Source organism: Rhineura floridana, chromosome 8 (assembly GCF_030035675.1).
Source record: "Rhineura floridana isolate rRhiFlo1 chromosome 8, rRhiFlo1.hap2, whole genome shotgun sequence".
NCBI lineage: Eukaryota > Metazoa > Chordata > Lepidosauria > Squamata > Rhineuridae > Rhineura > Rhineura floridana.
The window spans coordinates 133,910,743-134,199,100 of NC_084487.1; the positions used below are offsets into that span (position 1 = coordinate 133,910,743).

General features: G+C 42.9%; 4 protein-coding genes across 10 annotated transcripts; 3 read left to right on the forward strand and 1 right to left on the reverse strand.

The window, feature by feature from the left end:
- Positions 1–15,994: 15,994 nt before the first annotated feature.
- On the forward strand, positions 15,995–126,244 carry DYRK4 (dual specificity tyrosine phosphorylation regulated kinase 4). Its single transcript, XM_061637885.1, has 20 exons — positions 15,995–16,296; positions 22,773–22,875; positions 43,903–43,987; positions 56,938–57,000; positions 59,299–59,303; positions 62,765–62,902; positions 66,320–66,403; positions 68,407–68,556; positions 69,689–69,691; positions 71,848–71,968; positions 73,150–73,313; positions 85,076–85,212; positions 85,911–86,051; positions 98,242–98,380; positions 100,710–100,797; positions 103,599–103,771; positions 115,206–115,266; positions 117,993–118,122; positions 122,957–123,138; positions 125,280–126,244. Exons 1-20 carry the CDS (start codon positions 15,995–15,997, stop codon positions 125,546–125,548), a joined length of 2,538 nt encoding a protein of 845 aa, XP_061493869.1. The 3' UTR covers positions 125,549–126,244.
- Positions 126,245–146,790: 20,546 nt separating this feature from the next.
- On the reverse strand, positions 146,791–189,292 carry AKAP3 (A-kinase anchoring protein 3). 6 transcript variants are annotated; one of them, XM_061582599.1, is made up of 6 exons: positions 189,070–189,155; positions 178,981–179,120; positions 171,350–171,472; positions 170,076–170,168; positions 160,542–162,644; positions 146,792–151,577 (listed from the first exon to the last, which is right to left on the reverse strand). In XM_061582599.1, the coding sequence occupies exons 3-6, from the start codon at positions 171,350–171,352 to the stop codon at positions 151,422–151,424; spliced, it is 2,355 nt and encodes a 784-aa protein (XP_061438583.1). In that variant the 5' UTR covers positions 171,353–171,472; positions 178,981–179,120; positions 189,070–189,155; the 3' UTR covers positions 146,792–151,421. The 6 variants fall into 6 exon arrangements, with proteins under 6 accessions (XP_061438588.1, XP_061438587.1, XP_061438583.1 ...); XM_061582600.1 differs by lacking the exon at positions 189,070–189,155 and adding an exon at positions 186,839–186,947; XM_061582601.1 differs by lacking the exon at positions 178,981–179,120.
- On the forward strand, positions 189,204–236,035 carry NDUFA9 (NADH:ubiquinone oxidoreductase subunit A9). 2 transcript variants are annotated; one of them, XM_061582606.1, is made up of 11 exons: positions 189,204–189,334; positions 191,496–191,660; positions 192,542–192,639; positions 192,802–192,893; positions 196,902–197,043; positions 204,323–204,425; positions 205,440–205,507; positions 205,605–205,681; positions 223,831–223,926; positions 232,880–232,946; positions 235,760–236,035. In XM_061582606.1, the coding sequence occupies exons 1-11, from the start codon at positions 189,274–189,276 to the stop codon at positions 235,931–235,933; spliced, it is 1,143 nt and encodes a 380-aa protein (XP_061438590.1). In that variant the 5' UTR covers positions 189,204–189,273; the 3' UTR covers positions 235,934–236,035. The 2 variants fall into 2 exon arrangements, with proteins under 2 accessions (XP_061438590.1, XP_061438589.1); XM_061582605.1 differs by having other exon boundaries at positions 189,205–189,367.
- Positions 236,036–261,765: 25,730 nt separating this feature from the next.
- Positions 261,766–263,880, forward strand: LOC133390049 (potassium voltage-gated channel subfamily A member 6-like). Its single transcript, XM_061637886.1, is given in 3 exon segments — positions 261,766–262,259; positions 262,262–262,325; positions 262,328–263,880. Coding segments are annotated over 3 exon segments (1,566 nt in total). The 5' UTR covers positions 261,766–262,175; the 3' UTR covers positions 263,746–263,880.
- Positions 263,881–288,358: the final 24,478 nt, after the last annotated feature.

Here is a 288,358-nt window from a genome sequence, read left to right on the forward strand (position 1 = left end):
AGTCAAGACTTCGGCTGCTCCATCCGGTTTGACCCCATTCCATTCCTGCCTTTGTCGTAGGTTGGGTCCTTTAGTCTTAGCTCTGTGAGTTTGTTCCTTGTTGTTCCTGTTAGTTCTTTTCTTCATATTTGCCATGTCTTTCGCTTGTATTTGTAGTTTACGTGTGTTTTTTAAAAAATGTTTTGTTTTCAGGGGGTGTTGCACCCTGGGTTGGGTGGCTGGTGGGTCTCCCATTCTGGCTTCAGCCCTTCCCCTCCTCCGCTCGCCCAGCCTTGTCCTCAGGAGCTCACAGTGCTGCTCCATCCTCCCCCCTCTCTAGTGAAGCTCCTCTGATTGTTGCTGGCCCAGGCCCCACAGCTGCGGCCCCACTTGTCTCTTCCCTTCACCTTCCTTTCGTGCCCACTGTCCTTCCGCAGCGACAGCTCCCGCCTCGCCTGGGGCTCGTGGTTGCGGCTCCATCTCCCACCTCCACTGGAGCTGTGGCTCCTTCTCCTGCCTGCCACAGCAGCTTCCGCCTGCTTTTGAGCACGTCCCGCCACCCTTTTGCGGCTCCGTATGAGCTTGCGGTGGCTCTTTGTCCTCTCCCTCCTGCCTCTGGAGCCATTTGGACAGGAGTCTCCTCTCCCCAGGCCGCTTTAGGCTGCCTTAGAAGCTCGCAGCTACTGCGTCGCGCCATACTTTGCTGGCGCTATAGAGCCACCATTTGTTTTCCACCGTTTTTCGTCCTGTCTTCCAGCCATTTCGGACTGCTTTTTTCCTTCTGTCCCTGGTCTCGCTGTCTGTCTCTGTCTGTCTGTCTGACCGCCTCATGCTTACTCGCCTCCTTGGTAAGGGACAAACAGGGGAATTAAGGGGACAACCATGACAGAAAAGAAAAGAAAGGGGCAATAAAAAGGGGAAAGTAATAAGCAGTCTTAATTTATAGATATTAAATAGAATAAAGAAATAAAAATAAAGGGAAGAATGGAAAAGTAAAAGGAGGGGATTGGTTGCTTTGAGGTCACACCACTCCCCTCTACCATGGGCGTGTTCTACTGGCCTCCCTCAATCCACCGCACCCCTCTACCTGTGCGTGTGTTGATTGCTCTCCCACCACACCCTGTAGTCTGTGCGTGTGTGATGTGATTGATCGCCTTCATTGGACAACCTTGCCTGGTATCGCTGCCCTCTACCGTGTACGTGCGTACCATGGCTGCACCAAGGGAATTAATTACAGAACCGCAGCCGTTACTTCCTTCGCAGCCACCAACAACTCAGGCCATGCCTAAGTTATGTAATCTAAGAACAGCGAGTTCTTTATTTCTAAGAGGCCTGATTTCCTTTGTCCCTAGATCTGAACATTTCCAGGGGCAACAGTGTATAATGTAGTGGCTCCTTAGGGGGCCTCAGTGTAGTGAAGGCATAAGGATTGCCTCATCAGCTTAACTCAAAGCTCCACTTCTCCCAAGGCCTGAACAGCAACAGGCCATCGGCAGAGGCAACAGTAGAAGAACATTGGGGCAACAGCAGAACAACCTGATGGCTCTTCCAGGGGGCCTCCGTGTAGTGAGGGCATAGGAAGTGCCTCTTGACCCTCAACTCAAAGCTCCAGTTCCCCCAAGGCCTGAACAGCAGCAGGCCATTTACAGAGGCAGTAGTACAATAATGTGGTAGCTCCTCTAGGGGGCTTCACTGTGATGAAGGCATGTGAGTTACCTCATGAGCTTCAACTCAAAGCTCCACTGTTCCTCTGAACAGTGGCAGCCCTTCATAATTGTCTGCATTAACTTCTGCAGCCCTTTATAGTTGTCTGCCCTTCATAACTTAGTGCCTCCTCTAAGGGACCTAACTGTAGTGAAGGTATATGAATTGCCTCAGGAGCTTCATCTCAAGGCTTCAGTCTGTTCCTCTGAACAGGTGCATAACTGTCTGTGTAAATTTTGAGATTTATCCAGGGACTTCCTTACAAAGGAGGATCTTACTGTCATCCCAGTGGTAGATTGTAAATAAGCAACATAAGTAAATTATTAACCTGAATACAGCTTGTCAGTTACATAACGTCTGGGACCTATCAGCTCTGGTGTGTTTATACAAAGCTCCAGTTTGCTTCTCTAAACAGTTCTGATTAATTCTTTGGGGTTATCCGGGAACCCCTGGAAGTTCTAAGGGTCCACTGGTTACCCTACTGTGTAGGCATAACTTAGCAGGATATCGTAAATCAGGCAGGTTGCTTGATTAAGTCTTGTCCGTCACCAACAGGTTCCTGGATGACTTAAAACAGTTTAAAATTCCGTATTAACATTTCTCAAACAATTTAGCCTTTGGTAAGGCTTACTTCACTGTCAAATTTGTGTAACTTGGCTCAAGGGTACTCTTCCCTACATGCAATTAAGCATTACAGTGGGTTTAAAAATAAATAAAATTTGATTTTACTCCTCTTGTTTTGACAGGTAGTCCTCTGCACTGGTCACTGCATGGGTACTTAGTCTGAATATGTTCCTGGGTATTTACTTCCTGTGGTTAATTCTCTAGCATTTATTTCCTGTGGCTGACCCCCCCCCAAAAAGCCACCCAATATGTCCAGAGGAGACTCAGAAGTAGAACATGAGTGCAGGAGCATGCTCTCACCATTTCGGATGGGTAGGGTTTCCAAGCATTTTCTCCCCGTTTATGCAGCCAGAGCAGGTTCCTCATGTCTGATGACCACTGCTGGCCTTGTCTTCCATGTATTTGCCTTATTTTCTTGGGCCTAGCCAAGCTGCTGCCTCCCTTCCTGCATAACTGCACGGTAGACGTAAGACAATAGTAAGGATACCCATGCTGTTGCCTATCTCTCTCTATAATAACAGGGTAACCTTAAGATGATGGTACATGTTATTGAGCAACTGTGGACCTGTGATTTCCATGGACTCGCAGTTTTCTTTTTCTTCTGCCAGGAACTACGTAAGGAATTCCGATTGGTTTCAGAGGGCAATGGTCTCTAATATGTTCTTTCATTTTGAATTTCAAGTTGTTTAATCTCGCACCTGGTTTCCTCTTCAAATAGGAATTTGAATTTTACCAGGTGTCCCTATGATGTGGTGGTAGTCGGATGTCTTGGCCAGTAGGCCATGTTTATTTATTTATTTATTTATTGCACTTGTATACCGCCCCATAGGCAAAGCTCTCTGGGTGGTTTACAGCAATCAAAAACATTAAAACAAATATACAATTTAAAACACATATTTTAAAAACAATTTAAAACACAATTTTAAAATTTAAAACAATATAAAAACAATTTAAAACACATGCTAAAATGCCTGGGAGAAGAGGAAAGTCTTGACCTGGTGCCGAAAAGATAACAGTGTTGGCACCAGGCGTGCCTTGTCAGAAAGATCATTCCATAATTTGGGGGCCACCACTGAGAAGGCCCTCTCCCTTGTTGCCACCCTCCGAGCTTCCCTTGGAGTAGGCAGCCGGAGGAGGGCCTTTGATCTTGAACATAGTGTAAGGGTTCGTATCGGGAGAGGCGTTCCATCAGGTATTGTGGTCCCAAGCCGTGTAAGGCTTTATAGGTCAAAACCAGCACCTTGAATTGAGCTCGGAAACATACAGGCAGCCAATGCAAGCGGGCCAGAATCAGTTTTATATGTTCGGACTGTCTGGTCCCTGTTACCAATCTGGCCGCTGCATTTTGCACAAGCTGCAGTTTCCAAACCGTCTTCAAAGGCAGCCCCATGTAGAGTGCATTGCAGTAATCTAATGTGGAGGTTACCAGAGCATGGACAACTGAAGCCAGGTTATCCTTGTCCAGATACGGATGTAGTTGGGCCACCAACCGAAGTTGGTAGAAGGCACTCCATGCCACCGAGGCTACCTGAGTGACAGAGATGGTTCTAAGAGAACCCCCAAGCTATGAACCTGCTCTTTCAGGGGGAGTGCAACCCCATCCAGAACAGGTTGGACATCCACCATCTGGTCAGAAGAACCACCACTTATTGCTGGAAACAATAAGTTGGAGTTTCCTCCACCATGGCATCTCCAGTGTGTCTGGCCATGCTGCTTTCCAGGTCCTCCTTGCATCCAATGTGTCCAGCCAGGCTGCTTTCAAGGTCCTCCTTGCATTCTAGTCAGGCTTACTTGGATGTTCCAGCGGACAATGAACCTTCCAGACCTGGTTGGTCAGTTCTCTGGTTCTCTGGTCTGTTAATTCTCTGGTGCTTCTGAGAATGCTGTTTGTTTAGGGAACACAATTACCACAATCTGGGTGTGCGTGGTTCCGTCTTAACATGCCTGTCATGCCTCGGCAAACCTGCTTAACGCAATCTGGGCACACACGGTCTTCTCTAAAAGGTTGCATGGAGGAATCTTTTCATTGGGCTTCAAGCTGGACATATAGCACAGGCATCAGTCTGATCTGTACTTGGCTCATCCCCCTTGAGGAGTACTCTGTTAACGAGTCTGAAAGAGGAACTCATTTAGTCCCCTTCAGGGCGGAGCATCCCACCAGTGACATGGGATTGGAGGTAGTCTAGGTTAGCAGGTAACAAGTGGGGCCATAGGAGTGCTAACTCCATTACGAGGTTGTAGGTTCAGCTTTCTCTGCTTTTCACTGGCTGTTCCAAGACAGAAGCAGAGGCAGTCAATGCTGTTCTGGTGGTCTGCTCTGCACCTGGCCTCCTTTACTCCTGACTGAATTCCCATCTTGTAGCCACCTCACTGGCCATGGTTTTCAATTCTCCTGAGCCTGTCCATCATGGATTCAGGGGGGTTGCAAACAAGGCCAGATCTTCTGTCCCAGGCAACCTTCTGGAGTTGGGCAGTCAAGTCGTTGGGGGTTTTCTTTCAGGATAATCATTGCTATGATCCTGTCCTCCAGGATCCAGATCTAGGAGAGTTCATGGTGTCCTTCTCAGGGGGTACATCCTTCCTGGTTTGAATATGGGGCTGAAGTCTAACACTCTGCGTCGGGAGGTTTCAGCCATCTCTTATGTTTTGTCTCCAAGACAACCTTCACTAAGAGGGCATCCTTTGGTCCCAATTCAGTTCATTCCAATACAGCCGGTGTCCCTAAGGACCAAAGGAATTGTATCTGTGGCTCACCCTCGGCGGAAGACCTTCCCCACGTTTTACTCTACTGTCCAATTTACACCCAGCCTAGAAATAGATTTCTTAGTAAATGGATAGAAATCCCCCAGCTTGATTCACTCGAAGAAAAAATCATTTTTTAAATGTCCGATCATAAGTTGGAAGTAACTCATAAAGTGGCTCTTTTTGTAATAGCAGCAAGAAAACTTAGGGTCAATTACATTGCCCTTCGAGATATTACATAGGCAAGTTCTCTGACATGAGATCCTTGCTTAAATCTTTCCTTTTTAAATGCTTCTGTTTGATTTTAAAGCATTGTATATGTATTGTTTTAATTTGCATTGGCCTTTGGCCCTGCAAACAAATAAATAAACAAACACAGCTTCTCCTGTGGAGGAGACTGGGCATTCATTAGTTGTTCAACTGGCTCTCTAGGTTTAGTACCCGGGTCATTTGCTGGCCTGAATCGCCATCCGTCTCTCTGGTATAAGAGTTACCGGGGCCTCGTTACATCATGTTTCTTCCCACAACGTTAGTTTGGGCATGGATAGCTGCCTAAACTGTGGGTTGTTCTGTTACACTTGTTCTCTTTCAAGGTGCTGTTCCTGGTGCCAGTCTTCTCTGCCCTCAAACCTTTTGATCTGGGAGCCTGATCGTCACCTATCAGGGCTCTCTTGTACTAGGCACAGATCGGGCTTCTCATCCTAAGGTGTCCTTCACCTTCCATTGCAGCCAGGACATGGTCCTACCCTTCTTCTGTCCTCGTTCCAGCCAACTTCATGAGGAAGCCTGGCATTCTCAGGATGTTCATCAAGCCCTAAACATTGGGTCCATCAACCTGGCCCACAGGTTCTTTAATGTACCCGTGCGCTAAAGCATCACAGCTTATTCAGCTAGGTCCACAGCCTCTATGGCTGCCTTTGCAACCAATGCTTCAATGGTAGATTTCTGTAGAGCTGCATCTTGGTCTATTCCAAGTTCTTCATTGGGCACTACAAGGTGAATCTTTATGCTTCTGATTGCAGCAAGTACTGCACTTCTCTTAGAAGGGTATCAGATCTAGCAGCTTTGTCCAATTGCCCGTCATCTCTGCATCTTCTACAAGGACTCAGTGATGTGGTGTTTAGATCCTACCTTTCGACCTGAGGCTTCTTCCGTCTTCATTGCAGTCAAGATATGGTCTTGTCTTCCTTCTGCCCTCAACTGACCCATCCCCCTGAGATGGCCTGGCACTCTCTGGACATACATCACGCCCTGACCAGGACCCGGGAAATTCGTCTGTCTGAGACTTTTTTTGTCTTGTTGCATCCAAGGACATTGGGAAGAAGGTCACCAGTACAATGCTCTCTCATCGACTTGCAGGCTTGCATTAACATGGCTATGAGTCTCAGAAGTCACAGCCATTCTGTCAGATCCGCAGCCACTATGGCTGCCTTCACAACCAATGCACCCATTGCAGACGTTTGTAAGGCAGCTGTGTGGTCCTCTCCTAATATCTTTATTAGACACCATAAAGTACATTGTTTGACCTCAGCAGATGCCTTGTTTAGTAGGTGCATTTTGCAGCAGGTACTATCATCATTTTAGGCAGCCTGGGCCCACCCTACTGGGACTGCTTTGGTACATCCCACCTGATGTATGCTACCTGGAGGAAACAAACCATTGGTTTCACCTGAAGGGTGGTTTCCCCAGGTTTCATACCATCAGAGCCCTTCCTGCTGAGGGCAGCTGCCTAGCTAGTCAACAGAGAATTGTTTACTATTCTCTAATTTCTCTTGAACCTATTTTTAGGTTCATCACATGTGTTACTGCATAAGTTACATTACTGCTAAGGCTGTTCTTGATGTTCTTACTGTTTATGCATATTTTCTGTTTGGAGTCAAGATGTGCATTACTATGTTTGCTGCTTTGTGCATTTTTCTCTAAGCATGTTCTGTCTGAAGAGAGATGTCCAGATCTGGTGTACAGTTCGTCCGGAATGGAATGGGGTCAAACCAGATGGAGCAGCCAAAGTCTTGACTCCTGCATCCCTGCTTTTGAACACTAGGCAGCCCACTACCCACCTGATGGTAAGATACCTGGGGAAACCAGGTGAGACCAATGGTCCGTTCTGTTTGAAAAGATTCACACCTGATGTCATCTGGGATGAAGCCCCACTATCAGTGAGCCATAGCCATAATACCTGCCTGCACCATATGAGAGTGAGAGTGTGTATTGCAGCGGAGTTCAAACCATTAAGAAATAACTGTTAAGACTGGTAGTTGAAAGAATAAAGAAACTTAAGTTTTATTACTACAAAGAGGTTAAGTCATACATGCTGAAACAGCCACGTGGCTTATACTCAGGGAGCCATTACTAACTAACTGAGAGCAAAGACAGGAAGGGGAGGAGCAAAGCCTGCAAAAACAACAAGCACTTTAGAAGAGGAATTAGGAGAGGGAAGAATAGATTGCCTTTCTGTCTATTGCCCCCCCCCCCAGTTCAGGTCACTTGTAACATGGGTTGGTGCTTTATTCCCAGCATAAAGATCACTAAAACGATCTTTAAGGGGGGGGAAGACTTCTTCAAACAGTGCTTTCTTTAAAACAGTCTCTGTGATCCTGTGCTCAGATGGGAGTGCAGGGACTGTCTTAGTGTTTTGCAGTGATGTTTGAAGCAATATCCACCCCCTTTAAAGATCGCGGGAGCATAGGAGCATGGAAACTCTCTTAAAGCAAGTGCTTTTTGAAGCAGTCGTCTCCTTTTAAAGATTGCTGCAGATGTGTGTGATACTGGGTGGGAAGGTTATAAAAGGACACAAGACTCATTATTGTCATTGAGCAGCAGTGTTTTTCCCCAATTGCCTTAGGATGCAGAGGAGACATTTGTATAGATAGATTAAATGCAGAGCTTGGAAAAGTTACTTTTTTGAACTACAACTCCCATTAGCCCCAGCCAGTGTGGCCACTGGATTGGGCTGATGGGAGTTGTAGTTCAAAAAAGTAACTTTTCCAAGCTCTGAAATGTGTATTCTAAAGCGGCCTCTGGAGAAATAAAATAAGCTTAAAGGAGAGTATACTGAAGATGAGCTTGTCTGTTTACATAAACAGCATAACATACAACCCTAACTAAAAGTTCACAAGTGAAAAGGAAACAAGGTATGAATGAGAGATTCTAGTCTACTTTTTCTTATTGTACTTTTTCAACAATCTTTTTAGCTCCATTTGGAAGCAGTACCAACCAGCTGAGAAGAGCCCCTGTGAAATCACCCACTCAAAGTCTCAGGCTTGGCCTCTCTAGGTTAGCAAGAGTGAAACCCCTGCACCCAAATTTTGCAAGTACCCAAGTGCATGTGATGACTTTAGAAGGTTGTAAATCAAAATTAAATACCTGGGGTGAGGGGGAGGATTTTTATTTTTTTTAAAGCGGTGTAGGCAATATGTTTATCATTCTGAATGGGAAACTAATGCATCTTTTTTTAAAAATCCATGCTGAAGTGTAAGGTTACAAGCTACTGAGAACGCTTAAAGTAATCTCCAATAATGTTAATGTTGTGACCCCTCTTCTGTGCTTGGCAAATTTATCCCAATTTTATCAGTGTGTGGCAGCTTGACTTTTCATGTAGTTAAACATAAGAACATAAGAACATAAGAAGAGCCTGCTGGATCAGGCCAGTGGCCCATCTAGTCCAGCATCCTGTTCTCACAGTGGCCAACCAGGTGCCTGGGGGAAGCCCGCAAGCAGGACCCGAGTGCAAGAACACTCTCCCCTCCTGAGGCTTCCGGCAACTGGTTTTCAGAAGCATGCTGCCTCTGACTAGGGTGGCAGAGCACAGCCATCATGGCTAGTAGCCATTGATAGCCCTGTCCTCCCTGAATTTGTCTAATCTTCTTTTAAAGCCATCCAAGCTGGTGGCCATTACTGCATCTTGTGGGAGCAAATTCCATAGTTTAACTATGCGCTGAGTAAAGAAGTACTTCCTTTTGTCTGTCCTGAATCTTCCAACATTCAGCTTCTTTGAATGTCCACGAGTTGTAGTATTATGAGAGAGGGAGAAGAACTTTTCTCTATCCACTTTCTCAATGCCATGCATAATTTTATACACTTCTATCATGTCTCCTCTGACCCGCCTTTTCTCTAAACTAAAAAGCCCCAAATGCTGCAACCTTTCCTCATAAGGGAGTCGCTCCATCCCCTTGATCATTCTGGTTGCCCTCTTCTGAACCTTTTCCAACTCTATAATATCCTTTCTGAGATGAGGCGACCAGAACTGTACACAGTATTCCAAATGTGGCCGCACCATAGATGTATACAACGGCATTATGATATCGGCTGTTTTATTTTCAATACCTTTCCTAATTATTGCTAGCATGGAATTTGCCTTTCCAGCCCCATGAAATTATTTTGAGCTTACCCATCAGTGGCCCGGCAAGATCATCATCATCATTACTGTTTATTTGTATGCCGCCTTTCCATAACAATTTATGCACAAGGTGGCTCACAACACGAACAGGAAAGAAAGTTACACAACTCACTGTAAGAAATAAATTCAAATGGTCAGTAAGTTAACAAAAACATCATAAAAAACATACAATAAATTGATACATCCTTATAATTCCTAATAAAATCCAACAATAAAATACAGAAGCATAATCCCAATAACAGCAAAACAAGAATCCAACAATCAGAAATTAAACTTTTACCCAAACAGAAGCCCCTAAACAACACCCCAGAGTCAAGGTGGTCTCTGGCATCTTCAGGTAGTGATACCTTTTGCAGCTGCAGCCAGTCAAGGCCCCACCCTTCCAGGCCAGGTGGAAAGAGGCCAGCAAGCAGGGAGAGGGTCTTGCAGTCAAGATGGTCTCTTTAAGATTCCTTAAATTCTGTGGTGTCTAGAGGTTGCATTTTTAAACATTATAAATACTCAGTGTATCATGTCACAGTTGACTTGTGTACCTTGGATATTTAGCTAAAAACAATCTTGAAGTTATACCTTGGTATCGTCATCCTTTTGATAAAAAACATGGTTTTCAGGAATTGATACTTTTGCCCTGCCTCAAACTGCCACATACTATTACTCAGATATTTGTAAGAACTATTATCTGATGTTTGCATTTAAGTATGGATTTTGTTAATAAAAATATATTATGTATCATTGTGACTTTTAAGAACTGAAATAAAATATTTGTAGAAATAGCAAAAAAGTTGCTTGTCTTCACCATTTTCAGTTTTCCTTGGTTCACACCATTGGCTCCTGAAGTACACAAAATGACTGGTTCAGTTTCAGTTTGCTTTGAAGAAAAGTGCTCCAGTATTTCTGTATTCCAGTTTGGATATATACTTGCAGCACATCATTCACTTGGGAGCAATAAAACTTCTGAATAAAATACAATGTTGCTTTTTATCTTTTAGATTTTTCTTTTTTTCTCCTTTTTTCTTTCTTTCATTGGGGGGACAGGGGATTACAAAAGGTTGCATCGTAGGTGAATCGAGTTGGATTCAAGCTAGCAAAATGATGAGCAGTCTACATCAGAGTGCTAATGTGCTGGCATAAATGTTCTTGAACTAGGTACTGGTCTTGTATTGACATTCATCATTTGCTTTAATGTTTCCAGAATCAGAAGTCCCATCTACTTCTCTGATCCTAAAATATTGAATCAGAAGCTTTCTTGTGTGGATTGTTAAGCTTGCAGGCTGGGGAAATAGCACAGAAGGACTTGAGATTTCATTTTTCTATGTCAGGTATAAATGGTTAAGGAAATAACGGTAAATGGCAATTTCATTTTTCCTAGAGTGTCCGTTAAGCATTGATATCATTTAAAGATGTTCACATACAGGAATTCCCAAACTCTAACAGAGTCACTAGCTAAATCCTGTCCTTCCTATTATTTACTTAACCATAGAAAAATATGCTGGCAATGCACAAATCTGTCCCTTACTGAAGCAGTGTTACTAAACTGTTCTACCCCAATGATTTCATCATGTTAATTTCTTTTTAAAATTGCTCCCAAACAGAGATGTTATTCAATTACCATTCTTGCCATTGTCTTTTAAAATGTTTGCCTTACATTACCAAACACCATTCTATCCTCTTAGCATCTGCCTTTTTGCTGGCTTCTGGTCTTTTCCATGCACCTATTTGGATATTTCACATATGGCTTTTTTTATTGTATTTTCCCAAGCATGATTTTGATTTCCCAGGACTGAACTACAAAGTTTGTCTACTGCCACAGAAATATTATTGGAAGATATGCTTATGCCCTGATGTTTAGGGGACTCTTCCCAGTCTCCTGGTAATCTTCCTTTAAGTTACCGTATCATTTTCTTCTGCCATTTAGTACAAGGTAGTATGTACTTCTATAAATCATGGCTAGGACTACAGTAGTCACTATAATTTATAAATGTTTGTCTTCGGCCCATATTACACTCTTCAGGGGGAAAATCCAATTGCAAATGTTTAAAGAAGCTCTGAATATTACATCTGTGAAGTAAAGCACTGTGCTGCTGTTGCTGCTGCTTCCGCTTCATCATCATATCACCATCATTCAATCATTAATAATAAAAGCATATTGTAGAGGGAAAATCTGGCGCAGGGAAGTGGCAGGGGGGAAAGGTTGCTCTGTACTTTGACTGACAATCCCTAACCCCCCCCCAAGTAATACTTCCCAGTCCAGATTTATGAAAAAAACACATGTGGAACCCTATGGGGATGGAGCACTTGGAGGAGATTTGGAATCGAGAACTGGAAGGCATGAAAAGCACTAAATGCAAATATTACTTCATTCCAAATTCTTTCCCCCAGAAGCTGTTGTTTTTTTCTTCTTTGATAGCAAATATACATTGCGATTCTGGTACAGCCTTTTGACATGTAATGAATTTTAAAGTGTTTTACCCAACTCTCATCAAATTGAAGTTGAGCCAACTTACGTAAACAAACAATATAACACGGGGGGAAAAAGATTATTTTTAAAAAGCAGTTATAAATTCAAAGCCGCAGCCCTGGGTAGGTTAAACACAAACAGTTAATAACAATTAAAATACACTAAAACTTTGATAAATAAAACAATTTTCAACTAGCATATAGAAAAAATCAAAACAAGTGCTAGAATAACACGTTTGAGGGGAGCCACTTGTTTCATGACTGAAGGCAGGGCACTTGGAGTGGGTCCTTGATAGAATACTGTTACACAGAGATCATCTATGGGAGAAGGCATTTTTTCGTATACTTTGGTCTAGTGCAAATTAAGTTAAAACCAGCACTTTGAATTGCACCTGGAATGAAACCACCTGGTTTTTCTACATAGTATTCATTATGATGGGTATCAATTAATAATCTGGCTGTTGGATCTGCATCAGTTAAAGTTTCTGAATAGCCTTCAAAGGCAACCCAAGTACAGGACGTAAATTTTAAAATGTTAGGTCCAAACCCAACCACGAGCCGTCACGACCTACTCTAATGAACAGAATCATTAGAAAGTTCATTCTGGGGCCTCGTAAAAGGAGTGTAATGAGCCCCAAGGTGCCATCGGGCTCAGGCTTCAGTTGGTAGGCTGTGGAGGAAGATGAAGGAGGATTGAGGAGGGGAGGCTGAGATACTGGAACAGAGGGTCATGGTGGGAGGTCCTCCCCTTTCCCTGAATCTGGCAGCTCTTGGTGGAGAGGTAGGAGTCCTTGCTTTCCCCTTCTCTTCTGGGAAGGGGAGAGCATCATCAGGGTCTGGGGAGGGCACTGATCCTCAGCTTGGGCTGAATGAGCAGGATTCAGAAGGGGAGGTGGGCTCAGCCTTGTCTCCCAGGACCAGGCAATGCCTACGAAGAAGGGAACAGACCCACCCACCTAGATGCAGTGTGCTCCTGCAAGCTTCACATTCCCACAAGGCATGGGAATTCCTTGAAGAAGTACACCACACCTCAACTTTCAAAGTTTGGCGAGTAAGCATGGGCATTCATTGTGGCAACTGTGTATCTCCTGTGCAGTCTTGAACTTCTTTTCCCTAATCTTAGATTCTTGAGGGTTTTTTAATTTATTTTTATTTCCATTTTCCATTAACATGTATTTAGTTACAAAATAATACAAAAAACCTTTTAACTCCCTTTCCCTCCCTTTCCCCTAATGACTATTAACTTTCAAGATTTTATTTTGAGATTCTTGAGTTTTGCACCTGCTCCTAGCCCAGCGAGTCCCCCCATCGCTTGGGGACTGTAATAACTCTTTGGCTGCTGCTGAGTTTGTACTGTTACTTTATTTCAATAACAATTTCTTCCTTACTTCCAAGCAAGAGCCTTTGTTGTTGTGTTTTTGGGGGGCTGGGAGCCCTTACTATATGGAACAATTTCAGTGAATGGTACTGCATGGACACAATTGTAGTAGAGATTCAATCTCTCCTCACCATCTTTGCTACAGAGTAGGCTCTAATCTTTTCATCTGATTCATCCCAAATAGGGTTCCATTTGCATTCTAGCTGCCTTCCCTGCTGTTTCATTGCTTGAGACTTCCTGATGAACCAGATGTCCTAGCTCCCACCCCAAGACACATGGCAGAGGCTCTTACTTAAAAGTAAGAGAGAAAGCTTTATTCAAGCGAGCACCAGTACAGCATGTTCAGCTGTAGGCATAGGATACAAGGAACCCAATATAAGAGCTGGATCAGAAATTCAGGACTAGACAGAAGCCATGAAGATGTCCCATTAAGCTCTCATGCCCCTCACACCATTCTGCTTTTAAAGAAGGTGAGGTGGAGAATACTTACGTGTGAGATTCTCTCCCCTTATGGGAATGGTGTGGCATAACACAGCATGACTGCCATGGGGGGCACAGTGTCACACAACATTAGAGAGAATACTGTTATTGCTGCTTCTCCTCTCCCCCTCTGCATAGCCACATGTTTACCATGGGAAGTGAGTTCAGTCCCGCTGGTCCTGATTATGGCGATACAACTGTTAACAGCAAAATAACTCCATTTTCTTAACGAACGCCTGGACGTCAAGTAAGCAAGTCCCTAGCCCTCCTAGAAACAAACGGTGCTGGTGCCTTTCTCAATGATATCTGTGAAATGAGACCACTGCTCCTGCCTGTCGGTACTTTTAACCACTGAGTGAAGTCAGCTGTGTCTGATAAGTGAGTTGTTGGGATGGTACATGCAATAGGAATCCCTGGGGTCCTAAAATGTTGCTTCCTTCTTTTCCCCTTCAGTGCACTTTTTCCTGCTTCTGTCTTACTTTCTGGTAGCCCCTGGAATCTCTGTAGTTTGCCTATTTTTCTTTTGTTACCTAGCAACCAGAATGCATCTTATCAGTTCATCTGAGATCAGGTATTCCCTCAAAGTTATTTTCTGCATACACTGTTGTTGTTATGTGCCTCCAGGTCGACTACGACTTATGGAGACCCTATGAATCAGCGACCTCCAAGAGCATCTGTCCTGAACCACCCTGTTCAGATCTTGTAAGGTCAGGACTGTGGCTTCCTTTATGGAATCAATCCATCTCTTGTTTGGCCTTCCTCTTTTTCTACTCCCGTCTGTTTTTCCAAGCATTATTGTCTTTTCTAGTGAATCCTGTCTTCTCATGATGTGTCCAAAATATGATAACCTCAGTTTCATCATTTTAGCTTCTAGTGATAGTTCTGGTTTAATTTGTTCTAACACCCAATTATTTGTCTTTTTTCACAGTCCATGGTATGCGCAAAGCTCTTCTCCAACACCACATTTCAAATGAATTGATTTTTCTCTTATCTGCTTTTTTCACTGTCCAACTTTCACATCCATACATAGAAATTGGAAATACACTATTACATAATAAATGTGGGTGGATGTTAAAAAATCCCCTCTCCAAATGGGAAATGCAGAATGTGAAAACTTTGCAAAGAGGCTTAGGCATGTCTCCTGCTGTGCAGGCCCTAAAGCCAGGCACTCATTAAGAATTCACTGTAGAGTTCATTTACAATACAATAGTATGCATGTCTACTTCAGAAGTAAGTCTCTTTGTGTTTAACGGAGCTTAGTCCTGGTAAGTGGATACAGGATGGCAGCCTAGGCTTTGGCTTTGGGTTGGTAATGGGAAAAACAGGTTTTGTGCCTTAGTAACTGTTATCTACCAGAACAACATAGCTGACTTCCCTTCCCATGGTAAGCATGGGGGGGGGGAGAGAGAGGAGGAGGAATAACTATACTTTATAATTTGTGTTATGCCATGACCCCATGGCAAACACTTTGTGGCTGGCACCATCAGCACTTTCTCAACATTTGAAAATTGGCCCTTGGTCCAAGAAGTTTCTCCAGCCCTGACCTAAGTTACTTAAAAGGGGAACCTTTGACCCTCTAGCTGTTGCTGAACTACAACTCCTATCAGCCCCAGCAATGCCCAGGATTGATGGGAATTGTTATTCAACAAATCGGGAAGGGGGGCAAAGGTTTCCCACACCTGATCTAGGTGAACAAAAAGGTCTTCATCTTGCACCGAAGGATGCCAGACAAGCACTCCTGGAAAGGCTGTTGCATAGCTGGTGTGCCACTACCAAAAAGCCCTTTTCTTGGTGGTTACACTTTTCCTGCAACGGTTCTAGAGGAACCTGGTTGTACATTGCAGATAATTTAATCAGAGGAAGACAGCAAGTAGGAAGTGGTTAAACAGGGCTTCGACTACTTTCCACATGCCTACTTGTTGATGACAGCTTGGTAGTTTCATGAAGCTTGATCATCATATTCTCAAGAATTCCAGCCTTTCATACACAACACTGTTACATCACAGATACATCACCTGTGAAATTCTACTGGCCTGTCATGTACCCACTAGGTCCCATTGTCGTCTCTGGATGCTATAAATACTGAGAAAAAATAAAATTGGCAAAACTGAAATGATACAGAAGGATGCTACTACTTTGATTTTGATTTCACACTGAGTTCAACTGGTGGCTGGCATTCTTGCAACCCTGGAGTTTGCTGTTCTTGGGATGAGTTCTTGAGTATAGTGGGAATGCCACAGAAAAAGAAGATATCACTCATTGAGCAAAATAAGCAAAGACCTACTGCCGAGCGTAAGTTGGAGACAGGCGATTTTCAGGATAGAACTGGGTGTTCAGGTGCACCAAGAACAGTTGCTTGCCCTACTCCATGCAACCTGAGTCTTTCTGGGGCTCCCAGTGTAGAAACTGGTGATTCATTGGAAATCTCATGGAAGACCTTTCTATCTGTATTAAGGTCAATGGAGGAATGTTCAGAAAACAAGATGAATGCCTTGGTTCCACAGTTAATAACATCTCAACCAGTTCTCTCACGGTAGGGAAATTTAAACATTCGCTGCTTTTAGATTATTGCAAAAGGATGGCATATCTTTTCCTATATAATCTTTTCTAGGAAGTAAGATCAAGGGTATTGGTTCTATTACACTCAAAGGTAAAATTTTAATTAATTAATCAGAGTCATTTTGGTGACGGTCCTTGGCTTGTTGAATCCCCCATCCCCAAAAGGATGGCACAAGGTCTGAGCTATTGCCCATTTGAGAAGAGCAGTTAAGACCTTCCTATTTCACCAAGTCTTTGAGCTATTGGTTTTTGTGAGTTATGTCACATCTTGCTTGTATTATTGCATTCTTGCTTAAATAATACTGCAGTTAGTTGGTGAAGTAGTGGGATAATATTTGTATACAATAAGGTCTATAGCAAGGGTGAAGAACCTTGGTCCAGTAATCCTCCCCATTTGGTCCTCCTAGCCATTTTGGGAAAGCCACACTCTCCCACCCTACATCTGGCATCATACATGACATCAGGGGTGTGGGAGGTGATAGCAGGGCTTCAAAGGAACAATCAGGTGCTTAAAGGGGGCTCCTGATCCTTTGCCGGAGCAAAGTGTATTCCCAACCCCCCATCAGCTGATGTACAGTAGGAGCACACCTTGCTCAAGGAGTGCAGTGGAAGCTGCTTTTTCCAGCTATTAATTAAATAATTAAAGATTATTGATGGGACAGAGACACAGGGGTAGGCTAGCAAAGGGTGAGGGATTTTGACAGGTGGGTGGGACAACCCACCTGCCAGTCATATGATGGTGTAAAGATCTGGCCCCAGAGCCAAAAACAGGTTCCCCACTGGTCTACAGTATACTGAGAAAGAGTGTTACAGTTTATTAGTAACATAAATGAGAATTTGCCATGCTGTAACATTTTTTTCTTCATGTAAGAAAATAGTTTAAAATATACAAGCTATTTGGTGCAAACTGCAGATTTTGTTTGAGCCTCAACTTGATTCAGCTTTAGGATTGCAACTGTGGGAATTGTGAAGGCCTGTAGAAATATTTTTTCTTGATATTCTAGATATGCTGTGCCTGGCCAGAAGTACAATGTGAAAAAGTCCATCAAGAAAATAATCTCTTTTGGGATTATTCCTTTTGTCAGCAGAAATGTGTGGTCACACCCATACTGTTGGGGCCACTTTGCATTTGTTTTCCTTAGGTTAATTTATTTTAATGAAAGTGAAGTCATGTAGTTCTTTCATTTCCTCTGCTTGTACCTACAGAATTATTACTTAGTTTTTAAAGGAAGAACAAAGTACAATAATAATTTTTAAAACTGTAAAAAAAATACAAGAATATAGTCTAATTATCACAAATTCCAAAAGATAGCAGACTAAGTCCAGTTAACTAGGAAAAATTATTCTATGAATTGTCTTTCTTTGCACCATGTCAAATTATTATCATTATCATCATTCCAGTTTCAACCAGTCATCAATGGAAAGTCCATTTATTTTCCCACTAGCCGGCCACTTCTGTTGTAGCTTTACTATTTAAGATTGATTTTTTCCACAATGTGTTTTATAAATTTTAACAAGAATAAGAGGAGGGCTAATCCTGTTAGGCAAAGTGAGATGGTCTGCCTAAGGTTGCAGATTTTGGGGCACCATTAAAGGATAGCAAAATATCAATTAAAAGTTATTTGTATATATTTACGCATGGGGTAGGGTGCCTTGAAATCTATCTTTATAGGAGAGGATTTAAAAGATAAAATAAGGTAGAAATGACAGTATCTACATGATTTTAGACATGTTCTGGAACTCTGACTTCCAAGTCAGAATTTTGACGGTAGTCTGATGTCACAATCGTCACAGAACTTCCACTGGAGATTTGTTGATATATAGTCTGGAGGGGGGAGAAATTATTCCCCGAAGTATGAGAACTTTAGACTAAAGGTGATCTCCGTTATAGGCAGGAAGAGTATTTTAGGCTTCCTGAAGCTGCTACTAATGTTGTCAGGATGAAAAAAAAGTTATGAGCCTTTCAAAAAGCTGCTTAAGGACATGGCTTTAAAAGAATTTTATACATTGTTAGGATTCAAATTGTGTGTTTGCATCGTGGATCTGAACCTCTCACTATAAATATTAAAGTAGGTTAAAATACAAATTTCAAGCTATATTTTTATTTCTAACTCTATACCTGTGCAAAGAATGAAGCACTAAGTGTTTCACTGCTGTAGTACATATATACAGAATTCCATTGAGGGTTGATTCACATATTATGCATGGCAAACCCAGATCTGCCACTAAGAGCAGAACTACATGTTTGGTGCCAACTGTGGGTTTTCATGTTGCATTTGCATGTTGGTATGTTCGCATATGCAAATGCAACATGGCAGGACAGAAGTTGGGTGGGAGAAATTGCGATGGATTGCTCAAAACATCATTATTCTGCTGCTTTTCCTTTGCAACTGTTGGAGTAATTGCAGAAGCAAAGCAACAGATTAAAAACCATCATTTCAGCTTTGCAAATCCCCCATCCCTATTTACACATTAGCAGAAAACATAGGGCTGGGTAGCATATGTTGCTGCCAAAAGCACTGTTCTACTCCATGTTAACCAGTACAGGGTACCTGGTTGTACATAAACTGGGAACGGAGAAAGGAGGGGGGAAAACCCAGGATGCCGTAGGCTCTGGGGCCAGATATGCAAACATCCTTTGCATATCAGTCTAGCAGGAAGGAAAAGAAAATGCAGATAAAAAGGTTCCAATGATTTTATTTGAAAAAGTAAAAAAGCATGTGCCCAACACGTTTCGGCCACATAAACCTGGGCCTTCGTCAGGGGCTACAACAAATAAACATAAAGCAAATCATTACTTAATCCTTATCAAATTGCTATACATATTTTACAACCAAACCATGAGGAGAAAAGGGAACAAACTGCTTACTCACATACCAAACTTAGAGTCTGTCAACAAAGTCGTCTAGTAGTTGAAATGTAAAAATATAGCACACTGTGTAATATCACAGTACAGTATATTTGCTATACTGAATTAGAATATGAACGATGCTGTTTTAAAAGCATGCTTTAATGGAAAACTTACTCAGATTAAAATCACACAAAAACCAAGTGGACTGTGACAAATTTACTAATACTTGGTATTGCTTTATTCAGTATGTAAGTAATCAGGATGACCCAAAGAATCCACCAGCCCCACATGGATTATACAGCCACAACAGCAGCTGTATACTATAGCCAGCGGGGATTTTCCACATTCCGCAATGTTAAATTGAAAATAACCCCCATGCCATTCTGATGCTTCCCATAAACTCATTTCAAAACAAAACCGTACAAAATTTATAATCCTGAACTCAGAAATGCTTGCTTAACAACCCTGTAAATTTTCATGGCGATACACAAAACAGTCAGAGAGAACAGAGTTCAAAGTCTAAAAAGAGAGAAAAGAACCCCAGAGCCCTTTTGGACTTTTTTCTCTGAGAGTTCTCATAATCTGTTGAAATTCATTAAAAATCAGCCATGTTCATAGAGTACCTGTAATCCTAATACTGACGTTGCCCCATACTCTGACCTTCATCTTCTGTGGTTTAAGTTAAAAAAATGCCTGGCTGATTTTTAATTAATTTAAGAAATTTAGCATTCAACCCTATGATAAGGGCGGGCATGCTCAGTAAGAACCAACTGTCAGTGTTCTAAAAGCCTCACAGCTGCTGGGCTTGGCTAATCAGGAGGCCACGCCCACACCAGACTTTGTTTTCACTTGAGCCAGTCGTGGCTTCCCTCAGAGAATCCTGGTAGTTTGTGAAGGGTGCTGAGAGGAGACTCCTATTCCCCTGAGAGAGCTTCAGTGGCCAGATTGGTTTAATAGTCAGCCACTCTGATTGAAGGTCTGTGAGGAGAACAGAGCGTCTCCTAGCAACGCTCAGCACCCTTCACTAACTACATACCCCAGTATTCTTTGAGAGAAGCCATGACTGTCCAAAGTGAAATAAAGGCCTGGTGTGGATGTGGCCAGGAACAGCTTTGGTTTAAATTTGGGTGGGAGGCTACATGTGCCTGCTGTAGAATAAAAAGGTGGGGGAAATGCTGAAAAGCAATGATACTGTTCACAATGTTTTCCTTTTGGAAAGGAAAGGGGCTTCCCTTCTGCCCAGTGCCCACCCACCCAATCTCCCCCCTCCCCCAGGTCAGTGTTGGACTAGGACCTGGGAGACCAGGGTTTGAATCCCCACACAGCCATGAAGCTCCCTGGGTGACCTGGTGCCAGTCACTGCCTCTCAGCTTCAGAGGAAGGGAATGGTAAAACCCCCTCTGAATATTGTTTACCATGAAAACCCTATTCAAAGGGTTGCCATAAGTTCGGTCGACTTGAAGTGCAACCATTTCCATTTTCAAACATGGTTGCACAGAAATAAATCCCATTGAACTCAAAAAGTATGCATATGATCAAACTAGGGTTGCCAGGCCCAGCCTATAGGAGACTGGGCCCAATGTCCTGTAGGACCCTGCAGAGTTGCATAGCGGAACAGAGAGTATTGAGCGAGCTTACGTGTGTGTGTTTGAATCTTTGCTAAGATTCTACCTTTCCTGCAAATTAGTCAGACAGAGGTTTTAAGCTTTAAAATAAGAAATAACTACTTTATTCTGGAAGTACATGCTTAATAGGAAAGAGTCCTATATCTAGCTAACTAGCTAAGTTGAAGCAACGAGCACTGAGCCCAGTACTCGCCCTCATGCTGGATGAGAGGGAGAGACAAAGGAAAGATGTCTGCTCCCCTCTCGAGAAAGAAAGAAGAAGACTGGGAAGGAGGGAAGGAACTGGGATCAACATCCTTTGCATATCAGTCTAGCAGGAAGGAAAAGACAGCAGGAGATCAAAGGGATAGGGATAGCCTGCCAACCAAGAGGTCTCCTCCCTAGCTACCCTTCTTAACCCCATGCAGCCTCAACCCACAAGTTGGAGTTGAACCTCATACATTCCAACACAGCCTCCAAGAGGTCTTCTGTAACTTTAAAAGTTGTGCAGGGGGGAGGGAGAATTTCACCTTGTGGTTTTCCCATTACAGTGTTGCAAGAAAACCTGTACTTGGCTGAATTTGTTCCTTTATTGTGAACTCTTTAAGCTCCTACCTTTTTGTGTGTATCCCTGTAAAGCAGGGTGTGAGGATTCCTACGTTACTTACTTGTGGATCCTGGTGCCTTCAGAACGGTAGCATGTCTCTTACAGCCAGTGACCTCCCCCCTCCTCCTTTTGAGATTCGGGTTCTTCTCATCAGTGGGCACACGCTGAGGTCTGTTTATTTACACTCCTGCCACTTAGCCTGCCACTGAGGAATGCGGCCCCCAGTTTTACAAACCTCATTCCTCTCTTAATCTGTTTCCTCCCTCTTTGGTAATGCTTTGGTAATGCTTTCACTCACTATCAACCACAGGTGATGCTTGTTTCCTTATTCCTACTTGGTCAATGTCTTAATCCTGTCTCTTGTCATTTTCCCTGGTTTTTGCCTGTTTACTTTCTGGCTCTCCACTTCCTCCTCCTCCTCCTCCTCCTCCTCACTCACACATGTATGTTCCCTTCCTGTCCTCCATTCCAGTCCCTCCACTCTCATCCTTACTCTCTCTTTCATGCCAGACTCCTGTCTTACTCTCCTCTCTCACGGGCTTCCACTCATCCTCATTCTGCTATTGCCTCTTCTGCTTCCTCTCCTGTATGTCAGTTTGTAAGCTCCTGTTTCCCCTTCTCATTCCCAGTGGCTGGCAGCTACACCCACTGAGTCTTTTACCCTGCCTTCATCCAATGTTAGGCTGAATGGCACTGCATCCTCAGCGCAGTCTCCCTGCAACATGACTTCTGGTCCAACACAGTCACTTGGTTGGATTACCAGCACCTCAGTGCACTGGAGAGGATACCTCCCCAACTTCTCCTCACACAGGGGCAGTTAACATAGTGCCCTCCAAATGCTGTTTGACTACATCGTCTTTGACCATTGCCCATGTTGACTGGGACTGATGGCAATTGTAGTAAAACAGTATCTTGAGGACACCATGTTAACTACCACTGCATAAAGCACCATGTATTATAGAGGATTATAATGATAATACCTCTTGAGTAAAATGTATAGCAAAATTAAACCTTAAGAAAGCAAAAATATCCATTCTTTTCTTCATTTTTTAAAAATACTATAGCAAGCCACTCCCCTCATCCCTTGGTTAATATTGCCCTTCATGCATTTGTTTTATCTTATTTGGTGAGTGCATATGTCTCCCTATCCTTCCACACACATGCACACACACTTTTCTTCATCAGCATGTTATGACCAAATCCATCTCCTAAATGAAATTATGTTTCTTGATGCAACTCATGAACCATATTTTTCTGCATTATAAAAATTCTTCTAAGGATAGTCAGAATAATTTCCACAAATATGTTCAACTTATATTTATAAATATAGAATAATATGACAATGTTTGCACTGTCATTGATTAATTTTCTCCATTGTTATTCTTTAGGAAGAAGATTGCCATCAAGCCTGAAAAAATAAGAAAAGGCAGATCAAGTGCACTCCCTGTTATCCTAAAACCTGGAGAAAAGCCAAATGTAATACTCCAAAAGGTGAACAAAAGTGATTTTGCAGCAGTTTGATTTCCTGCATATAGCACAAGATATAATAGAGAGCATAATGGCTCCTCAGACTCCTGAATTTCATTTTTAAGCATTTGTTTTTAGTCCTCATGAGCTGCAAGGGCAGCTTGAAAATGTGCTAAGGAGAATTCCAGCTGATAGGGCATCCCTAGACCCCACCTTACAGAGTAGAGAATGCATCCCATTAGGCATACCATCACAAACATGAGGTGAGGACTCCCCTGCCTTTCCAAGATCAGTACTATGGAAACACAGCTAGCTGTTTACTTAGGGTCTAATCTCACAAGTGTGAAAAGAGTTAAGCACCTTATCACTTCAAAACTACCCACTTGCAAAGCAGGTTTCTTTAACAAAACCAACCATCTCTTCTTTGGTGATTTCTTCTGGGTTTTGTACTGTTTAGTACAGACTTAAGACAAAGAACGTAAGCCTGTGTTCTAGGAGCAATCACAGGAAAGAAAATTATGGGATCTAATGGATACATATTTTCTTTCTCCAATTTCTATTTTGCAGTAGGAATAGTAGTCATATTTATATGGTGCTTTTAAAAAATGTTCAAAGGGAGGGTGTGTCCAACTGTCAACTTGAGATGGCAGCATAGTCTTGAAATTCCTCAAGCAGAACAGCCTAGATTAATAAACTGCAGGAAATCCAACATAAAGAGCTGCTCTGAGACAAACAAAGCAGTGGGTGTGCAATGGAGAGCGTATTTGAGCAGTGAAGAGTCTGGAATCATATTTTAAGGGCAATTGCTCAATGGTAGAACACATGCTTTGCATACAAAAAGTTCTGGTTAAATCCGTGGTGTCTCCAGGTAGGACTGGGGAAAACGTCAGCCTGAAGCCCTCAAGAGCTGCTGCCAGTGTTGACAGTGCTGAGCTATATGGTCTGGCTTGGTATAAGACGGCTTCCTATCTTTCCACTGTGGAGAAGTCTGAACTCAACTGGAGAGTTACTGCAGCTAGGCAAGAAGAATCCCAAGGATTCCATGGAGGAGTCATGGAAATGGTTTGGTTGCATTAACGCACGTAGAAGGGAAGATATTCTAACTCTCAAGGTACCTTGATGACATTGTTGAAATGTCAGATAAAACACTTAACCTGGACACAGATCATCAGACAGCAGTAGCTAAACTGGAACTGGAGAGCTTAAGTTGCACTTGGAGAAGAATTATTGGGCACAGGAGGAACCTTATCAGTTGTCTGGCCCCAGATCTTGAGCTCAAGTTTGAAGATATAGAGGGCACTGAGGCAGAAGCCAAAAATGGCAGGAGCCTAGAGCAGAGCTTGGACGATTACTTTTAAAAGTAATAAATTACAGTTACAATTACTTGGCCCAAAAAAGTAGTAATTACCGTTACAATTACAACTGCTCTGAAAGTAACTGATTACTTTACTTTTTCTCAAAAGTAATCACTGCAATTACATTTCAGTTACTTTTTTAAAAAAACTCCTACAAGGTGCTGGCCTTGGCTGCTGCACATCTAAGAAGCCTAAAACAATATTAAAAAATAAACACACACACACAGGGGGTAGTAGAATAAAAAAAATTATCCATAAGATTAACATAATGGCATAACAGAATCTCATATCCCCCCAAGCAATGAAGATACCCCAACTCTTGAAATCAAATTTTACACTTGAAATGCTTTTATAATATGTTTCTGTTATGTCTCAAAAGAACAAGATGCTCAAAGAGCATGTCAGACAAGGAATGTCTTTTTACAGTCATTACGTTGCCACCAGTACTGAACAGGCGTTCTACTGCGGCGCTTGAAGGCATGCCTGTGTTGTGCTGCAAAAAACACCGCAGCACACGTGGAAAGCCATGGAGTGATGACACTTCCCTGCTGGGAGACCTCAGGTACCTCACCAGTTCCTCCTCAGCAGTGTCCACTGCTGACTTCTTGCCCTGGGGCAGAAAGTTAAAGAAGTCATCTTCTAAGTCATCTCCTTCCTGGTCTTTATCTGAAGACTGATCACTGTCCTCATTAAGTACACCCATCTTTATTTCAGCTTTCAACAAGGCTTCCATTGTGTATCTAAGAAAGAGAGAGGATATGTTAACACATATATGTTAGGAAACCATCATCTGCTCTTCATTTCCTGATGCTTGTCATGTCCCCTGGTTCAGGGTCCAGCCTGAGCCTGCGGATGATGACATGGAAGGTAGGAAGGTGACCAAGTCACCACACTCATGGGGCAGCACAGCAGACCCTTAAGGATTACCTGCAGCAACCCAAGGTTGTGATGAGGAGCCCCAGGAAGAAAAGGCCCAGCCCCTGCCTACCACCTTAAGCCCTCTGATGCCTCCCTTGAGACAACATTTCCCTTGGAGTAATCCACCCAAAGGGCTTCCCTAATGTTCTTACTTGTTGGTATGGGTGGTGGCCTGACACGATTCCAGCCAATCTAGTTTGAAGCAAGGGTGTAGGCAGGCTGCCAGAAGAAGCCTCTTGTCCTCCCAGATAGCTGCAAACCGCTTTCTTGGGGCTTCGCGCACACCTCTCAGCAGCTGAAAACAGTATGTGTACCTCTCAGGTTTGTTTTCCAGTCCTTCTAACTTGCGGTCCAGATTGCAGAGCGTTGGTAGCAAATACCCCATGAACATGCCGTTCTCCCATTGCAGGATATCTACGGACTGGGCTAGTGGCTCCATAATCTCTGTGTATTCCTGTACCACTTCAATCTCAGCAGCTGTGATCCTGGACAAGGAGCAGCAGTCCATTATGGCATGCATTTTTAGTGGCACAGTTGACAGGAGCTCATGTAGTTGCTTCAACGCATCAAAGGTGGAATTCCACCTGGTCTTATTCGGTACCTTCAGATACACACCACATTGCGCACGGATATACTCAGCAATCTGGGCTGACTGGTTCTGCTTGGACCACAACTTGCTGCACTTTCCCATCAAGGAACAAAACTGTTTCTTGAAAGGACCAAGAAGACTACTTTTGGAGGAGTCAGAAAGCATGGCCTCTATGTCTTGTGTTGCCACAAGGTTGAGGGTGTGGCCAGCACATCTCTGGTGTGGTGGTAAAACAAAATCCTCTCCTGAGTCTGCAGCTTCTTCCTCTGCCTCAGGTCCTGTGTCCAGGATCTCACAGATAGGCACAAACTCCACCTCAGCCTCCTCCTCCTCCTGGTTATCACCATCATCGTCACTGGTGCCTGCAGCTTCCACTGGTTCTTTGGCCATGAAAACTCTGAACGCTTTCACAAAGTTGGAGCCATTGTCTGTAGTAGTGCACATAACTTTGTTGTGGATCCTGTACTGCACATGTACATCATGCAGTGCTTTTGAAAGGACATCGTATGTATGACGCCCCTTCAGACGCTTACAAGCCAAGGCCCCGACCTCACGTTTCAGGGTAGTTGGGTTGATCCAGTGGGCTGTTACCCCAAAGTAACTCTTCTTGCCATTGGTCCAACAATCTGCAGTGGTTGCTTTATATGCCACAGCACCCATTCGGTTTGCAAGAGTTTCTCTCATGTGGCATGCTCTCTTCTCAATTCTGTCTCTCAGAGTCTTGGCACATATGATGGTGAGATCTTTGGGGAGTCCAATGCGAACCAGATTGATGAATGATGGTTTGTCCACAGTCTGAAGTGGTAATGTCTCCTCTACAATGAAATCAATGATTCTCCTGTCGAGATTGCTCTGGGTGACAGGCTCCCTGCCAGATCCCCACCTCTCAAGGGTTGTATGCTGCTGCTTCAGCATTTTGGGAGGAGGGGTGTCATGCATTGGTTCAGGAAGGCCACGTCTCCTTGCCTTTATTGCTTCTTCAATTGCTCTCAGCTTCTCAGGGTGTGCCCTCTGAGGAAGAACAAAGCATGAATCCAAGAAAAAATGGAAGAGGAACTTCACAATTTAAACATAAATAGACAATAGACAGTCTTTGAGGACCAGCATGACAAAGGCTTACCTCAAAATGTTTCTTCACATTGGATGAGGAGGAAACAGCTGATCTCAGATTTTTGATCCTTGGAAGTCAGTAATTGCATCGTACAACAACATTTTTCCCACTCTGGCTCACAAATGTACAAGCTTTCTCAAAGCCAAACCATGGTACTTGCTGTTCTGCAGATGTGGCTGTGGGCAACTGGCACTGCTTCATGCCCTCCTCCTCCTCGTGCACAGGGCCTCCTTTCTGAACCTCACTTTCTAGTTTTGCCTCCTCAGGATCAACAAGCTGTGACTCAAGTGGCCGCACTAACTGACTGCTGCTCTCAGCAGCAAAACCTGCAACAGGCGTCTCTGTAATAAACAAGAGATAATGCTCCTATGTGGGTGAACTTCAGCTGTGATGTGCCCCCATCTCTTCCCCATGCTGCAAGATGCCCCAGTCAGAGTGGAAGTAAGCAGGTCAATAGCACAATTAAAAGAGATCCTATTTGCATCATTTTTGCTCACTAAATAACCCTGCCTGGGCCAGTCTAACCTACTATCTCACAGGGTTGTTGTGAGAACAAAATGAGACTAGAGTTCAAATCCCCACATAGCCATGAAGCTCACTGAGTGACCTTGGGCCAGTCACTGCCTCTCAGCCTCATGAAAACCCTATTCATAGGGTCACCATAAGTTGGAATCAACTTGAAGGCGGTACATATATTTTTTATTTTGAATATGATGATTATGATAATAAATATGCAGCATTTCAAATTAATTCTGTATGAGAAGCATTCCATGCCAAGCTTGGAAAACCAAGGATGAGGTATAAAATGTAGACAAAAATACTTTTGACAAAATGCCGTTTATCTTTTATATCTATATCTATAATTAGCAATACAGCTGAATGATGTATGTAAAGTATTTTTTCTTTCCCTTTTCTTTTTTATTAATATTTTAGTACTACTGCTAAAGTTCTGATGAAAGAATAAAGCATTCATTAGCCAAATTCAAATGATTAGAACACATCACATAAATTCCACTGAAGTTGGAGTTTTTGCCATAGAAAATGAAAAAAACATATAACCTATGATAGCCCAATAGACAATCAGAACTAATATAAAACCCTATTGCTTCTCATTTGCAAATCTTGCAAGATCTAAGGTAACTCTAGATCATGTGAGTTCAGGTGATGCATGTTACGTACATTTGTATAGATATTAGCAGAGATTGTCAACAGTCTCTCTCTCTTTGGGACTGGGAATCTCTCTCTTTCTCACAGAACATGAGTTTGAGAGCTGGGGGATTGAGAGGAGGAGCTGCAAGGACCCTACTTCTCACCTCATCTCTGCCAAGAACAAAAAAATCAGCCTTAAGCCATTTATTATACGCCTAATGATTTTTTATTTTTATTATTATTATTATTATTATTATTATTATTACTGAGACAGTAATTGTCCCACATACAATTCAGTCTTGTGATTAAACAGGACAAAAATACAAATAAAAAGAAAGATGGAGTTCAAATAAATATACAATAAAAAGCTAGCCGGCATTTTAAAAGGCAGGAGTGCTCTGTCTGGATAAATACAGCACAGTATGCATGGGAACAAGGGGGAGAGTTCAAAAAGGGGGGAAAGGAAGAGAAGTACCAGAGCTTGGAAAAGTTACTTTTTTGAACTACAGCTCCCATCAGCCTAATCCAGTGGCCATGTTGCCTAGGGCTGATGGGAGTTGTAGTTCAAAAAAGTAACTTTTCCAAGCTCTGATAGGCTGAAGTTTCAGAAGTGCCTTGTGATTGATGGAGGGGGCGGCAACGAGGCAAGGAGAGGCAGTGGGGGGTCAGAAGGGGCCGTGGGGGGGTGGGGGGGAAAATGCCACGGGAGGGCGGAAGGGGCCACGGGGGGCACACACACACACACACACACACATATCATCATCACTCACCTCCACAGCTCTTCGCCATTCTGCTGCTGCCTTCTCCGTTGTCCTTGCCCTGGCTTTTTCCTCTGGCGTCCATTTTTTCCTCTCAGACGCTAGCAGGCCCTGCCTATTCACCTCTTCCCTCATGCCTCCTAACACAGATCATGAGGGAAGAGAGAGTCTGCGCAGAGGTCCAATCAGTGTGAGGCACATGTCTTGTGTTAACCAATCACAGCCAGGAGCTGACTTCCCCTTGTTCCCGCCCCCAAGTAATGTCCAACCTAACGTGGAAACATTAAAGTTGCAGCCCCACTCATTATTTAAAATTGTAACAAATTACAAGTAACTCGTTAAAAATAACGAGTTACTTCCAAGCTCTGGCCTAGAGACATAATTGTATGTTTTGATTGGTATTCCATTAAGTATTTCATATTTGAGGAGTGAAGAGTCTGGAATCATATTTTAAAGGCAGTAGCTCAGTGGCAGAACACATGCTTTGCATACAAAAAGTTCTGGTTAAATCCCTGGTGTCTCCAAGTAGGACTGGGGGAAAACTTCAGCCTGAAACCTTCAGTCTTTTCAGGCACTAAGAAATCTCAGGATCTTAAAATATCAGGATGTACTCACACTCATTTTTCAGGATCTATTGCTGGAGACTTTACAAAGAAGGTTGCTGTTCTTTGTGAAGCTGTGACAGGAGGCTGAAGTAGCTTTCTTATGGAGGGTTCCATTTAAGTTAATTGTCAGGATGAAGAGCAGGTATATGCAGCAGTAATGTGATCCCAAGTAGAGATCATGTTGAAAGAATTGAGGCTGGAGGTTTTGCAATATGTCCAGGGAGAAGATGCATAGGAGGAGAGGGAGCCAGACTGGAGCCTGCAACTAAAAAAGAATGTGAGGTCAATGCCAGTAGTCCTGGGGGTGGGGGAGAGAGAAGAGGCAGGATAAAGGGGTGGGGTGGGTTGCCCTAGACGAGGACTGAGCAGCAAAAGTCCCTGCAATTCCATGAAAGTTCAGATGGCAATGAGAAATGATGTGACATTGACAGTTCAACTCAGACAGTTATACAATTGATTCTGAACTGAGTTACCAAAGTATTTTTATGTTTGAAGGTTAATCAAGTTGGGACTGGTCAGGAAGAAAATCAGTTTTGCAATATCATTTTTATTAAGGATTATGGAGGAGAATGTGTAAATCATAAGGAAGGAGCTAAGACCAAACATGTCAGGAGACCAGTGTCTAAGGGGGCAAAGAGCATAAGGTATCGTTAAATCATGGATAATTTGAAAGTACTTTCTTTTAATGTAGAGGGGCTCTGGTCACCAGTGAAATGGACCAGGTTGATGGCTGCTCTTAAGAGGGATAAGCCTCTCATCAGAAGGCACATGAAGGAGGGGTGTTGAATGGTATTGAAGGACTCCTTGCTAGTGGAACAATTTTGCTCCTCCAAGGTAAGGAGGATGGCAATCTTAGTAGCCAAGTAATGCCCTCTGGTTTCATTTGATTTATGCACTCTTCCTAGGGGGAAGTATATTTTTGTGAAAGGAGAAATCAGAGAAATGGTGATTACATAAAGAATTGGAGCGCCAAAGGACTGTACAAATTGTGTGACTTCTATATAAACTCAGTTCTGCTCTCATCTGAACAATTAAAACTTACATTACAAGGCATAAAATTGAATCGGCTAACGGTTGCTCAAGTACGCAGTTTCATTTTGCTGACTGATTGTTACACAACAAGCAACAAGACCCATCACACTATTTGAGCAGTTACACCAGGATATGCATAGGGGAGATAAAGGCTTAGTCTCTAAAATATACTCAATATTACTCTACGAATCTTTAACATCTACTCTTTCATTGAAAGACCAATGGGAATTAGATTTAGAGTCTGAAATCAACCTGGAGACTGGAATAGATTATGGGAGGAATGTCCGTTTAAATTATACAGCCACGAGAGTGGCTGTATACTATAGCCAGTGGGGATTTTTCACATTCTGCAATGTTAAATTGAAAATACCCCCATGCCATTCTGATGCTTCCCATAAACTAATTTCAAAACAAAACCTTACAAAACTTATAGTCCTAAACTCAGAAATGCTTGCTTAACAACCCTGTAAATTTTCATGGCGATACACAAAACAGTCAGAGAGAACAGAGAGTTCAAAGTCTAAAAAGAGAGAAAAGAACCCCAGAGCCCTTTTGGACTTTTTTCTCTGAGAGTTCTCATAATCTGTTGAAATTCATTAAAAATCAGCCATGTTCATAGAGTACCTGTAATCCTAATACTGACGTTGCCCCATACTCTGACCTTCATCTTCTGCGGTTTAAGTTAAAAAAATGCCTGGCTGATTTTTAATTAATTTAAGAAATTTAGCATTCAACCCTATGATAAGGGCGGGCATGCTCAGTAAGAACCAACTGTCAGTGTTCTAAAAGCCTCACAGCTGCTGGGCTTGGCTAATCAAGGGGCCACACCCACACCAGACTTTGATTTCACGTGAGACAGTCATGGCTTCCCTCAAAGAATCCTGGGAAGTGTAGTTTGGAAGGGTGCTGAGAGGAGACTCCTATTCCCCTGAGAGAGCTCCAATGGCCAGACTGGCTTAATAGTCAGCCACTCTGACTGAAGGTCTGTGAAGGAACAGGGCGTCTCCTAGCAACTCTCAGCACCCTTCACTAACTACATACCCCAGTATTCTTTGAGAGAAGCCATGACTGTCCAAAGTGAAATAAAGGCCTGGTGTGGATGTGGCCAGGGACAGCTTTGGTTTGAATTTGGGTGGGAGGCTACATGTAAAAAGGTGGGGGAAATGCTGAAAAGCAATGATACTGTTCACAGTGTTTTCCTTTTGGAAAGGAAAGGGGCTTCCCCTCTGCCCAGTGCCCACCCACCCAATCTCCTCCCCTCCCCCTCCCCCAGGTCAGTGTTGGACTAGGACCTGGGAGACCAGGGTTCGAATCCCCACACAGCCATGAAGCTCACTGGGTGACCTTGTGCCAGTCACTGCCTCTCAGCCTCAGAGGAAGGCAATGGTAAAACCACCTCTGAATACCATTTACCATGAAAACCCTAATCAAAGGGTCACCATAGGTTTGGTCGACTTGAAGGCAATCCATTTCTATTCTCAAACATGGTTGCACAGAAATAAATCCCATTGAACTCAAAAAGTATGCAAATGATCAAACTAGGGTTGCCAGGCCCAGTGTCCAAGAGGTCTTCTATATCTTTAAAAGTTGTGCAGGGGGAAGGGAGAATTTCACCTTAGGGTTTTTCCCATTACAGTGTTGCAAGAAATCCTGCACTTGGCTGAATTTTCTCTTCTCTTAAAGATACAGAATCATTCTCAGGCCCTGAGCCTGGCAACCCTAGATCAAACCCACCCTCCCTTCTTCCTCCTATCCCCTACCTCTTGCCCCTTCCTTTGCCCCTCCCTCCCCATCCCCTTCCAATTCCCTCCTTCCTCCTCCTCCCCTTCCTCCTCCCCATGGTCAGTTTTACCTATCTTAAGCATGATTGCACACAAGTAAATACTGTTATGAGCATGGGGGTTGGGATGGATGATTCCTGTGGGTCCCCTTCCAACCTCTGATTTGGAATCCTATGCCTTGGGGACAAAAACTCACTCTGCTGGTCAGATGAGTCTCTCCTTTGTTAACCAAATGGATTGGCCAGGTAAGATAATGGGCCTATCAGTTGCCCAGCAACGGTGAATGGGCCAGAAAGACCCTTTTGTCATTGAAACTCTTCAGGAGAGCATCCCCCCCCTTCCTGGAGCCCGGCAGAGGCTTGTAGTTTTGAGTTGTGTCTAGAGAATTGCTGGGAACTGGAAGGCAGGTGGAGAGACTGGCTCTCTGCACCATGGCCATTGGGGTGCCTCCTGCAACCCAGATGGAAAAGCTGGATATTGGACTGCTGATGCCTTGAATCCCTCCATTTTGAAGCTCAGGTTGGAATGTGTGTAAATAAATAAACCATATTTCATAAAGACACCGCAGTCTCTGCTGACTTTCTTTCCCAAAGGAAACCAAACCCTGGAGCAGTGCAGGGACCCCGGAAATCTCACCACTCGCAGATTGGGGAAGGCGTGCAACATTACCATTGAACTCTATAAGCATGCAAATGATCAACCTGCCCTCCCCTCTCCCTTCCTTTGCCCCCCTCCAATATGCTCCTTCACCCTCATCCCCCATGGTCAGTTTTTCCTATTCTAACCATGATTGCATAGGAGTAAATCCCATTGAACTCAATAAGCATGCAAATGATCAGACCTGCTTTTCCCCTCCTTCCCCTGTCCTCTCCCTTCCTCCTCCCCCCTCTTCCTTCTTCCTTCTCCCTTGCCCACTCCAGCCCTCCCTCCCTCCCTCTCCCCCTCCCCCGGTCAGTTTTACCTATCCTACGCATGATTGCATGGGAGTAAATCGCACTGAACTCAATAAACATGCAAATGATCAAACCTGTCCTCCTCCCCTCCCCCTCCTGCCTGCTCCCATCCCAGTCCTCCCCTCTGCCTTTCCTCCCCTCCCTCCTCCTCTTCCTCCTCCCCCCCATCCCCTGTGGTCAGTTTCACCTATCCTAAGCATGATTGCAGGGGAGTAAATACCACTGAACTCAATAAGCATGCAAATGATCAATCCATTCTCAGCAAGCTTGCACAGGATCCCATTTCTTACCTCCTGGATTAAAAAGGAGAGAAATTCACTAATAGGCAAAAATCTTTGCTGTTTATCTGTTTATAGCCAACAGATATTTCTATAAAACTTTAAAAAGCAGGGAAATTGGGCAGCTATAGTAAATGCATCAGGGGAGCAGGAGACCTGACCTCCTCTCTGAGATATTGGACAGCCCTACAAATTGCTCAAAATGCAAACACCATTTGGGTTGGTCTTTCACAGTCCAAACCACTGCCTGTGTAGCTTGGACGAATTTGGTAACATGTGCCTCTGAGCATATGGTGAGTGGTGGCAACACCTGCAATCAGCCCAAATAACAGAAACAAGATATGTGCTGTGCTGATCTTGTTTTAGCAGGGAGGAAGCAACATTATTAAGATGATATAGTTCAGATGGTCACTTTGAATATGTCTGGTTTAAATATAATTCTTCATCTTTGGAGATGGCAGGTATTAAAGTTTGATGGAAATATCTGTGGGCTATAGGTACATTCTTAAACAGCAAGGATTTTTGCCTATTAGTGAATCTGTTTCTAGTTACATAAAAGAACACTTATTAAAACTGGTACATCTCTGGTATCGCACACCTGTCCAAATCTCACATATGTTCTCAACGGTCTCTCCGCTTTGTTGGAGGGGCTGTGGGAAGATCAGAACATATTTTCATTTGTGGTGGGAATGTGAGTGGGTACAAGACTTTTGGTTGCTGATTTATAATGAAATGTTAGACATCTCAAGAACACTTTGCATTTCCCCCCAAATTGTTATTAAACATTTTTGATTATTTACATGTGAAACTTCTCTCTAAAGAACTTATAATTTACATGACTGGCAGCAAAGATGACAATTGCATCACTATGGAAAACAACAAATCTCTCAATTGGACATTGGTACAATTGCTTATGGAATATCGCCATAATGGAAAAGCACACACATGAACTAAAGTCAAGACTAGGAAAAGAAACTCCAGACTCTCTTTATATAATTTGGCATCTATTTATTGAATATACTTCTGAAGATTCATTTGCTCATCGCCCATCCAGAGAAGCCTGGAAAATCTGGAAATATGTCTAATTGTAGTAATGACTAGTTAGTCAGGTGACGTGGATTGTTTTCTTGCCAGCTAGATAACACGTAGTCTTGTTTCTGGATATGTATCTTGAGAGGTTTTGTTCTCTTGTATATTTTTGTTAAATTTTGTTCGTATTTAGTTACAACAGTATCGGATGTTCACGTATAAGAAATCTTGGTGTTATTTGGAGAATTGATACCTGCAAGAAAATAAAGTTTATACAAAAATAGAGAAAGACATGGTGATTACACTGGGATCAATCTACAGCCCTAATGGGGTATACAGTTGAAGTTCCTAAGGCACGCACTTCAAAGCAGAAGTGATAATGTGTGTGTAATGTGTCTTTAATGATTTATGTAACAAGGCAGGAAAGTGGGGAAGAATCAGGAGAGAGAGAGAGAGAGAGACTGGGCTAGTGGATTTAATTTATTTATTTATTTATTTATTTATTTTATTACATTTCTAGACCGCCTTATAGCAATAAGCTCCCAGGGCGGTGAACAGCATAATAAAACAGATTAAAATACAAGCGGATGTAAATACAATACAATACACAATAAAACATAATTAAAATTCCAAATTTAAATCCACATTTTAAAATTTTTAAAATTTTTAAAATGCCTGGGCAAAGAGGTAGGTCTTTACCTGGCGCCGAAAAGATAACAGAGAAGGCGCCAGGCGTATCTCATCAGGGAGGGCGTTCCATAGTTCGGGGGCCACCACCAAGAAGGCCCTAGCTCTAGTTGTCGTTCTCCGTGCCTCCTTATGCGTTGGGACACGGAGAAGGGCCTTCGACGTCGAGCGCAGTGACCAGGTAGGTACATAGCGGGAGAGGCGTTCCGCCAGGTATTGCGGTCCGATGCCGTTAAGGGCTTTATAGGTAAGAACCAACACTTTGAATCTGGCCCAGAAACATATTGGTAGCCAGTGCAGCTGGGCCAGAACAGGTGTTATATGATCAAATTTTTTAGTCCCAGTAAGGACTCTGGCCGCAGCATTCTGCACCAGCTGAAGTTTCCGAACCGTCTTCAGAGGTAACCCTACGTAGAGTGCATTACAGTAGTCCAATCTAGAGGTTACCAGAGCATGGATAACTGTGGCGAGGTTCTCCCTCTCCAGATAGGGTCATAGTTGGGCTACCAGCCGAAGCTGGTAGAACGCATTCCGTGCCACCGAGGCTACTTGAGCCTCCAGTGACAGGAGCGGATCTAATAAGACCCCCAAACTATGGACCTGCTCCTTTAGGGGGAGTGTAACCCCATCTAGGGCAGGTCGGACATCATCCATCTGGGCAGAGAGCCCCCCCACCAACAGCATCTCAGTCTTGTCAGGATTGAGTCTCAGTTTGTTAGCTCTCATCCAGTCCATTATCACGGCCAGGCAGCGGTTTAATACATTAACAGCCTCACCTGAGGAAGATGAAAAGGAGAAGTAGAGCTGCGTATCATCAGCATATTGCTGGAAACGCACTCCAAATCTCCTAATGACCTCACCCAGCGGCTTCATATAGATATTAAAGAGCATGGGGGACAGAACTGAATCCTGTGGGACCCCATATTGGAGTATCTAGGGGTTCGAGTAATGCTCCCCAAGCATCAACTTCTGGAGACGATTCTCGAGGTAGGAGCACAGCCACTGCCAAGCAGTGCCTCCAACTCCTAAGTCCGCAAGACGTCCCAGAAGGATACCATGGTCAATGGTATCAAAAGCCGCTGAGAGATCAAGGAGAACCAACAGAGTTACACTCCCTCTGTCTTTCTCCCGACAGAGGTCATCATACAGGGCGACCAAGGCTGTTTCTGTACCAAACCCCGGCCGAAAGCCCGATTGACATGGATCCAGATAATCAGTTTCATCCAAGAGAGCCTGGAGCTGGCGAGCGACCACACGCTCTAAGACCTTGCCCAAGAACGGAACATTTTCTACCGGTCTATAGTTGTCAAAATTTTCAGGGTCCAAGGAGGGTTTCTTTAGGAGCGGTCTCACCACTGCCTGTTTCAGGCAGGGTGGTACCACTCCCTCTCGTAGGGAGGCATTGATCACCTCCTTGGCCCATCTGGCTGTTCCGTTCCTGCTAGCTTTTATTAGCCACGAGGGGCAAGGATCCAGAGCAGAAGTGGTCACCCGCACCTGTCCGAGCACCTTGTCCACATCCTCGAGCTGTACCAGCTGAAACTCATCCAATAAAACAGGACAAGACTGTGCTCCGGACACCTCATTAGGCTCAACTGCTACAATATTGGAGTCAAGGTCCCGGCGGATGTTCGTGATCTTATCTTGGAAGTGTCTCGCAAACTCATTACAGCAGGCTATTGATGGTATTATTGCGTTCTGAGGCCCAGAGTGTAAAAGTCCCCGAACAACTTTATAAAGTTCCGCTGGGCGGTTAGAAGATGACTGAATGGAGGCAGCAAAGTACTGCTTCTTCGCTGCCCTCACCGCCTTCACATAGAGCTTGGTAGAGACCTTCATAAGTGCAAGACCACAGCCATAGGGAGTTCATCTCCATTTGCACTCAAGCCTTCTCCTTTCTTGCTTCATCACTCTTAGCTCCGGGGTGAACCACGGAGCCACTTGAGCTCTGCAGAGGAGAGGGCGCACTGGGGCAATCGTGTCAACTGCCCGGGTCATTTCCGTATTCCACAAATTGACCAGGGTTTCGACAGGAGCGTCAGTTTTATCAGCCGGAAAACTCCCCAGAGCCTTCTGAAAGCCTTCAGGATTCATTAGTCTCCGGGGACGGACCATCTTAATTGGTCCTCCACCCTTGCAGAGGGGAGAAAACATTGTGAGCCTACACCTCAATAGGCGATGATCTGACCATGACAGAGGAATAGATGTAAAATCCCTTACTCCCAGATCACCATCCCCTGTTCCAGTAGCAAAAATTAAGTCTAGAGTGTGTCCCGAAATATGCGTAGGGCCAGTAACAAATTGAGACAGCCCCATGGCTGTCATGGAGGCCATGAAGTCCTGAGCTGCCCCAGACAAAGTGGTCTCGGCATGAATGTTGAGATCCCCCAATACCAAAAATTTGGGGGATCGCAACACCAGACCCGAGACCACTTCCGTCAGCTCAGTTAGGGAGGCTGTTGGGCAGCAGGGTGGATGGTACACCAACAGTATTCCCAGTCTGTCTCGCTGGCCCAACGTAATATGAAGACACTCCAGACCATTAGCTACCTGGATAGGGTGCCTAACAAGAGGGATGGAACTTCTATAGACCACAGCGATTCCCCCTCCCCGACCCTCAGATCTACCGAGATGCTGAACCGAGTACTCAGGTGGGCACAGCTGGGAGAGATTGATGCCTCCCAGATCGCTCACCCAGGTCTCGGTAATAAACGCCAGATCGGCTGCCTCATCCACAATTAAATCATGGATGAGGTAAGCTTTATTATTTATCGATCTGGCATTAAGAAGCAGCAACTGGAGATCCGAGAGTTGGCTGGTAGAACTACCAGCAATCCTGTGGATGTGGGGAGGACCGGAACACGGTACAGCCACCAATTGTCTGGGCCGAGTTCCCCTCAACTGGCATGTCCTCCTCACAACGCCATACCTCCCATTACCCGTCACTACACTAACGGGGGCCACCTCTGGTCCCCCCTCCCAATACCCTATCCTCCCACCCAGGCACATAGTAAAATAAAATAAAAATAAAATAAAAATACACACACACTCACAACATACAGTCATACCAGCATCCACTCGTCCAATTCAGGTCTACACGACAACCACAGTCCCATACTCCCTGCGCACCAACGCAGCTCTCAAACCGTTCTTCTTCCTGGGCAAAGCACCGCCTGCAAAAGGTCCAGATGACAGTACAACGAAAGGCGAAGGACCACTAAGGCAAGCGCAAGCCACAAAGGTAGAGATGGAACCACACCAGCAGCAAAGAACGCCAGCCAGTCACGGGAATGATGGAGCGCAAGCGACAATAGGAATGAGCGCAGCAACAGCAGCAGCGATGAAGGGCACAGCTACGCCCCAATGGAAAACCAAAGCCGCCGCCCAGCAACGCCCGGCCACAGTCCCCACAGCAGCAGGACGACCAAAGCCACACAAGCAGAAAACGAAGCCTGGCAACAAGGACAGCGTGGATGCAGCAGCTGCGGCAGCGAAGACAGCGACGACAGCGGGAAGCGACAAAGGCACAGCACGAGCGACGACAGCAGGAAGCGCCACAACAGTGGCAACAAAGAGCACAACAATGCAAGCGGCAGGAGACAGGGCAAAGGCATGCAACCACAAGCAGAGGCCACAAGCCGCGGCCGAAACCGCCGGCAGCAACAGGAAGCGCCGCGCCGCGGCTCGACACCAGCTGGAAAGGTAGGAGGCCTTGCTCAGCCCCGGCTTCAATTTTTACCCCTCCTACTTCGACGTCAGCAACAGGGAGCGCCGCGCCGCGGCCCGACACCAGCTGAGAAGGTAGGAGGCCTTGCTCAGCCCCGGCTTCGATTTTACCGCGGCGCCGCGGCCCGACACCAGCTGGGAAGGTAGGAGGCCTTGCTCAGCCCCGGCTTCGATTTTACCTCTCCTACTTCGAGCCCAGCCGTCCTCGGCATCCACAATTCTCGGGGGGGGGAAATGGGTGGCACCAAAATCTTTCACACATTCAGTTACTCTCCACACACTCCCAAATAAGCGTAGATGGTGTTCAAAAGATGTTAAAAGATATTAAAAAAAGGCAAGTGGCAGGAGCTCCAAACATAGGCTCCTCCACCTACGCCACCATCTTTCCATTAATGCAGTTACTTGTAGTTGACATCTGCTGAAAGCACAATCCAAGAGAAAAACAGACACTTTCTTCTCTTACAGACATGGCTTGTATTCCACTCTCAAGGTGATTGCAGGGAGCAGAGGATGCTCATATTGCATCTCACATTATCTGATCACACACCAGGTTTTGCAAAAGTTAAGCTTTCAGAGAGGCAGCCGTGCTAATTTGTGTGTTGCCTGAATACCACATTGTTATCCAGAAAGAAGATAGTGGGCAGGCTTAGGGAGGGAACCAAGGATTCCCCCCCCCATTAACTCAAGTCATAACATGAGTGAGGCTACAGTTTGGGAAACTTTCAAGGATGTGTTGAGCGAGCTGTGTATCAAGGAAGCCAGTGTGATTTCTTTTTTAAAAAAAACAGCACACAAGTGGAAACTAAGCAGTTCCTTTTGGAAGAAATCGAGGCATTTGAATGTGAACAAAAAAGGTTAGGAAAATTAAAAACATACAAATTACTAAAAGGAAAAAGGAAAGAATTAGAAGCAAAGGAAGTTGGGAGAAATAAAAGGGCAATGACATTTCTCAACTGAAAATATGATATCAGGGATAGAAATTCAAAAATGCTGGCAAGGAGTCTGGCTAAAAAATGATCTTAATGTGCTTTATTGCACAGAATAATTTCTTAGTCTTTTGAATTAGGACTTAGACTGTCAGATAGTGTTTTTCTCCAATGTAAACTCATGCAAGCTTCTTCTGTTTCAGTAAAGTGCCTTCTTGTGATGAGGTTCTAAGTCCTTCATTATTCTCTTCAAATGGATTCTGCCTTTTACTGATGAAACACACAATTTTCTTCACTTTCTGTTCATCTGCAAAGTGATCGACTTGAAGAAAACTCATGATGTAACATCATTCTCCTGAAGACCACACATTGTTAGATAGAACTGCTTTATGTGCGTCTTTTCATGCTAAATAAGATCTCTTTGGGCAACAGCTTCCTTTTGACAAGTGATTCCTATGATTCCACCAGGAGCATTGGCAGGCTTGTTGTACAGTTGCTCAAGTGCCAGGTCCATTGCTATACCACTGACAGATGACTCTGTCTGCCGAAATATAAACTGTCCTCATGAATATTCAGATGTGATTCCTTGAGCTTCAGTCTTCAAGATAAATAGCATTCCATCCAGAATAATTAATTTTACCATAACAAAAACTAAAGGCAGCATCCTTCTAAGTGAAGAAATATGAAGTTCCAATTGCCTTCCTTGTGAGCATGGATCATATCTTGTAAAACAGGGAACAGTAATGTAATTATTGTCTTACAAAATCTGAACATGTTTGATATCTTGCAGCCTTCCTGAACAAATAAACTGAAATCTTTATTCACTTCTTTGATGAGGTTGGATAATTGTTCAACTTCCAGTTTTACTTCTTCTGCAGGGACTGTTAACATAACAAATCAATCTGCATATTCTTGTGATTTTTTAAAGAAAGAATTGCTGCCATGGAAAATGCAGAATGGATTCTGGTAACAGGGAAAGAACATTTTCAATCAGTTTTGATCCAAATATCTCCATTTTTTCAAATACTTCTTTTATACCACTAGTGTAAAATGAATTCTAAATATAATCTTGCTAGTGTGGATGGCGCCAAGGATGAGGAAAATATTTGCACTGGGAACCGTAGCTGTCTTTCCTTTGCTAACTTGCATGCTCCCTGGTCACATCACAATGAGCCAGACTCCTGTAACCGTACCAACAAATGAAGCATCTTGACTTTTCAAAGCTGCCACCAAAAGAAAGGCTTCCTAATGATTTCCCCATTCCTTGCCCATGCAAGAAATGTGCAGGAAACACTGTTGGCAGATGCTGTGCTAACGGCACATTTCTTGCTCCAAATTTTGTGTACACGATTGTAGCTGTTTGCAAAAATCGATTTAACTAGTGTTTAGCCCTAATGGCCTCCTACAGGAAGGTAGGGCAGGATATAAATCTAAATAATGATAATCATCATCATTGTAATAAGTAGAAGATAAAGAGGTTTATACTTCAGCAACATTTTACTTATTTTGCTCTTCTAGGAATTAGTGGCATGTTTGATACTGAATTTTTTAAAAATTGAATTTTCCTTAAAAATGGTTGACTTTAGGGAAATAACAGACCCTCCGTGGTGCAGAGTGGTAAGTGGCGGTAATGCAGCCGAAGCTCTGCTCACGGCCGGAGTTCGATTCCAACGGAAGGAGGAAGTTGAATCTCCGGTAAAAGGGGTCGAGGTTCACTCAGCCTTCCATCCATCCATGGTCAGTAAAATGAGTACCCGGCATATGCTGGGGGGTAAAGAAAGGCCGGGGAAGGAACTGGCAATCCCACCCCATATATACGGTCTACCTAGTAAACGTCGCAAGACGTCACCCTAAGAGTCGGAAATGACTTCCTCTGTAAGTGCGGGGACACCTTTACCTTTTTTAGGGAAATAAGCATTAGGAATAAATTGCTCAAAATGTTCTTAGGAACATTTAGAAAGTATATAATTGTCTTAGTAAAATCAAAGGTTTCTGAAAAAAGATGATGATTTATGAAGCAAAGAAGTATATCAGCATATTTTGAAATTTTGCAGCCATTTTGGAAAAAACCCAGCCGGGCAGGGTGATGTGACCAGGCCAGAAAATATCCTATACTATCCAAGGACACATTCCAAAAGAGAAACTCTCTACGCACATTTGCCAATGGGTACATGGCTGGTCCCTGCACTTTACATACCACAAGCACACATGCATCTCTCTTTCACCACACACACACACACACACACCCTCCAGGAGTGAAGAAAGTGCTTGCCATTTTAAATTATTATTATTGTTATTTCCAAAAAGTAGCTACTTTTTAATACATTTTTATTGTATGAATATCATTCCCCTTCCAATTTTTGTAAACATTGGTTGGAGAACTACATCACAAAATTTGTACACATGTAAATTTTGAAGGATGGCTGTTTTAGTTCTTGTATTGTTTCAGAAAGTGCAGATTAGGTAGGTTCACCTTCAAAGGCATATTGAATTCAATTTCTCCCCCATCCCTAGTAGTGCTATTCTGCATTGGTCAGAATTTACCTGGAGTATTGTCCAGTTCTGGGCCCTGCAGTTTAAGAAAGATATCGACAAACTGGAACAAATCTAGAGGAGATCAACAAAGATGTTGAGGGACCTGAGAAGCAAACTGTCCTGTTCTCACCAGGTTCCTAAAGAGGCAAGAGACTTCCCACTCAAAACCCAGTTGAGGGCAACTTCAAGGCAATATCAGTCAGAGTCAGTCCAAAGTCAGAGTCCAGAGTTTACCACCACAACAAAATCAGGCACAAAGCAGGGTCAGAGCAGTCCAGGGTTAGGAGCCAAGCAGTCTGTGGGCAATATAGGTCAGGGGCAAGGCAATAGGCAGATCCAGAGTAGTCCGAGGTTAGGTCTTTAGTCAGCATTTGATCCACAGACAGATCAGATACAGAGCTGGTGGACAGACGTTCAAGCAGCCCTTCCAGCATAGCACTGGGTTTTTTATGCTGGAGCTACTGACCACACTGTAAACCTCAACTGAGTCCCATTAATTATCTGCAGCCAGACCTTTACTCCCACGAAGTCCAGGCCTCTAGTTGGGCACTCCTCCGGATGGGCCAAGTCTCCATCTGGTGCTTGAGGTAACACCTCTCCCTTGGGTTTGGGGGCTGTTAAGCTTCAATGTCAGAGGCCAAACTTGCCCTGGATGCCAATGGTCCATCCTGGGCCTTGTTATAGGACCCTGGCTCGTTGCCCTCAGATGGTGCCTAAGCCAGAGTTTGGTCCAAGACTGGAGCCTCCTGGTCTTCCTACAATGAGGACTCCACTGATATCCCCTTTCTGGGACCTGACACAAATCCTGTGAAGAAAATTTAATATATATGTATTTATTTCCTTGTATTTATATCCCACCCTTCCTCCCAATGGGGACACAGAGTGGCTAAAATACAGTATTATATACATGACACAACAATAAAAAATAATGTTACCAACATACACAAAGTAGCAGTGTGAGCAAGAAGAATGATTGTATTCTAAAGGCCTGGATAAACAAGATTTTCACCTTGCGTCTAAATGAGGCCAACATGGGGAACATCCAAATAACATTTGGGAGGCAGTTCTATAATCCGGTGTCTCATGTCATTGCCTAACTAACAGAATCTAAAGACAGAACATCCCCAACAGAATTTAAGAGATGGGTAGGGCGGTACTCATTAACTTGGGGAAGAGACTATTAAGAGACAGTATAATAGCCATTTTCACAGTGAATGAAGCAATTTTGATTTTTTTTTTTGCTCTAGGATAGGATCCTAACCAACAGGTTCAAACTACAAGAAGATATTTCAATTAAACATTAGAAAGCACATGTTGTAAGTATTAATGGTTAGATAGACAGACTGCCGCAAAAAGTGGTTGACTCTTCTTCATTAATTTTTAAGCAGAAGCTGGATGGCCACCTATCAGAGATGCTCTTGCAGTGGGTTTCTTGGCAGGGAGTTAGATAATATGACTTTTGAGATCTCTTCCAATCATATGATGCTGCTCAGAATCTAGTTGTGCTATTGCACCAATGCTTTTGCTTAATAGTAAATTCCTTTTTCAGTTGAAGCATATGCGGAATCTATTATGGCTTCATTAAACATTCCCTCACTCAATCTATTGTTTTCTTATAGGAAAGGGAGCTGAGTGCTGTTGTTCACAACTCAAAGCAAGATGGAGAAAAAATTAGAAACGTATCAGGTCAGCCTGATTCCTGTGGTAAGCAAAGTTTACATTATAAGCTTCTTCTGTTTTGAAATGAAAATTGTCCTCCATTGAAGCCTTGTCAAATAGCTTAAATAAATATGAAAAAGATATATAGTTTCCTTTGTTCAGTGCACGCTTAACAAAACTCTACCAATGTAACATATAGGCTTTAGCTGCAGTGTTGGATCTCTGGGAAGTGGACCAGTGCAAGTAAAGTTGATACCAAGACTTGCATCCTATTAAAGAGATGGTTAATAGAATCCTGATTGCTGGAACTCTGCCATGGCCCAAATGACAGTACCTGAAGTCAGGGGTTGCCCATCTATAGTTTCTATGGACAGCGACTGTTCGAGCTTAACAATGGGCACACTGTGCTCTTTGACAAAGCCCAAGTCCATGAAGTTGCTGGAAGGACCCGAGTCTTCCATGGTACACACTTGGATGTCTTGACCAGACTGGCAGGTGGAATGCAGACCTTGGAGGTCGCTGAATCAAAGTAGATACCAGCTCATGGACCTCTACGAGAGTTGACATTTGACGTTTTCTTCACTAGGGGCTTTTCTGACTTGTATGGGCACATCTTAGCCAGGTGCCCTGCCTTCCCGCATTATAGGCACAGCCTTTCCTTCCAATGCTTCTCTTTCTTCCCCCCCCCCACTGCATGGGCTCCAGTCCTGGAGGCATCAAGGTTCCCAATCTGGGGGTGATGTGGGTGTGGGGGTGAGGTATGGGATGCTGGGTTCAAGCTGCCTCAGCTTTGCACTCCTGGCGATGACCTTCAAGTTGCTGTCTATCTGCAGGCACAGCTGGATCAGCTGTAGGAAAGTATTCAGCTGTGGAGTGTGTACCTCCAGGACCTCTCCAGTGAGACCATTTTGGTATAAGTACATTAAACCAAACTCGTTAAAGTCCATCTCCTGGGCCAGAATACGAAAAGTGTTTATATAAGTCACCACATAGTTTTTCCCTTGCTTCAGGTTTCCCAGTTGACGGGACATGGTGTCTTCTCTGAGAGTCTCAAAAGATTTTGCCATGGCCTCAAGCTGGTATACTGGGTCAACATGGGGTCATTCCAGAGCAACCACGGGGTGGCCCATTGAACTGCCTCTCCCTCTAGGAGGCTGATGACAAAGACCATTAGGGAATTCTGATTGCCACACTCGCATTTAACGCTCACACTAGGGTACGAACATGGCAATCTGCTCTAACTTTCCATCATAGCAGTTACAATGCCTCGTGAAACTAGCAACTCTTTCTAGGAATGTAGTCTCTCTCTAGCACTGGTTAAGCATGTCTTTGTGACTACAGACATTGACTCAACGATGTCCCCCTCCCCCTGAGTCTGCTTAAGTAGGTTGGGAGCGTGTGCACAAATGGAGGCTCCTCTTTAGTTGAATCTGTTGAATTTCCTGCTTTGAGTGTCTCCGAGAGTGGGGCGAAGGTGGAGCTTCAGCCAGTCTTTCATCTCCTCCCCTCCAACGGAGAGGAGCTGCCGATTGTCATGTCAGGCAGGGGAGGTGGAGGTGTTCCTGGCTGGGAAGCATTTGATGGGCCTGGCTGAGCTCCTGCATGGGGGACTGGAGTTGTGAAGGCTATGAAGTCCAAGACAGGGGTCAGGGTGCCCTCTAAGTCCATTCCACTGCGAGCTACTCCCCAAGTGATTCATCCTAGTCTGGATCCTCATCCTCTGTCTCGCCCCGCCTGTCCACTCTCACCTGGTGAGGGTCACGACACCCAGAGAAAATTCTGGAGCAGATTACAAAGTGGTCAATCTGTAAGCACTTTGAAAACAATGCAGTGATTACTAGAAGCCAACATGGATTTATCAAAAACAAATCCTGCCAGACTAATCTTATCTCATTTTTTTTATCAGGTAATCTCCCTGGTAGACTGTGGGAATGCTGTGGACATAATATAGCTCAACTTCACAAAGCTTTTCGTCATGCCCTAGTGCCACCCAACAGGCACTAGCAGTCCCAGGACCCAATTTCCAACCCAGGGCAATTGATCCTGGAGTAGTATTTCCCCTTGCCAAGGCTGTGAAAACCAACAACAGCCCTGCAAGGTAGGTAGACTGCCACCACCCCTTAATCTGAGTAACCACTCTGAGTCAGGGGAAACCCAGAGCCCAGAAATAGTCCTACCAGGGATTCCAAAAGATAAAACAGGCACTCCTGATCCCAGAGCCCTAAGCAACCCCAAAACACAGTAGTCAGTGGTCAGTGGCCAAGGTACCCGATTCAGTGCCAAATTTCCCCTCCTGCAAAGAACACACATGGGTAAATAAGAAGTAGCTTTTATTTGAATAGAATATAAGTGCACAATTAATAGCAGCAAAACATTCCTTGAAACCCACACCCAAAAACGGGGCTTAGGTAAAATACAAACAGAGAGTTCAGACACGAACCAAAATAACAAAATTAACTAACCTATGACATAGCTAGGATAGTGAAAGGCAGTGGAACCCCACTCAGGTACCATGCATGCAAGATGGAACCCAGGGGAACAAAGGCTATAGGTTTCACCCCCTATACTTAAGGAAAAATCCCTAGTAACAAGACCATACTAATTTAGCCAATCAGGGGGCTTTCTTGTGTGGTAAAGCTTCTCGAGGCTTCTCCAGTCTTCGTGCCTAACAGGCCCCCTCCTCCCCTCTGTTCTCAGGCCAGTTTGACCATCATATAAATAGGTGTCTGTTCACAGGCCTCCTAATTAATTGCAACTGAGAAATGAAACTAAGATTTTCCCATTCACTCATCTCGGCATAAGATAAAATCCCCACAATTCTTTGCATCAGAGCCATGTTACAAGCAACCACTCTGAAGCATTCTTACAAGTTCTTGACACTTTTGACAGAGTGCCCCATGATATTCTGATTAGCAAGCTAGCTAAATGTGGGCTGGATGGAATAACTGTCAGGTGGATCCATAGTTAGCTACAGAATCGTACTCAAAGAGTGCTTATCAATGGTTCCTTCTCAAATTGGGGGAGGTAACGAGTGGGGTACCACAGCGCTCACTCCTAGGCCAAGTGTTCTTAAACATTTTTATTAATCATTTGGATGAGGGGGTGCAGGGAATGCTTATAAAATTTGTAGATGATACAAAATTGGAACTGGCAACCCCACCCCATATATACGGTCTGCCTAGTAAATGTCGCAAGGCATCACTCCAAGAGTCGGAAACGACTCGCACTATAAGTGCGGGGTCACCTTTACCTTTACCTTTTAGCTAATACAATGGATGACAGAAATAAAATTAAATGTAATCTTAATAGGCTGGAGTATTTGGCTGAAAACAACAGAATGAATTTTAAAAGGGATAAGTGCAAAGTTTTACACCTAGGAAAAAGAAACCAAATGCACAGTTATAAGATGGGGGATACTTGGCTCAGCAGTACGACATGTGAGAAGGATCTTCTTGTTGAGCACAAGCTGAATATGAGCCAACAGTGTGATGTGGCTGCAAAAGTAGTTTCCAAATCATGTGTATTAGTTCCCCTTTATTTGGCACTGGTTAGGCCTCATCTTGAGTACAGCATCCAGCTCTGAGCTTCACACCGTAAGAAGGATTCAGACAAACTGAAATAGGTTCAGAGGAAGGCAACCAGAATGTTCCTAGGACTGTAAATGCCCCATGAGCAGAGACTGAAAGAATTGAGCGTGTTTAGCCTGGAGAAGAGAAGACTGAGGGGAGATAGGATAGCACTCATCAACTACTTGAAAGGGTGTCACACAGAGGAGGCCAAGATCTTGTCTCAATCGTCCCAGAGTGCAAGGACACGGAATAATGGGCTCAAATTGCAGGAAGCCAAATTCAACTGAACATCAGGAAAAACTGATGTACAATAATGGAACCAATGACCTAGGCAGGTGGGCTCTCCAACACTTGAGGCATTCAAGAGGCAGCTGGACAGCCACCTCTCAGTTGTTATTGTGTGCCTTCAAGTCAATTACGACTTATGGCGACGCTATGAATCAGCGACCTCCAAGAGCATCTGTCATGGACCACCCTGTTCAGATCTTGTAAGTTCAGGTCTGTGGCTTCCTTTATGGAATCAATCCATCTCTTGTTTGGCCTTCCTCTTTTTCTACTCCCTGTTGTTTTTCCAAGCATTATTGTCTTTCCCAGTGAATCATGTCTTCTCATGATGTGTCCAAAGTATGATAACCTCAGTTTCATCATTTTAGCTTCTAGGCATAGTTCTGATTTAATTTATTCTAACACCCAATTATTTGTCTTTTTCATAGTCCATGGTATGCGCAAGACTCTCCTCCGACACCACATTTCAAATAATTTGATTTTTCTCTTATTTGCTTTTTTCACTGTCCAACTTCCACATCCATATATAGAGATTGGGAATACCATGGTCTGAGTGATCCTGACTTTCATCAGCATTCGTTTCAAATCCTTACTGGTTTCTGCTAGTAGTATGGTATCGTCTGCATATCTTAAATTATTGATATTTCTCCCTCCAATTTTCACACCTCCTTCATCTTTGTCCAATCCTGCTTTCCGTATGATATGTTCTGCGTACAGATTAAATAAATAGGGTCATAAAATACACCCCTGTCTCACACCCTTTCCGATGGGGAACCAATCGGTTTCTCCATATTCTGTCCTTACAAGTAGCCTCTTGTCCAGAATATAGGTTGCACATCAGAACAATCAGATGGTGTGGCACCCCATTTCTTTTAAAGCATTCCATAGTTTTTCATGATCTACACAGTCAAAGGCTTTGCTGTAATCTATAAAGCACAGAGTGATTTTCTTCTGAAATTCCTTGGTCTGTTCCATTATCCAACGTATGTTTGCGATATGATCTCTGGTACCCCTTCCCTTTCTAAATCCAGCTTGGACGTCTGGCATTTCTCGCTCCATATATGGCAAGAGCCTTTGTTGTAGAATCTTGAGCATTACTTTACTTGAATGGGATATTAAGGCAATAGTTCCATAATTACTGCATTCTCTGGGATCCCCTTTCTTTGGAAGTGGGATGTATATGGAACGCTTCCAGTCTGGGCCGTTGTTTAGTTTTCCATATTTCTTGACAGATTTTTGTCAAAATTTGGACTGATTCAGTCTCAGTAGCTTGTAGCAACTCTATTGGTATGCTGTCTATTCCTGGTGATTTGTTTCTTCCAAGTATTTTAAGAGCAGCTTTCACCTCGCATTCTAAAATTTCTGGTTCTTCATCATATGGTTCCTCCATGAATGAATCTGTCATCCTGGTATCTCTTTTATAGAGTTCTTCAGTGTATTGCTTCCATCTTCCTTTTATTTCATCTCGGTAAGTCAGTGTGTTTCCCTGTTGATTATTCAACATCCCTACTCTTGGTTGAAATTTCTGTTTAATTGCTCTAATCTTTTGGAATGGGGCTCTTGTTCTTCCCTTTTTGTTGTCCTCTTCTATTTCTATACAATAATTATTGTAATAGTTCTCTTTGTCGCTACGTACTAGTCGCTGTATTGTTGCATTTAGGGTTCTGACTGTGTTTCTGTCTCCTTTTGCTTTTGCTTTCCTTCTCTCTTTAACCATTTGAAGAGCTTATTCAGTCATCCATTGGGGTCTTTCTCTCTTTTTAACTATATTAATATGCATATAAAATAAAATCATACATAACATAATAAATCTGTATTTAAAAAATATTTTCACTTACAACAGCTGGTGTGAAATAGCCTTCTGTGAGCAGAATTGCTTGCACTAGTACAACCACCAAAAAGAAGAATTCATTAGGTGTGCTCATATATACCTTCCCAGGGGTCATGATACCAGTGTACCCACTAGAATATTGGATGATTCCAAACAACTGAGGAAAAAGCATGTGGAAGGGATCCTGGATATTTTTTAAAATTCACAAGAGAAGAAGACATTCTAACTCCTCATTGAGTCCACCAGGGGTCTTGTGCTCAAAATGTTGAATTGGTCTTGACACTATGCCATTTCATAGAGAGCAGTAGCCTAAATGTGCAAATATATCATTGTGGCATTCTTCAACATTTTCAGACCCATGACCCACCTTAACCCAAACATGCATTTGGGGACCCATTTACTATTTTTTTACCATATTCTTCTTTGGTAGTAGCTCTGCTGTTGCGATTCACCTTAAATCAGAATGTGACCCTGTAGTCCTGACCCAGCTGGAGATGAATGTTTTAGAGAACATTGCTGGATATGTGGATATATAATTCTGGTGGCCTGAACTTTATTTTGTAGTACAGAAGTGCAATTCCTTATTCTTTTCTAATAATAATAATAATAATAATAATTTATTTTTGAGTCGCCTATCTGGCCGAATTAACGGCCACTCTAGGCGACGTACAACAGCACAATAAAATACAATATAAAACCACCACAACAACATTCAATAATTAAACTGCCCACTCTTAAATATAATCAGCAGCATTAAAAACTAACCCACTCCAGAAACCCCATAGGCCTGCCTGAATAGCCAGGTCTTTAAAGATCGGCTGAAAGCCATCAAGGAAGGGGCATGGCGGAGATCTAAAGGAAGGGAATTCCAGAGGGTGGGGGCCACAATCAAAAATGACCTCTCTCTGGTCCGCACCAGCCTAGCTGTTTTAACTGGTGGGACTGAGAGAAGGTCTTGTGTGGCTGATCTTGTCAAGCAGCATAATTGGTGATGCTGGAGGCGCTCCTTCAGATAAACTGGGCCGAAATCTACATATTGTTGTTGTTGTTATGTGCCTTCAAGTTGATTATGACTTATGGCGACCCTATGAATCAGCGACCTCCAAGAGCATCTGTCATGAACCATCCTGTCCAGATCTTGTTAAGTTCAGGTCTGTGGCTTCCTTTATGGAATCAATTCATCTCTTGTTTGGTCTTCCTCTTTTTCTACTCCCTGTTGTTTTTCCCAGCATTATTGTCTTTTCTAGTGAATCATGTCTTCTCATTATGTGTCCAAAGTATGATAACCTCAGTTCCATCATTTTAGCTTCTAGTAGTAGTTCTAGTTTAATTTGTTCTAACACCCAATTATTTGTCTTTTTTGCAGTCTGTGGTATGCGCAAAGCTCTCCTCCAGCACCACATTTCAAATGAGTTGATTTTTCTCTTATCCGCTTTTTTCACTGTCCATCTTTCACATCTATACATAGAGATCTGGAATACCATGGTCTGAATGATCCTGACTTTGGTGTTCAGTGATACATCTTTGCATTTGAGGACCTTTTCTAGTTCTCTCACAGCTGCCCTCCCCAGTCCTAGCCTTCTTCTGATTTCTTGACTATTGTCTCCCTTTTGGTTAATGACTGTGCCAAGGTATTGATAATCCTTGACAAGTTCAATGTCCTCATTGTCAACTGTAAAGTTACACAAATCTTCTGTTGTCATTACTTTAGTCTTCTTGACGTTGAGCTGTAGTCCTGCTTTTGTGCTTTCCTCTTTAACTTTCATCAGCATTCGTTTCAAATCATTACTGGTTTCTGCTAAGAGTATGGTATCATCTGCATATCGTGATGTTTCTCCCTCCAATTTTCACACCTTCATCTTGGTCCAATCCCGCTTTCCGTATATGTTCTGCGTACAGATTAAACAAACAGGGTGATAAAATACAACCCTGTCTCACACCCTTTCCGATGGAGAACCAATCGGTTTCTGCATATTCTGTCCTTACAGTAGCCTCTTGTCCAAAGTATAAGTTGCGAATCAGGACAATCAGATGCTGTGGCACCCCATTTCTTTTAAAGCATTCCATAGTTTTTCATGATCTACACAGTCAAAGGCTTTGCTGTAGTCTACAAAGCACAGGGTGATTTTCTTCTGAAATTCCTTGGTCCGTTCCATTATCCAATGTATGTTTGCGATATGATCTCTGGTACCTCTTCCCTTTCTAAATCCAGCTTGGATGTCTGGCATTTCTCGCTCCATATATGGCAAGAGCCTTTGTTGTAGAATCTTGAGCATTACTTTACTTGAATGGAATATTAAGGCAATAGTTGGGTAATTACTGCATTCTCTGGGATCCCCTTTCTTTGGAAGTGGGATGTATATTGAATGCTTCCAGTATGTGGTCCATTGTTTAGTTTTCCATATTTCTTGACAGATTTTTGTCAAAATTTGGACTGATTCAGTCTCAGTAGCTTGTAGCAACTCTATTGGTATGCTGTCTATTCCTGGTGATTTGTTTCTTCCAAGAATTTTAAGAGCAGCTTTCACTTTGCATTCTAAAATTTCTGGTTCTTCATCATATGGTTCCTCCGTGAATGAATCTGTCATCCTGGCATCTCTTTTATAGAGTTCTTCAGTGTATTGCTTCCATCTTCCTTTTATTTCATCTCGGTCAGTCAGTGTGTTCCCCTGTTGATTATTCAACATCCGTACTCTTGATTTCAATTTCCCTTTCATTTCTCTAATCTTTTGGAATAGGGCTCTTGTTCTTCCCATTTTGTTTTTCTATTTCTATACAATAACAATTGTAATATTTCTCTTTGTCCCTACGTACTAGTCGCTGTATTGTTGCATTTAGGGTTCTGACTGTGTTTCAATCTCCTTTTCTTTTGCTTTCCTTCTCTCTTTAACCATTTTAAGAGTTTCGTCAGTCATCGACTTCCGGGAAGGGTGACTTCGCTTGTGCCTGCTTTTGGGACGGGCTCCCGCCTCAAAAGAAGCTTATTCAGATATAAATCAGTCAGAACATTTTTTTTTTTGGACTGATGAAATTTCTCCCGGGCAGGGAGAAACGTAGAGATCAACCTCAAAAGCCTGTTTTTGTTGGGAGGACTGGATTTCATTAATTTATGAGATAAGGTCCAGCCAACAATGCCGGACGGACTTCCGAACAAGCTCTATCTGTTTAAGCGATACGTTTATCTTTTCTTTAAAGAGAGAACGGACTAACAGGCAAGCACCCTTCTTTCTATTATTTTTTTTACTTGGTTTAAATTGTTGCAGCAAAAGGAGATTTGTCAGATTGATCGGCTTTGGACAACTTCTGGGTGAGCTATAACTCTTCTCTGTTATTCACGAAATTAACAGCTTATCTCTGTTTCTGTCGCAAAAAGCTGTCCTGGAAGTGCATTCTAAAGATATAAACAGAAGAGGGATTTCTATTCCTGATTTCTATTCCAAGGAATATTATATTGTCTGGGACTATTCTCTTTTTGGTCTATTTTATTTTGATGAATCTGCTTCTTCACGACGCCACTAACTGTTTTGATGCTGGGAACTAAATTTGTTTTGCATTCTTGAACATAGAGAGATAAGGCAGGCTGCTCTGTTTATACTGTGATGTCATCAAGCCTGGAATATTAACCCAATTGTTGCTGAAATAAGAAGTGGTTCTTCTTTATTTTTGTTTTGCTTTGTTTTCGTGGTTTTAAAAATGGCAATCAAGAAAGTGGCTGAGAATCTGGAAGTAACTATGTTTCAGAAAATAATGGATGAGATTGAGATAACGAAACAAACCCTGCGACAGGGCAGTAAGGAGCTGAAAATTGAACTGAGCAAAATGACGCAGGAGCTTAAAGAAATAGGGGATCCTGTGAGAGAGGAGAATGAGATCAGAGATGAGAAAAGAAAAAATAAAGGGAAGATACAAGCCCTGGAGATTGGAACAAATTTGGAATTGGAAAAAGATCTGGAGTTTATGGATTTTAGAAATAAAATCTACTGTTTGGAATTTAACGTTATCTCTGAAGAAATTAATGAAGATATTAGAGATAAAGTTATCAATGGCTTGGATAATCTTCTGGACTGGAATGATGTGATGGAGCTTGATATAGAGAAAATCTATGGAATTAACTGCAGCCATGTGACAATGGAAAAACTCTTAAGAGATGAGCCAGTGCATTTTGTAAAAAAGAAGAACACAGATATGACTTTACAACAGTATTTCAGCAACTTATTCAGAATGGATGGCAAGAAAATATTTGGGATAGAGGAAATTCCCATCAGACTCTTATTATATGACTATGGCTACAACAGCAAGATTATTATGGAATACTGATAATGGAAGATTGGACACTGAAATTACTGGACTTAACAGGACTATTGAAGATGGAAGATGGAACTAATAGGGATAATGGAATAATGGCTATTGAAATTATTGGACCTAACAGATTCTGATGAGATGGATTAATCGAAATGTTTATTTGGACTATGGTTATGACAATAAGATTATTATAATTATTAACGAGATGGATTAATTGACATGTTTATTTGGAGAAAAATTGATAGATATATTTCTTAAAGAATTGAAACCTCTCTTTGACTTTTTGTGGAAAGAATAAAGTAATGTTTATGAGATTTGATGATTAATTAAGATAACTACTGGAGGAAAATGATTTTATAATATGATTTAAGAGACAGGATTGTTATATATTGTAGACCTATAACTGATTTGATATGTGACAAATGGGAAGTCAACATTTTATTTTTTTTGTTTAATCATTTTTGTTTTGTTTTGTTTTTTGTCTTTGAATGTTTTATGATTTTGTTTTCTATGTTTTATGAAAATTTGAATAAAAATTATTGTAAAAAAAAAAAAAGAGTTTTGTCAGTCATCCATTGAAGTTTTTCTCTCTTTTTAACAAGAGGCATTGTCTTTTTGCATTCTTCCCTGATGACGTCCCTGACTTCAGTCCATAGATCTTCTGGTTCTCTGTCAACTAAGTTTAAAGCCTCAAACCTGTTCCTTATTTGATCTTTATATTCTTCTGGGATGTTATTTAAATTGTATTTTGGCATTATGAGTGCTTTGTTGTTCTTCTTTAGCTTTACTCTGATTTTACTCTGATTTTTGATACGATCAGTTCATGATCTGTACTGCAGTCTGCTCTTGGTCTTGTTTTTGCAGAAAGTATGGAACTTCTCCATCTTCTGTTTCCAATTATACAATCAATTTTATTCCTATATTGACCATCTGGTGATGTCCATTGGTTGCTCAAAAAATGTGTAGGCAAGAAACAAATCATTGGCTTCACAGAATTCAATAAGTCTTTCTCCTGCTTCATTTCTGTCACCTAAGCCCCATTTCCCCACAATTCCTAGTTCTCCTCTGTTCCCTGCTTTTGCGTTCCAGTCCCCCATGATTATCATCATATCTTGTTTTGGTGTGTGATCAATTTCCTCCTGTACTTCTGCGTAAAATCTCTCCAATTCTTCTTCTGCATTTGATGTTGGACCGTAGACTTGGATGATGGTTATGTTTCCCGTTTAATCTAATTGATATCACTCGCTCAGACCTTGCGTTGTAGCTCCTAATTGCTCTTGCTACATCACTTCTCACTATTAAAGCAACCCCGTTTCTTCTTGATTTCTCATTTCCTGCATAAAATATTTTGTAGTTGCCTGATTTAAAATGTCCCATTCCAGTCCATTTTAATTCACTCACGCCAAGTATTGTAATGTTGATACGCTCCATTTCTTGCTTGACAATTTCTACCTTTCCCTGGTTCATGCTTCTCACATTCCATGTTCCTATTGTGTGTGTCGTACAACTCCGGACTCTCCTTTCGCATCTGTGCGCATCAGCCTCTGGGCTTCCTTTCGGCTTTGACCCAGCTGTGTCATTAGTCACAGCGCTACTCGTATTTGTCCTTTGTTCTTCCCCAGTAGCTCGGTCAGTGCCTTCTGACCTGGGGGTCTCATCTTCAAGCACTATCTCGTGTTGCATTTGGGATACTCTGTTCTTAGGGTTTTCGTGGTAAGAGCTATTCAGAGGTGGTTTACCATTGCCTTCCTCTGAGTTCTACATATTGTAACAAGCATTTATATTATATTTGTGGGGAAGGGTGGGATAAATTTAAGAAATAGTTCCACTTGGGAGAAGAGGGAAACAAAACAGTAGCTGGGCAATTCCATCTTATTTTTGTTAGTCATTTACATTTTGCTATTCTTACTGAGCAGCAGTCCTACCATTTCCGACCTCTTGCTTTGAATGTTCCTGAAACCTCTCCTTTGTTGCTCCAGTGCCATCCCTACCTCATTCTGAGCTTTAGCTGTCGTCAGGACAGCCCTATAAATCTGGGCCACTCATCTGTATTTAACCTTGATTACGTGTCCTTCCATCCATTCTTTAGACGTGCTCTTTTTTTCACTCCTTGGTAAGCTTTTTGTGCAGCCCCATTGACTTTTGTAGATCTTTCTCATTTTTTCCTCATTGGAATTTTGCCTTTAATAACTCAGTCTTCTGAATCTCTCACCCATCCTGGGTTCCTGTTAGTAAATATAGCCATGAAATCCTACCTAGCATTTTTCCTGAAGCCCAAGGTTTGACTATGCTCACCTCTGCCTTTACATAAAAAGTCCAGCATTTTCTAGCCACCTTCTCCCAAAAGTTCCTGCTACTTGAATCTCACTGACCACGTCTTCCCTATTGGTCAAGATCAAATGAAGGCTAGCCAATCCTGTTGTTCCTCCCTCAGCCTTCTGAAAGATGAAGCTGTCAGCAGGGCATGTCAGGAATTTGTTGGAGGAAACAATAGTCTCCCAGCAGATATCAGGGTAGCTGAAGCCCCCCATTTCTGCTAATCCTTGCTTCCTTGAAATATCTGTAACTTGTTTCCACAAAGCATCATCCATATCTTCTCCTTTGTTTGGGGTTTTCTCTTTTTTTATTTTGGAAACAACAGAAGTGAATAAGCACTTAAAATGTAACATGTTTCTGTACATATGTTTATAATGCTGTGCCTGATCCAGTATTCTATTCCTGGCAAACTCTTATTACTGGTTGGTGCCAACTTTACGAGGAGCTCAATTTGTGAAGTAAAATAAACTTCTGGCTCACTGGAGAATAGCATGTCTCTCAAGAATACAGAAGTTTGCTATCCCTGGTTTATGGAAGGCCATAGCAGTTAAATTAGACCAATTTAACCAAGATGGTAACCTGTGTATTCTTATTTAGCAGTAAGTTGCATTTAACATACTGAGTCTTATTGTTAAGAACAGGCATAGGATTGTGTAGTAACACGGTGTAGATAACTATATTTTTCTATATAGGAAAGACTCCTAAAGGAGACATATGCCATACAGGAAGCAAAACCAAGATAGATCAAGCATCAAGTGAGACAGGTTACATCCAATTACCTTTGGTGAGCAACCAATTATGTATTTATAATGATCCATTACATACATAAACAATTATTCAGTTGCTAAACCCTGCATGTTTTCATAGCTACAAGAATGCAAATTTGAACCTGTATTTGAGATATTCAGGTTGAAATATATTTATGGGTGTGTGTGTTAATGTAAATTTGGTTAATATGCATAACAACCAGCCACTGTGCACATTCACCATAATCTGTCCATGGAGAGAAAGCTCTGCACATTTTCCTGTCAATATCCATACTTTGCCACAGGCATTGGGGAATGTGCATACTTCTATTGCATTTTGTATATTCTCTTGGCAATAAGCACATTCTCTGGTCTCCAAGAAATATGCCTTTTGTTTTTATCTGTTTCAGAGGTGGGTAGCCTATTGCCTACAGATCACATTCCATCTACTGTCTAATTTTATGTGACTTGTGATACCTTTTCGCACTACTCAGCTGAGTACTGGTGAACAAGGGTGTGGCTGCATCCTCCTTTCCCTCACTGCTCAGCTGATCCTTACAGATCATCTGGAGGGAGGTTTAACCTTCCCCATTCTATTCATACTAGGAATGGAGCTCATTGCCTAGTTCTGATCCACTTGTATTCCAGTAGTCCATCGTTTGATCCTGATCCACCCTTTTTTTGTTCCCACTTGCTTTGGCACTTGCCTATTCGATGCGCTGTGGGGGTGATTTGAGCCACTGGGGGGTTGGTAGTGAACAAAATTTGCACAATTTTAATGTAAATACGTAAATGATCACGGTGTTCCACATATTTTTCATATTTACACATCAGTGAGCCAGATAATTACCTGTACATATATATTTACCTGGATGATCCTGTAGTATTACATATGTGAAGCATCATCAGTACGAATAGTGACTCTGGGGTGAGTGGGAGGGAAGGGGTTTTTGTTTATTAGTTGTATTTCTTGTTATATTTTAAAGTATAAGTAATTAAATTAATTAAAAATCACCTTTGAGTCTGTCTAAATGATATGCTGTTGAATGAGTCCCTTTCCTTTCACTATTCGCTATTCTTGTTTTCTTTGCAGTGCTATTTTAACTTTTTTCCTGTTAAATTTTAAGTTTTCTTAATTAAAAAAAAATAGAGGAAATTATGAAGATAATTATGTAAAAGGGTGTTCTTTTGTAATCCATGCCAATTGCAGCCATGGCTGCAAAAATCTGTGTCAATTACAGCCGGGGCCCACTGCAAGAAATGTGCCAGTCTGAAAAGTTAGGGGACTGTTGAATTCAGTCAAAATCCAGCACGAAATCCAATTTAGCAGATCCATCTATCTATTCATACAGCCGAGCAGTGTGAAATAGCTAATAATTGGGAAAGAAGGGGTATGACTGCAGAAAGACATTGATTTTATCTGCAGTCAATGAAGAACACTCATCCTGTGCTGCTATTAATTTTTCCCTGTAATACTTGGCCACCATAGGAAAGGAGACTGAAGCCACATTCTCCTTTCCCCACTGCTCAGCTAATTGGCAGGAGGGCATACCACATCTCACATAATTAGATGTGTGTGCATGTATGAGGGAGAGAAAGTGAGGCAGGGGAGATAACAAAAGCGCTTCCCACCATATCCCCATCCCCATCCATCCTCCCTCTTTCTCTCTCTCTCTCACACACACACATGAGCGCATGCCCATGCACACATGCACAACATATCCTCTCTTTCTGGTGTGTTTGTATATGAATGAAGAGTTAACTATCTGCAGCCTTGTTCACTATGTTGGGTTTAAGCAAGCTTGCATGCTGCCCCCTTTGATAGGGAGATGTCCCCTCTAGCTAAAATTGGAGAACATCTCTATAATTGTTTACCATGATGTAACTTCCTAAAGGGTGGGGCTATTTACCTTCTCTTCCTCTTTCCTTTGTTAAGGGATATTGATCCTTTTTGCATATTCTCCATTAAGTGAGAGGCTGGTGCGTATATTCTTTGCTAAGAAATAGGTCTGCAAACTGTTCCTATTTCATTTAAACCAAACTGAGAATTAAACCAGATTTTTTGTGGTTTTATTTTGCACATTTTTAGTGTGTTTGTTTCCCCCTTTCCTCTGTATCAGACACTGGTTTTAAAAGAGACTTTTTTGGCTGTTTTTTTTTTTCTGAGTCAATTTGCAAACCAAAGCTCTTCTCAGACCCGCAAGAAAGAATGTATCAGCATGACAATAAAGTTCTTGCCAGGAGATTGCCAAACTGCTGTTAACTTTGAACAATGAAAGAGCAGGATAAGGATTGCTCTAGAAGTAGACGAAGTTTTTTCCTGTGTTGAAAAACCAAAGCCACAGGAAGATGCCCAAAAGATAAGGGATTGGGAAAAGGAAAATGCAATTGCAAAAGCCATTATTTTTTATATCCTTGAAGATGATCAGCTGGTACATGTTAGTGAATGCAGCACAGCTGAAGAAATGCTGGATAATGTTCAAAACTCATTTGGCTTTACAAACTTTAAGTCTCAGACAATACTGATTCGAGATGATGAAGCTGGGACTTGAGACAGAGACACTGTGAAAAAATATAAATTCTTTGATTACTATACGATTCAGATGTTACACAGAAATAGAGGTGGGTATCATCAGCATACGGCTGACACCTCACCCCAAATCTCCTGATTTTGTTCAAGGGCTTCATATAGATATTAAACAGCATTGGGGACAACATGGTACCCTTTCACACCCCATAACACAACTGCCAGGGGGCCAAAAGACAATCACCCAATGCTAATCTCTGAAAATAACTCTGGAGGTAGGATCAGAACCACTGTAAAACAGTACCACCAATGCCCATCTCACTAAGTTGGCTCTGAAGGATACCATGGTTAACAGTATCAAAAACTGCTGAGAGATCAAGTATGAACAACAGGGTCATACTCCCCCTGTCCTCCCAATAAAAGTCATCCATGAGGGCAACCAAGGCCTATTACCAGACCTGAACCCAGATTAGAATGGGTCAAGATAATTTGTTTCATCCAAGAGTACTTGCAATTGCTGCATCACGACCCGCTCAATCACCTTTCACAAACCAATGGGTCCATGGTCAGCTTTTTCTGGAGTGGTTGGATCACCGTCTCTTTCCGTGTAGCTGGACTCACTCCCTTCCGCAACAACACATTGACCTGGAGGGACTCGATCAAACCCCCTCAGCCATCTTTAATAAGCCAAGAAGGGCAGGTTTCAAGAGGACATGTTACTGGCCACATCATCACAAGCACCTTGTGCATGTCACCAGGCCTCATCAACTGAAACCAATCCTAAGAAATGGCAGCAGATGTTGTACTGGACATCTCACTGGGGACTACATTAGATGTGGATGGGGCATCAATGGATGGAAGCAAGAAACCCTCAAAGTGCCTGCAAACAATTCACAGTGGGCCTCCAAAGGGTCTAAAGCTCAATTTCCTGACAATATGGAAAAGCTCCACTGTACAGTACTTGAGGATGCAATGGTGGCAGAGAAGAGGACCTTCTTCACCACCCTCACTGCCACACAGTAGGCATGGTTATGTTTTACTCGTGCCTGATCAGCCTCATAGCATGTCTTTTGCCACTTGAGCTGTAGCCATCATCCAGCCTGTTTCATTGCCCTTAGCTCACTGGTGTACCAAGGTTCAAATCGAGAGCCTGATGCTCGTTGCTCTACAACATGACAAGGGCTTTAACAGGGTCACATTTTCCATTGACTGGGAACTCTCCCAGGGCATTCAGGAATCCAGTGGATTCCATTAGTCTCTGGAGGTGGACCATCTTAATCTGTCCACCATCCCTGCAGGGGAGGATCAGAGCCGTCAGTCTAAACTTTACCAGGAAGTGATCTGACCATGACAATGGTGTGACATCCACCCCCCCATCTCCAGAGCACCCCTTCCTCCATCTCGAGCAAAAAGCAACTTGAAGGTGTGCCCTGCCCTATGCATCAGGCCAGTGACAACTTGAGACATCTCTATGGGCATCATGAAGTCCTGAGCTGCAACACTAGAGGCAGCCTCAGCATGGCCACTGAAATCAACCAGGAATGTTTTCTGGGCTCCTGCAATACCACAGCTGAGACGGCCTCCACTAGCTCAATCAGAGAAGTTGCCAGGCAGTAGGGTGGGTGCCCAAGTTTACTGTCTCCTTGGCCCAACACCAGGTGCAGGCCCTCACAGCCAGAGTGCTTTCCTGGTGACAGAGATTGAACTTCTGTAGACCACAGAAGTTCCCCCTCATCCCTGCAGCCTGGGTTGCTGTTGTACCCAGGTGGGCAAAGCTGGGTCAGATTAACTCCTCTCAGCTCACCCAACCAGGTCTCAGTAATGCACACCAAATTGGAAACCCTCATCCATGATGAAATGAGTGTGGTCTTATTCTGTACCGATCTGGCATTAAACTACAGCACACAGGCCATTGAGCACAGCAGTCTTCTCTTCTCAAAGCTAAACAGGCCCAGTTCTTTCAGATTCTCCTCAAAGAGCTTTGGTTTCCAGTCCCCTAATCATCCTGGTTGTTCTTACTGACTTGTCTAGGAATTTGGCAGCTTCTCTGAACTTTCCATCTTACTCAATGCATCATCCTAACTCTGAACTAATGGTGGCAGTAGCATCACAGCAGATGAACTCCACTACTGTACAAGTAGATGCACCAACATCTATCCAGTCTACTACTACTGCCCAATCTCAGATGGAGCCTCAGCATGTCTCACCCAACCTTTCCTTGAACTGCCTCTTTCAAGACTCTATTTACCCTGTTGTTCAAAGCAATGGCAGTTTAAGGCTTGAATGCTGCTGAGGATTCATCAGCTTCATTGGCTCCCCCCTCATTCAGAGTGATGAAGCTTCTTTCAGAGTTTCCAAAGGTGAAGTTTGAATTTGATATGACATTTTAGTACAAAACGTTGGTTCCTATGGCTAATAAGTATGATTGTTAGAGCAACATATCATTGATCAGTTGAAGATTCCTCTCATTTTGTGAGGCCATTGTGGGACTGGTGAATCATTTGAATCTAAGGGACTCAGATGCACAGCTTAAAAACATATGGGAAAGTGAGATGGACCCGGGCTTGAGGTGGGTTCATGATGCTAACTCCTTATCAGGACAGTAGCTGCAGCTTCAATCTTCATGACAGCATTGTTACTTGACTGGAGGACTTGTTTATTTATTGTTTCCTGCCTTTCATAGGTCAGCTTCGGTATGTGCCACCTGAGATGCATGGGAGAGGAGATATTTTGTTTTACCATGAAACAGTCTTCTACAAGCCCTCTATCATTGGTTGGGCTGTTGAAATGTCTCTTCCTTATTTTGTAGCAGAGAGTGTATGCGTGTTTTCCTGTACATATTAGGATAGCTTTCTTCTGTATATCTGTTTTTCTCCTGTGGCTTGTCAAAAGAACATTCCTTCTGAGCAATGGGGAGCTAGAAAACTCCACAAAATCAAACACCACTTTTTGTGCCTTCAACAACAAGGTGGAGCTCAGCTTCCACCTGAGATCATCTTTACATGCACATAGAAAATTGTTTCATGGTAAGACCAAATGCTTGTTCTTCAAGGTTTGTTGTTGGGATTATAGCCCAGAGAATGTACAAAAGCCTGTTGAGATACACACATTCACCAAGGACTGTTTATTGTCTGGGAAATGTTCACAGTTATTTCTTCATGGCCAGATTATATACACATTCTCTAAGAGAAATAGTGAAGATGCAGAATGGATAGTTGCTCAAAATATTTTGGTTTGCTGTTACAGTCACTACCTGAGCCCAAAGGTATGGTCCAAAGACAGCGGGAAGTACCTCTTTTAATTCCCCAAGAAAACACGTCCCTGACACACAAGTTCAAGAAAGGAAACTTAGTATTGACAAATCTTAAGGAACGGCATCAGCAGGTGAGAGACCAGTGCTGTTTAATTTTTTATTTTTAGTAGTTCACTCCCTACCCATTGATCACATGGAAAAAAGTTGATTGGTCCTGCCAACACAGTTGCTGATATGTTCCCCAGAAGCATGGGATTCTATCTTGAGGAAGATGATACCATTCTAGTGTGTGCAATTAGAGTGTTTGTAATAAAGAGTTCACTATGGTTGAAGTAAGATTCTTCCTTTACAGACAACGGACCTAAAAACACCTCAGGAGTTAGCATGGCAACAGCTACTAAGGCTGTTCATTAGATCTAGAGTTCAGAATAACAATGCAGTCTGTACACTCTTCCCTGCTAGTAAGTAAGGTTTAATCTTCCTCTACCAAAATGAAGTTTTTCCCTTCAAATTGTGATCCCCACCCCCTCAGTCATTATCCAAAGTGAAACCGCATTATGCTCACCTGCATTTGCTCACTTTCATCCATTGTTAACTGTTCTCTCTCCTTTTCTTTACTCTGTGAACTTCCATATACTGCTGGTATTTTAACAGATGTATCAAACAAGGTCTTTTAAGGTTATTATGTATACATATGGTGCTTTAAAGTGTAAGGAAAAATGTTAAGACTCTGGCCCAAGAAACTTACAGTTTCTAAAATTTACTGGTTCTAAAATTTCTATGGTTTTTCTAAACTAAAGTCCTATCTATGATTGTGATTACTATGTATATTCAAATAGAACTGGTAGATGCCTATCACCCTGTTTATTTAAGTTTGCTAGATATGGTATACCATGATGGGGTAGTGTTGAATTCCTGAATAAGTTTAGCTAAAATGAGACCAATAGTCTGCATGAATTTGATCCTTTTCAAAAACCTACTTATATTGTTCACCTGCAAGGTAAAGCTCAGCAAAGAATTCCATAGAACAGTTTCGTCTGAAGTGTGTGTGTATTCCCAGCAGTGCTTGGATTCTTCTTGGGATTTTTCTGCTCTGCTACCCCAAATCCAAGAAGAAGCTTGGCACAATAGGTGTTGAAACTGGAAGTGTCCCACAGCCTTAGGCTATTTTGTGAAATGGCACTGTAATTTCAAATGATAATTGAATGTGTGAATGAGCTATTGCATATCTAACACCACAGACAGAATTTCCATCCCATCTAATGTAGCTTCACAACGCAATTCCTTTCAGTGGAGTCAGGTCAAACATTCACGTGTGAACAAGCTTTAATCTTCTGTTTTCTAAGTTAAGCAACCATAACTAAATTTAACCTTTGCTTGAATGTGGTACTCCATACCCTGTCATCTTTTTTTCTTCTTTGTACCGTTTTGGTTTCCACAACATCCCTCCTAGTATGAATAATTTGACTAGAATTGTAATCAGTCTTTGATGGTGGAGATGGAAGCAGAGTTAACTTGCAGTTTATATAGGGTGATTAGGATTTGTTTTATTTTCTATCTTTTGAAAACACAACTATTTCTCAAGTGGGCACATTCTCGAATGTCCACCTGTCAATCAGCTGATATCACTTCTGACATCATCAGCTTCTGACATCAGCTGATGGGCAGGAGGGCAGGGCTCTGTTCTGCATAGTATGTGGGTGCTTGTTCCCTGCTGGAAACAGGTGCTCGCAGCCGATGCAGCAGTTTTTAATGCCTGCTTGGCAGCTGAAGAATAGGAGTTAAATTCTGCTCAGTTTGGCTGTCCCCATCAAAGCCCCAAGCGTATTTATTTATTTATTTTTGATTTATATCCTGCCTTTTCTCCCAGCAGGTGTGTGGCTGTACCCCCTCCCATTTAATTTAGCTTGTGAGGCTGATCTTGATGAGAATCTGGCCCATGAAGCCAAAAAGGTTCCCCACTCCTAAGCCTATATGTATATAAGCAAAGCCGTTATGCCACATATTATGAGTGAGGTGGAGGAGGAACACACACCTGCTCTTCACCATGCAAAGCAGATTGGCATGCTGGGTGACAGTCTATGAACTAGCATTAATTGCATATTGGTTACCAATTAGTTACTGGGCTAGGTTCAAGGTGCTGTCATTGGTGTACAAAATCCTATATATTTTGGGACCAGAATATCTAAAACAAAAGAAAAGAGACCAGTATGAATTAAAATTGCGTTAATTCACTATGGATAATCAAAATTCAATCTGTACAACCAATATGATTATGATCTACATAGTTAACATTTTGGGTTTATTTTGTTGGTTATTTTGTTTATGTTGAAAAGGATTTTATTTTAAAAAAGGAATACCTAAAACATTGCCTCATTCCCTACATCCCTAACCAATCACTCCAATCTGCGGAAAAGGGTATCCTGCAAATACCATGCTTTCAGGAGAACAGGGCTTTTAGTGTGGTGGCACCCACTCTTTGATACTCTGTCAGACAGGAATGTTCTGTTGTCTTTTCAATACCTGTTAAAGACATTTCTCTTTCAACAGGTCTTCTAAAATCTTTATACCAATCTATCTTGGATTTGAATGTTATGTATGTGCTGCTGCTTTAAAACTTATAGTTTTCAATTGTTTTTATATATATGGCATTGTTTTAACTTTTTTATGTATGCATGTGTTTTATGTTTATATGTTATTATAATGTAAACCTCTTCTGAATGCCTAATGGGAAGTGATTCATAAATGAAATAAACAGATATATAAAATAAGATTATAGTTCATGATGCAAAGTTCTGTTTATTTTGTGTGTAATTTTTTTAAGCGCTTCGGAGGAGGGTAAGTGCTAACCAAATGAAATTTTCCTGTGATTCTTACATTCTTTGATTCTGGTTTTATGAAGATAAAAACAGTAAGGAAGAGGCATCCTGCTTACACTTAACATCAGTGCCTGCTAGAGAGACTCCTTTGTTATATGCAACCAATATATTTCAGTGTTGTTGGGATTCAATATCTGGCCAATAGACTTTAACATTAAATGTCATCTGGGCAAAATTATACTAAGCTATACTAAGAAAGAACCCCCCCCGCATATATATATTTGCTTACATTCATCCATAGAATTTGCTACTTTTGAGTAAATAATGAATGATCCGGATATAACACTACTATGAGGCAATCTAAAACAATTTTCAAAGCTGAGTAGAAGAATAAGGCATCTAACCTAGAGCACATAGTCTGTTGCTCTTGCCCTGTTCCTGCTCATTTCAGTGGATTTGTGCAAGAAATCATTGGATCGAGTCCCATATTTATTCATTTGTGCTTGGGGGGGCTATTTGGATTTTTCACTAAAATGTATTTGTCCAGCTTCATTGAAAAATTGACTTTATTGTTGATGTTTTGGAACCATAAGTATCAAGATAGTGTACAACCACGTGTTGCATTTAATTTACTGTAAACTGATGTATATAGAGTGCCTAAGAATTACAATTGTACTAGTAGCACTTAAACAATAAGTTTTGTACGCTTAATATGAACCTGTTTTCTAGTCTTCACAAGCAGAGGCAGTTTCTCAGTCGCAGCTGCCATCACAAGAGAGCAGTCGCATGGGATCAAACAGAGTTTTCCGTCAGGTATCTGAACTTTGAATTCCTGTAAAAGAAGATTCCAGTACTTATTTCAAGGGCCACCTTGAAGTACTGAAAAACAGGCTGTGTCAGAGTGATTGGACCATTAGGGATGGTGAGATGGCCCACTGCAGACATTTGATTTTAGTTCTATCATTAAAGGGCAGCAAATGTATTTTAGTTTATTCTATTTTTACCACATAATGATATCATTTGGGTTTCTGTCTCAGGTACTAAAGTACCGCAGGCCATAGTGCTATCACTATGAAAGTTTCTCAGTGGTTATGAATTTTTCAAAAAATGAAATTTAAACCTGACAAAAATTTTGTTTCCATAGAAAAATTTTCAATGCATTGTTTATTTCCTGACTGATCCTTTTAAAAAAATAAATGCATATTTTATTATCATTAATAATAACACATAAGATGATAAAACCAGAATATAAACATAAACCTCATAAAATAAAACAATAAAAGCAGTTAATAAACACATTCATTTTGATGAATCTTTTTTTTAAATGATTCTGAATATATTAAAAATAGGATTCCACATATGTGGTGTTCAGGTCACCACTTGGTAATTACAAAAGGCAGTAGTCGGTGACAACCATAAACAACGACCCAAACTTGTTAAGTCCCTTGTACATCTGTACACTAATAAGCTTTGTTTAAGTAGTAACATATTGTCATCACTCTAGTTTTATATCAAAGCTGCAGTTTCAGATGCAACAGTTTCAGATTCAATTCAATGTTCCCAAAATAGAAATAGAATATAACGTCCAGTCTGAAACACAAAAGGCTGTCTTCACCATCATATGACATTGACCAACAAAAAGGCTTTGAAATTAATTTGACATAGATTTCTAGGATGAATAACAAGTGAAATATCATTTTCTAGGTTAGATTCTGTAGGTTAGAAATAGTAGTAACACAGGAAAGAAGCAAAGTAAGACCACTAACAAAGATACAAAAAATGTAATTCTCCAACTTTGGAGATGCAGTCCTGATGGCAAGTGTTGCCACCACTCACCATCTGCTCAGAGGCACATGTTACAAAATTCTTCCAAGCTACAAACGACTGTGAAAGGCAAACCCAAATTGTGTTTGCATTTTTACAACTTTGTAGAGCAGTACAATATCTCAGAGAAGAGGTCGGGTCTCCTGCTCCCTATTCTTTCACTATTATGCCTTACTCTCCTCACAGAGGTACAGTCTACAGAATTCTCTAGGAAAAGGAGCTGATTATTAAGCCACTCTGGCCACTGGAGCTCTATCACTGGAGCTCAATCAACAGTTACCAGCTCTTCACAAACTACACTTCCCAGGATTCTTTGGGAGAAGCTATCACTGTTTAAAGTGGGATAAATGTCTGGCGTGAGTGTGGCCCCCTAAGTATCCAAGCCAAACAGCTGTTAGTTTGCCTTTAGAACACTGACAGTTCGTTCTTACTGAGCGTTCCCGCCCTTATCAATGTTAAATGTCTAAAATAAATTAAAAATCAGCCATGCATTTTTTAAACTTTTAAACTACAGAAGATGAAGGTATGGGGCAAGTTCAGTAATAGGATTATATGTACTCTTTGAACATAGCTGATTTTTAAATAATTTCAACAAATTATGATACCACTGGCAGAAAAAAGTCCAGCAGGGGACACAATTTTTTTACTCTTGTTTTAGACTTTAAAGTCTGAATTCTCTCTGTGTGTTTTCTGTATCACCATGAAAACTCACAGGGTTGTTAAGCAAGCCTTTCGGAGTTCAGAACTACAAATTTTGTAAGGTTTTGTTTTGAAATGAGCTTATGGGGGAAAGCCGAATAACATGGGAGAATGTGAAAAATCTATGCTAGCCTCTTGTGGTTGCATAATTTAAAATATCTAGTTTTATCTGCCTTTCTGTAAAAATTATTTTAACACTTTTTAAACACTATTTTAACGCTTTATGAAAGTGTTAATTTATGAAGCCAAATCCAAGCTATTTCTTTTTGTGCTAACTTTTATTTTTTCATTAGAAATTAAATAGCACTATTAGTGTACTCCCTCACCTGGACTGCCAAGTTAAGACCAATTTGGTTTCAAGTGCTGTGAAGTCTCAGCCACAAGATGCTATCCTTCCACAAATAGCCACAAAGAACTTGCAGAATGTAAATACATTGCACCAGGTAAGCTGAATAAAGTTTAGTGCTTTGTTTTCGTATTTCATTGTTGTAATGTGTATGTACATTGTGGTGTCAGAAATTTTGCCAAGCAGAAAAGGGTGATATCAGGGCAGGCCATAAGGGGACCCACAACAATTCTCTCACTTGAGCAATATCAAGTAGCTTACGGCATTGGTGGCAAGGACTGGAAACCTATTCGGCACTGGTTAGGCCTCATCTTGAGTTCTGGACACCGCACTTTAAGAAGGATGCAGACAAAATGGAACGGGTTCAGAGGAGGGCAACGAGGATGATCAGGAGACTGGAAACAAAAGCCCTATGAGGAGAGACTGAAAGAACTGGGCATGTTTAGTATTGAGAAGAGAAGACTGAGGGGAGATATGATAGCATTGTTCAAGTACTTGAAATGTTGCCACACAGTGGAGGGCCAGGATCTCGTCTCAATCGTGCCAGAGTGCAGGACACAGAACAAAGGGCTCAAGTTACAGGAAGCCAGATTTCAGCTGCACATCAGTAAAAACTTAACTGTTACAGCAGTACGACAATGGAACCAATTACCTAGGGAAGTCATGGGGTGTCCAACTCTGGAGGCATTGAAGAGGCAGCTGGACAGGCACCTGTCAGATATGCTTTAATTTGGATTCCTGCATTGAGCAGGGGTTGGTTCAGTGGCCTTATATGCCCCAACTCTATGATTCTATGATCTCTAGCCTTCAACACAGCACAGGGAACCTGTGGCCCTCCAGGTATTTTTGGACTCCAAACTCCCATCACCCCAGCCATCATGGCTAAAGATCAGCAAGAGGACATCGCTGGTTGGCTGAATCCAGAAACCAACAGGAGCACTTCACACTGCAGTATGTAGTATGGAATTTCCCTGTCTCCCTTGACTAACTTCCAGCGTGAGGCGTTCTGTCCTTAGGGGTAGAAGTGTGTGCTTCTAGGCTTTTCCAGGGGGATGCTACATTCTGGATTTCCCTCTTACTGTACATCTTTCCAACTTATAGATCAATATATGCTTTCCATCTTACTTTACACATAGATTACATTGGCTAGTTCCTCCCAGCTGCTGTAGCAGCCAGTGAAGTTAGGTGAGTGAACAATGGGTGTTGATGAAGTGGGAAGTAGACAATAGCTGGTAAATCCACTGGGAATTAACTCCTTGGGGAAGAGGCCTCTTTTCCTTCCTGAGAAAGTCCCATTTAAATCCTACTTGGTTAATTTTTTTATTGAACACAACTTTTAAAAGTGACAGTTACCCTTGCATGCTAGCTTTGATAAGGTAGTTTTTAGCTGCTTTTAATCAAAACTGAAAGCCGGAACTTTTAGCTCTCTTTTTTCACCTACAACAGTGTAACCTTTTTGACATAGGAAAACAGAACCTGTTGTATTAGTGTGTGTTTTAGACAAAGCCCATCCTTTCTAAAGCTAAGCTGACCCTCCCACAAGCTGGATCTGTATTGTGTGGAACTACATAGATATTAGTGGAGGTTTTTTTAACCGATTCTTTAATTGAGTTAAGTCTAGTTTACTGTGGCCTGTCAAAGCTTTCCTGCTAGGTTTCTGTTTCCTACACCTTGAATTTAATTCAAGACTTGGCTTCTAGAGCACAACTACTTTACTATGCTCCTTACTAGCCTGAGCTGCTTTAATTAAATAAATGGGTGTTACTTTCCCTCTCTTTACTCTGCTGCTTAATCCCCCTTGACACTTTGTCAGATGAGGCAGAGATGCTCTGTCAACAGGGGCTCACTGAAGCTTAATATACTAATTGGATAAATTTCTGCTTGAAAAATATTTTTAAAAACTCAAAACATGCCACAAAGTGTGAAGGAGGAATAAAGAGGAGATCAGTGCTGGATTAAAAGACAAGTGTGTGTGTGTTGCTTGAAAAATTAAGGTGGGGAAAAGCTGATTACCCAGCAGAAAAACACACAACACACTACTTCCTATGTATACAGGAACTGCATATATGTGTATATGCAGTGCTTTTTTTGTAAAAAACAAAAGAAAAACAGATTAGGTGCTAATACTTTACATGTATGGACCAGACAGGACAATTGATCATTATACAGAACTACAATTACATTAGCTCAGAACAGTTTATTGAGAGTAAAGCTAAAGAAAATGTTGGAAAACCATAATCTGACAAAAGGCACAATCCAGAAAAAACAACCAGACTAGCCAGAAAAAAGCTAAAACAAAGCAGATTGTGAATAGCTCAAAAAAGGATATTTTCAGTTTAGGTGAATGGGCAAAATGGAAAATAAGATCCAGTGCAAGCAAATGTCATTCACATACTAAGGCAAAATCTCCAAAACTGCAGAACAAGGGACTGAAACTAAGAGCCTTTATGTCTTCATAGACCTTTCCTGAACCTGCATTTGGAACACAGCATACAGATTAGCTCACACAGTATCAAAGATATTATAGAGCTGCGATACATTCAGAAAAGTGCTACTAAATAGTTCAAAAGATTAGTGAACCTTTCCTTGAACCCCCCCCCCCCCATAAATTTGGACATTCTTAATGGGTGGTGAATAAAAAGTTAATTAAAATATGTATAATGTGGAGATGGTGGATAGAGATATTTTAATGGTTGTTTTACAATACAGTACACAGGTTCATCCAATGAAAGTGCTCAGCAGGAAAGACAAAAGCAAGTACATCTTTATACCAAGCATAAATTTTACAAGGTGTGGAGATGGTCACTGGCTTAGATGAGTTCAAGGGGGAATATGGATAGCACTATCAATGGCTGTTAACCATAACAATTGAATGTTACCTCTATGTACTGAGCCTGTATATTACTGAATACCAATTGCCGGGGACCACATGGATTGGGGGGGGGAGAGAAGTAACCTTCATGCTCTGCCTGTTGCCTTACAAAAAGGAATTTTTTTATCCAGCAGTGGCTATTTTATGTCCTCATGCACTACCATTTACATACAGAGAGCCTGGCACATGAACCTTCCCCCATACAAAATCTTGAAAGTTAGATGCCATGCAGGCCATTATTTCTTCACTTACCTCAGAGACTCTCTCTCCAGCCTCTCTACATCCAACTCACCTGCCATCTGCACCTTTTGCATTTCCAAGAACCTACCCCTTATTTCCCAGTTGCTGCTGTACTGAAATAATGGAACTCTCCTAACTCCATGGGGCATGTGTACTCTCTTCTGCCCTTATTAGCCCTCTGCACCATCTCCTCCCACCAACCTGACAACCCTCTCTTCTAACTCACTATTGCAAGACAGACAGTATTTTTTAAAGCACATTATTACCCTTTAACAGGAAAACAGAGCCCAAGGACAGTCATTTCCTTCAAATCTGCCTGAAAACAGTACCAGAGTGCTGTCCAGCAAGACAGAAGCAGAAAAAGCCCATAATCTAAAGCTACCTCTGACTTCAACAGGTACAAACTGTGTGCTAAAAATAATAAAAACAACATGATGGGGGCAACGTTGTGCAAAATGCTTAGCTCCTTTTAAAATGTTTTAAAGCTTTCTATTGGAGTAGAATTTATGTAAACTGTAGACAAGAAACACCTGGTTCAAATCTCATCCAGGGTGGATTACTGTAATGTGGGGCTGCCCTTCAGGTTGGTCAAGAAGCTGCAGCTACTGCAAAATGCAGTGGTGTGATTGGCTCAACAGGGAGCTGCTGAAAGAATTGAACTGGCTGCCCATTAGCTACTAGGTGCTGATTTGGTGTACAAAGCCCTGTACAGCTTGGGACCAGGATACCTGGAAGATTGTCATAAGATATCCTTAACTGATCACTGTGCACTGCAGGCGAGGACCTCCTACAGATACCATCTCATCAGGAGGTCTATTCTGCACAAACATAGGAAGCATACCTTTAGTGTTGTGGCACCTACTCTTTGAAATTCCCTCCCCTTGATATGCACCATCTCTGTTGTCTTTTCAGCACCTTCCTCTTTCAACAAGCCTTTTAGGTAGAGACCCAGTCTGCATCTGTTTTGGAATTGCTTTCTAATATGTTTTTAAGATGTTCTATTGCTTTGTTTTTAGTGTTTTGTCCCTTGGTTCCACCCTGGGTTCCTTCTAGGAGGAAGGGAGGGATAGAAATTTATTTAGCTTATCTAATTAATTAATTAATTAATTAACGTTGACCTTAGGGCAGCCTTTCAGCTTGCCCATCCACCACCCATTTCTAACATGGAGATAATAATAATTGCCCATCTGAAACACGGAGGCAAGTACACTAATTTTTAATCTACCCTTCCTCAACATGGTGCCCTCCAGATGTTTTGGACTACAACTCCCATCAACCGCAGTTACATTATTGCAGAAGGCTGCTTTAAACAGTAACTTTTGAAGGATGTTACTATATGCATTAAAATTGACATGTGAACATAGAGAATAGGAGTCCAGAAAGCTGGTGCCATCAACTCCTGAAGTTGGCCTATAAATATTTTGAACCATTTGCTTTTTTTAAAATATTTAAAATTGTAACTGCTTCGGTAGCCATTGCTGAAAGGCAGTATTTAAATGCATTAAGTAAATAAGTAAGTAAGAAAATAAAGCACTGTATATCTTCAATATTCAGTATTTGATTTTCTCTCCAAATCAGAAGCCTTGAAACATTTTAAAAACCAGCTAACACTGTATGAACAACGGGAAATTAAGGAATATAGAGAGCTGTGGTTTCTTGGACTGGGAGCTAAAAAGATTGAAGGATATGCTGATGCGGAGAACAATAGCTCCTATGACGATGATCATGGCTCCTACAAAAAGGTAAGGGGCTGTGGTACTGTTCTGACATCCATGTCTATGCAAAACTTTTGGTATTGATATCATATGAGGGATATCCAACGAGATGAGAACTGCTGGTCTCACTGAATTTCATAAAACCTAGTTCAGAAATATGACTCTTGGGGATTAGAGCCCAATATTCTCCTTTCTGCATTTAATCCAAGCTGAAAAGAAATATTTTAATCTGATCTGAATTGTCTGGTCTTAGTCTTGGATTTTAATCCCTTCTACCCACCTGTCATCAACCTTGCCATCAAGGGGATGGAGGAACGAAGGGTGGGAGGAGGTCTCTCTCCCTCATTCCTCTTCAAGCCCTTCTCTTTCTGCTACAACTGCAAAAGGAGTGCTGGAAAAATGGTTCATTGTTAATGATGTTATTGTTGTGCCCCACCTATAGATGTGTCCCACCATAAAATCAATAATTACAATAACCAATAAAACAATTTCATAAAAACATTAAAATAAACATCTACAATTAAAATCTATAATAAATAAACTGTAAAACAGTGTCTCCAACTCTCAACCCACAGTCCAGGAGAATATCATGGCCACTGAGCCACTGAGAGATCCAACAGCAGCCACAGAACCACAGTCTCCTTGTCTCTCCTGCAAAGAAGATAATCCATCAGAGCAACCAAAGATGATTAGAAGAAGGCCTACCAAAAACTGTAAACCCTATGAAATAAGAAAAGAAAGATCACACTTCCACACTGTCAGTGATTTCAAGCCCACACTGGCAAATTTGAAGCCCACACTGGAAAATTTAGATTTGCACAATTAAAGTGCTCAATTGCCCCCAGCACAACAAATCCGCTTTCAGCGTCTCTCGCCAGACAGCACCTCTGAAGAGCCTCAACAAACTCGCCTGCATCAAGAGCCACTGGCTGCAAAGGAAGACTCCACACCCCAGAAGAAGGAAGCTGATGCAACCACCACTCGCGGAAAAAACAGGAGGGTGCCGGTGGTTGGAGACTCGTTGCTCAGGGGGGTAGAGGCACCGGTATGCCAGCCGGACAAAATGAATCGGCAAGTCTGTTGTCTCCCTGGGGCACGCATCCGGGACATCGCTGACAACCTGCCGAAGCTCATTGGGAACCAAGATAGGTACCCCTTTCTCCTCATCCATGTGGGCACAAACGGCACGGCCAGAAACACAGTGGAACAGATCACCTCAGACTATGAGGCTCTGGGTAGGAAGGTCAAGGATTTGGGGGCGCAGGTGGTCTTCTTGTCAATTCTTCCCGTGAAGGATAGAGGACTACAAAGGGAAAGGAAGATACTGCAGGTCAACGACTGGTTACACAGATGGTGTCAACGGGAAAGGTTTGGATTCTGGGACCACGCTCTAAGCTTCTTGGAGGGGGGACTGTTGGCAAGAGATGGGCTGCACCTCACGAGGACTGGGAAGAATCTCTTTAGCAGAAGTATGGCAAAACTCATCAAGAGGGCTTTAAACTAAAGCCTCTGGGGGATGGAGATGATAGCTTAAATACCGATCCAAAGACAGCGGGTTGTAAATGCAACGATTTGAAGGGTACAGGAAACACTGGGAGAGAGAAAGGGATGCACGGCAAAGCTCATGGTATATTAACGGAGGAATCCAATCAGGACAAAAGAGACTTCTGGTGTCTATATACCAATGCGCGGAGCTTGGGAAACAAGCAAGAGGAGGTTGAAGTCTTAGTGCATCAAGGCAAATATGACTTCATAGGGATAACAGAGACTTGGTGGGATGACTCCCATGATTGGAATATAGCCATTCAAGGATATAAACTCTACAGAAAGAATAGAAGCAACAGAAAAGGAGGGGGAGTAGCGTTATACATCAAAGACAAATACACCTCTATGGAAATCCAAGAGAGCGAACAAAGGGGTCCGGTAGAGACCATTTGGGTAAAAATAAATGGAGAAACAAATAAAACTGACATGGTAGTAGGTGTCTACTACAGACCCCCTGGCCAAGAAGAGGTGGTAGACCAGGCCTTTCTCAAACAAATCTCCAAAATCTCAAGGAGGCAAGAAGTAGTAGTGATGGGGGACTTCAACTACCCGGATATCTGCTGGGAGACAAACTCTGCGAAGCACAAAGCCTCCAACAAATTCCTGATGGGCCTTGCTGATAATTTCCTCTTTCAAAAAGTAGAAGAAGGAACAAGGGGATCGGCAATCCTGGACCTGATCTTAACTAACAGGGACAAATTGGTCACGGGAATTAAAGCGGTCGGTACCTTGGGGGAAAGTGACCACGTAATGCTGGAATTTGTGTTTCTGGGGAAAGCCAAAGAAGAATATAGTCAAATATGGACCTTGGATTTCAGGAAAGCCGATTTTAGCATGCTCAGGGAAATGATGGGTAGGATTCCGTGGCTAGACAGACTAAAGAAAAAAGGAGCCCAAGAAGCATGGGAGTTCATGAAGAACATATTACAAAAAGCGCAATCGCAAACAATTCCAAAGAGGAAGAAAAATGGAAGACATCGGAAAAAGCCAATGTGGCTACACGCAAGACTGGTGGAGGAGGTCAAAATAAAAAAGAGCATGTATAAAGAATGGAAGGAAGGATGCATCACCAAGGAAGAGTACCGACGAGCGGCTCAGGCTTGCAGGAATAGCGTAAGGAAAGCTAAAACCCAGAATGAGCTGAGGCTGGCGAGGGAAGCGAGGAACAACAAAAAGGGGTTTTTCAGATATGTTCGAAGCAAGAGAAAGACCAAGGAAACGGTGGGACTGCTGCTCAATGAGGATGGCAAAATGTTGACAGATAAAAAGGAAAAGGCAGAACTGCTCAATGCCTATTTTGCCTCCGTTTTCTCCCAAAAAGGGAACAGTGTGCAACCTTCCATCGGTAGCAATCTCAGTAAGGGCTCGGGATTGCAGTTCAAGATTGATAAGGAGATAGTCAGGAAATACCTAGTTAACCTAAATGAGTTCAAATCTCCAGGGCCTGATGAACTGCATCCCAGAGTATTGAAGGAACTTGCGGATGTACTCTCGGAACCTCTTGCCATCATCTTTGAGAAATCCTGGAGAACGAGAGAGGTGCAGGAGGATTGGAGATGGGCAAACGTCATCCCGCTCTTTAAAAAGGGTAAAAAAGAAGATCCGGGGAATTACAGGCCGGTCAGTCTGACTTCAATACCGGGAAAGATATTAGAACGGATAAAAAAGAGTCCATTGGCAACTATCTAGATGACAATGCTGTGATTAGTAGGAGCCAGCATGGGTTTGTCAAGAAAAAATCCTGTCAAACTAATCTCATCTCTTTTTTTGATCGGGTCACTAGCCTAGTAGATGGTGGAAATGCTGTAGATGTCATCTATCTAGATTTCACCAAAGCGTTTGACAAAGTCCCCCATGACCTTTTGATTAGCAAACTGGTCAAATGCGGACTACATGGAAATACTGTCAGGTGGATTCACAACTGGTTGGAAAATGGTACTCAAAGAGTGGTCATCGGTGGCTCTGCTTCAGACTGGAAGGAGGTTTCGAGTGGAGTGCCACAGGGTTCTGTCTTGGGGCCGATACTCTTCAACATTTTTATCAATGACTTAGATGATGGGGTGGAGGGAAGCCTTATGAAGTTTGTGGATGATACGAAACTGGGAGGGATAGCTAACACAATGGAAGACAGGAATAAAATCCAAAGGGACCTGGATAGACTAGAAAATTGGGCTGAAATTAATAAAATGACATTCAATAAAGACAAATGCAAGATTCTGCATTTAGGCCACAAAAACAAAATGCATGGGTACAGGATGGGAAATACCCGGCTTAGCAGTAGTGCGTGTGAGAAGGACCTTGGAATTGTAGTGGATTGCAAGTTGAACATTACCCAGCAGTGTGATGCTGTGGCAAAAAAGGCAAACGCGGTTTTGGGCTGCATAAACAGAGCTATAGTTTCCAGGTCGAGGGAAGTAATAGTCCCACTATATTCTGCATTAGTCAGGCCTCATCTGGAATACTGCATTCAGTTCTGGGCACCTCATTTTAAGAAAGATATAGACAAGTTAGAGCGGGTTCAGAAGAGGGCGACGAGGATGATAGCCGGTATGGAGGACAAGTCTTATGAGGAAAGGTTGAAGGAACTTGGCATGTTCAGTCTGGTGAAGAGAAGGCTGAGGGGTGACATGATTGCACTCTTTAAGTACCTGAAGGGCTGTCACATAGAGGAGGGTACAGATTTGTTCTCTGCTGCCCCAGAGGGTAGGACTAGGTCTAATGGTTTTAAGTTGCAGGAGCGTAGATTCAGATTGGACATTAGAAGGAACTTCTTGACAGTAAGGGCGGTTCGGCAATGGAACCGACTGCCTAGGGAGGTGGTGGGATCCCTTCGCTGGATGTCTTCAAGCAGAGGCTGGACAGCTATCTGCGGGAGATGCTCTAGCTGTGGATTTCCTGCTGTGAGCAGGGGGTTGGACTCGATGGCCCACAAGGCCCCTTCCAACTCTATGATTCTATGATTCTATCCACTTCGAAAAAGAAACAGACTTTTCATGATGGGATAATGCATTGAAAAGTGTGGAATTAACAAAAGATTAATGGGAAGTATAAATACCCCACAAACAAATTGGGATGAACAGAATGCTCCATGTTTTAGTACCGCCCCCACAAACATAACAATGACCAGATATAAGCTAATCTCCAGGTATGATTGTGCAAGCAAATAGATCACCTGGAGGAGCTTAGTAAACTAACAAATAGAAACAACTGTTATAGACCTGATATTTCTTCATTGGGAGCTGTCAGTCACAGAATTACACCACCATCCTCTGCCTGACATTTCCATTTATGGGTAGTTAAGGAAAGATTACAAACTGAAGCATGTTCTAAAACATTTTAAAAGTATCTTAAGAAGCCTTGCAGCTGCCACACTTTGCACTTTGCTAGAGAGCTAGACCTCTTGCTAGTTGAGGCTATACCTATCCCTTTGATCCTGACATCTCTTCTCTTCCTGCTAGGCTGATAAGCAAAGGAATGTTGATCTCAGTTCCTTCCTGCCTTTCTCAGTGTTTTCTCTTTCTCTCGAGAGGGGAGCAGACATCTTCTCTTTGTCTCTCCTCTCAACCAGGATGAGGGCAAGTACTGGGACCAGTGCTCGCTGCTCCAACATAGTTAGTTAACTAGAATGTAAGGACTCTTTCCTATCAAGCATGTACTTCCAGAATAAAGTAGTTGTTTCTTATTTTAAAGCTTAAAGTCTCTGTCTGACTAATTTGCAGGGAAGGTAGAATCTTAGCAAAGATTCAAGTACACTGTTCGCTCAATACTCTCCATTCCGCAGCGCTATGCAACTTTGCTACGCATCTCAATAGAGAGAAATTCTGACAGGTTAAGGGCCCAGCCATGCAGATGGAGATTTGAGCAATTAAAGGAGCTATTGTGTTTGAATCAAGGAAGCTAAAATAGAAACCTTCCGAGTTTTAGTCAGTGAAGAGTTGAGGCTTTTACTTCAGGATGGCTACCGTGAGGGAGCGGCTAGGTCTCGAGAAACTCAAGCCCGGAGAGTGGAAACTCTGGGAATTTCACATGAAGAAACATCTAAAGCAACAGAAGCTGATGGAAGTAATTACAGGATCGGAACCAGGAGAAGGTGCTTCTTGGGAGGAACAAAGAATTTGGACTGAGAAGGATGTAACGGTACAAGACTTCATCACTAAATTTGTGAATAATGCTCAGATTCCATTGATTATGAATTCTAAAAATGTCAGAGAGATGTGGAAAACTCTTGAATCCCATCATAATCCGAAAAGCCAGGGACATCTGATTGCAATGTTAAGAAGCCTTATTAATTTGCAAATGAAGGATGATTCTTTTGAGGAACATCTTACTAAATTTATGGTGTTAATCCAAGGGATAGAAGAGGCGGGAATGCAGCTGGACAGGTTGCATTATTTCTGGATTCTCTTCCAAAATATATGGAGACTTTCGTACTTATAATGCAACAACAAAACATAACTCTAAACAAGATTATTTCTGAAGTGAGAGAGCAGTTGTCTCAGAAAGCAGCTACGGAAAAAGGACAGCTCTCCTCTTTCCTAAGTAAAGAAGCTAGCAAACAAGCTGACCAAAACCAGTCACGTGCAGATTTCAGGAACAAAGGGAATCCAGAGGTGTGAAAGCCAAGCGTTGCTATCTATGCAATTCAGAAAAACACCTTAAAGACCAATGTGACAAGAAAGGGAAGCCTGAAAGAATTAAAGAATTTAAAGGGACAGAAAAGAAAAGTGCTAAGGGCTTTCAAGTAACTTATGTTGAAAAATGTTACAATGAAAATAAATTCTATATTGACAGTGAAGCAAGTGCTCATTTAATAAAAGAAAAAAATTGTTTGAAGATTTAACCCCATATGAAGGCTGACTTGAGAGTCCTGCCCATAAAGGCGCGGGGAGACGCTAAGCTGTTTTGCCAGACTCCAAGTGGCACTGAGGAAATTTATCTCAGGAATGCGCTCTGGACCCCAGGGATCTCAAACAACCTAGTGTCTGTTAGTGAAGCTACAAACAATGGATGCAAAGTGCTATTTGAACAAGATTCTTGCATAATTTCTAGAGATGGTGAAATTTTATGCACAGCTACCAAAAGAAACGGCATGTATGAAGTGGATCAGGAAAGTCCATAAGCTAATGTTGTGAAAGAATGCTGTAACAAGTCTTGTTTACATTTATGGCATCGGAGATTAGGGCATAGAGACATTGCAAAGATTAATACCCTTCAAAGGAATAATTTAGTAAGAGGCATGAAAGTTGAACCCTGCCAAGAAAAATGGAAATGTACTTGCTGTGTTAAAGCTAAAGGGACGAGACTGAGGTTTCCTGAGCAAAGTGAAAGGAAGACCAAGCGCCCCCTAGAGTTGATTCACAGCGACATTTGTGAAATGCCAATTCATTCACATGGTGGAAACAAATATATTGTCAGTAGAACCACAGATTCTACGTTCTGATAATGGGGGAGAGTACATGTCACATGCTACCCAGCAGTTTCTGCTTGAAAATGGGTTTGAGCATCAAACCACTGTACCCCACAACCCAGAGCAGAATGGAGTCTCAGAGAGAAAATTCAGAACCGTAATTGAGATGGTGAGATCCATGATGGAAGATGCCAATCTCCCACAGAAACATTGGGGAGAGGCAGTGTCACCTATCTACAAAATCGTTTGCCAACAAAGGTGAATGGCAACAAGACTCCATTCGAATTATGGTATGGGCGCATACCCAGTTTGGCTCATTTAAAGGTGTTTGGATCAAAAGTGTATGGTCACATTCCACACCAGAAGAGAACCAAACTGGACAACACTACAAAGGAAGGAATCTTTGTTGGATATTCTTCAAAGCAAAAGGGATACAGAATCCTATATCCCAAAACAGAAAGGGTTGAAATCCAAAGAGCTGTCTCCTTTGATGAAGGTCATGGTGCATTCCAACCAGAAGGGGCACCATTCCAAGACCACAACAGTGAAGAAGATGAAGTAGAAATACCATACAGCACTACAGATTACAGCAACATGCCAGCACTGGAGGACAGTGAGGAATCAGAGCAAGAAGGGGAACCTGCACAGCCAGAAGGGGCAGCAGAGAGTCCTGCACCAAGACGCTCTAACCGCACCAACAGAGGTGTACCTCCACTGAGACTGTCCTACCTGGCAAGAGCTGATGAACTTCCAGAGCCTGAGACCTGGAAAGATATTGAAGCCTTACCCAAAGCTGAAGCTAAGAGGTGGAGGCAGGCAGCCAAGGAAGAGCTGGAAGCTCTACACAAGAACAAAACTTGGACACTTAGCAAGCTTCCTCAAGGAAGGAAAGCTGTAGGTTGCAAGTGGGTATTCAAGAAAAAGCCAGATGCTGAAGGGAACATTGAGAGATACAAGGCAAGACTAGTGGCCAAAAGATACTCTCAAAAGTATGGACAAGAGTACTATGAAACCTTTGCTCCTGTAGTCAAACATACAACAACCAGAACTCAGTGTTGCTGCTAACAAGAAAATGCAGGTGGAACACATGGATATAAAAACAGTGTTCTTGCATGGGGAAATAGAAGATGAAATCTACATGCAACAACCATCAGGCTTTGAAATACCAGGAAGGGAAACCCTAGTATGCAAACTGCAAAAGGGCATCTATGGACTGAAACAAGCTGCAAGAGCATGCAATGACAAACTGAACCAAATGCTCTTGAAACAAGGCTATAAAAGAGGCGAAGCAGACCAATGCCTGTATAGCAGATTCAAGAACAACAAATGGACTTATATTTTGATTTATGCAGATCATTTACTATTGGCTTATGAGAATCCACAAGACAAGCAAGAGTTAGTAAATAATCTAAGCAAGGAAGTTGAAGTGAAATGTCTAGGCAACATCACATACTGGAATACCAATTGAAAGAGAGGGCGAGGGATCCTTTCTGCTAAACCAAAAACAAAAGATTCAAGACCTACTTGAGAGTCTAGGACTGAAGGATGCACATCCAGCACCTACACCAATGGAAGTAGGATGCTTGAAACCAGACCAGAACTATCAACCCTGGGAAGACAACGGAAGGTACAGACAAGCTATAGGGAAACTCCTGTACATCAGCACAATAACCAGACCAGACGTGGCGGTAGCAGTGGGATACCTTTGCAGAAAAACCAGCTTGCCAAACAAGAAAGACTGGGAAGCAGTCAAGAGAGTGGCAAGATATCTGAAAGGCACTGCAAACTTGAAACTAAAGCTATCAGCTACTCGAGATCCTAACCTTCTAGGATATGCTGATGCTGACTGGGCTGGAGACACCAAAGATCGCAAGTCAACCAGTGGAGGCTTGTTCTACTATGGACAGTCACTTATCTGCTGGACAAGTCAAAAGCAAGAGACTGTAGCACATTCATCTACTGAGGCTGAGTACGTATCAGCTGATGATGCAAGGAAATGCTGTGGCCACGCAAGCTTCTGGGAGACTTGGGCATATCTGAACCAGAGCCTATCAGAATACTTGAGGACAATCAAGCCTGCATGAGACTCGCAGAATCAGAAGGGCAAAGTTCTCGCATGAAGCACATTGATGTGAAGTTCCACTACCTCAAGGACATAAGGGGGAAAGGACTTCTAGAGATGGCCTACTGTCCAACAGAAGAGATGACAGCTGATGCTTTGACCAAACCATCGGGCAAAGTCTGACACCAGAAACTACGAGGCAAGATTGTAGAATGAGCCAAGTTCTCGTTGAGAAGGGGTGTTGGAATGTATGAGGTTCAACTCCAACTTGGTGGGTTGAGGCTGCATGGGGTTAATAAGGGTAGCTAGAGAGCTAGACCTCTTGCTGGTTGAGGCTATACCGATCCCTCTGCCGTCTCTTCCCTTCCTGCTAGACTGATAAGCAACAGGATGTTTGATCCCAGTTCCTTCCCGACTCTCTCTGTGTTCTCTTTCTCTCGAGAGGGGAGCAGACAACTTCTCTTTGTCTCTCCTCTCAACCAGGATGAGGGCGAGTACTGGGACCAGTGCTTGCTGCTCCAGCATAGCCAGTTAAGCTAGATATAGGACTCTTTCCTATCAAGCATGTACTTCCAGAATAAAGTAGTTGTTTCCAGAGCTTGGAAAAGTTACTTTTTTGAACTACAACTCCCATCAGCCCAATCCAGTGGCCATGCTGGCTGGGGCTGATGGGAGTTGTAGTTCAAAAAAGTAACTTTTCCAAGCTCTGGTTGTTTCTTATTTTAAAGCTTAAAGTCTCTGTCTGACTAATTTGTAGGGAAGGTAGAATCTTAGCAAAGATTCAAACACACGCACACTGCTTGCTCAATACTCTCCATTCCGCAGCGCTATGCAACTTTGCTACGCATCTCAATAGAGAGAAATTCCGACAATCTGAGTATCTCTGGTGGGGCTTCACATTAGTGTCTTGTCTAAGGCAAATACAAAGCATCATTATATTTTATCCCATACGTGCTTCAGTATATGCTGTAAGTGCATACTCTACTCTACATTTTAGAGAAACATACCTCATCTGTTCCACCACCCCCACATTACACTCTTTGAGGGGGAGGGGGCAAGTAGCAGACCTTGTCATGCACTTGATTGCATAATCAGAGGGTATAAACCCTTATATACAATAAATATTTATATGCAATAAATAAATAATAATAATAAATAAATAATATACCCAGTTGTCACTGATGACTGTCTTTTGCAATTGAGGGCATCCTGCAGACACCTTCCACAAAACATATGAAACGGACCTTTGTTACTGTGGCACCTACACTTGGGAATTAGACAGAAACTGCCTGTTATCTTTTCAGCACCCACTTGAATTGTCCTGTCATGCTCCTTGTCCTGATTTCAGAGATTTAAAGGGGCAGTGCAGAGGTGCTTGCAAAAAGCTTTTGCAAGCCAATGTGTGCTGCTCCTTTAAACCTCCAAAATTGGAGGTTTACAGAGCAACACAGGGAGGGAGAAGTGATTTCCAATAAATGGAAATCACTTCTTCCTCCTTTAATGGGCTTTCAAACAGCCCAGCACTATGCTACGAAGTACCAACAATCAGGGCTTCAAAGTGTGGCTTTCCCTGATGTCGCTATGGACTCCTACTGGGAGGAAGGGGAGGATATAAATCTGATAAATAAAAAAATAAATGATGGGTGTGGTGTAGTGGGCAGCCTTTCCCAACCAGTGTGCCTCCAGATGTTGTTGGACTACAACTCCCATCAGCCTCAGACAGCATCGCCAATGGTCAGGAAAGATGGGAATTGTGGTCAAACAACATCTGGAGGCACACTGGTTGGGAAAGGCTGGGTTAAGGTGTTGGACTATGACCTGGGAGACCAGGATTCGAATCCCCACACAGCCATGAAGCTCACTGGGTGACCTTGGGCCAGTCACTGCCTCTCAGCCTCATGAAAACCCTATTCATAGGGTTGCCATAAGGCGGAATCGACTTGAAGGCAGTACATTTACATTACCTGCCCAACTGTCAAGTTTGGCCTGCCAGTCAGAAAAGGTTCCCCATCCCTGGTTTAAATAAACCTGGTTGGATGAGACGATTGTAGTTTTTGGTGCAGCTATAATGTATCATGGAGGATATATTATTTCAGAATGCCATCTTCCTCTCCAGGTATATCTTTGTTAAGTTTGTATCCCACCTTTCTATCAAATATGTTGGAAATATTGGGCAGAGGCTATTGCAAAACTAGCCTATGGTAGGCAATATTTGTGATTTTGCTGGGGTTACTATTTTCAGCAAATTTTCAATTTGTGCCATCTCATCAGCCTGTTCCATGTTCAACATATCATTGGCTCCCCACCTAATTACTAGTGGTGAGGAGATTTGTGTCCATAGAGACACTACTGCTGCAGTTCTCCGTGTGATATAAAGAGAATGGTCAAGCATCTGATTGTGTATCACATACCTGCCCTACTTACAATGTAGCTAACTAAACACAGTTAACCAACCATATATTCTGGTTCAATAAAGGTTCAATAAATCTCCTGGAAGTGAGAGAAAAAAGGGAGAAACTTGGTCTTTCTGGCAGGTCACAAACTGTACAGCTGTGACTATAGAATTCTGTAATCCGAGTTCACCAAGTGAGAAAGTTGGGCTTGGCCGGGTAAATAAACCAATCAATTGGGACAGTAAAGGTAAAAAGGGCAGAAGGTGATGAATGCATGCGATATATTTTTGTGCACGTGTTTTAATGCACATTTGTGCATGTACCACAAGAGATGCAAGGGCACGTACTACTTCTGCTTTCCATTTTTTATCACCTTGTGTAGGTTCTAAGTGATCATATTGCATACAGATATGAAGTACTTGCTATTATTGGGAAAGGGTCTTTTGGGCACGTTGTGAAGTGCTTGGACCACAAGACAGGTGAAAAAGTAGCAGTGAAAATAATAAGGAACAAAAAGAGGTATGGTCTGTCAACAATTTTATAAATTTGATCAATCAACTAAAATTTTTGCTGTTAGTTGAATGGAAAGACATGGTGGATTGTTTTACTTAACTATGATTTGTTTTATTATTTTAGCGAGGGGAAGGTGGCATTAGTCAGTGTTTAGAGTGAAGACCAAAATAATTTTTGCTTATAAGGCATTGCAAAAATGATTGTTCTAGCATTCTAGCTAAACAAACTAACTAAATTCACATTCAGGTTTTTAAAATAATTATAACTTGCTTTGAGACCCAATTTGTGTGTAACAGAACAAATCTTATCTTAAAAAGAAAGGACAAAACCACACAGCACAGGAGAACCTAGAATAAGGAAAGTGAGAAATGATCTCTACAGTCTTTTAAATGCCTCCTTATAACTGAGAAACCAGTCTTGTCAAGGATATGGAGGAGGTTTCTAACTGCAGAACACAGTCAGGAGCCCGCTTTGGACTTCACACTAAACAGATGATAGGGGTGGGAGAAGCATGCCAAATGCACAGGGGATTTAACCTTCCTATGATCAGGCTGAATACCTCAGTAAGGGCTTAAGAAATGCACATTCTGCTGTTAATGCTTTGCATTTTGTGTAATGTTTACTCTTTTCAACAGCAGTTAACATATAGGAATGATGTAGCTTCTTCCATCTGCTTATGTAAAAACTTCTTCTGTTGCATTTAGATTTCATAATCAGGCCTTGGTAGAAGTCAGCATCCTCAACGCTCTGCGGCAAAAGGATGAAGACAATGCTTACAATGTTGTCCACATGAAAGAATATTTTTACTTTCGTAATCATTTCTGCATTTGCTTTGAACTGTTAGGGTAAGACACCTATTCCACACCTATTATAACAGTTATATAACCATTATTTATATTCAGGACTGGCATTAGTGGGTGGTCAGGTTGGGAACAGGCTGAGGGCCCAGGAGTTCAGCAGTGCTCCTCATCAGCCTGACCCCAACCCTGCCATCTGGCTACCATGCATACCCTCCAAATGCACAGTCCCTGATTCATGAGTTTTGACTGAGACTTCTCTTTCGGTTCTTGGTTGCCAAACTGTCTCCCTCCTTCCCCAGTCATTGCTCTTGTGAATTCAGTAGAAGTTTCCTCTGGTGAAACTGCACAATCCTGTACACATTTACTCAGAAGGAAGTTCTACTGTGTTCAGTAGGCTTACTCCCAGGTAAATGTCAGCCACCCTCCTGCAATTTCTGTTAAGCTCATAGCTGGCTGCTCTATTCCCGCCCTTTCAGGGTTGTAGCCAATAAGTGAAGTCAGGGGTGTGATTGACAAGGGATTTGTTGACCTCCAGACAATAGCTAGAACCCACTGCAAGTTCAGAAAACTGTTTTCTTTTTCTGCTGGTCTGAAAATCTGAGTAAGTAAATAGCAAAAATCCCTCTATCTGTGTGTTCATGAGATGTAGACCAAAAAAATTACAGCAGGATCTTGGTAGGCAATTGTTTGAAAAATGTACTGCTTTCGTCAATTCCAACTTATGGCAACCCTATGAATAGGGTTTTCATGGTAAGCGGTATTCAGAGGGGGTTTACCATTGCCTTCCTCTGAGGCTGAGAGGCAGTGACTGGCCCAAGGTCACCCAGTGAGCATCATGGCTGTGTGGGGATTTGAACCCTCATAGTCCAACACCTTAACCACTACACCACACTGGCTCTCAGGCAATTGTTCATTGTAAACAATTTCAGTTATGATTATATTGAAAGTGTATGTGCAAGGCTGTTAAAATTACTTCCAAAAATAGATTATACATTTTATCTTTCAAATAATTTTGGAACAGAAATGTCAAAGTGTACATTGCAGCTTCTTTCCTTCTTTTCTTCTCTAACCAGTTTTCTATTTTCCATTCGAATGAAATTATTATCTTGCTATATAAGCTTTTTTAGTCATATTTTCTCTCCCACATTTTTATTAGTTCATCACAAATTTATTTATTTATTTATTAAATTTATATCCCACTCTTCCTCCTAGAAGGAGCCCAGAGCACATTCAAGTGGAAAAGGGGGAGAGGTGAAGGAAGAGTGATGGACACAAACAGTGTGGCATAGTGGTTAAGGCAGCCTTTCCCAACCAGTGTGCCTCCAGATGTTGTTGCACCACAACTACCATCAGCCTCAGCCAGCATTGCCAATGGTCAGGAAAGATGGGAATTGTGGTCCAACAACATCTGGGGGCACACTGGTTGGGAAAGGCTGGGTTAAGGTGTTCTTCTGTGATTTAATTTCATAATGATCATTATGATTATTTAAACTTAGATTAATTACACAATTTAAAGAGACAGAGATAAGAGAACCTGCTTGCAGCATTTTAACATCTGGTAGCTGCTGTTGCAGAGCCATCTGTAGGAATTAATGCTGTAACTGTACTAAATTAAGAAATGAATATGAATGTTAAAGACCATTGCTGTGAATAATCAAAAGAAAGAAAAAGTGGGATGAAAGTTAATGAATGTTGATTGTTATCATCTCACTGAGACAGAATTTCAACAGAATGCACATTGCAGCCCTTTAGAGCAAAACTGTTTACGTTATGAATGAAGTTTTTATTGATCAAAGCCATAGGCTACCACAATAAAACAGATATAAAAGATACAAAATAGATATTAAAAAACAGATCATATTACAATAAAACACAGTTCAACAACATAGAGTGGAAAAGCAGCAGTACAGATCAAATAAATGTTTCCTCTCATGAGAAGGAGATATCCTGACCCACTCCATGTCTTAGTGTGTAGATACTACGGTCAGAATAGCGCCAGGGCACATCCCACTCATCCCACAAGATGTTTTAGGTAACTTTCTCTTACTTTTCCTGCAGCTAGAGCAAATTTTGCTACCTGACTGGTTATAAATATATCATTGCCTGCTAACAGGATGCATATCTGATCTGGGGGGAGGTCTATTTGACACAGAGTGAAGGATGCAGGAAAGAAATGTTGTCTTATATAGTGGGTACCAAATAGAAAATGACATTTGTGTAATGGAAGAAAGGTCCCACCATAAAGATAAATTCTATCTTTGAACATCTAGACTTAACATAATTTACCCAGCAGCTTTGGGTTGGAGTTTGCAGTTGTTCTAGAAAACATTTCTTTGGCAGGCATGAATCATTCATACAAGACAATACAGGGCAAGTGAAACATGAGCACAGGATTCTATAGAATAGAGCCCTGTTTCTGTCCTCAAGAGATGCAGGTGTACTTTGAGGGACAGCTAACAGGGATCTCATGAAGGAATTCTGTACTACCTCCAGAGTGGAGACATCTGTATACCCCCAAAGCTGTGAGCCATACAGCAGTTGTGGGACTATCTTCTTCCAAACACCTCAGCTGCAGGTGCAACCAAGCTCCCCCCTTGGAACTTAGAAAAAGGCATCAAAGATTGTATAGAATGGGAGGACCTCAGCTTAACTGTATCCAGATGTAACTTCCATGAAAGTTGGGTATTAAACCCGAGTCACAAGTATCTGACATTACGTTGTTGTTCAATGGGTTTATCATTCAACTTCAAAACATGGGTTTTTTTCTTTTTCCCCAAAGTCCACCACTTTCGTTTTTGCATGATTGATAAATAGACACTACTTTGAACAAAATGTACTCAGACTTCTTAATAGCCTTTGCATCCCAATCAATGTAGTGGAAATCAGCCATTTCATCAGCATACAAGAGGTCAGAGAGCTTGGCATCTAAAACTGAAACTGGGAAATATTCTGAACCACTCAAATCATGAACAATGTTGTTGATATAAAAATTAAAAAGGAAGGGAGCCAAGAGGCATCCCTGGCGTACACCTCTGCTGGTTGATATATTTTCTGATAGTAATCCATTTGCCCCAAGCCTTACCCTGAGAGAAGTGTTAGCACGCAGCATTTGTATTAAATACAATAACCTTCTGTCAATAATGGTGGCCGATAACTTTTGCCACAACTGGCCTCTGTCAATAAGATCAAAAGCAGAAATCCACAAAGGCAATGGGAAGCTCTTTTTTGCCACTTTGAGAATATTTCTGAATAGGTGATGAAGAATAAAGCACTGATCTATTGTGGACTTTCCCTTTATAAACCCTGCCTGCTCTTTGGCAATGGTAGCCCAAGCTTCCAATTTGCATAGCAAGTATTTAGAATACAATTTTGCAACAACATTGAGCAGGACAACACCAGACAGGAATTGATCTAAACAATTCTACAGGAAGCATATCCTCCCCTGGCGCCTTTTTTGCAGGCAGAGAATTAATCAGAGTGTATATTTCATCAGGGGTTACACGGTCCCATTCAGGGCAGGAAGAGAGCAGAAAAAAGTCTGTATTAGACTTAGCCTGGTTGTAGACTGAGTGAAAGGGGAGGAAAAATGTGTATGCCATTGTGATGAAATAATTTGATTGTCAATGGAGCTGGCTCCCCCTTTTATCCCTTTTGTCATCAAGGTCCAAAATCTGGCCGAGTCCTTTTCCACGGTTGCCAAATCTAGCTCCATCCACAGGTGGCGTATGTGGTTATCCTTTTTAGAGCACAGCAAATTTTTATACTCCCTACGGAGATGTATGCAGGAGTTAAAGTTTTCTAAAGAGTCCACTTTCCTTAATTTTCTGATTGCTCCTGATAGGATATGTTTGTGAGCAGCACACTGCACATCAGTCGAACCTTGATTTGGCTGTCTAGCTGAGTGGGAGCTAACCACAAGAAGCCTGATTGTTTTCACTATTTTGTTAAAATTTTCCAAGGGCTCTGAGGAGGACAACCCTTAAAATTAATATCCTAGAGGACATTAAAAATAGATTTATTCCTTCTTGGACCTTTCTGTTCCAGGAGACCCTTTTGTCACCTTGAACTGTCAGGTTCTCAGGAAGAGCTGAAGGGATAAACCTGACTGGAAAGGACAAAAAGAGATTGAATTGGCATATGATCACTCTTGGGCCTTGCAAGAACTTTAAAGGTGTCAAAGTAAGAAACAAGTGTCTGAGAGAAGACTCTTCTCGGTGGTAAATACAATCCTCTGTCATGTAGTCTCTGCCTCTCATTCATTCCCCGCCCCCCAAGTGCCCCGCCATAGTGCCCCTGCAGTGCTATCTTCCTGAGTCAGAATTACTTTTTGAATTGCATTGGAAATGACATATAGATTCCAAAGACATGAAGACCAGACTTCTATAACCGAATGTGTAGATATGTTATGAATTAAGCAAAAATGAGAAAGGATCCAGGAAACCTATATAGACATAGAATCATAGAGTTAGAAGGGGCCTTGTAGGCCATCAAGTCCAACCCCCTGCTCACAGCAGGAAATCCACAGCTAGAGCATCTCCCGCAGATAGATGTCCAGCCTCTGCTTGAAGACATCCAGCGAAGGGGATCCCACCACCTCCCTAGGCAGTTGGTTCCATTGCCGAACTGCCTTTACTGTCAAGAAGTTCCTTCTAATGTCCAATCTGAATCTACGCTCCTGCAACTTAAAACCATTAGACCTAGTCCTACCCTCTGGGGCAGCAGAGAACAAATCTGTATCCTCCTCTATGTGACAGCCCTTCAGGTACTTAAAGAGTGCAATCATGTCACCCCTCAACCTTCTCTTCACCAGACTGAACATGCCAAGTTCCTTCAACCTTTCCTCATAAGACTTGTTCTCCATACCAGCTATCATCCTTGTCGCCCTCCTCTGAACCAGCTCCAACTTGTCTATATCTTTCTTAAAATGAGGCGCCCAGAACTGAACGCAGTATTCCAGATGAGGCCTGACTAATGCAGAATATAGTGGGACTATTACTTCCCTCGACCTGGAAACTATAGCTCTGTTTATGCAGCCCAAAACCGCGTTTGCCTTTTTTGCCGCAGCATCACACTGCTGGGTCATGTTCAACTTGCGATCCACTACAATTCCAAGGTCCTTCTCACATACACTACTGCTAAGCCGGGTATTTCCCATCCTGTACCCGTGCATTTTGTTTTTGTGGCCTAAATGCAGAATCTTGCATTTGTCTTTATTGAATTTCATTTTATTAATTTCAGCCCAATTTCCTAGTCTATCCAGGTCCCTTTGGATTTTATTCCTGTCTTCCATTGTGTTAGCTATCCCTCCCAGTTTCGTATCATCTGCAAACTTCATAAGGCTTCCCTCCGCCCTGTCATCTAAGTCATTGATAAAAATGTTGAAGAGTATCGGTCCCAGGACAGAACCCTGTGTCACTCCACTCGAAACCTCCTTCCAGTCCGAAGCAGAGCCACCGACGACCACTCTTTGAGTACGGTTTTCCAACCAGTTGTGAATCCACCTGACAGTATTTCCATGTAGTCCGCATTTGACCAGTGTGCTAATCAAAAGGTCGTGGGGGACTTTGTCAAACGCTTTGCTGAAAGCTAGATAGATGACATCTACAGCATTTCCACCATCTATTAAGCTAGTGACCTGATCAAAAAAAGAGATGAGATTAGTTTGACAGGATTTTTTCTTGACAAACCCATGCTGGTTCCTTCTAATCACAGCATTGTCATCTAGATAGTTGCCAATGGACTCTTTTATTATCCGTTCTAATATATTTCCTGGTATTGAAGTCAGACTGACCGGCCTGTAATTCCCCGGATCTTCTTTTTTAACCTTTTTAAAGAGCGGGACGACGTTTGCCCTTCTCCAATCCTCCTGCACCTCTCTCGTTCTCCAGGATTTCTCAAAGATGATGGCAAGAGGTTCCGAGAGTACATCCGCAAGTTCCTTCAATACTCTGGGATGCAGTTCATCAGGCCCTGGAGATTTGAACTCATTTAGGTTAACTAGGTATTTCCTGACTATCTCCTTATCAATCTCGAACTGCAATCCCGACCCCGTACTGAGATCACTACCGATGCAAGGTTGCACACTGTTCCCTTTTTGGGAGAAAACAGAGGCAAAATAGGCGTTGAGCAGTTCTGCCTTTTCCTCGTTATCTGTCAACATTTTGCCATCCTCATTGAGCAGCAGTCCCACCGTTTCCTTGGTCTTTCTCTTGCTTCGAACATATCTGAAAAACCCCTTTTTGTTGTTTCTCGCTTCCCTCGCCAGCCTCAGCTCATTCTGGGTTTTAGCTTTCCTTACGCTATTCCTGCAAGCCCGAGCCGGTCGTCGGTACTCTTCCTTGGTGATGCGTCCTTCTTTCCATTCTTTATACATGCTCTTTTTTACTTTTACCTCCTCCACGAGTCTTCCTTGTAGCCACATCGTCTTTTTCCGATGTCTTTCATTTTTCCTCTTTGGAATTGTTTGCGATTGCGCTTTTTGTAATACGTTCTTCATGAACTCCCACACTTGTTGGGCTCCTTTTTTCTTTAGTCTATCTAGCCACGGGATCCTACCCATCATTTCCCTGAGCTTGCTAAAATCGGCTTTCCTGAAATCCAAGGTCCATGTTTGACTATATTCTTCTTTGGCTTTCCCCAGAATCACAAATTCCAGCATTACATGGTCACTTTCCCCCAAGGCACCGACCACTTTCATTCCCATGACCAATTTGTCCCTGTTAGTTAAGATCAGGTCCAGGATTGCCGATCCCCTTGTTCCTTCTTCTACTTTTTGAAAGAGGAAATTATCAGCAAGGCCCATCAGGAATTTGTTGGAGGCTTTGTGCTTCGCAGAGTTTGTCTCCCAGCAGATATCCGGGTAGTTGAAGTCCCCCATCACTACTACTTCTTGCCTCCTTGAGATTTTGGAGATTTGTTTGAGAAAGGCCTGGTCTACCACCTCTTCTTGGCCAGGGGGTCTGTAGTAGACACCTACTACCATGTCGGTTTTATTTGTTTCTCCATTTATTTTTACCCAAATGGTCTCTACCGGACCCCTTTGTTCGCTCTCTTGGATTTCCATAGAGGTGTATTTGTCTTTGACGCTACTCCCCCTCCTTTTCTGTTGCTTCTATTCTTTCTGTAGAGTTTATATCCTTGAATGGCTATATTCCAATCATGGGAGTCATCCCACCAAGTCTCTGTTATCCCTATGAAGTCATATTTGCCTTGATGCACTAAGACTTCAACCTCCTCTTGCTTGTTTCCCAAGCTCTGCGCATTGGTATATAGACACCAGAAGTCTCTTTTGTCCTGATTGGATTCCTCCGTTAATATACCATGAGCTTTGCCGTGCATCCCTTTCTCTCTCCCAGTGTTTCCTGTACCCTTCAAATCGTTGCATTTACAACCCGCTGTCTTTGGATCGGTATTTAAGCTATCATCTCCATCCCCCAGAGGCTTTAGTTTAAAGCCCTCTTGATGAGTTTTGCCATACTTCTGCCAAAGAGATTCTTCCCAGTCCTCGTGAGGTGCAGCCCGTCTCTTGCCAACAGTCCCCCCTCCAAGAAGCTTAGAGCATGGTCCCAGAATCCAAACCTTTCCCGTCGACACCATCTGCGTAACCAGTCGTTGTCCTGCAGTATCTTCCTTTCCTTTTGTAGTCCTCTATCCTTCACGGGAAGAATTGACATATACTGCAAGGGTCAAATTCTTGTTTTTCTAAATTACAGCCACAGAAGTCCCGGATTGTTATTGAGAGCCTCTTAGTCATAGGGTGGGATATGGGGTGTGTGTGTCATGGATAGGATGAACCTCTTGCTCCCACACACTCCCGCACTCTGAGATCCTGATAACACTTGGGGGGTTCTGTGACTGTAATAAATTAAAGAAAAATAAGAGTTTGACCCTGAATCTATATGCCTATTCAGGGTGCCTGTTTGCTTTCCCATTTGAGGTCAATAGAAGATTTGGAGAGAGAGGAAGGAACATGCAACAGGGAATCAGCACAGGGGCCATTCATACCCTATGTCCTAAACCTACACAGATTTCTCACATGTGGAGTTTTGCCCTCACTGGATGTTGCTTTGTAGGCATCCTACTATTTTTCTGAAGAGACAAAATAAGAGCTGAAACATCACCCAGGGGAGATCATCTAATCCCAACATTTCTCATGCACATTGGATTAGGGATGTTAGCAGCAAGACAGAGGTTAAGGCAGATGAAGACTTGCAAAAACAAACCTCACGGGATTTCCCAAGCTGGACAGTTTTGCGTAGTAGCACATGTTCAATGGCGAAGCACACCTCCAAAGCGATTCCATGGACAGTTGCCTTTCCAATTCCAAAGTTGACAGCCACCTCCCTGTAGCATTCCATGGTGGTGAGCCAGCAGATTGCTACAGCAACACACTTCTGGTAGTTCCCAGTCTCTCGAGATAAGGTTTGAGCTGACTTGCAATTTTGAAGAGGGTGGACCTTGGCATACGAAAATTTTTCTGCCATAGCTCATCGTCCCACAGCGGAAGAACCTCATTTTCCCACCACGAACGATCACGCTGACGAACCCACACTCTATGATCCAAACTACACATACCCATGATGTGCCTCACCAAAGATGCGTCAACGCTGAATTGTTCAGTGGACCCAAATAAAGTAGTAACCAGGTTTGTGTCATGGAAGCAATGAATGTAGGCTTGATGCTGCCCATATGTCCTTTTCAACCTCTGAGTCATCCGCTTCCTACACGAATTTAACCTGCCCAGGTACTCTGTTCTCCTATCCTCAAGTTCACAGATCAGCAAGCCCAACAGAGTTCTGAACAGAAGGATGCACTGAATGGCCTCCATTTTTCCAACCAGCTGTACCGCAACGTCCACTCACGAAAGAAAAGGGAATTTACGATCCTTGCTGGAAACGCTGCTCGGTTAAAAGTCCTACATGACTCAACCTTTGTCCTCTATGTTGCCATAGTAATGCAAATGTGTTTGTTGAATGGAAACAGAATTAGGGGAAGCAAGAAGCAACACAAGCAAATTAAGTGGACAACAGGGCTTATTGCAATGACTTTTCTGTTTGCTTTTTCCCAGAGTAAATTTAACGAAAGGCAAGGAGGAACAAAAACCACAGCTGTTGGTGAAATGTTAACCACTGTTTTGGGAATTGTGGAGGCTACCAGACTGAAGTGATAATATTTTGAACTGGATCCCTTGGGATCCCCTTTTTACATTTAAAACCGGAATACTGCGTTGATGTTGTGGGAATGGTTTTGTTTTTCCTTCCAAAAACGAGGAACAACAACACATTCGTGAAAAAGAGACAGGGAAGGATTTGGATTTCTCATTTCCCCACCATGCTGCTGGTGTGCATTGTATAGGCTGGATAGCCCACAGGCAGACACACGCAAACACGCAGTTAACAACAATTGTGGTTGCACTGGTGGATTTGCAGCCAATCATCCAAAGTTTCCATCTCTTTGTTTCTATATCACAAGCACATTTGCATTACAATGATTGCTAAGTGGTCACTATCGTTCTCATTCACGATTTCTTACGGGCCACTTCAGAGCTCAGGGTATATCCTCCTCTGTGAAAGCCTGCAATTCAAACGGTCATTTTCTTTCCATTTGTTTTCTGAGCCAACCAAGCAGATAGATCAGAAAGTTTGCTGTTTGTATTTTGGGGCCAGAAACAGTGTAAACAGGCATTATACGTAAACATAGCTGAAAATCAATTGTCCGAATTGGATAAATTTTGTTATGGCTTTTATGGAAGAGAAACATTATACTTGGTATTGGTCTGTTGTCCGTGCCTGCACAGGAGGTACCTGAACTGCTCCAATTCTGACAGGGGATTGTGTTTACCACTGAGAAGAGTCTTCTCAGTGGCTGCCTGACCTCCCTCCACTACAATGAGATCCAATCAGCAAGAACGGTCAAGGAAGCATGCTAAAAGACTCTTCACAGTGGCTAAGACATTTTCCTTTCCTTCTTCCATTCTTTCTTTGACTATAGCATCTAGCCTCTTCACACAAACCTGATTCCCCAAAAGAGCTACTGCACAGAAGTTTTCCCTCAGGAACAATTCCTTTTTAAAACACTGTGGCGGGGCACTTAGGGGGGTGGGAGAATGAGAGGCAGAGACTTCATAACAGGGGATTGTGTCTACCACTGAGAAGAGTCTTGTCAGCAGCTGACTGTGTCGGAATTCTATTGAGTTGCATAGCGGAACAGAGAGTATTGAGCGAGCTTGTGTGTGTGTTTGAATCTTTGCTAAGATTCTACCTTCCCTGCAAATTAGTCAGACAGACTTTAAGCTGTAAAATAAGAAACAACTACTTTATTCTGGAAATACATTCTTGATAGGAAAGAGTTCTATATCTAGCTAACTAGCTATGTTGGAGCAGTCTGCACTGGTCCCAGTGCAGCTCTCATGCTGGTTGAGAGGGAGAGACAAAAGGAAAGATGTCTGCTGCCCTCTCGAGAGAGAAGAAAAAACTGGGAAGGTGGGAAAGAACTGGGATCAACATCCTTTGCATATCAGTTTAGCAGGAAGGGGAGAGACGGCAAGGATCAAAGGACAAGTATAGCCTGCCAACCAAGAGGTTTTTAACCCCATGCAGCCTCAACCCACTAAGTTGGAGTTGAACCTCATACATTCCAACACATTCTTCCAAAGGGCTCAACACAGCTTTAATTAGTGCTCCAGTTTAAACAAAGGACCCTTAATGATTAAGATCCATGTTCCATCTCTGCTCCAGTCCTACCTTTTCAGCTCCTGTTTGTGATACTGTGGGCACATCTACATGGGAGCATTTCTTCTTAGCAAATATACTGGTTTTACCTTCATTATTGATTTGCACCATCTGCGGTTCCTGCTCAATGGTAGCTGCCAATCAGTTTTTCACATTCACACAAGTAGGTATTCCTCTGGGAAGGATTAGTCTCACTGTTTCCTTGTGGCCTCACCCTGTAATTATATATTTCTGCTGCCTCTGGTTGCTAGGTTACCAAGTATGTTCAGCCTATTCTACCAGCTGCAGTAGGTTCCTTTAAAAAAAACCCTGAACGTTTGAATATCCGTGTTTCCCTGCCTATGGTTAGTAGGATACAGCTGAAATACAAACCTTTCTTTAAGCATTTTTAGTTAACTTTGCACCTACAGGAGTGCTCCAAATGGGAATTGGATGTTGCCTAAGTCCCTAACCCTGGCTCCTCCTCTGACACCCCCCTCCCCAGAATGCTCCTTTCTCGGGCCTTATGCTGGCTGCTGCCAGCACCTTCTTCTGGGATGGGCTTTCCCAGTGGACCCCTTGCTGAGCTGGCAGGGTCCCGGCTCCACTGTGGCTAAGCCAGGGCATGGTGCTTCTGCTGGCAAAACCAAGACCCTGCCAGCTCAGCCAGGGTTCTGCCACATCCAGCTCCCCTCAGCCCGGCGTAAATATGAATTGGGTTGTCCCTTTATTTACCAGTACCAATACTTTTCTTTTTACAATCGGTAACCTCTGTTTTTATGTATTTTTAATGGTTTTTACGTTATTTTTTAATTTGTTGCAAATCGCTTTGATGTTTTTTTAAAAAATAAAATACTTCTAAAGAGTAACTACTGTTGTTCTGGGTTGCAGTTTGAAGTAGATTTGAAGTATTTTTAAACAATCACAATGAAAGATTGCAGGTGTCTGTCATCTGAGGACTTAAGAATCCAAGCCATTTTGCTACTGTTCTGTCTTGTTTTAGAAATAATTCTTTGCTGGGAAAATTTTAATGGAATTTTAGTGTTATTCCTAAACTAGCAACTTATTAATAACCTTCGAAAGTGATTGTTTTTTATAAAATGTTAAAAGTATTTGCCAACCTGGGTTCCTTTGGGAAGGAGGGAGGAATAAGAAATTAAATAAATAATGTAAAATCACAAGTAATCAAGGGGAACTCTAGGTTTTTGAGCAACACTGATGCATAGCAACTGTCCAGTATTTGCCCACTGCCATTCCTGACTCAGCTTACCCTGCTGTTTTGCCCCCCCCCAGTCACAATGGTCAGCAGCCACCACTGGGAATGCCAAAACATTTATAAGATACCAGACATTTTGTGCTTTAGGATGTAAGTATTTTGACATGGTCTCTTGGAGTATGTACCTTTGAAAATATGCATTCAGCATTTATCTTTTCAGTCAGAATTGGACTAAACTAATAAATTTTCTGCAGTTTAAAATTGTTCACATTATAGCATTTAAATGCTCCTGTTCTTTCTCATCCCACAGTATAAATTTGTATGAACTAATCAAGAAAAATAATTTCCAAGGTTTTACAGTGGGTCTGATTCGTCGTTTCACCCAGTGTATATTAAGATGTTTACAACTGTTGTACACAGAAAAAATTATCCACTGTGATCTGAAGCCTGTGAGTATAGCTTTTTTTATGCTGTTGCTCTTTCAACTGTTTACTTGGTTCCAGATTCCACAGTTTCAACTTGAATATTGTTGTGGGAGGAAAAACCTTTTCAGAATGGCTAGAATCTGTGTTTTCTATAGTACATTGAAGTGTAAAATTTGTGCCCTCAGAAATACATAAGCACAAAGTCTTTAGAATAAGATGGAGAAATCATTGTCCAGGTTTAATGATCATATTTTATGTATTAGTTCTGTAGTATCATAGAATTTACAAAATTTTGTACCATTCTTATAATCTCCCGCATTTGAGTTAAAGGTAGCTGATCAGAAGCTCATTTTTAACCCATACACATTTTGGATTATTTATTCCATAGGATATAAAAATTCATCCTTTTTTCTCCTTAAATTTTGCTGCTTTATATTCTGCTACAAAAAAGGAAATCAACTTGTGTGTGTGTGTGTGTAGTTTAAGATTTCACTTCTGAATTGGGTAAGTCCAAACTAGATGTGACATAAAGCAAGATATGCCAGTATAGCATGCTTCCTATTCTTTTATAAAAGGTTTTTTTGCATGCACACATTTTACCTGACAATTGTAGAGTACTCTTCTACCTTTCCAAAAAGCCATAGCATGACTAAATTAATTTTGATAGGCCATAGACATATTTGAGCATATCCATGTTTTATGTAATTTACGCCATATATAGATAACGAAGGTAACTTACTGTTATTGCCCATCTTCCATGTTGCAGTGAGTAGTGTGTACGTGAATTTGTCTGCTGCTCTGATTGGACTATGTGCCTTCACTGGCTGCGATGCTATGAGTGCTTGTGCAGGTCGGGGTAAAGTAACCCCTTTGAAACTATTGAGAAAGGACCAGGACTGCCAGGAGATCAGTCAAGAGATGGGAAAGCTCTATAAAGACATTTGAGAAGTTGCAGCAATCGAATTACTACTTCTATGAATGACCTATGCAATTATTTTTTTGTGCCTAGCTAGGACAGGTGCAATCCAGTCATAATTCAATGACTGCCTACTCATGTACACTCTTAGGACTAATTTCCAGGCAAGTTTACAAAACCAGCCACATGTACCTAGCACAGAAAATTATGGATGGGTGACAAGACAGCTGTGGCAGTCTTGTCATTGACTGGATGCATGAACTATGAGCAGGGCTGCCACCAGGCTTGCTGGGGCCCTTGCCCTAGGCCTTGGCATGCATGCACACACCCAACCTGCCTGTCTCTCCTGTCTTTTGTGGCTGTGCTCACTGGTCTGCAATTAACCAAGATAGCAGCCGAGGTTTCTCTAAGGGGCTAAAGTCTCTGCCACCATCTTGGTTGATGGCACGCATGCAACATGCACCATCCCTGCCATCAACCAAGATGACAGCAGGGGCATCAGCACCTTGGCCGCCACCTTGGTTAATATCAGCCCTGCATGCACAGCCCGAGCAGCTGCAAAAGACAGGAGAGACAGGTAAGTGGAACCAACGAATGGGCAGGTGGCTGGTAAGCTTTGTGCTACTCCTGCGCCACCCTGAGGAGCCCCTCAGGACCCCTCAGCCAGGGCCCAACATGGCCACCCTTTAGTGCCAGCCCTGACTACCAGCACCAATTACAGTTTTGGAGATGTCATAAAAGTTGTGTGCATTCCTGTCAACTGCCAAACTGCTCATACCGATCCAATGGACTGACTTACACTGCTGTGTGCAAACTACAGTCATGTAGCAACCAGAAAAAAACAGATGTAGACTTTGCAGTGGAAGTTGAAGACTCAGAATATGACTGCAGTTGTGACAAACGTTAAAATTAAATTTAATAAAATATTAAATGCTAGCAGCTGTGAAATTATAACACTATAACATTTGAAAATAGAAACATGTGCATATTGAACCGTTGTTGAACTCACAAAACTACTAGATGTTTCTTTGCAAGTAGAATGCACTGGGGCAATGCCTAGGAGCTAAGTGGTTCTTGCTTCAGAAAGGGAGCGATTGCTACAATTCCTGATCATGTAAGAAGGAAAAAAAGCTCTGCTATAATAGAGTGCTTGCCTGTTGCTGATTTTACAGAGAAGTAGTACCCTGTAACCACATTCCCAATGAATTGGAAGGGTTTTGTTCATGTTCTTATATTGTCAGTTTACAAAAAATGGATTTTATTGGTGTAAAGATGTAGCTCTCAGGGTTCAGCCATAGAGATTTCCGACCTCCTGCACACAATTGCAGCCTGTTCATGTTTTCCTTTTAAAAACGATAGTTTCCCCAGTAGCTTGCTAACGTGTGAGGCGTGTGTTGATATTTTCTCTCCCACTCCTCTGCTTTTTCCTTCTTTTAGGAGAACATATTAATAAATCAACCTCAACCTGGGCAAATTTCATTTAAAGTTATCGACTTTGGATCAAGCTGCTACGAACACCAAAGAGGTTTGCAGAAAACTCAAGTTTTCTTTATTAACTTTTAATTTGTTTATTTACATTTTATACCTCACACCTTCATCATAAATTGAGGTTCCCAGACAGCTAACAAGGTACACTGTATATGGATTGAACCCTCCAACCCACTTGGAAGATACAAAGCTCCATAAAGTGTGCATATGATTTGTTTCATGTACAAATTTGTGTCCTCTTTTGCAAGGGAAGTGGAAGGTCCAAAAATAACTCTGGATACACATCTAATAAAATATCAAACAGACAGAATGTGAATAATTATATTTTCAAACTAGAAAAGGCAATAGGAATCCCTGGGGTCCTGAAGAATGGTTATTTTCCCTCCCTTTTAGGGTACTTTTCCTGCTTCTTCCTTTTATTCCAGTCTGGAAATCTCCATAGTTTGCCCTTTTATCCTAGCAACTAGGACATCTGTGAAGGATGCTGTAGTTTTGCATTACAGATCCTGCGCTAACCTCAAATGTAACTTTTTTTTTTTTACAATAATTTTTATTCAAATTTTCATAAAACATACAAAACAAAATCATAAAACATTCAAAGACAAAAAACAAAACAAAACAAAAATGATTAAACAAAAAAATAAAATGTTGACTTCCCATTTGTCGCAGATCAAATCAGTTGTAGGTCTACAATATATAACAATCCTGTCTCTTAAATTATATTATAAAATCACTTTCCTCCAGTAGTTATCTTAATTAATCATCAAATCTCATAAACATTACTTTATTCTTTCCACAAAAAGTCAAAGAGAGGTTTCAATTCTTTAAGAAATATATTTATCAATTTTTCTCCAAATAAACATGTCGATTAATCCATCTCGTTAATAATAATAATAATCTTATTGTCATAACCATAGTCCAAATAAACATATCGATTAATCCATCTCATCAAAATCTGTTAGGTCCAATAATTTCAATAGCCATTATTCCATTATCCATATTAATTCCATCTTCCATCTTCAATAGTCCTGTTAAGTCCAGTAATTTCAGTGTCCAATCTTCCATTATCAGTATTCCATAATAATCTTGCTGTCATAGCCATAGTCATATAATAAGAGTCTGATGGGAATTTCCTCTATCCCAAATATTTTCTTGCCATCAATTCTGAATAAGTTGCTGAAATATTGTTGTAAAGTCATATCTGTGTTCTTCTTTTTTACAAAATGCACTGGCTCATCTCTTGAGAGTTTTTCCATTGTCACATGGCTGCAGTTAATTCCATAGATTTTCTCTATATCAAGCTCCATCACGTCATTCCAGTCCAGAAGATTATCCAAGCCATTGATAACTTTATCTCTAATATCTTCATTAATTTCTTCAGAGATAACGTTAAATTCCAAACAGTAGATTTTATTTCTAATATCCATAAACTCCAGATCTTTTTCCAATTCCACATTTGTTCCAATCTCCAGGGCTTGTATCTTCCCTTTATTTTTTCTTTTCTCATCTCTGATCTCATTCTCCTCTCTCACAGGATCCCCTATTTTTTTAAGCTCCTGCGTCATTTTGCTCAGTTCAATTTTCAGCTCCTTACTGCCCTGTCGCAGGGTTTGTTTCGTTATCTCAATCTCATCCATTATTTTCTGAAACATAATTACTTCCAGATTCTCAGCCACTTTCTTGATTGCCATTTTTAAAACCACGAAAACAAAACAAAACAAAAATAAAGAAGAACCACTTCTTATTTCAGCAACAATTGGGTTAATATTCCAGGCTTGATGACATCACAGTATAAACAGAGCAGCCTGCCTTATCTCTCTATGTTCAAGAATACAAAACAAATTTAGTTCCCAGCATCAAAACAGTTAGTGGCGTCGTGAAGAAGCAGATTCGTCAAAATAAAATAGACCAAAAAGAGAATAGTCCCAGACAATATAATGTTCCTCGGAATAGAAATCCCTCTTCTGTTTATATCTTTAGAATGCACTTCCAGGACAGCTTTTTGCAATAGAAACAGAGACAAGCTGTTAATTTCGTGAATAACAGACAAGAGTTATAGCTCACCCAGAAGTTCTTTAAAGCTGATTCATTTGACAAATCTCTTTTTGCTGCAACAATTTAAACCAAGTAAAAAAAATAATAGAAAGAAGGGTGCTTGCCTGTTAGTCCGTTTTCTCTTTGAAGAAAAGATAAACGTATCGCATTAATCAGATAGAGCTTGTTCGGAAGTCCGTCCGGCATTGCTGGCTGGACCTTTTCTCATAAATTAATGAAATCCAGTCCTCCCAACAAAAACAGGCTTTTGAGGTTGATCTCTACGTTTCTCCCTGCCCGGGAGAAATTTCATCAGTCAAAAAAAAATGTTCTGACTGATTTATATCTGAATAAGCTTCTTTTGAGGCGGGAGCCCGTCTCAAAAGCAGGCACAAGCGAAGTCACCCTTCCCGGAAGTCTCAAATGTAACTTCCAACTTTATGTCTATAGATCAGTTTTTAGTTGTCACACGTTACCCATGGTAAAATCATTATCAAATATTCTCCTGAATATTTCAGGAAAATGGGGGAAGAATTTTATATGTCTAAAAAAAAGAAGTATGTCAACTTTGTTTTGAACCCATGAAACAAAACCCATAAACAAAACTTCAGGTAGCCATTGTTCATCATGGCAGTGGAATCCAAATTCAAACAAAATCATATATGTTTAGTAGGACCACATAAAAACTACAAAGCAGTGAGCAGTGTGTATGATTGCAGATTTTTTCTTATACCTTTTTTATCCATCGTTGGTCATCTTGATTTGTTTGCCCCTCTGTATTTCTTCTCTCCTTTTTTATTCTAGTGTATACATATGTCCAGAGTCGATTTTATCGTTCACCAGAAGTTATTCTTGGTCATCCCTACGCAGCCCCTATAGACATGTGGAGCCTGGGATGCATCATGGCTGAGCTCTACACAGGGTACCCACTTTTTCCTGGGGAGAATGAAGTAGAGCAGCTTGCATGCATTATGGAGGTAACTTCTCTTTTAACAAGGGCAGTAAAATAACAGCAGGGTCCCAAAGAACTGCACACAAGGATTTAGGCATGCTAATTTTTTTTCTTTTATTTCTTTGAGCAACTGCCACAACAACATCAGCAGTTTTTGAAACTCCAGTTTCAAAAGTGATTTGTCATATAAAGTTCTTTTTTAGTGGCTAAGGTGTCTGTGCCCTGGTTCGGACATTGTTGGGGCGCCCAGTACGCCTGTTGCTGCTACTGCAGCACTCTGCTACGCTGCTTGCCCTGGCTGGAGAGGAACAATTTCATCGCTGGCTGCTGTTTTTTGTGTGTATCGATTAGTGTGGTGTGAATGACTGTATGATTGTTGCTGTTATTGCGTCCTTTTAAGAATGGCCAGTGCTGTTAATATAGTTGCGGCTCTGAGTTTGCAACATTTTTAACTCATTGCTGCCACCTGGATGTAATAAATATCTTTGAATGTGTTTATGTTTTGTGAATGATTGAATTGTTACTATATGTGAGTCTTTAGTTGGAATTGTGTTGTAGTTTAATATTGTTTGAGTGTATTGAGTGTATGTTTATTGTACTGTATTATTGATTAAGTGTGTGTATGTGTGTGTATTTTGATATAAATTTTTGGTATTGTTATTATTTGGTATGAATGTGATCAGGTGTGTGTGTATTGGTGCTTTTATCTGTTTTAATATGTGCCTGGGAGAGTGTATTATACGTCAACCGGGGAGACCTTCGGGAGCCCCAATTAGCGTAGTGACGGGTAATGGGAGGTATGGTGTTGTGAGGAGAACATGCCAGGTAAGGGGAACTCGTCCCAGACAAGTAGTGTCTGTGACCTGTTCCGGTTCTCCTCACATCCCCAGGACTGCTGGTTGTCCTATCAGTCAGCCTTCGGATCTCCATATGCTGTTGTTAAATGCCAGGTCGGTACAACATAAGATCTCCCTTGTTTATGATTGAATTGTGGAGGAGGAGGCTGACCTGGCGTGTATAACCGAGACCTGGGTGGGTGATATGGGAGGAGTTGCTCTTTCCCAGCTTTGCCCACCTGGGTACATGGTTCAGCATTATGGTAGAGCCGAAGGTCGGGGAGGTGGGGTTGCCGTGGTCTATAGGTGTTCTTTCTCACTCTCCAAGCACCCTGTACAGGTGACGACTGGTTTGGAGTGTCTCCACCTTGCGCTGGGCCAGAGAAACAGGTTGGGAATTTTGTTGGTGTACCGCCCGCCCTGCTGCTCAACAAATTCCCTAACTGAGCTGACAGAGGTAGTCTTGGAGATATTGTTGCAGTCCCCTAGACTGTTGGTACTGGGGGACTTCAACGTTCATGCTGAGACTGCTTTATCTGGGGCGGCTCAGGACTTCATGGCGTCCATGACAACCATGGGGCTGTCTCAGTTTGTTACTGGCCTGACGCATGTGTCGGGACATACCCTTGATTTGATCTTCACCACTGGGCAGGGAGATGGTGATCTGGTGGTTGGGGATTTTTCATCTACCCCATTGTCATGGACAGATCACTGCTTGCTGAGGTTTAGGCTTACGACGACCCTTTCCCTCTGCAAGGGTGGGGGACCTATTAAATTGGTCCGCCCCCGGAGACTAATGGATCCTGAGGGTTTCCAAAGGGCTCTAGGGGATTTTCCGACTGAGAAGACTGGCGCTCCTGTTGAAGCCCTGGTTGAACTGTGGAATACGGAGATGACCCGGGCGGTTGACACGATCGCTCCCATGCGCCCCCTCCTATGTAGAGCTCATACAGCTCCATGGTATACCTCAGAGCTGAGAGCGATGAAGCAAGAGAGGAGGAGGCTTGAGTGCAGATGGAGGCGCACTCCTGAAGAATGCAATTATGCCTTGGTAAGTGCCTGCTCTAAGCGATATACAGCAGTGGTGAGGGCAGCAAAAAAGAGTTATTTTGCTGTCAGTATTAAGGCATCACTCTCCCGCCCAGCGGAGCTTTTTAAAACTGTACGAGGGCTTTTACATCTTGGCCCTCGGGATACTATAGATTCATCTGTAGCCCATTGTGATGAGTTCGCTGGACACTTCCAAGATAAGATCGCTTGCATTCGTCGGGACTTAGACTCCAATATTATAGCAGTTGGATTCAATGAAGCATCCAGACCACGGTCTTGTCCTCATTTATTGGATAAGTTTCAGTTGGTGCAGCTTGAGGATGTTGACAAGATCCTTGGACTGGTGAGGGCGACCACGTCTGTGCTGGATCCTTGCCCCTCTTGGCTGGTGAAAGCTGGCAGGACCGGAACCGCCGGCTGGGCCAAGGAGGTAATCAATGCCTCTTTGCGAGAGGGTGTGGTCCCTGACTGCCTAAAAGCGGCAGTAGTGAGACCGCTCCTGAAGAAACCCTCCTTGGACCCAGATAACTTGAACAACTATAGACCTGTGGTGAATGTTCCGTTCCTGGGCAAGGTTCTGGAACGGGTGGTGGCCGGCCAGCTCCACGGACTCTTGGATGACACTGATTATCTTGATCCGTTCAATCCGGTTTTAGGCCTGGGTTTGGTACCGAAACAGCCTTGGTCGCCCTGTATGATGACCTTTGTCGGGAGAGGGACAGGGGGAGTGTGACCCTGTTGATTCTCCTTGATCTCTCAGCTGCTTTTGATACCATCGACCATGGTATCCTTCTGGGAAGGCTCACGGAGTTGGGAGTTGGGGGTAATGCTTGGCAGTGGCTCCGCTCCTACTTGGTGGGTCGTCAACAGAAGGTAGTGCTTGGGGAACACTGCTCGGCACCCTGGACTCTCCATTGTGGAGTCCCACAGGGATCGGTACTGTCCCCCATGCTTTTTAACATCTACATGAAGCCGCTGGGTGCGGTCATCAGGAGTTTTGGGGTGCGTTGTCATCAGTACGCTGATGACACGCAGCTCTATTTCTCCTTTTCATCCTCTTCAGGTGAGGCTGTTAACGTGCTAAACCGTTGCCTGGCCGCAATAATGGACTGGATGGGAGCTAACAGACTGAAGCTCAATCCAGACAAGACTGAGACGCTGTTGGTGAGTGCCTTCTCTGCCCAGATGGTGGATGTTCACCCTGTTCTGGATGGGGTTACACTCCCCTTGAAGGAACAGGTTCGTAGCTTGGGAGTTCTTTTCGATCCTTCCCTGTCTCTTGAGGCACAGGTAGCCTCAGTGGCACGGAATGCTTTCTACCATCTTCGATTGGTAGCCCAGCTACGTCCCTATCTGGACAGTGACGACCTCGCCTCAGTCGTTCATGCTCTGGTAACTTCTAGATTGGACTACTGCAATGCGCTCTACATTGGGCTGCCCTTGAAGATAGTTTGGAAACTACAGTTAGTCCAGAATGCAGCGGCCAGATTGTTGACGCGGACCAGAAGGTCCGCTCATATAACACCTGTTTTGGCCCATCTGCACTGGCTTCCTATTTGTTTCTGGGCTGAATTCAAAGTGCTGGTTTTGACCTATAAAGCCCTACACGGCATGGGACCGCAATACCTGGTGGAACGCCTCTCCCAATATGAAACTACCCGTACAGTGCGCTCAACATCTAAGGCCCTCCTCCGAGTACCATCCCATCGAGAAGCTCGGAGGATGGTGACTAGAAATAGGGCCTTTTCGGTGGTGGCTCCCGAACTGTGGAACAGTCTCTCCGATGAGGTGCGCCTGGCGCCGACGCTACTATCTTTTCGGCGCCAGGTGAAAACCTTTTTATACTGCCAGGCATTTTAAAGTGTATTTTTACAGTATTTTATTACTATGTTGTATTCTGGATGTTGTTTGGTTCTCGTATTATTTTTGTGTTTTTATTTTTTTGAGTTATTATATTTATTGTATTTATATATTGTGCCTGCTTTTACCTTTTATGTACACCACCCAGAGAGCCTTCGGGCTTAGGGCGGTATATAAATAAAATAAAATAAAATAAAATAAATACTACGACCTGGGAGACCAGGGTTCGAATCCCCACACAGCCATGAAGCACACTGGGTGACCTTGGGCCAGTCACTGCCTTTCAGCCTCAGAGGAAGGCAATGGTAAACCCCCTCTGAATACCACTTACCATGAAAACCCTATTCAGAGGGTTGCCATAAGGATCGACTTGAAGGCAGTAACATTTACATTTTTAGTCAGACTTCACCTGGAATACTGTGTTCAGCTCTGGGTGCTGCACTTTTACAAGGATATGGATTTGTTGCAATGTGAGGGCAAGAAAGATGAGCAGGGGTATGGAAGGTTGAAGGAAAAATTTGCTTATTTTTCCTGGAGAAGAGAAGACAGGTGATAGCAGTCTTCAAATATCTGAAAGGCTGAGGACATGGATGAGGACAAGAACTTGTTATCTGCTGCTCCACAGGGCAAGACTAGATCTAGCGGACATAAGTTTAAGGAGGGTACATCTTGATTGAATATTAGGAGAAATAGAAAGATGCTCTAACTGGATTTTCTGCATCAAGCTACGGGGTTGGACTAAATGACCTACCAACTCTAAATCTGACTCACATAGTAAATAGGTCTACTGTTACAGAAACACAACTCCTTGGATGTGTAGAAATGAACTGTTAGTTCTCACCTGAAAGGTGATTTTACTGGATGCCAGTCCATCACGTGGGTAGTAGTCTGTCGTCTGGTCCAAGGACTGGAAATGCACTGACATTTGCAGTCTGAGGGGGCGTTGCTGGCCTGCAGTTCATTTCCGGATGCTGTCCCCGAAGGCGTAATACTGGAATAGCTTATGTGCAGTCCTGGCACGAATCCAGAGAGGTTAATAACCCTGCGGCCAGCAACGGCCTAACATAACTAATGGAGAAAAAAGGGCTACAGTGATAACGTAGGCCAAAAGTGTTCAATATATATCCAAGGAAAAATGATAGGCCCAGGAGGTCAATTCTCTCCCTCTCTCTCCCTCTCTCCCCCCCCTTCTATGAGAGCCTTCACCTGCTCCGGCAGCAGCTTGACTCTAATCTAGAAATAGTGGTCGAGCCCCGATGTACTGAACCAGGTGGGCCGTGATGGACTGGCATCCAGTAAAATCACCTTTCAGGTGAGAACCAACGGTTCATTTTCCCTGGATGCCAGTCCATCACGTGGGACATACCAAAGCCGTCCCAGCTGGGTGGGTCAGGCGAGCCCACTAATCTGTAGAGATTGCTTGTTGCAGGATCCGTCTCCCGAAGGAGGCCTCTGCCAAGGCATAATGGTCTATCTTATAGTGTCTAATGAAGGTAGAAGAAGAAGACCAATTTGCCACTCTGCAGATTTCTCTCAGAGAGGCGTTAGTGGAGAAGGCTGCTGAGGTGGAGGCTGCCCTTGTTGAGTGGGCTGTAATGCCCTGTGGTGGTGCCAAGTTGCTGGCCTCGTAGGCCAGCCTGATGTAAGTTCTTAGCCATCTCGCTAAGGTTGGAGTGGAGGCCTTTTTGCCCAGAGACCTGGGGTGGAGCGATATGAACATTGCCTGCGTGGACCTCAGCTTTCTTGTTCTGTATATGTGCACCCTAAGCGCCCTAGTGACATCTAGGCAATGCACCTCCCTTTCCCTTGGGTGTACTGGTCTGGGACAAAGGGACAGTAGGATCAGTTCCTGTTCCCTGTGGAAGGTGGAATTGATCTTAGGGATGAAGGATGGGTCCGTTCTAAGGACAATGGACTCCTCGTGAAAGGTGCAGAGCTGGTGTGCAACCGACAGGGTGCTCAGCTCCGAGACGCAAGTGACTGACATGATGGCGATGAGGAATAGGACCTTATAGGTCAAGAGCTGAAGAGGAATGGTCTCTAGCAGCTCAAAGGGTGATCTCTGCAGTGCAAGTAGAACTTTGTGCAGATCCCAAGAGTGAAAGCGGTGGATGGTCGGAGGCTGTGAGGCCGCCGCTCCTTTGAGGAAAACGCTGGAGCAGTGGATTGCTGCCAACTGGCTGACTGGAAGTGGGTGAAAGGAAGGCAGATATGGCTGATGCCTGCCTCCTTAACGTGGTGGCCTTCGGGCCAAGTCGGAGCCCCCTATGCAAGAATTTGAGTATTTGTGGGGCGCTGGGATTAGACGGGCAAATTTTCCTGGAGTGACACCAGCCAGCAAATGCCCTCCATGTTGCCTGGTAGATTCTGGTCATGGATGGTCGCCATGCCGACAAAATGACATCGATGATTCCTGACATAAGGCCAGAGCGTCTCAAGGTTCTTCGCTCAAAAGCCACACTGTCAGGCTCAGCCAATCTGGGTCCAGGTGATGAAGTGGCCCCTGGCACAGCAGATCCTGCCTCCATGGTAACCTCCACGGATCTGTGACTGAGAGGTTGAGGAGCTCCAAGAACCATGGTCTCCGCGGCCACCAGGGAGCAATCAGCACTAGGTGGGCCCTCTCCTCTCTCGCCTTCCGTAAAGTGTAGCCCAGGAGAGGGACCGGAGGGAATGCATAAAGAAGGCCCTTCGGCCAAGGTTGTGAGAGGGCATCTATGGCCTCTGCTCCTGGGGACTGGTGTCGTGTGAAGAAGTGAGGCAGCTGGTGGTTGAGCTTTGTTGCAAAGAGGTCTATCTCTAGCCGGCTGTACCTCAGCTGAATTCTGGCGAACACCTGCGGGTGTAAAGACCACTCCCATGGCAGAACCCTCTGGCTACTGAGCCAGTCTGCCATGGTGTTGTGCTCCCCGCTGAGGTGCTCTGCTGACAGGGAGGTGAGGTTTTGCTCTTCCCACTGCATGAGAAGAGAGGTCTCCACCTGCAGGCTCCTTGATCGGGTTCCCCCTTGTCTGACGATGTGAGTCTTTGTTGTTGAATTGTCAGTGTAAACCATAACATTGTCGAGATGAAACAGCTGGCTGAAGTGAAGGAGGGCTAGCTGGGCTGCTCGGAGTTCTAGCCAGTTGATACTGTGATTCGTCTCCTCCTCTGACCAGGTGCCCTGTGTGTATGCTGTGTTGCAGTGCACTCCCCAACCCAGCAGGCTGGCGTCCATTGTAATTATGGTCCTGGGGGGCTCCCTGAGGGGGGTACCCCTTAGCAGGTTGTCCTCCCTCATCCACCATTGGAAGGACCTTCAGAGCTCCCTGGACAGAGGAACCGTTTGTGCCGGCATCTTGCAATGCTTGCCTGATGAGGGAGCAGGGCCCACTGCAGGCAATGTGCATGGTAGCGCGCCCACGTAACTATCTAAATGGTTGATACAAAGAGCCCCAGGCCCTGGCCAGGCTCATGATGTCCACCGATCTGCTTCGTCGGAGACAGGAAGCAGTCTCCCTGATTGCTTGTACCTCCTTGAGGGAAGAGACGAACAAGGCCACGATCTGTGTCTGTCAGGGCCCCCAGATGTTGTAGCTGTCGAGAAGGGGCATTCGTGGCTGTTCACGTGGTTGACTAGGAAGCCCAGATGGTTGAGAAGAATTAAAGTAAGGTGGACATGGTCCCAGGCGTGCTGTAATGTGCTCGCCCTCAAGAGCAGGTCGTCGAGGTACGGATAGATGTGTACTCCTTGAAGCCAGAGATGGGCCACTGCAGCCGCCATGATCTTTGTGAACACCCTTGGGGCTGATGAGAGGCCGAAAGGCAGGGCTCTGTACTGAAAGTGATGGTGCCCCAGTGAGAACCTCAGAAACCTCCTGTGCCCAGGAAGGATCGGTATGTGGAGATATGCCTCCTTCAAGTCTATGGACGCCACGTAATCGCCTTCCTGCAGGGCTTCCCTGATGGAGGCTAGGGATTCCAGCTTGAATCTGCGGTACTTCACCGACCTGTTTAGGTGCTTGAGGTCTAGGATTGCCCTCCATGAGAGGTCCCGTTTGGGAACGAGAAACAAGACAGGGTAGACGCCTGAGCCATGCTGAGACTGCTCGATCTCCTCTACGGCCTGGATCTCCACCAGGTGTCGTACAGCCACTGACAGATTGCGCTTTCTTGGTTGATCCCTTGGAAGCCTGGAGGGAATGTATCTGGGACATGGAGGGTGGGAGAATTCTAAAGAATGACCTCTGGTGACTGTGTTGAGGACCCAGGCGTCCTCCCCGATGACCTCCCCTGCGGGGGCGAAGCGTAGCAGACGGCCCCCAATGTGTAAGGTGTCATTGATGATGGGCCCAACCGCCATGCTTGGAGGCCGTGGCTGTGTAGTCTGAGCTGGACACTGCTTGGTGTTGTAGTGGGGTCTAGCCCATGAGTAGCGGAAGGAGGGTTTGTAGTCTCTACCTCCTGGGGATTGTCTAGAGGCTCGAAAGGACTGAAAAGAGTTGTAGGGGGCATACTTTCTCTGGAAACGCCTGCCATCCGGTCTCGCGGTCACCATGTATGGCCTCTTTTCCTTGGGGTCTCATCGCCGAACAGCTTGCCTCTGGTGAAAGGCCTAGTAGCGAGATTGGCCCTGGCTGTGTTGTCAGCCTCCCAATGCTTGAGTGCCGTACCACGATGTCAGCGGCCATGGATCTGGCTGCAAGTTGAGAGGAGTCCATTGTGGTATCTGTGATGAAGGCCGCTGCTGTATGAAGCTTTAACAGTGTCTTCTGAGTGCACTCTGGGTCCTGCTCTGGGTTGTCCAGTAGCTCATCCAGCCAGACCAAGGAGGCCCTAGCGAAGACTGATGCAGTGCTAGAGGCTCTGAAGGCAATGGCGACGGCCTCATGAGCCCGCTTCAAGGCACAGTCCAGCTGGCACTCCGTAGGGTCCTTTAGCTGTGTCTCCCCTTAGGGAGAACGGATCTAGAGACAAGGCCCAGCACCGGCCTGTCCACTGTCAGGATCTGAAGAAACTCCATGACATCAGCTTCAATGATGTATAACTTGTTGGCCAGGGCCTTCCTTCTACAGGACTGCAAGGGATTGTTCCATTCTGCCAGGACAGACCTGCGGACTGGAGCTGGAATGGGAGCTGCGAGACGGAGTGAAGACCTTTCCGGATCTATGCCCATAGCAGCAGCCTTATCAACCCCCTGGTTTTCCATGCCCAAGGTAGTCCTGACTTTCCTTAAGAGCAGGGGGTAGTCAGAAGACTTGAAGAGGCACTGCGGAAGAGGCTCAGGCTTCTCGTCCTCAGAATTGGTACTCCAACCCTCCTCTGAGAGCTCCTCATCGGATGGGAGGTCATGGTCTTGTGGCTGGTCCTCGCGGAACCTGCCTCTCGATGCATCAAAGGGACTGAGGGACAACTCCCCCTCCTCCTCTGAATAAGGGAGAGGCTCCATTGTGTGATGAGACTTGCTCCTAGCCCCAGAAGAAATTGACTCGGAGGGGCAGGTAGAGACTGTGGCTTGAAGAGAGTCGAAGCTGCTAGCCATGGAGCTAAAGAAGGCCTTCCTAAACTTCTCCATGAAATCCTCCTGAAAATCCAAAGGCCGGCCCCAGCTCGAAGTAGAACGGCTTGATGAGCGCGTTGAGCAAGCTGTTTACTGGGAGAGGCCACTAGATTCACCATCTGAGGGCTCTGCATTGGGTACGTTGCCTGACTCCTGCTCTGAAGGGCCCGGTCCCTGAGGTTATGGGCTCTCTTGGGCGCGAGGACCTGTGTCTGCTCCTTCTGCCCCATGTATCTAGCCCTGCTGGAGGGCTGACTAGAGGGTCCCTTGTTGCATGTCTTCCTTGATTTCTTGGTGATGGGAGGAAGTTGAGCAGCCCTCTGACCCGATGGGGGAAGAGGTGGGGTCACCATAGGTTGAGCTGACTGTGCGAGCGAGGAGCCAGGCAGCTCGGCCTCATCCTGTTTGGAGGCCTTGCCGGTTAGCCTGGGAGGTGGAATGGCCACTTCACAAAAGGACTGGGTGCAAAGGCGAAAGGGCATGCTCTGCCCAGTACCACAGTTGGTAAGAGGTGGCAGCATTACATTTGAGTGCCCAAAAGGTTTGCTCTGCCCAGTACCGCGATTGGTATGGGGTGGTAGCGTAGCTTGTGCATGTTGGACAAAGGCATGGAAAACCTGATTCATTTCCTATCACTATTGTCATTTAATTTATTTTTATTTTTACATTATTATTGTTTTATTTTTATTATTTTATTATTTATTATTTTTTTAAACCAGGAGGGGGCGCTGCAGGCTGAGTGAACTATTCCCTCCTCAATGAAGACGCGGGAAGCAGTTGCAGCAGTCCACCAGCCAGCTGAAGGCTGGAGGGAGGCAGAAGAGGCGGCCCCGTTGGGTGGCTGTCTGCCGGCAAGCAGGAAGCCAGAGGCAGAGCGGCCTGAGCGCCGGTGAGCCATGCGGAACCCGCTGGTTGGTGGAAAAGCTCCTGGCCCCACTGTATCCGCTGGCGCTGGTGGGGTGCGAAGGACCCACTGGCCAGCTGATCGTCGGCCGCAAGGGAAGGTTGCGCAGGTCTGCCGGCTGCAGCCGCAGCAAGGAACGGACCCTGCCTGCTGGCGGCTCCCCAGCGGCAGCTGCAGCTGCAACTGCAACAGGGAGCATTGCTGTGGCAGAGAAGTACCGCCACTGCGTCGCCCCGGTAGGGCCACAGAGAGGCAAGCCATTGAGGTCCAGGGGTCATGGCCACTGAGAAAAGTGGCGGTAAGAGAGGGGCCCCCCAAGGGCGATATACCCCCCTTCTCCAGGCAGCCTGGCTTGGGTCGGGCTCCCAAACACATGGTTCAGTGGAGCCCGACAAGATGGCGCCCGTTCGCACCAAAAATTTAAAGGACCCTTAACTTAAAGAGACAATAAAAAAGAGGCTCACAAGCCTAAAAAGGCACGAGAAAAAAGGGATGGGGGGGAGTGAAACTCCATCCCCCTAGTCCTTAAAGAAAAAAGGGGAGAAAAAACTCAAGGAGTCAACAACTCCTAAGTAAACAATTCACGTGGAGAGTAGTTCTGATACGTCTGCCTTGGACCAGGACAGGAAATCAACTGGGGTCTGCAGGCCAGCGACGCCCCCTCAGACTGCAAACGTCAGCCCATTTCCTGTCCTTGGACCAGACGACAGACTACTACCCACGTTTCTGTTCTACTCTAGTTTAATGTGTTGTGGTGTCTCTCTCCTATCAGGGTCTAGAGCTGAAACTCCTACGAGGCCAGAAACCACACGAGGCTAGGATGGGGAAAACTAGGGTTGCCCAGTCTCAGATTTTCAGGCAGGAGTTTTGCTAGTCTTACCTGGACCCACCAGGAATTGAAGCTGCATGCAAGGCACATGCTCTTCCACAAAGTTACAGTCTTTCCCTCATATTCTGAAATACTGAGGACAACAATATCACAGAAAAATATATTTTGAAAGCACAGTGGGTTGTATCCAACTAAGTTATATTCAGAGTTGGGATTTTGGAGGAATCCACGGAAAACTATCAAGCTTTTCATCTGCCCATAATTGCACAGATTATGAATACTTTTAGCCTTGGTTCTACAACTAATGTTGTTTTTAGCATGCACACATTATATATAAATAGTTTGATTAGGAACCATTGATGAGTTCTACAGGACACATTTTAGTTAATTACATAATTACAGAGATGCTCTTGAAGCTGACTTTAGTGTGTTGTGTTAAAGATATTAGGTCTTCCACCAGATGATTTCATTCAGACTGCATCAAGAAGACGAACATTCTTTGGTAAGTACTTTATTATTGATGTTTTCACATCACTATGATGGATAGGATATTTGTGGAAGAAAGGCCTATATATCCTATGGTGTATTGTGCTGTAGGGAATGTAATGCAATAAAATGGTCCCAAGCTGTTCAGGGACAATACCAATGGTAACACCTTCAGCATGCCCCAGTAACAAATTGGCAACCACTGCAGATCTTAGTTGTTAACAGGGTCTCACTCCTGTCAGCAACCTTGCTGCACTAATTGCAGCACTAATTCTGCACTAGTCAAGTACAACAGAAGCCTCATATAGACTTCCAGTCTTAAGGTCACCAATGCCTGAGCTGCCTTGGTTCAGGAACAGTTGTGCTGCCAAACCAAATGCGGCTGATAAAATGAGCTTTTAGCCACTGAAGCATGCAACTCTCTGGACCCAACGAGTCATATCCCTCTGATAGATTTAATAAGCCAAAAGGGACAGGAGTCGAGAGCACATGTGGTTGCATGTGCAGCTGACAGCACCTTGCCATCAGCTGACTGCATAAGCTGAAACTGATCTTGAAACACATCAGTGGTATTGGGTACCTCACTTGAAACTGCAACCGCTGCAGAGTTAAGGTCATGCCAAAGCTGACCAACTTTATCCTCAAAGTGTGTAGCCAATTGATCAGAATGGGTCTGCAAATGCTCCAGAGGTCCCTCCCCCACAGTAGCAGTAGCCTCCAGACCATCTGAAATAACTCCGCTGAGCAGCTACTAGAGGATACAGTGCCAGCGGCAAAATAAGCTTTCCTCACAGCTCACACTGCCACATGGTAACTATGTTTGTGTGCAGTAACTAGTCTTTGGTTGGCTTCGGTGTGAGACCAGCTTATGTTATAGTTCAAAGTTCCCAGAATATCAAGAAGCCTCTTGGGTTCCACAATCCCAGAGAGGACTCGTGAGAGCAATCGTCTCAACTGCCTGTTTAATCTCATCATTCCATAGCAAGACTAGAGCTTTAACAGATTTGTCAGCTTTCTCCACTTGAAAATCCACCTAGAGCATTAAGGACATCAGATTCCATCAGTCTCCATGGGCAGGCCACCCAAATGGGCCCACCACCCTTACAAGGGGGAATTGCCACTCCAGGTAATTGTCCAGCTATGACATTGGTCATGTATTGCACACACACATACACATCTTCAGTTGATCCCTCATATCACTTGGGATAGTCCATGATGTATTCCAACTGATGACCATTTAAAACAGTGCTATGGTTGTCATGGAGACAACAGCAGCCTCTGTGTGGATGTTGGTCACCAGAACTATTGTTCTGGGGTTCTCCAACACCATTCCACTGGGCAACAGGTCAAGGATGTCTCTCTGGCCCAACACCAGGTGTAGGCCCTCAAAGAGGTTTCTGCTAAAAGAAGGACAATAGCAACAGCCCCCCCCCCATTCTAGCCTGTTGCTGTACCATGGACACAACTGAGTTAGGTCAGACCCACCCAGCTCACCCATCCATCTCGGTGATGCATGCCAAGTCAGCACGTCATGGATGAGCATGGTCTTATTACAGACTGACCAGGCATTCAATAACAGCACCACAAGACTAGACGATCTAGCAGATAACCTACCAATAACTTCTGGAGGAGTACAAGGGCTGAAGCAGGGGAGAGGGACCCAACCATCTAGGCTCCTGCCAACCACCACTGAAACTGAGGAAGCAAAAAGATGGATTCCCCCCCGTTCTGCAAGCTGTCATCAATATTAACTTAGACAAAAGTTATAGACCAAAAAAACACAGTTAATGTGAGTCATGAGTGGTTGTTCTAAAATCATAAATCAGGGAGACTTTTCTGCCAGTTTTCTGAACAAGCTTGGGGCCATTTTCAATGTCCTCCTCACCCCACCCCACCCCCACACACACTGCAGCACTTGTGGGCATGGCAAGATGTCATTTCCAAAACATGGGGATATGATTTTCAAGAAAACTAATGACCCAGTAACACAAATTTCCCACACAGTGACGCCTGGTGCCTCAATGTCAGTGGGGCAGTGGAATCTGCTGAACTTTCTAGGAGCTGTCAGGCAGTCGCCAGCCACCACTCTTGCCACCAGTTGCTCGCCATCTATTATAATTTATTTTTGAATGGAATTCTTACTACAGCCAGGGGACTAGGAACTCTGAAGGACTGCCTGCTATCATGTAGACAGGGCTGCTGCCTAAGATCTTCTTCACAGACCCCATGACTCTTCCTTCAGAAGTTACGAGGGTGATGAGCAATTACTGTTAGAGAATTCCTGCAGGGTTATCCTGGCGGTAGATTGTGGAAAACCCTCCCCAGAAATATCTATATGCTTCCTTTCTTTTGTCTTTTGGGCACTGGGTTAAAGGTGTTTTATTTTCATGTGCTTTTAGAAAGCAGCAAGAAATTATATGTTGCTCTTTTACTCTTGTGCTGCTTTTCTGTTGTTGTGGCATGTTTGGATTGGCAATCGGTTTCTCATTTTTGCGGTTTCTCATTTTTTAATGTAATTAATTTATTCTGAATTATTGAAGAGATGGAAAAGTGAAATATAAATGTTTATTTACTTGAGGCTTTAAGAGAAAGCTTTTGGTTGTAACTTTCTGTTCATTTCTGTTTTAAATATATTTTGTCTTGGTAGTCTTAAATGTTCTGGGGATTAGTCCTTTCAGCATCACAACTTTAGATATTATGCAAACATGTATAATTTAATTTTTTTGCTTTTCTGTTTTAAAGATTCCAGTGGTACCCCAAAAAATCTTACAAATAGCAGGGGGAGAATAAGAAAGCTGAACTCCAGGGATCTGAGCACTGTATTGAAAACATATGATGCTGCTTTTCTGGATTTTCTGAAAAAATGCCTTGTGTAAGATAGTTTTCATTTCTTTTATAAAATAATACAGCTCTTAAATTATACAGCCATGAGAGTGGCTGTATACTATAGCCAGCAGGGATTTTTCACATTCCGCAATGTTAAATTGAAAATACCCCCTCATGCCATTCTGATGCTTCCTATAAGCTCATTTTAAAAACAAAACCTTACAAAACGTATAGTCCTGAACTCAGAAATGCTTGCTTAACAACCCTCTAAGTTTTCATGGTGTCAGAATTGAGAGTTCAAAGGGTAAAAAGAGAGAGAGAGAAAACCAGACTCCATTTGGTCTTGGAGTTCTCATAATCTGTTGAAATTAATTAGAAATCAGCCATGTTCACCGAGTACCTGCAGACCTTGCCCATACCATGACCATCTTCTGCAGTTCAAAAGTTAAAAAAAAAAAGCCTGACTGATCTTTCATTAATTTAAGAAATTTAGCATTGAAGTTATTATAATGCTCAGTAAGAACCAATTGTCAGTGTTCTAACAGCCAGATGCACAGCTGCTTGGCTTGCCTAATCAGGGGGCCACACCCATGCCAGACCTTTATTTCACTTTAGACAGTCATGACTTCACCCAGAGAATCCTGGGAAGTGTAGTTTGTGAAGGGTGCTGAGAGGAGACTGCTATTCTCCTGACAGAGCTCCAGTGGCCAGAGGGGTGTAACAGTCAGCCACTCTGTTTGAACCTCTGTGAGGGAAACAGGGCATCTCCTAGCAACTCTCAGCACCTTTTACTAAGTTTTTCCCAACAGCTAGAGTCATTGCTTAAGTAGCAACATATTGTAATCCGTCTCATTTTACATCAAACTGCAGTTTCAGATTCAAAATACACTCAAAATTGAAATAGAGCATAACCTCCCATTTGAAACAAAAAACGCTGTCTTCACCATCATATAAACACTGACCAATAAAAAGGCTTTGAAATTAATAAAAATAAATTTGACACAGATTTCTAGGATTAATAATGACAAATATAACTTTCTAAGTTATATTTTCTGTGGAAACAGTAGTAATACAGGAATGAAGGAAAGTAAGAATAACACCAACAAACATACAAAAATGTAATTCTCCATCTTTGGAAATGGCAGATGTTGCCACCGCATACACACACACTTGCAGGTGTGTATACACCCCATATAATAGTTTATTGTAAAACCAGTTGGTCATTGCAGAACATTTTTTTAAAAAACAGTATGTTTCCTACATAATAAAAACTGATACCTACGTAAGCCCTGCTTAATTGCTTTAAAATAGGATTGGTGAGGAAGAGAAAGATTTACAACACAAACACAATTCTTCATTATGTTCACACATAAGTCCCATTAATTTATTGGATTAAATACTTCATATTGCGAAGGTTTTCAAAGCACTGCCCTCTTCAACAGCCCAGCCTCTGACTCTTGCACACAAGAGAAAAAAAACTGCTTTTCAGCAGCCCCCTTTTTGGTGTTTCACTAATATGGCAGAGTAATATTAGAGTAAGGCCCCACTCATATTGCGCTTGTTCCGCTTTTACGGCGTTTTTCAGGTGTTGGGCGCCATTTTATTGACAGAGTCCCACTTTTCGGCGGGTTTCACTTTTTGGCAGGGGACTGGAACGTGACCCGCTGTATGAGTGGGGCCCTACTGTACTTAAACTGAAAATCTCATAACCCCCATTTTCTGACATTGCAATGAGGTCTAGGCACCATCAACAAATCACAACCCTGGCTTCACTTATTGGCTACAATCCTGAAAGGGTGAGGTTAGAGTTACAATCTACTATAACAGATCTGTTAAACAGATTTAACAGTTGGGGGGGTGGCTAATATTTTGGTGTATACTCAGCAACCAGACCACCTAGAATCTTAATTTTTTAAAAAAATTGAAGCTGAGAGTTCTGAGATTAAGGTGAATCACCCAGAGACCCAAAGTGGACCCCCAAAATCCAGAGTATCTGCCCGAAAGCCTGGTACCCTAATGTGGATATTTTTAATTGACATGTACTAGACTGTCTGCTGCCCCTCCCACTAAGTAAATGTTTTTCAGTACTCGCATTATTGACTCTGCATGAGCTTCCTTTGAGTCCTCCCAGGCCACTGTTTCCATTCCCACCATTCTCCCCACCACCTTTTTTCCAAGAGTCAATGTTAGTTTGTACTATGATGCCATGCCATCCTGCCACTTTTCTCTCTCCTTCCCCTGCAGCAAGAAATCCTGCTTCTTCTCCTTTCGTCCTTGCACCACACAACCAAACATGCAACCACTGCAGGAAAGCAAAGAGGAAAGGAGAGAGACAGGGGAAGGGAAGCCCTACCTGCTCCCCACAGGATGCCTCTGCATCCTGAACGACACATACCATCCTAGTCTTTCTATACACACACTGCATGGATTTTTCTTTTGGGCTCTGCTTTCATGCAAACACCTGTCATTGAGCAAAACAAAACCCTAAACAGGCTCAGCTAGCCACAGAGCTTCCTGCTGACTCAAGGAAAGCCACAAAAGAGAGCAAGCATTTAGCGATTTTATCTTTTAAGTACCATGCCAGCATCTTACTTTCACTTCTACAGTTTTAATGTTCAGACTGTAATTGCTATGCTCAACCTTGGCTTGGCTCCACAAAAATGGTATCAACATGAAATACCCTGCTTCCCCCCCCCCAGAACATTTCTGTTGTGAAAAGTTTTGGGATATCTTTTGGAAGCTACTGACAGCACAGAGATTGCAACTTAATGTGATCCTGAAAGTTGAGGGCACAAAACAGCTTAAATGCAGGAGCATGTATAAATAGCAGGTTCTATGCCTATTCTCTGTACAGTACTTATGTATTATAGGGACAGACAGACAGACAGACAGATAGAGATTATTTGATCCAAAAAAACCATACACAACGCATCAGGAAAATTATACGTTGCAAATCTTATAATCTGCTTTTGATTCCATAGATAGACAGCGACTATGGGGGAAATTAAAGGCCAGTGCAATAGACAGACGTCTGCTATTCCTTACACAACAGCTCTATTCCAACACAGACATCAGGATCAGAGTTGGTAGGGCAGGCTCTCTCTCTGATTCAATCCACACTTCAAGGGGTGTTAAGGTCGCATCCTGGCCCCAACTATTCAACCTCTTTATAAATGATATCATGCAGGAAGTTCTTGATCCCTCCTCCCCCCCCGTTGGAAAACAGAAAACTCCACTGTTGCTTTAAGCGGATGATATGGCCCTCATTTCTTTAACTTGGGGCTGTGAAGACTGCTCACTAAATTTGAAAGGTATTGTAAGAACAAAGGATTATCTATTAACCATAAAAAGACTAAAGTAGTTGTCTTTGCCAAGAGGCACGAACAGCACAATTGGACCCTGGATGGGCATAGTATAGGATAATGTCGTTCATTTAAATACTTGGGCCTCCACTTTTCTGAAAACACTTTGTGGCACACCCATTTAGAGGCAATCACATCTTCAGCCACCCATCTATTGGGGCCTATAAAGAAACTCTACCATACTGAGGGCCACCATCTGGTAGAAGAAACACTAAAAGTTTTCATTGCTAAGATTGTGACCCACCTCCTGTACGGAGCAGCAATTTGGGGCAAGCAGTGTAGAGATCAACTTGATATAATTCCAAATAAGTTCCTGCGCCTGCTCTTGTCTGTAACACATAGCACACCTGGCACGATCCTAAGGAGCGAAGTAGGCCTCCCTTCTCTTAAAGCACGTATACACAAATCCATCTTACTATACTGGAAAAAGTTATTAACGATGCCAGAACACCATTTAGCCAAAATATGTTTTTCGGAGCGACAGAATCAGGACAGCTGGGTACAACGCAGCAGATGACTGATGCTTAGCTACTCGATCTCCCCAGCCACGTTAACGCAGGATAAATCTGAAAGTACAATCAGGGACATTGTCTGTGAAAGATGCTCAAAAAGACCTTGAATATTTAAAAAACTGTAAATTCACCACCTGGTTCGGCAAAATCAAATTAGATCATGAAAGGGCCCCCTATTTGCGGGAGCTAACTTTTTTCTCCGTAAGAGAGGCCTTCACCCGACTCAGATTTCAACAGATGCCCTCTGAATATCTGCTTGGTAGATACACAAAAAAACCATTAGAAGACCATTTGTGTATATGTGGTTCAGGGCAAATCGAAGGCATGGAGCATTATATCTTATATTGCGCCCTATACGGCTCACCAAGGACCAAGTTCTTCCTTCCCTTTCAGACCTGCCAGACGAATTTAAGATAAGACGGCTGCTGGCAGACAAAGACAAATTTGTTACCTATTGGGTAGCCCTGTTCACGTTAGCCACAGCGAAGATCAGAATGACCTCCTTAAAACACACTTGCCCCATCAGTAAAGGGGGGAACCACTCGAGTACACTTCTAACTCAATTAAATAAATAAATGAAGCAAATTTTATCTTATAATTATTTTAATTAGCTTTTGAAAGCCTAGGGTTTTATCTATGTATTATTGGATTGAATCCTAATGTGTCTCAAATGACATATACACATGTTTTATTATATTGTAATGGCCATTGGCTATAAACAATAAACTATGACTGACTGACTGACTGATGAGAGAGAGAGAGATGTTTTATACTCAAATATTTCTTTGGGTGAATTCTACGATGTGCAGTGATTCAAATACTGTAAAAATGCAGTAAATCATACAGTGACGTAACACCATGTTAGTGTACTGTTTTACACAGGCTGTGAACTATCCAGTGGGCACTTTTATCATATACAGGATAACATGAATAATAAACCCCATATGCATATAAATACGTATGTAATACACATATATAATGTTCCATAATTATGTTTTATGTCAAGATGGAAACCTTCCCTGCGTATGACTCCAGAAGATGCAATGCACCATCCCTGGATGCAGGATCCATGGTTGCATAAAGCAAAACAAAAGCCCAAGACTGCTGCAAAGCCAAGCGAGGGCTCCTTCTCCATCCCAGAGAAGAAGAAAGAAAATGCTCATAAAAATGCACAACCAGAGAGAGGTTGTAATTCTAGTTCTTTCTTTTTTCAAACAATTTTCTCGAAGCAGGTGGGCATGAATGTCATGGGGAAAACAAATCCACCAAAAAAAACTCCAGAAGTACCTACCAAACCACCAAATTCATCAGCATCTTGAGACATTTCTTTGTTTTTCGCAGCTGGCATGTTATGGAAAGTAGACAAAGGCACGTTATAACAGAATTTAGCTTCCAAAGAAATGCAACTGAAGAAGAAGAAACTAGTTTCCATCACTTAAAGATTGTTTATGAAATCCCTTAGAAAGATTTACATTTACTTAGTTTGCATAACATACACTTCACAGAATTTATTTGGTTAACAGTGCAGAATTTGTTTTTACTACGCTGCACACTTTCTTTCTTTCCTATTTAACTGGGTTGTCTGCTCCCTTAAAGAGGGGAGGGCAGAAACCAAACATAATGGGAAGATATAACATTGAGGCTGTAAACACGCTAGTCACCAGATGAAAGCGATCTGAAAACACCTGGAAGGGAGAACAGGTTGACCTGCTGATCAGCTGCAAAATCTCTTTGAAGCTGAATTTTAAAAAATGCACTCAAGCTGCTTCTACCGGGTTTTGCAGTTGAAAGGGGCATGGTTTCACTAGCGCCATGTGCCTCCATTTTCAAAGAAAGATGTGGAAACACACTGGAACTGGCAGAACAGTCAGTGTGTTTCTATGCCAAAACAACCTGACTCTGCTCAAATCTGCCCAGGGACAGACTTGCACATGTGTGGAAAATTTCTGAACAGGAACTGGCCAAGTGTCTGTTCAGTAAGTAAATTTTCTTGAAGGAGAGAGAGTACAACTCACTTCTTCTCGGCCCATATAAGGAGCTGCCAGGTCAGACACTCTGGGGATACAAACACTACACCACAAGAGCTCTTAGGCTCTGGTGTCAGTGCCAGTAACCTTCCGCATCTTCTCACCTTGCAGTTCACCAAGTGAAAAGACTCTGCAGGGGCCAAGCCACATCCTGAATGCTCTCAGCCCATGGCACTGGTTGCTTCTTGCTTTTACAACTTGCTGATTCACTGCTATTCTTCCTTATACTTCTCAGCAATGTGTTTAATGGAGCAGGAGGCATCCCCTCTCATTTTAGAAACAGAAGGGGAATTGGAAATATAAAGTGCATTGATTTCTCCCATTCCAAGACAAACACTTTCCTTTCGGGTTGGAGGGAGCTATCTGCTATTGAAGCTATTGCTGTGGTGCATTGCTAAGAAAAAGTAGGCCACGTGATGCCCTTTTTTTGAGCCCAGTTTCCCCTCCCCTTCAATCGTTTCAGAAAAAGGGGTAGGTCACCTGTACTGCAGAAGCAGTAGGAGAAAGAGGATATTGGGCACAGAGGCTTTATTTCCCTGGTGATTTATTATGGGAGGAAAGTGGTGGTAGTAGAGATGGACAACTATAGTAACTATGGTGCGTTGGTTTTAGTACAAATTTCAAACACACTTTCTCCTTCCCCATGAGGGATTGAAGGATCTGTCAATTTTGGTTCTCTGTTTCTCATTTTTTCCGATCTTATATACAGTTCTCCACATCTCTAAAACAATTTGACAATTTTTAAAAATCAGCATTTTAGTGGAAATTTCTCCTAAAAAACAAAAATGTAGTTTTGAGTAATGTACACATTTTTGAAAGCAATTTTTCCTTATAGTGCATTTTTGTATTTAATCAGGTTGGTTTTAACTATTTTTATTCATCCATTTTAAAATTGTTGTAATTGCCTTGGGACCTTTGGGTCAAAGGCAGGTAATAATGAACGCACTTTTGGAAATATTGGGGTAACTGTGAACTAGGAAGGATGGGTGTCTCCTTGTTCTCCTATTTCAGAAAATGCAATTTGGTAGATTCAGCTTTAAATGTGAACTGTATTAAATTTCTCCCTGTCCCTCTCTACCATCCACAGATTCCCTAAAGCAGGCACATTGCCATTTTTTGCATTCAACTCAAAGAGAGGAAAGTATGCCTGAGTTTGTTGGTATGATTTTCTGAAATTCTGGATGGAAATTGATCTATCTTTATTGGAGAGATCCTAAACCAATTCTGGATTTGCTGCTCCCTCTGGTATTATATTTTATCTAATCTTGCATTTGTATGTGTATGTTTGTGTTCTTTCTGCAGATGAAATCACTTGGCACCACTCCACTGGAGAAATAAAATCTGATCCCTCTGAAAAGTTACCTGTTGCAAACCAAAAATTATCGCCCATCATCTCATCACAAGAAACAAATGGAGATGAAAGTCAGGATTCCAACAAGCAGGATACGACAGAAAAAGAAATGGAAACCCCACTAGACAAAGCTGTTAAAACAGAACAGCGAGACCATAGGACTGAGAAAGTCTTGCACAAAAATACAAGTATCTTGCCACCCATTAAGTACAAGCAGTGACTAGTTCTATTTGCATACCATTTGAGGTATGACTTTAGGTAACTATTCTGCTGTAATATGTTCACAAACAGAAATTTAATGTATCTGTCCACATGTGGTCTGTGCACATTTCTTGATGTGGAGTAAGACTGTATGAGTGAAAATGGGTACTTTTTTTGAAATTTAGATGGGATACCCTTTTGCTCTGTTTTGGGTCAAGATTTAATTTTTCTTGGAACAGAGGGGATAAACTCTGTTCTACTCTGAGTACTGAAGAGCAAGGATGGGGAGAATATGTCTGACCTCTACAGGCATTGCTTTTATTGCTCGTGAGCTGTTATTTCAGATACCAGAGGTTTTTTGTGTCATGTTTTTAGATAAAGACTCGCAAATCTTGGGCCTATGGGCACATTTTGAAATTTGAAAACTTTGGGCACATCCCCCTCCTCTCAACCTCTACCCTACCCAACCTTATCCTTCTTATCCACCCCTCAAAAAAGAACAAACCAAAATAAAAAAAAAAACCTCCAGGAAACCCTTCAAAAACCAAAGCATCACTCCTCAATGATTCGCACTACACTTCCTGTCCCCCAGCAGATACCAGCAGTTCCCTTTCTCTCTCATCCCTGTTCCTCTTTATAAAACAAAACAAAACAAAACAGGCAGCCTGGGTGGGCTTTCTTACATGCTACAGCTGCCCAACTCTCTTTTTCTAATCTGGGAGCAAGAAAGAAACATGCCTGGAAGACAAAGTCGCCTCCCAAAGATTAAACAATATTTTTCTAAAAAAATTACCACAAAATCAAAAAGAAAACAAAATGAGTAGGAACACCCAAGGTAGTCCTACATGCTCAAAAGCTTAAAAGCAAATGATAAGAAATACCAAACCAAAATGTCTTTCAAATCCCATGCTTCTTTAAATTCTTACACATATGGATTAAAGTGTTCAATAAGGGTTACAATGTACGTGTAAAACGCAGAGCAACACCAACAATGAATCTAATTAATTCTCTATGGCACTCAAAGGGTTCTCCCAGTGTTACATAAACATTATTTGTCCAGATCTGATTTTTCCTTGTGCACATTTGGAAAATTGTCTTGCTCATTTTTTCATTCATGGATATTCATTGGCATTTCGCCACTTGCCATCCACACTGTGGCAGCTGCTTGCTACCATAGAATCATGGAGTTGGAAGGAGCCTTTAAGGCAATCGAGTCCAACCCCCTGCACCATGCAGGAATCCACATTAAAGTATACCCGACTGGTGGCTTTCCAGCTGCATTTTGAATGCGTTCAGTTTTGGATAGCCGACCACCTCCCAAGGTAATTGGTTCCATTGTCATCCTGAGCTAATAGGAATTTTTTCCTGATGTTAAGCCAAAATCTGGATTCCTGTAACTTTAGCCCATTTTTCCGTGTCCGGCTCTCTGGGATGATTGAGAGGTCTTCATCTGTGTGGCAACCTTTCTTAAACACTGCTATCATATCTCCTCTCAGTCTTCTCAAGGCTAAACATGCCCAGTTCTTTCAGTCTCATAGGACTTTGTTTCTAGTCCCCTAATCATCCTCGTTGCCCTCCTCTGAATGTTGAACTCACCCAGTTACCGGAAACTCTTTCAACACCACCCTCAAGACTATCTCAGGTAGCTTGGTCAGGGAGGTTTCTTAGTGGCTGGGTAGGTGGTACACCAGCAGCCTCCCTAATCTCTCTAATATGCAGTATCAGATGCAGGCCCTATAGTGCCATTCCTAGAGAGGTTTTCAAGTGAACTCCAGTGAACCACAGCAACTCCCCTTCCCTGACCCTGGGTTGTTACTGCACCCAGTGGGGCAGAGCTGTGTAAGATCTGGCCCACCTCCCTCACCTGCCCAAGTCTCGGTAATGCATACCAGCTAATCGTGGTCTTATTATGTACTGACTTGGCATTTTAGCAACAGCACCACCATGCTATTGGGCACAATGGAAGAGCACCTAAGAGTACTACGTGGGTGTGGGGAGTTGGATATTGGCACCAGAAGTATTTGTTGTCTCTTCTGTTCGGTCTCTGCCCTCCCCACCCGTCATGCCTACCTCTCTCCTCAGTCACATAGATGGATGATATCACAGTATCCCTGCCCTGTATAACTCCTCTCAAACATATGTTGCAGGCAATCAATCACCACTCCCAATAGCAATACGTCAAATATTCACAATACAGCACCCATCCAATCAACTAATCAGTACATAAGAAGATGCACAATCAACAGGAAGAAAGGGTGGAGAGGGACCACAGGATACATAGAAGGATAATTTCAGACAGCTTACCCCATCTCTTACATGGGATATTGTGCAATTCACCCACCACCACCCACCTGGGGTGTGTGTGACTCCCACTAGATTAACAGACTCTCACTCTGTGAATACTAGGGGAAACATCCATTATTTCTCATCAAAGATGGAGAGAGAAAAGCAAACTTTCATCCAATAGTCATATGCATATAACTGAAACAATATTCCACAAAACATTAGTGGGATAGTTCTCTTGCCCTCATTGCAAGCCCCAAAGCAGCAACCCCTTTAGTGTTTCTCATTCAGGCTTCATCCAACAGGGTCAGTTCACTACTGGCAGGCTGCTGGGCAGTGGTAGTTTACAATTTATGGCTCTGAGTAGGGCCCCTCAAATCAGCTCACCAACTCCAGGTGTTACAGATTAGAGCCAGTTAGTCTATGGGCTCCTTCACATGGCGACTTACTGCGGGATTGGTGCTTACTTACATCCCCGTTTAATTTGCATGGATCACATGAGGTTGAAGGCAATCAGCAGGCAATCAGCAGCTATCACACAGTTTCCCCGTATCAACCCAATCCAATTCTAATCTGAAAAGGAAAGGTAAAAAGGACTCCAGTTCGTATCTTTAGGGCTTGCAGATGCTTTACACTGATGCTTTTAGGTGGGTGTCAATTGTTCCCCTCTTCACACCCCCTCCCCCCTCCTCCTCCTCCTCCTCCATTTATTCCTGTTGGCTCCAGTTCTGCAACCCTGCTGCAAACGGTGCTTTATTTTTCTTTCCCCCCTAACTTGTGCAATAAAGCATAACACTGTTCAAACAAATATTTGTATTTCAGCTGGATTGTAGCAGTGAAAATACGTATAATTGCTCTTCAGGGTTTTTTTTTTAATGAATCTTACTCTGGAACAAACTGAGCATGCTCACCTGAGGGAGTGGTATTTTGACTTTAAGAGGGCGTGGTCATTAGGAAGCTGTATGATTGATCCTTACCCTTCAGTGTGAATGGAAAGCAGTGATTGGAAAGTAGGAAGTGTGAACCTTGGAAATCTAACACGATGGCAAAAGCTTCATCTTTAATACAAAGTTCAGCACCCATGTGAATGAGCCTTATGTCGCCCCCCCCTGTTCTCTGCCCTCTCTTGGTCTTTGCAGTAGCAATGGAAAAGACTCTGGGCAAAGTAACCTAATCTCAGACATAGCAGAAGTTGATTATGATTAGTCAGGTGTGATGTACTCTGCATACGAGCAGAGATCATTCACATTTTCAGGACTGAGCCATGCACTGCAAATATGTTAAGCTGTGCTCTGATGTACCCTGGCTCAAAACGAAACATTTTTTAAAATGTTTAGGATAATAAAAGGTTAAATTGTTTTTTTGGAAGAGGAAAACCACATGCAACTGGAAGGAAGTGTTCCTCTTTAAATGCTTTTCAGTGAGTGTTTAGTGTTTTTTGGCAATAAATAGGTGTAATCATGAACTAAAGAAACATATTTGGTATGGCTTCATTTCTAAATAACAGGTCAGTCTTGTTTGACAATCATACTTGGCCCTCTTGTGTGGAAGCCCTTCCATTGTCCATAGATGTGCAGAGAATTGATGTATTTTTAGTGTGGAGACAGTGGTAATCCATAAAACTGTAATGGCACACTTTTTAAAACAAGTGCTGTACAAGTCCAATTGTGATGAAAACAGCAAGGTTAAGCCCTCCCAATTCAAAATGTTACCAGCTGCCGCTTATGAGAGGTAATCCTGGAATCCAGAATGCTCCCCCAGATCTGGTGTGAAATGCAGGGGTTATCAGCACTATCAACTGTAAGTGGAAAGCTGTCCAAAAAGTCAAATAAGGTCACATTTAATATCAAAAGAGGAAACTTCTAGGAGGAGGGCAGAATTATCCAGTAATCATGATGGCAGTATAGTTGCTCTTTGGCACCCACAGGATTGTTAAGCCGAAACCAGATATTCCCCCCCCTGCTTTTGGAGGCAGCAAGATAGTGCCGAGAAGGGGATGCAGTCAGGAATGTGTGGACAACAAGCCAAAATTTCATGGTTAGATAATGATGAGGCAATTGATCTGGATCCTTCAGAGCTGATAAAAGATGAGCGATCTGTCAAAATGTTGTGGGGCAAGCAGAAAGTGGGGAAAGGCACAAAATTGACTAAGGTGAAGCCCCTGAAAGGACAAATATGTTCTTAATGGAAGATGACCTTTAGGAGCAGAAGACTAGAAAACACCCTTTACCAATAGAACTATGGAACTGCTTTCAGGCACAGGGATGAGACTGGAGGACTGCCTTGCAGAGGAAGAATCACAGGAGACCCTGCATGACAGTGACCAAAATCCTCCCGGTGAATGACAGGCTTCAAAGGTGATAATTACATGATAGATTTGGATTCTGGGACCATGGGCTACACTTCCTGGAAGATGGACTGCTGCCAAGTGATGGATTGTACCTTATAAGGACTGGGAAGAATGTGTTTGGCCTCAGTATGGAGGACTTTATCAGGAGGGCTTTAAACTGAATCCTAAGGGGGAGGGACACATACACTTACAAATGTGAGGGAGACATACAATGACTGACGAACGCACAGTAACTGGAACTGAGAGAACAGCTCTAATGGGGCCCAGTAATAGTCTTCATAAAAATGTAGGAAGGCAAACAGACCTTAAATAATATGGTCTTCGATGTCTGTATACTAATGCCCAGAGTATGGAAAACAAACATGATGAACTTGAACTCTTAATACAGGAAGGTAAATATGACATGATAGGTATAACGAACTATGAAAGTTGGTGGGATGATTCCCATGATTGCAATACATCAACAGAAGGATATAACTTGTTAAAAAAGAACAGGAGGAATAGAAAGAGAGGTGGATTAAAATAAAAGTGGCAAGGAAAAAAAAGGAACATGGTGGTTAGAGTACTACTGACCAGCCAATCAGGTTAGGGAAGCTCTGGGAAAAAGTCACCATGCTATATTTGAGTACTTGATTTTAAATTAAGCAAAAGCTGAGAGTAGCCCTATGTGTACCCTGGACATCAGGAAAGCCAATTTTAATAAGTAAGGTTCATAATGAGAAAAGGAGTCCAACATCTGTGGGAATTTCTAAAAGAGGAAATTCTAAAGGCACAATGGCAAACAAATCCATCAAGGAAAAAAGAGGGAAGACAGCAGAAGAAGCTAATGCTTATAGGTTCACCTGAAAACCAAAAAGGACACATACAGGAAGGAAGGCCATACTACAAAGGAAGAGTGGTAGCACAGAATTGTAGGGATGGCGTCAGGAAGGCTAAAGCTGAGAATGAGCTGAGATTAGCGAGCGATGCCAAAACAACAAACAAGCATTCTTCAGATATATCCATAGTAAAAGACAGAGAAAAGAAATAGTGATACTCAGTAAGGATGGCAAAATGATGACAAAGAAAAGTCAAAAGTGTTCAATTCCTACTTTGGCTACATCTTCTCCCATAAAAGGGTCTATGAACCTCCTGGGGAACATGAAGCTGAGGGGGCAGGATTGCAGCTTGAGACTGATACACAAATGGGGAAGGAATGCTTAATCACTTTGAACAAATTAGAATCTTCAGGGTCTGACAAACTGCATCACAGAGTATTGAAAAAACTGGCTGAAGCTATCTTGGAACCACTGTCAATTATCTTTGCAAAATCATGGAGGAGAGGTAAAAGTGCCGGATGACTGGAGAAGGGTTAATGTTGTCCCTATCTTTAAAAGGGGCAAGAATGAGGAACATGGGGAAGCCTAACATAGAATCCCTAGGAAAATTCTGGAGCAATTATAAAGCTGTCAGTTTGTAAGCACTTTGACAACAATGCAGTCATTACTTGAAGCTGACATACATTTGTCATGAACAAATCATGCCATGCTAATCTAGCCCATTTGGGAATGCTGGGGACATAATATATTTTGATTTCAGCAAAGCTCTTGAGAAAGTGCCCCTTGATATTCTAATTACCAAGTTAGCTAAATGTGGGCTGGATGGAACAACTATCAGGTGGATCCACGGCTACAGAGTTGAATTCAAAGAGTGCTTCAATGGTTCCTGCTGAAATGGGGGGCAGACAATGAGTGGAGTACTTCAGAGCTCAGTCCTGGGTCCAGTGCTCTTCAACACTTGCATTTTAATTTACCTTTACTCACTCCCTCACATCCATTTATTTATTATTTATTAATTAAATTTCTATACCGCCCCATAGCCGAAGCTCTCTGGGCGGTTCACAACAAATAAACATCTGAAATACAAGTAAAAAAGCCACATATAACACAAGTTAAAAATGAATTAATTAAAACAAAAAATATAAACATAATTAAACACATAACTGCAAAACTCAATACTAAAATATTAAGATGTTAAGATGTAAAATTAGTAAGAATGTTAAAGCGTTAAGATAATTAAAATGTCAACATACTAAATAATTTAGATGTTTAAATGTTTAAAATGTTTAACATGTTTAAAATGTTTAAAATGCCTGGGAGAAGAGGAAGGTTTTTACCTGACGCCGAAAAGATAGTAATGTTGGCACCAGGCGAACCTCATTAGGAAGGGCATTCCATAGTTCGGGGGCCACCACTGAAAAGGCCCTCTTTCTCGTTGTCACCATCCGGGCTTCTCTCTGAGTAGGCACCCGGAGGAGGGCCTTTGATGTTGAGCGGAGCGTACAGGTAGGTTCATATCGGGAGACGCGTTCCATCAGGTATTGTGGTCCCAGGCCGTGTAAGGCTTTATAAATTAAAACCAGCACCTTGAATCGGGCCCGGAAACATATCGGCAGCCAGTGCAAGTGGGCCAGAATCGGTGTTATATGTTCAGACCGCCTGGTCCCTGTTAATAGTCTGGCCGCTGCATTTTGCACAAGCTGTAGTTTCCGAACCGTCTTCAAAGGCAGCCCCACGTAGAGTGCATTGCAGTAGTCCAGTTTAGAGGTTACCAGTGCATGGACAGCTGAAGCAAGGTTTTCCCTGTCCAGATAAGGGCGTCGTTGGGCCACCAGCCGAAGTTGGTAAAAAGCACTCCGTGCCACCGAGGCTACCTGTGCCTCTAGTGACAGGGATGGTTCTAAAAGAACTCCCAAGCTACGAACCTGTTCCTTCAGGGGGAGTGCAACCCCATCCAGGACAGGTTGAACATCCACCATCTGATCAGGAGAACCACCTACTAACAGCATATCAGTCTTGTCTGGATTGAGCCTCAATTTATTTGCTCTCATCCAGTCCATTATCGCAGCCAGGCATCGGTTCAGCACCTTGACAACCTCACCTGAAAAAGATGAACAGGGGAAGTCGAGCTGCGTGTCATCAGCATACTGATGGCATCGCACTCCAAAACTCCTGATGACGGCACCCAGCGGCTTCATGTAGATGTTAAAAAGCATGGGGGATAGTACTGACCCCTGCGGAACTCCATATTGGAGAGCCCAGGGTGTCGAGCAAAACTCCCCAAACACTACCTTCTGGAGACGACCCGCCAAGTAGGAGCAGAACCACTGCCAAGCAGTACCTCCAACTCCCAGATCAGCGAGTCTCCTCAGAAGGATACCATGGTCGATGGTATCAAAAGCCGCTGAGAGATCAAGGAGAGTCAACAGAGTTACACTCCCCCTGTCTCTCTCCCGACAAAGGTCATCATACAGGGCGACCAAGGCCGTCTCCGTGCCAAAACCGGGCCTGAAACCCGATTGAAATGCATCCAGATAATCGGTTTCATCCAAGAGCGTCTGGAGCTGGTCCGCAACCACTCTTTCTAGGACCTTGCCCAGGAATGGGATATTTGCTACCGGCCTGTAATTGTTAAAATTTTCTGGGTCCAGGGAAGATTTCTTCAGAAGTGGTCTCACTACCGCCGCTTTCAGGCAGCCAGGGACCACTCCCTCTCGTAGTGAGGCATTAATCACTTCCCTGGCCCAGCCAGCAGTTCCAACCCTGCTAGCTTTTATTAACCAGGAGGGGCAAGGGTCCAACACAGAAGTGGTGGCACGCACCTGTCCAAGCACCTTGTCAACGTCCTCGAGCTGCACCAATTGAAACTCATCCAAAATATCATGACCAGACTGTGCTCCGGATACCTTATTTGATTCAACTGCTAAAACATTGGAGTCGAAGTCCTGACGGATGCAAGAGATTTTATCCTGGAAGTGCCTAGCAAATTCATTACAATGGGCTTCAGATGGTTCTATCATGTCCCTAGGACCAGAATGTAATAGCCCTCTGACAATTTTAAAAAGCTCCACCGGCCGGCAGATAGAAGATTGTATAGTGGCAACAAAATATTATTTTTTGGCTGCTCGCACTGCCCCTAAGTACAACTTGGTATAGGCACTTACCAGTGCAGAATTGCATCCATCAGGAGTTCGTCTCCATCTGCACTCGAGCCGTCTCCTGTGCTGTTTCATCGCTCTCAGCTCTGGAGTATACCAGAGGTTCCATGCACTCTGGTCACTTGCTCAATAGTAGTAAAAGATAATTCACATACTGGGAAGTGTGGCTGCAATTGTTATTGTTCCCAGGTTGCAGCCTATGAAGCGAGACCAAACCATGTGTGGTTTCTCTCTTTCAATTATTATGCACTGGAATTGGATTGGTTAACATTTATAGGGCAGACAAAAAGGAGTAGAGAATCTTCTTAGTCTTATTCATTTCTCAGACCTCTTTTGAGTTCTATGGGGCTTAGTCCGTTAGTTATGTTTAGAATTGCAGCCTTCAGGGGAATCCATCTTTACTCGTGAGTGCTCCCATCTAACATCTCCACAACACTAGGGTCCTACAATGGCCTTCTGGTTACTGGCCTGGCCTGAAGGCATGTAAACCCTTCTTGCAGAAGCAGGTTGGCTAAATTAAATGTTACCTACCCAGGCACTATCTTTTAGCCAAGGTATCAATCTTAACTTCCAATCAGAGAAACGTCTTTGTTTGAATTGTATGCTCCAAGCAACTGTGGTTGATGCTTAATGTAGCATAATGACATCACTCGGGCCCATCCCATGACATCACTCAGGCCTGACCCTATGACATCACTGGGGCACACCTCAAAAATCTCAGCATTTGGGATGCTTCTGCGAGGAGGATCTTAAGATTGTTGTTGATCACAAGCTGAATATGAACCAACCATGTGATGTGACTGCAAAAAAAAAAAGGTTAATGCTATTTAGGCTGCATTAACAGAAGTATAGTTTCCAAATCAGGTGAAGTATTGGTTCCACTGTATTTGGCACTGTTTATGCCTCATCTTTTGTACTGCATCCACTTCTTAACATTGCACTAAGAAAGATTCAGGCAAACTGGAAAGGTTTCAGTGGAAGGCAATGACAATGATCAGGGGACTGGTAACAAAGCGTACGAGGAGAGCGTGAAAGACCTGGGCAGGTTTTCAGCCTTGAGAAAAGACTGAGGGGAGATATAGCACTCTTCAAGTAGAAAAGTCACACAGAGGAGGGCCAAGATGTCTTCTTGATCATCCTAGGGTTCAGGAAATGGAATAATAGGCTCAAGTTGCAGGAAGCCAGATTTCAACTAAACATCTGGAAAAACTTCCTAACTGTTAGAGCAGTATGGCAATGGAGCCAATCAGCTTAGGGAGGTGGTTGGTTCTCCAACACTGGAGGCATTCAAGATGCAGCAGGACAGCTACCTGTCTGGTGTTACAAAGGAGGCCTCGTACTCATAAAGGCGCTACATGAGTTCCTAACCTGCATGTACTTTCTAAATTCAATTTAATTGCTCTTCCTTTATAAATTCATTGCTGAGCCAAGCATCCCACATCTTATCTGTGCATGTAGTTCCTTATTCTGAGGTGTAGAACTTTGCACTCATGGCTATTATATTTCATTCTGTTGTTTTCAGTGCTATGCCTCAGCCTATCAACATCACTTTGAATTTTGTTTCTGTCCCTCAAGATATTAGCTATCCCTCCCAAGTTTGTATCTGCAAATTTGATAAGCTTTCCCTGCACCTCATCCAATAATAAAAATGTTGAAGAGCACTGGGCCCAGGACTGAAACTTGTGGTGCCCTGCTTGTTACTGGACAATACTGTTATGATTGATTCTGCTATATGGGAGTCATCATCACTGAAGACCTCAATCAACTGAGGAAGAGGAATTATGGTCATCTTTATAGGTTGGTTTGCAGGGAACTTAACTGATGGCACAGCTCTCAGCTGGCTTGGCAGAGTGGCTGCTGTGATGGGTGTCCATACTTCCCAAACTCCTATACTCCTATATCCTGAAAGAGGCAGTAGTGAGACCACTCCTGAAGAAACCCTCCCTGGACCCAGAAAATCTTAATAACTATAGGCCGGTAGCAAATGTTCCATTCCTGGGCAAGGTCCTGGAATGAGTGGTTGCGGGCCAACTCCAGACACTCTTGGATGAGACCGATTATCTGGATCCATTTCAGTCGGGTTTCAGGCCTGGATTTGGCACAGAAACAGCCTTGGTCGCCCTGTATGATGACCTTTGTCGGGAGAGAGACGGGGAGTGTGACTCTATTGATTCTCCTTGATCTCTCAGTGGCTGTCGATACCATTGACCATGGTATTCTTCTGGGAAGACTAGCTGAGTTGGGAGTGGGAGGTACTGCATTGCAGTGGTTCCACTCCTACTTGGCAGGTCGCCTCCAGAAGGTGGTGCTTGGGGAACATTGCTCAGCACCCTGGACTCTCCAGTATGGGGTTCCGCAGGGGTCAGTTTTGACCCCCATGCTGTTCAACATCTACATGAAACCGTTGGGTGTGGTCATCCGGAGCTTTGGAGTGCGTTGCCATCAGTATGCTGATGACACACAGCTCTATTTCTCCTTTTCATCTCCTTCAGGTGAGGCTGTCAATGTGCTGAACCGGTGCCTGGCTGCGACAATGGACTGGATGAGGGCTAATAAACTGAGGCTCAATCCAGACAAGACTGAGATGCTGCTAGTGGGTGGTTCTTCTGACCAGATGGTGGATGTCCAACCTGTCCTGGATGGGGTTGCACTCCCCCTGAAGGAGCAGGTTCGTAGCTTGGGGGTTCTCCTAGAACCATCTCTGTCACTTGAGGCTCAGGTAGCCTAGGTGGCACGGAGTGCCTTCTACCAACTTTGGTTGGTGGCCCAACTACGTCCCTATCTGGACAGGGATAACCTGGCTTCAGTTGTCCATGCTCTGGTAACCTCCAAATTAGATTACTGCAATGCACTCTACTTGGGGCTGCCTTTGAAGACGGTTCGGAAACTGCAGCTTGTGCAAAATGCAGCGGCCAGATTGGTAACAGGGACCAGACGGTCCGAACATATAAAACCATTTCTGGCCAGCTTGCAATTGCTGCCTGTATGTTTCCGAGCTCAATTCAAGGTGCTAGTTTTGACCTATAAAGCCTTACATGGCTTGGGACCACAATACCTGATGGAACGCCTCTCCCGATATGAACCTACCCATACACTACGTTCAAGATCAAAGGCCCTCCTCCGGGTGCCTACTCCAAGGGAAGCTCAGAGGGTGGCAACAAGGGAGAGGGCCTTCTCAGTGGTGGCCCCCAAATTATGGAATGACCTACCTGACGAGGTGCGCCTGGCGCCAACACTCTTATCTTTTTGGCGCCAGGTCAAGACTTTCCTCTTCTCCCAGGCATTTTAGCATGCGTTTGAAATTGTTTTTATATTGTTTTAAATTTTAAAATTGTGTTTTAAATTGTTTTTAAAATATGTGTTTTAAATTGTATATTTGTTTTAATGTTTTTGATTGCTGTAAACCGCCGAGAGAGCTTCGGCTATGGGGCGGTATACAAGTGCAATAAATAAAGAAATATACCTCTTTCAGACTCTCACCATTGCCATTCCAGACTGACAGTTCCTAGTTAACAACTTTGTTACTGGATGGAAATGCAGCTGATCAGGTGTCCATATTAGAGGAAGGGTTCAAAGCGGGTTACTAGGATGTAGTTCAGCTGAAGGAAATATTGCAAGTAAAAAGGGGCTCCAAAGAGACTGCATGGTTCCAGATGGAATTGCTCCCCACGATGTCCTCAACTTCAAGCACTTCCCTTTCTGCATCTCACCTGGACTATCATGCAAGGTGACTATGCAGATTTTGAAGCATTGGTGGAGCCGTCTGGCCCCAGATGATTCCCTCTCACTCCATTTCTGGAGTACAAAGCTTTTTTCCACCCAGATAACCTTGCTCATATCAGGGAGCGGACTTATTTGAAAGAGGTAGACCTCTTGAGCTTTGGCTCAGATTGCAGGGCCATAAATTCTCCACTGTACGTGCAGGCTTTGGTTCAGAGTTTACCTTGCACTTACTGATGACTTTTGAGTTCTTGTGTGTTCAAAAGGACTCTCAAGCAAAAGGGGTGGCATCCAGTATTTACAAGCTATTAATTGAAAATATGGGTGGTCTCAGCCTGGGAATAGGATGTCAGCATCCAGCTGAGAGCTGGAAAAATATATGGCTCTGTCCACTGATGAAATATATTTCTGCATTCAGGAGGCAACCCTTAAGGTCCTCCTCTGCTGGTGCTGGACTTGTGAAAAACTGTTGTGCATGCTTAGAGACGCATCATCATAGTGCTGGTGAGACTGCAGGAACAGGGGCTCCTTATTTCATATATGGTAGGAAGATCATCATGCAACACCTTCAACCTGATGCAGTATTGGCACTACTGTTGCTGGAAAGTGATACAAAACCAAATAATTAAACAAACAAACAAACAATAATAATCCCATGCTGGAATATTTTTGGTAATATTTTTTAATTACTGGTTTTGGTAGTACTTTATTTCTGTAAGCTGTATGGTACTAGTGATAGCATACTATTTAATTTGATAAATGCCCATTTGCATGTTCTTTTCCAAAACCAATTAAAAATAAAAAAGAGGAAACTTGGGGGGGCACATGTGCATGAGCGAAGGAGGAACAGGGTAAGCTTTGTTCTGCTAACCTGATTTTTTAATGCTCCTTTTGCACTGCAGAGAGGATAATCAAAGTTGAAGTGATTATCAGAAGCCAAGAGAGATTCCTCTGACCATCTTTTGCATCTAATAATACAATATATTTATTGCTCTTACCCTTACCGCCAAAAGCAGCACCGCGCGCGAGGTGAAAGCCTGGGAATCAATGACCTCAAAATGGTGGCAAAAACAGCTAATATAGTGAAGGAAGATCAATTGCAAGTATTAAATCCCAACACTGAGAACGATTCACTGGTTTCCCAAATTGCATCCCTTCAAAGCAGTCTGTTAAAAAAATGGGAAGACAGTTTTAACCTAATAGAAAAATTTCATCTTTAACATGTAAATTGGAGGACACTGATAAAATAGCGTACTAGAGCTGGGGATGCAACACACAGATGTGATTAAACTGATTATTCATAGTCAAAGGGATTTATTAAATAGAGTGGATGATCAGGAGAGCCGGGGCCTTCACCAGAATCTTAGGGTTCATGGGATTGGAGAATGGACAGGTCATACGGATGTCACTCAGATATTAATAGATTGGTGGTCAACAATACCACCAAAGGTGGGCATCAGTACCTCTGACGTAGAACATGCACATAGAAGCTTTGGCCCTCATCCTAAGAATAGTGCCCTCAAGAGACATTGTGGTTGCATTCTATAATTTTGCTTAGAAGACGCACTGCTGAAAGCTATAGGTGAAAAAGGTCAGATTGAATTTGAAAATAAACCAGTGCTTTTTCTACAAGATTCGAGTGCAGAAACTCTGTGTTGGTGAAAATCATTTCATTGTGTGCAGCGGGCATCAAGTATCGTCGGGGCTTTCCGTTTGCCTTTATAGTGGAAGTTGATGATGTTCAACATAAGCAGTAAACAAAAAGGACGTAGTGCGCATACTGGCACTATTCAATCTGCAATCACCTTTGGAAGAAGAGGAGCTTGATTCTGTTGATCTTATTAACATGGTTCTGGCAGGGAACCCTTCCCTCAGACTACTAAACGTAGATGGTGTCTGAAAGGAGAAATTTCCACCACCAACATCCATTCTCAGAGATGGAATTGAATTGAATTGATTCTTGTGGTCATAGACCAGTACACAATATCAAACATCATATAAAACTGGTTAAAAATCATACATTTGCTAACTATAATCATGGCTGTATAGGCAGTTGGGCTAACAATGTTCTGCGATGGATGATTGCCATAGCACAGAATCTTGCAACACTACACGTGATTTGAGTATATTGATCCGATAGAAGATAGGTGGTGTAAAAAGAAAGGTCCCGGCCAGGAATCAAGTTGATGATTGGAGTTATATGCAGGAGGCGGAGATCATGATAAAAAGGGCAGATTAAGAGTACATGGGTTACTGTTTCAATTTGTCCCATCCCACAAGGGCATAATCGCTTCGTATGGGGAACTCCCCAATATCTGCCCTCAAGAAGAGCAGACGGGAGCACATCAAACTTCGCCATTGCAACTACTTTTCTGTATCTCACATTAGGGAGCGAGCTGAAGTAATGCGGGAGCGCAAGGTCCCTGGTGTGGAAAAAAGAATCATCCTTAAATGTCATCAACGATTGATGACTTTGTAATTCTACATCCATGATTCGTTGTGATATAGCCAGCCACGCTTTAGAATAGCCCAGCATGAAAATTGCGGGAGAAAAGCCAAGGTTTGCAAGTTTCTCAATCAGACTTATGCCATTTAGATCGATAAGAGTCAGAAAGTACCAGCAGGGCCAAGCCCACGAGGCAGAACCGCAGTTTTAACCATAACCCTATTCTTAATTTCCAAATGCGGGCCTCAGTTGTAGGGAGACCAGCTTCCAGTCTTAGAATATTATTTGAAACACACGTCGGACTTCCCAGGAGGATCGCTCCGCCTGTGACTGCCTCTGAGACGAGCTCTCGTCTCAGAGGAAGCTTTTTCAGTTTTAAAACCAGTCAGAAGAGTTTTTTGACTGATAAAAACTTTTTCCCAGGTAAGGGAGAAATGAAGAGATCATCCACAAAAGCTTCGTTGTGATTGTTGGGGACTGGAATTCATTAGGATCGCCTATGAACGAAGGTGCATCCAGCAGCGCCAGACGGAGCCAAGGAATTCAAGCAAGCTCAAACTGACTAAGCGAGATGTTTTTTTTTCTTCAAAGAAAAATGGGTTTTAACAGGCAAGCATTCTTCTGTCTATTCTTATCAACTGGACTAAGTTGTTACAGCAAAAGAGATCTGTTAAAGAATCAGCAATAAAGAATCCCTGGGTGAGTTATACTTTTCTCTTTTATATGTGGAATTAAGGAGGAAGAAAATCGAAATAACTTATCTTTGGCTTTATAGCAAAAAGCTGACCTGGAATTGAGCATTATAAAGATACAAACGGATGAGGGGCATCTAATCTGAAGAGGAAAATTTGATTTATATGAATATTTGAGAATTATATGTCTGGGACTATTTTTTCCGGTCTACTTTTTTTGTGACGAATCTGCTTGTTCCATATGACACTAATTATTTTGATGCTGTGAACTAAATTTGTTTTGCATTCTTGGACACATAAGAGATAAGGCAGTTTGTGCTGTCTAAGATGATGATGTCAACAGGTTTGGAATATTAACTCCCTTATTGCTGGAAAAAGAAGCAAATTATTCTTTGCTTGGGAATTGTGGCTATATTGGAAATTTGAAGGGTTTTTTCTTTGGCTTTAAGAATGACAATCAAAGAAGTAGCAGAGACCCTGGATATACCCCTGGAAGGGGTTTCCCCTCTGGATATGTTTCAGAAGATAATGGATGAGATTAAGACAACGAAACAAGAACTGAAACAGGGTAGACAAGAGATGGCAATTGAATTTGGCAAAGTGAAACAGGAGCTGAAAGAAATAAAGGATTATATGAGAAAAGAAGCAGATGAGACCAAACATATAATTGGACAAGCAATAGAAGATGAAAAAGAAATTAAAGGGAAGGAGCAAATTCTGGAGATTGGAACAGATATATCAAATGTGGAAGTGGAAAAAGATTTGGACTTTATGGCTGTGATGGATATTAGAGACAAAGATTACTGTTTGGAATTTAATGCTGTTCCTGAAGAAACTGGTGAAGATATCAGAGATAAAGTTATTACTGTCTTGATAAATTTTCTGGACTGGAATGATTTGATGGAACTTGAAATAGAGAACATTTACAGAATTAATTTTAGATATGTGACAATGGAAAAATTCTCTAGAGATATGCTGGTGCATTTCGTAAAGAAGAGGAACAGAGACATGACCTTACAACAACATTTCAGCAATACATTCAGAATTGATTGCAAGGAAATATTTGTGATGAAGGAAATTCCCATCAGACTCTTACTATATGATTATGACAGCAAGATTAACATGTGTGCAAGGATGGCAGATGGATGATGGAATTAATACTGATAATAGAAGAATGGCTATTAAAATTACTGGACTTAGCTGACTTGGTAGGGATGGATTAATTGACATGTATATTTGGAGAAAAACTGATGGATATATTTCTCAAGGAGCGGAACCTCTCTTTGACTTTTTGCGGATAGAACACAATGATATGATGTTAATGAGATTTGATGATTAATTAAGATTACTGGAGGAAAGTGATTTTGTAATATATTAAGGGACAGGTTTGTTACATACTATATACTTATAGCTGATCTGCGACAAATCGGAAGTCAATATTTTTTATTATATTAGTTATTAATTTGTTTTCCTTTTGTTTTGTTTTGTTTTTTGAAACTTTGAATAAAAAGTAATTTAAAAAAAGAAACACACGTCGGTGTCCCAAAAATGGATCTTAAAAATTGGGTTTGGATGGGTTCAAAGGACACAGATTTGGAGTATATCAATGCCTGAGAGCCGTAGAGCATTTGGGAGATGACCTTTGCCATGAAGACTTGTAAAGCGGAGGAAACATATTGACCTTCCTTAGTATGAAAGAATGACAACAGAGCCTTTGAGGTCCTCCGGGCATTAGTGATGGTATTTTTTGCATGAAGATGCCATGCTCCTGAGGAGTGGAAGGTCACCCCCAAATATCGATATGAAGAAACCTGTTCTATTTGAAGTCCATTAAGTTGCCAGTTGTGCCTCACCTTTTTCTTGGTGAACACGAGTACTTTCGTCTTCTCATGGTTAATGACTAACCGTTCTTTAGAGCAATAATCTGCTAAAGCCCGTAGTAGTCGACGTAGACCAATACTTGTCCGTGATAGCAGGACTGCATCGTCAGCATACAGTAGTATTACGAGGGGTTTGTTGGCGATTCTCAGAGATCAACATCGACAAGCACAAGAAGGAAATGAAGAACATCTGAGTTCACAGATAATAAATAAATTTAATAAATTACAAAAAAAAGAAAAAGAATAAAAAGAATTGGCACCATTAGATTCCACTAAAATAGCTAAATCGCTCTGGTATACTAAACAAAAATATTACAAATTCAGTAATAAAACTTCTAAACTGCTAGCTCATGCCCTTAAAATGGGGTACATTTGAACAAATTTTGGCACTATCCTACCAGGATAAAGTGACATATGAGTCAAGAGAAATCAATAGAGGTTTATAAAGAATTATATAGCCCCACATCTACCAAATTAGAAGATATCAGAACATATCCTTTTCTCAAATGCTCTCAGAGGAAGAAGTTTCTGCTGCAATTAAAAGGCTTAAACAGCATAAGGCTCTGGGTCCAGATGAGTTCAGCAGTTCCTTTTATAAAACTTTCAAGGAAATGTTAATCCCACAGTTAACTAATTTATTCAATCACATTTGGGCTGGCGGATCTAACCTGGACACATCGCCAAGCTAAATAAAGATAAGATGAAAGTAGAATTTTACCAGATGATAAATCGAAATCAGGATCAAAATTATTCACAGCCATAATCGACATAACTCGATGATAACAGATCTGGTTCATGCAGACCAAACAGGTTTCATCATGGGAAGACATGACTCCTTAATGTTACACATTAAGCCAAACATTCAAAAAAATTGCTGGGAGTACTGTCATTAGACATTTATAAAGCCTTGGATTGTGTGAATTCAGATTATTTACAGAAAGTTCTGGGAAAATATTGATTAGGAGAAAGTGTACGAAATATGATAGGCATATAACTAATGTGATGGTCCCAACCAATAATTTAGACTCTGACCTGATATTAATACAGTGGGGCTCTAAACAAGAGTGCTCATTGTCCTCTTTTCTTTCTTCTTGGAACCTTTGGCCATGAAACTATGTTCACATGATAACATAGTGGGATATTGGGGAGTGGGTGAAAGAGAGGAACATTTATTAAATTTATATGTGGATGATGTGAGTTTAATGTTGGGGAATCCTTCTCAAACAGCCCTGGCTCTTAAATTAGTGTTGGATAATTTTGCATTTATTTATTTATTTCATTAAACTTATAGACCGCCCCATAGCCGAAGCTCTCTGGGCGGTTCACAAGACAAGAAAAACATCAGAAATACAATAAACATGTATCAATATAAACACATTAAAAGATTTAAAATGTTAAAAATTAAAACAATGTCAGCGCATAATAAACATGTTAAAAAGCCTGGGTGAAGAGAAAAGTTTTTACCTGGCGCCGGAAAGATAGTAGATAGTAGGATGCACACCTTAACGTGCTGAGTGTTGAAGAAGCTGAGAGCTATGCCATCAGGAGTCTAGACCAAGAGGCTACTTCTAGCAGGGGCACCCAAAGCTGAGACACCAGACTAACCTGAATTCAAACTCAGAGGGTGGAGATAATACTGTCCTAATGGTTGTATACAGGTCAAATTGGAAAACAAGTGGCAATAATAGTCAAGCTATAAGAATTTCTTTTATGTGTATAGCCTTTTTTCAGCTCACAACTGGTGATCCAGGCTTTTTCCTCAAGAACAAGCTGCAGTAACAGCTAAAGAGGCAGCCTGTTGCAAACACTCCTTCTGTTGATCTTTTACCAGTCTGCAACTTGATGGCAACATTCTTGATGAAATTTGTGACATTTAGATTGTGCTCTTTCATAGGTCATTCATTTGCAGATGATAGGCCTCTTTTAAAATCCCATCCTGGACACTAACAAGAAGGTAGTGATATCTCATGCAAATAAACTAAAATTATTAGTTCTCCAAGATTTTAAAATTTTGTCAAAAACAAAAGTACTATTTTGCTGATACTCCTGATTATAGTTTATAGCTGCTTTAATGGTAAGTATATCCAAATTTTGTTTATTAATTATTCAGTGAAGCATATATAACTGTACTAATACTTGAAAAAAAACCCAAAATTGTTATGAATTCTTTGTGTTCTGTGTTCAGAATCAGGCCTGGGAATTTAGATATTTATTTTATCTAGACATTTCTGTATTGCTTAATATAGAAAAAGATACCTAAGCAGTTTACAGAAAACTCAAACTTAGAAGAGAAGATAGAGGGGAGATATGATAGCTCTCTTCAAGTACTTGAAAGGTTGTCAAAGAGGAGGGCCACGATCTCTTCGTAATCATCCCAGAGTACAGTGCTTGGAACAATGGGCTCAAGGTACAGGAAGCCAGAATTTGATTGAATATCAGGAAAACTGTTAGAGCATTATGACAATGGAACCAATTACCTAGGGAGCTGGTGGGCTCGCGAACACTGGAGTCATTTAAAAGGCAGTCACCTATATACTTTAAGTTGGATTTTTGCATTGAGCATGGGGTTGGATTTGATGGCCTTATAGGCCCCTTCCAACTCTGGTATTCTATGATTCTGTGAAGGCTGTGACAACATTTCCCGGGTCTCTGGTCCTCTGGCACCTCCTATGCTCTCCAGAGTTTCTCAAAGAGTACACTAGCAAATGCGTTTGGTAACTTAGAATTTTGTTTATCTGGCCCTGAAGATTTTAACTCCTTTAAGGTAGCTAGGCATTTCCTGACCAAATCTTTGCCACTTGTGAATTGCTGTCCTAACCTTCACCAGTTACATTAATCATGTGAGACTGTAACACAGTCCTCCTTTTGTGAAAATATGGAAGCAAAGTAACTATTGGGAAGAGAGGCAAAGTGGTGGGGAGGCCAGCATGGTGGAAATGAGCATCAGATTGGCTCTGCCAGTGTGTTTGCACCACACCAACCTCCCCGCTGCCTCAGCCCCTGCTCTACCTCCCCCACGAAGCAACAGTGACCCACCTGCTGGGAAGCGAGTGTAGTGGGTCACGCTCTCTTGGAACGCAGCTTCTGCTCAGCAGCAGCCCCACCATGTTCTTCCTCCTCTTGCTTTGAACAACCTGAAAAGGCCCTTTTCATTATCATTGCTCTCCAGCTTCAGCTTATTTTGAGCTTGAGCTTTCCTGGCACTGGCCCTACAAGTGTCGGCTACTCACCTGTACTTGCTTTTAGTTAGCTGTTCTTCATTCCATTTCTTTTACATACTCTTTTCCCCTCAGCTCCCCACAGAGCGTTTTGTGCTGTCCCATTGGCCTTGTCTCGATGTGTCTCATTGTTCTTATTGATTGGAATTGTTGGGGATGGCACCTTGTTCAGGAACTTCTTCAGGATTGTGTCCAGCATGGGCTCTTTCCCCCTTTACTGTATCTAACCATGGAACCTTACCTAGCATTTCCCTTGAGTTTAATGAAATGTGCTTACATATAAAAGCTTAAACAACTCTGAATCAGGTTACCTGAAAGATTGTCTTCCCCTCCACTGCCCAGTAAGAGCATCAAGATCAGCAAATGGAACCTGGTTAGTTTTGCCATGGCTTGACGATTATCAACTTGTGGTAATGTGGGAACTTTTTCACTGGTGGCACCTGTTATGTAAGAGAGTGTCAGTTTGTCTTTTCATCCCCCCATTTTATTCATTTTTATTTTACTTATTTATGTTTTACTTATTTACTCTTATTTTACTCTTTTGATCTCAAGGCAGAGGGACTGACTCTACTATGGGATGAGCTCTTCACAGATTCCTTGGTCTGAGAAAGGAGGGGGGGAACACACATGCACGCACGCACCCCTACCTTCTGTCTTCTAAAGCCCATTGTTTGTATTGTGAAACTTGGGTGCAGTGGGTGAGAGAAATGGTGGCCAACCAATCTATTTATACCACAGCAGCACATCTTTCCTCCTTGGCAAAGGTGGAGTATGTGAGAGAGGAGATGCTAGCTTCCACAGGTGAAGCACTGGTGTCCTTCTTGGCCCTTTCTTGAGGGCCTTTTTCTATGTAACGGAAGGCTGAGGGGACTGTTGTGCTTGTTTTTATCTTTCTGTACACCGCCCAGAGAGCCTTCGGGCTTAGGGCGGTATATAAATAAAATAAATAAATAAATAAATAAAATGTGGAAAGAAGATGGCAGCTACAGAATAGGAGACCTTTTTTATGGGTGGATCAAGAGAAATTGAGGGCCTCAGTTCATGTGGTTGGCAGCATGGCCTTCTTTCTCTTCCTCTGAGCCTTTTATTTCCAATTTAGGAGGGGGAAAGAATTCTGGAGGCTTTTGTTGAAGTGAGAGTGGGGGGCTGCTTGGAGGGAGTGAGAATCCATTGCTTGTAGAGGGAAAGGAAATAATTGAAGCTTCTGTTGAAATGCAGGTTGCTGTCCTATACACACTTACGCCAGAATGCATGCTTTAATAATGATGATAGTGATCACTGATAAATGTATGGGTGAATACATGTATTTATTTATTATTTATTTATTACATTTATACCTCACCTTTCTTTTCATGATAGAAACCCAAGGCAGCTTACATATGGTTCCCAGGCGGTCTCCCATCCAGGCACTGACCAGACCTGCTGGCCTCATGTGCCATCAGACCATAGCCTGGGACCAATGGTTCCCATGTAACCTTATGCCAGAATATATGTTAAGATGATAATGTTATAGGATCAGGGGTGGGTGCGGGTGGATTTGGTTTGGATAATGTCTTTAGGGCCCTTCCAAACTTGTGGTTTTAAATATGTAAGATTGGATTCTGCTGGAGTGGTCAGAGAAACAACTAGCCAGTGATGCCTCCAGAAGGAAGGGGTAGGCCTTCCATTCCTTACCTGGCTGGAGGCCATGTCATCTTATAGGTAAGAAAACAATAGTCCAGGGCTAGCCTCACTTGCTTTCTGTGCTGGAACCAAAGCTATGGCTTTGAGGGAGGTGGGGGTCTAGGAAACCTAATGGGGAAGCAAGATCTGTTGGAGTGTTAATGCTGTGAGCCCTTGAATGTAACTGCAACAGCAGGGACTCCTTCTGAACCAAGGTAAGACACTAGGTGCCAAGTATTTGTAGGACTGTACTGCTTAAGTTCCCACTATCTGTTTGCAAGGGAGAAGGATGGGGACCTAACAGGCTCCAGTTATGCAACTACACAGGCGTCCCACTAGGCCTAGGGTCCACCAGCCTCCACTGTCATTACATATGCTTTCAAAATACCTTGCAAAATCAGCAGACTGATAATTTGCAGAAGCAATATATGTGCCTGACCACATACTGCCTGATGCTTAACCACAGAGCACCTAGTAAGCCACATGCCATCTGGGCTTCCTCTTTATTTTACTAACTGTTGGGAACATTTTAAAATTTCACATAAGTTATACCACTAAGCTGACAAAACCAAAATATTTTCCTGAGACCTAAATTGAGCCCACTGGCATATATGATTGCATTTAAGCAGTAATCAAAACCATTGATATAAATGTAGCCAAAACTATTGATTATGGGAATATATAAATCTAACAATGGGAATGGGGTTTTAATGTGTGTAATAACATGGGGGATGGGGCAGGTTGAGCCCTATCACCACCCTTCTTCCATATCTTCATAATTACCTTTCTGGTTATAATTGATCCTTTAATAATAAAAGGGCTAAAACTGGTGCCTCCCTCAATGCTGGCTTCCCCTGCCACCACCACATCCACTGTGGAGTAGCTGCAATGCTCTCTGCCAGTTTTCCTGTCACCCCTTGGATTTGCTGGGGGAGGGGAGATGTTCTTTTGTGATGAAATTAGATAAGCAATTAATGTTTGACACCAGCTGTGCTAATTGATGTGGCTTTTATTCAGCATTACCTGAAGGACCTCAGCATCACATAAAAGTCCTTCATAGCAGATAGAGCCCCCCCTTCCCCACAGTATTGCAATGAAAGGGGCCTCCTAGGGGTTACAGTCCAGCAGCCCTCCCTAGGCCTTCACAGAGTCTGTACCACTAACGTGTGAGCGTGGATACCTGCTGTCTCCCTCGGTCTCTGTGTACCTTTACAGCCAGCAAGCAGTGAGTGAGTCAGCAGAGCAACACGGCAGCCACAATTGCTACTAGGCCAGCTGACCTTTCTGTCAGACTTCAAAGGAGGACTCCTTCAAACGAGTCATCTCCTGTAGTCTAGTGGTGAGTGACCTAATAGAGAAAGGACGTGTGTCCTCCTGTGAGAGTTCACAATTCATGAGCTAATACGCAGCTCTACAGCTGTGTACCTTCAGACCCCAAAAGAGGCTACAAATGGGGCATTAAAGGGATAGACTGATGCATTCCACATATTAACAGACAATGCAATGTCCTTTTACACCACAGATGTTAACATAGCCAGCCCATAATTACCCTAATCCCCCCTGTATCTGTTCACCGCCCAGAGAGCTATCGCTAGTTGGGCGGGATATAAGCCTAATAAATAATAATAATAAAAACTGAAGTTACATTGGCCACTTTCCAGTCCTCAGGTACAGAGGCTGATCTTTCCTGATCTACACTGCTCCCTTATTTGGGGACATATCAGGAGACAGAGATGCCTTTGGATCCAGGTTGCTTCCCTGTCCGCCCTAGGGATGGGATCCGTTTGCTGGTACTGGCTCAAAGGCTTCACCTGACAGGCCTGAATCGATTCAAGTTCATTCTTTCTTTCCTTAGCTGCTGCTTTTACTGACCTGTTTTCCCCCCAGTGAAAATACTGATACTAATACTGATATTTTGAAAGGATTTATTGTTATTTTGAAAGGAAATATTGGTAAAATTATCATTCTTGATATTTTAAATAGGTCTCTTAAAGGGATTTCTAGTGATTTGGAAATATGAACACTAAAATTTATTATCTGAGGTAAGGTTAATACACTTAAAATGAACATTGTGCCATGGATAATATATGTGCTATATGGTATTTACATATTTCCCAAAGCATATTTCAAAAACTGGGCTATTTTGGAAGTTTATCTGGGACAATTCCCTATCTTGTTTCTCATTTAAGAGAATGCAGCTGCCAATATCTGGGCTCCTGCTGGGAAGAAGGGCGGGATATAAATAAAATAATAAATAAATATCGGGAGGATTTAATTTTCCAGACACTAGTTTGTACCATAAGGCATATATTTTAGTACACAAAAATGATTGGCAATTTTCTTTTTCTATGAATACCCCAGCATAGGTCTTTTAGAGATGGCTTACATAAAACGCCATTTTGGATGGGCATGTTTGGCATCCACATATGTAACAAGGAAAGGACCTGTACCACCTTCATTTTCAGCAACAAGAGGGATGTCTCGTTAGTTACAATTTGACCCACATGCTCACACTAAATTAACTTTTGGGGGTAATCCAGATTTGAATATAGAGAAGCAACCTTTTTTGTGAACAAAACGGATTGATTGTGAGTGCTATGCATTAGATCAGCTGATAGACTAAGATGGAATTTTTTGTCTTTTCCTGCACTGCAGTTTAAATATTATTTGCCAGTGAATATCTTCAGTTACAACACCTGTTGGTGTCTGTCTATGGACCATCTGCTCTGAGTGCTTCAGCATCTCCTAAATTGCAAAGGGAATTACTGGATCTTCACTGAAAGCTAAACCTGTAACTGTTATTTATAAATGCTTTGGAATCTATACAGATTTGAAACCGAGATTGATTCAGCATTGATTTTGATTTTGTACTGGTGAACTCCTTGATATGTCAATGTGCTTTAAATTACATTCCTATAATATGGGGATTTACAGGACAATAGAAGTAGATTTTGTGAGCTCTTATGGTTGCTAAGAGACTTATACTTCAAGCATGGAAGGATAAGCACCCATAGTCTATACAAAATATGTGCAAATGTAGCAAGGATGGTGAAGTGTTTAGACAATTGTGTAATAAACGTCAATCTTGTGTGAATACTTATCTGGACATCTGTATGGCTTACATCAGTTTATATGTTTAAATTAAGATAGATGTATGATGGTTATTGTATTTTTACTGTGAGCTCATACTTCTCCTTCACTTTCCTCTCTTGTTTTTCTTTCTCCTTTGTGAAATTTGTATATATAAATAAAATAAAAAATAACTATTGTGCTTCTGTGAAACTTCAGTTCATTAGTGCAGTCAGTAAGAATTCAACAGGAGAACTTCCTGGTGCATTGCGGCCCCAGTGATAATCCTCGTTGGTCTAGAGAAACTGTAAGTTGAATATTGTACAAATAGCATTGGTGACAAAGAGTACAGTATTTTAAACATTTGCAACCGAATATCTACCACAAGAAAAACAATTCATCTAAAATTTCCCATTTAGCTGAAAGTCCTAGGAATGATAACTGTTCTACCATTTAAGTCTTTATTCATATGACTGCTCAGCAGGGGGAAGTTCAGTAAAACTCATATCATATCTGACAAATGAGTGTTGTGGCAATTAAGGCTGTGAAGGAAGAGAAGCTTGCAATCAGAGAGGACAGGAGAGAGACTGCTGTGTTCACAGATTCTGAAGCAGCCAGTCCAGTACTGGCAACCGCACAAAGTTGCCCAGTGCCTCCCCCAGCTGCCTGTCTTTCTCATACTTTAGAACGGCTTGCATCACTTCTCCTACGCTGTAGCCCCTGTCCACTGCCACTGTGGAGAGTTGTTGAAGCTGTTGGAAAAAAAGAGGGCGATGAGTGTGATTTATTTGGGGAGGGGGGAGAGACTGGTACACCCAGACTTTCCTGTTCTAGCTCTCCTTCAGAATTTATCTAATACCCAATTTCTAAAACCATATTCTACATTATCTGACCCTTGACTGAAGACCAATTTGTGCAATCAGGCAAAGATTCCCCTATTCACAACATACATTTAAAGCACTATTATTCCACTTTAAATTGTCATAGTTTCCCCAAAGAATCCTGGAAAATGTGGTTTGTGAAGGGTGCTGAGAGTTGTTAGGAGACCCCTATTGTCCTCACAGAGCTACAATTCTGAACACTCTAGGAATTATAGCCCTGTGAGAGGAATAACTATATCCCTGACAGCAGGCTGGGTGCCCACAAAGTAACAAGTATCTCAAAAGATTTTATTTTTTCTTCTTGTAACTGATTTCTTTTAGTGGAAAATCCAGGAGAGAAAAGCATTTACATTATTTCCCCATCACTGTCTCTTCTCCACAAAGGGAGCAGGCATGCACCCTTGTCCTTCAACATACGTGCACTTCACACAGTCAATCTCTTCTTCCCTTCCCCTCCCCCCAAAAAGGGTGGGGAAGGTGGTTGTTTCATAGAGAAGAGCCATACTATACAGGCTTTCATGTGGAACACCTACATCATACATTCCTTCACCTCATACTTCACCATTATTGGAAGGGGCACCATAGTCTTCATTTAGTCAGACTGATGATTCAGAGAGGCAAGGAAGGAGTCCGTTTGGCAGAAAACAAGGTTTCCAACATACATGGGTGCATTCAGTTTTGTATTAACATTAGACTTAATCAGTAGAATCTGCAACAAAATGTTGCAGTGTGAGCCCTTTCTGTTCAGTGTTCCAGTTAGTCAGCCATGTCCTCCTCCAAGGTACTCCATTCCATTTCTTCTCCCAACCAGGTTTCTGTTTCCCCACACCTCATTTAGCATTCCAGGGCCACTAAGCATGATTAGTTCTCGCTGTTTTTTTTGAGGGTGTTCCCTCCCTTAGTTTCCCCACTAAAGATTTTTTGTAATTCTGCACCAAGCCTTCGTGTGAGTGGAGGATGGTGTTTTTACTTTGCAAAGAGGGGATGATGCCGAGGCAGAATTTTTAAAAAGTACAGTGGGTGGACTGAGAACCATTGAATTGCATCAGGGCCCAGGCCTGCAAGGGGCCCCCGACTCTGAGCTTTCATTTTTTTAAAAAAAAAGTAAATCTCGAACCCTCCTGGGAGGAATATCATGGAGCAAAATGTGTAGGCAACTTTCTAAGTTATTTAAGTGAGACAAACCAGCCTGGCTTATCCCACCTTTCAGTGTTTTTAGCTAATGAATGAAGTCAGAGCTGTGACTGAAGATGAGTGAGTTGTTTGCACACCTGAGGTCGTAAACAGCTGCTGTTTCCCTGCCCTTTAGTGCAGTTTTCTTTCCTACTTCTGGCTCATTTTCTAGTTTTTTGAAATCTCCATAGTGGGCCCTTCCTTCTTTTCTGACAACTGGGATACATATTTCTGGTGATGGGTTCACCTGAGATCAGGTACTCTCCAGCAGTTACTTTCTGCAAATACTACTACACAGTAAATGTGGGTGAATGTTAAAGAATCCCCCCTCCCCAAATGGAATATGCAAAATGTGAAAACTTTGCAAAGGGTTATGTCTCCTGCTGTGTAGCTGAAGTCCAGGCGCTCATTAAGAATTCACTGTATATTTAATTTACAATGAAATGGTACACGTCTTCTCAAAAGTAAGTCTCTTTGCGTTTAATATGACTGCCTCCTAGGTAAGTGAGGTTTGCAAAATCAATAATTTTAACACAATATAATTATTAGTAAAATAAAAAATTATTCTGTAAAATGTACTAATCCTGTTAGTTATTTCAGTGGTTTTGAAATTGGGGTAGAACATTGGAAAGTGGGAGCAAGATGTCTATTTTAATTAAACAAGAAAAAAATGATTATGCTTTTCCATACCATCTGTCAGGAATGCTTTGATTTGGATTCCTGCATTGAGCAGGGGGTTGGACTTGATGGCCATGTATAGGCCCCTTCCAACTCTACTATCCTATGATTCTTACTATTTTACCTGTAAAAGTATAATACTAAAAACGATTCTGCTTTCCATAGCCCCCGCTCCCAGTAGCTACAGGCCTGAGAGAAATCTTAGGAATCAGTCCCTTGGGAGTAAACTCAACAGAAAACAAGTGGGATTTATACATCTAAAACATGTAATAATAAGACTAGGTTAAGATCGGCTGAAGACCTGGAGCTGTGCTAATGTGTGTGTGTGTGTGGGGGGGGAGACAAAAAAACATTGCCCTTTGTAGTACAAAGATGCATCGCTCTGGTTAAAGGAATCAGAGTTTGGTGCCTATGATTACTCAGCAGAAACAATGCTTCTGCAGCAGCCTGGCACCATTCCTATTTTCAAAAGATTGTTCCCATTGGACCATTAGGGCTGTGTACACCACCATACACTTAAAGCACATTGTTTTCCCCAAAGAAGCCTAGGAATTGTAGTTTGTTAAGAGTGCTGGGAATTGTACAGTTCCTAGGATTCTTTGTAGGAAATAATGTGCTTTAACGATATGGTGTGTACACAGCCTCAGTTGAAAATAGGAACACTTGGGCTACTGATTGCATCTCAACCACTGCTTGATGCAGAGGCAAAAGGGAGGTTGCTAAAAAAGACAAAGGGTTGGAATCCTCTGCTGCCTTTTCTTATAAGCTCCCTAACAGCCCCCAAATTAATTGATTTTTCTTCCTTGATTCCGCTTTTTCATTCCCTTTTTGTGCTACCTCCAACCCTGAATTCACCAGAAAAACATCTGACTAAAGCTTTGCCCCAGCACTGTCTGACTAGCCTATAATCTAATTAAGACAAGTGGGCTTATCCACATGGCAGCATTACTTCGTAGTAAAGATGCTGTTTTTACCTCCGTTTTCTATTTGCACTGTCCACAGTAAGGGCTTAATGCCAGTTGCAAACATGGTGTTTTCTATTCACACTGAGAGGAAGGATCAATCACACAGTTTCCTAAATTTAACATTTCCACTCCCTCTGGTTACCTGGCAACCGAGCATGCTCAGTTTGTTCTTCCAGTTACCTTCATTAAAAAGCAACAACAACAAGTGGGATTATTTGTATTTTTACTGGTGCAATACAGCGAAAATACAAATCTTTGTTTGAGCAATGTTATGCTTTTGCACACAAGTTAGGGAGAAAATAAAATAAAGGCACCATTTGCAGCAACATAAAAAATGCCAGCAGAACAGGAGACAGTAGCCGGAAGTTGCTCTTTAGCTCACAGGAAATGAAAAAAGAAGGGAGGAGGAGGGAGTGGGTGTGGAAAAGGGAACGATTGACACACCTACCTTAAACGCATTGGAGCAAAGCGTCTTCAAGCACTAGAGATACCGAGTGAAGACTTTTCCCCTTCCCTTTTCATATTATCAGAAGATTGGGTTAGTATGGATTTACAGGGAGGAAACTGCATGATAGCTTCTATTTGCCAGTAATGTTATGTGAACCATGCAAATTGAAAGGGGATGTGAGTAGCACCAAACACACAGTAAACAACTGTGTAGATGAGCCCAGTGTCTGGCAAACTCCATACAGTTTCTTTATTCTAAAGTGCAGTGCATTCTCTAGGACCTGTCAGCCAGGGGCTAGGGCTGTACACGGACACCATGATCTGATTTGCGGATCCAAATTATAAATACAGATCAGGCACAATCCAGTTTGGACAGATTCAGACCTGATCCAGATCCAGATCCGGCTCACAATCTGGCCATTCCAAATCTCCAGAAATCTCATTGACTTACATTGCAAAACCAAGACAGCAGTAACTTTCTTGTTTGTTGACCTAGGGTCATGAGATTTGGACACATGGTAGCTGCTATACAGGGTGTAATGGGCCAGCCCAAATATTGGTGTAAAATGTGTATATAATATTGCTGAAATAGCTTCCATTTGCTTATATATGGTTATCTTATAGCTTATTGATACATAACTTCCACAATAAAAAACTCTCCTTGGGCTTCTTGCCCTCCCTTCTGAACAAAGCAATGTTGTACTATGAGGCAAAGTGCAAAGTGATAAGGAAATCTAGCAGCCAACAAGGAAGCCCCTTATATGGTGAAGTTAAGCAATCTAGTGGATATAAATCACACCAGGCAAGGTGGCATGAAGAGGTGCAGTGAAAAAGCAGCCACTGATAAGGCCATGGGAACATGCCCCCACTTTGATACAAAAGTGTATAAAAGGCCAGCTTTTACAGAACTCATTACCTCCACTCTGACTGGAGCAAGGGTTGAAGGGAAAGCAGGAGAACCATCTATCTATGCCATCCATGATGTCTGGAACTTTGTAATTTTGGCTCTTTAATAGGATTTAGAGTTTAACAGTCTTTCATCTATTGTATGGACTGCCTTCAAGTCCATCCCGACTTATAGTAACCCTATGAATAGGGTTTTCAGGGTAAGCGGTATTCAGAGGGGGTTCACCATTGCCTTCCTCTGAGGCTGAGTGGCAGTGACTGGCCCAAGGTCACCCAGTGTGCTTCATGGCTGTGTGGGGATTCGAACCCTGGTCTCCCAGGTCATAGTCCAACACTCTAATCACTATGCCACACTGGCTCTCTACATCTATTGTAACCGGTTTTAATTAAGATGTGCCTTCTAAGTCTTATACTTTGATGTTAAATGGATGTCCAACAACTTCCTTCTTGCTGATATGTATTCCTATTTTCTGTTTCTGCAATGCTGTCTAAGGCCACCTAGAATGCATTTTATTAGTTGTAGTGTGCAACATATGAACAAATAGCTTATATTATCAAGATTATTCTGCTGTCCGAAGTCTGACTCCCAAATAGAAAATTTCTGGTACCTCCCAAGACTCAAGAATTCTTGAGTGGAGTCTCCTCTTTTTTCTGCCTGCATTGACGACTGCTGTGGATAACCTGTGAGCTTAGGTGAACTAATGTTTTGCATGTAAGGACTTTAAGCAGATACGGGTGAAAGAAGAAAGCAAGAACCCTCGACCCTGTGCATTCACAAGAACGGGGCCGGCCTTGCCAGTATCAGTGGGATTAAACCTGGCAAGTGGATATCCCCAGGAGTTTTCATGCTAGCCATCTTTAAAGTTTAAAATTAAAATGGTTTTGTTTTTTCACACAGGGACATGAACTTTGGTGACATGGTAGCTCCCTTAGAGGGAACTCAGTGCTGAACTCAGTGGGTAGCTCCTGGGGGTTTTCATACTAGCCACCTTTAAAATTTGCTTTTTCCAAAATATTTTTGAAAAAGGCTGTGAGTCATGCCAATTCTCTTGCTGCTGTGTTTTCCCTGTTCCTCCCTTCAAGATTTTGAAAAAAAGATTTTGAGAGTTTTTAAAGATTAGTTCTGTGATACTAAACACATGTAGGCAGGCATGGGTAGAGAGCACCATGAAGATAATATGCACATAGGGACATGAGATTTGGGGACATGGTAGCCCTTATAGAGGGGATTAACACTGCCAAATTTCTGGTGGGTAGCTCCAGGGATTTTCATGCTAGCCATCTTTAAAAGTTTTTTTTTTAAAAAATGGCCCTGTCACATAGGGGACAGATTGCCAACAGCAACAGTGAGTGAGGGAAAAATAAAAATGCTATTTAATGTTAATAATATTCACTGTAGTTAGCAATTGGAAATTTATGATGATGATGATGATTCTTAATTCAGAATGTTGGCTAATATGCCCACAAGATTTGGCTGGCTGGTTGGCTGGCTGGCTGCTAATAATAAAATGTGTAACCACACAAGCTGGCTGCTTCTTATTGTTTGTGGGTAACAACTGGAAAATAACAATGACAATAACAGTAATGAATTCAGAAAGCTGTGGCTGAATATGCCAAGATGGTTTAATAATAATTCTTATCAATGAGAATAGAATAAATAAAATAAAAACACAAACGTTTTTTAAAAAATATGTAAATAAGGATGGGACTGTGATTTGTTGAGAAAGAATAGAAAACATACACAAGCCCCCACCAAATATTTCTAAGAGACAGAAGTTACAAAAGATTTCTGCATTTTAAGACTTCACTTTTTCTAAGCACTGTGATTGGAGAGTGTTGGGTGGGTTGATAGCATTCTACCCTTCCTCCCTCTCTCCTCATACTCCTCCCTACCTCCCCCTACCGTCTCTCTCCTCCCCCTTCCTCCCTCTCCCTTCCCTTCCATCCTGCCTCCCCCTTTTCCCTTCCTCCCCCTTCCCCCTCCCCTACCTGCCATTCCCCTAGGTCAGTTTCACATCATATTCTAAGCATAATTACACAGGACTAAATCCACTGAACTCAATGAGCATACAAATGATCAAACCTGCCCTCACCTGCCAGCCCTTTCCCCTTCCACCTCTCCTCCCCATCTCCCCATCCTCTCTCTTTTTCCCTCCCTCCCCTCCCCACTATTCCTCTTTTCCCTCCCCCCTCCCGCCCTCTCCCATCCCTTTCTCCTTCCCCTCCCTCATTTCTCCCCCCACCATGCCTCTCTCCCGGGTCAGTTTCACCTATCCTAAGCATGTAAATCCCACTGAATTCAATAAGCATGCAAATGGTCAAACCTACCCTCCCCATCACTCCTCCTTCTCTCTCCTCACCTCCCCCTTCTCCTCCCCTACGGTCAGTGTCACCTATCCTAAGCATGATTGCACAGGAGTAAATCCCACTGAACTCAATAAGCATGCAAATCAATCCATTCTCAGCAAACTTGCACAGGATTCCATTTCTTACCTCCCGAATTAAAAAGCAGAGAAATTCACTAATATGCAAAAAACCCTTGCGGTTTAAGAATGTACCTATAGCCAACATATATTTCTATCAAACTTTAAAAAGCAGGGAAATTGGGCAGCTATAGTGAATGCATCAGGACAGCATGAGACCTGACCTCCTCTCTGAAAAATTGTACTGCTCTACAAATTTGTAAAAATGCAAACACAATTTGGGTTGGTCTTTCGGAGTCCAATCCACATCTTGTGTAGCTTGGAAGGATTTGGTAACATGTGCCTCTGAGGATATGGTGAGTGGTGGCGACACTTTCAATCAGCCCAAATAACAGAAACAAGGCATGTGCTGTGCTGATCTTGTTTAGCAGGGAGGAAGCAACGATATTAAGACAGCTGATGTAGTTCAGATATTTACTTTAAATATGTTTGATTTACTTTGCAATTTTAGTGAAGTTTCCTATGGTAAATTATTTTCTTTTTCTTCTGTTTCTGTGAATATGTGAAGTACAGCAACAATTTGCATAGTTTACACTAAAATAATTAAATAAACAAATAAATAAAAACTCCAAAACTAATTGTGGAATAATGGCACTGATTATTCTGCAGAATAGTCTCCAGTGGACATGAGGAGTGTCTCAGTTTGCACAAGATAAAACAGTTGGGAAGTGAAATATTAGCAAATTTCTAGGTGTGTTTTAATTCACCATGCCCACCCACCCTATCTTAGTGGACTGGTTTAAGCACAGCAGGCTGAAGATATGCATTGTGGGAAGGCCAAGTTTGTTTTCTTCCCCAATAACTAGGTTCATTGCTTAAGTAGCAACATGTTGTAATCAGTATGGCTTTACATCCAAGCTGCAGTTTCATATTCAACTGTTAATGCACCCAAAGTAGACAGAATATAACCTCCCATTTCAAACACAAAAGGCTGTCTTCGCCATCATATGACACTGACCAATAAAAAGGCTTTGAAATTAATAAAAATAAATTTGACACAGATTTTTGGGTTGAATAATGAGGGAAATATAATTTTCTAGGTTAGATTCTCTGTAGAAGAGGTAGTAACAGAGAAAAGCAAAGTAAGAATAACACCAACAAATTTGCCAAAAATGTAATTCTCCATCTTTGGAAATGTAGTCCTGATGGTAGATGTTGCAATCACTCACCATATGCTCAGAGGCACACGTTAATAAATCCTTCCAAGCTATAGAGGAAGTGGACTGGACTGCGAAAGACCAACTCAATTTGTTTGCATTTTAAAAAAATTGTAGGGCTTTTAAAAGTTTTATAGAAATATCTGTTGGCTAAGGAATTTTTTTGACTATTAGTGAATTTTTTCTATTACTCTGAAACCTGATGTGCTATGCAAACATGCTGACGATAACTTTACAAGCATTTGACCCCATAAAAGGTACTGTCCAAGAATATGTGGACACAATGTGGGAAATCTGTTTTAACTTTGAAGCAAAAATATTAATAACAACTGTGAGGGAAGATGCAAGGAGATGGGGGTGTTATAATTCTCCTCCCACCTCTGCACTTGTTCTGTTGAGGAAAACAAATAAATACACAATTCAATCCCTTACCCACAATTGTTTACTATTAATTTTTTTTTAAAAAAAGAAAATAACATCTAATTTTGGCCTAATATTCAAATAATTAACATTTCTGTAAAATTAAGTTTCCAACATTATATCTCTTTGTCATACTCTAAGCAGTACCATATAACAATGCAATAAAGAAATGGATTGGAGATCTGGCTCCCAAAATGGGAATCAGGAAGGGCATCTCAAAGACAAGATGCCTTTCACCCATATTCGCAAGTCTTTGTTGAGGATGACACAAGCAAGCAGTTCTGGTGTGCCCTTCCTGTGTCAGCCATATGTAAGAACATTTGGGTAGGGGAGGGCAATAAGGGAAGGCAAGGATTATAGCTGGAGCAGGAGAGGTTGGAGCAAAAGACAGGAGGATAATAGAAGGAAGGGGATGAGCTACAGGAGAGTTATTGAAAGAAGAGGCCTTCCCCCCACCAAGCACCCCTACCATGATCATATTTTATTGAAAATGAATCTGCAGTATATCAAGGAAATACAGAACAGCAGACAATGAACGTTTTTAAAATATATGCACAACTTCATAATATCCCATTCAAATGCCCCCACAAATTTTTCATTATTTACCTTATTCAGAGTGTCTTCATCATCATCCATGAAGTACAACACAGGGACGTTTAACTGAGAGGCTGCCACCCACTGAAGGATGGCTTGAAGCTGTTTGTTGTGAATGTTTTCAGGAGCATTCTGATTGGTCACAACCACTTTGCGATCAGAAGTAGTGTCTTCACCTGACCCTATTCGACTTTCCCCAGTCTCTGTGCCCTTTGAATACACAGGCCCACCATCATCTTCTCCATCTCCCATGTCTCCAAGACCTGACTCAGGATTGCTGTATTTAGCTATCATGAGACACAATTTGGTCACTGTATCCACTAGGTTGTCAATGAATGGCCCGCTGCCTCCTTCCTTTCTGTTGACATCAAATTGATCCAGAATCATTTTGGTCAGTCCAGATATGGCCTCCTCATAGGAATGATCGACTTCTGAAAGACCCGAAGGCCCTGGTGCCTCAGGGCATTTGTAAGAACTCTTGTATGCCTCATCTGCCATCAGACTCCCAGCATTTCCTCCTAATTTGTTGACTGTTTCATTAATGAGCTTTTGCATGAGCATTACTACAACACTTGACATATCATTTTCAGCATTTGTCTCAGACTGCTCATCGTCACTTTGTTTCAATGAGTCAAACTGCTTTGATGAAGATAGTATGGAGGTGGTGCCACCTTTTTCTTGAGACATAAACCCCAAAGTGGTACCAGCTGCCTTGCTGGTCCTGCCTCCTTCAGCTGCATCCTTCATTGCATTCTCCTGCTGGACTAGATGATACTGTATCAGCAGTAATGCTGTTACTATTAGGTCTCTTGCCCAGGAATCTGTTGAGAAGTTAGCGAGATCTTGGTTTTCTGGATTCCACACAGCCTTTGATGACTGGGGATTTGATCCTCCATTGTCATTCTGTTGTTTCTGGTGCCACATGGTGAGGCCCTCCTTTATAATGTGATTGCCAACTGTTTCTGCACAGCTTATTTCTTTTCCTTTAACTGATTCTGTTTTTGTGGCAGAAAACCTCATGTTTTGAGTCTTTGCATCAATTCCTGGCCCTGTCTTGACACTTGCAAACGCCATGCTCTGAGACTTTGCCTTCTCACTCACCTGTTTTTGTACAATCAAAGCATTATGTAACCTATTTAACATAGCTTGGACAATTTCAGAGGCCTTTTGACTTCCCTGTGTGAAAAGACTCCGCTTTACTGCTGAAACAAAGTCAGAGTCAGTCATGAGTGTTCCAGTGACATCATGTAGGTTTTTCATGCAGGAGTCTATCAGATCAGACACAACCTCTTTGGAATGCTTCAGGAGTACCTTTTTCAACACTGCACAAGCTATATTTGAGTCATTCACTTTAACTTTCATGGTCTTCATAACAGAGACCATCATATCTGAAACCACATTATTGGCATAAACCAATATTCCTTTGCTCAGTGAATTGGTATTTTCGTCTGGACCAAAGCGTTTCCTATGGTTACAGCCTTTGGTCCCATCCCTGTAAGGTTCACTTTTATTAGGTATTTCCGTATTTTCTTCTTTGTAATAAAATGAGGTTTTCTTCTTAGAAGTGGGACTTCCTTCACACATCTTGGATGGATTGTGCTTGCAGTCTTCTGTACCCACCCCAACAGACCTGCAGCCATGGTCCCCAGCAGCAGCAAAAAGGGACTTGTGTATGCATGTGTTGTTGCCATCTGACCGATCATTCATCTCTTTCCGTGCCATTGCTATGGCAAGGTTAGAAAGCCTATTGCAATAAAAAGATACGTCATCTGGATCAGGATTTGTGTTTGGTGAAGTAGACCTATCACTTTCTTCATCCTTTGATTCTTTTTGACAAGCAGCCTTCATTGCCAAGTGGAAGTTGGGAGAACCTCTATCAGAGCTGACGTTCACACTGAATTCCTCATCACAGACACTGTAACCACCCGGGGAATGGACATTTCGTTGTGGCATGCTTTGCCTCCCTGTAGATGGCTCCCTTGCACCGCCAGCATTATTACTGGCATTCAGCACATTTTGGACTCCAATTGCACACTTTTCCAGATCTTTTTGGAGCCAACTTAAGACTCTGAGTGGATCAGAGGAAGTTTGCTGGAAAAGCTTGGCTGAGTCAGTCTAAAGAGTGGAACAAAACACAATTGTACAGTTGTTTAGTCTTCATGATTACGATATTCAATAAGTACAACTCCTTCCTCCCTTTTTGATTCTGGGGAAGATTGAACAGTCTGAATATCATTCTAATGGGTACTGATTGCCTAATCCAGGAAAATCAACAGCAATCTTAAAGAAACTTGAATACTAGCAGAATCACATGGCACAGCTACGGCTGGTGAAGGATTTTAATATATGGTCACCTCTGAGAGAGAGAGGAGTTCATTCTAATCTGACTGCTGACATTCCTTCAAGCTGTCCCACAGTCTAGGTTCATGGGCTTGAGACTGGGAGTCAGTCTATTGATATAATACCAACATACCAGAATTGAGATGAAAAATAAAAGTTTTCAAAGATTATAGTCCCTAATACATAAAAGAAGTCTAATGGTTAAAATAGATTATGCTCACACAAGAAAAGAACTAGCTATATTTTTTGGATAATGGGAAATGGTACCTCTCCTGAAGAGAAGACAAAATCCTGGTCCCTTGTACCTGGTTTTATAGATACAGGCATACCCTGCTTAACGTCGCTTCATTTAACGTTGCCTTGCTATAACGTACATGCTCCATCCGTCCCCATACCCCGCTTAACGTTCGCGCGCTTCTCAATAGCGTATACTTTCTTGGCATGACGCTGCTGCCATCTAGTGGTGATTGCATGCAGTACAAGTGAAGACAATTGCTTCACTTAAAGTTTATTTTCACTTAAAGTATACTCTCCGGTCCCATTGTGAACGTTAAAGTGGGGTATGCCTATACAAACCTGAGCTAATACGTCACTATACGACACAAAGCATTATACATTTTTCCATTGGCCAGACTAACCTTTAGGATCTTCACTCTCCCCCTTTCTCAGTTCTTTGTTCTCACTCACATCAGGGTACATTAATATTTCCCTGTTCTTGAGCCATAAATAACCAAACCACATTTAGATAATCATCTCAATGTTCTCTGGTGCATGAGTTTTTCCAAAATGTTCCCTGATACTTGCTGTTTATAGATTTGATACTAATGGTTCCTGTTTTCTCTAGGTCTTATTGTGTCACCTCATCTTCATGTGACCATTATACCAAATGTCAAGAGCCCAGATTTAGCTCAACCTGTGTTCTTTACCACCTGCTCATCTTTATTAGTCACCAAGATACCAACAGGTTATTCTAGGTTAGGGATAGAATCCTCTCCTTTTTTACTTCTCATTTTTAAGTGTGGCCCCCTGGCGGTCATTAACAATCCAATTTCTTTTTCCTCCATTATAATTTTATTTTTCCAATCTCTTCTGGTATTTTATTGTTGTTGTTTTGCTTTGCAGAGAATTATTGATAATATAATTGCTATTTATTCATGGGTCTTGACTGGTATCTATCTTTATTCTGAACTCTTACGATTGCCTGTTTACATTTCTTTTCAAGTGCACTGCAGACAGATTAGACAGATAATCAAGTTGTATCTTCACCCCTGCTGCTTTCTGTCTGCCAGTTACAATCAACACCTCACTGACATCTCTGACAGGGAATATACATTTGAAGAGCTCACATGGAAAGTAGACTGATAAAAGTGTAGCTCACACTATTGATGATTTCAAAGTGATTTTTTAAAAAAACTGAATAGGAAAAAAAGAAGAATGAACTGGAAACCAGGTGCAGAAAGTTGCTATTTCAACATTCTCTTCACAAAGATAGAGAATGTAAAAAACAATAATCCAATGGCAAATCCAATTATTGCAGAAATTGAGCCCATCACTACTCTAGGCCCAGGACATTCATATCTCCCATTTCACCATCAGTATATATTTTGGTACAAGCTTTGAAGCAGCTCATTGCAAGCCTTCAGCTCTAAAAATTTTCTATGTGTAATCCTTTGAACAAGTCAATCAGATATAAGTCAATCAGAAATAACGGGGTTCAGGGTTTCACACTTGGCTGCATTACTTTAGAACAGCTGGGGGGGAACCCTCAGCCCATGGGCCAAATTAGGTCCAGCAGGGGTCTTAATTCGGCCAATAAGCCATTTTACCCAAATCATGGAGAGCTGCCCTCCATGTGATATCAGATGGGGAACAGGTAAAGGCACAGCTAAAAAAAGAAGCATTGAAAGTGCACTCATGATTATTCCTTGGCAAGCAGGGCATGTATTCACCACCTTTTAAATTTGGTTGGTTCCACTTGGGAGCTCCTGATCAGAGTTCCTGTGTGCAGAAAATTGCAACCTCCACTTTTGGCAGCAAACAACTGAGCTGACTGCAACTCCCACTGGGATTGACTACAGGGTTCCTCTTTGCAGCCTGACTTGAACTTGATTTTTCCTTTTCAAGTGACAACTTGAACTCAAACCAGGCTGAAAAGGAAGAAAGAAAACAATTGGGAGCACACTGAGAGAGTACTCCCAATTCTTTGCTTTGAAACTGGACCACTGATTGCATGGCAATGTCAGGTGATTATCAGGATTACAGCCCTGCCCAACTGTTCTACTGGCTGAATCCTGTTCCCACACCTGCTTTAGATTGTAGGTTGCAAATCATGTGTTTGAATACTTTCTCCTATAGAATAAAGAGTAGAATTTCTCCTTGACATGTTGGTTTTCTATATGCAGGAAGTTATCTTTTTTTAATATAAGGGAGTATTTAAACATGACATTTTCCCTTTGCACCCCAAAGTTGCATAGCCAAGAAAAAGCCACAGCATACAATTATATTGATCAGTTTGTTAGTCTCTTACTAGAAAATAAATGCATGTAGGTTGAACATTTTATAGTAAGGAGAATGGCTGTATACTAAAACCAGGATGGATTTTTCACATTCTGCCATATTAAATTGAAAATACCCCCATGTCTTTCTGCTGCTTCCCATAGGCTCATTTCAAAACAAAATCTTACAAAACTTACAGTCCTGAAACACTTGCTTAACAACCCTCTAAGTTTTCATGGCAATACACAAAATACTCAGAGAGAATCCAGAGCAGAGCTTGGAAAAGTTACTTTTTTGAACTACAACTCCCATCAGCCCCAGCCAGCACTGTGCTGGCTGGGGCTGATGGGAGTTGTAGTTCAAAAAAGTAACTTTTCCAAGCTCTGATCCAGAGTTCAAAGTATAAAACAAGAGTAAAAAAATGCATACCCTGTTGGACTTTCTTCCGTCAGTGGTCTCAAGAATTGTTGAAATTAATTAAAAATCAGCCATATTCAGAGAATACATGTCTATTACTGACCTTACCGCATACTCTGGCCTTCATCTTCTGTAGTTTAAAGGTTTAAAAAAATGCATGGCTGATATTTAATTAATTTAAGAAAATTAACATTGGTGTCTACAATAGCATAGGCATAGTAAGAATTGTCAGACTTCTAAAAGCCAGACTAACAGCTGTTTGGCTTGGCTAATCAGGGGGACACACACACACCAGACATTTATTCTACTTTAAACAGTCATGGTTTCCCCAAAGTGTAGTTTGTGAAGGGTGCTAAGAGTTAGGAGACTCCACCTACCCAATCTCCTCCCCTCTCTCCCCTCTTCTCCTCCCCTTTCCCATCTCCCCTGCACTTTCTTCTCCTCCCTCCCTCCCCCTTTCCTGCCCCTCCCCCAAGTTCACCTATCCTAAGGAAGATTGCACAGGAGTAAATCCTATTGAACGCAATAAGCATGCAAATAAGCATGCCACCCTGGGCTCCTACTGGGAGGAGGGCATGATAAATAAATAATAAATAAATAAATGATCAAACCTGCCCTCCTCCTCCCTCCTGCCCCTCTCCCCTCCCCCTCCTTTCCCTCCCCCATTCCCCTACCAGCCTCCTCTACCCACCTCCCCCTTCCTTTCCACACTCCAGCCCTCCCTCCCTCCCCCTTCTCTTCCTCTCCCATGGTCAGTTTCACCTATCCTAAGCACAATCCTATTGAACTCAATAAGCATGCTACCCTCCCCATCTCTCCTCCTACTCCTTCCTCCCCTCCCCCTTCTCCTCCCCTATGGTCAGTGTCACCTATCCAAAGCATGATTGCACAGGAGTAAATCCCATTGAACTCAATAAGCATGCAAATGATCAATCCATTCTCAGCAAACTTGCACATGATTCTATTTCTTACCTCCCAGATGAAAAAGCAGAGAAATTCACTAATAGGCAAAAAAAACGCCTTGTGGTTTAAGAACATTCCTATAGCCAACCTATATTTCTATCAAATTTTAAAAAGCAGGAAAATTGGGCAGCTATAGTGACAGCACCAGGGGAGCAGGAGACCTGACCTCTGCTGTGAGATATTGTACTGCCCTACAAATTTTAAAAAATGCAGACATAATTTGGTTTGTGTAGGGCCTGGTCTTTCACAGTCCAATCCACTTCCTGTGTAGCTTGGATGAATTTGGTAACATGTGCCTTTGAGAATATGTGGTAAGCGGAGTCAGCCCTGCAATTAGCCCAAATAATGAAAAGACATGTGCTGTGCTGATCTTGTTTTAGAAGGAAGCAACAAAATTAAGATGTTGTAGAAACAGATTCTCTTAGGGTTGCTGACCTCATTTCCTCTTCCTACTTCTTCGTCTCTCTTTGGGAGAAGAGACATCTTTCCTTTGTCTTTGCATCAACAACTTAGTTAGAACTAGGAACATTTTTCTATCAAGCATGCATTTCCTATAATAAATAAGCTTTCTTCTTTTCCTAAGGTTAGAGTCTAAGTATGATTATATCCAGAGAAAAGGCATAAAATATCCCGTAATATTCACCCACACAGAGCTCATACTCGGTGCTGTTAGCTACTCTGCCAATGTGTGAAAGCCTGAGAAGCCGAATTTCCTCAGAACTACAAGGAGCAGTGCCCCAGCTAGGCCCGTGTAAAGTGTGACCTTAGTTCAGAAAAACACCCCATGATCAGCACATACATTAGTAACTCTGGTGTATGTTTATTTCTGAGCGTGTGCTGATAGCCTGTGGTCAAAATAATAAAAAGTATGAAAGAAGAAGGCTTGAGCAACTGGGCCCATGATAGTTGGGGGAAAGAGTATAAAAGACTTGGCAGACGACAGCATTGGGGGGGGCCTGATGGCAAGGTGTGGGGGGGAGAGAAGTCTATCCACTTCAAAGAGCGTGAAGTATCTGATGACACACCCCACTGCTTCCTTTTTGTCATTCTGAACTCCTAAACTCACCAACTAGCTGTCAGAGCACCTATCTGGTAACTACACCCCTGCAGGATGCATGCTAATGTGTGTATGTATGTGAGAGAGCTCTCTTGTGTTTTTGAATAAAGGCAATAAGTTGTTGCTACCACCACCACCACCGCGTATTATTATTATAATAACTTTATTTATACCCCGCCGTTTTTCCAAATTGGAACTCACGGCGGCTTCCAGATAAAAGATGCACACAATTAAAAACCTATCAAAAATAAAAGCATATAATACATAAATGAAGAAGTATAAACAGATATAATTAAAAAATGAACGCTAGTATAGGAATCTTGCTAAGGTATTTAAAGGTAAAGGTGTCCCCACACTTATAGTGCGAGTCGTTTCCGACTCTTAGGGTGACGTCTTGCAACGCTTACTAGGCAGGCCGTTTATATGGGGTGGGATTGCCAGTTCCTTCCCCGGCCTTTCTTTACCCCCCAGCATATGCCAGATACTCATTTTACCAACCACGGATGGATGGAAGGCTGAGCGGACCTTAGCAAGCTTCTGTTTGTCATCCGGAAGGTAACTGAAGGAGACTTCCTCTCAAAGAAAATGTTGCGAGCAAGGCATACATGTTTAAGGAAAGAGCTGTTGAATAGACCAAAGGCATCTAATTTCCAAACTTCATTGTCAGTTGGCACTGAATGGAGACACTGGCTAGACTTCTTGCAGGTCATCTCTATGATTATTAAGTTCAGCATGGTATGTTTGAGCAAACACTCCTTTTGTTGCACTCTGTACAGGTTCTCAATCCTTTGGATGCTGGTGGTACTGAGGATTGCTTCATCCAAGAGGGCTTGACCTTTTGCAGCAAAGCCAGCAGCATGGGAATAGTGATTGGTACTGAAGAGTTAGTATGCACCAGTTCAAACACAAGGTGTTTCAAGTGCGGGCTGCTGCCCTTCCAACCCAAGTGACTTGCCAATGCACAGAAACTGCTTTATGTAGCGCCCAGTATCTTCATTTGGAGACATGGGTTGTCAACATCAGGAGCACTGCAGCAGAAGTGGTCAGAGGTGCTGGTATCATCTGCAACAATACTGATGTCGTAAGAGTTACAGAGGTCAATGCCACTGTAGACATGACAGTCACCACCATCTTCATAGGACCTGGTAACATGATGGGAACAGGAGATGGGGCCAAAGAGGCTAGGAGAGATCATTGCTGTAGCAATGTAGGTGTTCTTCTGTAACACATAGCCTCAAACACATGCAGAATCATTAGGGTTGCCCTCAGACCACATGGAGGTACATCTCTCAATACTGATGGCACCACACTAGATTCATCATTGGTGCCAACACTGCAGTGGTGAGTAGCGTCGCCTGCAGTGGCCTTTGGGAAGGTGCAGTAGAAGGTACCAGGCTCACTTGTAAGGGTTGCAGATGGGGAGCAGTGAAGCAGCAATACTGATGTAAAGGTAAGCAGGAGCGACAGTACTGAAAATTTTGATCCTGAGCATAATCTCTGTAATACTCTTTCAGGTGGCTAGCTGTGGGAATCAAGAGATGATACCAAGGACACTTTAGAATCCTTCAGGGAGCAGTCTCAAGCACAGAACGGGAGTACTCAATGAGCGTTTGCTTCAACACCAATCAATTGATTGCAGGGGAGTGATAAATCTCAAGAAGTAAATCTGGAGGAACTGTTTCCACCAGAGGAAGCTGAGGTGAGACAATAACTAAGATTGGAACTGAGGTGTAATGAACCATTCTTTCTGTTGAATCTCCAAAATTGCTGCTTGCAAAGACTCTTTGTGTTTTATTGGGTTTACTCCCAGGTAATAGGTACAGGATTGCAGCCTAGGCTATGGTTTAGGGTTGGCATTGGAGGAAACCATATTTCATATTCCTGTAACAGCTGTGCGGCAGGCAGAAATTCAACAGGGCTTTTCTAGTATGGAAATACAATTATGGGAAAAGCTTCACCTGTTCAGATTCTGTCTGTCAGAAATGATTATTTGTGTGGTCTCCGGTTTATTTTTGGACCCTCCACTCCACCTGCAACGAGGACACAAATTATCATAGTACACAAAGCACATGCAAATTTGTGTCCTCTTTTGTGAGTGGGTAGAAGGACCCCGTCTACATACAGTATACTGGTCCCAGAAAATCCTATTGGAATCCCTGCTCACGTGCAAATGGTCAGATACATCTCCAATAGTATACAATACTATTACATTTTTTTTGAAAAAAACCCTTCTTGTGAAAATAATTATGCTAAAATAACAGTTCATTTCTTACTGTCCAATTCTGTTCCTCTTCATCACTGGGGGCATAACGATCAACTTTACACAATCCACTCTGGCTCTGTAACCAGTCAATGCTCTCTGTCATCTGGGATAAGAAGGAATTACAACTAGAGTAAGATTTACAGGGGCCAATTTTCAGACTTATTTATCTGCATCTAATCATCAGACTATTACAAAAGGGAAATTGAAAGTAACATAAGCTAACATCAATAAAAATTGACAGACAAAAATGTATGAAAACTAGTGATGGAAAGATCTGTAAATTTTGGTTCTCTCAGTTTCTCAGTTTCCCAATCTTAAATTCAGTTCTCCACATTTCTGCAGCAATGGGCCATTTAAACAAAAATATCATGAAAATTCTTCAGCATTTCAGCACAAATGTCTCCTAATAAATAGCAGCAATTGTGTCAGTGTCATGACCCTGCTGAGAATAAGGGTGTTCCGGTGTTTGCTTGCACATATACATGCTGTGCTCTCAACATAAGGCAGGGGCACACATGCAAGCCACCCTGCCAAGACACCTTGTGCATGTCACCCTGCCCTCTGTGTCTGCGACCTTCCTTGTGCTGAGCAGGAAAGGTCTGCAGGCAGCTTTTACTCCCGTTCACTTCAATGTGAGTAGAACATATCATGCGATTGGGGACCCTGCTTTACCTAAGTCAGGTCCTAAGTCATGCAGGAATTCTTCTTGGATCCAAGGAAATGTGAATGAAAGCCCCCTGCAGACTTTCCCTGCTCAGCGTGGGGAAGGCTGGGCATGGCGGGCATGGCGTCATTGGAGACAGGGCTTGAGTGGCCATCAAGGCCCCCTCCCCCCGCCATGCGTGCAGCGTTGCACATTCAAGCATCTGCCTGAATGCAGCCATTTTGTCACCCAAGCTAGCAACCAAATTAATATCACTATCTGACGCAGGTTCTCTTAAAGATCAATACTTCTATTCCACTTTTCCTATAAGTAGAAAGTCTAAAGTGGATAACAAACATAAAACAGAACAATATCAAAAATACCAATGCAAACAATGAAAGAAGCCTACTCAATTCATATAGACATCAAAGCAGCCTAATAATAATTCACAATAGTTCAGGAGATAAGAAAATTAACCATAAAAAGAACAACAGCAGAAAGTTAACTAACCCAGAGAAAAGAGCAGGAGATGAATACAACAGACAGATATCTGACATCTACATAAATGTCAGTAACAGTTTTTAGCCTCTTGTAATTTTCTAACAGTTTCTTTCTTTTAATAATTTTTTTAAAAAACTCACCATTGTTTTTCATATATTTTCTGGGTCCAAGGCAGATCTCTTAAAAGTTGCAATTGACACTCACAGTTTCCAAGAATGGCTTCCATAGGCTGCCATATATATATATATATGTATGAAAAGGATCTACAAGAGTGCAACAAAAGAACTGCTGTTGACAGCTCTCCATTATTTGCAAATTCCCCATCAATCCCCCTCAAACAACCATCCTTGGGTTTAATCCACCTCAAAATTCTCCTTTGCCACCCACTGGAAATGGAATTAATGGAACATTAGTCTTATGCAATTAGTCTTATGCAATTCCCATATACTTTTATGGTATTTACAAGGGAGAGCTTTCTTATGTGGATTCTGTCCTTTGTGATTATGAGTTGCCCTGGGCTCCTGCTGGGGAGGAAGGGCAGGATATAAATCAAATAATCAATCAATCAATCAATCAATAAAATGAGTGCCACAGTTCTGAGTAGGAGCAAAATGAGAATGTAAGGCAGCACAGATGCCTTATTTTCTAAAGATACGCACTTCTTAACATCAATCTACATTTCTTGTACATTTCAGCCAACATTATGAATATTTTCACTACACTTAGAAATTTTCTGATATAAAATACACATATTTTGAAGAATCTAATTAGAAATTAAATTGATCTAGCAGTATTATTCTTGGAAAGAACTACACGCAGTTTGTATTCACATCCATGCACAAAATTTAAAAGAGCAGGGACCCTTTACTATACACAGAGCTAGTACAGACCTGTAAAATTAAAATGTACATAATGATAGATATTATGGCAGAGTTGCTGGAGAATGCATTCCCTGCTATTAAACTCCAATAGTATTTAAAAGGGTAACTAGGTGAAAAAGATATGTTGAAGAGGGAATTTCAGCAGATTTAACTTCTTCTTTTACACATTACATGTGCAGGAGCCCTATTCTTTTTATCTGGTCACAATATAGAGACAGCAATACTGCTAAAGCTAAGCAAGTCTGAGACTTGTCAGTGTCTTGATGGAAGACTGCCAGGGAATCCTCTGCATTCCGCCATGAGCTCCATGATGGAAGAAAAGTAGAAAATTCATGTTTACAACAGCCCTATAACTGTTGTTGCTGCTGTTATGTGCCTTCAAGATGATTACAACTTATGGCGACCCTATGAATCAGTGACCTACAAGAGCATCTGTCAAGAACCACCCTGTTCAGATCTTGTAAGTTCAGGTCTGTGGCTTCCTTTATGGAATCAATCCATCTCTTATTTGGTCTTCCTCTTTTTCTACTCCCTTCTGTTTTTCCCAGCATTATTGTCTTTTCTAGTGAATCATGTCTTCTCATGATGTGTCCAAAGTATGATGACTTCCGTTTCATCATTTTAGCTTCTAGTGACTGTTCTGGTTTAATTTGTTCTAACACCCAATTATTTGTCTTTTTCACAGTCTACGGTATCAGCAAAGCTCTCCTCCAACACCACATTTCAAATGAGTTGATTTTTCTCTCATCTGCTTTTTTCACTGTCCAACTTTCACATCCATACATAGAGATCAGGAATACCATGGTCTGAATGATCCTGACTTTAGTATTCAGTGATACACCTTTGCATTTGAGGACTTTTTCTAGTTCTCTCATAGCTGCCCTCCCCAGTCCTAGCCTTCTTCCCATTTCTTGACTATTGTCTCCATTTTGGTTAATGACTGTGCCAAGGTATTGATAATCCTTGACAAGTTCAATGTCCTCATTGTCAACTGTAAAGTTGCATAAATCTTCTGTTGTCATTACTTTAGTCTTTTTGATGTTCAACTGTAGTCCTGCTTTTGTGCTTTCCTCTTTAACTTTCATCAGCATTCGTTTCAAATCATTACTGGTTTGTGCTAGTAGTATGGTATCATCTGCATATCTTAAATTATGGATATTTCTCCCTCCAATTTTCACACCTCCTTCATCTTGGTCCAACCCCGCATTCCATATGATCTGCGTATAGATTAAACAAATAGGGTGATAAAATACAACCCTGTCACACCCTTTCTGATTGGGAACAAATCGGTTTCTCCATATTCTGTCCTTACAGTAGCCTCTTGTCTAGAGTATAGGTTGCACATCAGAACAATCAGATGCTGTGGCACCCCCACTGCTTTTAAAGCATTCCATAGTTTTTCATGATCTACACAGTCAAAGGCTTTGCTGTAATCTATAAAGCACAGGTGATTTTCTTCTGAAATTCCTTGGTCCGTTCCAATTATCCAATGTATGTTTGCGATATGATCTTTGGTGACTCTTCCTTTTCTAAATTCAGCTTGGACGTCTGGCATTTCTCCTCCATATATGGTAAGAACCTTTGTTGTAGAATCTTGAGCATTACTTTACTTGCATGGGATATTAAGGCAATAGTTCAATAATTACTGCATTCCCTGGGATCCCCTTTCTTTGGAATTGGGATGTATATTGAACGCTTCCAGAATGTGGGCCATTGTTTAGTTTTCCATGTTTGTTGACAAATTTTTGTCAAAATTTGGACAGATTGTCTCAGTAGCTTGTAGCAACTCTATTGGTGTGCCATCTGTTCCTGGTGATTTGTCTCAAGTATTTTAAGAGCAGCTTTCACCTCCCATTCTAAAATTTCTGGTTCTTTATCATACGGTTCCTCCATGAATGAATCTGTCATCCTGGCATCTCTTTTATAGAGTTCTTCAGTGTATCGTTTCCATCTTCATTTCATCTTGGTCAGTCAGTGTGTTCCCCAGTTGATTATTCAGCATCCCTACTCTTGGTTTAAATTTCCCTTTAGTTTCTCTAATTTTTTTGAATAGGGCTCTTGTTCTTCCCTGTTTGTTGTGTTCTTCTATTTCTATACAATAACTATTGTAATAGTTCTCTTTGTCCCTACGTACTACTCGCTGTATTGTTGCATTTAGGGTTCTGACCGTATTTCTATCTCCTTTTGCTTTTGCTTTCCTTCTCTCTTTAACCATTTTAAGAGTTTCTTCAGTCATCCATTGAGGTATTTCTTTTTAACTAGAGGTATTGTCTTTTTGCATTCTTCCCTAATAATGTCTCTGACTTCACTCCATAGTTCTTCTGGTTCTCTGTCAACTAAGTTTAAAGCCTCAAACCTGTTCCTTATTTGATCTTTATATTCTTCCGGGATGTTATATAAATTATATTTTGGCATTATGATTGCTTTGTTGTTCTTTAGCTTTACTCTGATTTTCGATATGACCAGTTCATTATCTGTACCGCAGTCTGCTCCTGGTCTTGTTTTTGCATAAAGTATAGAACTTCTCCATGTTCTGCTACCAATTATATAATCAATTTGATTCCTATATTGACCATTTGGTGATGTCCATGTGTACAGTTGTCTTTTCGGTTGCTCAAAAAATGTGTTCGCTAGAAACAAATTATTGGCTTCACAGAATTCAATAAGTCTTTCTTCTGCTTCATTTCTGTCTCCTAGGTCGCATTTCCCCACAATTCCTAGTTCTTCTCTGTTCCCTACTTTTGCATTCCAGTCCCCCATATCAGCACATCTTGTTTTGGTGTGTGATCGATTTCTTCTTGTACTTCTGCGTAAAACCTCTCCAGTTTCTCTTCTTTTGTATTTGCTGTTGGAGCATAGACTTGGATGATGGTTATGTTAATAGGTTTCCCGTTTAATCTCATTGATACCACTCACTCAGATCTTGCGTTGTAGTTCTATAACTGTTGATCAGTAGTATTATTAACCTAATTTTTGAGAGAGTGGTAGTAGGAGGGTGATAGAAATAGCTTGTCTAGAACTACCAGTGAGTTAAGATTATTTCCAGAGAGGTAGCAGTGTTAGTCTCTTGCAGCAAAAACACCTTGTCACACTTTAAGGACTAACAAATGTATTAATGGCATAAGCTTTTGTGGACTCAAGCCAGATGCAAAAAGTGTAATCTTAGTTGACAGGTATATAAAGGAGAAAGCTATAAGGTGAGAGCAATGAGATGCAAAAAGTCAGTGATAATTATCTTCTCTGTTACATATCTTAATTAAGATTTTATTTCATAGAATCATAGAGTTGGAAGGGGCCTTGTAGGCCATCGAGTCCAACCCCCTGGAAATCCACAGCTAGAGCATTTCCCGCAGATAGCTGTCCAGCCTCTGCTTGAAGACATCCAGCGAAGGGGATCCCACCACCTCCCTAGGCAGTCGGTTCCATTGCCGAACTGCCCTTACTGTCAAGAAGTTCCTTCTAATGTCCAATCTGAATCTACGCTCCTGCAACTTAAAACCATTAGACCTAGTCCTACCCTCTGGGGCAGCAGAGAACAAATCTGTACCCTCCTCTATGTGACAGCCCTTCAGGTACTTAAAGAGTGCAATCATGTCACTCCTCAGCCTTCTCTTCACCAGACTGAACATGCCAAGTTCCTTCAACCTTTCCTCATAAGACTTGTTCTCCATACCGGCTATCATCCTCGTCGCCCTCTTCTGAACCCGCTCTAACTTGTCTATATCTTTCATGCATCTGACAAAGTGTGCTTTGTCAATAGCTAAGGTTAGGTTAAGTTTGGTCAAGCTAAAATGGCTCAACCAGTGGGAATTCTGGGGGATTTGCTGAAAGACCTCCGGGATACTCTGTGCGGGGGAAACCCAAGTGTTTTAACGCCAGACAGCTGCAAATTGCTAATGTCAAGAAGATGCAGCTGAGCCTTATCTGTTATCTCTTATCTGCTTCCTGTGATCAAAGTCAGGAGTTTGGGTACTGTAGATCAGGGACCACTTGGTGTGACCTGTCTATCCCTCCTTATCTTCAAAGAAGGTGATCATAGAAAGAGCGCCTAGGATGGCTAATTGACCCCCTCCCTGTTGCCATAAAATGAAGGGTGTTCCTTCAGTTACTTGTTCCCTCATTTCATCCATACCCATTAGTCTATGGATTTCAGTAAAAGCCTTTGGGAACCAGGCTATCAGACTACGAAGTGAGTATTAGCTAGGATAGGTAAGCTTTGCTATTTTCTTTGTGTGTTTGAATTTCTCACGGTGTTATGTAAATGTATCTCATGCTCAGCCAAGTTGTGAGTAATTGGCTTTAAAGGAAAGTAATGCTACTCTCTTTTTTACATGTATCTTTCTTTTCTTTTTAAATAAACAACCTTTTCTATTTGGTATTACCTGGAGTTAATGACTCTAAATCCAGTTCTTGACCATGAAGCTACTGACTACTGATGGTTAATTTAGGTTAATGCTCCAGAGCAAAGAGTTTAACATTTGGTCTGCTCTAGGATGTAAGTTAGCGCTCTGAGTTTCCCCTTACTCAGAGTGGAAAGCAAGTTAAAAGGGGTGGTGGCAGTCTACCTCCTCCCAGGGTTGGCGTTGGGTGTAACTTGGCCATGGGAAGGTGAGAGTTTGCCAGGGAAGCAGGGGCCTGGGAAGCAGGGGCCCAGGAAGTTGGGACTGTTCTCGGAAGCAAAGACCCCCTTGGGGTTGTTTAGGTCAAGGGACCCTAAGGGGCAATCTTTGACATGATTAGTCCACAAAAGCTTTTGCCACAATAAATTTGTTAGTCCTTAAGATGAGACAAGACCTTAAGGTGTTTTTGTTACAAAAGCCTATCTGGAAATTATCTCAACTCACTGGTAGTCCTAGACATACTGACATCTAACAGCTGACATCTACTGATTTTCTTCGTCACTCATTTTGATTCCATTTTTGCCCCAGTCTAGCTCCAAGCCTGGAAGTAAGAAGCGCTGGGGTAAAAAAGACAGGAGTGGGTGAGAAGGAGAACATTTGCAGCTGACAGATATGCAAATGGTTCAGCACCTTCTCTTCCTTCCCACCAGTTTTCTTTTACAAATTCCCCCGTGTTATCTCAACAAACACACATTTGGGGGCACATGTCGACAAGGCAATGAGAAGTTCTGCTTTTACTCTATAGTATTTCTATGGGGCAGTTTTAAATATGTAACTCTGGCAGTTTTGTGGCAAATACCTGTATTTTGTAGAAATCATATTACCACATCAGTTTTCAGCTGGGGATAGTGAAATTCAGCAAAGACCAAAGGTTTTCTCTTGAACGCATTCACTTAAAAAAACCTGGTTTGCTGTGACTGTCTTTTTAAAATAATTTTTTCTCATCATAATTATAGCAATCTTTTCAACACAGGTTGATCACACACATACACACACACACCTTTTAGTGAAGGGCTTTGTGTCTTTGGCGTGCATGCCCAGTAAATTCAGTTATTTACAATTAACAGTCATTCAGGATCAGTGAGCTGGCTAGAGACAAAGGTGCACCAGAGAGATTCTTACATCTGAACTGAAAAACGGGAAAGAGGGAGCAATAGGGACTTTTTCCTTTCCTCTCTTAATGTTGCTCCTGGGAGAAATGCCAATATTTTATTTCTGTTACTTCACATTAATGAGGTGAGCCCAAATTGGAAGGAAATTGTCCATTCCTCACCACCCAGTACACCAAAGACAAAGCAACAACAAAGCCACGTGGATCACAATCCAGCTGGTCAGAATTATTGGGTTCATTCTTTTGCTCTGGGTGCCCCCCCCCAAAAAAATAAGCACTCTCTTCAGTAGAGTAGCTGAGTGAAAAAGAGGATAGACTCTTCCACCTTAAAAGTTATGACGAAGAGGGAATTCAGCAGGTGTAGCTTACCCTGTTTTATGGCTTAAATTCATCATAATGTCTTAACCATAGAACTAACTGTCCTTGCCTACCTCTATGACATCAAAGCGAGCCTCCACAAAGATTCCCACACACCCAAAAGCAGGATTTTAAACAAGAAGTTCCAGGATATTCTTTGAAGGCTCCCGACACTGTGGTCTCCTCTTTTACCCTCCACCTGCCAGAATGTAGACTGACATCACAATGCACCAGAAGAAACTGGTTTTTCCATGGCAACGGTCAATACCACAAGGAGGATACCTAGTTGGCCAAAGCCCTGGTAAGAAATTTGAAGTTAGGAACTTTTTGAAAAAGGGGGAAAAGAGAGGGCCCCTGTATCTTAAATAGTTGTGTAGAAGAGGGGATTTCAGCAGCTATAGCTTGTCATGCAAAATGACACCTCCTGAAATTTGCTCTTCTACACAAATGGAAAAGATGCATGAGCCCTGTCATCCTGTTCATCTGACTACCTGATGCAGTGTGGATTTTGGATCAGTTTCAAAAACTGAAATAAGGCAATGATCTCAGACAAAAGTGATTCAAAATGATTTCAATCTATATTTTCTACTTCAAGGACAAAAACATGAATTGGTTTGTCGTCATGTACAAGGTAAACCCTAACTTATAACACACACAATAGCATCCTAATTTTCTTTCTTCCTTTAAATCTGACCTGCACAATGTGTGACCCACCTACCAGCCAGCTTGGGAGTCCACCTCTCCCCAGCATACGCTGTAAAAGCTGAAGGTTTATTAAGCTCCTCTTTCAAAGCTAGAACTGTCCCTACTACAGTCAGTGGGAAAGGTGGAGCTGGTCCCGATACATTCTATTGCCTCACACCATTCATGAAGATTTTAATGGATTAATAGTATTTCATGAGTTCAGACTGTAATAAGTAAAAGCTTGTGATAAAAGGAGTTTATCTTTTGTTTATCATTAGAAACAAAATTCCAATGGAAAACCATGAATATCACATGAATAAACTAATCAAGATATTCACCCATTCCGAAGACAGCATATCAATATGGCCAGCCATTCTTTCATTGTAGAATAGCCCAAGGCATAATGGGCTTTCTCTTTAAGAACTCCTAGACCCATCACAGATTGTTCCATCTCCCAAAGGCCAGAATTGGTCTTTGCCTAAAGCACGGGATAAAGTTTATTTTGTTAGATCTGTATTTTAATGGGAAATATCACCCTAATTCTCCCCTCCCTCCCCTTCCTGGGATAGCCACCAATCATTGCCTAAGGTGTCCATGCTAAACACCATTTACAGCAAAACCCTTTAGTCAGTCCTGATTGGAGGGATTCCCTTTGCCTGTCAATCAATAACTCTCTAATGATACACAATAAATGTGGGGTGGTTTTTACTATATCTTATTTCCAGCAGGACATCTAGGAAGACCCATGCTGCTAGCATGTACTTTTGGGAACCTAGCTTTATTCGTTGTCAGTATATATCAGGGGGTAACCAAACTTTTTTGGGTCAAGGACTGCATTGATTGTTGACTGTCATAAGCAGCACCAGAGCCAAAAGTGGGTGGGGTCAAAGGTACTTTTTTTTTCTTTTTAAAAGGATCTCTATGGAAAACCCACACTCACACTACTTGCAGATCCAGGTATATGGGAAAGATGTGCTTGCCTGGTATGACGCTGGTGCAGTCATCACCATTTATTACAGCCTAATTCATCTGAATCAGTGATTGATGGGGAGTCTGTTGCAGGGCCGGCACCAAAAGGCCAGGAGAGTAGCGCTCCCCTTCCACGATCGGCGGCAGGGTCCCTGCCGCAGATCGCAGGGAGGGAGCTTCCAGGCCACCCGCCAGTTCGCTCGCTCACTCGACCTACCTTTCTCCTGTCTTCTGCTTGCTGTGCGTGCTGCTTGCACAGGGCTGCCATTAACCAAGATGGCGGCAGAGACTTCTTTAAGGGGCTGATGTCCCTACCACCATCTTGGTTGATGGCAGGCATGTGCGCAGTGTGTGCACCAGCAGAAGACAGGAGAGAGGTAGGTGGCCCACTCATGCTTGGTGAAGACCATCTTGCAGGTATCCTGGTCCCAAGCTGTGTAAGGCTTGGTACACCAAAACCAGAACCTTCAACTTGGCCTGGTAACTAATGGGCAGCCAGTGAAATTCTTTTCGCAATGGGGTCATATGTTGGCGATACTCTGCCCCAGTGAGCATTTTGCATCAGCTGCAGCTTCCAGACCAACCTCAAGGGCAGCCCCACACAAAGTGCATTACAGTAATCTAGCCTGGCTCAGGTCCAGCTCTTAATACAATCTGGTATGCTATGAAGCCAGTAGTTAGAGGAAAGGCTATTAAGGAGCTTGTCCTCAACAGAAAAAAATAGGGCTCTAAAGGGCAATGAGTTGGCTACTCCTGCTACTATTGTATTTAAAGAATATTGTTAGTCTTTATGTTTTTACAATGTGCTCCTATAATTCTTTTTTAGCATCCCTTATTGTCTGCTGCATTTCTTTTGCCAAAGTTGTGTTCTTTTTTGTTCTCTTCTTTTGGACAAGACTTCATTTTTGAAGCCTTTCCCCCCTCTAAATAACTTCTTTGACTCTCCTTGTTAACATTGCTGGCATCCTCTTGGTCCTAGTAGTATCTTTCCTGATCTGTGATCTGTATTCCAGTTGAGCTTCTAATATTGTGTTTTTCAACAACCCCCAAGATTTTAGAGTGATTTGACCCTCTTGACTTTGCCTTCCAGCTTCCTTTTTGCCAAACTCACTCTGCTGCTTAACTTGCCTTGATGCTTTGTCAGCTGGGGCTCCCTCTAGCAGACAGAAAAAGTAGATGCAGACAAAAGTTATTTTATTTGTAACAGTTACATGTAAGGGAGAATTTCAGCAGGTACATCTTGCTATGCAGGAGTGAGAAAAGCTGTAACTACCAAAATTCTCTCTTCTGCACAACAGTCATAAATGCAGGAGCCCTGGTCTGGTTTCTCTGTTTCATGAATGGGGAACTTGTGGTCCTCCTGATGTTATTGGACTATAACGCCTGTTATCTCTACCCATTAGCCATACTGGCTGGAGCTGATGGGAGAATCCATCAGCATCTCAAGGGCACAACGTTCCCCTATGTCATCCTAAAGAAAGAAGAAAAAGTTGATATATGTGGTTAAGAAAAGAGAGACGCTAGCCTCATGTGGCAGTTTCAGATTAAACACGGCTCCTGGGTCTAGAAAGGTTGAAGCCCAAAGATATGGAATACTGGAATACTGGAACCTTCCTGGAAATACACACACACACATACCTTTACAGACTTACTTTAATCTACATAGATTTTTTAAAGGGCCTTCAACTAAGTTCTACTCGGAGTAGACCCACTGAAATTAATGGACCTAACCTATGACCATTAATTTCAGTGGGTTTATTCTGAGTATGACTATTATTAGATACAGCCCAATATTCTTCTAATTTACATCTTTGAAAACATATGTAACTTACATATGTAAGTTTGAAATTTGAATGTTTTAAATGAACTGACATAGTGAAGTCTTCCTCCTGCTTGAAAAGGTGTCAACACCATCCAGATTACAGCAGTTATGTGTTGGTACTTCCACTGATGGTTGCATGCCATCAAACCAGAGCTTAGAAAAGTTACTTTTTTGAACTACAACTCCCATCAGCCCAATCCAGTGGCCATGCTGGCTGGGGCTGATGGGAGTTGTAGTTCAAAACAGTAACTTTTCCAAGCTCTGCATCAAACACTACTCCAGGCTGCTGCCATTCTTCACCCCATAATCACCTATATGTGATGCTTCATCATGCAGAGGGGTGTCTAGGGCAGGGGACAGAATGGCAGCTGCCCACAGAAGCGGTCCTACCGTAGTCTTAGTGAAACTGGCAACAGTGAAACAGTTGTTTTCCTTTTTTGTTGTCGTTGTTCTAGCACAGTGGTTCCCACCCTGGGGGCTGTGACCCCCAAGGGGGCAGCAAAGTAATCTGGGGGAGCGCAAACAGTAAAGAAATGCCAATTTGTTTCCGGGCCAGATTCAAGGTGCTGGTATTGACCTATAAAGCCTTACACGGTGTGGGTCCGCAATACCTGGTGGAACGCCTCTCCTGCTATGAACCTACCCGTGCACTTCGTTCGACATCTAAGGCCCTCCTCCGAGTACCGACTCATCGAGAAGCTCGGAGGGTAATGACAAGATCTAGGGGCTTTTCGGTGGTGGCCCCCGAATTATGGAATAGTCTCCCCGAGGAGGTACGCCTGGCGCCTACGCTATTATCCTTTCGGCGCCAGGCCAAAACCTTCCTATTCTCCCAGGCATTTTAATTCATTTGTATGTATTTTAATGTTTTAATTACCTTAACATTAGGTAGTCTTATTATGTATTTGTATTTTATATCTTGCGATTTTTGTTGATTATTGTTATTATTGTATGTTGTACACCGCCCAGGGAGCCATTGGCTAAGGGCGGTTTATAAATGAAATTAAATAAATAAATAAATAAATAAATAATAATTTTTTTTAAAAAAAACTCTTCCTGAATTCTGTCTGCTCCCCACTGCCCCTGCAAATGACACCTCCCCCTTGCTCCAAACAAGAGGGAGGACTTTTGCTGAAGCGGAAGAGCATCTTTCAGGCACGCAGAGGGCAGTCATCTGCCTATAAAACATGTGGCAGACACCTAAGTAGACTGAGAATGGCACTACCAAGAAGAAGAGGGGATTACTATTGCCCACTCCCGATTCCTTGCACCGCCACCTTGCTCAGAATGAGAGGAGAGGGCTTTTTATGAAGCAAAAAGAAGCAAGGCTGCAAGGAAAGGCTGCTTTTCCCCTTCCTTCCTGGCAGCCAGCCTGCCTGCCTTTCTTGGCTCCTGCTTCACTACCACCTCCTTTTAAAAATTATTCTTATTTGTGAGGCCACCCAGATATCGCCTTTGGCCCAGACAGCCACGGAGCAGTGAGGAATCACAGGACTTGCTCATCCTCCATCTGTGTGTGTGCCAGCATCCCCTCTTTCTTCCGCCTACATTCTACTCCCCCCTCAGTCTCTCTCTCCAAGATGCTGTGGCAGGTAATGCCAAATGCACGCACGTCTGCAGATGCTTGCAGGAGGGGCAGGTGTATCTGTATGTAAGTGTGCACTGATCTGTCTTCTACTCCGCTCTCATTCCTCAAATGCACGCTAACCAAGTCATCAGTTCTGATGATCATCCCAAGGCCTAAAATACCACCCAAATTAATCCATATACCCGATTATCTGCAGTGCACACTCTAGCATCCCCATCACCTCTATACTGCTGCTTATCCATTTTTTTTACAGCTCAACACTGTAAGAACATAAGAACAGCCTGCTGGATCAGGCCAGTGGCCCATCTAGTCTAGCATCCTGTTCTCACAGTGGCCAACCAGGTGCCTGGGGGAAGCCCGCAAGCAGGACCCGAGTGCAAGAACACTCTCCCCTCCTGAGTCTTCCGGCAACTGGTTTTCAGAAGCATGCTGCCTCTGACTAGGGTGGCAGAGCACAGCCATCATGGCTAGTAGCCATTGATAGCCCTGTCCTCCATGAATTTGTCTAATCTTCTTTTAAAGCCATCCAAGCTGGTGGCCATTACTGCATCTTGTGGGAGCAAATTCCATAGTTTAACTATGCGCTGAGTAAAGAAGTACTTCCTTTTGTCTGTCCTGAATCTTCCAACATTCAGCTTCTTTGAATGTCCATGAGTTCTAGTATTATGAGAGAGGGAGAAGAATTTTTCTCTATCCACTTTCTCAATGCCATGCATCATTTTATACACTTCTATCATGTCTCCTCTGACCCGTCTTTTCTCTAAACTAAAAAGCCCCAAATGCTGCAACCTTTCCTCGTAAGGGAGTCGCTCCATCCCCTTGATCATTCTGGTTGCCCTCTTCTGAACCTTTTCCAACTCTATAATATCAGTTTTCCAGGGACAGAAGTTAAGCTAACTGGCCTGTAATTTCCGGGATCCCCTCTGGATCCCTTTTTGAAGATTGGCGTTACATTTGCCACTTTCCAGTCCTCAGGCATGGAGGAGGACCCGAGGGACAAGTTACATATTTTAGTTAGCAGATCAGCAATTTCACATTTGAGTTCTTTGAGAACTCTCGGGTAGATGCCATCCAGGCCCGGTGATTTGTCAGTTTTTATATTGTCTATTAAGCCTATAACTTCCTCTCTCATTACCACTATCTGTCTCAGTTCCTCAGAATCCCTTCCTGCAAATGTTAGTTCAGGTTCAGGGATCTGCCCTATATCTTCCACTGTGAAGACAGATGCAAAGAATTCATTTAGCTTCTCTGCATTCTCCTTATCGTTCTTTAGTACACCTTTGACTCCCTTATCATCCAAGGGTCCAATCGTCTCCCTAGATGGTCTCCTGCTTTGAATGTATTTATAGAATTTTTTGTTGTTGGTTTTTATGTTCTTAGCAATGTGCTCCTCAAATTCTTTTTTAGCATCCCTTATTGTCTTCTTGCATTTCTTTTGCCAGAGTTTGTGTTCTTTTTTATTTTCTTCATTCGGACAAGACTTCCATTTTCTGAAGGAAGACTTTTTGCCTCTAAGAGCTTCCTTGACTTTGCTCGTTAACCATGCTGGCATCTTCTTGGCCGGGCGGTACCTTTTCTGATCTGCGGTATGCACTCCAGTTGCGCTTCTAATATAGTGTTTTTAAACAACTTCCAAGCATTTTCGAGTGATGTGACCCTCTGGACTTTGTTTTTCAGCTTTCTTTTTACCAATCCCCTCATTTTTGTGAAGTTTCCTCTTTTGAAGTCAAATGTGACCGTTTTGGATTTTCTAGGCAATTGGCCATTTACATGTATGTTTAATTTAATAGCACTATGGTCACTGCTCCCAATTGGTTCAACAACACTTACATCTCGCACCAGGTCCCAGTCCCCACTGAGGATTAAGTCCAGGGTTGCCGTCCCTCTGGTCAGTTCCATGACCAACTGGTCTAGGGCATAGTCATTTAGAATATCTAGAAATTTTGCTTCTTTGTCATGACTGGAATACATATGCGGCCAGTCTATGTCTGGGTAGTTGAAGTCACCCATTACTACCACATTTCCTAGTTTGGATGCTTCCTCAATTTCATATCTCATCTCAAGGTCTCCCTGAACTTTTGATCAGGGGGACGATAGATCGTTCCCAGTATTAAATCCCTCCTGGGGCATGGTATCACCACCCACAACGATTCTGTGGAGGAGTCCACCTCTTTTGGGGTTTCAAGCTTGCTGGATTCAATGCCCACTGATGTTGGGAGAAAGGACTATACATCTTCAAACTGTATGTGTGGGTGAGGAAGGGGATACCAATTTGATTGAATCCTTGTGTTAAAAAAAGAAAGCAACACTTCCCTGCAGGTAGAAGATTAGCACATCAGGGAGTTTCTAATGCAATTCATGATTCTGGGTTTCTGTCTGCAGGGAGCTTTTAATGGAAAGGGACATTTGAAGATGTGATTTTGCCATGCACCTTCTGAAGCAGTCCACTCCATTTCTACCACTTCAGAACTGAACATACTCTAAGAACAAAATAACAGTAGAAAACACAAGAAAGACTAAAGAAGGTTCAGGAAATGTAGGATGACTCAGGAAAAGGCAAAACTGAAAATCAAAAGTGCTAGGAAGTCATAAACAGATAACCCACCTCCTCAAACAATCCACCCTTTTGTCTTTACAATCTAGCATGCACATCACTATCAAATTTTTGCTTCATTATTATTATTGTTGTTGTTAAAAAACTCAGCAGGTTGGCTGAGGCTGGGGTCCACATACTGCAGCTGAAATGTATTTATTTAATTGTTATTGCATTTATCTCCCACCAAATTGCTCAAGGTGGTGCACAGTCCCCCTCCTTTCCACTTTATCTTTACACCAACCCTGTGAGATAGGTCAGACTGAGAGACTATCTGGCCCAAGGTCAGCCAGTGGATGTCATGGCTGGATGGGGATTTGAACCTGGATCTTAGTCTAACACTGCAACCCACCGGTGTTGGGGGACAGGACATCTTCATACTGTGGGGGGGATAACAATTTGATTGGACTTTTGCATTAAGAAAAGAAAGCAACACCACTATGTCTGAAGAGAGCTTTTTATGATAAGAGATATTTGGAGATGTGATTTTGCCACGCACCATTTCTTTAATTAATAAAGACTAAAATTAGAATTAGCATGGGGGGGAGTCACACAATTAGCTTACAAAGGGGGTCCCGTGCTCATAAAGGTTGGGAACCTCTGTTCTAGCGCAAAGAGTAACAAATTTGTTAATCCTCCTGCCTTCATTTTCCTCCTTCCCATCTCAAACAATAAAACTAAATTGTTATGATGGTGGGATAGTGAATAGAGTGTCAGTTTAAAAGACTGCTTGGCCATGAAACTTGTTTGGTAACCTAGGACCAGTTACCCTAACTCCTCACAAGTTCGTTACTAAGATAAAACAAGACAATCTCTACTCTTCTGAGATTCTTGGAGGAAAAACAGATATAAATGTGTTAAATAAAATAAAATAATTATACAGCCACAAGAGTGTCTGTATACTATAGCCAGCGTGGATTTTTCACATTCCGCAATGTTAAATTGAAAATACCCCCATGCCATTCTGATGCTTCCCATAAGGTCATTTCAAAACAAAACCTTACAAAACATATAGTCCTGAACTCAGAAACGCTTGCTTAACAACCCTGTTAATTTTCATGGCGATACACAAAACAGTCAGAGAGAATAGACAGTTCAAAGTGTAAAAAGAGAGAGAGAGAAACCAGAGCCCGTTTGGACTTTTTTCTGTCAGAGTTCTCATAATGTTGAAATTCATTAAAAAATTAGCCATGTTCACAGAGTACCTGTAATTGTAATACTGACCTTGCCCCATACTCTTTCATCTTCTGCAGTTTAAAAGTTAAAAAATGACAGGCTGATTTTTAATTAGTTTAAGAAATTTAGCATTCAACCCTATGATAGTGTCAGGCATGCTCAGTAAGAATCAACCGTCAGTGTTCTAAAAGCCTCACAGCTGCTGGGCTTGGCTAATCAGGGGGCCACACCCACACCAGACTTCATTTCACTTGAGCCAGTCGTGGCTTCCCTCAGAGAATCCTGGGAAGTGTAGTTTGTGAAGGGTGCTGAGAGGAGACTCCTATTCCCCTGAGAGAATGGTTAACAGTCAGCCACTCTGATTGAAGGTCTGTGAGAGGAAAAGGGCATCTAGCAACTCTCAGCACCCTTCACTAACTACATTTCCCAGGATTCTTTGAAAGAAGACATGATTGTCCAAAGTGTAATAGAGGCCTGGTGTGGATGTGGCCAGGGACAGCTTTATTTTACATTTGGGTGGGAGGTAGGGTTGCCATGCTCAGGGCCTGAGAGTGGTCCTTTATCTTTAGGAGAAGAGAAAGTCAGCCAAGTGCAGGTGTTCTTGCAACTTTGTAATGGGAAAAACCACGAGGTGGAATTCTCCCTTCCCCCTGCACAACTTTTAAAGATACAGAAGACCTCTTGGTTGCCAGGCCCAGCCTCCAAGAGGTCTTCTGTATCTTTAAAAGTTGTGCAGGGGGAAGGGAGAATCCCACCTTGTGGTTTTTCCCATTACAGTTTTGCAAGAACACCTGCACTTGGCTGACTTTCTCTTCTCCTAAAGATACAGGATCAGTCTCAGGCCCTGAACCTGGCAACCCTACTGGGAGACTACATGTGCCTGCTGTAGAATAAAAAGGTGAGGGAAACGCTGAAAAGCAATGATACTGTTCACAATGTTTTCCTTTTGGAAAGGAAAGGGGCTTCCCTTCTGCCCAGTGCCCACCCATCCAATCTCCTCCTACCCTCCCTGCCCCTCCCCCAGGTCAGTGTTGGACTACAACCTGGGAAACCAGGGTTCGAATCCCCACACAGCCAAACGGTTGGAACATGTGACACCGATTCTGGCCCGCTTGCACTGGCTGCCTATATGTTTCTGGGCCTGATTCAAGGTGCTGGTTTTAACCTATAAAGCCTTACACGGCACGGGCCCGCAATACCTGATGGAACGTCTCTCCCGATATGAACCTACCCGTACACTACGCTCAACATCGAAGGCCCTCCTCCAGGTGCCTACTCAGAAAGATGCCCGGAAGGCGACTACAAGAAAGAGGGCCTTCTTGGTAGCGGCCCCCGAATTGTGGAACACCCTTCCTGACGAGGTATGCCTGGCGCCTACTCTACTATCTTTTCGGCGCCAGGTGAAAACCTTCCTCTTTGCCCAGGCATTTTAATATTTTAATATTTTATTTAATATTTTTTAATATTTTAGTATTTGTATTTAATGTTGTAAAGATAGTTATATGTTCCATCTTTTTTCCCGAATTACTTTTGATTTGTATTTAATATGGGCTCATTATGTTAATTTTGCTTTTGTTGTATGTTTAAATTGTTGATTTGGTGATTAGGTGGTTTTAAATTGAACGTAAATATATTTTATTTGATGTACACCGCCCAGAGAGCCTTGCTATGGGTGGTATAAAAATTGAATTATATAAATAAATAAAATAAATAAATGAAGCTGACTGGGTGACCTTGTGCCAGTCGCTGCCTCTCAGCCTCAGAGGAAGGCAATGGTAAACCACCTCTGAATACCATTTACCATGAAAGCCCTATCCAAAGGGTCGCCATAAGTCCGGTAGACTTGAAGGCAGTCCATCTCCCTTTTCAAACATGATTGCACAGAAATAAATCCCATTGAACTCAAAAAGTATGCAAATGATCAAACCCACCCTCCCTTCTCCTCCCTCCTATCCCCTCCCCTCCCTCTTGCCCCTTCTGTATTGAACTCGATAAACATGCAAATGATCACATCTGTCCTCCCCTCCCCCTCCTGCCTGCTTTTTAAAGTTTAATAGAAATATCTATGGGCTATAGGTACGTTCTTAAACCCCAAGGTTTTTTAACCTATTAGTGAATAAATATATAATTGTAAACAATAAAATAGTTATCAATAACATCAGATAATGTATGCATACTAATTAACTCCTGCTTATTAATAGCTATAACTATAATTATTATAAAGTATTGCAATCCCTATCCCTTTCAAACCGTCAATTGTTCCTTTTCCTACTATCTACCTGACCACTTTGCGCTCCGCGCTCCGTCTTCGGAGAAAGGGTTTTCATTGGCAGAAAAAGAACGCGACCGCATTCCACGCCTTGCAGCAATCGACGCTTAATTTTTCTCTTTCTTCCGCGACGCACTTTCAGTGAAGCTTTTTGTCCACTTGCAGTCACCGTAGCCTGACGGTGGGGTGGAGCTAGCTGAGTGGCTGGGGAAAGATGGCGGCCTCAGTCTGGTGTTGCCGGGTGCCCTGCAGAGTCTTTCTGTCTCCAAGGATAGGTCTGTGTCAGGAGCCGCGCTCTCTGTTTCTAGGTATCTCCTTTTCGCTTCCTGCCGCGATCCTCGGGAAGGGGACTGGGAATTCCTTATTGTAGTTATGTTTAGCGTGGCGTTCGGGCCACTGGATAGCGAGGGTTGTGTGTGCCCTAAACTTTCTGGTTGCAACGCCAATGTTTAGAGAAGGTCATGATGGCGTCAGCGCCTAAAGTTATTGCATGATAATCAAAAGAGTTAGTTGTTACTCTTCTGAGACTATCCTGATTGCAAAGCGAGGGGCTTTATAGTGAGACTTCTGCGGCTTTCGTAATAGTCTAGAAGAGGGAATTATGGCAAGAGCAGTTTCATAGGCGAGAAAACCTTCTTCACTTGCTGAAAATCCCTCTGTACAGTTATCCGACATGTAGGATCCTTACGTGTTCTTCTTTGCTTTAGGCAAGACTAGTGGTGCTAAGGTCTCGGGGCCCCTTCCTATCTCTAACACGGAGTTTTCAGCATTAGCACGTTATTCGCAATATGGGCGGCATAACAGTGACCTGCTTTATAGGATGGTAGCACGTTCAGCTGTAATGTATAAATCAGTCAGAGGGGCTGGAGATGTGAATAATATTTCTCTGCAGTGTCTTCATACCCTTTGTTTCTAAACACAAACAGAACTGCATTGCGAGTTCAGACCAAAAGTCCTTTAGTTTAGGTTTCCGCTTTCAGCAGCAGCTGGCAGGATATCCCTGGATACCTCACAGCCAGGAGTTGATAGAGATAGCTGCCCTTCTGCTCTTTTCCCCTCAACATTGGGTAGTTTGAGGTAGAACTGTCTGTAACTATGTCCCAATTAATATGGCAAATGGCCATTGATTAGACATACCCTGCATGAGCTCATGGAATCCTCTTTTTGAAACCATCTAAGCTGGCTGGATGACATTTATTTTTACAGGAATTGCTTAATTTACTAATGTGTCTAATTTTAAATTGCCCAGTAATTTTCATTCTAGCAACCATGTATCTGGACTTGCATGGAAAGGATTAGATAACTACTGAATAATGTGTAGTGGATAGTGTTTTGTGGGGAAACTTGGACTTGCAACCACCCACTAAATTTTATTTAAAAAGAAAATCCAAGAGTTAAGATTTTTTTGAAAAAAAACTTGATGTTTTTTTCTTTTTTCTGGCTTAATTGTTGGGAGAACAAATTAATCTTATTTCTGTAACAGGTTTTCATTAAATTTTTAGAAAATGATTGTTGAGAAATCACATTTTCATTGCTGGAAGAGGTAGTCTTAATGAAACAAGCTTTGTGTAAGACTATTTTTCTTGAAAATCTCCAGTTAAGTTAATGGGGAACCAGTGGTCCTCCAGATGTTGTTGGACTACAGTTCCCATCTTCTCTCATAATTGACCAGGGTGGCTGAGGTTGATGGGATTTGGGATTCCAACATCTGGAAGGCCACATATTCCCCACCCCTGTGTTAAGTGATACAAGCAAGCCTTTTTGAAGTACTATTTGGCTATACATTTGTTGGCTTGAATTATGAAATAAATCTGAGTTTTAGCAGTCAAATTTTGGGCATAGTTGGTATGTCAGTATACATTTCTCTGTACTGCTCACCTCACTGTTCATAACACAGTAGTTCAAAGGTTGCTTTCTAATAATCTTTAGTCATTTAGGCGTTAGAATTATTCCTAGTAGGCCTAGCTTTACAGAAATTGTGTTTGTGTAAGGCATGCACTTTGGGATGGATGAGATATGTGCTGGTCAGTTGCCTGATTAAATATCTGAACATTTGATATCACCTAAAGTATTAATTTAATGGGATTATAGCAGAAATAAGCTTCTGCTAATTAAAAAAAAGGTTTTGAAATTATAAACTATTATAAATGATTATTATATGATAGGATGGAAACATCAATAGCTTTATATAATATGGGGCTACAGATTTTTTTAAAAAATAATGAAATTAAATAGACATAATGGTAAAAGACAGAAGTCAGTCAGTAGTCATAGTTAAGATGCATAGCAGGCTTACTATTTTGCAGGATAAGCAACTTCTAGCAGCTGGTAGGAGGATAAAATGGGATTAACTGAATTTGAGGATTCCCTGAATTCCTTGGTTAAATGTGTGATAGCAGTCAATTCACATATATGCTCCATTTTCTTGTGTTTTAGGCTATGATGTTTCTCCACCCGCATTATCTGTTCTTCAGCAAGACCGTCAAGTTCATTACTCTGTGATTCCTCATGGAAGGAGTGGGCGCTCTTCTGTCAGTGGCATTGTGGCCACTGTCTTTGGGGCTACAGGCTTTCTGGGTCGATATGTTGTTAATCGTCTGGGTAATTTTCTCCAAGAATAAATTTTACATGTCTGGATATTTAATAAAAAAAATAAATCTGGTATAGTGTTTCTTGTGAGGTGTAAACTAATCTAATATGAGTTCACAAAGCTTTCTCTTGCTGTTTCTTGGTACTGGAACCCAGATACAGCATCATGTATTGCCTACAAATATTTGAAATTTAAAAATCTTGGCATGTGTCCATTGTAGTTTATTGCATACAGTTCAACAAATACCCCATGAATAACCATGTGTGAATAGCAAACTTTTTTCTCTCTTCCTCTTACCCATTTCAAATAAGATGGAAAATGAAGGAATTAATTTTAGTCAAGAGGGGGTCGAGAGGTAGGGATGGGATAAAGCCTATAATCCTTGAGGAGCCATATGTGGCTCAGCCCTTTTATCACTTTCACCAGGTGAGGATTCTCATCTCTATGTCTGTCTCTTAATTTGTGGGAAGCGGGGTGCTTTAACACGCATTTGCTATAGTGGTTTTATAATCCACAGCTGTAGGTGTGTTCAAGAACTTGAGTATACCTGGCAGAAGAGCAGACTTTTAAAGACTTTTTAAAACAGCCCCAGCCCCTTCTCTTCCTTTACCTCCTCATCACATCACAGATTTGCTTTTGAAACTTCGTTCAAATTCCAGAGTAGGTTGCTAAGTGTCAGAAACTGTGAAGACCAAAATAAAATGCCTGCTGGGCATGTAGCTCTGGATTGTGGCTTCTGTGAATGCCACTTTGAAAATGTCATTTAAAGTTATTGACTACAGCAGATATATATAACAAGGTATTGGTGTTTTATGAGTACTGAAAATAAAACATTCTTTATCAATATTATGCCCTAGTTCTACTTTTTGAAACCATTTAAAAAACATTTTAGGGCGCATTGGTTCCCAAGTCATCATCCCGCATCGCTGTGATCAGTATGACCTCATGTACCTTCGACCTATGGGTGACCTGGGACAGCTCCTGTTCGTGGTATGCTTTTTGTCTTTGATCACTAATGATCCAGTTTGATTTATGATGGGATGTCACCACTTGCTAAGTAGTTAAAGTTTGGTATGGGCCATAAATAACATCTTTCTGAAAGGGTCTTGTACTTGATTTCATTTCTCTTATGGTTTGTGCTGTGGCTGCCAGGAATGGGACTCGCGTGATAAAGATTCTATCCGAAGAGCTATTGAGCACAGCAATGTAGTCATCAATCTGGTTGGCAAAGAATGGGAAACAAGGTAACTTTCTTTTTGTCTCTCTTGGATAGATTGGGGGCTAGCCACAAAGACTGAATAGTTTTCTCATCTAGAGAGGAAAATTTAAAACTGAAGTTCTGAAATTCACTATGGTCTTTTAGTACAGTGTTTTTTTCATAGGAAAGGCCTGTTTGTTATGGCTTGCATGTTTTTTGTGGCTGCCTTTTGGTGAGGGGAAGATGTGGGGAGAGAGGTTTATTCTCCTTTCTGAGGCCTGTAAGGTCTTGGAAAATTGAACGGATTGCACACTTCTGAACTAGAGATAGAAAAAAAGACATGTTTCTTCGAGACTATGCATACTGACAGCAGAATGTACATGATGCCTGGAGAATGTACAGAATGTGGTATGCACACTCCCCAGGGCCTGTTGGAAATTATACATAATACCTGAAAAATGTACAAAATTCAGTTGATACATGCACATTCTCCATGCCTGTTGGAGATATTGATTGGGGAACGTGCACAATTCCCTTAGTGAACATGCACAGTGAGACCTGGTGAGTGTGCTTAATGGCTGGTTGCAATGCACATTAACTACTCAATCCCCCTAACGTACATATTAAGCTGCTTGTCAATTCCCTCTGCTGAGTGCTTTCTGTGTGAGTGTGTGTATGAGCGCTTGTGAGCCTCAGAGGAATGGTTAACCCTCAGTGTGGCCCTCAAACCAAAACAGATTAGCCATCCTTGGATTACAGAGACATGATGGGTGTTTTCAAAGTTGTATTGTTTACTAGGACTCCACCCCTACTCGCTTTGCTTGCCAACCCCACCTACCATTGCCGAAGCTCCCCCTTCTCCCCCATGGGTTGCCAAAGCGCCCCTGCCTTCTCCCCTGCCTCCAAAGTGCTGCTGCTGCCACCGCCTCTTGTTCAACCTCCTGTTGAAGTAATGGCCACCAAGGCCCAGGCCACCACGTAACTTGCTGGCTTGCCCTGCTGCCACTGTCACACCATGTTTTATATACAGTGTGGGGTTGCCAAGCTCAGGGCCTGAGAATGATTCTGTATCTTTAAGAGAAGAGTTTCTTGTAGCACTGTGATGGGAAAAACCACAAGGTGAAATTCTCCCTTCCCCCTGCACAACTTTTAGATACAGAAGACCTCTTGGAGGAGGGGCCTGGCAACCAAGAGGTCTTCTGTATCTCTAAAAGTTGTGCAGGGGGAAGGGAGAATTTCACCTTGTGGTTTTTCCCATTACAGTGCTGCAAGAAAATCTGCACTTGGCTGAATTTTCTCTTCTCTTAAAGATACAGAGTCATTCTCAGGCCCTGAGCCTAGCAACCCTAATACAGTGCCTTGCAAAAATAATCAGACCCCTGACCAATGCTCTCATATTACTGAATTACAAATGGTACGTTGCAATTTCGTTCTGTATAATATCTTATTGCACTGAAACTCAGAATCAATTACTGTAAGGTGACATTGGTTTTATGTTGGGAAACATCTGTAAGAAACATAAAAAAAACAAAACATGTTGCTTGCACAAGTATTCAGCCGCTGTGCTGTGGAAGCTCCCAGTTTACACAGATGAAAGAAATTGCCCTATCGAGGACACATTACCTTCCCATTGGCCTCCACCTGTGAACCATTAAAGTTGCTGTCACATTGTCAAGAGAAAACCCCCACTGTTAAAGGATCATTGGTCAGGCTGTGGAGCTGAAGGAAAATGAAGACCAACAACATTCTGCAGAAGTGAGAGATAACATAATACAAATGCATAGATTAGGAAAAGGGTACAAAATAATATCCCAGTGTTTGGATATCCCAGTGAGCACAGTTGGATCAATAATCAGGAACTGGAAGCTGCATCACACACCCCAGGCACTGCCAAGAAAAGGCCGTCCCTCAAAACGCAGCACTCAAACAAGAAGGAGACTTGTGAGAGAAGCCACAGAGAGTCCAACAATCACTTTGAAGGAGCTACAGAATTCAGTGGTTGGAAGTGGAGTAGTGGTGCACCAGTCAATCGTATCAAGAGCTCTGCATAACACTGGCCTGTATGGGAGGGTGGCAAGAAAGAAGCCATTACTCAAAAAGTACCATCTGAAAGCACATCTGGAGTTTACCAGAAAGCATGGGAGTGTCCCAGCTGCCATGTGGGAAAAGGTTTGTGGTCAGATGAGACCAAGATAGAGCTTTTTGGCCAAAACTCAAAGCGCTATGTATGACACAAACCTAACACTGCCATGCCTCAAGCCACACCATCCCTACAGTGACGTGGTGCTGGCAGCATCATGCTGTGGGGATGCTTCTCATCAGAAGGGACTGGGCATCTTGTTAAAATTGAAGGAAGAATGGATGGAGCAAAATACAGGGAAATACTGCAAGAGAACCTGCTTCGGTCCACTAAAAAACTGAAGCTTGGGAGGAATTCCCTTTTCAGCAGGACAATGATCACAAGCACAACGCCAAAGCAACATTGGAGCAGCTCATGAACAAAAAGGACTAGACAAAGTCCTGATCTCAATTCCATTGAGAATCTGTGGTGTTCTTTGAAAATTGCAGTCCACAAGTGATGTCCAACCAACCTGAATGACCTGGAGCGAATCTGCCAAGAAGAATGGGCTAAAATCCTTCCAACACTGTGTGCAAAAAACTTAAAGCTGTTATGGCAGCGAAAGGTGGCTCTGCCAAACATTTATGTGTAGGGGCTGAATACTTATGCAGGCAACATGTTTCAGCTTTTTATGTTTCTTACAAACATTTCCCAACATACAACCAATGTCACCTTACAGTAATTGATTTTGAGTTCAGTGTTTCAAAATAAAATATCATACAGAACAAAATTACAATGTACCATTTGTAATTCAGTTATATGAGAGCATTGGTCAGAGGGCTGATTACTTTTGCAAGGCATTGTATATAGACATGAAATGGATTTCATGTGGCAAATTTTGTGCATGGCTACTATGCAAGTTGTATGCAGAGGCTATGCGGAGGCTTCAGAAGGTAGAACGCTTAACTCAATATCCAGGTTTACTGATAGTTTGTAATACTGTGTTCTGTTATATTGGAAGGACATTTGGGCTTTTTTCAGGGAACTGGTAGAAATTTAAAGATGGAATTGTATACACGTATCCCATTGAAAACCTCTGGTAAAAATGCGTTGCAGATTTTTCTATAGTTTCATCTGTTTCTGAATTTAAAGTACAATAAGGAGATGTCAAGATAATGAAGGCTTCTTTTTATTAAATGTATGTATATATGTATGCAAGCAGTACAATTTTGCATGCTAAGTAATGTATTTTATATTTGTGAAGTAACTTTAGAGAAGAGAACAAGCATCACATATCCTCCCCCTAGCCCCCCCCCCCTTTTAAGGCTTAGAAAATTCCAGAAATGTTACATCTCTACTGGCTCTCACTGGTATCTCTTCATTAAGATTGAGTTCAGGTGTGAGGTTTGTAGGGCTCTTGATAGATATTTGAATCCTAATTCTCTGTAGGTTACCTTGCTTAATTGAAAATTGGCATTATATTTATTTATTAAATGTATATCCCACCCTTCCTCCCTGTAGGAGCTCATTATATGTAGCATTGCAGTGGACTTCAGGTGTTCAAAGCATCTCGTATGCATTACCTTGATGACTGCAGCATCCCCGGAAGGCATTATCAGTATAACTATTTCCATGTTCAGGGGTTCATAATTTTTGGCTGGACTTGCTCACAAAGCCAAAAGGGCAGTGTCTGGGAATAAGCCCCAGCTCTCCTCCAAACTATGCAGATCAGGAAGCTATGAAGATGAGGGCAATCCCTACAAACCTTGAGAAGAAAGCTGGGGCTTCTCTTGGTCATAAGTGGGCAATGACACACTTGCCTTAATGAGTATAGCAAGTGAAATTGTGGAACTGCTCATGCAGAGAGACTAGCTTACCTAAGGCCACCTTGTGAGTTAGATCAGGGTGGGACTTGTACTATACAGCACTGTCCTGACTGATGTGATGAATTGATAGGGAGCATGTTAATATTCAGGTGTTTGTGTTTCGTTCTAGAAACTTCAAGTATGAAGACATCTTCGTTAGTATTCCCAGGGAGATTGCTCAGCTCTCAAAGGAAGCTGGGGTAGAAAAACTTATTCACATTTCTCATCTGAATGCAGACATGAAAAGTCCTTCAAAATACCTTAGGAATAAAGTAAGTGTTTCCTCAGTTTGTGTTACTATATTTTGTTTTAGATGTTGCTGTTTTGTAATATTTTCAGAATATTATGGACGGAATTACAAGCCTTCTTCACCTTTGAGCATATATGAACACAAAATGCTTTGTACAATCCAAGGAGTTTATTTATTTATTTGATTTATATCCTGCCCTTCTTCCCAGTAGGAGCCCAGGGCAGCAGACAAAAGCACTAAAAACACTCTAAAATCATAAAAACAGTCTTTAAAATATATTAAAACAAAACATCATTAAAAGCATATTAAAGCAAAACATCTTTAAAAACATATTTTTTTAAAAAAAAAAGATTAAAAAACATCTTATTTAAAAAAGCTTTAAAAACAGATTAAAAAGCAATTCCAACACAAATACAGACTGGGATAAGTATCTACTTAAAAGGCTTATTGGAAGAGGAAGGTCTTCAGTAGATGCTGAAAAGATAACAGAGAAGGTGCCTGTCTAATATTTAAGGGGAGAGAATTCCAAAAGGTAGGTGCCACTATATAGCTGGTATAGCACAATGGGGAGGAGAGCCTGGCTGGGAGTCCAGAGTCTGTGAGTTCAAATCCCTTCTTGTGTCTCCTGGGTGTCAAGGGCCAGCTAAAGATCACCCCCACAGTGAGTGGCTCAGAGGTTACGTGCCCTGCCCCCTGTGCAGCCATGGGCAAGCTGCATAGTCCCAAGGAGCCCAGTTGCCCCCCCAGCTGGCAGTTGCGGACAAGGAAGGGGAGGGCTTGTGCAGCTGTGGCAAGCTGAGCAGGCCCTAGCCAGCTGGGGAGGACTAGCCTCAGAGGGAGGCAATGGGAAACCCCCTCTGAATATCGCTTACCATGAAAACCCTGTTGGACTTGAAGGCAGTCCATTTTCCAGGTGCCACTACACTAAAGGCCCACTTCCTATGTTGTGCAGAAGGGATTTCCTGATGAGATGGTATCTGCAGGAGGCCCTCACCTGCAGAGCCTAATGATCAACTGGGTATAAAAGGGGTAAGATGGTCTTTCATGTATCCTGGTCCCAACCTGTATAGGGCTTTGTACACAAAAACCAGAACCTTGAACTTCGCCCAGTAGCTAATAGATAGCCAGTGTGATTCTTTCACCAGTTAGGTGACATGTTGGCGATACTCTGCCCCAATGAGCAGTTGCGCCACCGCATTTTGTGCCAGCTGCAGCTTCCAGACCAACCTCAAGGGCAGCCTCACATAGAGTGCATTACAGTAATCCATCCTGGAGGTTACCAGGGCATAGACAACAGTGGTCAGGCTGTTCCAGTCCAGAAATGGATGCAGCTATCTTATCAGCCATAAAAGGCACGCCTAGGTCACCTGTGCCTCTAGCAACAAAGATGGATCCAGGAGCACCCCCAGACTACAGACCTGGTCTTTCAGAGGGAGTATGACCCCATCCAAAGCTGGCAACTGACCAACTATCCAAACCCGGGAACCACCAACCCACAGAATCTCCATCTTGCTAGGATTCAGACTCAGTTTATTGGCCCTCATCAGTCCACCACTGAGTCCAGGCAGGGGTCCAGGGCTTGCACAGGCTCTCCTGATTCAGATGTTACAGAAAAATAGAGCTGGGTATTGGCGTACTGCTGACACCTTGTCCCAAATCTCCTGGTGACCACTCCCAAGGGCTTCATATAGATGTTAAACAGCATGGGGGACAAGATGGTACCCTGCGGCACCCCACAGCACAACTGCCAGAGGGCCGAAAGACAATCACCCAGTGCTATTCTCTGATAATGACTCGAGATAGGATTGAAACCACTGTGAAACAGTGCATCTAACACCCATCTCACCAAGCTGCCCCAAAAGGATACCATGGTCAAAGGTATCAAAAGCTGCTGAGAGATCAGATAAGACTAACAGGGTCGCACTCCCCCTGTCCTCCTGATAAATGTCATTCAGCAGGGTGACCAAGGCTAATTCTGTCAAGTTAATCTATTTCATCCAAGAGTACTTGCAATTGCTGTGCCACAACCCTTTCAATCATCTTCCCTAAAAAGTGGGTACTGCAACAGGGTGGTAGTTGTCACAAACCAATGAGTCCCGAAACTGTGCGTTGACCATACCCTGGATCCTCTCGGTCAAACCCTCTTGGCAAGCTTTAATAAGCCAAGAAGGGCAAAGGTCGAGAGGACATGTTGCTGGCTGCATCATCACAAGCACCTTGTCCACGTCATCAGGCCTCATCAACTGAAATTGATCCCAGGAAGTTGTAGCAGACATTGTACCGGACACCTCACTGGGAGCTACAATAAATGTGGATGGGGCATCAAGATTGCTACAAAGGCAAGCAACTTTACCCTCAAAGTGCCTTACAAACAATTGACAGTGGGCCTCTAGAGGGTGTAAAACTCCATTTCTTGGAGTTGATGTCAATAGACCCCTGACAATACAGAAAAGTGCCACTGGATGGCTATCTGAGATGCAATTGTGGCAGAGAAGTGGGTCTTCTTCGCTGCACAGCAATGATGTTTTACTCATGCCTGATCAGCCTCGCAGCACGTCTGTCACCACTTGCCCTCTAACCATTGTCCAGCCTGTTTCATTGCACTTAGCTCACTGGTGTACCAAGGTGCAAACTGGGTTCCACAATGCCGGAGAGGGTGCTCAGGGGCAACTGTGTTACAAGCCCGATGTGCCTCGTGGTTCCACAGCATGACAAGTTCTTCAACAGTGTCATGTGCTCTATCTATTGGGAACTCCCCCAGGGCATTCAGGAATCCAGTGGATTCCATTAGTCTCCAGGGGCAGACGATCTTAATGTGTCCACTACCCCTGTAGGGGAGGGGAGGATTGGAGTCATAAGTCTAAACTGAAGTGGTCTGACCATGACAATGGGGTGACATCCACCCAGACCACCCCTTCCTCCATCTGGAGCAAAAACCAAGTTGGGGGAGAGGCTGCCCTATGCTTGGGGCTGCCCTATGCTTGGGGCTGCCCTATGCTTGGGGCTGCCCTATGCTTCGGGCTGCCCTATGCTTCGGGCCGCCCTATGCGTCAGGCCAGTGACAACTTGAGACAGCCCCATGGTTGTCATGGAGGCCATGAAGTCCCGAGCTGGAACACTAGAGGCAGCCTCAGCATGGACATTGAAAGGGAGGGAGAGGGAGTGGTCCCTGACTGCCTAAAAGAGACGGTGGTGAGACCACTTCTGAAGAAATCTTCCCTGGATCCGGAAAATTTTAATAACTACAGGCCGGTAGCAAATGTTCCATTCCTGGGCAAGGTTCTGGAACGAGTGGTTGCGGACCAGCTCCAGACACTCTTGGATGAGACCGATTATCTGGATCCATTTCAATTGGGTTTCAGGCTCGGGTTTGGCACAGAGACAGCCTTGGTCGCCCTGTATGATGACCTTTGCCGGGAGAAAGACAGGGGGAGTGTAACTGTTGATTCTCCTTGACTTATCAGCAGGCTTTGATACCATCAACCATGGTATCCTTCTGGGGAGACTCGCTGATTTGGGAGTTGGAGGTACTGCTTGGCAGTGGTTCTGCTCCTACCTGGCGGGTCGTCTCCAGAGGGTTGTGCATGGGGAGTACTGCTCGGCACCCTGGGCTCTCCAGTATGGAGTTCCGCAGGGGTCAGTTCTATCCCCCATGCTTTTTAACATCTACATGAAGCCACTGGGTGCGGTCATCAGGTGTTTTGGAGTGCGTTGTCACCAGTATGCTGATGGCACGCAACTCTACTTCTCTTTTTCATCTTTTTCAGTTGAGGCTGTCAATGTACTGAACTGGTGCCTGGTCGCGACAATGGACTGGATGAGAGCTAATAAACTGAAGCTCAATCCAGACAAGACTGAAATGCTGTTAGTGGGTGGTTCTTCTGACCAGATGGTGGATGTCCAACCTGTCCTGGATGGGGTTGCACTCCCCCTGAAGGAGCAGGTTCGTAGTTTGGGCATTCTTTTAGATCCATCTCTGTCACTTGAGGCTCAGGTAGCCTCGGTGGCACGGAACGCTTTCTACCAACTTCGGTTGGTGGCCCAGCTATGCCCCTATCTGGACAGAGACAACCTCGCTTCAGTTGTTCATGCTCTGGTAACCTTTAAATTAGATTACTGTAATGCGCTCTACGTGGGGCTGCCTTTGAAGACGGTTCGGAAACTGCAGGTTGTGCAAAATGCAGCGGCCAGATTGTTAACAGGGACCAGGCGGTCTGAACATATAACACAGATTCTGGCCCACTTGCACTGGCTGCCTATATGTTTCCGGGCTCGATTCAAGTTGCTGGTTTTAACCTATAAAGCCTTACACGGCCTGGGACCACAATACCTGTTGGAACGCCTCTCCCGATATGAACCTACCCGTACACTTCGTTCAACATCGAAGGCCCTTCTCTGGGTGCCTACTCAGAGGGAAGCTCGGAGGATGGCAACAAGAAAAAGGGCCTTCTCAGTGGTGGCCCCCGAACTATGGAACGATCTCCCTGTTGAGGTACGCCTGGCGCCAACATTACTATCTTTTCGGCGCCAGGTTAAAACCTTCCTCTTCTCCCAGGCATTTTAACATCTATGTTTTAACTTTTTAACATTTTAATTCAGCATTTTAGTATACTAGTATTTTCGTAGTTTAGCATGTTTAAATAGTTTTCTTTGTGCTTATTGTATATTGAAGTTTTACTGTTGTGAACCGCCCAGAGAGCTTCGGCTATGGGGCGGTATAGAAATTTAATAAATAAATAAATAAATAACCCAGGATTATCCTTATGGGCTCCTCCAATACCACAGCCAAGATGCCAGGTCGGTCAGACACGCTGCCGGAGAGCAAAGTGGATGGTATACCAGGAACAACCCTACTTTACTGTCTCCTTGGCCTGACACCAGGTGCAGGCCCTCACAGCTATCTCCAAGAGAGAGTGGTTTCCTGGTGACAGAGATGGAAGTTCTGTAGACCATAGCAACCCCCCCCCCGTCCCTGCAACCTGTGCTGGTGTTGCACCGAGTATCCAGGTGGGCAAAGGTGGGTCAAAATCAACTCCTCCCAGCTCACCCACCCAGGTCTCGGTAATGTGCACCAAATCGGCACCTTCATCCATGATCAAATCATGGATGAGTGTGGTCTTATTATGTACCAGTCTGGTGTTAATCAACAGCACACACAGACCAGTGGCCACAGAAGATGAGCACTGAGGAACCCGCCCATGAGAGGAGTGGGATTGAGGAACAAGGCATAGATAGTCTTTCCTTCATCTTCTGTGGTATCTCCCTCTACCCATGATCACTCAAATTGGGGTGGCATCACCCATGTTCCTCACTAGAGTTGTACACAAGAGTTGTACAATATCAAAGGAACATTGAATCAAGCTTCTCTTGTCCTAAGTACCACTTCACATATTAGAGCAAAAGACAGGGCTAGACCCCTTTTTCTGTAAGGTTTGAAACACTTCTCAGCATGAGAAAATGTGTGGTCAAAGTGCCTCTGGAGCTGTGGCTGGGTTTGGCTCCCATGAGGATATTTACTTCATTTTTCAAGTGCACTTGAAACACTACACAAAAGCAAGGTCAGTTTAACCTGTTGGTCCAGTTAATGTGGTGGTTGAGAAATTTGTGTGTGTATTGCACCTATTAAATGCTTTTATATTTCTACTGAGCTTTTTCACTGAAGTTGATATTTCTATTGCTATTTCCTGCTATAACTGAAGTGCAAGACAGCATCTCCATGCCATGTCATGAGATCTTGAAAATCGCATATCTGTTGGTGACACATGTACGCTTGCATGCAGAGAACATGCTAGCATCAGCACCATCCTGAGTCCTGGTCAACTATTCCTTACAATGTAAAGCTTACAGTCTTACCAGAGGGAAATCGCTAACTTGTGCTTTTTTTTATTGCATCCATGTTTCTCTCCCCCCCCCACACGTATATTCTGTGCAAAAAATGATACCAATATTTTAAAAATATTTTAAAATGGTACTCAAAGAGGATCAGAATAAATTGTTTAATTAGGTCAATTTAAATTATGTTTGTACATCTAGGGTTGCTGTTTCAGGTTTTCAAGTGTGAGATTCTTTGACAAAGAAAAGAGTAACAGAGTCAAAGGGATGGAAAATCTAAGCTTTGGGGCTAGAAACATTTCAAAAATGAATGCTAAGATCTTGCACTGTGTATCCAATTCCACGAGTAGCAGTTATGTGGATTCAGAGTACTCAGTGAATTTCTTAATCCATAATATCTACTAGAGCAAAATGAGATTTACATAGTTTTTAAACAGTATTAAAACACATGTAAATTTATAGGAAAAGTCTATTATTTGTTTGAATGTTTTTTGTTCTTTCTCATGTGTCATGCATCACTGATCTGTTCAGTTTCTATCAAGGTGAAGCACAATGGCATCTGTAGTATTTTGTGTGTGTTCTATGTGCTCAAAAGACTTCATACAGAATTCCTAGATATCAGAAGGTTTTTTGAAAAAGATTTCAATTAAAATTTATTTTTTTAAAAAACCTGGGTGACTCAGATTGCTTAAACTGGTGTAACATTAAACATTGCAAGAGTTGTGGAAAAACAAATGGATTGGGTTTTTTTTTTAATTCTAGTGACACTCTTGTGCCTTTGTTTTGTGTACATCTTTTGCCATTAATTCTTGTAGGTAACATATTTGTGTTCTGTCCTGTAGGCTGGAACATTTTTAAAAAAGAACTGGGGGCTCCATCCCAGCTTGCTTCGCTTGCCAACCCCACCTACTGTCACCAGCATGGGTTGCCAGTGCTCCTTTCTTCCCCTACTACCACTCCCCCTGCCTCCTCCTTCCCCCCACCCCACATGGGTCATCAGTGCTCCCCCCTCCCCCACCCATCCAGGCCCAGGGCACAGTCACCTCCACCCCTCTTGCTCTTGCTTGCTGCCACCACCAGCCGCCACCTCTCGCTGGATGCTACTTGTCACTCACTGGCAGTGGTGCCAGGTGCCTCGTACTCATTGTCATGCCTCACTTGGCACCAGGTGCCTCACACTGACTGCCCCGCTTTGCCTTACCTTGAACTGTCTTACCCTTGAATGCGTCTGTGTAGACACGCTCTTGTGCAGAAGCATTCATGGATAGCACGATGTTTAGAAAAATACATAATAGGAAGATTAAATTCACTAAAGAACCAAGGTATATGCAGCTTCTTAATAGTGTTATCAAATAGTAGCTCTAAATTTTATTTCAGTTATTTAGTAAATATATTATATATACTATTAGTAAATATACTATCTTGTACATGGATGGGAAATTAATCACCTTCTGATGATTTGATGACAGGCTGTTGGAGAGAAGGTTGTGAGAGAGGAATTTCCAGGTGCTATCATTATGAAGCCTTCTGAAATGTTTGGGAGAGAGGACAGGTTTTTAAACCATTATGCAAGTAAGTACGCTCATTGGAACATGAAATCTGCCTTCTCCTTTTCTCCCCTCTGTTATCCCAGTCTTTGTCATTATATTTAAAGAGAGATGCAGGGCTATGTAGTATGATCATTTACATCATTTACTCTGAGCGTAGAATTTGGAATGCCTTGAGCCAAAGCTGAAATGGAATTTCAGATACGTACAGAATTTGGCAAAGTTTCAGAATTTATCTTCTAGAATTTTGAGCATGACATCTTTTGAAATTGAGAGAGATGTATTTAGGAAATTTTTATTAACGTTTGTCTTTTATACTTTTTAATAAAGTTGTATTTTATATTGTACTATACAAATCTTCATCCTTCATTGTAATTACAAATATTACAATAGTTGTAAATTATTACAAAGAATGGATCATGTAGTTGCAATAATTGAACATGTGTTCATATTGGTAATTTCTTTTTGAGTCACTAAAAAAAGCTACATGATTTTGAGCAGTTTTCCTTTTGGATCACAGTTTCATTGATGGGATTATTATGCTATTTAGCACTTTCAAAGTGATCAGTGTTATCTCAGTAATCATTACAACTCTGTATGGTAGATTATTCTTGTAGTAGAGATGGGGAATAGAGCTGTAAGTGAATGACTTGCCGAAGGCGGTTTGTGAGTTCATGGCAGAGGCAAGATTTGAACTAGGGACTTGCTGTCTCATAGATCAGTCTCTCTTGCCACCCCACTACACTGGCTTTATATTTTAAGACAATAAAGATCAATTTGCCAAATCCAGTAGCTGGGTTCCAAAGAATAAACTTAAGCATACTGAAAAGTTTGACATGTTCAGTTTAAATTGTTTACTTTTCTTGAGGCAGTGCTCCCTCTCCCCTCCTCCCAGAGATTCAAGAGATTCAGGCTGTGTGCATTTAATGTACCTACCATCTTCAGATACGAGGTCTTTGCTCTGCAGTACTAATATGATTATTCTTTATTTGCAACAACCACACATCTATTCTCCAGTAACTTACCTATCTTGATTCAGACATGCGCTGGTTTGTTGGGATGCCTCTGATTGCTTTGGGCAAGAAAACTGTGAAGCAGCCTATCTATGTAGGTATTGTTGTAAAATATTTCAGACTTATTTTACTTTTTTAAAAGAATTCACTTTAATATATATGCTCATTTTCCTCCTTGAATTATCCCATAGGTTGTTGATGTAGCAAAGGCAATAATTAGTGCTATTAAGGACCCCGATTCGAAAGGAAAAACATATACATTGACTGGGTAGGTTATTTTTTACTCATACCACCTTAAATAACTACAGGCATCTTTTTCTTTTGTTGATTTTTTAAAAACAGTGCAAAATACCATCTAATTTCACTACACAGTATATGCTCCCCATAGATTGCAGTTTTGAAAGGCAACTGAAAAACATGGTGCGAGAATGTTTTTTTTCTGTCAACAGGCCTGGATCCCTACTTTAGCTATATACCTTCTGAGTCTGTTTGGTTTTGCAAGTATGCTTGCATTGTGTTAGTCAGTTGTGAGAGGAGCTGCTTTAACAGTAAAAGTCTTTACACTTTTTACCTTTGTCTGAAGCAGATCTGACAACTTTAATGCATAATTGTCAGACTTTTTAGGATTGACTACTGCTGTAGTTTTTTAGATGTCCAGGGAACCTTGGCCTGCTGTGGAAAATTACGATTTCCAAGTAGAAGGTAGTAATGGTGACGAGTCTACAAAGCAATAGTCAGCTGTATAATGGAGGATGGGTTTAGGTGCATGCACGCAAGCCCTGCCCGCAATGTCCCTGTGAATGTTGCCCTTCTCACTTCATCCCTTCCCCTCCCCGGGTTGAGCAGGAATGGTCTACAGTTGGCTTTATTCACATTTGCTTGAACGTGAGTAGAACCCTCCATGTGATTGTGGATATAATATCCAGTTGATCTAATAGAAAATGTATAGGAGGATCCACATTTGGATGTGAATGTAAAATCCTTTCAACTGCAGCTCTGGCTGCCTCTTGTGGAATGGAGATGTACAGCAATTGTCCCAGACATCTTATTAATAATTTACCATATAGTCAATTGTTATGGTTGAAACTTAATAGGACTTTTATTCATAGTTATAATACACATTTTGCCTAATTTTCCAGAGAACTGATAAACATGGTTTTCCTAGACATGTAATCACAGCATCCAGAGCCAGGACAGATTTGATTTCAAGATAATCCTTGTTTCATTCACGTTCCAGATCTATGTCTGATAGGTTGTTCTGGTCCATAGAGTTTAATGAATTTTCTCAGACGATTAAACGGATTATACATAAACATTGGCATTTGATATACCTGGATGCAACAATGTTCCTAATATAGGGTTCAGGAGAACTTCAAACTTAGCTGACAAATTGGTTCATGCTGACTATGTTCCTAGAACTATAGGTTTTCATGAAATTGCAGATTACTTCTCTTGTGGCCGGTGTTCATGTTGGCCCCAACATTTATGAGTAAAGGAATTTACTAAACTGATTGATAGTCATACATATTAAATATTTTACCAGTTGTAATTTGGATCATGTGATTTACATCATTATGTGTTCATGTTTGAAGTTATACATAGGACAGACCTCTAGACCTTTAAAACTCAGGATTACTGAACATAAAATCCATACTAACTCTTTGGAAGCTCCACTCACCATGCATTTTGTTCAACGTCAACACTCACCGAAGAGTTAAGATTCTTTGCAGTGGAACATGTGTAATCTTCCCCTTACAAATGAGTTTTACTGGCAGATATATTATTAAAAAGAGAAGCCTTCTGGATACATATGTTAAAATCCATATCCCCTGGGGCCTCAGTGTAATAAATAAGTACTTGTATAAGTACCTTCAACTGTATTTAGGGTAAAAATACATAAATGTTTGTTCATTACATTTATATTCTTTTATAACTGTAATAGAATGGTATATCATCTGTTTGTTTCCTTATTTGTTATGTGTTCCTTTTGTAGTCACCTATACCAGTTTGGATTACTTTCATTATCTCTTTAATTATTTCCAGCAGCTGACCTTTAAACCATAAATACAGCTGTGGTTCCAGTCGGGTTTTGAGCCGCATTCAGTTTTCTCCCGATAAGAGTTTGTTTATTTATTGTTTAGGAGGCATAATATGGGTAAGATTTTTTTAATAATATATCTAATTGGCCTTCTCAGCAATTTGGATTTCCTAATATTCAGTCAATTGGCTATTGGCTTATACAATTGCTAGGATAATTACCCCACATAAAAAGATGTTCTTGCCAGTGGGTTTTTCTTTTGAAGATTAGCTTTTCATAAGAATATTTGGCATTTTCTCCAGTGGAGATAATTGGTTATTCTTGTGGGAGAATCAAGGATGGCTGCTGATTCCAGAACCAATGAGTTAAGAAGTAGTGGCATCTGAAGAAGCATTGAAACAGTTTTTACAATCTGGAATAGCTGTTATTATGGTATACTTGACTGTTTGGGGCATTTGCAGTATATTTTACTGTCTGTTGTGATTTGTCTGATATTTTGGTCATTTGGTATCTAGTGTATTTCACTGTCATTTTTACCACTTGTAACATTTGTTTGCATTGTATCAAACAATGGAGTTACGTGCTCCATTGCCTCTTGTCTTCTTTGCCCATTCATTCATGTACTGGTAGTGACTTCTCCCTTTTTCCGTGTTTGTTTTGTGGAACTCTCCTTTTTAGCAGTTCATTTTGTATTTTTGAGACTGTCATGCTGTTGCTTAGTTACTGAAGTGGAAGGGTCCATATAATTGGAATATGTGGGTGCAAGTAGGTCCTGGGTTAATGTATCTTGTAACCTTATCTCAAAGAGGAAATACTACATTTTGTTTCCAGATCATGTACATGGATTTGGAATAGTGTATGGACCAGAAGGGGTGGTCAGTATCATCCATCTTGAAAGATTAAACCAGGTAGCCTTTTCTGAACCTAATACAGCTAATGGCTCTGAGGGCCATCCATAAAAAGTAGCTTTCACCAAACCCCACCCTCTAATTATGTTCACAACAAAAAGAGGTTAAAATGTAATACTTAAAATGTGAGCACAGGGTGATAAAACAACTTGTCAAATGCAACATAGTATGTGTGAAATAAATTGGAGAGAGAGAAATGAAAGAGAATTTGATTGTATGACAGCACTTTTTATGATTGCCATTTCCAGATCTACAAAAACATCAGTGAAGTACAAAGTTTTCTCAAATAGTTTAACTAATCATAAAAACTTAATGTCATAATCTTCTTCAAGGACAGATTCAAAGTCATTTTCATCAGCTTGGCTGCCACAGTGTTGCATATGACATATTGCATGCATGTAAAGCCATTCTTCATACAGGTACATGCAAGTTCAGCACATGTCTGCTTACATCTGTAGGACAACAGTTCCAGAACTGACTCCTATCCTCTATCCATGACATATGGACTGGGAATTTTGTGCAAACTGGAAAAGGTTGTTTTTCCGAACAAAGGTTTGGTAAGTAGCACGGCAAATGTGCTGCTAAAGGGAGTCACAACAAGTCAGCAGTTGATGTGATTTTACGACCCCTTGTGGCGCAGAAAATTGTTTAGCACAGTGGGGAGGAGAGCCTGGCTGGGAGTCCAGAGTCTGTGAATTCAAATCCCTGCTCGTGTCTCCTGGGTGTAAAGGGCCAGCTAAAGATCACCCCCACAGTGAGTGGCTCAGGGGTTATGTGACCTGCCACCTGTGCAGCCCTGGGCAAGCTGCATAGTCCCAAGGAGCCCAGTTGCCCCCCAGCTGGCAGGCCCTAGGCAGCTGGGGAGGACTAGCCTCAGGAAGGCAATGGTAAACCCCCTCTGAATACAGCTTACCGTGAAAACCCTATTCATAGGGTAGCAATAAGCCAGGATCTACTTGAAGGCAGTTCATTTCCATTTTTTTTTCATTTACACTTGCTGTGTTCATAGAACCATGCATGCAACATGTAGAAACCTCAAGGCATTGTAAACTTTCAATGGTACATTGTTTTTTCAAGTTGTGAAAATGTCATCCAAAATTCTGGGTAAACCTATACCAGTTTTAGTGCAGCACATTTGCCATGACCAACACAATCACTTACTATGTCAGACAGTGAAGACATGTAGCCCAGAAAGTGAATAACATTGTGCCCTAACTAGTAACTAGGTCTCACATGCTGCTAATACGATTTTCCCCTTGAGTTTCCCCCTGTATTCTCTCATGTTTCCATTCTCTACAGAGAGATTTGTTTTTATATACTCCTGGTAAGAATATTCATCACTGCTTTATCTTGAGGTCTCCTACAATGTCTTTATATGTGGAGAATCATTATCTGTTCTGCATTCTTTATTGAAGTAGTTCAGTCTACATCAAGCATAACGTTGATTCCCCCCCCCGATTACCTTCTAGTCTGTTACATCACTAAATTTGACATGGCCACACTTTGTTCCTTATGCCATCTAGTGATCATACTTAACCTTCTGGCTGTGCTAGTTTCTCAAGCTTAGGAGCTAAGGTAGATTTCATTGTTTTTGAGTGAATTATCACATGCGCTGTTAATGGACGAGGATTTGATCCAAGTGGATGGTCTTGGACATATCTTATTGACAGATTATGTCTCTGTGCAGTCAAACCCATTTGTCCAAATAGAGCTCTGTTGGCTTTCAGCATAAGTTCTTTTCCTTTAGCTATAATTTGTACTGTTCAGTTGAGAATAGAAACTTATTTTAGTTGTAACTTGAAAATCCCATCTTCTCTCACGGATGACAGAGGTGTCCACGTGGGTAGTGCAGCTCCCTCTACAGCTCAGAGACAGGAAATGCTTCTGGAAATGTTTTTTGCTCCTCCCTTGTTGCTGAGGCTCAGTTTTATTTCCTGACTCAGCAAATTCCTACCACCCTGCTTTCGGTTTGCTTGACTTCTCTCTTCCTCTGCCTTCTGCTCCCTGCTAGACATGGATAATAAGGCCAGCTATTCTTCTAAAAGAAAAAAATATTCAAAGAAGACAGGGCAGTACTCAGCTGTGGCTGCAGTCGGTTCCCGCTCGCTCCAGATTCCCACCAATGCTCAGCAAGGGCTGCTTATTGGTGGAGATGACCCTCTAGAAGGGACGTCCTCACGGATGGATTCCATCGCTCCGATTCGTGAGTCGTCCGATTGCGTCTCCTTATTACCGGGGCCTACAGCGAAGCCAATTTCGGCCAGTTGCTGCGTGGCGACCGCCATTTTAACTGACGAGCATGAGGCGGCTGCCATTTTGGATCGGCAGGCGCCCGCCATTTTTGATAGGCCTGCTGGGCCGCTTTCCACAGCAGTGGCAGTTATGGAGGCGGAGGCTCCAGCCGAAACCTCTCTGCTCCCGCCTGTTGTCAGTGCTATCACCCTGTCTAGCACACGGCCTGCGCAATCTCCAGAGCCCCGTCGTCTCCTTCCTATTATACCTAGGGAGCTGGAGCGTCTTTGGAGGATGAGGAATTCAGATGGTATGACTCCCTGGTTCAATCCATGTGTATTAACCCCCCTGTGCAACCTGGTACATATACTGCGCACCAACAGCCACAGATTAGGTTGTCTGACCTGTTATCTCCTGCTGTGCTGCAACAGCTTAAAGAAACCATGATTGGGGATCCAGCTGCGGAATTAGCAAGCGTCAGGGCACCCAAAAGACCTCCCTCCATAAGGGAAGACGTGGAGGCATTCCACCCTCTAAAAGGCCCTCAAGTACACACCTACACCATGATGGAGAGACTTCCCCATCTATGCATTCTATTGCCAGAGGCCACGCCACGCAGCAGGGACTTCCCCTGGAGGGCACCCAGTCCGATGACGACAGAGATCCAGACCTTGAAGAGGGGGAATGGAGCAAAGGCTCAGACATAGATGACTCTGAGTCTGCTAGGCTATTTCTAGATGTTCACTTTGCTCCTCTATTTCGTAAAGTAGTAGCAGCATTGGATTTAAATGTGGTGCAAAAACAGCAGGGACCACTGTCCAAGAGTGCATTGGTGCTCCCCACCCCAAAACCTTCCACCAGGTTGCCACTGCCAACCCCGTTAAAAAATATTATGAGGTTAGAGTGGGATTTGCCTCTCCAGTGCAGGAAAGGTATTAATTATGCCAACAAGTTTTATGTCCTAGATGCTGATGTCATGGACCAACTTCGCATTCCAGCCGTGGATGGGCCCATCTCTGCTCTGCTTTCCCATGCGTTCTTGCCACGGGATGGAGATGCGCAGCTAAAAGATCCTATCGAACATAAGTCTGATGCGGCTCTATACGAGCTTCCACATCAGCCTCTGTATTTGCCAGAGCAGCACTACTATGGGATGAGGACCTGATTGATAATGTTAACACAGACCCTGCTAGGCTCAAAAAGACTCTACTAAAAATATCTAGATCAGTGACATTCATAGCCGATGCTGCAATGGACTCTTCCCAATTTTCTTACAGAGCAATGGCAGCAGCAGTAGTAGCTAGGAGGCATTTGTGGCTTGACCACTGGGACGTTGATGCATCTTCACACGCTAACTTAGCCTCAGTTTCTTTCTCAGGCACTAAGCTTTTCAGCGATGAAGCATTGTACGAGGTCCTGATCGAAACCAGGGACAGAAAGAAAGTGATGCCGACCCAGCAGCGGGAGGATAAACGTATATTCAAATGTTTGGCTTCCTCCTTTCACCCCTACCAGTCCTTTCATGGCTCCAGGTTCACTACCAGAGCCCGTGACTTCAAGACTGGCCGCCCCTACTGGAATAGGCAGAGATTGCCACAGAAGTCTCAGGCCCTCCTCCAAACAAGCAAGGCAGGAATGCCAGAACCAACAACATTTTTGACTCACCGCTGAGAAAGCAGGTGAGAGGCCGCCTGACCCAATTTGCTTCCCGATGGCAAGACACTATCCAAGACAAGTGGGTGTTAAGCATTGTCAGGGAAGGATACAGAATAGAACTCTTGGGGTACCCGCCGCCAGGTTCCTTCCTCCCCCCATAGCCAAATCCAAGGAAAAGCACCAAACAATCCTAAACGAAATTCACCACCTGACGGATCCTGGCGTCCTCTACTCGACCTCAAATTCTTAAATCAGTTTATGATCCAGAGAAGGTTCAGGATGGAGACCCTTACTTCTATACGAGAGGCTCTGCTTCCACAGGACTTTCTGGCATCGGTAGACTTAAAAGAAGCCTACCTCCACATTCCTATATTCCCATCGTCACACCGGCGGTTACTCCGCGTTTGCTAGAATGGACACCATTTCCAGTACAAGGCTCTACCATTTGACCTCGCATTGGCTCCCCGAGTGTTCACCAAAGTTATGGTGACGTTAGTAGTGGGCCTATGAATACGAGGAATACACATTTACCCGTATTTAGACGACCTCCTCATCCGCTCCACTTCTCTCCTTCACACTCAACAAGACGCGCAAGTCACACTGAGTTACCTCAAGGATCATGGCTGGCTGCACCTCCTCCTCGCTGCTGGGGCTTTGGGTTTGTGTTCTCCCGCCCGTGCTTCGTCTGCCGCTGCTGCTGCGGTTTCTGTTTTGCCGCAGCTGTGTTTTCCATCGTTGCCGCTGTGCTTCGTGTTTCCGCCGCTGTTGGGCCCTGGAGAGCGGCGGGTGCCGCGCGGAGGAGCTGGGCCGCGGCCTGGATGTTGCGTTGCTGGGCTCGTTTTTTCGGTATCCTCGCCGGGGCGGGGCGGCACAGCGTGCCATCTATTAGTCACATTGGCAGAGCAAGAAGGAAGAACAGGACATTTGAGGGGATTGTGGTTTTGTATGCTTGGTTTGAATGAATGTTGGTGTGTATGTGTGGGTAGATGTAATTGTGTTAGATGTAAGTGAGTTTGTATGTTTGTTGATAAGTTTTTAATATGTGCTTGGGAAGGAGGATCTTCTATCAACCGGGGGGACTTGAGGGGGCCCCAATCACTGTAGTGACGGGCAAAGGGAGGTATGGTGTTGTGAGAAGGACGTGCCAGGTAAGGGGAACGCGGCCCAGACATGTTGTGGCTGTGCCTTGTTCCAGTCCTTCTCACACCCGCAGGGTTGTTGGTTGTCCTCTCAGCCAACTCTCAGATCTCCAGCTGGTGCTTTTTAATGCCAGATCGGTTCATAATAAAAAACCCCTCGTCCATGATTTGATTATGGACGAGGCAGCCGATCTGGCATGCATAACCGAGACCTGGGTGGGCGAACAGGGAGGAGTTAGTCTCTCCCAGATCTGCCCACCGGGGTATTTGGTTCAGCATCATGATAGATCTGAGGGTCGGGGAGGTGGGGTTGCTGTGGTCTATAAGAGTTCCATCTCACTCACCAAGCACCATGTCCATACAGTTACCGGTCTGGAGTGTTTGCACCTTGTGCTGGGCCAGAGGGACAGGCTGGGAATCCTCTTGGTGTATTGCCCACCTTGCTGCCCAGTGGCTTCCCTAGCTGAGCTGACGGAGGTTGTCTCGGAGGTATTGTTGAGATCCCCCAGACTATTAGTACTGGGGGATGTCAACATGCATGCCGAGGCGACTTTGTCTGGGGCGGCTCAGGACTTCATGGCTTCCATGACAACCATGGGGCTGTCCCAATATGTTACTGGCCCAACGCATATGTCGGGGCATACTCTAGACCTGGTCTTTGCTACTGGACATGGGGATAGTGATCTGGATGTGGGGAGTTTTACATCTCTCCCTTTGTCATGGACAGATCACTGCTTGATGAAATTTAGACTCTCAGTAGCCTCCTCCCTCTGCAAGGGTGGGGGACCTATTAAATTGGTCCGCCCCCGGAGACTAATGGATCCTGAGGGTTTTCAAAGGGCTCTGGGGGGTTTTCCGGCTGATAGGACTGGCGCTCCTGTTGAAGCCCTGGTTGAACTGTGGAATGTGGAGATGACCCGGGCCGTCGACATGATCGCTCCTGCGCGCCCTCTCCTGTGTAGAGCTCATACAGCCCCTTGGTACACGCCGGAGCTGAGAGCAATAAAGCAAGAAAGGAGGCGGCTTGAGCGGAGATGGAGGCAAACTCCTGACGGATGCAATTATGCGCTGGTTAGTGCTTCTACCAAACTATATGTGAGGGCGGTGAGGGCGGCAAAAAAACAACATTTTGCTGCCACTATCAAGTTATCCCTTTGCCGCCCAGCGGAGCTTTTTAGAGTTGTCCGAGGGCTACTTCATGTAGGCCATCTATGTTGAACCATCTATGGCCCGCTGTAATGAGTTTGCTGAGCACTTCCAGCATAAGATCTTAGGCATCCGCCGGGACTTGGACTCCCATTTTATAGCAGTTGATCCTAGTGAGGTGTCCGGAGCACAGTCTTGTCATGTTTTATTGGATGTTTCAGTTGGTTCAGCTCGAGGACGTGGACAAGGTGCTTGGACTGGTGCGTGCAACCACTTCGGTACTGGATCCGTGCCCCTCTTGGCTTATAAAAGCTAGCAGGGATGGGACTGTTGGCTGGGCCAAGGAAGTGATAAATTCCTCTTTGCGAGAGGGAGTGGTCCCCGGCTGCCTGAAAGAGGCGGTGGTGAGACCACTCCTGAAAAAGCCTTCTTTGGACCCAGACAATTTCAACAGCTACAGGCCAGTAGCAAACGTTCCATTCCTGGGCAAGATCTTGGAACGAGTGGTTGCTGGCCAGCTCCAGGCACTATTGGATGAAACCGATTATCTAGATCCATTTCAACAGGGTTTCCGGCCCGGTTTTGGTACTGAGACGGCCTTGGTCGCCCTGTATGATGACCTCTGTCGGGAGAGGGACAGAGGGAGTGTAACTCTGTTGATTCTCCTTGATCTCTCAGCGGCTTTTGATACCATCGACCATGGTATCCTTCTGGAGAGACTGGCGGAGTTGGGAGTTGGAGGTACTGCTTGGCAGTGGTTCCGCTCCTACTTGGCGGGTCGTCTCCAGAAGGTAGTGCTTGGGGAACATTGCTCGACACTGCGGGCTCTCCAATATGGGGTCCCGCAGGGGTCAGTTTTGTCCCCCCTGCTTTTTAATATCTACATGAAGCCGTTGGGAGAGGTCATCAGGAGTTTTGGAGTGCGTTGTCATCAGTATGCTGATGACACGCAGCTCTACTTCTCCTTTTCATCTTCTTCAGGTGAGGCTGTCGATTTGCTGAACCGTTGCCTGGCCTCGACAATGGACTGGATGAGAGTTAACAAACTGAAGCTCAATCCAGACAAGACTGAGATGCTGTTGGTGGACGGGTTCTCTGATCGGATGGTGGATATATACCCTGTCCTGGACGGGGTTACACTCCCCCTAAAGGACCGGGTTCGTAGTCTGGGAGTCTTTTTAGACTCTTCCCTCTCACTTGAGGCTCAAGTAGCCTCGGTGGTTAGGAATGCGTTTTACCAACTTCGGTTGGTAGCCCAGCTACATCCCTATTTGAGTAAAGAGGACCTTACATCAGTGGTACATGCTCTGGTAACCTCACGTTTGGATTACTGTAATGCGCTTTACGTAGGGCTACCTTTGAATAATAATAATAATAATAATAAATTTAATTTCTTCGTCGCCTATCTGGCCAATGGCCACTCTAGGCAACGAACAAAATCGTTAAGATACAATTGAAAAATACAGCGATACAATATAAAAACAATACATCTGCAACAACAATATTAAAACTGGACAGGAGGCATTACAATTATAACAATTAACCCTCCCCGGATACCCCGAAGGCCTGCTGAAAGAGCCAGGTCTTTAAGGCTTTCCGAAACACATTTAGGGAAGAGGCGTGCCGGAGATCTTGTGGGAGGGAGTTCCAAAGAGTGGGGGCCGCCACTGAGAATGCCCTCTCTCTAGTACCCGCCAATCTGGCTGTTTTTGTTGGCGGGATTGAGAGAAGGCCCTGTGTGGCCGATCTTGTCGGGCGGCATAATTGGTGGCGTTGAAGGCGCTCCGTAAGATAAACTGGGCCGAAACCGTATAGGGATTTAAAGGTTAATACCAACACCTTGAATTGGGCTCGGAAAACAACTGAAAGCCAGTGTAGATCGAACAACACTGGTGTGATGTGATCTCGGCGGCGACTATTCGTAAGTAGTCGAGCCGCCGCATTTTGTATCAGTTGTAATTTCCGGACAGTTTTCAAGGGTATCCCCACGTAGAGCGCATTACAGTAGTCCAAACGAGAGGTGACCAGGGCGTGTACCACTAGTGGGAGCTGATGAACAGGAAGGTAGGGTTGCAGCCTTCGTATGAGGTGTAGTTGGTACCAGGCTGCCCGGCTCACTGCCGAAATCTGAGCCTCCATGGACAGCCTGGAATCAAGCACAACGCCAAGGCTGCGGACCTGGTCCTTTAGGGGTAGACTCACCCCATTGAACTTCAGGTCAATATCGCCCAACCTTCTCTTGTCCCCCACAAGTAGTACCTCGGTCTTATCAGGATCCAACTTCAGCTTGTTCCTTACCATCCATCCACTCACAGTGGATACCCTGACAGTCCGGAAGCTACAGCTAGTGCAAAATGCGGCGGCCAGATTGTTAACAAGGACCAAGCGGTCCAAGCATATAACACCTGTTCTGGCCCGCTTGCACTGGCTACCAATTTGCTTTGGGCCAGATTCAAAGTGCTGGTGTTAACCTATAAAGCCTTATACGGTGCGGGAGCACGATACCTGTCGGAACGCCTCTCCCGCTATGAACCCGCCCGTACACTATGTTCTGCTATGAAGGCCCTCCTCCGGGTCCCGACTCATAGAGAGGCCCGGAGGGTGATGACAAGATCTAGGGCCTTCTCAGTGGTGGCCCCCGAACTGTGGAACAGTCTCCCCGAGGAGGTTCGCTTGGCGCCGACATTGTTATCCTTTTGGCGCCAAGTTAAAACCTTCCTCTTTCCCAAAGCATTTTAACTTTTGCATTTTTAACTTAATTTAATTTATTTCTTGTTATGTTTGCTGTTATTGATTTTTGATTGCTTTATTGTTATTGTATTATATTGTTCATTTTATTGTATTTTGTTGTTCACCGCCCAGAGAGCTATGGCTAGTCGGGCGGTATATAAGTTTAATAAATAATAATAATAATAATTCTTGGTAAATTCCCGAAAGAGTCATCTAAACCCCTCTCAGCAGCTTCTTCACCTGGGGCAACGCTAGACACGGCACGTCAGTACATTTCCCTGTCGCCAGAGAGGATTCAGAAGATTGCCACTCTAGCATCCATCCTGTCGCAACTTTGATCAGCAGATGTGATGTCGCTTGCCAAGCTACTAGAGATGATGGCATCGGCAATAGGGATTACTCCCTGTGCGCACTTCCATTCCTGCCCACTCCAAAGTTTCCTCCTACGCTTTCAAGCCGGCATTGCACTACGCTCCCACCATCGTGTTCTCCTCCCAACTATAGTCAGGCGCTCGCTTACTTGGTGGATGGAGACAAAGAACCTAAACAAGGGAGTTCCACTGCAAGATCCTCCTCGAACAGTCATCACCAACGACACAAACCTCCAGCGCATTGCCAAGGCCGATACATCCAAGGCCGTTGGACGCCAACAGAAGAGACCAAGAGCATCAACTGGCTAGAGCTAAGGGAAGCATATCTGGCCCTTCGTCACTTTGCTCCCATACTTACCGTCCCAGACGTCCTTATATGCACTGACAATACGTCGACTCACGCTCATCTACTCAAGCAGGGAGGTACTCACTCGAATGCTCTGAACCTCGAGTCAACCTCAATGCTGCTATGGGCAGAAAAACACCTGTCATCAGTTTCAGTGGAGTATATTCAAGGTCACCTGAACACAACGGCGGATTGGTTGAGCTGACAACAGCTCTTCCTGGGCAAGTGGGCCCTGAACGCAGAAGTGTTCCAGTCCCTCCAAGCGAAATTCGGCAGGTTCCACATAGACCTGTTTGCATCGAACGACAATTACCAGACAAAGAGGTTCTTCTCCCACTTTCAGAATCACAGAGCAGAGAAGCAGGATGCATTGGCGGTAAGTTGGCCAACAGGCCTACTTTACGCCTTTCCACCAACTCCTCTGTTATCCAGGGTACTGAAGAAAATCAGAGCAGAAGAGGCTCAAGTGGTCCTTATAGCCCCCTATTGGCCAAGGCGTCCCTGGTTCTCGGACATAGTTCCACTGGCACAGAGCCCTCCGTTTCATCATCCGGCGCGCCAGGACCTGCTTCATCAAGGTCCTCTACTACATCCAAACCCACAATGGCTCGAGTTAACCGTGTGGAGATTGAGTGCAACAGACTACTAGCACTAGGTATTTCGCCTTCAGTAGTAAATACCATCTTGGCCGCAAGATGCCCTTCCACCATCTGAAGCTATCAGTCGACATGGAAGGCTTTCTCATCCTGGTGCGCTAAACACAACACCCCTCCCGAGTCGGTGGGGGTTACACAAGTCCCGTCACAGTTCTTGCAAGAAGGTCTACAAATGGGCATGTGAGCAAACACTTTAAAACGGCAAGTGTCAGCATTGTCATCTATCCTGCTTCCCAACACTGACACATCTCTGGCTGCACATCCTCTTGTCAAAAGGTTCCTTCAAGGAGCCACCGCCTTAAGCCCTCCAGTAATACATAGATTTTCCTCATGGAACCTCCACACTGTCCTCAGCGCTCTCCAAAAACCACCCTTCGAGCCGCTTGGATCCGTTCCTCTCAGAGTCCTCTCATTCAAATCAGTATTCCTGGTGGCTATCACCTTGGCATGCAGGGTGTCCGAGCTACAGGCCCTGTCAATACAGAAACATTTGTGTATTTTCCACAAGGACAAGGCAGTACTGCAAACTGACCCAGCCTTTGTTCCTAAGGTCAACTCTGCCTTCCATAGGCAGCAGGAACTCATTTTACCTTCCTTTTGTCCTAATCCCTCTCACCCTAGGGAGAAGGCGTGGCACTCCTTAGACGTCAGACGTGCTCTAAAAGTCTATATTGCTAGGACCAAATCCTTTCGTACATGTGATTCCTTATTTGTCTCCTTCCATCCCCCTACTTTAGGCAAGAAGGTGTCACGAAATACTTTGGCAAGGTGGATTCGAGCTCGCATCTCTGGCATATGAAGCCCTACACTGGCCACCTCCGTCAAATCTTACTGCTTATTCCACCAGATCAGCTGTCACCTCGGGAGCATTTTCCACTAATGCCTCAATAGAGTAAATATGTAAGGCGGCCACCTGATCGTCTCCTTCTACTTTTACGCGCCATTACAAAATTGACCTCTGCGCTTCAGCAGAAGCTTCCTTTGGTCGCAGGGTCCTGCAACAGGTCCTGACTCCACTTGACCCACCCTAAGTCGTAGCTTTGGTATGTCCCACGTGGAGACCTCTGTCATCCATGAGAGAAGGAACAGTTTGTTCTTACTGTAAACGGTATTTCTTCCTGGATGACAAGAGGTCTCCACGACCCTCCCTACCTTGGATGGCTTATGGGACAGTATCACGGAGTGCCACGACTGATCAGGCATCTCGGCCTTTTCTATACTTGTTACCTGTTTATAACGTTCTCAACACCTGTTGTGTTTCTTTCTGTGTTATATTGGCTCTGATAAGTTGAGGCTGTTATAGGGGCTTTACAAGAATGAAAACTGAGCCTCAGCCACAAGGGAGGAGCAAAAAACATTTCCTGGAGCGTTTCTGTCTCTGAGCTGTAGAGGGACCTGCACTACCCACGTGGACATCTCTTGTCACCCATGAAGAAACGCCGTTTACGGTAAGAACAAACTGTTCCATCCTCTATATGTGTGGGTATCTCTGACAATTTTCTTCCTGAAACGTTCAGTAAGCTTCGCATTTCTTTGTATTTAAAAGGGTGCTGGCAACATTTGGTGGTGCAAGCCAACCAGTAGAAACTAAACAATTATTGCTTCTGAGAACTGAATGCATTTTGCCACGTGTTTAGAACATATCCACTGTGTATTCCACTTCTGCTTACCATGTCCTCACATGGTCCAGAATCGAACCAGATAAACCCGTTTGTAATATCAGTAATCTTCCAAAGTTAATGAATGCATGTGTTCTGTAGTCTGCTGTAATGTAATATATGATGACTGCTTCTTTAAAAGTACTGAAGCCTTTTGTCCCACTTGGTGGCTGTGTGTCATTATTAATTGTTTCTTCTGTGGCTTGTTCCATTGGTATCCCTCCAAAGGTTTTGTGTTGTCCAATCTGTGCAGAGAGTCTCCCAGTTTCAAAGTACTTAAAACTTTGGGCTTGATAAAAAGAATTTCCAAACACCATTACTTCATCTTTACTCCTATTTATGATAATCAAAAAAGGTGACAGAGCAGGAGAAGCATGGGAAGGCCGAAGGACTGGAACAGGATAACAGGGCTCTGAGGAGACAAGATTCAAATAACAAATAAGGATTACTGGAAGAAAGAAATGCCGTTTAATTCATATTGACGGGAAAGTCACAAAACACAAGGCCTACTTGTTCACCTTCCAAAGATGCAGTACTGTGAGCTACACTCTTTCCCTGTGAGCTTTAATAATGCCGATTAGCAATGTCAAATAGTTGTTCTGTATAGATACAGATGTTGGATGGGTAACTGCACAGAGACATGACAATTCAATCCCCCATCTCTTCCTCCTTTGTCTGAAGGGGGTAAACTTGCTGCGCTGAATATGAAGTTGAGCTTTAAATGACCACCAACCTATACAGCACAGCTGAGTTGCATTGGTTAAGATGTGTTATCACTTTGTGCTTACCTTTTGATTATTATGGGTGTTCAGCTATTTTTTTCCACAATTAATGGATAATAATTTTACTAGAGTCATAAGCTTCAAAAATGTTTAATCCCTCGGCAAGGCTGTCTGCTCTGTTTATACTGTGATGTCACCAAGTTTGGAGTATTAACCCAATTGTTGCTGAAATAAGAAGTGGTTTTCCTATATTTTTCTTTTAAAATGGCAATTAAGAAAGTGGCTGAGAATCTGGAAATAACTATGTTTCAGAAAATAATGGATGAGATTGAGATAATGAAAATTGAATTGAGTAAAATGAAGCAGGAGATTAAAGATATAAGGGTCCCTGTGAGAGAGGTGACCCTGGAAGGGGTCCCTGTGAGAGGGGAGACCCCGGAGATTGGAACAGGGGTCCCTGTGAGAGAGGAGACCCTGGAGACTGGAATAGGGGTCCCTGTGAGAGAGGAGATCCCGGAGATTGGAACAAACGTGGAACAGGAACAAGATTTGGAGTCTATGGACTTTAGAAATAAAATCTATTGTTTGGAACTCAATGTTATCTCTGAAGAAATTAATGAAGATTCTAGAGATAAAGTTATCAATGGCATGGACTATCTTCTGGACTGGAATGATGTGATGGAGCCCAATATAGAGAAAATCTATGGAATTAACTGCAGCCATGTGACAATGGAAAAACTTTTAAGAGATGACCCAGTGTATTTTGAAAAAAAGAACAGAGATATGATTTTACAGCAGTATTTCAGCAACCTATTCAGAATGGATGGCAAGAAAATATTTGGGATAGAGGTAATTCCCATCAGACTCTTACTATATGACTATGGCTTTGACAGCAAGATTATTATGGAATACTGATAATGGAAGATTGGATATTGAAATTACTGGACTTAACAAGACTACTGAAGATGGAAGATGGAAAATGGAATTACTAGAGATAATAGAACAATGGCTATTGAAATTACTGAACCTAACAGATTCTGATGTGATGGATTAATTGAAATGTTTATTTTGACTATGGTTATGACAATAAGATTATCATAATTAGTAATGAGATGGATTAATCGATATGCTTATCTGGAAAAAAAAATTGATAGATATATTTCTTAAAGAATTGAAACCTCTCTTTGACTTTTTGTGGAAAGAATAAAGTAATGTTTATGAGATTTGATGATTAAGTAAGATAACTACTGGAGGAAAGTGATTTTATAATATGACTTAAGAGACAGGATTGTTATATATTATAGACTTATAACTGATTTGATCTTTGACAAATGGGAAGTCAATATTTTACTCTTTATTTTTTATTTTTGTTTTTTTTTTCTTTTTTTCTTTTTGTTTAACTATTTTTGATTTTGTTTTTTGTCTTTGAATGTTTTATGATTTTGTCTTGTATGTTTTATGAAAATCTGAATAAAAATTATTGAAAAAAAAAAAAAAATGTTTAATCCCTCGGCATAGACCACCCCTTCAAAGACCCATATATTTGAAAGGAATTGTGCTGGCAGAGGAATTGGTGTGCGATATTGTTTTATGCCAGGAATGTTACCTCAATATAGATATAATTGATCACTGCTCAGTGTCAGCAGACTAATCGTGCAGTCCAATGCACATCTATTCAAAAGCAAGTCCAGTTGAGTTCCATGGGTCTTGATTCCAGGAATGTGGGTTTAGATCACTAAAGTGAGGGAGATGTTGATGTACAATAGGCAGAAATTGCCGAAACCTCAGTCTCTGTGAATGATTTTATCCATAAGTAAAATCTAAAAAATAAGATTCTGATTCCCTCCCAAAATTATTTCAATAAGTTATAGATATTTTGTGGTCAGTTTAAGCCCTGTTGGCCTGGCAGCACCAGAGTGAGTGTTACATATTTTTGGCTATGTCTTCCTATATCTCTGTCTGTGTTAGGCTGTTGCCACACAGAGTGACAGCAGCCTTCCGTAGCAGCAGGCATGAGGTGGGCAAGCAAGTGAGTGAGCAAGGGGATGGGGCCAAGTGAGTGAGGCAGCAGTGATGTGGGGCCATGGCGAGCGACAGGCAAGTAAGGTGGGGGCATCCCGGGCTAACCATGGAGGAACAGTTTGGGACAGGCTAGGACATCTGTTCCTGTGCAGTTTGCCTTGGCTGCCCCCTTTTCTCCTGCTTTCAGGAGAAGGTCTGTGGGGGAGGGGGCTTGGCATCCTGTATGCGGGGGAGGAGAGGAGGCTTCCATGTACTGTAAGGAGGAGGAGGAGGCTTGGCAACTTGGAGAAGTGAGGGAAGGAGGCTTGGCTAGGTCCAAGGGGAAGGGGAGTTTGGTAGGGCCTGGGATGGGGGGGGGTTGGTGTTCTTAAGGTTAGGTGGTGGAGTAGGTGAGTGATGCGAAGTGAGCAGCGGGTGGCAGCCCCTAGGTTTTATATAATTAAGATGTGTGTTTATTTATTACATTTATACCCCACCTTTCTTCTCATGATAGAAACCCAAGGCGGCTTCCATATGGTTCCCAGGCTGTCTCCCATCCAGGCACTGACCAGACCTGACCCTGCTTAGCTTCAGCAGAGTGCTGGCCTCATGTGCCTTCAGACCAAAGCCTGTGTTTGTGGTGAAAGTCACTCATTGCTCATTATCATAATGTAATGGCTAATAATTTTATTAGGGACCTGACTGTCAAGCAAAGGCAGCTATATTTTATCTTTCCAGGTGATGCTAGCCACTCCATTTTTAGACCTAGGCCCTTTTTCCAAATTTACAACTAATGTTCATTTGTTCTTTGCAGACCTAACAGATACCTTCTTCGTGACTTGGTAGAGTACATGTATGCAGTGCTCCACAGACCTTTTCTCCCATATCCTTTGCCTCAGCCTCTGTATCAGTAAGTCTAATATTTTCTTGATTGACAAGTAGTTAACTCTCAGGCTCAAACGACACATTGTTAGCTTCATTTTTTTCTCCTGTGTGTGTGCATGTGAGCATCGGTTGATACCTGTCACCACCAGCAGGTGCGTGGGCTGCATTGTTCAACTGGGGACTAGCACTGAATTTCGGGTGGGAGGGGAGTGTATGAGATGTTGTACCTGTTTTCTTCCACAGGCAAAAGCAGAGATGGGGGATGGTTTTTGGAAGTGTTAAACTGCCACCCTTTTTAAGATACCCTTTTCCATTTACCATCTCCACCTGTTTGGTTGCAATTGCTATAAGGTTATTTTTGGTGCAGTGGGAAGAACTACACATCATTAATGTAATGTATAATTTGAGCCTTAACCATCAAGGGGAAATGTGGTTTCAGATTCTGCAGTCATTGGATGCAGCCATAGTTAAGTCTATAAGGTCCACCGAAATCAGTGGGATTGAAACATATATAACTATATTTTTAATAACTTATTAAATTTATTTTCCAGTACAATAATCTAGAAATTAATTGTCAAGTGTAAATGAACAAATGAACCATACACTAAAGTTTCTTTTGACACTTAAAATCAAGAAGTGTCACTTCCATTTGGCCTGCTCAGATGATACTTGGCCTCAGGACCTGTCCATATGTGTAGTGATTGAAAGCAGGGCCCAAGCTCAAGCATCTCTTCCTAGATTTTGAATGAACCATGAGATAATTGCATTTATTTGAAGATGGGGTTACTGGAACATACCAGTTACTGGAAACTGGGGGGTGCTCTTGTGCACAGGTCTTGCGTGCAGGCTTCCCATGGGCATCTGGCTGACCACTGTGAGAACAGGATGCTGGACTAGATGGGCCACTGGCCTGATCCAGCAGGCTCTGCTTAATGTTCTTCTGGGTTAGAGAGATGTCATGTCAAAAATCTGCCAAGAGAATCTGCCAGACTTTTAATGCTCTATGTCCAGGATTCTCAAATTGTGGTCCATAGACCACCAGTGGTCCACAAGCTTCATTTAGGTGATCTGCAATATGTCCGCATTCAATGTTCATATTTATTTTTTCCTTTAATTTTTTATTAAAATAACACTATCACATACATCATCGATTAAGTTCAGAGGTGCCAGTGAGTCACTTTCTCATTGCACTTCCATCCACACATGACATTTTCTGATGCTTGGATGTGTGCAAGCAACACTGGAGTATAACACCAGCGGTGAACGGTCTTCAATGAATTCTCACAAATGTTGGCTGAAATAGGATGGAAGGGCTTAGTGGTCCAAGCTTGCTCTGAAGACTAGAATCCATAGGAAGAATCTGTCTTAATTGAAAGGTATCAGAATATAAGTTGCAAATGGAGAAAATCACAGACACACGGATTGGGATTTGGCCAGTAGCCTGGCCCTCATATTTTGCAAAATAAAACTGTTGCAAATTAATTGCCATTGATCAAAATCAGAAGGTCTTGGAACAAGAAAAGCAGTTGTGGGAGAGCCATTATGTTAATAACAGCAATCCTCCTTAATGATAAATTGAGGGAACGCCAGGATCTCAAGTCAGATTTATAGAATCATAGAGTTGGAAGGGGCCTTGTAGGCCATCGAGTCCAACCCCCTGCTCACAGCAGGAAATCCACAGCTAGAGCATCTCCCGCCGATAGCTGTCCAGCCTCTGCTTGAAGACATCCAGCGAAGGGGATTCCACCACCTCCCTAGGCAGTCGGTTCCATTGCCGAACTGCCCTTACTGTCAGGAAGTTCCTTCTAATGTCCAATCTGAATCTACGCTCCTGCAACTTAAAACCATTAGACCTAGTCCTACCCTCTGGGGCAGCAGAGAACAAATCTGTACCCTCCTCTATGTGACAGCCCTTCAGGTACTTAAAGAGTGTAATCATGTTGCCCCTCAGCCTTCTCTTCACCAGACTGAACATGCCAAGTTCCTTCAACCTTTCCTCATAAGACTTGTTCTCCATACCGGCTATCATCCTCGTCTCCCTCTTCTGAACCCGCTCTAACTTGTCTATATCTTTCTTAAAATGAGGTGCCCAGAACTGAACACAGTATTCCAGATGAGGCCTGACTAATGCAGAATATAGTGGGACTATTACTTCCCTCAACCTGGAAACTATAGCTCTGTTTATGCATCCCAAAACCGTGTTTGCCTTTTTTGCCGCAGCATCACACTGCTGGGTCATGTTCAACTTGCGATCCACTACAATTCCAAGGTCCTTCTTACATGCACTACTGCTAAGCCGGATATTTCCCATCCTGTACCCGTGCATTTTGTTTTTGTGGCCTAAATGCAGAATCCTGCATTTGTCTTTATTGAATTTTATTTTATTTCAGCCCAATTTTCTAGTCTATCCAGGTCCCTTTGGATTTTATTCCTGTCCTCCATTGTGTTAGCTATCCCTCCCAGTTTCGTATCATCCGCAAACTTCATAAGGCTTCCCTCCACCCCATCATCTAAGTCATTGATAAAAATGTTGAAGAGTATCGGCCCCAGGACAGAACCCTGTGGCACTCCACTTGAGACCTCCTTCCAGTCCGAAGCAGAGCCACCGACGACCACTCTTTGAGTACGGCTTTCCAACCAGTTGCATTGCAAGGCTGGTACATAATTTATACTAAATAGTCCAGACAGATTCAATGAAATACGAATCCCCAAATATGTCAAGGAAGTCGGGCATACCTTGATACCCAAGTGCCACCTAAAAAAAGCTGTATCCTTGGCTCCAAATTCCAAAACATAACCTTTGCTTTGTCAAAATTAATACACAGCCCAGCCACAAAGCCAAATTCATCGATTTCCTTTCTGACAAGTGAAAGGGCTGTTTGGGAATATGAAAGAAGAACAGCCAGCTCATCAGCAAAAAGACTAAGGAGCTGCAAATGGCCTTCATAATCCCATATGAATGGGTTCGCCCACAGATATGAGCATAAATAAAAGGGGAGACGGGGACAGCCCTATCTAGTATCTATATGTAAAGAAAGAGGCAAAGATTATTTGTACGAACTGCAGCTTGGATCGGACTATACGGTTTGGCAATGACTCACTCCACTCTCTCACCAGCCTCATACCTACATAGTAATTTGAAGAGATATGATCACTCCAGACAATCAAATGCTCTATAAGTATCAAAGGTGATCAAAGCTAAGTGGTATGATGGATAGCATTAAGAATACAATGACTAGAATCAAAGATCTGTCATCCAGGCACAAAGCCTGCCTGATCAGGATGAATATAATTGCCAGTACATCTATTAAACTGGTTTATCAGAATAGCAATAAATATCTTTTGGTCCTGGTTGAGTAGAGAAATGGGATTATAAGACTCAACCAATTCTTGGTCTTTTTGCAGTTTTGGAAGCACCACCATCCTTGTCCTCAACCAGGAACTAGGAACATCCCTAGGCTCCTGCTGGGAAGAAGGGAGGGATATAAATCAAATAATAAATAAATTAAAATAAATTAACATCCTCCTCATCTAGCACCAGAGGGCTGCCAGATGAAAAAAGGGTATCCCTCAAACATTTATATAAATCCCCAAGCATATCATCCAGACCAGGAAACTTGTGTGGTTTCAGTTATGTAATTACTGCCTTGATCTCTTCCTCCAAGATCTGTCTGTTCAACAGTTCCCTGAACTCCCTTGAGAAAGGCCGTATGTCAATTTGGTAAAAAAAAAACCTTAATTTTGGATGTCTCAGGGCAGGTGGAAGAGTAGAGATTAGCATAATATTTTGCAAAGGCTGCACTAATGCCCTACTGATCCCACACCCTCTCTCCTAAACCTGTATGGAAAGAATTCTGTGTTTGGCTTGTCATCGTTTTAAGGCACTAGCCAAAATTTTTTAATTTTTATTACCATGCTTATACAACCTTTGGTTCAAATATTTCAAAGAATGGGCAGTCGACTCAACTTCCAGTGCCTCCAGCAATCTCCTCTTTTCCTCCAAAGTTCTATATATCCTGAATGATCCCATTTATCTATAGTGCTCTTCCAGCTATTAAATTTCAGTCTGCATTGAGGTCCTCGGGGGCCCCCAGTTTTTTCAGTTTGGCAGATTCACTAATTGTCACCTCACTGAGCACACCTTTGATAGGATTCCAGACAATGGACTAGGAAGGGCCACTATCTATGTTAAGTTCAAAATACTCTGATGCTTCCTGTAAGAATTGAATAATGTTTCTGACGTGTTAAGTGGGATGAGTTCAGTTGCTATACTGGAAAAAACCGTGAACTCCTGAAAACCTGAAAAGAGACCACCGCAGGGGCATGGTCTCATACTGCCCTCAGGGCCAGAGTCGAAAAGAAACCCCTCAGTCAGGGGGTCTGTAAGCAAAACATTGTAGATTCTAGAGAGGGATCGATGGTGGAAGAAGCGGAACATAAATCCCAGATCAATTGGATTTGCCACCTGCCATGCATCTCTCAAATTACACCTTTGCTCTGAAACAGGTCTCATGCTCCTTAGCGAGTATTTTTCCTCACCTCGTATAATTATCATTATTAGAATTTATTGTCCACCCTTTACCCAGAGGTGAACACATAATTAAAGCACATAATTGAAAACAGTTAAAAACAACCTAAACAACATCACAGAGCATAGGGTAGGCCTTTAAAATATACGTCTCAGGTGTCAAAGGCCCTCAGGGTAAAGAGACGCATCTTCAGCATTCGCCCAAAGTGGTACAATGAAGTTGCGAAATGCACCTCAGTGGGGAGAGAGTTCACAGCTTAGGGGCTGCCACAAAGAATTTCCTGCCCTCTCAAGCTTCTGAGGGTGGTGGAACTACCAAAAGGGCCCCCTTCACAAATATGAACTGATCCTCTGGATCCCTGTTCAACTTTCACCACCTGAAATGGAAAAACGGCATCAAAAATCACAGTCACAACGCTTGACTTGGTTGACCTTGAAGCAGTGAATTGTTCACCCAAAACCCTGTGTTGCAGGAGACACACCCAACTCTCAGTGTGGTACATCTCCTGAAGACACACTATATTGGGCTGCCACCAGATCAGGCAAATACTCCTTGGCAATCTTCCATCAACAATCCATAACATTTAACACCTCTGGCACTCCTCCTCTATCCAAAAATACACTCCCATTTTTATTTAATAAAATTGGTTCCTTTTGGGATCCAGAGGAAGGATTTGAATGGAGGGGGGTCCCTAATTCATGACGTTCTGAGAACTGAAAAGCAACCCAGTACTTAGTACACCCAGCATCCATAGGTCATTCAGCTGAATTGAATCTCTTTCCCAAACTCTCCTGAGAAGGGAATGCCACAGTTTTAAATGCCCCAGACTGTTCTGATTTCTTAATTATACAAACTGGAGAAAGCACTCTGGTATCCGAAGACTAGTGGTGAATTGTCATGGAATTTAGCTGAATTTCCATGAAATGTAGTGAGGCTTCAGAACTTAGTTTCAACTTTACTTAATCTCTCCAAAATATGTAATTGCTCAATCTGTGGCAATGCAGAAGAGGAAGTAAAGAGATCACACTAATCTAATTCCCAAATATCATCGTTAAACTGGGGAATTAGTGGCCGGGATATAACAGATGAGTGCACTGACTTGTTGGGCTCTAACTGGAATATTTTAGAACAGTGGTTCCCAACCTTTATGAGCACGGGACCCCCTTTATAAGCTGAAAAAAAAATTGTGACCCCCTCCCCCCAGGGAGGCAGGCTGGCTGCCAGGAAGGAAGGGGGAAAGCAGCCTTTCTTTGCAGGCTTGCTTCTTTTTGCTTCACAAAAAGCCCTCTCCTCTCACTCTAAGTAAGGGTGTTGCCAGTAGCGGCAGTGCAAGGAGATGGGAGTCAGTGATAGTAATCCCCTCTTCTTCCTGGTAGCTCAACCCTCAGCCTCCTTTGGCATCTGCCATGTATTTTATAGGCAGATGCCTGCCCTTAGTGCGCCTGAAAGACGCTCTGGAGCTTCAGAAAAGGCCTCCCCTCTCGTTTGGAGCAAGGGGGAGGTGTCATCTGCAGCGGCAGTGGAAAGCAGACAGTGTCGAGGAAGTGAAGACTTTAAAAAAAATTAATAAATAATTCATTTCTTTACTGTTCACGGCCCCCTCTGGATTACTTTGCGGCCCCCAGGTTGGGAACCACTGTTTTAGAAGATAGGGGTGTTGGGTCGGCCCATTTAATTAAATCTACAGATTCTTGGGATTGAGGCAATAAAATACTCTGCGTTAACTGTTGATTGTTGGAGGGAAGAATTCATCTAGTCTCTTTAGGATGTCTGAGGCCGTTCTCTGTGTGCCCTTCTGAGGGAGGTGTGGAGGGTGACAACACGAAAAGCCTTTTCAGTGGTGGCTCTCCCCTTGGGGAATGCTTTCCCTGAAAAGGTACACCTGGCGCCATCATTATCTATTTTTAGGCGCCAGGGAGAAACTTCTTTTTTACCTGTGATTTGGCTCTTCATTTGAAGGGCTTTTGGTATAAATAGTCTCTTAACGTGGCAGGCCTTGCAAGAGCTGTCTTTATTTGTACAGATCTGTGTTTAGGTTGTGTTGTGTTTGTTGTTTTGATGAGTTTGTTATAATTGGTTTTAATCTTATTGTTGTAAGTCGCTTTGGGTTGCTTTGCAAGGACAGTGATTAATAAATAATAGTAATATTAATGTTTAATATCTATTTCCTGGTGTACTATCCAAACTAGGGAGTTGTTCCTTAAACTTTGTGCTTATCCTCTCAACTGGCACCCCGGTATTAGTTCGAAGAACATCACCTTTTTTGGCACCAGTATGCATTCTAACTGGAAAAAGCTGCTTAAGTGAAAAATCTTTTAAAACTCTTGCAGGGAAAATACCAAATGAATTAAGAAATACTCTTTTCCTTTTTTTTAAAGTAGGAATATCTGACTTATTAAAACTAAGAACCCTAGAAAAATAGTAATGTAGCTGCTATTACATCAATCTAATCCCAAGAAGTTGCCTTAAGTGGTGTTTAACTCTTGAAATAGAATGACAGTGAAGGGAAATATATTTAAGACAACTTGATATGCCTGTAGAACTAGTTGTTGACCATTGCCTTTGTTAAATTATTCCTTGCAGTCTTTTGTGTTATCACTTGCAAGATGGTTACATTGAAGTTTAAACGAAGAGTCGCCACCTGAGGAAGTGACCTCTGTTTGCTGGAGCAGAGGCCTAATTATGTCTTTATATTTATTTCTGATTGTATTTTTATTGCTTCTTATTCTCATATTGTATTTTATTGCATTAAAATTGAATGGTATCAAATGCAAATTGTAATACAATAAAATACAAAAGAAACAAGTGACGCATTTAGTGTAGAACATTACAGTGGCTACAACAGGCAGTCTGCGAAGACTCTCAGTGAGTTTCAGATGGGGAAAAAGGTTTAGGAGCCACTGCTCGACGTGACGGTAGCCCTGAGTAAGAGGATTTCTTTACTGCCTTGTCCTTGGACCCCGGAATAAAGATGGGGGAGGATTTCTTTTATTTCGGAATGGAAACTGGAATTTTGGATAGTGCATATGCTTGCTCTGCATTGCGAAGCGAGCAGGTTGCTGAGATCGTAGCAGATTTTCCACAAGACCAGAGTTTTGGCAATGGATGCACATTTGTTTTTCCTGTAACCCACCACAGCGGGGTTGTGGGATGTGCTGCCTCCAGCAGCTCTGCCACTTCCTTTCTTCAAGTCATAGTGAGACGTGTGTAGCAGCAGACCAGCAAGTGGCTTCTTTGCAGCCAGAGCCAAAATGGGGGTGGAGATTCAGTCTAGAGGGCATCTGCCCTCTCCCTCCCCCCTTGCAACAGAGCTGCTTTGCCTGGTGGCAAGGTCTCTCTCCTTCTTGCCCCTTTCCTCTGCCCACTCCCCACCTGGAGAAAGTTTGCCATGAAAACAGGAACTGGGGCCCACAAAGCCCTGTCAGAGATGTTCCCAGCAGCATCCCCAGAAAAGTCCAGGAGGAAAAAAGTTTGTGGGGCACTTCAGGCCAACTTGGATCCAAGTTCCCAGATAGACCCCCCCCCAAAGAGAGAGAGAGAGAGAGAGAGAGAGAGAGAGAGAGAGAGATTTCTCAGGTGGAGGAGGATGGTGCCCCATTACTTCCGGAGGCAAGCCAGTAATTTTTCCTTCCCTCTTCTCGGGAGTCGGGTTGACAACAGGCGGCTTCTTCCCTTTACCTGTTGACTTGGAGAGCATGCTTGAGGCTTCTCTGCAGTCCTTCGGCTCTCTCCAGCACCTTCATTGATGTACAGGTGGGGTTTGTTTCAGCTGGGCTGTGTGTGCGTGCGTGATCAAATCTGATCAGATTAATAAATAAATTGGTAGAAACAAGCAGTCATGGGATGCAATGGTCTGCTGGTCCACAGGAATTGATTTGGATTAGGAGCCAGAAGAGGATCCCATCTCTACCTCTGAATTGAGAACAAGAAAGCTCTTCCGAGAGCTTTTAGTTATTTTTTCTCTAACATATTTAGAGAAGTAATACTCCTACCCTGAATTTTTAAAAGTGGATTTGTCCAGAGGGCATTCTTCATCCTTGGGATGGTATCTTCTCTGGAGCATGTAGCTGGAGGCAATTCCAAACTTCTTCTCTGGTGGAGGGGCTGTTCCACCCTCCCAGGCTAACTGTACATAGTGAGCTTGTTGTTTGGATTGAATTGGAGCTCCCAAGAGTCCAACTCCAGTTTAGGAGGCAGCAGAGAATACAGCTTCTCCTTCCGCCTCCTTCCCAACATGTCTCAGTGGGGACTGATGGTTCAATCAGGCCATGTGCCAGGAGGGGGGGGTCTTCAGAAGTGTTGTATTTGTGGCCATATCAGGCAGCAGGACATCATGGCACATCAAAGACAGCATAGCAGTGGTGTTTTGTTATCTGGGAAGAGAAGAAAAATTTGAAGTTTGTATATATTCAGCAACAATATTAATTTTTGTGCCATGTTGAATTACAGCTTGCTTGCAAGATTATTTGAGACAAATCCATTCGAACCATGGACAACAAGAGACAAAGTGGACCGGGTAGGTCCAAGATTGCTTTCATTTTCATTTCATTTATTGCTTATAACCTGCTTTTTCTTCCTCAGGGACTCCTAAGATGATTACGAACAAAACAAAATGCAATTAATACAAAATACCAAAATGATAATCAATATAACAAAACATATCTAAATACAGAAGAAGTTGATCTATGTTTGTCCTTTGTGTTATTTTTAGGGGTGAAGGAGCTCTGGATGTTTTTAGTGTCCTAACATGATATACCTATCTTATCAGCATGATTGTGACATTCTCTGTTTGCAACAAATCACTTAAGATTTTGAAATATGTCCTACTTAAAGGAAACTTCTTATTTGCAGGGGGTGGGAAGGCAATGGTGTCTTTCTTCCAGACTAGCTTTCCCTAACTTTGTGCCCTCCAGATGTTTCTGACAACGACACTAGCCAGCATGAAAAATGGCCAGGGATGATGCCTGTAGTCCAGAATGTCTGATGAGCATTTGATTGGGAAAGGCTGGTCCAGACTATTGGGTGTGTTCAGGGCCGCTGAAGGGTAGATACATGAGTGTACTGATGTACTAGATCCAAAGTCAGCAGTGGGCATTGACTCTGAGATTCTGTTGTTTAAAAAGCAAGTCTTTAGCCATCCTAAGAAGAAGTTACTAAGCAAAATGTGCACTCACCTTTCTAAGCTGTTTCTGTGAGATAAGTTGGCATGGCTGCTCCCACCTCCCAGTGTTTTTAGCAAATGAGCAATGTCAGAGCAATGATTGATGAGTGAGTTGTTTTTCCTGTAACCAACACCGGGTGGGTGGCCAGCTGGCCGGCTCGCCTGATGTGCTGCCGGGAATCCTGGGAGTCTTAAAAAACTGCTGTTTCTCACTCCCTTTTAGGGCAGGTTTTTTCCTGCTTCTGCCTCATTTTCTGGTCCTTGGAATCTCTAGTTCTAAAGACATCATTTTCCCTTGTTTTCTATTGCCCTTTCCCCCTAACAACCAGGATGATCTATCCTGTGGTGGGTTTGTCTGAAAGCAGGTATTCCCTAAAAGTCAGGTTCTGCAAGTGCTTCTACACAATAAGTACAGGTGGATATTAAAGAACACATGCACACATCTGCAGCAGCTAAAGTCCAGGCACTCATCAAGAATTCACTGTATAAACTCATAAACAATGGTATATGTGTCTACTCAATAGTAAGTCTCTTTTCATTTAACTTACCTGAGAGTAAGCCCATTAAAGTGGATGTACTGAATTGCAGTCTAGTCCTTGTTGTGAGGAAGGGCCAGAAGCGTTTCATAGTGAGAGGGTCAGTATCAATCCCCTATGCCCATCAATCTGGGAGTAAACACAATTGAACACAAGTGGGACTTGTGCATTTCAGTAAATATGCATTAATAAGGGCAAATTAAGATTGGTTGAAACCTTGGAACGATACTAATTTGCAGGGGAACCCAGAAAAACATGACCCTTATAGCATAAAGATGCATCATTGGTTAAAGGAAGTTAAATTTGATCCCTGTAATACAAGCATTAAGTCCTTTTTTTGCAGCCATTTATGCCTACTTCTGTATCATTGCAACAGCCACGTCAAGCAGGTTAGGCTGAGAGTTGTTGACTGGTCCAAAGCAGGAAGTGAGCAAAACCAATGATGTGTTAAGTGAATTTAAAATGTAAGACTTATACATGCTCAGAGTATTTTTTTATCAAGGTTTTGTTTGTGCCATTGCTATAAAATATCAGGAGTGCAGTGTGGCAATCAAAGCGTGGTGGAGCAGGGGGATGCTTGCTTTCCTTTTATTACTAGTGTCTCATCACCTCTTCTTGCCTGTGAATACTGTATTACATTCATACAGTTAAAGATGTTCATTTTTATTTAAAAATATATTATCATGTTGTCCAAATATTTTGCTGCTGCTCTTACTCTGACATGTCAAGGATATAGCAGTGGAATTGTCTGGTGGAGAAGAATGTTCACTGTGTGCTTTGTTACCCAGTCTTCTTCTGGTGTGTCGAGTTGTTGCTTTTGTGTTCCCTTCATTGTGCCTTCTGCTTCTGAGTAAGCGTTCAGCATGCTTGTAGGTTTGGTTCACTATTTCCTTTCTTAGCAGTACTAAGACGCCACTTTGTCTTAGAGAATGACCGTTCTGCGTGGAAAAGTTGTTGCCAGCTACTCTTGCGTCTTTATCTAGCCCACATTGCTGTTCATAGAAGCCCTTGCGACACACCAGTTTCCACCAGCTCACCTTCATCTGCAAGAGCCCTCCTCCATTCTCAATGACCTCCCAACACCTGGGAGCAGCTTTTGGTGGGTGCAAGGGGAAGGAAAACCAGAGCCATATTTTGTTAACGTGAACTGCTCTATTCACAGATGGGAATTTAGAATCCAAACAGATGTTTGCTAATATATCCAACACTCTTATCTTAGGCCAGGTATGAGAGACAGATGTTAAAGTTGTCAAAATATAATTGTCTGTTTTGTAGTTAGCTAAAGTTAAAAAGTTGACTTTGTATTTCATACTGTTTCCTGTGAAACTACTAAGGAACACTTTGAGGTCCCCAAACCCACACAAAAAATTAAAATACCAGCCTTGCAGGCCATGTTGCAAGTCAATTTAAAAACAGGAGATTTTCAATTACAAATATTATATGTCATGGGGTTGGAGGTTGGCTGTTGATGAAAAACAAATGCCATGTGGGCATGCTTAAAGGCCAAGAGCCACTTTCTCTCTAACCTTCTTTGGTTAAAACTATCAGCTTGATTTGTAAAGATGCAGCTGTGTGAGAGATGAATTTATATGATGACTCATCTTTGACTTATTTTTTGTTTTCTATTTAAAGTTCCACACCACAGACATGAGGTTCCCTGATCTTCCTGGATTGGAGGATTTGGGTATTGTCTCAACTCCCATAGAACAGAAAGCAATTGAAGTTCTGCGGCGTCACCGCAAGTTCCGCTGGTTGGAAGCTGAGCTTGAGGAAGCAAAACCAGCCACGCCTGTTACAAACATGTAATCGACTTCTACAGCTTTTCAGACTAACCAGTCTGTTTGACCTCATTTTTGAAGAAATCTATACATACCAAGTTAAATCCCTATATAAATCATGTAACCTTTATTATACTAGTGCCGTTTGTTTCATTCAGGTGTATGATAGGCAGATGAAATTGTTCTGTGTCATCCTGTTGTAAACTTTCAAAATAAGGTGCCAGTTCACTGCTCAGTGTGTATCTGTGTTTGATATATGCCCTTTGTTTGTAGAAATTTTAAAAGTATTGAGCCAAGCACTCCAGATCAGCAGAGGACAAATCCTTCAGAAATCAAGTTTTGCTTTCTCCTCCACTTATATCATAGTGATTTGTGGTGATTTCTACCAAGTTCTGTCGAGTCATGGTACTTTCAGTACACAGACATTCTGCAGAATTTATACAATGGATTTCTGAAATATCAGAATTGCAACACTGAGCAGAAGGGTTGTGACTTGTCTACCAGGCTTTGATCCTTATAACTGGTCTTGATCCAATCCCAGCATTGGTTAACAATTGCAGCTATTAAACCGTCAAAAGTTGATGGGACTATACTGAATATCTTAATTGGGGGGGGGGGACATACATAGAGATTATTCCTGTTTTATCCTTACAGTGACCTCACAGATAGGTCAGGTCCAGAAATAGTGACTAGCCTAAGCTCTGCTACTGAGCTGGGCAAGGATTTGAACCATTGCCTCCCTGCTCCAAGTCAAGCACTGTCCATTTACAATTATCCACATTGATGATCCTAAATTGAAGTTGTGCACAATGTTTTAAATAGAAACTTGTAGACTGCTTTTCCATTGAAGGTCTTACAATCTAATTCCCAGAATTTTATTCTTTTGAATCTGCCTGCTTTGTAGTGCAATCCTATACATCTGTCTTCAGAAATAAGCTCTGTTAAGGTCAATAGGACTTACTTCCAGATAAGTATGTATAGCAGAGGTGGAGAACCTGTTTCAGTCCAAGGCTGCATTCTTCTGGCCAGCCTTCTCAGGAACACATGCCGGTGGTGGGTGGGGCCAGAATCAAAAGTGGGAGAAGCAGTTAAAGCAAATGTTACATTTGTAGGTACACACATTCTTCTCTGTCCTTCATCTAGGCAAGCAAGAGGCATTATCGCAGTTTAAGGACATATTCCAGCCAGGCAACAAAAACACTCAAGCATGTGAAACAGGGCCGGTGAGGGGTGTCATGGGAGGAGAGTGGGTGTGGCCTGGGGAGAGCTCAGAGATAGAGAGGCCTGGAGGGCCGTATTTGGCACACCCCCTGGGCCTGAGGTTCCCCACCCAATGTACGAAGCTGCCACTTCAGTTATTTTATAAGCATTTAACTGCCACCCCTGCTTATTATCTAAGTAATTCTCTGCAGAAGTACAGGTAACCTTTAAAAATTGTATTAACTTGGAATCTTTGGTAAGATTTATTGTTATTGCCCGCGCTTCACCAGCAGGGCCCAGGATGAGTTTAGACACTCATGTGTTGAAAATACAGTACAAATATTCTTTTTTTTTTTTTCAATAATTTTTATTCAGATTTTCATAAAACATACAAGACAAAATCATAAAACATTCAAAGACAAAAAACAAAATCAAAAATAGTTAAACAAAAAGAAAAAAAGAAAAAAAAAACAAAAATAAAAAATAAAGAGTAAAATATTGACTTCCCATTTGTCAAAGATCAAATCAGTTATAAGTCTATAATATATAGCAATCCTGTCTCTTAAGTCATATTATAAAATCACTTTCCTCCAGTAGTTATCTTACTTAATCATCAAATCTCATAAACATTACTTTATTCTTTCCACAAAAAGTCAAAGAGAGGTTTCAATTCTTTAAGAAATATATCTATCAATTTTTTTTTTCCAGATAAGCATATCGATTAATCCATCTCATTACTAATTATGATAATCTTATTGTCATAACCATAGTCAAAATAAACATTTCAATTAATCCATCACATCAGAATCTGTTAGGTTCAGTAATTTCAGTAGCCATTGTTCTATTATCTCTATTAGTTCCATTTTCCATCTTCCATCTTCAGTAGTCTTGTTAAGTCCAGTAATTTCAATATCCAATCTTCCATTATCAGTATTCCATAATAATCTTGCTGTCAAAGCCATAGTCATATAGTAAGAGTCTGATGGGAATTACCTCTATCCCAAATATTTTCTTGCCATCCATTCTGAATAAGTTGCTGAAATACTGCTGTAAAATCATATCTCTGTTCTTTTTTTCAAAATACACTGGGTACAGTACAAATATTCTTAAAACAAATTACATTCACAAGAATAGGGTGGGTCCTGAAAGCATACATCTCAAGTGCCAAAGGCCAGGGTAAAGAAGGGTGTCTTTAGCATTCACTGAAAACTATAAAGCACTTCTGTGGGGAGGGAATTCCACAACTCAGAGGCTGTCACAGAGAATGCTTTTCCTCCAAAACTTCTGAAGGTGGTGGAATTGCCAAGAAGGCCCACTCAGCTGTTCTTAACACCCAAGAGGTCTGTAAGGAAGGAGGCAGTCTCAGATATTTGGGGCTTGAGTCATTTAGGCCTTTATACACAAGCATAAGCACCTTAAATTGGGCCTGGAACTGGCAACAAATGGAACTGGCAACTAATGGAACTCCTTTAGAACAGGGGCTATGTGAGTTTGAAAAGGATTCCTGGTAATATGGCTGCTGCGTTTTGGACTAGTTGAAGATTGAGTTGTCTTCAAGGGTAGTCCCATGTAGAGAGTGTTGCAGTGGTCCTGTTTGGAAGTTACCAGAGCATGGAGTACTGTGGCCAAGTTGTTTCTGTCCAAAAGGGATTGTAGCTGGCAAACAAGCTAGAGCTGGAAATAGGCACTCCTAGCTACCAAGGTCTGCTGGCCTCAAGTGACAATGTTGGATTCAGGAATACCCCCAAGCTACAAACGTACTCCTTCCAGGGGAGCACAACCCCATCTACAACAGGCCATCTACCTGTCTCTTGCACCCAAGAACCTGGAACCTAAAACACCTCTGTCTTTTCATGATTCAGTTTCAGTTTATTGGCCCACATCCAGCCCATCACTGGGCTAACATCTCAACCTCCTCTCCCAATTCAGGTGGAATAGAGAGGGAGCTGTCATCCACATATTCATTGCACTTCACTGCAAAACTCCTGATGACAATTCCCAGTGGCTTCTGGTGTTAAATAGCATGGGGGACAGAATGGAACCTTGCAGGGCACCACAGGAAAGCTTCCATGCTGTCAAATAGTAGCTTCTCACAACTATGTATGGAAACATTCCTGGAGATAGAAACAGAACCACTGAAGTGCAGTGTCGACAACCCCTACCTCCCCAAGCTGCTCCAGAAGGATACCATGGGAAGTAGTATCAAAAGCCACCGAGAGATCCAGAAGAACAAACGGTGGGACTCCTAGTGTCAGCAACCAGGGTGACCAAGGCATTTTCAGTGCTATAACCAAGGCTAAAGTCAGACTGAAATGGATCCAGATATTTAGTTTCATCCAGGCATGCCTGGAGGTGGGATGCCATCACCTTGAGCACCCACCCAATCATCCCCCTACAGCCACCTCAAAGGAACCAAGATGAGCAAGAATTAAGGAGGTGGTTGGTTGGTCACATGTTTTCAAGCAGCTTGTCCGCATCCTCAGGTTACAGTAATTGAAACAGATCAAAAATAGATGTAACAGTGCACTGGATACCTTCATGGGACTTTAACTGTGGCATCCAACTCTGTCTGAATCTGAGCAATTTTGTCTCTACGTGCCTCCCAAAGTTGTTACAGCAGGCTGCTGAGGATGTTCAGAACAAAGGTCTCTTGGCCAAATGATAAAAGCCCATTCACCCCTCGGAAAGGCTCTGGAGGACAGCTACTTGCAGAAACTGGTGGAGGAGGAATAGGCTTTCTTCGCTGCCATTGCCACAAGGTAGGGGCAATAATATGACCTCACATGCTCATAGAATCATAGAGTTGGAAGGGGCCTATAAGGCCATCAAATCCAACCCCCTGCTCAATGAAGGAATCCAAATTAAAGCATACCTGAGAGGTGACTGTCCAGCTGCCTCTTGAATGCTTCCAGTGTTGGAGAGCCCACCACTTCCCTAATTGGCTCCTTTGTCGTTTTTCCTGATGTTCAGCCAAAATTTGGCTTCCTGCAACTTGAGCAGGAATCAAAGCTACAATTTCAGATTGAAATGTTAACTCAAAATAAAATTGAAAACCTCCAGTTTGAAACACAAAAGTGTGCCTTCACCATCATATGACATTGACCAATAAAAAGGCTTTGAAGTTAATAAAAGTAAATTTGACACAGATTTCTAGGATGAATGATGGATAAATATAATTTTCTAGGTTAGATTCTCTGCAGAAACAGTAGTAACACATGAAAGAACCACACCAACACACCAAAAATGTAATTCTCCATCTTTGGAGATGGCAGTTGTTGCCACAACTCACCATATGCTCAGAGGCACATGTTACCAAATTTTTCCAAGCTACACAGGAAGTGGATTGGACTGTGAAAGACCAACCCAAATGGTGTTTGCATGTTTACACATTTGTAGGGCAGTACAATATGTCAAAGTTCCCCTGGTGCATTCACTATAGCTGCCCAATTTCTCTGCTTTTTAAAGTTTGATGGAAATATATGTTGGCTATAGCTATGTTCTGAAACCAGAAGGGGTTCTTAGTGAATCAACTATGGGGTAATAAAATTTGAAGAGACAGACTTTTTTTTTTTAATAAGAATTGGGTTGAATGTAGGATATATACATTAGATCAGCTGACAGGCTCTGATTTTTGTCATTTCCCATTTTACAGTTTAAATATCATTTACCAAAAAGTGCTGAATGGCATCTACAATTACAACACTTGTGGTGTCTATTTATTAACCATCTTCTTTGAGTGCTTTGGCATCTCCTAAATTGTTGGAGAGAATTATTGAATCCTTACAGAAAGTTAAACTTGTAACTGTTGTTTACTGCTGTCTGCTATCTGATGGGGCTATGAGCAGCGGAAATATTCCCATTAAAGCCTAGCAGTCTGCTCCTGCATCTGAAGATACAGCACCAGTCCACCTTGCTTGGGACAGATCGTTGCCAAGTCCCAGCATTTCAGTAGCAAAGGCAAGAAGGTAGTACATGCAAGAGAAAGTATAGAGTCCCCTACTCGCTCCCATTCTTTCAACCCCAAGAGGCTTAGGCAGGCCACAATGGAGGACATGGGTCTGCGGTCACAAGATAGCGGTTTCCAACACCAGACTAGATCATTTCTATTGATGATGAAGCACTTGTGAAGCAGCATCCTGCACCCTGCGGAGGATCCAATCCTGTACGATGCTGCTTAACAGCCTTGTGTATCAGAATTCTTTAATTCCCAGAAAAAACAAATCTAAGACTAACAAATCCATTACAACAGACGTTTTCATGCACTCAGGCTCACTTGCTTTATCAGACACATGAAAACATAGTTTGCAGAAATATAAATAAAATTATAAGGTGGAAATTGAATGGCAATGACATTCAAAAAATAGCGATGATGAGAGTTTTTATATATGTTCTATAGGCACCCTTTTACAGCAGCCAATTGGTGATAATTAGTGTGGCCAAGAGGGAGGTGTGTGGTTTGAGGAAGAAAGGGCCCATTGATACCCTTTGCCCACCTGCCAGCCATCATCTTCTCCATACAATGCAAGGCACAGATTCATAAATCCTGTCACGTGACAGCCCCAGGATATTTGCATCTCCAGTTTTCAAAGTAGCTATTAGCTCTTTTAAGGTCCCCAGGGAAAGGTTTTAAAGCATGGCAGCCACTGCTCCAAGCAGCTTTTAAGAAGTGGGGCCCATGGAAAGGCAGCCCATTGAATTGTTGTACTGTTATTGTTATGATTACATGCCCTTCACGAGCAGGTCCCAGAGTGGGTTACAACAGTTTAAAAATCAGTGTTAAAAACAATTAAAATAGATTACAGTCATAGGAATAGGGTGTATCCTGAAAACATACACCTTGTCAAAGGCCAGGGTAAAGGTGCATCGGAAGCATTTGCTGAAATCTGCACAGTGAAGAGCCAGACACACCTCTGTGGGGAGGTATTTCCAAAACTTAGGGGCTGCCACTTCATTGAATTTGTTGCAGTGCAGATTTCTCAGGTGAGTTGCGTTCTGATCTGCACATCAGTGTGGGTCAGATAAGTTTGTTAAGCAACTCAGACCCAATGAATTCTTCCACCATCCCTATATAGGAGAATGCACTTTTGAAGTGGTATGTCAGCATTAGCACCTTGAATTTGGTTCTGGAGCAAATCAGCAGCCAGTGTGATCTGTTCAGAATAGGCATAATGTGTTCCCAATAGTTTCACCACCACATTTTATACAAGCAACAGTTTCTGACACATGATATCTGTGCCTTAGAATAGGTGTAGCTGGCTCACCTGCTGAAGGTACTCCTGCAACCCTGTCCAGAATGTGCAATCTGAACCATCAATTTGTTTTTGGATTCCAAGTCCTATAATCCCTGACCACTGACGCTCATGGTGTTTGAGTGGTGAATTGCTTCAGGGTGGATGCTAAAATCCCCTAAGACCAACATTTTTTGAGAGGGAGCATAATATATATAAAAATATAATAAGCAAGATACTAGCCCCTTGCTCTCCCCCAGGTTTTATTAATGTCATAATAACCAACACTAGGATGTTTCAGGCTGTAGCTGTGATGGGAAGTGTGGGGTGGGCAGATGGTAAAAAAACTGACCAATAGCTGACCAGCTACTTGAGTGCTTCTCATTTGTTGCTCTTCCTACAGATTCAAGGTTCACAGTGATGATCTAGGCATGCCATAGAATCATAGTGTTGGAAGGGGCATATAAGGCTAAACATGCCCAGTTCTTTCAGACTCTCCTCATAGGGCTTTGTTTCTATTCCCCTGATCATTCTTGTCACCCTCTTCTAAACCCGTTTCAGTTTGTCTGCATCCTTCTTAAAGTGTGGTGTCCAGAACTGGACGCAATACTCAAGATGAGGCCTAATCAGTGCTGAATAGAAGGGAACTAATACTTCATGCAATTTGGAAACTATACTTCTCTTAATGCAGCCTAATATAGCATTTGTCTTTTTTGCAGCCACATCACAGTTGGCTCATGTTCAGCTGGTAATCAACAACAATTCCAAGATCCTTCTTGCATATAGTATTGCTGAGCCAAGTATCCCCCATCATATAACTGTGCACTTGGTATCTTTCTCCTAGGTGTAGAACTTTGCACTTTTCCCTGTTAAATTTCATTCTGTTGTTTTCAGCCGAATTCTCCAGCCTATCAAGATCCCTTTGAATTTTGTTTCTATCTTCCAAGGTATTAGCTATTCCTCCCAATTTTGTATCATCTGCAAATTTGATAAACATTCCCTGCATCTCCTCATCCAAGTCATTAATAAAAAATGTTGAAGAGCACTGGGCCCAGGACCAAGCCCTGAAGTACCTTGCTCGTTACCTCCCCCCAGTTTGAGAAGGAACCTTTGATAAGCACTCTTTGAGTATGATTCTGTAGCCAACTGTGGATCCACCTGATAGTTGTTCCATCCAGCCCACATTTGGTAATCAGAATATCATGGGCCACTTTGTCAAAAGCTTTGCTGTAGTTGAGATATATTATGTCCACAGCATTCCCATGGTCTGCCAGGGCCAGTTCTGATGGGTGAAGTTATTTGGTTGCTACTGACTCAGCTGCTCTCATTGTGGAAGTGATGGGAAGCACAGAGGGCATGGTAGTAAACAAACAAAAAGTCCCCTGGCTTCCAGCTGCCTTAGCACTTTTCAACTATTGTGTGTTTGTCACACAAGTGTCTCAAGCTGATTGTTCAATACATATGTACTGCCCACCCTTACAGAGTAGCATTTCATAGCCCATCAGGGAGAAGACAAGGATGAAACTTTTGGAAAGGAAATTGCCAATGTTTTAAGGAGGCATGATATAGTAGTAATTACCCCAAAATCTGTTGGGTGACAAACTCTGCCAAACATGGACCCTCCAAAAATTCCTGACTTGTGTTGGAGATAACTTTCTCCTACAGAAAGTGGAGGAAGCAACCGGAGGATCAGCTATCCTGGACTTGATTCTAACCAATAGAGATGATTTGGTGGATGAAGTGGCAGTTATGGGAACTTTGTGGGAAAGTGACCACACTATACCTGAGTTCTTTATTTTAAAGGAAGCAAAAGCTGAGAGTAGCCATACGCATTCCCTGGACTTCAGAAAACCCGATTTTAATAAACGTAGAACAATGATAAGTAAGGTCCCATGGAAAGTGACTGTAATGAGAAAAGGATCCCAAGATGGATGGGGATTTCTAAAAAAAGGAAATTCTAAATGCACAATGGCAAGCAATTCCAACAAGGAATAAAGGTGGAAGACAGCAGAAGAAGCCAATGTGGCTTCACAGAAAGCTTTGAGATCACCTGAAACAAAAAATGACACATATAGGAAGTGGAAGGCCGAAAAGGAAGAGTACAGGCAGGTAGCACAGAATTGTGTCAAGAAGGCAAAGCTGAGAATGAGCTGAGGTAAGCAAGGGTGCTAAAAGCAAAAGAAAAAAAAGCTTTCTTCAGGTACAAGCATAGTAAAAGGCAGAGAAAGGAAACTGGTTCAGCTATTCTATGAGGATGACAAAATGATGACAGATAACAAAGAAAAGGTAGAAAGGCTCGATTCCGACTTTGGCTCAGTATTCTCCCAAAAGAGAGTCTATGACCTTTTTGGCAAATGTGAAGTACAAGTTGAAGGGGCAGAAGTGCAGCTTAAGATTGATAAACAGTCTAGGAATAAGTAATGAAATTGAAGAACTTCAGGGTGCGACAAACTGCATCCTAACATAATGAAGGAATTGGCTGAAGACCTTTGGGAACCGCTGTCAATTATCTTTGTGAAATCGTGGCGGATGGGTGAAGTGCTGGATGACTAGAGGAGGGTTCATGTTGTCCTATTTTCAAAAAAGACAAAAAGGAGGAATCTGGGAACTACAAACCAGTCAGTCTGACATGTGTCCCTGGGAAAATCCTGGAGCAGAGTATAAGCACTTTGAAAACAATGCAGTGATAATTAAAAGCCAATATGAATGTCACAAGTACATATCCTGCCAGACTAATCTTATCTCATTTTTTGATAGGGCAGCCTGCCTTGCAGACTGTGGGAATGCTGTGGACATAACATCTCTCAACTTCGGCAAATCCTTTGACAAAGTGCCCTAAGATATTCTGATTAGCAAGCCAGCTAAATGTGGGCTGGACAAAACAACTATCAGGTGGAGCCACAGCTGGCTACAGAATCATAGTCAAAGTGTGCTTGTCATTGGTTCCTTCTCACACTGGGAGGAGTTAACAAGTGTGGCAGGGCTGGCACCAGACTGCAGTGGGCACTCAAAGGCGGTAGTGGTGGCAGTGACAACATGGCAGCACTCCACCATTAAGGGACTTAAATCGGCTGCAGCAGTGTGTTAGAATGCTGTGCACTTGGGTGTTGGGAAGCATGCACATGCTGATGCATCAGTGCACAAACTGGTGCTACCGGCCAATGCCAGTAGCAGGGGGGGTGTTGCCTGGAACGGTGGCTCTCACTCAGTGATCTGTGCACACTCATGACCTGATGCTAGTGCAGATCATGGAGAGGGAGCTACACTTGCCCAGCCCCAGGAGCTCCTGTCAGCTGCAAGGGCCCTTAGCCCATGCCCAACCCGGCAGCCTACTGGTTTGTAGTGGGGTGCCTCAGAGCCCAGTCCTGGGCCCAGTGCTCTTCAACACTTTTATTGTGATTTGGATGAGAAGATGCAGGGAGTGCTTATCAAATTTGCAGATGATACAGAATTGGGAGGGATGGTTAATATCATGGAAGACAAGTGATCTTGATAGGCTGAAGCATTGGGCTGAAATTTAACAGGGGTAAGTGCAAATTTCTACACCCAGGAAAAAGAAATATGGGGGATACTTAACTCAGCAATGATAGATATTGGACCTCTTATTGACCACAAGTTGAATATGAGCTAACAGTTCAGTGTGGCTGCAAAAAAGGAAAATGCTATTTTAGGCTGCATTAACAGAAGTATAGTTTCCAAATCACATGAAGTATTAGTTCTATTTGGCACTGGTTAGGTCTTATCTTGAGTATTCAGTTCTGGACACCACACTTTAAGAAGGATGCAGACAAACTGCAACAGGTTCAGAGGAGGGCAACAAGGATGAAACATATCCCTGTAGGAGAGAGTGAAAGAACTGGAGAAGAGAAGACTGAGGAGAAATATGATAGCAACCTTCAAGTACTTGAAAAGTCACACAGAGGAGGGCCATGATCTCTTCTCGATCATCCCAGAGTGCAGGACACAGAAAAAATGGCTCAAGTTACAGGAAACCAGATTTTGGCTGAATCTCAAGGAAAACCTCGTGTTAGAGCAGTACAACAATGGAACCAATTACCTGGGAGGAGGTGGGCTCTCCAACACTGGAGGCATTCAAGAGGCAGCTGAACAGCCACCTGTTGGGCATGCTTTAATTTGGATTCCAGCATTGAGCAGGGGGTTGGACGATAGCCTTACTACTATTTTATGATTCCATGACAGTCTAGACTGTCTGTCACCATCCATTCTTACACAGAACTACCGTGGCATATTATAGGAGGGTATTAAGCAGTATCAGTCCCTATAATAGATATCAAATAGGGCATTAAAAGGGCAAATGGCTGGCTTCCATATAGTAACTGACAATGCAGTGTTCTTTTACAATACAGGTTTCCCAAATTCTCAGCACTGTTATTATTGCTGGTTACTGAGATGGAAAGGGGTAGGAGCAAGGCCGCCAGGAGCTTGGCATGGTGCAACGCAGTGGCTGAGTTAATCTGATGCTCCCAATGTTGTGCCCACACCAAGCTTCTTACTATTTTGCCCCTCTTCCTCCAGGTAACCAGCAGTTATACATTGTGTTGGGATGTCAAAGGAGCAACACAGCACCAGCCATAAAACCCAGCCAGTTGCTACTGGGCATAGGCAGCATAAATGCATTGTTGATGACCTTATTATTGTACAAAATCCAAAATGTAGGTTTTGTTGAAAAATGGAGTTGAACATATGACAAATTCTAAAGTCCTCCGTCTGGTACTTTAAAATAAATGCAACCAAAAAAGGGCTGTGTATCAGCAGAAATTAACTTTCTCCCCACCCATAGACATGAGTTAACTCTGCTTAGATTTTAAACTATGCTCACAGAATATCTGACTGATAAATTCTGTAATAGCCAATAAATGACTATGCATGTGTTGATCAGGCCAGATTGAAGAAGTTGTGCCCTTTATACAACTCGTCTAGGGATAGGTTCATCTATTAATTTCATAATTTTTGAGAAAGTCAGTCAGACAGGTTTTAAAATTAGTTGGTTGCTAGTTGATGCAGACATTTGTGACCTATAGAGAAGCGTTATATGCACTGGCAGAAGAAGGTTACTTTTTGACCCAAAACACTGTTGACTCCCAAGGTAAGTTTTAATATAAATAACTGGGAGAACTTTGCAGCTTTAAGTTTTGATAACTTGCATGTCTGAAAATGTATGTTTCATTTTCTCTTAATTGCCTTGTCTGTTTTGCAAGTTCCTAATGTAACTATGAGAGCCAGTGTGGTGTAGTGGTTAAGGTGTTGGACTACAACTTGGGAGACCAGGGTTCGAATCCCCACATAGCCACGAAGCTCACTGGGTGACCTTGGGCCAGTCACTGCCTCTCAGCCTCAGAGGGAGGTAATGGTAAACCACCTCTGAATCCCGCTTACCATGAAAACCCTATTCATAGGGTTGCCATAAGTTGGGATCGACTTGAAGGCATTTCCATTTCATTTTCAATGTAACTATAAACAGTAGCCACTGTTTATAAATAATAATCTTAATGACTGAATGACTATTAGCGATGAGGGAGAACTGAATTCAGTTCCACACTTTCCAAAACTATGTGAACCAATCTCAGCTATTCTTCAAAATTTGCACTTCTTTGAACAATGATTCAGTTGAATAGTAGGAAAAAGGGTGCATAAAAGTGTGTGTGTGTAACTCATCTAGATGCTTTCCCTACTTTAGCTAAGACATATCAATAAAGCGATTTCTTATATCCATTATAAGGGCAGGTTCAGGCCTTTTTGCTTAATTGCTTTTGCCCCTGTGATCTAAGTTCTGTGTCCTATTTTGGCCTGATTTCTAATTCTTTCTCTCTTAAACTCACTACTCTTGATTGTTTCATTTATATACACCCTTTCAAACTTTTGGTCAATGAGAAGAGCATCATGGAACAGGGTAGCATACATGTGGTTCCCAGAAGGTCTCTCATCCCATTTCTATGACAGATCTTTTGTCTTCCTAAGAAGAGCACCCTTTCAATTTTTATCATACATGGCCCTTTGGCAAATGTACAGGTTCTGATCTCAGTACTTCCTTTCTCTGTCTTTTAAAAATCACTCACAATCTTACTTTTAGTAATGTTAACATTAACATCTTAAACAGCTTAATATTTTAACTGATTTAATACGTTTTTATACTTAACATTTTAGGATTGTGTTTGTCGTGTCCATGTGTTTAACTATGTTTAGTTATTTTGTTATATTGTTTCCATGTGTTTGATATATGTTTTTAATTGTATACTGGATGTTTTTATGCTGTAAACCGCCCAGAGAGCTTCGGCTATTGGGCGGTATAGAAATATAATTAATAAATAAATATTTTTTTAAAAAAAATCCAACCAAAGCTTATAAATGATGATGCAATTGGCTCCATGGACCATATTTTCAGATCTCATCACTAATATAATATAAAGCCTTTGCAACTGAAACTAATCCTCACATTTTAGCTGAAAAATAACAAAAAAGTAAGTTAAATCTGTATAATTCAAGAGAGGGCATCTATTCAGTTTTCAATAAAACTGCATGCAGCTTATATTTGATTACTCAGCGATTTTTTAAAAAGTTAGTTGCTAATTTCTTGGCATGCTTTCAAGTAATATAATTACCCTTGTCTACCACTGGCCAATGAATACAGGTATAACTTCAGCATACTTTAGCTGAGCACTGCAAACAAGAGAGAATGTCACAATTCCAACAGCTCTTTCCCTTGTGTTACAAATAGAAAGTATGCCTGTGTTGGGTTCAAATCTATGCGCCCCCCTTCCCTGTAAGGGCGAGCTAACGCACCCCTCAGCCCTGGATAGGAGCGTAAGCTTGGCACTTTAATTTACCTGTTTCAGTGGCTCAGCCAGATACCAAACATAAAGCAGACACACAATACTACTTGATCAAGAGGGGTCTCTAAACTGCACAGACAGCAGCCTGACAGAGAAGAGAGCACCGTTTATTAAGTGAAGCACCATTATATAAGTTTCAAAAGCAAAACAAAGTATAATATCACTAAAAGCATAACAAAGGGAATACAGTATTACAGAGATAAAGCAAGCGCATCTTCTTATCCTTGTTACATTTCTCATAATTCTTATAAAGCGAGGAATTGATAAAGAAGTTAAACACTAGTCAATCAAAGAAAACTTAATTTGAGATAAGAACTTGAGGAAAGCGAGGAAGAGAGTTAGATTGACACCAGTAAAAGATAAAGATAGGGCTAGTATACCTAAAAAAGTTATCCACTCAGCAGTATGACGTAAATCGTATGGATACAATTCTAGTTAAAGTATTTGGGGAACACTTCTTCCTTTGTGCTGAGTTTTGCTACAATACGCAGGATGTGTATAGTGAAACAAGACAAGGGAAATAACAACAATCCAGATGGGATACATTTTATCTCTTTTCCAGGAGGTTACAGCCTGTAAGGCGCCTCTGGGTGTTATTTCTCACGAAGAGAGAAAACGAAACTTAGAGTCGTCTGTCCCCCACCCTCTCTTAGTTCCATGATCCATTGCGGTACTAGCTCTGGCTACAATTTAGCATCTCTGAACAACTCTTGGGGCCTAGAAATAAAATATTTCCTAACACCTGTTTTCATCTGTGAAATGTTAGAACGATGCAAGCCACTGAGAAAGAAAAAAGCATTTGAGTCCTAATCATTGCAGTCCTTATTTGCACTTCTGGTCTAATATGCATGAAAGGCATACTATAATGTCAGTGAACAGTATATGTAGCTCAGTAAAGAGAGGACAATATCCTGAATCATAGGGAATCATGATCAGGATTAGCTTTCATTCCGTTTTTGCTACAAATTCAGACTGTGAGTAGGAATCCTTCAGAAATTCTCTTCATCCATTTTTTAACATGGATTTGGAGAGTTCTCTAATATTCTGGTTTTATTTGCTAATTTTAAACACAGCATTACTCCAGCATGGGTGATCTGGAAACTGGAACTAACAGACTCAGCTTCCCAGGTCTCCAGTCAAACTATCTTTAGCAGGAACCAGTTCAGAAAGCTTTCTGTTCTGGAGGTATAATATCTATGGAAGAAGTCATTGTGATGTTCCTGCTTGTATTGTAAATATGTTAAGTGCTGTTTATATAGAAGACATATGGTAAGTGGAGTGAAAGAGGAGGGGGAGTACATGAGCAGTAGAATGCTGGATGATTGGCTGAGCGTTTGAATGGCTGGGAGTATAAATGGAAGAATGACAGTTGAATCTGGGGGGTGTTTAGAAGGTGTTTGGAAGTGGTGAATTGAGGAGGTGGATGCTGGTCGGTGATGTTGAGAGTGAGTTGGAGTTCTGAGGCAATTAGTAAGAAGTGAAGTACCTAACAGAATATAGATGAAACCATACGCTTGTGAAACATTCCTTCAGTAATCTTGTTATTTCTAATATTAAATAAATACTTTCTTTGTTAAACATAAGCCTGATTCCTTCAGCTGGGATACACATACCAGGGGGAATAGCAAAGTAACCAAGGCTGAACAGTTGTATCGAATGGTGGCAGCGGTGGATCGGAGGAAAGTGTATCCAGTCCCACAGAGAAACCCAAGGCTGTATGCTTCAGAGTCAAGAGGCTGCGGGGGGGGGGGGGTTGTGAATTACCTATACCCATAGACACAAGGTATCGAGATAGCCTGGCAGAGACTAAGGCACAGTCTAAAGGTTATAACAGATACAGAGTGTGGGGTAGTAAAGCCTAGCAGGGGGATTTGTTGAAATCTGTGCTAGAGCTGTAAAGGGTAAGAAGAAAACCTGACATTCCTGTCTGCTGGTAGCCACAAGTGAGAGCTTCACAGATGGTGCTGGGGAAGGATGTCACAGTCATACCATCACAGAGAAAGCCAGAAAGGGATGAGTGGTAGCAGAGAAGTTTCTGTCCAGAGACTGTTTGAACCATTTGATATATAGTAATGTCTAAAGCTGATCTTTAGTTACTTTGCATGGACTTTAGTTACCTCATTTCTTGCAGCATCTAATATGAACCAAGGCATTCGAACTGTTACTTGTCATGGACCTCATACACCAAATGGCAAGGATATGTGTATGTACTGTATCAATAAAACACTGCATGAAAAGAATGTTGCTGCAGTGGTATGTATGATCAAGATTGCTTTTTTGCCCTGTTTTATCACAGCACATGGGCCCATTTGTTTTTGCATCCTTATTTTTTCTTCCTTTTGGGTATGAAGATGGAAGAAGCGCCTGAAATTACCATAGAACTCCACAACTCCAACGAAGGATATCCTAATTGGGTAAACATTGCCAATAGCGAAAAGAAACCCTTATTTTGTAACCTTCATTTGCAAAATATTAGCCTCTAGCACTGTATGAGAACCATTCTTCATATTTTACAGCAAACCTTGTGTGGTATAAATGATTTGCCTTAATAATGCAACAGTCCCAGACATTTGACATGTGCTCCTTGCATAAAAGTTTAAGATTGTAAAATGTTTTATCATGGGACAAAAATCACTCCTTCTCTGAAGGTCAATGAAGAAGTTAGAAGACAAAAGGGATGAATTATGTAAAGCTGTATCCCAGTCATCTGACAATATCCCATTAAGCATGAGACCAAGTTTATCACAGCTTGGATGTGAGGCTTTTAGATTTTCCACATCGTCACTAACTCAACCTTGGACTAAAATAAACATATATGGTAAACCAATCCCTTTGTAAGTTTTCTGTTATTGTCAGAAAAACCTCTAAACAGAAATCTAAAATTGTGCTTCATAAAAGAAAAGCCTCACGATAAAGTTGTCCAGTTGACTAGGTTTGGAAGGAAAGACTCAGCATGAAGGGCATATTATAAATAAACAAGAGTATACAATATAAATAACAAACAAGAGTGTATAACATATAGCAAGAAAGGACATAAAATATTTCTAAAGTTCAAGTGTGAGTAATGAAAGAAAAGCAACACATCTCTGTGGAAGAAGCCGAAGCCATCAGGTAAGGTAAATCCACCTGCTGGCTGGCTTGATCAACCAATGCTGGCATAGATTGCTAGAGGAGGGATGGACACATTTGAAGCAGAACACTTCTATTAAAAATATGCACATTTGAAGGGTAAATGGGTGAAATTATTTGAAAAGGTGTTCTGTGTGTTGGCTTTTATGTATCACTGGGGCCTTCAAACATTCCTTTTGGGTACAATCAGGGTAGCTGTAGAAGGAAACCGAACACCTTCTCTTGTCTGAAAATTCACAGAATAGCAGCAGTTGTACTGGTTTTGCTTTCTTGGCTTTATTGTCATGAGTGTCTGAAATGAAAGATGATTCACACAGGAATTCTGCTAGCATTTTGGAGAAAAGTCTTTGGACTAAGGATTCGATCTATAAAGATGGACTTCCTTCCATAGCTCCATGCTGCTCTTGACTGAGTGACAACCAGAGGAATTGCTGAGTACATGAAAGGCTTGGGAGGGCCCATGACATAAATTTGTATTTGATAATTTAAATTAAACACAAGAGTGGCTAGTAAGTATTGATTTTTTGCATTCTGCAATGTTAAATTGATAATAACCCCATGCCATTCTGATACTTCCCATAAGCTCATTTCAAAACAAAACCTTACAAAATTTATAGTCCTGAACTCAGAAACTCTTGCTTAACAACTCTCTCAATTTTCATGGTGATACACAAAACAGTCAGAGAGAATCAAGAGTTCGAAGTGTGAAAAGAGAGAGGAAAAAACCAGACCCCTTTTGGACTTTTTTCTGAGAGTCATAATCTCTTGAAATGAGTTAAAAACCTGCCACGTTCACAGAGTATCTGTAATTCTGTTACTGACCTTGCCCCATACTCTGACCGTCATCGTCTGCAGTTTAAACGTTTAAAAAATGCCTAGCTGATTTTTAATTAAGAAATTTAGCATTGAATTCAATGATAAGGCCGCACCAGACCTTTATTTCACTTTAGACAGTCATGGCTTCATCCAAAGAATCCTGGGAAGTGTAGTTCATGAAGGGCGCTGAGAGGAGTCTCCTATTCTCCTGACAGCTCCAGTGGCTAGAGTGGTTTGTTAGCCACTCTGATTGAAGGTATGTGAGTGGAACAGGGCATCTCCTAGCAACTCTCAGCACCACTTCCCAAGGTTCTTTGGGAGAAGCCATGACTGTCTAAAGTGAAATAAAGGCCTGGTGTGGATGTGGCCAGGGACAGCTTTGGTTTAAATTTTGGTGGGAGGCTACGTGTGCCTGCTGTAGAATAAAAAGGTGGGAGAAATGCTGAAAAGCAATGATACTGTTCACAATGTTTTCCTTTTGGAAAGGAAAGGGGCTTCCCCTCTGCCCAGTGCCCACCCACCCAATCTCCTCCCCTCCCCCTCCCCCCCCGATCAGTTTCATCTATCCTGAGCATGATTGTTCAGGAGTAAAGCCCACTGAACTCAAACAGGATCCAAATGAATAATAATACGAAACTTTAATTTATAGGCCGCCTATCTAAGAAACCTCCCCTCCCCCTTCCTTCACCCCTCCCCCTCCCCCATCCCCCTGGTCAGTTTTACCTATCCTGAGCATGATTGCATGGGAGTAAATTCCTTTGAATGCAAATGATCAAACCTGCCCTCCCTCCTCCTCCCTCCCATCACTTCCCTTTGGGTTGGTCTTTCACAGTCCAATCCACTGCTTGTGTAGCTTGGAAGAATTTGGTAACATGCCTCCCTGTGTATCTGTCAGTATGTGGGTTCTGAATTGATGGAAGGAATCAATGATGGACTGGACTGGACAAACTAAACTTACATCTGGACAAGATAGAGGTGTTATTGGTTAGGATGCCTCATCTACCAGTCCAAGTATAGGATATCAGCCTGTTCCGGGGTTGAAATCCCCTTGAAAGATCAGGTTCGTAGCTTGGGCATAGCCCTGGGTCTGAGTTTCTTCTTAGACATTCAGGTGTCAGCTGTGGCCAGGGGTGCTTTCCCCCATCTTTGGTTGGTGTGACAGTTGGACCTGTTCATCGTACAGGCAAAACTGGTCAAACATGCATTAGCTACACCTCAACTGACTACTGTAACACACTATGTGAAAATAATTTAAAAACTTCAGTTGGTGCAGAACGCTGCTGCTAAAATCCTGACCTAAGCAAGGAATTAAGAGCATGTGACCCCCTTTTCATATCAGCACTGGCTGCCAGGATGTTTCTGAGTGCGTTCAGGGGCTGATTATTTATATATAATACCTGACACAATCTGGGCTCCAGTTGCTGGAAGACCTGTCTCCTCTTGAAGTGCATCTGCCCATCCAGTAAGGTTGGCGGTGTTCCTTTTCTATGTACCATTGCCTCCTGAAGCAAGGTTGGTGGCAACATACGACTGTGGTGCTTCCTCAGTGTGGAACTCCCTGCCTCAAGAGATGAGATTATCTCCCTCTTTATCTGTGTTCCTCCAGCAATTGAAAATTTTCTTTTTTAAAAAGTTTTCGATTCTGTTGCTGTTCTTTGTGAATTTAGTTTCTGGTGCTCTGTTTTGGGTTCAGTTTTGCTAATTTGTATTTTAATGGTTGTACTATTGTTGCTTTTATGTTTGTCCTTTCATTTGTAAGCCATTTTGAGTGACTCCTTTGCAGAGGGGCATCCTTGCCGCCTTGCTTGGGGGGGCAGGAATTGGGGTTTATATGGCAGGCAGGCACGTGGGCTGGAGCAGGTGGACAGGAAAAGCCATGGGGGTGTATGGGGTATGGACAGCTGGCAGACAAGCGAAATCCATTGAAGAAGATGGTGCCTCACTCACCGTGATGATTTCAGCTGCTTCCAGTCTTAATTTCCTCCTTTGGTCAAACTTGGTTTTAATCTCTACATAAAGCCTTTTTCCCCTGCACAATACTTGGCTCCTCTTGACACTCCCAGCCTTAGGAAAGCATTTACGCTGGCCAAACATAACGTTTTGCCTTCTGCCCTCCTAGAGTGCAGATATCAAAAAACTCCAGTTGCAGATCTTCTCTGCCCCTGTGATCTTGGTGTCACTGAGTCTGCGACTCATGTTTTATTAGAATGTTATTTTTATTATGATCTTAGACGTTTGCTCATCGCCCCAATTTTACAAAAAATCCTGGGTAGGGATGCTGCATTTTACATGAAATATCTTTTGGCAGACAGATCCTCAAGTCTCAGACCCAGGCCCTGCAGGAGAAAGAAAGCATCGCCCCAAGGGAAGGAAAGGCTGCTGCTGCTGTGCTGCTGCTGCTGTGCTGCTGCTGCTACTGTGGGACCACCATCTCCACCACCCTTCCCTGAGGGACTTCTGCCTGGCAGGACCAGGCCCCAGGTACCCAGCCAGCCAGGACTGATTCTTACCACCTGTCCCTCTTTGGAGGGATACATAAGCCGGCTGGCTGAGGTGGCCTGGGAGACCCAGGCCCTGCAGGAGAAAGAAAGTTTATATGCTGTATATATGGCTGTATATATAGCTGTTTTTATACGTTTAATTGTTGTATATTTTAGTTGTATTATGTGCTTCGGAGAGAGTTTTATCCATCAGGCGGGGAGACTTGAGGGGGCCCCAATTGCTGTAGTGACGGGCAAAGGAAGGTATGGCGCTGTGAGAAGGACGTGCCAGGTAAGGGGAACGCGGTCCAGACATGTTGTGGTTGTGCCTTGTTCCGGTCCTTCCCACACCCGCAAGGTCGTTGGTAGTCCTATCAGCCAACTCTCAGATCTCCAGTTGCTGTTATTAAATGCCAGATCGGTATATAATAAAACCTCCCTCGTCCACGATTTGATTGTGGATGAGGCAGCTGATCTGGCATGTATAACCGAGACCTGGGTGGGTGAGCAGGGAGGAGTTGGTCTCTCTCAGCTCTGCCCACCGGGGTACTTGGTTCAGCATCATGGTAGATCTGAGGGTCGGGGAGGTGGGGTTGCTGTCGTCTATAAGAGTTCCATCTCACTCACCAAGCACCATGTTCATTCAGTTACTGGCCTGGAGTGTTTGCACCTTGTGTTGGGCCAGAGGGACAGGCTGGGAATCCTTTTGGTGTACCGCCCACCTTGCTGCCCAATGGCTTCCCTAACTGAGCTGGCGGAAGTGGTCTCGGATATATTGTTGAGGTCCCCCAGACTAATAGTACTGGGGGATTTCAACATTCATGCCGAGACCACTTTGTCTGGCGCGGCTCAGGACTTCATGGCTTCCATGACAGCCATGGGGCTGTCTCAATATGTTAGTGGTCCAACACATGTATCGGGGCACACTCTAGACCTTGTTTTTGCTACTGAGCATGGGGAAAGTGATCTGGATGTGGGGAGTTTTACAACACTCCCTTTGTCATGGACAGACCACTGCTTGCTGAAGTTTAGACTTTCAGTAACCTCTTCCCTCTGCAAGGGTGGGGGACTTATTAAAATGGTCCGCCCCCGGAGACTAATGGATCCTGAAGGTTTTCAAAGGGCTCTGGGGGATTTTCTGGCTGATAGGACTGGCGCTCCTGCTGAAGCCCTGGTCGCTCTGTGGAATACGGAGATGACCCGGGCTGTAAACACGATCGCCCCTGCACGCCCTCTCCTGTGTAGAGCTCATACAGCTCCATGGTATACTCCGGAGCTGAGAGCGATGAAGCAAGATAGGAGGAGGCTTGAGCGGAAATGGAGACGAACTCCCGACGGATACAATTATGCGCTGGTTAGTGCTTCGACTAAGCTCTATGTAGGAGCAGTGAAGGCAGCTAAAAAACATCATTTTGCTGCCACTATTAAATCATCTCTTTGCCGCCCAGCGGAGCTCTTTCGAGTTGTCCGGGGGCTTCTCCATTCAAACCCTCCGGACACGGTGGAATCATCGGAGGCCCGCTGTAATCAGTAATCTTCCAGAATAAGATCTCATGTATCCGCCAGGACCTAGATTCTCAAGTTATAGCAGTAGATCCTAGTGAGATGTCCGGAGCACAGTCTTGTCCTGTTTTGTTGGATGAGCTTCAGTTGGTTCAACTCGAGGACGTGGACAAGGTGCTTGGACAGGTACGTGCAACCACTTCGGTACTGGATCCTTGCCCCTCCTGGCTGATAAAAACTAGTAGGAATGGAACAGGTAGCTGGGCCAAGGAAGTGATAAATGCCTCTTTACGAGAGGGAGTGGTCCCGGGCTGTCTGAAAGAGGCAGTGGTGAGACCACTCCTGAAAAAGCCTTCCTTGGACCCAGACAATTTTAACAGCTACAGGCCAGTGGCGAATGTTCCATTCCTGGGCAAGGTCTTGGAACGGGTGGTTGCTGGCCAGCTCCAGGCGCTATTGGATGAAACCGATTATCTAGATCCATTTCAATCGGGTTTTAGGCCCGGTTTTGGCACTGAGACAGCCTTGGTCGCCCTGTACGATGACCTATGTCGGGAAAGAGACAGAGGGAGTGTAACTCTGTTGATTCTCCTTGATCTCTCAGCGGCTTTTGATACCATCGACCATGGTATCCTTCTGGAGAGGCTCGCGGAGTTGGGAGTTGGAGGTACTGCTTGGCAGTGGTTCCGCTCCTACTTGGCGGGTCGTCTCCAGAAGGTAGTGCTTGGGGAACATTGCTCGACACCGCGGGCTCTCCAATATGGGGTCCCGCAGGGGTCAGTTTTGTCCCCCCTGCTTTTTAATATCTACATGAAGCCGTTGGGAGAGGTCATCAGGAGTTTTGGAGTGCGTTGTCATCAGTATGCTGATGACACGCAGCTCTACTTCTCCTTTTCATCTTCTTCAGGTGAGGCTGTCGATTTGCTGAACCGTTGCCTGGCCTCGACAATGGACTGGATGAGAGTTAACAAACTGAAGCTCAATCCAGACAAGACTGAGATGCTGTTGGTGGACGGGTTCTCTGATCAGATGGTGGATAGATACCCTGTCCTGGACGGGGTTACACTCCCCCTAAAGGACCGGGTTCGTAGTCTGGGAGTCTTTTTAGACTCTTCCCTCTCACTTGAGGCTCAAGTAGCCTCGGTGGTTAGGAATGCGTTTTACCAACTTCGGTTGGTAGCCCAGCTACGTCCCTATTTGAGTAAAGAGGACCTTACATCAGTGGTACATGCTCTGGTAACCTCACGTTTGGACTACTGTAATGCGCTTTACGTAGGGCTACCTTTGAAGACAGTTCGGAAGCTACAACTAGTGCAAAATGCGGCGGCCAGATTGCTGACAAGGACCAAGCGGTCCGAGCATATAACACCTGTTCTGGCCAGCTTGCACTGGTTGCCAATATGTTTCCGGGCTAGATTCAAAGTGTTGGTATTAACCTATAAAGCCTTATACGGTGCGGGACCACGATACCTTGCGGAACGCCTCTTCCGATATGAACCGGCCCGTGCACTACGTTCTGCTACGAAGGCCCTCCTCCGGGTTCCAACTCACAGGGAGGCCCGGAGGGTGATGACAAGATCTAGGGCCTTCTCAGTGGTGGCCCCCGAACTATGGAACAGTCTCCCTGAGGAAGTACGCCTGGCGCCGACTCTGCTCTCCTTCCGGCGCCAGGTCAAAACCTTCCTATTCTCTGAAGCATTTTAAGTTATACTGATTTAATTTTAAAAATGTTTACTGTGTTGGATTGTTGCTTGTATTTTAGTATTGTTTTGTTATTTATTGTATTTTTATGTTGTTTTATGTTCACCGCCCAGAGAGCTATTGCTAGTCGGGCGGTATATAAATTTAATAAATAAATAAAAATAAATAAATAAATAAAGTGTCGAGCTTCTGTGCTGCAGCTATCAAACATCGAAAAGCCTTATTAACACACTAATTTTAACAATGAGATTTGCTTTTAATCAGAGATTATGTAGCACAAGTATGTATATTGTACTGTTATTTGTGGTTATAATTTTTATATTGTATATTGGGTTCTGCTGGTTTTTGACCGTAATAAAGCAAATCAATCAATCATTTCCTCCTTTGGTTAGGCTTCCCACACACTTTTGATCTTGGATTCATCAAGAGCTCGTCAGTCTCTGACCTCTACTGTGGAATTCTCTCTGTTTGACAACCACCTCACCTCATTCAACATCATTCACCTGCAAAGCACTTGTGAATCATATTCTGTGACCTGCAGAACATTGGTTTAGTGGCACTCTCTGAAGCATTGCCCATCTTTTGTCACTTTCTGCCTTCATACTGTGCTCAAATCTTGACATATTTGGCTTGCTCTTCCAATAAACTCTAATCATGCCCTCATTCAGTTGAATACCTCTGGAGGAGAACAAAAGAGTTGACTTGATTTTGTCCAGTATAAAATCATCTCCTCCTCTGGCACTTTCTTGTTAGAGAACACCATTATTTCTCCCTGATCTACACCAACTTAGAAATCTTTAGGGCTTCTTCTCCACACCACTGTTGATGTCCTACTAAGGCCTTGTCCTTCTCTCTGTCCAGTTATTATTCAGTTATTAAATTGAAACTATTTGCTCTGCTCTCTCTACTTCTGTCTCCTTTTATCTCCCTTTCCCCTTCTTCCTTCTAAGTTAGTCTAATTCATTTTGACCTGTCTTCATCATCTACTACCCAGTTTCAGATTACTGAGCCCGATCTTCACTTCTACCCCATCTATAGTAGGGAATGGTGAACCAGATGTTGGATATAAGCCCCAGACAGCATGGCCAATGGTTAAGAATTATGGTTGTAGTCCAACATCTGGAGGCTGTTGTGCTCCATGCCTGGCCTAGAAACAAAGGCAGTGACTGCTTCTCCTTGAGCCACCTCCAGTGTTCACTCATTGGCCCGCCTCCTCTGGACTGTACAGTAGGAAGGAGAGGGCCAGCATGCAAGTAAAGGTGGCAAGTGCTACTTCCATCACTCGAGGTGATCAAGCAAAACCAGATGCTGCCTCAAGTTGCTTGCCCATTTTTATCAAGCCCCTTTGAAACTTCCTGTGCCAGCAACAGAAACTCCTCTTTCTCCCTGTGCTCTTTCTGTCCTGCCCAGAATTGGAAAGCAGATGGCACTGTTGACAGTTGGCTGCAAGTAGCAGCTTCTACCTTCATGAATGACTCTGGGAATGGGGCCCAACACTCACAGAAAGGCGGCAGGTGGACAGAGGGCACAGTAACAGAGGGCACAGAATTGACCCTATCTGCTTTGCATATCTGCTCCTTGCAATCAGAATGAGAGAATAGTGTCTATAGTGTCTGCTATGTGACCCAATCACCACTGCTGTGCGAGAGGAAGAGATCAGGCGAGAGTAGAGTCATCATCAACTGCTTCTTACAGCCACCTGTTTCCTCACTTGATCAGAAAAGGGAAACTATCACCAGGCAAGATGGTGGTGGTTCCTTGCAACTGTCACTCATTTGCCACCCATCACTTGCCAGTACTATGCATCTGCTCACTCCAGTGGGCCCAATTCTCATCAATATGCTGACCAGAGGAAGTGCCAACTAATCAGTGGAGGAGCAGCTGTTCTTTGCAGCCTTTGCAAGCTGGGCATCCTCAGGTGGGTCAGCTCTCCCACTGTGCTATGCCACCACCTATGTTGGCAATGACTTCTGTTTACCATTCTTCCCAGAGTTGGAGGGCAGCCCTCATTGTTCCTGCTTGATCATCTGCCCTTTTCCTGGGTAGGATTGGCCCTAGGGCTTGACAGCAGGCTGCAACTGCCTATGTTCAATTACTGAACCTTTTCTTTTAAGAAGTTTGGCAGAGGGGGAGTGGGCTAGTGAGTGGAAAGGGAATTCTGGCATCTTGTCTTTGCAGCTGCATCCATGTCTCACTCACTACTTGGCAAGTTGTGCTGCCAACCACCTCCAGCCACCACCTCCACCTCTGTCCTCTTCTCTGGGTAGGGGTGAGGATCAGCCATGGGCCAGAATAAGCAGGCAGGAAAGCAACATAGGAAGCTACCTTATACTGAAACTGTATTGTTCACAGGGTTTCAGGTAGGTGTTTTTCCCAGCCGTTCCTAGAGATGACAGAATGGAACCGAGGGCCTTGAACATGCTCTGCCACTCTTCTTTGCTACTGTCATGGCTTGCTCTCCCTCCAGAGAGCAAGAAAATGGTGGTGGCAAGAAGCAATTACCATCTCCTCTCTCTCTCTCTCTCTCTCTCTCTCTCCATGGCACAGCAGTGAAGATTGGCTCAGTCGTCACCTGATTTACTGTCCAGGCTGAGGGTGGAAGTGAGCCTGCAGTCACCCAAATACCTGGGACAGTCCTTGCGCTCTCTTACGGCCTCCTCTGTGGACTAGATAGAGTGGGCAGATGGCCTTATGTTACGTTTTGTCAGGGAATCAGACTAGATGGACTTTTGGTCCCTCCCTGTGGGGGAGGCAGGGTGCACAAATTTGTCCAACGGGCAAGACGAAAACAAACTAGAGAGACAGAGAAAAAGCTGCTTGGGTGATGGTTTGCAGGGAGGCAGATAATTTAGAGCGGGGATGCGAGGGAGGGGTGAGGAGCAGAAGCGCGCGGCAGTGGGCAAGCGCCACAGCAAGGCGGGCTCGGCTAGTGAATAAGCAACAGGAGAAGGAGACCAGCTGGGCTGGGGAGCGGACAGGCGCTTGGAAGGGCAGACTGCCGCCAAGGCTCCCGCTCGCGGGGAGAGGCATCCCTGGAAAGCGAGCGAGAGCGAGAGACGCCGGACAAGGGAGAGCCCGGGTTGGAGGCGAACGCAAGGAGGAGGCGTCACTGGAGGCAGAGGTGAACCTGGCGGACGAGCAAAAGGCAGGCAGGCAGGCAAGCTGCGCTTTCTGAAGGAGAAAGGAGGACGAGACGGGAGAGAGAAGGGCGAATGGTGACTGAAAGATCTCAGCAAAGCTAGACAGTCTTGTCGGCTTCTTTCTTTTCGCAGACTGGCTGGGTGGGCAGGGCTGGCAGGCGACGAGTCCCGAGGCATCGGAGGAGCACCCGGCTTGGAGCCCAGAGGGCGCCTTCCGTGAGGATGGACGAGGTGGAGGCGCCGCTGCCGACGGCCATTCCCCGTGCTGCTGGCGGCCACGGCGAGAGGCTGGCGGCTGAGCCGGCACACGCGTGGAGGGAGAGAGGCGCGGCAACGGCAGCTGCTGCGGTAGCGCTGAGCGGCTGGTGATCAACGCTTTGAGACGCAGCGGCGCACCTTGGCGGTCTTTCCGGATACGCTGCTGGGAGACCCGACTCGCCGCGTGCGCTACTTCGACTTTGAGTACTTTTTCGACCGCAACCGGCCCAGCTTCGACGCCATCCTTTACTACTATCAGTCTGGCGGGAGGCTTCGCAGACCTATCCACGTGCCCATGGACATCTTCATGGAAGAACTCCGCTTCTACCAGCTGGGCGAGGAGGCCATAGAAACCTTCCGTGAGGACGAGGGCTTCATCCAGGAGAAGGAGAAGCCTCTGCCCCATAAGCACTTCCAGCGCCAAGTGTGGCTTCTGTTTGAATACCCGGAGAGTTCTGGGCCTGCGCGGGTTATCGCGATAGTCTCAGTGTTGGTCATTCTCATCTCTATTGTCATCTTCTGCCTGGAGACCTTACCTGAGTTTCGTTCGGAGAGCAAAAGGGCATCTATGAATTATAGAGACAGAACTCAAATGGACCTCCAAGAGGAGGGCCCTTTATTCTTACTCTCAGTGCAGTCTGATGGAGGGACTCCATCACCCATGCACCCACTATTAGGTGCTTGTCCATTCTTCACTGACCCTTTCTTTCTACTCGAAACACTTTGCATTATCTGGTTCTTCTTTGAGCTGCTGGCGCGTTTTTTTGCTTGCCCTAGCAAACCTGAGTTCTCTAGGAACATCATGAACATCATTGACATTGTAGCCATTATCCCTTACTTCATCACTTTGGGGACTGAACTGGCTCAAGAACAGCAGAAAAAGGAGAAATCAGTCAGCACTAGCAATGTTGGCCAGCAGCAAACCATGTCCTTGGCCATCCTGAGAGTCATCCGCCTGGTCAGGGTCTTTAGGATCTTCAAGCTGTCCAGGCACTCCAAGGGGCTGCAAATCCTGGGGAAGACCCTACAAGCCAGCATGAGGGAACTGGGGCTCCTAATCTTCTTCCTCTTTGTTGGAGTGATTCTGTTTTCTAGTGCTGTGTATTTTGCTGAGACCGATGACCCAGAATCTTTGTTCACTAGCATTCCAGATGCTTTCTGGTGGGCAGTGGTGTCCATGACCACTGTGGGCTATGGAGACATGTACCCTATGACTATTGGGGGCAAGATTGTTGGGTCATTGTGTGCCATTGCTGGTGTACTCACCATTGCCCTGCCTGTACCTGTCATTGTTTCCAACTTTAACTATTTCTACCACCGAGAAACTGACCAAGAGGAGCAGCCCCACTATACTCACGTCACCTGTGGCCAGCAGCGGTCTCCTTTTTCTGAGCCAAAGAAAGGTGACAGCAACCAGACACTCAATAAATCTGACTTTCTGGAGGCAGAAGATTTAGAATCCACAACATGCTCCAACTGTATTTCAACTAGCAACCAAGCCTATAAAGAGAATACATTATTGATTGAAGTGTGAACAGTTAATAGGATGTGAGGGATCTCTACAGTTTCATCATCGCCAGCTGAGTCTGCTGGCTTCAAGAGGTGTAGCCTAAAACTGCAGTTGACCTTCTTTGCATTTCAGAAACAGAAAAATAACAATACTTGTTTGTCTGAATGGAAATGATTCGTGATTCCTGGAATAAAAAAATAAGCTGTTGTGATTTGGACAGTGATTTCCTCGTTTGCTTTGCTTCACCAGCTTCTGTAGTAAGTTGCTTAATTTTCTCTCCGTCATGGGGTGTTTACCTGTTGTGTAGCCATTATTTTTTTCCCTGGAACTGCAGATTTAATTCCAGTAGCTGCCCTATGAATGGATGTTACTATCTTATCTACAAACAGCAACAAAAGGAATATACTGTGCCAAGTTTGCAATTAGGCTAGGAATTAGCCGGTTGATATTATGCCCAGGAGTTCCTTTGCCAGCATTACATTGTTTACAGCCAAATCAGTCCCAACCACTGGGCTGTTGCCTTTGAGTAATGAAAGCTCTGCATCCAGAATTGCAGTGTGCAATTTCACAAGGCCTCCTTTGTTTTCAAATCTGTGTTATGTCATGTTGTGCTTTTTGTGAATATACAGCTCTGAAAAGCACATGTATGATCAAACTCCATCGTAGTCTGTGTCTGGTCCAAAAATAGGAGGCACACGTGATATTTTTGCTGGCAACTGTGAAGATTAATTTTGCAAGCTCCCCTTCCCTCTGAATCTCGATTGCAAGAGGGGAAATAATGTTTCCTCTTTGGGGATATTCCTGATTGTAGCTGTGTTTCGTACAACTGAATAGAGTGACACAGCAAGGGGCTGTAGATGGGAATATTGGAGTGGAGTGGAGAACCTGGGACTGAGAAGGAATTGTATTTCCTCCTCAGTTGCTCTCTCAGTTACAGTCCCTTTCTCCCTGCACCATACAGGTGAATGGACATTTTCTTGATCAGGAAAACCAGGCACAGGGATCAATCATCTCAGACTCTGTTGCCTGGACACATGACAGGAGAGGGCTGTTTCCTTCTTTTGAGGGATTTTCCATTAGGCCTTCTAGGACCCACCAATACTGTTCATTCTGCTGGTGCACACCTGTGAAGAAGAATGAAGAAATAAGGGCATATTAGGTCCTTATTATTCAGTGTGTGCCTGATGAACTTTTAAACATGTTTTCTTTTTCATTCCAACAGCATGGTTTGGGGCCAGATGATTGTTTTCTAGTGTGAGACTGGAGGACAAAATGTAAAATAATTGGCATGAAATGTACTTACATCCCATGAGCACACTGGCTACATACATATTACCGGCTTAAAATGCAGTGAGGTTATTTGTCCCCACTGTGTTTCAAGCCATATTTGCAGCTTGCTGTACACATCAGTACACTTTGATGTGTTGCCATGTCTCCTGCTGTCTGTCCACACCAGTGGATGAAGAGAGGCCAGGGAATGCCTTTGCCCAATGTGAATTGCCTGGTTGGTTTACCTGCACCTTTACCCACCCCCAACTTCGATTCATGAAGCTTTCATCCCTCTAATTCCCCCCCCCCATCTTTGTGCAACTGTCATCTGCAGCCATAATTCTATACAACTTCCAGATACAATGTTGTGATTCTAAATAGGACAGGGGAGAAATAGTCCTATACATCTTCCAGATGGGGAGAACTGTGTACACCACCATGAGCTCCTTAGAGAAAAGGTGGGAACTGGGTGACAGTTTATGCCTGGGAAAGGGGGGGGAGGGCTGCTGCCAGTGCTGTCTCTTTGCAGCTGTCTCTGCCCCTTCACCCTCCATGGCTTCTGCCTGGAGATGGATCACAGCTCTGTTTCTCCTGTGTTGGCACTTTCAATAATCAAACCCTGAAGTAAGATAGATTCCCCCCTTCTTGTTTGCTGAGCAGCAAGGAAAAAAGGCTGGCATGGGCAGAAATGAGCATGGATCTCCCCATCTTGTTTTAAGACTGAAGAAAGACACATATAAGACTGAAGTTAGGCTGCAACCCTAACCACATTTACCAAGGAGTAATCCCACTGATTTCAGTGGGACTTACTTCTGAGTCAATATGATTAGAACAAAGCAAAAGTGGCAGGTGAGGAATAGGATGCTTCTCTGCTATACAAGCTTGAGATGGGTGAGAATTTTGATTCAGTTCACATTTCAAGCAGAATTTAACAAATTTCCAAAACAATATGAGAACCAAAACACAGACATCCTTCAAAATTCACATTTATTATAATTTTGGAATGCAGTTCACCAACTAAACAACCTTTACAAAAATTCATATATTAGGGGAAAGTGCATCAAAATGAATATGTGAGTGAAAATAACATGCAAAAAGGCATGAAAGGATGAGAACTGGCTTGCAAAAATGTGTCCCTTTGTCAAAACTGCCTCCAAAATGTGTTTATTTGGAGAAATTTGCCCTAAAATGGTGGGAGAATTTTCATGAGGATTTTTTTTATTAATTGCAGATTGCTGTAGAAATGTAGAGAACTGAATTTAGCATTGGAAAAATGAGAAAGTGAGAGAACTGAAAGGGAAAGATCTTTCCATCCCTAATCCACGCCCATAGTGACATTTGACATGCAGGACCACCCCCTACACGAAAGGTAGCATCTCAGATATGCCTAGGTCTTGGGGTTCTATCATGAAAAGAAAGGCAGGGTATAAATGTAATAAATAAATAAATAGGCATCACTGCTAATTGGATAATGCTACAGATTTGAAGTTTGATTGAAGCTGGCTTGGACGAAAATGCATCAAACTGCAGTATTTGTCAAGAAACTACAGGATAGCTCAGCATCGTGTGTACACAAATTCAAAAACCAGTGGTGGGAGCAATGTAAGTAATGTAGTGTACGAAGCTTCAGATACATGGCCTTCATTTCGGTCAGCGGTTGTCCATACCAGAGCAGAGGCAAAAACATGTAATATAAAAAGAGAGCAGGCAAAGGGTTTTCTGACAGATCAACTGTTACAATGAATGCAGTGTTCATATGTGAGAGAGACAGAAAGAGAGAGTAAAATGTTCATTTTAAAGTCTGAAAAGACTCCTGGGCATTCAACTCTTTGGAAAGAGATCTCTCTCTACTCCCTCAGGAATCCTGTTTTCTGGGGCACCAGCCTGCCCTGGGCCCCTACACACGCACGCCTGCCACACCTACCTACCTTTCCTTTGGTAAATGCTGCCTGTGCTGCGCGCGCGTGCCTGCCATCAACCAAGATGGCGGCCGAGGCTTCCCTAAGGGACTGATGGCACATGTGTCAGTGAATTGTCAGGTTGCCAAAAACAGCATATTTCATATTTTATGAAAACAAGCCCTAAGAATTGTTAGTTCTCATGAAATGTGAATGAGATCTGAAGTCACTGATACTATTTTCCAAAATAGTCTAACCTGCCCTTTAGACAAAGTATAGCCTTATGAAATATGGGGGGGAAGAAAACATCAGGGACCAGTTTCCATAACAATCTCCAAGGCTAGTTTTCTACACCTTGTTATCTGTAGTTTCCAAGCAAGAAAAGAGCTGTTTAAATATTCTTTTTTCCAGAAACAAACACTGTAGCTATTTCAGAGAGTTTGTGGTGGATAAAAAGAATTTCTGTCTTGTTGCCTTTTCTATTGAAAACAGATTAATCCCGAATACACTTACTTGGAAGGAAGGCCTATTGTTGTCAGTGGTACTTCCGGTTACCTATGGGTACAGTCCACTAAAAAGTTTTCCTGTGCTCCAGTGGAGGCTGGTGGAACCTAAACCTGGTGAGCACCTATGAGGTCATGCTGGTGGAGCCTATGAGGTCCCCATCCACCTTCCTTGCAAAGAAAAAGTGAGCACTTGAGCTGTGTAGTTCTACAAATACTTAGCTCCTAGAAATGTTTTACCTGTGGTCCCTGTGGACACATTTGCAGACATTGGCGCTTCCTCACCCACACATCATCACCCAGACAACCTCATGTTTACCATGGGAAATCAGCTATGTCTTGCTGGTCCTGATTTTTGGGAGTAAAGCACCAATGCATGTTGCAAATGACCTGAACCCTCTGGGATGGGGATAGAGAAAAGGCAATACGTTCTGCTGATTCTTGCTCTAAAGTGTTCAATGTTTTTTCAGGCTTAGCTCCTCTCCTTCCTCCCTTCTCTTCTTGTCTTTGCTCTATGTTAGTAATGGCTCCATGAGTATGTCACATGGCTCCTTCAGCATGTATGACTTTACATCTTTGTAGTAATAAACAGAGCTTGGAAGTAATTAGTTACAAGTAACAAATTACTTGTAATTCATTACTTTTTTGAGGAACGAGTGGTTAATTCCTTTACATTTTGATTGTAATAGAACTAGGAGCAATTTTATTACTTTTGTGGAGTAATTTTAATATTTCCAGCATTACTTTTGGGCATTACTTGGGGGGGGGAGTCTTCTGCTCCTTTCATTTGTGGATAAAAATCTTGTGCCTCAAACTGGGCTTCTGTGCAGTGTCGCTCTTCCCTCGTGCTCTGTGGGTGGGTAGGAGGAGACAAGGGAGGAGATGGAGAGTGAGATGGGGTGGAGTGGAGAAAACAATTGTTTAAAAAAATGGATGGTGGTGGTGAAGAATGGCGTGGATGAAAAAGGAGCCGGAGGGCAAGAACATGGATACAGGAGGAGAAGGAGGCAGCAGCAGAATGGAGATAAAGAACTGTGGAGGTGAAAGATCACAACGCGTGTGTATTTGTGTGTGTGTGTGAATACTGTGTTTGCACTTGGCACACAAAGTGGCCTCCCCCACCCTTTCCAGCTACTGTGCTGCATTTGCAGTATTTTAACTTTTTTGCATCTCAGGGGAAAATGTTTGCCTGGGTGAGTGTCCCTTAGTTGGCACCAGGGCAGGGTCCAGGAGGTGGTTAAATGAGAGAGATTATGCTTCCTGGCTGAGGGGGGGGGTTGCACTTGGTTTGACGTGCAAAGATCTAATGAGTGGCCTCTGCCTCCCCTCCCCACCACCCTTACCAGCGGAGAGACCACCATTGCTATCTTATGGATAAAAAGAATTATTCTACTACCTCTGTATGTGTGTGTTTATTTTTAATGTTGTTTTAGGCTACTTAGATATGCAATAGCCAAGGCCAGCACCTTGTAGGCTTTTATTTAAAAAAAGTAACTGAAATTTAATTGTAGTGTTTACTTTTCAGAAAAATAAAGTAATCAGTTACTTTCAGAGCAACTGTAATTGTAATGGTAATTACTACTTTTTTGGGCCATGTTATTGTAACTAATTTATTACTTTTTAAAAGTAAACTTCCAAGCTCTGGTAATGTTTCTTTATCCTTTCAACTACCAGCTTTAATAAACCAGTTATTTCTGCACCCCTCTCTCTCTCTCTCTCTCTCTCTCTCTCTCTCTCTCTTACTTGCTCACTCACTCAATAGGGGCAGATTTTGGAAGTTTGGGGATAGGGTTTATAGTTCCCAAAGTAAAGACTTTGGCTAGACTTTGCATGTTAAGGTTTGTATGACTTCTGTGCAAAGTGACAATGGTGAGAACAGTGTGGAAAGGAGATGCTTTAAACAATGTTTTATTATTCAATATGGCTATCTAGTCTTTATTACATCTCAGTAAGCAATTCTGGAAACTTTTTTTCAGGGTAAAATGTTTTATGTTTCTGTCAGTTTTATAATATGCAAAATTAAGATCTTAATGAATCAGGAAAGTGGGGTTTGCTCAGTTTTTGAAACAATGAGTTTTGTTCACGGGTTAGCAGAAATAAAAATAAATTGGAATTGACAAACCAGAAAGAAGCAATATTTTTTAAAAAGAGGGATTCGAATTCTTTTGAATATAATAGCAGCTGTGCTGGATCAAGCAAAAGGCAGCATTTTGCTCCCCACAATGGAAACTAGATGAAGCTACAAGCAGGGTTTGATGCCAATAATGGTTTTCTATTGTTCACCTCCTTCAGCATATGCAGAGGTAGACTGCCTGAAGAAGGAAAGGTATATGTCAATTTATTTCTATATGGAACCTCCAGGTTCAGAGGTAGTCTACCTGTGAATATGCTGAAATTGGGAAGACTAACAACAGAAAGGGCTTTTGGCGTCAAAACACACATACATAGACATATACACATATCCCCCCCTCTTTCTAAGCAGTCTCCATTCGCCAAAATTCTCTCTCCCCCAGCAACACACACACACACAGACACAGGCAATCTCTCTCCAAGCAACATCCCCATTTGCACTTCAACAAAAGCCTTCTTTCCCCCCCACCCAACAAAGCAATGAACACACACACACACAGCTTCTCTCCCTCCTTACAACTCCCAGACCTCAAGAAAGAGCCGTGGAGGAAGGCAACATTCAAACAAGCAGCCTGTCTCTCTCACACACCTCTAAATGGAGTAGTCACGATTCCTCCAATCCAACCCCACCTAATTTTCACAATAAAATCAAAGGGATTACCCTCATCCAAGGAAACCAGGGCTCCTACTGGGAGGAAGGGTGGGAAATACATCTAATAAATAAATAATAGTTGTTTGGTCTCAGACATTTCCTCTTCTCTCCTTTCTCATACACTAAATTCAGTTAATACGAAAAATCAATGGCTGCCACCACACCCAATGTTTTAGCTCAGCAGCCAGCAAGTGTTCTGAAAGTGGTTTAAAAGGATGCTTGGCAAGTCACAAACTCAAAAACAGCATCCAACACCCACAGGAAAAATCCTCCCCTCTATTTTCTGTCTTTCGATATTGGAGTGAATTCATTAGCTACTCAGATGGGGAGGGGGGAATTGGATGCCCAGTTTGTCCTCCTGCCCTGTCTAATGAAGTCTTCTGTAATCATGCTTTTTTTTTAACCGTTTCCCTCCCAGGAGACAGAGGGTAGAAACATCTCCTACTAGGAATCCTCTCAGTTAATGGAAATGTTTTCATTTTATGTTTTTGACCAACCCCAACCTCTTTAAATCCCATATTCTGGGATTGCAAGGCATGCTGTAAGAAGTCAGCCTCATATAAAGAGGTGCACAGTGTCTTTTACTTGAGGTCCATACCTCTCAACAAATCTGGAGATATGAGTTCCCTCTTATCTAGAATGGGGGGGTGCTCCCTTTGCCATCCCTCCAGCATTTTTCTAAACCTATAGTCCGCAGAAAAATCTGCAACTCCTTTGGCCTTATCTATGAAAGACAGTCTCACCAGCTTACCTGTCAGTATTATGACCAACAATCCCTTTGCCTTCATGTGCACACAATATTTCATAAGGTGAGCAACTGGTATAAGCCAAGCCTGATATCATATCCCTTTCCTGTTCTGATCTCAAAGAATTCCCTACCTGTCCTCTCATATGAAGCCTGAGTACCAGCAGAAATAGAAAATCTTATTGCTTCCTGCTCACTCCTCCAAACTCCCACAGCATCACAGGCATTGGCTATAGATGCACCCTGGCCCAACAGACTAGCTCCTGGAAACTGGCAATCTGATTGAATGATAAAGTGTCAGTAATGCCATTATCCAAACTGGTACACCAGAAACAGGATATTTAAATGAAAACATCGTACCAGTGTCAAGACTCTAGGGTTCTTAGATGTTAGGGAGTTTATCACTTGTACAGCAGCCAAATTACCACACCAGAAGTGGACCACCCTGTTGGCAAAGTCCTGTGACTACAAATTAACCCCCACTACTATGGGGAAGAACTCCAAAAATGTGAGATCTCAAGTCAACTCCCCTTCATGCCACTCATCGGGCCATCTCTCAGTGCACCACTTCTCCCTAAAAATAACTCCAAAACCACAGGCCCCTGCAGCATCCTAACACACCTGCAGTTCAGCTTCTACCAACAGATCCTCTCTTAAAAAGGAAAGCCCATTAAATTGTGTCAAGAAGTCCACCCATTCCCTGAAATTGTGATGCATCTCAGCTGTCAATCCCAACCTATGATGTGCTGCAATAAGGCCTCTGATGGCATCACACGGGCACCTAACAAGTGCCTTGTCTGGTGTTACCACACAACAAGCAAAACTGAGGGATCCAACCAGCTCCTGCAATTCCTGCAGTGCAGGGGGAGGTTTCTCTGTTCGGCCAAGTAGGGTGGTGTCCTCCCAAGATTCTGAACCGCCCCCAAACCCCAAAGCTATTCTCCTGTCATACATAGTCATATTAATACATTGGCACCGACTTGTAGGCTCCCTAGATGCTTCTGCCCATCTACTCTCTCTCCTTACCCTCAGTCATAATCACTGTGAGCACAGTATCAAAACTAATGTACCAGTCTAAATTGGCCAAATTTCTTTTCTGGTATGACATAAGAACATAAGAAGAGCCTGCTGGATCAGGCCAGTGGCCCATCTAGTCCAGCATCCTGTTCTCACAGTGGCCAACCAGGTGCCTGGGGAAAGCCCGCAAGCAGGACCCAAGTGCAAGAACACTCTCCCCTCCTGAGGCTTCCGGCAACTGGTTTTCAGAAGCATGCTGCCTCTGACTAGGGTGGCACAGCACAGCCATCATGGCTAGTAACCATTGCCACCACGTTGGACGTGGTGGTAACTGTTCCTCCTGATCCACCTCCAGATTTTTGCTTGGCGTTAATAATTTCTTTTATTGATTGTCCCCCTATTATATGTTTAAATGTCTATTTCCCTCCTTCCCACCCTCAAACCACACTGTCTAGTTGGGCGTCATTAGAAAAATACCTGGAAAAGCTCTCATATGACTATCCGTCGCATTCGCTATTAATCTGTGGTGATTTAAACGCAAGATTGGGCCAGAGCTACCCGCTTTTGGGTAATCTAGCTGGGATTTCCCTTGATGACCAGCCAGTCTTACCACGGTCATCAAGAGATAAGTCTGTAAATCAAAATGGGAGAGCCTTATTTCGACTACTGGTCAGATTGCAGTTAATCTGTTTTAATGGGACATTCCTGGACTCTTCCCATGGTTATTATACTTTCATCTCGGGAAAAGGTTCAAGTGTGGTAGATTATATGCTGGGCTCCCCCTCTTTAGTGTCCTTGGTTAAAGATTTCGCCGTTATAAGCAGACCAGACAGTGACCATCTTCCCCTTTGCCTCCATCTACGAGGTCCTATTACTCGCATTTCGTCATGTACCTTTAGCCCAACTTTGGACAGTTTGTGTGCAATGTCAGTAAAACAATCTCTAGAAACAACAGCATTGCTAAACCTTCGCCACCAGGCCATCTCTACTCCAGAGGTCATTCTCGAAACATATGAGAGGATCACCACTGATCTTAAGCAATTGGTGACCTCCGTTATTCCCGCCAGACCGGTAGGTGGCTTAAAATCATGGTTTGACTGGGAATGCCGAGTAAAGAAGAGAGAGCTGTCTGCCCAAATTAAAATCACTCGCCGAAATCTTTCAGATGAAGCTATTCTTCAATTAGTTTCATTGAAGAGGGCATACAAAAGACTCCTCAAAGAGAAAAAACAGACTTATTTTGCAAACAACTGGAGAGACTTAGGACAGGCCCTACTTCAAGGAAATGACCTTGAATTTTGGAAACTTGTGCACGGGGGGTTCGCCCAAAGTTATTTTGTCCCTATTCCTCCGATTCTTCCTGAAACCTCGGTGGCACACTTTAGTGCTATTTTTGGTTCCGTGTCGTTAGCACCTCCTCATTCCCCCGACGAGCTGTTAGCTCTTGCGTGGCCTCCAGTTACCAGTGCAGAGATAGGTGACTTGATTTTGGCGCTCCATACAAACAAAGCCCCGGGGGAGGATATATTGCCCCCTGAGATTATTTTGGCAGAAATTTCCTGGTGGGGTCCCCTACTTGCCACCCTTTTTTACACACATTAACATCACGGGAGTTTTCCCTCCGGGTTGGCGTACTAGTATAATAGTACCTATTTTTAAGAAAGGAGATCCTTCAGACCCCCGTAATTATAGGCCCATTAGCCTTCTTGACATCACTGCCAAACTATATGGATGCTTCCTTTTGAATAAACTTATGGAATGGGACATTAAGTATTCGATCATACACCAGGAACAGGCAGGTTTTAGAAAGGGCCGGAGCACAATGGATCAAGCCTATATTCTACACCATTTAATAACTAAATCCTTAAAAGGACTGAGCACATCGCTCTATGTGGCGTTTATAGATTTCGCTTCGGCTTTCGATTCGGTGGATAGGGAGCTCTTGTGGCATAAGCTGGGACAATCTAATGCCGATAAGAGACTTGTGTGGCTAATTAAATCGCTCCACCAATCCAATTTCCTAAGAGTGCGCTTAGGTAGGAATGGCGCCCTCTCTTGTGAAATTCCTGCAACAAAAGGGGTTAAGCAAGGATGTTTATTGGCTCCTTTCCTTTTTAATTATTTTATAAACAACATTATTCCCACATTGTCCTCTCCTAATTTCTTCCCCCCCTCTGTGGGTACAAAAAAAATCTCATCTTTACTTTATGCAGACAATCTGGCCCTTTTCTCCTTAAATAAAATTGGCCTAAAAAGAATGTTGATCTGCTTAGAGGATTATTGCCAGGCCCAGCATTTGCAGGTAAATCATTCAAAATCTAAAATTATGGTCTGTGGGAAATATAGTAAGGCCAAAATAAACTGGACTTTGAATGGGATTCCCTTAGAACAAGTACAGTCCTTTAAATATCTTGGCATAGCTTTTAACACCAAACTCTCATGGAAACCTCATGCTGAAGATATCAAATTATCAGGGGCCAGACTACTAGGACAATTGAAAAGGTTTTTTTATACCCGCAGGGGTCAGTTAATTGCTCCTATGCTGAAAATCTTCACTGTTAAAGCCTTACCCAAATTGCTTTATGGGGCAGAACTTTGGGGCCACTCCCTTAAATCTACCCTTGAGCCCCTTCAAAATTCCTTCTTGAGACAGATTTTGGGACTCCCTTGTGGGTCCCCTTCTGCTCATGTAAGGGCTGAATTAGGTCTTTCTTCATTGACAGCCAAAATTGACCTGGCGGCTATAAGGTTTTGGAGGAAAATTTTAATGTTGGACGAATTCTCTATTGTCAAACTTTGTTGGCAAGAACAACTACAGATAGGGGGTTGGGCCTGAGCCACCAGAGCTCTAATTGACTTTTATAATTTCTCGTCTAGTAACCTTTTAACTTTCTCTCCACTGGAGCTTCGCAACTGGATTTTCAACTTTGACGCGGTCCAAGATAGGACTTCCATTGTGGCATTCACCTTTTCGCGGTGGTTCCCCCTTTTAAAAATAAATCATGCCATTTCTTCTTATATTACTATCCTAACTAGTCCCCCGATACGTAGAGCTTTTACGGAAATTAGGTTCCAGACGATGACTACAGCCTTTTTGGAGGGCAGATACAAGGGAATCCCAAGATTGGAGCGCTATTGTGTCTGTGAAAACAAGGCGATAGAGGACCTTGTTCATTATATGTTAAAGTGCCCACTGTATAACAACCCCAGACACAAATTCTTGGATCCCCTGATTAGCCCTAGGGTGGGGCTTCCCCCCGATATTTTAATAGCTGATTTATTGGCGGACAATCATAATGCGGTCACAATCATGGTGGCCAATTTTGCCCTGGCCGCCAAAAACATTAGAGCAAAATTCGTCAAAGCCCAACAGCATTAAATTTTGGCCAGTTTGAAATTGTCTTGTCTGGATATAATTGTATTTTATTGCATTGTATTTTATTGTCATAGTTTGTTATGCAATGGGCTATGGCTAAAAGCAAATAAAGCAAAATTTGAATTAGTAGCCATTGATAGCCCTGTCCTCCATGAATTTGTCTAATCTTCTTTTAAAGCCATCCAAGCTGGTGGCCATTACTACATCTCGTGGGAGCAAATTCCATAGTTTAACTATGCGCTGAGTAAAGAAGTACTTCCTTTTGTCTGTCCTGAATCTTCCAACATTCAGCTTCTTTGAATGTCCACGAGTTCTAGTATTATGAGAGAGGGAGAAGAACTTTTCTCTATCCACTTTCTCAATGCCATGCATAATTTTATACACTTCTATTATGTCTCCTCTGACCCGCCTTTTCTCTAAACTAAAAAGCCCCAAATGCTGCAACCTTTCCTCGTAAGGGAGTCGCTCCATCCGGTTATTCCGAACCGGACCTTCCTCAGCTCCTGTCAGGTTTCCCCCCTCAGTCAGTTTAAAAGCTGCTCTGCCACCTTTTTAATTTTAAGTGCCAGCAGTCTGGTTCCATCCTGGTTCAAGTGGAGCCCGTCCCTTTTGTACAGGCCCGGCTTGTCCCAAAATGTTCCCCAGTGCCTAACAAATCCAAACCCTTCCATCTGATACCATCGTCTCATCCACACATTGAGACTGCAAAGCTGTGCCTGGCTGGCTGGTCCTGCGCGTGGAACCAGTAGCATTTCAGAGAAAGCCACCTTGGAGGTCCTGGCTTTCAGCATCCCACCTAGCAACCTAAATTTTGCTTCCAGGACCTCACGGCTGCATTTCCCCATGTCGTTGGTGCCAACATGCACCATGACCACTGACTCCTCCCCAGCACTGTCTACCAAACTATCTAAATGATGGGCAATATCCACAGCCTTCACACCAGGCAGGCAAAACACCTTGCGGTCTACACGCCCATCACACACCCCACTGCCTATGTTCCTAATGATTGAATCACCCACTACAAGGATCCCTCCTGGAGATATATCCTCAGCACAAGAGGATAGCTGCTCATCCCCCAAGGAATGGGTCCCTTCTAAGGGATCGTTTCCCTCTTCCTCAGCTGGATGCTCTCCTCCCCCGAGACCATCGTTGTCCATGATAGCAGGAGAGCTATCATCGTTGGAGTGGGACACAGCTATAACGTCCCTGAAGGCCTCCTCCACACACCTTTCTACCTCTCTCAGCTTTTCCAGGTCACCTTGGCCTCAAGGAAATGAGGCCTCAAGGAAATCAGGAAATGAGGCCTCAAGGAAATCAGGGCCACTTCATCAGTTTCAGTTTCAGTGGAACTATTTGAACCAGCAGCGGCATTTGGGGACTTTGTAGCATCACACGATTGAGTATCTGCCATCATTGTTTATTTCATAGTTGTAATCTTATACCTAACTTCACTGAGTAGACCTATCATATCACCTTCAGAAGCTGCCCCTAAGAATTAAAAATAAAAAGATTGTGATTGTTAATGGTAGTACGGATGGGGAAAAGCAGAGTGTGTGAGTAACTCATGTCTCTTGTCCACCATAGTGTCAGACAGTTCAGAAGACAGAAATCCTAACTCCCTTGAAGAGACTGAAACTTTGCATTTGCTGTTCTGTTATGACAACAAAGCACAATAGCAAATACATTTGAAATGTCTTCTGTTTCCATAAAAAGATATACATTTATATGTTAATAGAGTGTCTATTTCTGAAAGGAGAGTGAGACCCTTTTTATCTTTCATGAATAGAGATGGAAATATGGGGCATCCCCTGCTGACACAAATTTCTATGGGGAGGAGTTATATTCAGAATGATGCTCCCCACTCCACTGAAACAGAAGTCTTGTAATAATTGACTTACACTCTGTATTGACTGTTTTGACTATTTTTATTGTATACAAAGGCTTTTGTACTCTGGTAGGTTTGTTTTTTGTCTATTATACATTGTTGAAAATTTAATAAAAATATTATAATAAATGGAAACCCTATGAATATATCCAAAGAGATTCATAGGGTTGCCATAAGTTATAATTGACTTAAAGGTAGGGTTGCCAGATCTCCGGTTTTCTGCCGGAGTCTCTGGCAAAAGGGGGCCGTCTCCAGCCTCTGGCCATAGGTTCTTTTAAGATGTCAATCTCCGGCTTTTGAGCATTCCCCCCAGCCACGCATGCGTGATTGACGTATGTGGCTGGCCGCCTTCCCGCCCTTTCTCATTGAGGCGGGGACTGTGGCTGGAGAGAGAGGAGGGGAACTTGAGGCGTTGCCAGGCAGCAGCAAGTAGAGCACCTCGTCGAATCTGCTGTGGGGTAAGAAGGCCTCTCAGTCGCAGGAGCCTTGCACAGCCCTTGGTAGGCCAGAGAGGCCTTGCACAGCCCTTGGTAGCCCAGAGAGGCCTTGCACAGCCCTTGGTAGCCCAGAGGGGCCTTGCACAGCCCTTGGTAGCCCAGAGGGGCCTTGCACAGCCCTTGGTAGCCCAGAGGGGCCTTGCACAGCCCTTGGTAGCCCAGAGGGGCCTTGCACAGCCCTTGGTAGCCCAGAGGGGCCTTGCACAGCCCTTGGTAGCCCAGAGGGGCCTTGCACAGCTCTTGGTAGCCCAGAGGGGCCTTGCACAGCCCTTGGTAGCCCAGAGGGGCCTTGCACAGCCCTTGGTAGGCCAGAGGGGCCTTGCACAGCCCTTGGTAGGCCAGAGGGGCCTTGCACAGCCCTTCGTAGCCCCGGCTCAACCGCTTCACCCCTCCTGCCGTGGGTGCTGCTGGGCGTCGGCGTCGGCGATGGGGCTCACCAGTCTCTGGCTGGGGGGGCCCATCGCGGCCGCTGCTGCCCAGCGGCGCCCACAGCATGATGGGTGAAGCAGCCGGCCATCCTTTCTGGAGCAGGGGAACCGGCTCCGGGGCGAAGAAGGAGCTGGCCGTGGCCAGCCTCCACTCCTGCTGAGGCTTGCAGGCCACTCGGATGCCGTCTCCTAGCAACTGCAACTGTAGGCAGCTGACACAGAACAGAAAAGGCACTTTGCGTATCCTCTGCACTCAAAATGTCAAGATTTGTCTCTACGTGAACTCAATGTCTGTGCCAAAGAAATACAAATTCTGTGGTGCAATATAAATGTTGCAAATTAAATAAAATGACATATGTTTGGTTATTTAGCATACATAATTCTGCATACATAATTCTCCTTCTGTGGTCCAGGTTCTTTATTAATTAAAACATGACTAGAAGAAGAAAAAGATAGGATGGGTTCATAGATTGTAGATTGGTACATATGAAAGAAACCAGAGACCTTTTGAATGACCGTGGATCTATTCTACCCAGATTATACAGGAGGGTGTCACCCACACTACTGCTGGATGTAGGCTCAGTGGCCCAAAGCAAGGGTGGAGAACCTGTAGCCCTCCAGATAGTGCTGGACTCTAATTCCCATCAGTTCCAGCCCGTATAGCCAATGCTTAGGGAGCTGTAGTCCTGCCAACTCCTGGAGGGCCACAGGTTCCCCATCCCCTGGTCCAAAGCCTGCAGCCTTTAACTTTTGATATGAGCGTTGACTTCCACATGTTAAGCTGCACATCTGTCTGCTAAGGCAGTTGTCTAAATTCCAGTATTGCATACCGCTTTTTGTGCAATGATTTTTTTTAACCCTGCATGAGTAGCATGCAAAAAGCTAATTCAACCTGGGAATATGCACAGTGCTGGCATTCATAGAACAGTCTCAGCATGTGGTAGCTGCACTGCAGTAGGAAGCTGACCCTATCTCAAAACTGTGGTTGTCAAATACCAAGGGGTGTGTTTAAACAGAAAATAATGCAATTGTCCTGACAAAAAATGACCAAGAACAATCCTGGCACCAGAAGAGTAGACATATACAGGATTTCACTGTTAAAATGTTAGAGCATCATCACCATCATAATCTCAACAGGAGTTTCCTTAATTGAAATGTTGTTGTTGTTATGTGCCTTCAAGTCGATTATAACTGATGGCGACCCTATGAATCAGTGACCTCCAAGAGCATCTGTCATGAACCACCCTGTTCAGATCTTGTAAGGTCAGTCTGTGGCTTCCTTTATGGAATCAATCCATCTCTTGTTTGGCCTTCCTCTTTTTCTATTCCCTTCTGTTTTTCACAGCATTATTGTCTTTTCTAGTGAATCGTGTCTTCTCATGATGTGTCCAAAGTATGATAACCTCAGTTTCATCATTTTAGCTTCTAGTGTTCTGGTTCAATTTGTTCTGACACCCAATTATTTGTCTGTTTTGCCTAGAATGCCCTCCCTTGTCCTTAACATGGCTGCAACCCCAGGGAGAGGGCTGCATAACCTCAGAGAGGGGCTGAAGAACCTCAGGGAGAGGGCTGCATAACCTCAGAGGGGGGGGCAGAGAGAGCAATGGGCTGCATAACCTCAGAGAGAGGGGGGGCTGCTGTGGGCTGAACAATTCTCAGCACTGATGTGCCTGTCCCTCTACCTTTATCTTGCTGTAGATAGCCGGGATGAGGTCCAGAACATCCAAGAAGCACGCACAGCAGGATCTTGGTAGGCATGACTTTATGGAATCATATGGCTTCCTTTATGGAATCAATCCATGGCTTGTTTGGCCTTCCTCTTTTTCTACTCCCTGCTATTTTCCCAAGCATTATAAAATATTATTTTTATTTTGTATAATCTTTTATAAGATGTTTCATCTTGATGCAATTAAAAAACATTCAATTGCTTCAGCAGGCAACAAAGTCATTAAGTGGTCTGCCAAGACTCTCAGTAATGTTCAAGTAGTGGTGGTGATGAGTTTGCAAATCCCTGGTCTATCGCCTTGCTGTCTGGTTGTGAGCTTACAGGATGCGTTTGACTGGCCAGGGTTGGATGCTGGGTTTGAAGAACATAAGGACAGCCCTGGTGGATCAGCCAAAGGCCCATTTAGTCCAGCGTCTTCTTTGCACAGTGACCACCTAGATGCCTGTGGGAAGCCCACAAGCAGGACCCGAGTGCAGCAGCGCTGTCCCCAGTGTGATTCCCAGCAAATGGTACACAGAGCCATATAGCTTGTGATATGAAGGCCCTTTACTCTGATCCAACAGGGCTCCTCCAGCAGCATTGTGGCATACTGGTGAGCAGGGCTGGATTACCCACCAGGCCCCTGCATTAGTGCCTATGAAACTCCTACAGGCCTACAAGAAAGTTTGGGTTCTACAAAATAAGTTAATTAATGCAAATTATTGTCTGATGTAGCAGTTTACTCAGCCTTGACCCAATGAACAACAAACATATGTCTTAAGTAAATGTAGATTAAAAACTCACTTTGCAGCTGTTGTTGTTAGCAAAATCAAAGATCACAATAGAGGAGCACAAGCCAAGATAGCCATGAAGCATTCTCAGTACATGATCTCTTCTCGGGTATCCCAGAGTGCAGGACAAGAAATAATGGGCTCAAGTTACAGCAACGTAGGAGACCCCTGTTCTCACAGAGCTACAGTTTGCCATAGTGATTCAACAGACAGCCTCTCTTCCCAGAGATTTCTGTGATTGTAGCTCTGTTAGGGCAACAGGAGTCCTCTAACAGCTTTCAGCACCCTTTGCAAACTACACTTTCCAGGATTTGTTGAGGGAAGCCATGGCTGTTTAAAGTGGAAAAATAGTGGATTAAATGTCTGGTGTGAATGTGGCCTGAGTCTTAGCAAGTGGAGGAAAGCTGAATGACGCAGAGGAAGCCAAGGTTGGTTGATTCAGTCCCTACTTCCAGATAACATCTTTCGCCGTTCTCTTAAAATTTCCTCTTCCTCTGCGGTGCCCAAGATGGCAAGAACCCTCCATGGGCCAGGAAAGACTGAGACACTTCTTTTCTGAAGGCATCAGAACTGCACCTCCCAAGAAATGTCCCTAATGTCCTAGTAAGAGTTCTACCCACAAGTTGAAGGGTTACGCTGGCCCTTTGGTCTGTGTTGCTGTGGTTGAATTCGGGTAATAAATGTTACACTGTAGTACTGCTATGGCACCCATAACACGGAAAGCACACTTTGAACTTGGCCTGTTAGCAAATCAGCAACCAATGCAGATGTCAACGCAATACCATACCAACCACAACAAGATTCCTATGAGTAAGGCAGACAACTCAGCATCCCACAACTAGTCAGGATTCATAACCGAAAACCAAAACTAAAAAAATCCTGGCAACCTGTCAGTTAATGTAAAATGCTGCAGCACGATTTCTGACATGAGTGAGATCCTATCAGCACATGATACCTCTGCTCTGAAATCTTGTTGTGGTTGGTATGGTATTGCATTTAGGAAAGCATCACTGTCTTGTTTTTTCATTTTCTGTTTGCATTTCATGTACCTTTGACCCTCCTCCCTTACATCCATAGAAGCAACAACAGTGGTTCCATGTGGTCAGCTCAACCCCCTAAAACCCATTGATGATGTGCCTTGTTGGTTGCATGATGGTTTGTTTTTTGCCCACTAATGGTAAAAGAGAATTCACATATTTGAAAGTGTGGCTGCAGTTGTTGTTCCCAAGCTGCTGCCTGTGAAGGTAGACCAAACCATTTGTGTTTTCTCTCAGTCAATTATTACTCACTGGAATTGGATTGGCTGTCAACGTGAGTTTATAGCACCCCACAGGGTAGACAGAAAGGGTAGAGAATCTTCTTTCTCTTACTCATTTCTCAGACCTCTTTCTGAAGTGAAGGGTCAAATCTGTAAAGAAGTTTGGAGCAGCCACGTTAAAAGATAAGGGCAGGGCATTGTAGGCAGGGGGTTGCCAACCCTGCATGGATATGGATGTCTTTGCAGAGGATCCCTAGTCAAGCTTTACTAACAGCACAATCCAAACTATATCTACTCAGAAGTAAGTCCTGTTGAGTTCTATGGGGCTTAGTTCCTTAATAAGCATGTTTACAGTTGCTGCCTTCAGGGGCATCCATCTGTGCTCCCATCTAACATCTCTGCAACACTAAGCTCCTTTCTTCCAATAATGGCCTGGCCTGAGGGCACGTAAACCCTTCTTGCCAGAAGCAAGTAAGCTAGATTAAATGTTCCCTAAAGGCGTTGAACTGTGACCTGGCAGACCAGGGTTCGAGTCCCCACACAGCCATGAAGCTCACCGGGTGACCTTGGGCCAGTCACTGCCTGTCAGACTCAGAGGAAGGCAATAGTAAACCACCTCTGTCTGAGTACTGCTTACCATGAAGACCCTATCTGGGATCAACTTGAAGGCAGTCCATTTCCATTTTGCATCACCCTAAGCTTGTGAGAAAGTATGACCTTGTCACTTCAGATGGACCTAGGAACACCCTATTTTAGGTAAGATTTCTATTTTAATCTCCAATCAGAGAATTTTTTTTTTAATGGTATGCTCCAAGCAAATGTGGTTGATAATGTATCATGCTTAATGATGTCACTAGGGCCCGCCCCGTGATGTCACTAGGGCCCGCCCCCATTTTCTCAGGTTTTTGGATGGTTCCGACTTGGCAACCCTAGGCGCCAGCCCTGTCCAGATGAATTCTCTACCACCATCTTGTTTACTCAGAGGCCAGGGGTCTTTGGGGGAACAAGGCCTTAGATAAGCTGGGGTGTCTAATTACAACCCCCTGGTCTGACTTAGGATAGGCTGGGTGGAACACAAGGCAGCAGACTTCCTTGCCAGTGGCAGAGTGCCCCCATTGGTCCAGAATGATACGGCCTGGCTGTTAGGCCAATCAAGCAGGTGTGCAAAGAGGGTGAGGCCTTGTGGGCCAAGGAGAAGCAGGACCATCAGCCACATGTAGCTGGCCTGTGGGCACTGGCCAAGGCAGTAGGCCACAAGCAGAGACCAGGGTGTGGGTCCAGTGACATTCCAGCCTAGAGATAATCAGATCCCATCTGTCCACTTTCTCAGGGAAAGGCCAACAGCAGGCTTGGGGGATACTGGGGGCTTGATTCAAGGAGTTCCCTATTAGACTATTATTGAGAAACTTTGGTTTGGTAATTGATAAAGAGGAGTAGGATTTGAAGGTATCTGTTGTGACTGCAGCGGCTCTGCTGATAATACCTTGGAAGCATTGACTGTCTGATTTAGAGTGCTTGATTCAGTTGCTCTTCCTTATTTGCTTTCCTGATGGAATAGCAATGGCACCCTAGAAGGGAGCAGCGGGGGGGGAGGGGGGAAGGCAATGGCAAAACTAAAAGCTACCCACAAAAAGTCAGAAAAGCTCCTCCTAGTACAGGATTCTTCTTCAAAGAAGGCATGAGGCCCATATATCAGGGTCATCCTAGCTTGTCTGGAAGCTAAGAGCAGGCAGCAGCCAAGAAGTCTGTGAAGCCTAAGAAAACAGTCTTGGCTTGACATTTCAGTATGTATGGATGCTTTGGAGACTTCCACAAGTAAAGCTCCCTCTCCCATGGTTGATGATGAACCTAATGAAACAGAAGGATGATACATAACCCCAGGACTAGATAGTGCAGAGTGTGACACAGGCAAGTGAGAATGCTGCATTTACACAACCACGGAAATGACCAGCTTTAAGCCAGTTCTCACCATGCGGCTCCCCATAGTGGGAGCTACACAAACATGGCCATACCAAAAAAGGACTGGAAACAAAAAACAGCCATCATCCAAAGAACCACAAAGAAAGAGGAGGAAATAAAATCCAAACTGCGGAGAAAAATTTATTACTTGGGAAAGCCCGTTTCGGGTTCTAGTATATTGGGCCTTCATCAGGAGCTATAAAGAAAACAAATGCACTACATTAATATATATAAATAGACAACTTTAAATCACAGCACAAAATACTGCATTAAAACACAAGTAAATACTTCACTCACAGATCTTTGAAAAATATTTTGTAAATACATAAAATAGTCTGTAGAGATCTCTAACAGCAAAAATGCAATACATACATTTTGAAAGCAACAAACAGAACTTCACTCAAACTTGCTCTGGATCCCTATAAGGATTCCATTAAACACCTAAAAATATATATGAACGTAATTGTGATTAACAAAACAGAGGCTTTTATTGCATTAACAAAACGTTTCAGCTTCCGCCTTCATCAGCTGCTAACATACAAATGTTGTTGCCAAGGTGGCAGTTATAGAGCTTTGAAGATGGAATGCTAAGAGGCGCTTCATTTGCAGAAGCTGTGGTGGTACTGTCCTCCAGGTTCAAGCCATGTGGTGCCAATGTGTCCAGAGAATATATCCAAAAGTTCTCCCTTTTGGTCAATGCTGCTGGATCTGTTGGCATCTCTATCACTGTTATGGAAAAGTCCAACAGGCTGTGACTCTCAATGTTAAAATGTTTTCCAACTGGTTGCTCCACTTTTTTTGTTAAGATTGCCGACTTGTGGTTCCTGAAGCGCGTGAGTGGGTCAGTTGTGGTTTTTCCTACGTATTGGATATATCCTGGTCTTTTGCATTCGATGATGTAAATTATATTGCAGGACCTGCAGGTGATGTTCTGTTTGATGTAATATGTCCTGCCAGTCCTAGTGCTTGTAAAACTAGCTGTCTCCCTGAGGTACACAGGTAATACAGCATTTGGAGTGACAAGGATGAGACCCTGGATTGGTGATAGGTGGCTTAAGCACAGCTCTGATGTAATTTTTAAATTGTCCTAAACTCTGTTTACCATTTGTCCAGACCATAAAGATATCATCTATGTATCGCCACCATATAAGTGGTTTGTTGATGGCCTTTTTGAGGATCTCCTCTTCCAGTTTACCCATGAAGAGATTAGCATATGATGGAGCCATGAGAGTCCCCATAGCTGTGCCTTGTAGTTGCAGGTAGTGTTCTCCATTAAATGTAAAGTTGTTGCAAGTCTGAGCTAGCGTAGCTAAAGTTGTGAGAACCTCTGTTGGAGGATTGTTTGTATCTCTGGTGTTAAGGAACTCATCTAAAGCCTGAATCCCATCATTATGTGGTATATTGGTGTAAAGAGATGTGACATCTAAAGTAGCTAGTACAGTATTGTTGTGGGATTGATACTGTTTGTTTAAAGACTTCAAGTATTTTGTTGTTGTTATGTGCCTTCAAGTTGATTATGACATGGCGACCCTATGAATCAGTGACCTCCAAGAGCATCTGTTGAACCATCCTGTTCAGATCTTGTAAGTTCAGACATGTGTCTTCCTTTATGGAATCAATCCATCTTTTGTTTGGCCTTCCTCTTTTTCTACTCCTGTTTTTCCCAGCATTACGGTCTTTTCTAGTGAATCATGTCTTCTCTTTATGTGTCCAAAGTATGATAACCTCAGTTTAATCATTTTAGCTTCTAGTGATAGTTCTGGTTTAATTTGTTCTACCAAATTATTTGTCTTTTTCACACACCATGATATGCGCAAAGCTTTCCTCCAACACCAAATTTCAAATTATTTTTCTCTTATCCGCTTTTTTCACTGTCCAACTTTCACATCCATACATAGAGATTGGGAATTCCATGGTTTGAATGATCCTGACTTTAGTGTTCAGTGCATTTGAGGACCTTTTCTAGTTCTCTCATAGCTGCCTCCTAGTCTGATTTTTTGACCATGGAGACCATTTTGGTTAATGACTGTGCCGAGGTATTGATAATCCTTGACAAGTTCAATGTCCTCATTGTCTATTTTAAAGTTACATAAATCTTCTGTTGTCATTACCTCAGTCTTTTTGATGTTCAGCTGTAGTCCTGCTTTTGTGCTTTCCTCTTTAACTTTCATCAGCATTCGTTTCAAATCGTTACTGGTTTCTGCTAGTAGTATGGTATCACCTGCATATCTTAAATTATTGATATTTCTCCCTCCAGTTTTCACATCTCCTTCATCTTGGTCCAATCCTGCTTTCCATATGATATGTTCTCCCTATAGATTAAATAAATAAATTGTATGTCCGGTTCGGAATAAACCTCATCCCTGGGATAAAGACCAAAGAAATGATGAAATTTTAAAAGGGGTAGGCCTAGAAGTAGGCATTGTGAGAGCAGGGGCACAGGATATAAATTCAGAAGAGCAAAATTACCACAGGCCAAACCACAAGTGCCAAAGACACTTGAAGAGAGACACTGCTTACAAGTGCCTGTACGAGATAATGCTAGGAACCTCCGAACCAAGATGGGAGAACTGGAGTGCTTGGTCTTAGAGAAGAGCATTGATCTAGTGAGCATAACGGAGACCTGGTGGAATGGAGAAAACCAGTGAGATACGGTTATCCCTGGATATAAACTACATCGGAAGGACAGGGAAGGACGTATTGGTGGAGGAGTTGCTCTATACGTGAAAGAAGGCATTGAATCCAGCAAGCTCGAAACCCCAAAAGAGGTGGACTCCTCCACAGAATCGTTGTGGGTGGTGATACCATGCCCCAGGAGGGATTTAATTCTGGGAACGATCTATCGTCCCCCTGATCAAAATGCTCAGGGAGACCTTGAGATGAGATATGAAATTGAGGAAGCATCCAAACTAGGAAATGTGGTAGTAATGGGTGACTTCAACTACCCAGACATAGACTGGCCGCATATGTGTTCCAGTCTTGACAAAGAAGCAAAATTTCTAGATATTCTAAATGACTATGCCCTAGACCAGTTGGTCATGGAACCGACCAGAGGGACAGCAACCCTGGACTTAATCCTCAGTGGGGAGCGGGACCTGGTGCGAGATGTAAGTGTTGTTGAACCGATTTGGAGCAGTGACCACAGTGCTATTAAATTAAACATACATGTAAATGGCCAATTGCCAAGAAAATCCAACACGGTCACATTTGACTTCAAAAGAGGAAACTTCACAAAAATGAGGGGATTGGTAAAAAGAAAGGTGAAAAACAAAGTCCAGAGGGTCACATCACTCGAAAATGCTTGGAAGTTGTTTAAAAACACTATATTAGAAGCTCAACTGGAGTGCATACCGCAGATCAGAAAAGGTACCACCAGGGCCAAGAAGATGCCAGCATGGTTAACGAAGAAAGTCAAGGAAGCTCTTAGAGGCAAAAAGTCTTCCTTCAGAAAATGGAAGTCTTGTCCGAATGAAGAAAATAAAAAAGAACACAAACTCTGGCAAAAGAAATGCAAGAAGACAATAAGGGATGCTAAAAAAGAATTTGAGGAGCACATTGCTAAGAACATAAAAACCAACAACAAAAAATTCTATAAATACATTCAAAGCAGGAGACCATCTAGGGAGGCGATTGGACCCTGGATGATAAGGGAGTCAAAGGTGTACTAAAGAACGATAAGGAGAATGCAGAGAAGCTAAATGAATTCTTTGCATCTGTCTTCACAGTGGAAGATATAGGGCAGATCCCTGAACCTGAACTAACATTTGCAGGAAGGGATTCTGAGGAACTGAGACAAATAGTGGTAACGAGAGAGGAAGTTCTAGGCTTAATGGACAATATAAAAACTGACAAATCACCGGGCCCGGATGGCATCCACCCGAGAGTTCTCAAAGAACTCAAATGTGAAATTGCTGATCTGCTAACTAAAATATGTAACTTGTCCCTCGGGTCCTCCTCCATGCCTGAGGACTGGAAAGTGGCAAATGTAACGCCAATCTTCAAAAAGGGATCCAGAGGGGATCCCGGAAATTACAGGCCAGTTAGCTTAACTTCTGTCCCTGGAAAACTGGTAGAAAGTATTATTAAAGCTAGATTAACTAAGCACATAGAAGAACAAGCCTTGCTGAAGCAGAGCCAGCATGGCTTCTGCAAGGGAAAGTCCTGTCTCAGTAACCTATTAGAATTCTTTGAGAGTGTCAACAAGCATATAGATAGAGGTGATCCAGTGGACATAGTGTACTTAGACTTTCAAAAAGCGTTTGACAAGGTACCTCACCAAAGACTTCTGAGGAAGCTTAGCAGTCATGGAATAAGAGAGGTCCTCTTGTGGATAAGGAATTGGTTAAGAAGCAGAAAGCAGAGAGTAGGAATAAACGGACAGTTCTCCCAATGGAGGGCTGTAGAAAGTGGAGTCCCTCAAGGATCAGTATTGGGACCTGTACTTTTCAACTTGTTCATAAATGACCTAGAATTAGGAGTGAGCAGTGAAGTGGCCAAGTTTGCTAACGACACTAAATTGTATTG

What these genes read in the sequence shown, in the direction of transcription:
- DYRK4 (XM_061637885.1), top strand. Translation starts at nt 15,995, where the DNA reads ATGCCACAGAAAAAGAAGATATCACTCATTGAGCAAAATAAGCAAAGA. An exon ending in ATTTGCTTTGAACTGTTAGG is followed by an intron (nt 86,052 to 98,241) that starts GTAAGACACCTA and finishes CTCATCCCACAG; the next exon opens with TATAAATTTGTATGAACTAA. An exon ending in CTGCTACGAACACCAAAGAG is followed by an intron (nt 100,798 to 103,598) that starts GTTTGCAGAAAA and finishes TTTTTATTCTAG; the next exon opens with TGTATACATATGTCCAGAGT.
- AKAP3 (XM_061582601.1), bottom strand. An exon ending in AAGAGGAACAGAATTGGACA is followed by an intron (nt 162,645 to 170,075) that starts GTAAGAAATGAA and finishes TCCACTCTTTAG; the next exon opens with ACTGACTCAGCCAAGCTTTT. An exon ending in ATGAAGACACTCTGAATAAG is followed by an intron (nt 151,578 to 160,541) that starts GTAAATAATGAA and finishes TTTTTCCAACAG; the next exon opens with CTTCAACAACTCTCCACAGT.
- NDUFA9 (XM_061582605.1), top strand. Translation starts at nt 189,274, where the DNA reads ATGGCGGCCTCAGTCTGGTGTTGCCGGGTGCCCTGCAGAGTCTTTCTG. An exon ending in ATATGTTGTTAATCGTCTGG is followed by an intron (nt 191,661 to 192,541) that starts GTAATTTTCTCC and finishes AAAACATTTTAG; the next exon opens with GGCGCATTGGTTCCCAAGTC. An exon ending in GTTTTTAAACCATTATGCAA is followed by an intron (nt 204,426 to 205,439) that starts GTAAGTACGCTC and finishes ATCTTGATTCAG; the next exon opens with ACATGCGCTGGTTTGTTGGG.